Source organism: Rhinolophus sinicus, linkage group LG13 (genome assembly GCF_036562045.2).
Source record: "Rhinolophus sinicus isolate RSC01 linkage group LG13, ASM3656204v1, whole genome shotgun sequence".
In the NCBI taxonomy this organism is placed as follows: Eukaryota; Metazoa; Chordata; class Mammalia; order Chiroptera; family Rhinolophidae; genus Rhinolophus; species Rhinolophus sinicus.
The window spans coordinates 61,895,614-62,183,971 of record NC_133762.1 but is presented as its reverse complement, the minus strand read 5'-3'; the positions used below and the strand labels follow the sequence as shown (position 1 = coordinate 62,183,971).

General features: G+C 41.0%; 1 protein-coding gene and 1 non-coding gene across 7 annotated transcripts; both read left to right on the top strand.

Moving 5' to 3' along the window:
- Positions 1 to 60,170: 60,170 nt before the first annotated feature.
- Positions 60,171 to 61,141, top strand: LOC141568395 (18S ribosomal RNA). The gene has a single exon (XR_012491538.1). It is a non-coding gene; the product is annotated as an 18S ribosomal RNA (ribosomal RNA).
- A 68,809-nt stretch (positions 61,142 to 129,950) lies between these two features.
- Positions 129,951 to 284,352, top strand: SYNDIG1 (synapse differentiation inducing 1). Of its 6 annotated transcripts, none has more exons than XM_074317310.1 (6): positions 129,951 to 130,473; positions 131,082 to 131,202; positions 202,569 to 203,124; positions 236,720 to 236,857; positions 269,537 to 269,608; positions 275,085 to 284,352. In XM_074317310.1, the coding sequence occupies exons 3-6, from the start codon at positions 202,648 to 202,650 to the stop codon at positions 275,241 to 275,243; spliced, it is 846 nt and encodes a 281-aa protein (XP_074173411.1). In that variant the 5' UTR covers positions 129,951 to 130,473; positions 131,082 to 131,202; positions 202,569 to 202,647; the 3' UTR covers positions 275,244 to 284,352. The 6 variants fall into 6 exon arrangements, with proteins under 6 accessions (XP_074173411.1, XP_074173412.1, XP_074173416.1 ...); XM_074317312.1 differs by lacking the exon at positions 129,951 to 130,473 and adding an exon at positions 130,511 to 130,946; XM_074317311.1 differs by lacking the exon at positions 131,082 to 131,202.
- The last annotated feature ends 4,006 nt before the right edge of the window (positions 284,353 to 288,358 follow it).

The window sequence follows — 288,358 nt, the reverse complement described above, 5'->3', positions numbered from 1 at the left end:
AAAAATGGATAGGGACCTGAACAGATACTTCTCCCAACAAGACAAACATATGACCACCAGATGTATTAAAAAATGCTGAACTTCACTAATCATCAGAGAAATGCAAATCAAAACCACAATGAGATATCACCTCACACCTGTTAGAATGGCTATGATCAACAAGTCAAATAATAACAAGTGTTGGAGAGGCTGTGGAGAAAAAGGAACCCTCATACACTGTTGGTGGGAATGTAAATTGGTACAGCTGCTATGGAAAACAGTATGGAGTTTCCTCAAAAATTTAAGAATAGAATTACCATATGACCCAGCATCCCTTCCTGGGTATCTACCCGAAAAATCTGAAAACACTTATCTGTAAAGATATATGTACTCCAGTGTTCTTTGCAGTATTATTTATAGTGGCCAAGACATGAAAACAACCAAAGTGTCCTTCGATAGATGATTGGATAAAGAAGATGGGGTATATATGCACAATGGAATTCTACTCTGCCATAAGAAAAGATGAAATAGTGTCACTTATGACAACGTGGATGGATCTTGAGATTATTGTGCTAAGTGAATAAGTCAGAGCGAAGTCAAGAACCATATGACTTCACTCATTTGTAGTATATAAAACTGAAGGGAACAAAGGAATAAGACAAACAAATAAAGAAACAAAAACTCACAAACACAGACAACAGTTCAGTGGTTGCCAAAGTGTAAGGGGAGAGGTGGAGGTGATAGAAAAGGGTAAGAGAGGTCAAATATATGGTGATAGAAGGAGAACTGACTCTGGGTGGTAAGCACACAATGTGATATATTGATGATGTATTATAGAATTGTACACTTGAAATCTATGTAATTTTACTAACCATTGTCATCCCAATTAAAAAAAAAAAGAATAGGAGATGTGACAACTGATACCATAGAAATGCAAAGGGTTGCAATGAAATACTACAAAAATTATATGCCAACAAATGGATGACATGGAATAAGTGAATAAATTCATTGAAGCATAAAATCTTCCAAAATTGAATCAAGAAGAAACAGAAATCTAAACAGACTGATTACTTCAGACAAAGCAGTAATCAACAAGCTCTCAACAAAAATACATCTTTGACTGGGTGGCTTTACAGATAAATTTTACCAAACATTCAAAGAAGTAATATCTATCCTTCTTAAACTATTCAAAAATAATTCAAGAGGATGGAAGGCTCCCAAGCTCATTTTACAAGACCACCATTACCCTGATTCCAAAACCAAACAAAGACATTACAAAAACAGAAAATTATAGGTCAGTATCTTTGATGAACATAGATGCAAAAAGTCCTCAACAATATAATAACAAACCAAATTCAGCAATACATTAAAAATATCATACACCATGATCGAGTGGGATTTATTCCTGGGATGCAAGTTTGGTTCAATATCCTCAAATCAATTAATGTGATTTACCACATAAACAAAATGAAGGATAAAAATCATTTAATCATATCAATAGATACAGAAATAGCCTTTGACTAAATCCAGCATGCATTAATGATATAAACTTTCAGTAAAGTGGGGATAGAGGGAACATAATCTCAACATAATAGAGGCCATATATGACTATCCCATAGCTAACATCATACTCAATGGGAAAGAGCTGAAAGTATTTTCCTTAAGATTAGGAACAAGACAATGATGTTCACTTCCTTCACTTTTTTCAACATAGTACTGGAAGCTGTAGCCATAGCAATCAGACCAAAACAAAACAAACAAACAAACAAACAACAAAAAAATAAAAGGCATCATAATGGGAAAGAAAAACATAAAGCTGTCGTTATTTGCAGATGACATAATACTATATGTAGAGAAGCCTAAAGATTCCACCAAAAAACTACTAGAACTGATAAATGAATTCAGTAAAGTAACAGGATATAAGATTAATATTCAGAAATTGGTTGCATTTTATACATCAATAATGAACTATCATAGAGTAATTAAAATAACAATTTCATTTACAATTACATCAAAAATACATAAATAAAATGCCTAGAAATAAATTTAACCAAGGAGGTAAAAGACCTATGCTCAGATAATGATAAGACATAGAAGAAACAAATTGAAAAAGATACAAATAAATGAAAACATATATCATGCTCATGGATAGGAAGAACTAACATTGTTTAAATGTCCATGCTACCCAAATAAATCTATAGATTCAGTACAATCCCTGTCATAATACAAATGGCATTTTTCACAGAACTAGAACAAACAATCTTAAAATTTATATGGAATCACAAAAGACTCCAAATTGCCACAGCATTCTTGAGAAAGAAGAACCAAGTTGGAGGTATTATACTACCTGATATCAAACAAGGCTATAGTAGTCAAAATGGCATGGTGCTGGCATAAAACCAGGCATACACATACAGATTAATGGAACAAAATAGAGAGCCCAGAAATAAATCCACACCTATACGGTCAATTAATCCATGACAAATAAGGCAAGAATATACAGCAGAATAAACATAGTCTATTCAATAAATAATGTTGGAAAAACTGGACAGATACGTGCCAAAAAATGAAAGTAGACCACTTTCTTTCCCCATATAAAATAATCAATTCAAAATGGCTTAAAGACTTAAATGTAAGACCCAAAATCATAAAACTCCTAGAGGAAGCATAGACAATAAACTCTCTGACATTGCACTCAGTAATAATTTTTCTGGTATTAAAAGGGAAAATTCAGGCAAGGGAAACAAACAAAATAAACAAATGGGACTACATCAAACTAAAAAGTTTTTGTACAGCAAAGGAAACCATTGACAAAATGAAAAGGCACTCTACCAATTGGGAAAAGATGCTCACCAATGAAACATCTGATAAAGTGTTATTATCTAAAATTTGTAAAGAACTCATAAACCTTAACACCAAAATAACCAAACAATCCAATTAAAAAATTAGATGAGGACCTGAATAGGCATTTCTCCAAAGAGGACATATAGGTGGCCAGTAGACGTATGGAAAGATACTCAACATCACTAATCATCAAAGAAAGGCAAACTGAAACCACAATGAGATATCGCCTCACACCTATCATAATGGATACCATCAATAAATCAATAAATAACTAACATGTGTTGGCAAAGATGTGGAGAAAAGGGAACCCTTGTGCCCTTTTGGGATTGTAAATTGGTGCAACCACTATGGAAAACAGTGTGAAAATTCCTCAAAACATTAAAAATAAAACTACCTTATGACCCAGCAATTCCATTTCTGGATATTTATCCAAAGTAATCCAAAACACTAATTCAAAAAAATATATGCACCTCTATGTTCTTCTGCAGCATTCTGCAGTAATTCTGCAGTATTACTTACATTAGCCAAGATATGGAAGCAACCAAAGTGTCCATCAATAGATGACTGGATAAAAAATATATGATACATACATGCAATAGGATATTACTCAGCCCTAGAATGAAATCTTACCATTTACTACAACATGGTTGGACCTAGAGGGTATTATGCAAAGTGAAATAAGTCAGAGCGAGATACACAAATACTATATGATTTTACTTATTTGTGGAATCTAAAAGATAAAATAAATGTACAAGCTAAACAAAAATAAACTCATAGATACAGAGAATAAACAGATGGCTGTCAGATGGGAGAGGCATTTGGGGGGCTGCATAAAAAAGCAGAATGGATTAAGAAGTACAAATTGGTAGTTGCAAAATAGTCTTGGGGAGGTAAAGTACAGCGTAGAGAATGTACCATGTTTCCCCAAAAATAAGACCTAGCCAGATAATCAGCTCTAATGCGTCTTTTGGAGCAAATATTAATATAAGACCCGGTCTTATTTTACTATAATATAAGACCGGGTCTTATATAATATAATATAGTAATAATATAATATAATATAATACTGGGTCTTATATTAAGTTTTCCTCCAAAAGACGCATTAGAGCTGATTGTCCAGTTAGGTCTTACTTTTGGGGAAACAGGGTAGTCAGTGATACTGTAATAGCTATGTATGGTGCCAGGTGGGAACTAGACTTATCAAGGGATCACTCATGTGTTGTAACCACTGTGCTGTACACCTGAAGTTAATATAATATTGAATGTCAGCTGTAATTGACAAAAATTAAAATTTAAAAAAATATAAGGGCTTGCTCAAATGGCAGAAACCCAGTGCAGATAAGCAATTAAGTACAGGAGGCAGGCAATTGAGTGCAGCCTTCTTCATGAAGTGTGGTTTGCATGAGAAGCCTCTGTGTGGAAATGGCTATGAGGCTTTGTTTTTTAATAATTAAACCCAGTTAACCACCAGATGCCCTTCTTAGTAGTTATCTTCTTTATCATGTTCACAAAAAGTATATATGAATAATTTTGGTTTGGTTGGTTCTGTTTTAGAAAGAAACACTGGAAGGATAAATCAAGTACCTATTCATATTTGATAAATATTTGTTGATGTTTTTGATAAAATAATCACCTAAAAGCAAAGTGGCGTAGAGATAAGGAATGGAAGTAAGATCTATGAGTACTCATGTTTATATAGTTTTAACTTTGAAACCACATCAATATCTTGTATAATCAAAAAGCAAAAATATAGTTAAAATATTAAATAGAAAATGCTAAAATTGAAAACAAATGAGGCTAAGTGTACACCAAATTGGAAACATCACCATATAGAGAAAATAATTACTTCACATGAACTTGAATAGAGCCTTCAAACTATGTATCTTTGGAGAATAAATTCAAATGACAAGAACCACATACACACAAAAAAATCTTCACTCACTACTCTTCATTAGTAGTAATACTGATATTGAAATGTTAAAGCTATTTTATATATATTGTATAGAAAAATAAAGAAATTGATGTTATTAATCATGCTCTTAGATGGAAGAGAGATCATATACAACTATAAACATTCAGAAAAAGTCTTATAATAAAAATTTTTGATTGGGAATATTAAAAGACTTAAAGCGATGTCATAGATAGCATCTCAATGCCCTGATTTTTTCATTACTACCCCAGACATGACTGCTTCTAAGTTGAGAAAGAGAAGATTCATGGGGGAATTGGGGATGTCCTGTTTTGTCACAATGTAGAGAATGACGAAAAGACAAATGAGGCATGACAAAAGACACAGACAGTAGCTAAAAGGGCTCCTCCCAGGCATATGAGACAATTTAAACATAAAGAAGAGTAAATGTAATTGATTTCAAAACACTGAATGAATAAAAATGCATGTGCTCTTAGTGATAATAGGGGGAAGGCAGAGAGGGAGTGGAAGAGAGGCACTACTCCTTTGTCCTCACTAGAGGTGACTGACCAATTCCTTGTTCTAAAAAATGTTGATTAAAGGAAAGAATTAAGTATTTATCCTGCCTATCGAGAAAGAATTTAGTTAGCCCTAGTTGAGAAAGGCAAATTATTTTTCTGAGAAAAATACCAGCTAAAAGCAAAGAAAGAATTAGAAAATCACCTTTATTTGGCCCTCAAGGATGTAATTAATTCAGGCAAGGACCACCAATGTGCAGTAAATCTATTAAGTTATGGGTCATTGGGAAACCCCACAGACTACTTACTTGTCAATTTCAAGGTAAAAAATCTAGTTTTACAATGGAGAGATCTGGCTGTCAACCAGTGAACCAACTGATAAAATTTGACATGAGCAATAATGAGACGCAGAATAAATAGATGGTGTCACACATAAAATATTCTTGCCAGAAACATTCAGACTGAATGTAATAAAACCTTTGGAACAATTTCTAGTTTATAGGAAATATAAGGAAGAGCGGAACAAATTAAATGACACCATGAGAAAATAATCAGATCAAGCTAATGTAAGATAGTCTACCATAAAACCATCTCTGTCTATTCAAAAATCCTGTCAGTATCATGATACAGAAAAAAACATAGTAAGTCTGTTCTAGATTAAAGGAATTAATTGACAACCGCCAAGGGCACTGATATAAGTGGCCACCATTGATGGGAACAGAGATGTGTGACTGGGCTAAAGAATGGCCATTAGGGATGCCTTGTAATATAGATAATGATCAGCTACCCCACCCACCTTGTCAGTCAGGAGAAAGGTACAGAAAGAAGGAATGGAAGAGAAAACAAGATTGTCAAACAGAACAGGAAATTTTCCAGATTTCTAAAGATTCTGTTGAATCTTTATAAAAGCCCCATTGCAAAAGGCAGCTTAATTGTGTCTCTTCTTTGAATAACAAGACCTAGAAAAGAGGTCATGCCATTATATTCTAAGTTTCTTTTTGATATTGACACCTGTGGCTAGATGCAAGGTTAAAAGGACTCTCAGTTTAAGAGAAGTCATGTGTCAGTCTGAATAAAAGCTTGGGTTTGGGTTCCTCTAATTTTGGGGGTTCATAGTGTGTCTGTGGGCAACAACATTGGCATTGCCTGGGGGCTTGTTAGAAATGCAGAATATCAGTCCCCACCCAAGACCTACTGTAGCAGAGTTTGTATGTTAACAGTCTCCAGGTGCACATTAAATATTGAGAAGGTCTAGACTGCATTAAAATTCAGCTGCTCCTGACCAAACATTAGCTCTGAAAATCAGAGACAAGACTCACTAGTTGTACCTGTGACACTTAAGATGAGCATTATAATGAGTACATTTTCCTTCCATTGGTCTTAGTTTGGGTTCCCCCTTAAATACAAGTTTGGGTGTGAGTAGTTTATTTTGGGGGTGATTCTAGAAAACATCATGAGAGGAATGAAGAAATGAGCCTGAGAAGGGATGGTGGCTAGTGAACAGTGAAATCATGGATGGGTTATCATTGTGGGCAGCTGGGGCTAAGCTTCACTACAGACCCCTAAGAGACTGTATAGAGCATCCTCAAATTTTCCCTTCTGAGGAGTGAGGGAAAATTGAATAGTGAACTGGAGTGTTCACTATTTCCTGTCCATCATTGATTGAAGACTGCTTCCAGGGAGTTCAGTCACAGAATCTCTGGCTGCCCCATTTGTGTATCAAACCCTTTTCTGAAGCCAGGGCACACCCTCAGGTAGAAAGATGCATGAGATCCTCAGCCTATAGGGAACCGTCTGCAGATGAGCACTGTTTGGTGCACTTGAGCCATATGGTATAGCGTTGGCATCCCCTGCCCTGCTACACATTGCTTGTGGAGCATATCAAGTCAGGGAATTGTAACTAAGATCTAAGCAGTGTGGGTGGGTCCTTGGATGACTATTGAGATGTGTGATGCCAGCTGAGGGCTCTTCTGGAGTCTGTCTGGCACACAACTGTACAGCTGGCCCAGTGGGAGCTTATTTGACTGAGAGAATTCACTCATTTTGATGAAAACATTATGGCAATGACCGAGATAATACTTCTATCCTCAAAATAATTAGCTGATGGGGAAATATGCTCTGAAATTATCTAAAAGAATTAATTTGGCACATTTTAGTTAGAACCAGAAATTGTCCCTGAAGAAGCTACATAACTGTAAAACTGTGCATTGCTTTAATCTTTTCCTTCACCTGGAATGATGTGGTGGTCCCAGTCATGGATCAAAAAAAGACACTGATATATGTCATGACAGAAGGAAAAAAGGAAATCAGAAAGAACAGAAGGAAATACTTTATCCCACTTATTCAAGAAAAGGTTCACTCAAAAGTATATAACAAACATGAATAAAATGACAGCATTTTTTTCCCCCTAAAGGTGATGTTTCTGACCCAGTTGCAAGCACACCTGCCTCTTTCATTCATCAACCCACATGTTCAGTGGGATGAAGGCAACATTCTACTCTGATGTAATTCTCCTGTCAGAGAAGACAGGACTACTGAGGGGAAGTCATCAGATATGTAATGAAAACGGCCCCTTGTAGTTTACAGTTTATGGCAGATTTTCTGAAAACAGTGGTGATGAAATAAGCACAAGAGAGAAGAATGTTCTAGGCTTAAAGACTGAATGCTAGTCAGTCTATTATGTGGCAGATAGCAATGGAGTAGCCTAAGTTGACAGCTGTTTGTTCTTATAGTGCCTACGCCTGAATATTAAGAAAACAGGTGTGAGCACGTGTCGTGGAGAAATTATATCTGCTGTAGTGTCACGTAGTAATCATCAACTGTGGCTTTGCTCTTAGGTAGAATTTAACCTGTTTGAGTCTTATCTCTTGTTTGGAACACTAACAGAGTTGGAATCTATGATGTTGAGGGTGTCTCCTTATGCTAATTATCTCATTGACTTTATGCCTCTGTTATTATATATATATATATATATATATATATATATATATATATATATATATATCTCATAATATATATATGGTAATTATCTCATTGATTTTGTGCTTCTGTTATTATACATATATTATATATTTATAATATATTAATAAATGTATTATATATTTATTCACACACACACATCACACACATATGGCAGAATGGATGATTATTATAAAAGAATAGAACTCAGATTCATTAGATTTCATTCAGTTGATTAAAGAGAATGAGGAAAGCATGCAAACAGAAGAAGAGAAATAAGCTGGGGCAAAGTGGCCTCAACCAATGTAAAGTGACCAAGAGGGTTCAACAACAAAACCAGGACTCCTTCAGGTCAAAGAGAGAAGTTCAAAGTTACACACAGTCTGCATAAAACACACTTGATAAATAATGTGGAGGGTGACATGAGAAATGGAAGGAGGCAGAAATAAAGTCCACATGAATCCAAATACAAGAATATTAATTATTGTTTTTTTACTGATCTTGGCTTATTGAAAGCTGGATTCCGTTCACAAATTTCTGCTAGTCATTGTGATTACTCAGGAGCCTTAGAGACAAAACTACAAGGAAGGGTAGAAGACAACAGAACCGGGCAGGAAGGGGGCAGAGCCCATGGGTCGAGGGATAGGCAAGCAAGGCCTAGTCAGTGCTGGGTGCCCTGTGCACACCAGCGAGGTCTGGCAGTTTATGAGGTTGATCAAAGAGGCAGACATCAGTGGGCAGTACCTGAGGGAGGTGACTGCTGGACTCCTCCTGGCTTTCCTTACTGTTGTGGACCAAGGAGCCTGTGAACTAGCCAAGGCAAAAACAGGGATTTATTAACTCTCTAAGTCAAAGAGAGCAAAGTGGAGTCCCAGGTCTCTGGCGGCAGAAGCAAGGACCTGAATGCAACAGGGCCCTCACCCTCCACACTGGTTTGCACCTCCCACTGGGTCTCAGCTCGTTTCCTCACTGACGGATCCCTTGTGGGTTGACACATAGCTCTGGAAACTCCTAGGACAGACCTCATCCAGCCTTGCCACCCAAGTGAACTGGATTTGCTGCCTGATTCTAGGTCAGAAGGACCATGTAGAAGACCTGTAGTGACCCATTGACTTAGTTTGCTCCTACCCCCAAAAGCGGAGCCTGAGATGTGTGTGAACTGGGCCAGGGATTCATGGGAGAGGCTCCAGGAAGCAGAAGTGAGGGAGCAGGACAGTGTGATTCAGGAGGAAAAGACACCCGAGTGTGGGAAATTGCTGACCCTAACCATGCACTGTGTCTCAGTTTCTAGACTTTCTTATAGATGTGCTCATGAAGAGATGGTAAGCTAGAAAACATATCTGCTACCTAGCACCTTTTGTTGACTGATAGCCAACCTCCCTGCATTGAACAGTTTCTGTGGCTTCAGATAAAAGCACCCAGGCAGAAAACCAAGAGGCTGGCAGATGGCAGAAAGAGGAGAATGCTGGAATTGCCCACTACAACAGGGCTTGGAGCATGATGAGCCACAGAGTTGTGACTCAGCACCAGAAGTGTCTGTTACAGCCAGTTTGGACCCAATACCACTGCAGGACAAACTTTTGGTTCCAAGGAGCTCCTGCAGAAACCCCATGGTTAGAGACAGGAAGATCACTAGACAGGTAAACAACCCATGTGGAAGGAGGCAAATAATCAGCTCATAAAGGACCACAGGCAGCAGATATGGAACCCAGCTCCTGATAGCTTTGACAAGCAAGACCCAGTCACTGGGGTCCCTGGAGGTAGTACAGGGCTTAAAAGAGTGCTATAGGTCACAGCACTATGTAAATACTGGCTGAGACCACAGGAGGTGTGACATGTTCATATTTGGTTACAGCTCCATGACCAAGAGGAGACACTTGCCACCTCAGGTGTGGCCTATAGTGTGTGAATGCAGCAGGGGTGGAAGTTGGTGGTGGAACGGCCTATGACCATGACCAGTGTGGTGACCCTGGCCTGTGTGTGGTTTTCAGCTTTATGCAGTCATAGCAGGAGGAAAAAGGATTAGTGCACCAGTCAGAGGAGGTAGTCAGAAGCTGCCATGCAGTTTTTTACCTGGAATGGAGTTGACCTGGGGGGTGCAGAGTCATGAGGCCTGCAGGTGATACACAGAGGGGCTGCAGTGGAGCCAGCCTGGGCAAAAGATTCTTATTTGAGCTCCTATTACTGTAGTTGTTATTCCATCCTCACATACAAGCAAGAGCTTTTAAATTGGAACAATTTCATAAGCATCAATGATGTAAAGAAGTACATTTGGCCCTTTGGGGAAATTAAGCTCCTTAACAATACACACTGACATGCTAATTCTTCAAATACAAATGCAGTCTCTCCTTAAAGTATACCTTCTCAGCACCCATTTCTCTTGCATCCAGGGAAATAGGATTGTCCAGAAGGTTCTACAGATGCACCATTTCTAAATTCATTTTTGGCTTATGTCACCAGAACTCTTTATTCAATATGTTAACCTCTGCATTATTTAAAATATGTGCACTTTCAAATGCAACCATTCAAATCAAATCATGGTAGCTAAAATTCTCTGGGGTTCTTATTTCTAACTTCATAGATCACAGTTAAAAATCATGCAAAAGGGTGTGTGGAGAGTCATCATGGTGTGAATCAGGTACACAACACCTAACCCTGAGCTTACACAAAGTCAACAAACTATAGGTCTTTCCTCCCAAAGTTAAATCCAATTGACACAATTCCTTTATCTAATATCTCAGATTCTTGGCAGTGTCCTAGAGATATGAAATTGGAGTGAAATAAATTGAAGTTTTTGTGAGCTGTTTGAGGTCCCTGATAAGCTTGGTTGGTTTCACAGATACCCAAGAAGGGTCAGATAACCAAGAGAGGTTTAGCAGAATCTACAGGTCTGATCCTGTAATTGACCAGATGTGGAGAACGGGTTAAGGATGGGAATAATTCTGTACCAGCAATATCCCAATAGGCAAGGCTAAAAATTAGCAGGAAGTTTGATGTTGTGAGAGGCCTCTGTCACGACAGTCTAGGAACAGAGCTTCTTCCCAAAAGTGGAAAAGATTTGATCTATAATCAGGTGGGATCAACCATCCCAGTTTGTTTGAGACTTACCAAGTGGCTTCCCAGGATGCAGAGCTTGCAGTGCAAAAACTGGGACAATCCTGGGCAAATCAGAACTTCTAAATTTGGCCTTTTAAGGCCAGTAATACAGGTAGAAACATTAAAGCAGAATGAAGGGCTTTCCTTTTTGCCTAGAGCTGTGGAAATCCAGAGGAGCTCCAATGAAGCATGACACCAAGACTCCTGTAGGCAAAAGTCTATCTCCATGTTGTCTAGTTTGCTTACCCCTGAAGAACTAAGATCATAGGATTATTTTAGAAAAGTTTACTTTTGGAAGGCAGCTATTCTAATCCCCACACTTTAAGCCATTTATTCTTATTTTAAAGCCAGAGGTTAAGTGTTTACTTCAGGTCAGCTGAGCTAGGTAGTGGGAAAGGCAGATCTGGAGAACTACATGGTTCTGATTCCACTCCTGTACTCTTGGCCTGGAAACTCATCATCTTATAATTTAAGCTCAGTGTAGGGCTCATCTTATGTTGGGTCCAAGCCTGCTCACCACTTCTGGGTTTCTAGCCAACACTTAGCACTGCCAGGAAGTTCTTAAAGATGTGTAGATTGTTTGATTTCCATGAAGACTAAGTAATATGTGATTTACCTAATAATGTTTCTAATTGAAACAATATACAAGAAAAAAAAATAGTGGGGATAATGTACTTAGATTTAGTGCCTCTTAAAATTGAGCATAGTATTATAATTCATATAGTGGGCAATACTGGGATATGGGTTCTACTTGAGGAATTCAGATGGGAAATACAGAAATGTGTAGAAAGAGGATTTAGGGTTCAGCAGTTCATGTGGTCCTGGAAGAGAGCTAGGGGTATTGAAATTGACATGCAATGCAGTGACTGGTCCCAGCATTCCATACTGTATTTCCTTGCTGCATATACACTGAAAACTGTGCTCAGAGCCATATTTAGGGGCTGACTTTTACCTCTGTTGCTATCATTTAATTGAGTAAGTTTGTATAAATATTCTACTATGTACCAGTCATTGTACTGGTGCTGGAGGTATGGAGATAAACAAGTAATAGTCAATGTCCATAAGAGCTCTCGTTGTAGATGGAGGGAAAGGACTTAACTCAGGGATCATTAAATCTTTGCAGGTGACCTCAAAGTGCACACAAGTTACATGGGCACAAACTTTCTGTAGGGGAGGGGGAATCTTCACAGAGATGGGGGTCTTTGACCTGAGTCCTGAGTGAATATGTGTCCCCAGGGGGAAGAGACAAAGTGAAGATTGATCCGTGTGTAAAGCAAAGCTGTGTCTCCATTTCTGGAGGCTGAGGAAACATCTTTCTCCTTCCCCCATATACTGATCAGGAACTCTTAGGACAGCTGTTATCATAGCCAGCAGTGATAGGGCCTTGTTCACATACAAGAGTTCAGAGGCACTACCAAATCCTTCTCCACTCCTCACTCTGTCTACAGCTTCTGTTCCGTCACCCAGGGTCCCAAGATGAGGTCTGAAAAGGAGAGCTTTAACCCTCCCCACTAAGTCTCCATTAATTCTCCTCCACATGAACACATATCAATATTCAAACAATATATCTGCTATGAAAGCCGCAGCTTCAGGATAACCCCCAAACTCCTTTCCTTTCGTTATCCATGTAGCCACACTCAGAACTCTCAGTGCAAATCCTGGGGTTGCCACCATTTCCACTTATAAAATGCTTCTGTAGAATATGCTTTTCAGGAAAACATATGACATTTTTATGCAACAGCCATTCCTTGAACAAAGGGTGAACAAACACCTGCAAGAGTTCTCTGGAATCCACAGGTATGTTTTGATTCTCTTAGCCCACCTGATCCTCTTCTGGACTTTTTCTTATTGATCTAAAGAACTGTTAAATTTGAAATAAAATTTCCCAGACTTGCCTGAGAAGCTTTCAGTGTTATGCAGTATTTAATTGTGTTTATGATGTGAAAATACTGCTCAGAGATTGGATGAGTTAACTGCTCACCAGGGAGCTGGAAATGTTCATGTGACTAACTTACCTCTGCTTTCTATCAAGGCTTTGCCTCCATGTAGCTACATATGTAATTTCTGACAGCTTAACAAGGATCCTTCTGGTGGGTTAGCCAACATGCCCTGGGGAAGTTGATTTACTCAGAGCTTGCTCACTGTCTCCACGAAACCTAACATGCCCTTTATTTCAAAGGGCGCACCTTTACATTGCCAGAAGCTTCCTTGGGGAAGTAGGCATCTCCAAAGTGTCTCTTCCTCGGCAACTAGAAATTAGGAAACACCCTGTGCTGGCACTGCTGTGTCACCTGTTTGGTAATTGTTTAGCTGATGGTTTCCATAATTACTTTTTTTTAAAAAATTAAAGTTTATTGGGGTGACAATTGTCAGTAAAGTTACATAGGTTTTAGGTATACAATTCTGTAATACATAATCTATATATCATTTTGTGTGTTCACCACCCAGAGTCAGTTCTCCTAATTACTTTCTTTTATCAGCATTGGAAAGCATTTCTTTATATTGCGAGCTCTACTGAACACAATTCTTTCTAGAGAGAGACAAGCTAAAGCAGCCAAATTTCTTTGCACTTAATTTTAAGCATGTCCTATCAAGTTATGCAATGTTGTGCTGCCTGAGATAGCGTCTGTGCCTGTTGATCCCTGCCTTTTCTTGGCAAAGTCAGCTCCCTTCAGCTGCAGGAAGTCCTGTCCCTTTTTCTTCTTTTGCAGAGATGGTGGTAGGATTTAGGATATCATACTGAGTTACAAAATAATTTGGTTTGAGGAACATTGCTATGTATCTAAGAAGGTCTCCCATCTAAGTAGTGGTTTGGCATCACTTGGAGACATATTACATATGCTTACAGTTTCAGCACTTTTAATCTGCATATCACTGTACCACTTTCACAAAACCTTGCCAGTAGACTTCTGAATAAAACCACCAAATTTTCCATTGTACAGCCCATCTTTTAGAAATGACTTGAATTAATTTTTTCTATGATTTTATTTATTTACAAATCTAAGAAGCTTCACAAAAAAAAGTTAGCTCTTCCCACTATTTTATCATAGAATTTTACCTGGACTCACTTCTTTTTAAATAGCATGAGTAAGAGTATTCAGGAGATTGGCAGACACAAAACATAAGATTGTGAGGTTGTATTGCCTACTGCATAAGTTCCCCTCTTCTGAATTTACCTGAACTTCTGAGTTTGTTTTCCCGGGAGCAGCCTCCAAATATTGTGCTAACTAAACTGGTGTATAAATACTCCAGTGCCGCCATCCTTCAGGGACAACAGTGCTGAGACGGTGTCCTGCTCTCGCTTCCTGAGAGATGAAGCCAGAGAGTTGAAGCCCTAGGAGCCCACCATAGTGGCTGGCTCAGTAATTAATCTGTTATTGACGTTTTTTCTGTTCCTTCTCTCCACCCCACTCTCCAACCAGTGCTCCAGCATCTCCCAAATGAATGATTTGAACTCACTTTGTTGTCTCGCAGTCTGCTTTAAAAAGAAGCTACATGAAAAGAGATGGGACAACTAGAACCAATGCTGCTTTGAGAACTGTGATTTTAAAAGATGAATTTTATTCCATGAGCTGGGATTTCTTCAAATGAATTTGAATACATATACAGATTAAAGCAAAGCTGCTTTAGTGCAAGCATAAAAAAATGAGATTCATTTATTGTTTATTTTTTCAATGTTATATCTCATTTTATTCTTTTTCTTAATTAAAATTTATTGGGGTGACAAAAGTTAGTAAAATTACATAGGATTTAAGTGTACAGTTCTGTAATACATCATCAATTGTTTCTTTTTAATGATATCTTTATATAGGGAAACAACACAAGAGAGTCTGGTTCAAAAAATAAAAGAACTTGGTAAAGTTGGTGGACACAAGAATACATACAGATATTTATAGTTATTTTTTTTCTATTCCAACATAAGTAATTGGAAATAAAATAAGGAAAGTATTCTACCTATAATGGAGACAAATGCAGTTGGAAATACATTTAACAAGAAAGAACTAATACCTTTATAACTGACATAAGCTGAAAAACATATGTCCCAGTTTTTATTATAGGATGTGAAATAAGAATGAAACTAATGGAGAGATACAACATGAGAAGATTTAATATCACAGGAATATCACATGCTGTCCAAAATAATGTGCAAATAATATCATTCTAAGTGGTATTCTAATAAGGTACGTTATTAAATTGGATTAAATGATTATAAAACTTACATGGAAAAACAATTATATGAGGATAGTCAAGAACAGTATGTATTTTTGTTTTCATTTTTATTTATTTATTTATTTATTTTTAATTAAAGTTTATTGGGATGACAATTGTTAGTAAAGTTACATAGATTTCAGGTGTACAATTCTGTAATACATTATCTATATCTCACACTATGTGTTCACCACCCAGAGTCAGTTCTCTTTCCATCACCATATATTAGACCCCGTGTACCCTCTTCGAGAGCCCTACTCCCCCCTCTCCCCTTACCCTCTGGTAACTCCTAAACTATTCTATGTCTATGAGTTTTCGTTTTTTCAGTTGTTTGTCTTGCTCTTTTGTTGTTTTTGGTTTATATACCACATATCAGTGAAATCATATGGTACTTGACTTTTTCTGTCTCACTTATTTCACTTAGCATTATAATCTCAATATCCTTCCATGTTGTCACAAATGGTACTATTTCACCTTTTCTTACCACCAACTAGTATTCCATTGTGTACATATACCACAACTTCTTTATCCATTCATCTATCGAAGGATATTTTGGTTGTTTCCATGTCTTGGCCACCGTACATAAAGCTGCAATGAACATTAGAGTACACTTGTCTTTATGGGTAAATGTTTTCAGATTTTTGGGGTAGATACCCAGGAGAGGGATTTCTGGGTCATATGGTAATTCTATTCATAATTTTTTGAGGAACCTCCACACTGCCTTCCATAGCGGCTGCACCAATCTGCATTCCCACCAACAGTGTATGAGGGTTCCTTTTTCTCCACAGCCTCTCCAACACTTATTACTATTTGTCTTGTTTATGATAGCCATTCTGACTGGGGTGAGGTGATATCTCATTGTGGTTTTTATTTCAATTTCTCTGACGGTTAGTGATGTTGAGCATTTTTTTCATATGTCTATTTGCCATTGGTATGTCCTCTTTGGAGTAATGTCTCTTTAGGTCCTCTGCCCATTTTTCAATGGGGTTGTTTTTTTTGTTGTTGTTGTTGAGTTGTATGACTTCTTTGCATATTTTGGATATTAGCCCCTTATCAGAGGCACTGTTTGCAAAATCTTCTCCCATTTATTTGTTGCCTCTTTATTTTGTCGATGGTTTCTTTTGCTATGCAGAAGCTTTTAAGTTTGATACAGTCCCATCCATTTATTTTAGCTTTTACTTCCCTTGCCTTTGGAGTCAAATTCATAAAATGCTCTTTGAACCCAAGGTCCATAAGTTTAGTACCTATGTTTTCTTCTGGGCAGTTTATTGTTTCAGGTCTTATGCTTAGGTCTTTGATCCATTTAGAATTAATTTTGGTACATGGTGATAGATAGCAGTCCAGTCTCATTCTTTTGAGCGTGGCTTTCCAATTCTGCAAGCACCATTTATTGAAGAGGCTATCTTTTCTCCATTGTATGTTTTGTGCTTCTTTGTCAAAAAAGTATGTGTCCATATTTATGTGAGTTTATTTCTGGGTTCTCAATTCTATTCCATAGTTTATGTGTCTGTTTTTCTGCCAATACCATGCTGTTTTGATTATTGTTGCCCTGTAGCACAAGCTAAAGTCAGGGAGTGTGATACCTACTGCATTGTTCTTTTTTCTTAGGATTGCTTTGGCTATTTGGGGTCTTTTGTGGTTCCAAACAAATCTGAAGATTTTTTGCTCTCTTTCTTTAAAAAATGCCATTGGGATTTTGAGGGGGATTGCATTAAATCTGCATATTGTTTTGGGTAATATGGCCATTTTGACTGTGTTGATTCTTCCAATCCATGAGCACGGAATGTCTTTCTATTTCTTTGTGTCTTCTTCAATTTATTTTAAAAATGTCTTATAGTTTTCAGCATATAGGTCTTTAATATCTGTGGTAAGTTAACTTCTTCATTCCCAATTTGGATGCCTTTAATTTCTTTCTCTTGCCTGATTGCTCTGGCAAGGACTTCCAACACTATGTTGAAAAGCAGAGGTGATAGGGGACAGCCCTGTCATGCTCCTGAACATAGAGCAAAGAGCTTCAGTTTTTCATCTCTAATAATGATATTAGCTGAGGGCTTGTCATATATGGCGTCTATTATGTTAAGGTATTTTCCTTCCATACCTATTTTATTAAGTGTTTTAATCATAAATGGATGTTGTATCTTGTCAAATGCTTTTTCTGCATCAATTGATATAATTGTATGATTTTTGTCCTTTATTTTGTTTATGTGATGTATCACATTGATGGATTTGCGTATATTGAACGATCCTTGTGCCCCTGGGATAAACCCCACTTGGTCGTGATGAATAATATTTTTAATGCATTGCTGCATTCAATTTGCTAGAATTTAGTTTAAGTTTTTTGCATCTGTAATCATCAGAGATATTGGTCTGTAGTTTTCTTTTTTTGTGTCATCCTTACCAGGTTTTGGTATCAGAGTAATGTTGGTCTCATAAAATGTGTCAGAGTACTGTCTCTTCCTCAATTTTTTGGAAGGGTTTGAGCAGTATTGGTATTAGATCCTTTTTGAAGGTTTCGTAGAATTCACTTGTGAAGTCTTCTGTTCCTGGACTTTTGCTGTTTGGCATGTTTCGATGACTGAGTCAATGTCCTTATCGGTGATTGGTCTATTTAGATTTTCGAGTTCTTCATGATTCAGCCTAGGAAGGCTATATGTTTCTCACAACCTGCTCATTTCTTCTAGGTTATTGAATTTGGTGGCATATAGTCCTTCATAGTATTCTTGGATGATCCTTTGTATTTCTGTGGCATCCGTGATAACCTCCCGCTTTCATTTCTGATTTTGTTCATTAGTCTCTCTTCTCTTTTTATCTTAGTGAGTCTAGCCACGTGTTTGTCAATTATATTAATCTTTTCAAAGAACCAGCTCTTTGTCACATTAATTTTTTCTACTGCCTTTTTGTTCTCTATTTCATTTAGTTTTTCTCTGATTTTTATTATTTCCTTTCTTCTGCTGACCTTGGGTTTCATTTCTTCTTTTTCTAGTTCTTTCAGGTGTAACATGAGGTTATTTATTTGGGTTTTTCATGTTTCTTGAGATAGGTCTGTAATGATATAAATTTCCTTCTTAAAACTGCTTTCACTGCATCCCAAAAATTTTGGTAGGATGTATTTTCATTGTTATTTGTTTCTATGTATCTTTAGATCTCTCCTCTTATTTCTTCTTTGACCTGGTCATTCTTTAAAATTGTGTTGTTTAATCTCCACATATTTGTGGTTTTCCCTCTTTTCTTTTTGTAGTTGATATCTAATTTCAAAGCCTTATGATCAGAGAATATGCTTGGTATAATTTCAATCTTCTTAAATTTGCTGAGGGTAGCTTTATGTCCCAATATATAGTCTATCCTTGAGAATGTTCCATATATACTAGAAAAAAAATGTATAGTCTGATGTTTTAGGATGAAGTGCTCTATAAATGTCAATTATGTCCATTTCATCTAGTGTGTCATTTAGGGCTGATATTTCTTTATTTCTTTTCTGTTTGGATGATCTATCCATAGCTGTCAATGATGTATTTAGGTCCCCTACTAAAATTGTGTTTTGGTCAATTTCTCCTTTTAGTTCTGTTAGTAGTTGCTTGGTATATTTCGGTGCTCCTTGATTGGGGGCATAAATATTGATGACTGTTATGTCTTCTTGTTGTATAGTCCCCTTTACCATTATGAAATGTCTATCTTTGTTTCTTGTTACCTTTTATATCTTGAAGTCTGTTTCATCTGATATCATTATGGCTACACCTGATTTTCTCTGGATACCATTTGCTTGGAGTGTCAGTTTCCACACTTTCACTTTGAGTTTATGTTTGTCCTTGTAGCTGAGCTGTGTCTCTTGGAGGCAGAATCTGGTTGTGTTTAGTTTTTTGATCCAGTCTGCTACTCTGTGCCTTTTTATTGGTGAGTTCAGTCCATTTACATTTAGGGTGATTATTGATATGTGAGGATTTCCTGTCATTCTATCTTTAGTTTTCTGGTAAGGCTGTGTCTCTATTGTTTCTTTGCCTTTTTGTTGTTGTCTATTATTTCTGTGTGGTGGTATTCTATGATGTTTCCCTCTGTTTCTTCTTTTGTTACACTATATATTTCAGTTCTGGGTTTTTTTTGAGTGGTTACCCTTAAGTTTATGTAAAAGAAAGTTTGATATTTAGAGCATTCCATTTTCTTTAGCAAGCTTACTTTGTCCATTCCCATATTCAGGTTCAGACCTTTACTCTCCCCCCTTTTATGTTTTGGTTGCCACAAATTATTCCTATTGATTGTGGTCGATAGCCTCCTTTAGTATTTCTTGTAGTGAAGCTCGTGTCTTAGAAAATTCTCTCAGCTTCTGTATGTGGAAAGGTCTTTATCCTTCCTTTGCATCTAAAGGATATCTTTGCTGGGTGTATTATTCTTGACTCATGATCTCTCTCTTTCAATAATTTGAATATTTGGTTCCACTCCCTCCTGGCTTGTAGAGTTTCTGCTGAAAAATCTGATGATATTTTAATGGGCTTTTGTTGTAGATTACTGTCTTCTTTTCCCTTACTGCCTTGAGGATTCTTTCTTTGTTGTTGATTTTTGATAGCCTCAATACAATGTACCTTGGAGAAGACCTGTTGGGGTTGAGGTAATCAGGTGTTCCATTTGCTTCTTGGATTCAAGTTCTTCCACAAGTTTGGGAAGTTCTCGTCAACTATTTGTTTGAATATACTCTCTGTTCCCTTCTCCCTTTCTTCTCCTTCTGGTATGCTCATTATTGTTATATTGCTCTTTCTGATGGAGTCAGAAAGTTCTTGTAGAGTTCTTTCATTTCTTTTAAGTCTCAAAATCTTTCTTCTTCCATCCATGTCATTTCCAGGTTTCTATCTTCAATGTCACTGATTCTTTCCTCAATCTGGTCATATCTATTACCTAAGCTGGCTATTTCATTCTTCATTTCTTTTACTGTGTTCTTAATCTCCAGAAATTCTATTTGTTGTTTGTTTTTCTAAATCTCAGTCTCTTTGGTAAAATGTTCATTTTGTTCTTTGATTGTGTTTTTGAGTTTATTAAACTTCCTGTCTGTGTTTTCTTGCATCTCCTTGAGTTTTTTAAGAACTGCAATCTTGAATTCTCTGTCATTTAAGTCATATATTTACATTTCTTTAAGTTCATTTTCTGGAGACTTTATTTTCTTTCTCATCTTTCTTGTTGCCTTGGTTATTCATGGCTCTTAATGATTTATTATTTCTCTTCCTGGACATGTACAGGAGTGGGTTCTGCCACAGGTTGATAGAAAGTGGTCTTTCTTTTGTTTTCCAGTAGATGTTGGTAGAATGTTTTATTTTCTCTCTGACTGCAGCATTTTATTCTCTCTGACACTGTAGTGTTATGTTTTTTTCTGTACTATTCCAGCTTCTCACACAATGGGGGGATTCCCTGTAAGGCTGGCTTCTCCTCTGTCAACAGTTCGCCTGGGTCATATGTCACCATCTCCGTGGGGGGACGTGGAGAGCTTCTAAAGTTCCAAAGCTCTTGCTGCACCAGATTCATAGCCGGTGTGCTTCAGCAGCTCTGTTTATTTCTGCAGGAATCCTCCCAGATAGGTGGGGACAGGGGCAGGGTGCGTTGTGAGAGGTGTTGAAAGCAATGGTGGCGACTATCACCATAGCCAGTCCTACTTCCACAGCTCCCTCCCCTTTGCTGGAACTAGTTGGGCTGCAAGTCCGTGTCTGTGGTCCACAGTTCTCAGAGCTTCAAATATTCTGTTATTTTGCTCTGACACTGCTAGTGTTCCACTGCTAGCACTGGTGAGGTGGCAGAGGCGAAGCTCTGGGAGAATAAGGAGGGGGCGGCTAGTCTTAGTGCCTAAGGCTTCCATTTTCTGCTTGGCAGTGAGGGCTTAAACCACTGTTTTCAGCCTTCTTCCCTCAGTCTTTGTTCCAAGGTCTCTGCTGTGAGCATTGGGTTCAGTCATGCTATATGCTTTCCCCTCAGCCCTGTTCCCATAAACGGAGCCCTAGTCATCTGAGTTCTTCCCTTTCCCGCAGCTGTAGTAGTTCCAGGATGCAATGAGCTCAGAGCATTGAGCTAAGTCTGTGCCCACGTGGCTCCATCTCCGCACTTCTCCCTTTTCTCCTCCCTGGCTCACACAATTGCTCACCTTTAGGTGATTTCAGCAGTGAGCCTCTTAGTCTTGCCTGTCTGCTGTTCAGGGAATTCTTTGTGGAGGTATAATTGTTCAATCTGTTGTAAATTCCAGGGGAGATTTCCAGAGGCTCATCTCACGCAGCCATTTTTATGACATCACTATTTTAATTTTTTTAAATTAAAGTTTATTGGGGTGACAATGGTTAGTAAAGTTACATAGGTTTCAAGTGTACAAGTCTGTAATATGCCATCTGTGTATCACATTGTGTGTTCACCACCCAGTCAGTTCTTCCATAACCATATATTTGATCCCATTTACCCTTATCTACCACCCCTTTTACCCTCTGGTAACCAGTATGTATTTTTAAAAAGTGATGGTGGTTAAGTTTTGCCAGTTATTAGACACTAAGAGCTGTTATAATCAATCTTATACAAAACTAATATTCAGCCCGATAAAAGGCTTGAATGTAAACAATAAGGTAAATTCTTATGATAAAATCTGGGCAAATACATGCATATTCCATGTTTGAGAGAGGTAATTTTAACCTCAATGGAACACAGAAGATATAAAAGAAATCATAGTTGTATGTTATTGTCACGCAAGGTGTCATGCGGGGTCTCAGTTCCTGCTCCCGACATAAGAACGCAGGATATTGTGAGGCCAAAAAGGAACACCCATGGAGCCACAGGTAGGGGAGTCATGCCACTATATTCTCACTGGCGGCTGGATTGGAGACACAGGAAACAGAAGCCACACGATCCACAACCTGCTGTCCACTTCTTTGCCAACCAACCTCACTTGCTAACTGCAATCTGCCTCTCTGCAATCCGCAATCCACACTCCATGCTTGCTAGCTTAGTCACGGCAGTTATATCAGTGGCTAATGGCTAATCGGTAACAGCTAATGGCCAACTAGTCACAGCTGATGACCATCTACTACCCAAGCCAGCACCTTTCCACGTGAGGCCGAGAGCCTAGAAACTGTTCTCTGGGACTCTGTCCCCACACTCCACCCCTCCAGGGTCTCGCTTCACAATCTACATGAAAAACATCTTCCACAGGGGACCTGTGTCAGGAAGTCAACTCACAAAAAATAAAGGCACCAGTCCAGTTCAAGTAATGTCCAGGGGGTGTCCCTTGATGTCCACCTACTTTCTGGGCACAGCCAGGGTTTCTCAGGGTACCGCCAGACTTCCTGGGCACAGTCAGAGCTCCCAGGGCACCGCCAGTCCTTCTGGGCACAGCCAGACTTCCTGGGCACAGCCAGGGTTTCTCATAAACAAGACTGCAGTCTGCGCCAGTGTCAACTAGGGCCAAAGCCTCTGCACATTACAAGGTGACCAATGCACGGACGGTTCCACGTGGGGCCTCCAGTCCCTGCTTGTTCCCTCTGACGTGGTAACTTGGCCCCACCCATAATCAAGCTGAAAGAAGTTGGCCTCAAGCAGCAGCATGAAGTCCTGTGACACGGGTCACACTTTCCCAGACTTCTCCTTTAGGCTTTGCCTGAGTTGCTGTTCTGGACGCAACTGTTTCCAAAATTCCAACAAGAGTGCATTGGGTTGTCGGTCTATTTTTTCCCGATCGACCCCTGCTGCCACAAGATCATGCCACATCTGTGCACGTGTTACTCTCTGAGGCCCGCGACCTTGCCCCCTTACTTTTGATTTGGGCCTCCATGTCTTGACTTCTCAGACCTCCTTTCTTAACTTCCCTTGCCGCTGACTTTCATCCCCTAGGGTGGCCATGGCAATGGTAACTTCATGGATCCGCCGCCCCACATAGAGTGTAAGAATGGCAACCAAGGATCCAAAAGCACTTGCAGGGGCAGTATCCAAAACCAGATCTCTCATGCTGGTTGTGAAATGCTCGTCATCTAGCCCCCGCACATTAGGGTTGAAGATAGCATGTCTCATATCCATTACACGGATGATTTGAGTAAGTTCAGTATATGATTGCCATTTACTCACAGTGTCTGGCAGCTCGCCAGCCTGTCCCCATACTGTGCGTGCGGCAGCAGTGAGCCACTCCATTAGAGAGTGGTTGCCCTATCTTGGGACAACCTATGGCAATTCTGTAACCTTTGTCTCAGGGACGGATGCACTTTCACAAAGGCTAGCTTTTCCATTTCACCTGGGGAGCAGAGAATGCTGTCTGCCCCCTCATCCCATGTATGTAGTGGCTAAGCCGAGACTGGCTCTCCAGGGTGCTGTTGGCACCGCCTCCCCAGCTCCTGCAACTCAGTGGGAGTGTAAGTGGTGTAGGTTGTGAACTCAGTCACAGCTGGGTTGCCAGCAGCAATGCCCCCGGGGCCCAAATGTTGCTCATGTTTTACCTTTTTCTTCAAGATAGGCCAGGCTTGGGGGTTGGGAGCTACATTGTCTCCACTCGTGTCCTCCGCCTCTGCCTCAGAGTCTCCACTGTGGGGCTCATCTTCTAACAGGCAGAGCTGAGCTTCTAATGCCTCCCACTGGGACACCTGGTCCCACACCTGGGCTATTCCAGCAAGCGCTTCCTCCGAGTTATGATGCACTGCGGTGAGAAGCTCCAACATCCAGTGGTCCTGAGCTTCCAGCGCCTCCCCCAGGGGCTGCTGATCTGGCACCTGAGCTATTTCATTAAGCGCGTCCTCCATGTTATGGCCCAAGGCGATAAGGAACATCCAGCCCGCACGGCCGGCTGTACCCTTTGCCTCCTCATGCAAACGCTCAACCAGAAGCTATAGGGCCCTCTCCACACTGGCCAGAGAGCCATCCATGTCCTCCCACCGCTCCTCGGGGGTCCAATTTCTGAGAACAGTGGCTTCTGGGTACCACACACTGTGTGGGGGCCACATGTCCTCCTGCCCAGAGTCAGACGACATTTCTACCTGGCTGGAATCCTGCTCGCCATGACAGGCATCTAATTGTGTGGAGACCTCGGTGCAAGATGTCCACAACCCTCGGAGCCTACAGCAGCAGCAGATCACCAAAAGGAAGGCTACACCTTCTATGGCCAAGAGGGTGGTGTGCCATCTGGAAGCTTGAGTCTCCCAAGCAGACTGTGCCTCCCATTCCTGGCACAGCTCTTCACGGGCCTCCCAAAGCTGAGCTTTCACATGCACAAACTGCTCCACCATTCTTCGGAGAGCTTTGACCGGCACCATATCCTGCTCACAGCACCATGTGTCATGCAGGGTGTCATGCGGGGTCTCAGCTCCCACTCCCCACATAAGAACACAGGATATGGTGAGGCCAAAAAGGAACACCCATGGAGCCATAGATAGGGGAGTCATACCACTGTAGTCTCACTGGCAGCTGGGTTGGAGAAACAGGGAGCAGGAGCCACATGATCCACAACCCGCCATCCGCTTTTCTGCCCGCCAACCAATCAACCAACCAACCAAGCAGTCATGGCAGTTACATCAGCAGCCAATTGGCCAACCGGCTACAGCCAACGTCCAACCACCACCTGATCCAGCACCCCCCATGCGAGGCTCAGAGCCTGGAAACTGCTCTCTGGGGCTCTGTCCCCACAGTTATATAAAACTTTAAAAAATTATCGGAAAGATTCCATTAAGATACCAAATGACAAGCTACAGATGAGAGATAAAGGGCTAATGTTCATTTTATAAAATGAGAGTTTTCAAATGCAACAGAAAAAGAAAACACAGGGAAAAAATAAGGAAAGGAGAAAAATGGATAATTCAAAGAGAAACAAATCCAAATGGACAATGAATATATGAAAACATGCTCAAATTTACTAATTATCACAGAAAGGCAAATTTGCTAACAGTAAAAAAATCACTTGCCTAGAAAATTCATATGACAAAGAGCTGGTTCTTTGGGAATATTAACAAAAATTGACAAACCCTTGGCTAGACTCACTAAGGTAAAAAAAAGAAAAGAGGCTAATAAACAAAATCAGAAATGAAAGTAGGGACATTATCACGGATGCCACAGAAATACAAAGGATCATCCAAGAATACTACGAAGGACTACATGCCACCAAATTCAATAACCTAGAAGAAATGCACAAGTTATTAGAAACATACAGCCTTCCTATGCTGAACAATGAAGAACTGGAAAATCTAAACAGACCGATCACCAGTAACGAAATTGGATCAGTCATCCAAAACCTTCCCAAAAACAAAAGTCCAGGACCAGATGGCTTCCCTAGTGAATTCTACCAAACCTTCAAAGAGGACCTAGTACCAGTCCTGCTCAAACTCTTCCAAAAAATTGAAGAACACACAGTACATCCTAACTCGTTTTATGAGGACAACATTACCAAAACCAAAACCTGGTAAAGATAACACACAAAAAAGAAAACTACAGACCAATATCTCTGATAAATATACATGTGAAAATCCTAAACAAAATTCTAGCAAATCGAATGCAGCAATACGTTGAAAAGATTATTCATCACGACCAAGTGGAGTTTTTCCCAGGGGCACAAGGATGGTTCAATATACGCAAATCCATCAATGTGATACATCACATAAACAAAATAAAGGACAAAAATCATATGACTATATCAATTGAGGCAGAAAAAGCATTTGACAAGATACAACATCCATTTATGATTAAAACACTTAATAAAATAGGTATAGAAGGAAAATACCTTAACATAATAAAGGCCATATATGACAAACCCTCAGCTAATATCATTATTCGAGATGAAAAACTGAAGTGTTTTGCTCTATATTCAGGAACATGACAGGGCTGTCCCCTATCACCTCTGCTTTTCAACATAGTGTTGGAAGTCCTCACCACAGCAATCAGGCATGAGAAAGAAATAAAAGGCATCCAAATTTGGAATGAAGAAGTTAAACTGTCACTCTTTGCAGATGACATGATGCTATACATAGAAAACCCTAAAGACTCCACCAAAAAGCTATCAGAAACAATCAACAAACACAGTAAAGTTGCCAGCTACAAAATCAACGTACAAAAGTCCATTGCATTCCTATATACTAACAATGAAATCTCAGAAAAAGAAATTAAGAAAAAACAATTCCTTTTGCAATTGCAGCAAAAAGGATAAAATACCTAGGAATAAACTTAACCAGGGATGTGAAAGACCTATATGCTGAAAACTAGACGACATTTTTAAAAGAAATTGAAGAAGGCACAAGAAATTGAAAGACGTTCCGTGCTCATGGATTGGAAGAATCAACATAGTTAAATTGGGCATGTTACCCAAAGCAGTACACAGACTTAATGCAATCCCCATCAAAATCTCAATGACATTTTAAAAGAAATAGAACAAAAAATCATCATATTTGTTTGGAACCACAAAAGACCCTGAATAGCCAAAGCAATCTTAAGAAAAAAGAACAGTGCTGGAGGTGTCACACTCCCTGACTTTAGCTTGTACTACAGGGCAACAATAATCAAAACAGCACGGTACTGGCAGAAAATCAGACACATAGACCAATGGAATAGAATTGAGAACCCAGAAATAAAACCACATAAATATAGACAGATAATTTTTGACAAAGAAGCAAAAAACATACAATGGAGAAAAGACAGCCTCTTCAAAAAATGGTGCTGGCAGAATTGGAAAGCCACATGCAAAAGAATGAAACTGGACTGCTATCTGTCACCATGTATGGAAATCAATTCAAAATGGATCAAAGACTTAAGCATGAGACCAGAAACATTAAATTGCATAGAAGAAAACATATGTACTAAACTTATGGACCTTAGGTTCAAAGAGCGTTTTATGTATTTGACTCCAAAGGCAAGGGAGGTAAAAGCTAAAATAAATGAATGGGATTATATCAAACTTAAAGGCTCCTGCACAGCAAAAGAAACTATCGACAAAATAAAGAGGCAACCAACTGAAAGGGAGAAGACTTTTACAAACAGTGCCTCCGATAAGGGGCTAATATCCAAAATATATAAGGAACTCATACAACTCAACAACAACAACAAAAAAACAACCCCACTGAAAAATGGGCAGAGGACCTAAAGAGACATTTCTCCAAAGAGGACATACAAATGGTAAATAGACATATGAAAAAATGCTCAACATCAGTAATCATCAGAGAAATGCAAATAAAAACCACAATGTGATGTCACCTCACCCCAGTTAGAATGGCTATCATCAACAAGACAAATAGTAACAAGTATTGGAGAGGCTGTGGAGAAAAAGGAACCCTCATACACTGTTAGTGGGAATGCAGATTGGTGCAGTCGCTATGGAAGGCAGTGTGGAGGTTCCTCAAAAAATTATGAACAGAATTACCATATGACCCAGCAATCCCTCTCCTGGGTATCTACCCAAAAAATATGAAAACATTTCTCCATAATGAGTAGCGTGCTCCAATGTTCATTGCAGCTTTATTTATGGTGGCCAATGCTTGGAAATAACCAAAATGTCATCTGATAGATGAATGGATAAAGAAGTTGTGGTATATATACACAATGGAATACTATTCGGCGGTAAGAAAAGATGAAATAGGAACATTTGTGACAACATGGATGGAGCTTGAGATTATAATGCTAAGTGTGTAGGTTTTTGATAAATTCAGTGTAGGATGCTCGTGAAACATTTATTTGCCAGTGTCCATCAGGTGACTAAATAGTAAAACCTGAAGTTCAGGAAGTCCCAGGTGTAGGCCATGGATTTGTAATTTATCATCAAGTGGAATAGGACATCACTCAAACACATGAGGTAGTTTAATGGGAGACCACAAACTGACCACCTCCCCACCACCACCAAAATAAAAATCAAAAAACAAAACAACCAAACAAAAAAACAAAAACCCACAAAAAACCTCAGGAGGACAATATATAGGATATTTTTAGGGAATGATTAGAAAGAAGTACATGGATAAAGAAATGAGAAGAGCACAGACACAAAGAGGTATTTGGGACACCTTTGACATCAGCAAGCTGCTACAACAGGGGCAAGATTTGCTCCTTGGGTTTAGCCATAGTGATCTCATTGGGAACCAACATCTCAGTGAAATAAATGGATGGGGAAAAACAAAATTGGGGAGGTTTAAAAATAAAGGGGACAACGAAAGTGGACCTCATTATCTGCTACATGGGATATCTGAAGTTAATATTCATATGAAGAAATTATTGAATAAATTCAGCAGCAGGCTGAAACAAAACAAAGAATAAAGTGCCTTTGTGTATGAATAGTGGAAATAGAGATTTGGGGTTTTTTTTGTTGTTTTTGTTAGTTTCTAAATTGATGAGAAAGTACTAGTAGAGAAGATATGGTTAAACACACAGGATATAAGACATGAAGGGTACCAACATAAAAATCTGACATGCTTTGGTTCACAAAATTTCAGCTGTTTACATGCCTCCCCCTCAGAAATTCCCATCACTTTTTTACTATAAGTTGGGGGACAACTAACTTCCAATGGTTACATTTAGAGGTTTGGGCAATTTATTGGATCTCTGCCAGGATATCTCTATAACTGGAGGTGTAGCAGTAAAATAAGAAAACAAGGCAGTAATATCAAGGAAGGCACAAGTCTCTGAGTGGATGGCCAGAGGACGGAGGATCCACATGCAGCATCTTACTGAGAGAAGTCTCTGTGGAGCATGAGTAGAGTGGGTATGAAAACTGACCAGAGGAAGAGGCTATCATGACCAATTTCTCAGACTGTGTGGGCTCTCAAAGGTGTAGTTTCAGGGTCTGCAAAGGTAGGTAGCTATAGCAGCCAGGACACAGGGTCACATGGCTTATGAATGTCCAGAAGAGAAGAAGAAGTTTCTAGAGCAAAAAGCAATGGGAGGGCTTTCCCAGAGCTTAGGCAGCAGAGAAAGCAAACAGCATGGGTCTTCCCTTGAGGTGGGAGATAATATAATGATGGGTGCAGGTCAAGTGTGATTATAGGTGGGAGGGAAGGTTATTTAGATAGTAGTTTGAACAAGGGTCGCAACAGTGAAGGGTAGAGAAATGGTTAGATTCTGGATGTATTTTGAAGCTAGAGGCTATGTAATTTGCTGATAGATTGAATGTGGGTATAATTTTAAACAGAATCAAGCGTGAGTCCTTGGTTTCTTACTTTACCAACTAGAAGAAAATTGACTCCATTAAAATAAACGTCAACTACAATTTTATATATATATATATACAAATATATGATATATATATATATATATATATATATATATATATATATATTTACAAGAAGTGGAGTTCAGCATTAGGAATAGAGACAGTGGAAATGTAATATCTGTATGCAATGTCAGAGGGGTAGTAGATGTGAGGAGGGGGGTTATCACTGTGTGAAGGATATAAATGATAAATGTCTATTATATTGTTTTGTACACCTGAAACTAAAGAAACAAACAAACAAAAATCTGACTTTCAAACTATAAATAAATAAATAAATAAATAAATAAATAAATAAATAAATAAAGGAAAAGAAATGCAGGGCTACAGGTTTGCACGGAGAAGAAGCAGGAGTTCTGTTTTGGGTATATTCAGTGTTATAATGATTTGATTTATTTCTACAGAGGAATAAGAACTTTTGAATAACGCTGAATTATCTTCAAATCATTCTAATAACACTCCCAATTTCTTGCCTCAGTTTCGCTTTTTTGTTTTTTTGTTTTGTTTTGTTTTTCACAGCTCAACGTTATACAGGTTTCTAACAATAACTCTAAGAGGTGTCTTTCATTTCCTGAAGCAATTTAGGATTCTATTTTTCTACTCTAAAATGATGGCAATAAAATTTAGGTTACTTCATATTCCTACTGAGAGAAATAGATTGAGGTGTCTGAGATCAAACATTGTGCAGATGGAGTAGAGGAGCTCTGTCAGAGGGAATGCGTGTCCTGGGTTGAGGATTCTGGCTTCTAATTTTACTCCAAAATAAACATGCCATTGACTGAATAAAGTTTAGCTTGGAAGCTTTGCAATAATTCTCAAAATGATATGAACAACTGGGATTTTGGATGATTTACATTTGCCCCACTTCCCCTACCCAAACATCCCTCACTTAGGATTCCTTTCTAAGATGGTAGTTTCAGCCATCTCTTTGTCAGAGCTGGCTACAGTTTACATTAAAAAAAAATCATATTGGGGCTCCTAGATGAACGCTAAAGAAACAGTCTGGCTTCACTTTAAAAGGTTCTTGGTATTCTCTGCCCTCCCGCTGCTGGTTTCATGAAGGCACTGTTAGCCACACCTGGAATTCAGGGACCCCTCACAGGTCCCTAGTGGAGTCCATGAATAGAATTCAGAGATTCTGTGACCTTGCATGGGAAAATGAGTGACTTTATTTTGACTTACATCTATCTAATGGAAATAAGAATTTCCTTCTATTATAAATATTTATGAAAAGGAAAAAAATACTGAAATATTAGCAGCACGTGTGTCTTTGTTACCTATAGAAATTGCAGATATTTTCATCTCTCATCACACTTATTGCTTAATACTGTTCAGACTGAGTCCAAGTTGTTCCAAGATTTGTGCCTGAGAAGCCACAAGCCCAAAGAACACATGGTGGCTGAGTGCAGGACATAGGTTTATTGAGATTTGCTTATTGGGGCGGGTCTCTGGTGGTGTCAGGCTGGAGAAGTAGTGATCCATATGCAGGCAGAGAAGCAGCAAGGCTATACAGGTACAGCAAAACAAAGCGTTTCTTGGGAGAAATCATCTGGAAGGCCCAACAGGCCTGCTCTCATACATACAGCATCCCTGGAATCTGGGAGTCTTTGACTGCCTACCAGTTCATCTGCCTGTGGGCCAGATTCCTATATCCCACACCCTGGCAGTCATAGCTTCCAGACTCTTGTATGTTAAAGATGTATATTATAACCAGATACTGCAACAACAATATAGGCAAAGGAAAAACAGTAAAAGGCCCAGGAGGAAGACAATAATACTAAAAAATGTGAGATGCCAAGAGGGAGTGAGGGGTCACATGCTAACTTCTGCTACTTTAATGTGCTGCTTCATTTGTGTCAAAGTGTAATTTATGTTGGCATGATAATCTGGCACATAGACATAACATTTGGTTCCCACCAGGGCACAGGTGTCCCCTTGGGCTGTAGTGTGGATATCTAAGGTCATCCTATTCTGCAGTACTACCTTACACAGTTGAGTGGTTTCTTCATTTAACAGAGCTATAGCTTGCTGGGTAGTGTTAAGAGCTTGAACAGTGTGATTAGAGAGGGTAGTGATTTGTAGCTCTAAGTTGATAGATGCTGCCAGAGGATAAAAGATTGCCAGAGGGAAAACCACAATACTGTGCATGCTATGCGGTGTCTGGCCTTCACTGCATTCCAATTGCCTGATGATGTAAGGAGGGTCTTTTTAATGGGTGCTCGTAGGTAAAGCCTGCCCCATGTACACCTAGAAGTCCAATTATATGGCAGAGATGGCCATCTGTACATGTCACACGTGTCCATAACCAACCCCAAGGGGAGCTGTAGCATGCTTTGATGTATTCTGCCAGCCTAATCAACTGTTAGTAGTGATGTTTAATGTGAGGTTGGTGTCCACCTCATGACCCTGGAGGGCGCTGCACTATGTCTTTCTATGCATACAGATATGGGGACAGTATATTCTACCTTTCTGGCACTCAGCCATGGAAGGCGTAGCCCAGCATTGGCTGTGCCTTATTGACCTGATCCTTAATGAGGGCAAAAATTGGGGAGCAGGTGACATTCTGGGAAACAAAGGATGTGGCATTTTCCATAAGAATTTGGTTGAATGATACAGTGTGGTTATAACTGGATGCCCAATATTGGAGAGCACCACATTCACTCCAATTCCCTGCTGGAAGGTGCCATTGCAGACCTGAAGCCAATGACAGGAGAAGTTCTGAGCAAATACAGCAGTTCCAATCCAACAAAAGATTACCTGTTACACTAAGGATGAAAAATAAGGTGTTTTCTGGGGACTAACAGTGGGAGCTCATGCCCATCCAATTACATACATACAATTTGATAAGTGGTAGATAACATCATGCCTGGAGAGGGCTGTCTACCAGGCTTTGTGTACCAAATTTTATCTCCCACAGGAGAAGTGGGCTGTGGGATTTGATCTATGGTCAGGACAGGCATAATAATCATCCATAGGGTCATGCACAGAGAGCCTTGCTTTATCATGGGCCCAGAGTTATAAATAGTGACATGGGGAGGGGTTTTAAAGACAAAGGTTAGGTATATTATTAGTCCCTGTTCTATACCAATACCCCATGGGGCTAAGATTCCCAAATAATGAGGCCCTGTTTGCCAGCACCATGGCCAAGAGATTCTATGTGTACTCATGGGTAGGTTTTGTGGCAATGGCAAAAGGAGATTATTTTCAGTTCCTTGCTGGGATATGAGACTGTGTGGCCAGTTACCTGAATTTGGAGGGCCAGGTAGGACACATTGGGTTTTTCACTTTGAGGAGAGTTTTTGATAGTACGGAGGGCCTGATGCAGCCCAGTGGTCCACACCTGGAGTGGTCTCCATTTTCAATTGATCTCTTAACAGTTCATTGCTTTATACGCCAATAAGGAACTGAAATTCAGAAAACAATCCCACTTACACTTGCATCATAATTAATTAATTAAGGAATAAATTTAACCAAGGAAATAAAAGATCTGTACTCAGAAGATTATAAGACATTGAAGACAGAAGATAAAGAAGATGCAAATAAATGGAAACATACACCATGCTCATGGACAGGAAGAATTAATATAGTTAAAATGTCCATACTATCCAAAGCAATATATAGATTCAATGCAATCCCTATCAAAATACCAATGGCATTATTCACAGAACTAGAACAAATAATCCTAAAATTTATATGGAACCCTGAATAGCCACAGTGATCTTGAGAAATAAGAACAAAGCTGGAGGTATCATGCTACTTGATACAAAACTATACTACAAGGCTATAGTAATCAAAACAGCATGGTATTGGCATAAAAATAGACACAGATCAAGGGAAGAGAATGGAGAATCAAGAAACAGGAAACATGACAAAGAAAGTAAGAATTTACATTGAGGTAAAGACAGTATATTTAATAAATGATGTTGGAAAAATTGGACAGAAACATGCAAAAACAATGAAACTGGACCACCTTCTCATGCCATATACAAGGATAAACTCAAAATGGATTAAAAATTCAAATGTAAAACTCAAAACCATAAAACTTCTAGCAGAAAATATAGGAAATAAACTCTCAGACATTACCCTTAGTAATATTTTTACTGATGCATCGTCTTGGGCAAGGGAAACAAACAAACAAAAAAATGTGATTATGTCAAACTAAAAAGTTTTTTTCGCAGCAAAGGAAATCATTAATAAAACAAAAAGACATGCTACTAAATAGGAGAAGATATTTGTCAATGACACATCTGATAAGGGGTTAATATCCAAAATTTATTTAAGAAAAAAAAACTCTTAGAACTCAATACCAATAAAACAAATAACCAAATTTTTAAAAATGGCCAGAGGACATACAAATCGCCAACAGACTTATGAAAAAATGCTCAACATCAGTAATCATCAGAGAAATGCAAATAAAAAACACAATGAGATATCACCTCAGCCCAGTTAGAATGGCTATCATCAACAAGACAAATAGTAACAAGTGTTGGAGAGGCTGTAGAGAAAAAGGAACCCTCATACACTGTTGGTGGGAATGCAGATTGGTGCAGCCGCTATGGAAGGCAGAGTGGAGGTTCCTCAAAAAAATTACGAACAGAATTACCATACGACCCAGCAATCCCTCTCCTGGGTATCTACCCAAAACATCTGAGAACATTTCATAAAGACACGTGTGCTCCAATGTTCACTGCAGCTTTATTTACAGTGGCCAAGACATGGAAACAACGAAAATGTCCTTCGATAGATGAATGGATAAAAAAGTTGTGGTATATGTACACAATGGAATACTATTCTGCTGTAAGAAAAGATGAAATAGTGCCATTTGGACAACATGGATGGATCGTGAGATTATTCTGCTAAGCGAAATAAGTCAGACAGAAATGTAGAGAACCATATGATTTCATTGATATGTGGTATATAAAACTGAAAAAAAAGACAAACAAATGAAGAAACAAAAAGTCATAGACATAGACGATAGTTTAGTGGTTACCACATGGTAAGGGGGGAGAGGGGTTCTAGAAGAGGATAAACAGGGTTTAATATGTGGTGATGGAAGGAGAAGTGACTCTGGGTGGTGAACACACAATTTAGATATAGATGATGTAATACAGAATTGTACACCTGAAATCTATGTAACTTTACTAACAATTGTCATCCCAATAAGCTTTAATTAAAAAAAAAAGAAAGAAATAGAGAATTAAAAAAAAAAAAGGGCAGACGACATGAATAGCAATTTCTCCAAAGAGGACATACAGATGGCCAAATAGACATATGAAAAGATGCTCAACATCACTAATTAAAAGAGAAATGCAAATAAAAACCATAATGGTATACTACCTCACTCCTGTCAGAATGAGTATTATCCATAAATCACCAGCTCTGGCAAGGATGTGGAGAATAGGAACCCTCATGCACTGTTGGTGGCATGTTAAATTGGTAGAGCCACTATGGAAAATAGTATGGAGGTTCCTCAAAAAGGGGGATCGAATATATGGTGATGGAAGGAGAACTGACTCTGGGTGATGAACACACAATGGGATTTATAGATGATGTAATACAGAATTGTACACCTGAAATCTGTGTAATTTTACTAACAATTGTCACCCCAATAAATTTAATAAAATAAAATTTAAAAAAAATTTTAAATGGCATTAGCTTATGACTCGGCAATTCCACTCCTGGACATTTATCCAAAGAAATTAAAAACACTAATTTGAAAAAAATATACACACTCCTTCGCTTACTGCAGCACTATTCACAACAGCAAAGATATGGAAACAACCAAAATGCCCATCAATAGATGATTGGATAAAGAAATTGTGTTATATTTATACTATGGAGTATTACTCTGCCATAACAAGAATAAAATCTTACCATTTGAAACAATATGGATGGACCTAGAAGATATTATGCTAAGTGAAATAACTCAGACTGAGAAAGACAAATACTATATGATCTCACTTATGAACTGGAATCTAAAGAACCTAATAGAACCTAATAAACAAGAAAACAAAACAGAAATAAACTCATAGCTACAGAGAGCATACATGGTTGCTAGATAGGAAGGGGTTGCAGGATGGGTGAGATGGTGAAGGGATTAGAAAGTACAAATTGGTAGTCACAAAATAGTCATGGGGATGTGAAATACAGTGTGGGGAATACAATCAATAATGTTCCATAGACTATGTAGGGTGTCAGATGGGTACTAGACTTACGGGGGGATCACTTCATAGATTATATAAATGCCTAACCACTGTGCTGTACACCTGAAACTAATATAAAATAATATTGACTGTCAAACACACACACATGCGCGCAAGCACACACACACACACACACACACACACACATATGAGGTCGGACAGTTATGTTCATGAACTCATCTTAGAAAAAGTCTACATACCTCATTGTTGAATATCACTATGGTCACCTCTGAAGTACTCCCCTTGGGAAACTGTGCATGGATGCCAGTGCCTAGTCCACCCTTGAAAGCAATTTTGGAACTCTTTTTCTGGAATGGCCATCAGAGCTGTCATCATATTACCCTTGATGCCCTGAATGTCATCAAAATTTCTTCCTCTCAATACTTCTTTATCTTTGGGTAAAGAAAGAAGTCATTGGGGGCCAGATCAGGTGAGTAGGGAGGGTGTTCCAATACAGTTTTTTGTTTACTGGCTAAAAACTCCCACACAGACAGTGCTGTGTGAGTGGCTGCATGAATTTTTGGCAAAAGTTCAGGTCATCTAACATTTTCATGCAGCCTTTTCAGCACTTCCAAATAGTAAATTTGATTAACTGTTTGTCCAATTGGTACAAATTAATAATGAATAATCCCTCTGATCTCAAAAACAGGCTAGCAATATTGTTGCAACAAATTTGTGAACTTAGTTATCAGACCTCATATACAGAGGGTACCACAAAATGTATACACATTTCCATCACCATATATTCGCTATAACCCCAGAAGCAAATGCTTTGGTTTTTGAACACAACTCAGAAGTTGAACACGTCACACGGCTTCCGCTGAGTGCAAGATCCTGAGGCCTAGCTGTCGGCTGTTTTCAAACATTTCAGAACTCGTGGATTACATTCAAAAACTGAGGTATCATATATATATATATATATGGTATATACACATATATACACATATACATACACGTATATACACATTTACAGGATATAAAGTACAGCATAGGGAATATAGTCAATGGTATTGTAATAGCTATGTGCAATGGCAGAGGGATAGTAGACTTGGTGGGGTTATCACTTTGTTAGTGCTGGTAATGTCTAATCATTAGGTTGCTTTGTACACCTGAAACTAATAATTAACTTAAATTAATTAAAAAATAATTTTTTAAAAATTCCTTTGTATCATTTGATTAGACGAGCAGTTGGATTGTAGGATAAACGAAATGACTATACCATGTCACGCTGTTCAACCCAGATCTGGACGCCAGAAAGGATGTCCCATGGTCACTGTTAATGTATGATGGGAGCCTGTAAGCCATACTTAGGCACCCAAGTACCCAGATGGTGGGAAAGCCTGCAGGGGGCCAGTGGCTACATCCATACAAGTCAGAGTATTTGCAGCCCTCCAACAGGGGAAGTTGTCCTATATAATCATTCTGCCAACGATGAATATATTCATGTTCTCTACCAATATGCCCTATGTGTTGCCTCAGTTGTTTAGGGTGTCATTGACCATACACAGGACATTGTTGACAGATAGCTTTGAGGCCTCCTGCTGACACATCAAGGTTATACTGTGTAGCCAGTTGGAGGAGAGTACATTGTCCTTGGTAGCTGCTCTTCTTGTGTAGCCATTGCCCTATTTCTTCTTTTGGCCTTAGTCAGTCCCAGCACTGGCAGGCCAGGCAGTCTGTCTCATGATTTCCAGGTGGGGTATTTAACCCTGCATGAGCTGGGACATGGTACACTGTCACAGTTTTCCATTGTACCACTGCCCATAAGTCCTGCCATAAATCTTTGCCCCACAGAGGTCATTTTGAAACCATTCAGTCATTTGTCACCCAGGCGTGGAGCCATAGAGTGAGGCCTCTAAAGATCGCCCACCTTCAATACACAGGGTGACATTGGCTGCCTCTAAGACAATCACCACCCACACTACTCGTAGTTTCGCCAATTTCAGCATCCCACTACATGGTATCAGTGAGGGGTTGGTTGCACAGCAACAGCAGTCCATTTGTGCAGCTGTCCTGTTGCAGAGCTGTCTGTGTACCAGTCATCTATTTGGATTGTTCCTGGTCCTTCCTTCATGGGGGATATGGTTGCGTGTTCACATTGGGAGAATCAGCAGAGAGGCCCATAGTGAAGTAAATCACGGGTCCCAGGACAGCATGCATATCCTCACTGAGGGGGCTGTTTGCAAAGGTGCTGCACTGCTGTAAATAAGCACACCACTAAAGTCAGAGCCAGTGTCTGTGTAGTACCTGAATGTGGCTTCTGCAGCATGTCCTGAATCCATCCAGCAATCAGGAAGAAAGTCTTTATAGTGACAGGCACCACACTAGTGAGCAGTTAGCACTGGTGAAGAGCATGGAACACCTCACAGAGCTGTTTTTTGATTGGGCTGTACTTTGTTCGGCTTTCTTCCAAAACTGCAACTAGTAGCCAAGAGGCACATGCTGTCCATTTTGCCTTTGCCACAGGCCCAGGCAAAACCCTCCATGGCACTAGCCACATCTAATTCACAGAGCATGTCTGGTTGAACCATGCTCAATGCTTGTACCTGTTTCACTGTCCATTTTGCTGCAATGAATGCCTCAGTGTGTTGGGTTTCCCAACCCCAGGGCACCCCTTTCTTAACCAGTCTATATAATGGCCTAATGATTTGGGCCAAGTGCAGGAAGAAGTCACTAATAGCCCAGGAGGCCCCAAAAATATTGTAACTGGGAAACAGATATAGGGAGGGGAAAAGCCTGTATTCTGTCAATAACTGCTTCTGGCATGACTTTTGTCTTACCCTCCCACATAACACTCCCACATAAGACAGAGAACCCAGGCCCTTGCTCTTTGGTATGGTTCACTGCCCATCCTCATTGCTCCAGGTGGGGAATCAGCATTTCATCTTGCTCTAGATCTGCAAGAGATTCACAGGTTAGCATTATATCATCTGTGCAGTGAAACAGGTGAACTGAGACAGGCTTTTGCCACAGCTGTAGATCTCTTGCCACAAAGCCATGGCAGATAGTGGGACTGTGTAGGTAACTTTGGGGGAGGACAGTAACCTCCATTGTTGTCCCTCCCATGTGAAGGCAAATTGGTCTTGACTGGCTGGACCAATAACTAGTTGAAAAAGCATTAGCCAGGTCTATGATAAAATGGTATGTTTGCAGGGCTCATCAAATGTCATCTGTGAGGGAAACAATATTAGGTACAGATGCATACAAGGCAAGGTGGGGGGTGATTGCCTTATTCAATTCTTGATAATCTACAGTCATCCTCCAAGTGCCATTGTATTAAGGGTAAGGCCTGCCAGAATGTCCAAGATGTATTCAGGTATGGGTGAGATAATGAGATACATATCATTTAGGGGGGAGTCAGTCAATTTGTAGGACTAAAGGTATTTGTTTAACTGTAATAGTGCTTCCTCCATAGCTATCTATGGCCAGAATGGGGCCCAGGAAATGGTTGGGGTTGCCATATATCAAAGGGCATTCAGCTCTAGTATCAACAAGAGCTAAAACATTCTATTTATTCTTGGAAGATCAGTGGATGTTCAGTTCTACATGAGACCTCTGGTCCCTCGTGTATGCCCTGACCTGGAGGCTGGGACCTTGGCCTCCATCCTATGGCAGAGGGTATGGCTCCTGCCACCCGTCCTCCATAGGTTGTGCTGTGGGCTGAGTTTCCCCCTTCTCCCACAGGAGACCATCTCTGGTTGGCATTTTGCAGAAATATTTCTCTTTGGGTAGCTTCTACCACGATTTTACTAAAACTACATTTGGTTGTCTGTCAATTTGTTCCAGAGTGGTCCCTGCTTGGAGTAGTTCATGCCATATTTGCTTACAGGTGACATAAATACGCCCCCATTTATACTTTTGTTCTGCCTTTCTGACCCCCCAGCAGTGGACTTTTCAGTTCCTCCTAGGTCAGCTGCTGCTTGTGTAGCAAGGGAGATCGCTTGCCCTACCAGGGGACCCAAGATGGAAACCAAGGTACCATACTGTTAATTAGGGGCAGACTGTAGGATGACAACCTCAATGCCTGCTGTGAAAATTTCATCACACCTGAAGCTGATGTAGAATAATATTAAATGTCAACTATAATTAAATATATAATGGGGGTGCCAAAAATGTACATACATGACTTGTATTCATCTTTTGTTATTGGTATATATTGAGTATTACAATTTTAATACAGTTTTTTCCTTTCTTAAAATATGTATACATTTCTCTCTCTCTCGGATGTAAAGTATAGTATAGGGAATATAATCAGTGGTATAGTAAGAGCTATATACAATGTTAGAGGGGTAGTAGGCTGGGGGGGTTATCACTTTGTGATGGGTGTAAATGTCTCATCATTATGTTGTTTTATACACTTGAAACTAATAACAAAGATAATAATAATAAAATATGTCATTATCAGGCCCCATGACGTTCTGAGAATAGACCTCATGTCTCATTCCCAGAATTTGAAGAACATCCTGCAATTCTTCCATAGTCTGTTACCTAACAGGCTGCATAGGTATGTCTTCCTTGTTGGGCCAAGCTGCCTTGCATGTAGTAATTAACCATGCGAGGAGTGAAATTGTCTCCTCCTCATTGATGGACACATAAAGCCACTGCTTTAGCAAGGAGTGGATGGTTACCTATGCAAGCTTACTCATTTCAGTCCCATTCAGAATGACTCCTTCCACCCCATTATCCCATAACTGGAGCAGCCATTCTGGCAGACTTTCTCTAACTTTCTGTCTAAAGTGATTGCCCAGCTTGATAAAATCAGCAGCAGTATATTCTCTCATAGAGGTACATAGCTTACTCTTGGGTGCCGGCACAGTAGCGAGGTCAGTTCTGAGGCTAGTTCTGTTCTGTTTTCCATTTTTGCTGCAGAATTCTATGAGCTTCCGGCATGGGGCAACACACTGCATGTCCAGCTATCCTTTTCTGTTACATTCTCCCATATTTCTTCTTCATCATCTGAAGAGGTAATCTAATGGATCCCAGGCCTTGGGATCCCAGTCATGGTAGGTGGGCAGCTGGCGGGTAAGCCCTGGATAATTTACAACCTCTTGTGAGGGTGAGGAGGCAGGCCAGAGTTTCCAGCTGTCCATCCACCTTCCTCAATCTTTCTGACATAGCTTCTTTGGCATCGGCTTCTGTCAATCAATCCTCCCTTTCTAAACGCAATTCCTCTTGTAGCTTAGCTACTGCATTCTGGCCTGCAGCTCTGTTTTGGTGGCCCATTTAACTGCAGTTAACAGCTACCATGCCATAGCAACCACCACTACATACTCAGCTTTCCTGTTCTCTAAGCCTGGGTCCTTGCCTCTCGTCCTCAGTAACTGCTCCAGCCTGGCGAGTGGTTTTTGGGTATCTCCCTACTCACAGGGCTGCCCCCACCCATCGACTATGGATGATACAGCCCCCAAACAGAAGCGCTGGGCCATCCTGGGATTTCCCCTAGGGAACCCCCTTTTTCTTTCCCCATGTCCACAAGGTCAAGGATGTTTTTGGGCTCCTGGCAGGCTTGTCAATTGTTCAGACTGAGTTCGAATTGTTCCAAGATTTGTGCCTGAGAAGCTGTAAGCCCAAAGATCACACCAGGTGGCTGAGTGCAGGATGTAGACTTATTGAGACTTACTGACTGGGAAGAGTCTCCAATGGTGGCAGGCTAGAGGACTAGTGATCCACACGGAGGCAGAGAAGAAGCAAGGTTACCTATATAGGTACAGCAAAACAAAGAGCATGTCATGGGAGAGATCATCTGGCAGGCCTGCTCTAAGTACATAGCATCGCAAGAAGCCGGGAGACCTTGACTGTGGGCCAGCATACAAAACTGTCAGATAAGCAGCATTCCCATGGAGTCAGGAGAACTTGATTGCCTTTCAGCTCAGCTGCCTGTGGGCCAGGTCTCTACAAATACATTAATTAAAAATTGCATCTATTATTACATCACAATTTTAAAAATAGTTTAATAACAATATCTCTACTGTTGTAATTAATTTTTTCATCTTGTATTTTATTTTATATATCTAAACATATTTTTCTGAGAAAGATTACATAGGCTTCTAAGCTCCTAGAAAACAGGGATGAGATTTTATTTCTATCATCATCCTAGCCCCAAGGACAGGCACCAACATGTAGATGCTAAGCTAATATTTGTTGAATGAATAAATGACTGAATGGATCCATTATCTTAATTTCACAAGGCTGCAAATTAATCTAAAAGTTGAAAATTTTTGTAAACATGGAGTACTTAAAGTAGGTTTTAAAAGACTAAGATATGATGATATTTTCCTATTTCATTTCTTATGACTGTCAGCATCCTTGTTGCAGATTTAACTGTAATTTCTATTTGAAAGAATTTGCCTTCCCTGTCCACTTCTCAGCTGAGAATTGTCATCTAAAAATGACTTTTTGGAGTTGTTTCATCACCATTTTCTGGTTGAGAAGGGGTGAAAGAAAGGAAGGATTAGATACCTTTACAACAAGAAAATTATCTCATTTCTCTCAGCCATATGAGTTCCAGTGGTGAATATCAGGTCCTCTCTACTGCACCCTTGACTGTATTTACTTCCTTATATGTTGGTCACTACAGATAAAATTTGCATTAGTTGATTGAAGCTCAAAGAATTTATTCATTTATAAAAGTAAACTTACATGTCAATTCTGTTAGAAGGATATATACATTTTTAATTAAAGTTTTTTTGGGTGACAATTGAGGGTAAAGGGGATCAAATATATGGTGATGGAAGGAGAACTGACTCTGGGTGGTGAATACACAATGGCATTTCTAGATGATGTAATACAGAATTGTACACCTGAAATCTATGTAACTTTACTAACAATTGTCACCCCAATAAACTTTAACTTAAAAAAAAAGAAAAAAAAAGAAAGAGAATTACCAAGAACCTGTGGTTGAAGATAATGATGCTTTAGTGTCTATTATTTGTGAGACATTCCTGTGAATAAGGCTGAGTTGCTAACACAGTGCAGCCCTCTAAAACCATGGCATTACCACTGTTATCAAATGGTCAATTCAGTAACTGAAACATCAGCATAGATCATGCCAAGATCCCATTTCACAAAACTGGTTAATAGTGCTACAGTCACCAAGGCTTAGAATTCCCCATGATTGCCATTAATTCAATAAAATATGCTTGCTTTAGCAACTTAATCTCACCCTCTTTGTCACGGTAGTAATGACAACCCTGGGGCCAACATTTGAGCATAACTTTGTGCATGTCATGGCATCTCATGGAGAAGAGCTTGTCAGAAAGAAAGAAGAATTCTTGTCATGATAGAGAGGGGGCCCAGTGTCCTCCTCCATGCCTAAGTCTGAAAGACCATCCTCGACATATGTGGCGGGCACATTTGCTGATTATTTATGCTGCCCCCATTCCTGCCCTTCAAATGTCCAGGGGGCCAATGTGAACAGTCTTCAGAGAGCCTTTCCTACATGCTCCAGTGGAGTAGAAGTCTCTTTCCTCTCAGATATTTGAGACCTGCAAGAGGTTGCTGTGACTTCTGTCATGGAGACGAGGCAGCTACTGCACCAAAAAGCTCTCAGGCCCTTAAATCTGAAGAAACAAGCTCCTCATCTAGCTGTAAGTTTCCATTTCCTTAAATGGTACAGAGGTTTACTTGATCACATGAACTCTGTGCTTCAAATCCTCTTCACTCTGCCTCCAGTCACCCAGTATTTCTAGAGGACTTGGTCCACAACACTGTTTAGGCTCTTTGTTCCTTTCAAACAGATGCTGGTTTCCATGGAAACATGGCTGGCATCCAGTTTGGACACAATTTATTGGAGCTTTTTGCAAAATGGAATTACTCTCAGTCATTTCTCTTGGCTTTCTGCAGCAGTGGCAGACCTATGTCACACAGCTAAGTAAATGGGCTTGGGCAATTAACCTAGCAGTCTCTCTGCTGATGTGGCATAGGCATTAGTAGTTAAAACTCTGCTTTTAGACAGCATTACCTAGTGCCTGTAAAAAGCTAGTGCCTGTAAAAAGCAACCCCAGGAAGACACTGGGAGATTTGCAATCTCAGGAGAATATTGCATTCCCAATCTCAGGGAATATTGCATTCAAGGGGGGGATTTCAGTAGGGTGGAAATGCAACGGATCTACAATTACTTCATACCCAAACTAACAAAGTACAGCCTAACACAGAATGAGGCCAGGGTTGACAGTCAGGGAGGAAACCGTGGTGTCTTTTACATCCCAGGGAAAGTGGTTCCACTTTATATTGTGAAAGTTATTGGTCTATGAGCAGCCTGGGGAAATCTGGTGTCTTTGGAAATGTCCTTACATATATTTGGAAACATAATACGCAGAAATGCTAATTATCATAATGTTTTAAATTTTATTTTTTTTAAAACTGTTATTTTTGTCCTCAAGAACTGCAGATGAGTTTAGTTCTAGAAATGAGTCTATAGCAAGTCAGTATTATGTTTCAAGATTGCGCAAAGAGTGGGCTTTGCTGGAGTATTTTACTTAGCTCCCAATACTTCTGGGTACAGTCAGGGTCCCTGAGGCATGAGATCTGTCCTGAAGGAGCCAGACCAGAGACTTCCTATGGCCCATGCTAGCCCAAGACTGAAGCAGCATTGTAGGGGGTTAGAACGAGCACTTGAGAGCCAAGATGGATGTTTTGGCCCTAATTCTGCTCCTGGCCAGCTTTGTAGCATTATTTGTAAAGTCTTCTCATGCCCATTGGTTTTAGTTCTGCATCCACAAAATGAAAGATTTGTATTAAATAAGTGCCAAGCCTGTCTTCAGACCTGAAATTCCAATTTTGAGCCTACATTGACACTATTAATTAGGCGGGTTGGTTCAAGTTGTGTTATGTATGTGTGCTAATCTCATCAGGGCTGATGTTGGTTGACAGGAAAAGATATCTGGGGAGTCCAGTTGAGTTTACTAACCTGCCAAGTGCCACTGCCAACTTGCAGCATCCATCAGTCAGTCTTATTTGGGGGAATAAACAGCAGTGCAAGAAACAATCAAGTGATGATTAATTGCTAACCTCCATGATGCTGACTACAAATACCATGGCCTGACTAGATAACTTGTGATGAAAAATGGATGTGATTGGATTTTTCCTTATTTCAGATTCAGATGTTCTCACTGAGAAATGAAAGAAGATGTTCTAGCACAGCTCAGAAGCTTACTTTTTGACCTGTGTCTGGTAAATGGTGATTATGGTGACTGACACTTCTCACCATGACATTTGTTATAATTACAGTGGGGGCCTCTTAATAAAACAGGTGTATAGTGAATCTAGGACATTGAAGCTAGATTTTTATTTTATTATTATATCATTTCTATTTTCCACAGCTTTATTGAAATATAATTCACATCCCATACAATTCACCACTTAAAGAATATGATTTAATGTCTTTTATTATATTTGTATAATTGTGCTAGAATTGTGTTTTGAACATTTTCATTGCCTCAGAAAGAAACCCCATACAACATTACTACAATATTACTGACAATATTCCCTATGCTGCACATTACATCCCCATGATTTATTTATTTTATAACTAGAAATTTGAACCTCTTATTCCACTTCACCTTCCTCCCCTTTTTAAGATTTTTCAGTTACAGTTGACATTCAATATTATTTCATATTAGTTTCGAGTGTATAGCATAGTGGTTAGACATTATATAATAACACTGTATAGTGTTAGATGGTTACTAGCCTTACCATGATTACTTTTTTAGGTATATAAATGTTAAATACCTATGGTGTACACCTGGCATTAATATAATATTGTATGTTAGCTATATTTTAATGTAAAAATTTAAAGAAAAAGGGAACCCCATATCCATTAGTAGTCACTCTCAATTACCCTCAAGTCCCCCTGCCCCAGTGTCTAGGCAATATTACTATTCTATTTCTACAGATTAGCTTATTGTGCACATTGTATATACATGGAATCACAAAATATGTTATCTTTTGTGACTGGCTTATTTCACTTAGCGTAATATTTCCAAAGTTTACCTATGTTGTAGCATATATCAGTATTTCATTTTATTGTTGAATAGTATTCCATTATGTGGACATACAACATTTCATTTACCCATTCATTAGTTAATGGGCATTTGGATATTTTTCACTTTTTGATTATGAATAAGGTTGCTATGAACATTTACGTACAAAATTTTGTATGAATATTCATTTTCTTTTCTCTTGGGTATATAACTAAAAGTGGAGTTGATGGATCATGAGGAAATTCTATGCTTAACCTTTTGAAAAATGGACAGTTTCCCAAAGCAGCAGCACCATTTTATACTCCCCTTAACAGTGTATGCACATTCCAGTGTGTCCATACCCTAACCAATACTTGCTATTATCTCTCTTGTTTTATGACAGCAACCATGGTAGGTATAAAGTGGCATCTAATTTGGTTTTGATTTGCATTTCCTTGATGGATATTGATGGAGCCTCTTTCCATGTCTTTATTGGTTATTTGTATATTTTCTTTGCAGAACTGTCTGGTCAAAATCTTTGACCATTTTTAATTGGACTGTCTTTTTATTGTTGTATTATAAGAATTCTTTATACATTCTAGATACAAGTCTCTTATTATACATATAATTTGAAAATTATTTTGGTGGGTTGTCTTTTTACTTTGTTGATGGTATCCTTTGAAGCACAAACATTTTAATTTTGATGATGTCTAATTTATCTTTTTTTTTTTCATTTTCTTCCTTGTAGTTTTGGTGTCATTTGCAAGAAAGATTTGTTTAACTCAAAATAACAAATATGTTCTCCTATATATTCTTCTAAGAATGTTAGAATTTTAGCTCTTACATTTAGATCTACAATGTCTTTTGAGTTAATTTTTGTGTATAATGTGAGAAAGGCTTACCACTTCATTTTTTTTGCCTGTGGATATCCTGTTGTCCCAGCACCGTGTCTTTTTTTTTTTTTAATTAAAGTTTATTGGGGTGACAATTGTCAGTAAAGTTATATAGATTTCAGGTGTACAATTCTGTATTACATCATCTATAAATCCCATTGTGTATTCACCACCCAGAGTCAGTTCTCTTTCCATCACCATATATTTGATCCTCTTTACCCTCATCTACCATCCCCTCCCCCCTTCCCCTCTGGTAAACACTAAACTATTGTCTCTCATTTATTTGTCTTGTTCTTTTGTTGTTTTTGGTTTATATACCACATATCAGTGAAATCATATGGTTCTCTGCTTTTTCTGTCTGACTTATTTCACTTAGCATTATAATCTCGAGATCATCCATGTTGTCACAAATGGCCCTATTTTATCTTTTCTTACCGCCGAATAGTATTCCATTGTGTATATATACCACAACTTCTTATCCATTCACCTATCGAACAACATTTTGGTTGTTTCCATGTCTTGGCCACCGTAAATAAAGCTCCAATGAACATTGGAGCACACGTGTCGGAACCACAAAAGACCCTATATAGCCAAAGCAATCTTAAGAAAAAAGAACAATGCTGGAGGTATCACACTCCCTGACTTTAGCTTGTACTATAGGGCAACAATAATCAAAACAGCATGGTATTGGCAGAAAAACAGACACATAGACCAATGGAATAGAACTGAGAACTCAGAAATGAAACCACATAAATATGGACAGATAATTTTTGACAAAGAAGCAAAAATCATGCAATGGAGAAAAGACAGCCTCTTCAATAAATGGTGCTAGGAGAATTGGAAAGCCACGTGCAAAAAAAATGAAACTAGACTGCTATCTGTCGCCATATACCAAAATTAATTCAAAGTGGATGAAAGACTTAAGCATAAGACCTGAAACAATAAACTGCATAGAAAAAATTATGAATAGAATTACTGTATGACCCAGCAATCCCTCTCCTGGGTATCTATCCCAAAAATCTGAAAACATTTATCCATGTCCCAGCACCGTTTCTTACAAGGACTATTCTTTCTACCATTGAATTGTCTTGACATTTAAGACGTATGACCATAACTTCATTTACTTCATTAAGCATGGCTTCATTTAGTTCTTTGAACATATTTGTAATCACTTCTTTGAAATCTTTGTTCGCTAAGTATGATATATGAGCCTTTTCAAAGGCAGTTTCTATTGTCTGCCTTTTTTTTTTTTTCAGTGTATGGGTCATACTTGCTGTTTTTCTTGTGTGTCTTACGTTGTATTCTGTTCAAAACTATTCATTTAAAATAACAAATTGTAACAACTTTGAATACTGATTCCTCCCCTACTGTGCAGTGCCTGTTGCTGTTGTTGTTGTTGTTTGCTTACTATTCTGTTTGGTAACACAGTTGGACTATTGTAGTGAACTCTATTACATCCATAATGCCACTTCTCAGAGGATATAGCCCTGGGCATGCAGAGTCACCCTGGGATGATTGTGGGTTTTTTCAGGGTCATCTTTGTGTCTTTTCCTTATCTCTTTGCTAAATTGACTGCTTCTTTCAATAGCACACACAACTGTTAAGCTCCATTAATTTCCAGTTTATCACTCTACTGTTTTCAACAATGACTTGGCACACAAACTGCTCTACAGATTAATTCATTCAATTTAGGCACCTTTAAAGAAGTAGTTTTTGAGGCTGGTCTTTGAGGTTCATTCAACACCAAAAGGCTCTTTCTTGGTTGTCTCTTTCCCTGGTTCTCTCTGGGAAATTTCTAGCTTGTGTATGCTTTATCTTATTTCTTTGTGGAGCTATCAGACTCTCTTAATAGCTTGCCACAAAAATCTCCATGGTGGTCTAGCGTGCCCTTAGCCTTGAACTTCCTCACACTCTCTTCCAAATAAAATCAGTGCCTTTTGGGACATTTTTATGGCTAGATTTTCCCTCCTAGAGAAAAACCTCTGGGTCACTGATCCAAAGCTGAAGACAGGGATAGTGGCCTCCTTTACTCAGAGTGACACCCTTGCTTTATGAAGAGGATATTAGGTTTAGTAGCCACTGGTTCTTGGCTTGCCTCTCCTGGTGTGGAACCTCTTTCCTGCAAGTGGGCTGAGGAAATAGCAATTGGACTCCACTATTCTTGGCCTGCCACATGTGGGATAGAGCTTTCACCCTATGAGTGGAGGCTGAGTGGAAGAGAGAGAGCGAGCCCCCAACTTCTTGCTTACAATAGAGCTTCTATAATACAGAGCTAATATGATGAGAAATGTTGGTGAAATGTTGGTGATCTGGTCCTCTCAGGAATCCAGGAAGATACCATAGCCCTAGACTCAGAGCTGGGGAGTGTACATTGTTCTTGGCTGCACCCATCTGGAATGGAGGAGAGAGTGAGGGAGATGCTTGGAAATGGCTTATGGCTCCAATGTCACAGATGCTTACTAATCTTACTGTGATTTAATAGGTTTTCTTGAATAAGCATATCTTCATTTGTTATATGCCCATAGAACAATTTCCAGAGACTTTAAATGTTTGTGTTTTTTTGTAAATATAATTTTCAGCAGTTATGGTTATTTCACTGGGGAGAGAGTCCTTGAAGCTCCTCACAACACTATTCTGGAAGTCTTATCTCTCACTTCTTTTTATAAAAAGGTAATTATAGTTTTAGGCAGTGGAATCTTTTTAATGTATTGGTTTAGAGCTAATTCACAATTAATACATTGGTCACTTTTTCTCCAATAGAAATAATACCAGACAAGACAATGAGAATCTATCCACTGGGGTTCAAATTCTAGACATCCTTAAGATTTCTAAAAATCTATGAGAAGCTATTCCATTATGTTTCAATGTTTTTGTGATTTAAAGAGGAGTCTCATATTTTTTGTCATCCATTTGTCATACACAGCAAGGTTCTGTGGCCTGAAACCATATCTACAAATTCTCTGATATTTTGTCCTTATTCACTGATGGAGTACTACCTGCCTAATTTCACACCAAGTAGCCTAATTTTCACTCACTTCAAAGTCATGGTCAACAGGTGATAGATATGTTGCACATTAAATTCAGGCTCACCCTTTCCAAAAGATGCACCATTTGATATCAGTGTCTAATGTTAGTGTACCTGTACATGAGCATGCACCAAGGTTGCCAGATCAGACAATCTGCTTTAATCCACATGTGTTCAAGAGAGCACAGAGAGCACTGAGCTTGAAAGAGGAAGCTACTAACTTTGCCATTTAATTTCATCATTTTCTTTAAGTTGTTTAGAAGTTCTGGGACTTGGTCTCTCAACTGTAAAAAGTACAATATTTGCATATAACATCTTCTGTATTTATATGTGGAGTTACTTCCATTCACTCACTTTTTTTTGGTAACTACTGAGAGTTCTTAGTGGTGAGATCACTGAGGTACTTGTTTATTGTAAGAATGCTTGATTTTGAACTGCAAACCAATCTGAAATTGATTACTTTTCCGACATAAACTCTTTGTTCTCTCTTATCCTCAATGGGACATTGTTAGAGTGTTTTATGTGCATGCTTGAATTCTGTCTTCGTTTGTTTTTGCCTTGTTCTATTTGTTTTGTATGTAAAAGCTGGAAGGCGATAAGAGTCAAGCCTGGATGGATGGTGGAGAATAGGAGAGCATGTTGAGAACAGGAGCCTCAAGACAGAATAAATGGCTATGAACCCCCCCATCCAGAAATCCCACAGAACTTGAAGGGGGCTTTCCAGTTCTTCAGGTCATTGAATAGGAGCCCAAATTTTTCAACAAGAACCAAAGGGCATAGAGGCCACAAGTCCATTTTTGTTTTCATGCAGAGGACATCAATGATCATCTTATTCATATCACCAGAGTCTAAGACAGTTTCTGGATAATTATAGAAACTCCAGAAATAAAATATTTTTGAATGATTAACCTATGTCCTTCATAATGACAGTTACATTTTTCTGCATGTAGAAAAGCAATACAATTGCTGATATGATAAGTGTAACCTCAGCCCTTGGTCTCCAGAGTGGTTTTTCCCATCATTTCCCATGCTGGGAGTGAAACCAACTGACCTGAGTGGGAAAGATCACTAATAGAAAACTAATAGCATTCATGGCCAAAATCAGGGTCCTTGAGCAAGAGGAGAAGGGATTGACAAATCCAGAAAAAAGCATAGGTAAAGCCAGTCAGTTTCAGCAGGACTGGAGAAACAGGAGTGCTCACAGTATCCTAGTATTGAATAAGAAGGCAGAGAGAGCAGGGAATGGCTTTGCATAACTTGGCAGAGCTCCACCTCCCAAGAATAACCCCTTGACAACAACAGGCTTTCCCATATACATTACAGAACCTTGCTCCTGCCAGAGGGGTGTGTGTGTGTGTGTGTGTGTGTGTGTGTGTGTGTGTGTATTAGGTTGGTGCAAAAGTAATTATGGTTTAAAAGGTTAAAAATAATTGCAAAAACCACAATTACTTTTGCACCAACCTAATACATATATATATATATATATATATATATATATATATATATATCCTAATATATACATATTAATCCATATATATATATATTAATCTTGATCAGTTAATGCAGATAGAGACCAGGGTAGTGACAAGATGAACTGGAACTGATAGAGCCCAGTAAAAAAAAGACACATAGTCAGTGAAATGATACATTACATATGGGCCAGTTAGTCTGTACCAAACACCAGAATGCAATCCAGTGATATGTCATAAATGAGATAGACAGTGTCCTTGCTTTGTAGAGCTTAGGGTCAAGTTAGAATCTATCACTATCAAAAAAGTAAGTGATTATGAGGGTCTGGAAAAAGGGACATGGTCCAAAAGTGATTAGGAGGTAGGATGAATAACAGCACATGGGACAAAACAGAGACCAAGGATGACTGAAGTTTCTAGAGTGGGCCATATGGTTGTCAAGAGGATAAATGTTGGAAAGAAAAGTTAAAGAGGAAAAAGCAGTTGGTGGATCTGTGGTAACTAGATAAGAAGTTAGCTGAAGAGTGATGAGTCAGCCAAAGCAGAATTGATGATATTTAAAACCATAGAGAAGGAGACCAAAATTTATTTATATCTATAGTACAGCCAAGGAGGAACAAAAACAAATTTAAAGGTATATAATGGAGCAGAAGACAATGAGTGATTGTCACAATGCTCAGACTTGTACAAGTGTTCCCAGAAGCTATAGTTAGCCTGCCAAGGGGTTAAATGTTTCCTTTGCTTATTTTCACCAGCTCATCTCCCAACCAACTGAAACATGATGTTTGGTTTTTCACTTTCATGTGTAAATTCATAGCAGGCAAAGAATGAGTACCAAACCCATTTTCCACATAAGCTAAATAAAAGGAGCATAAGTGACTTAAGGATGAATGAGCACTGAGCCCATTATTTCTTCCAGCAGCAAAGACCCAGGTCAGTTCAGCCTGAACTCCTCTTTCCTGAAGCCCTTGAAGCTCCTCTTCTGGTTTGGGCTTCTGTTTCCTTGTCTCACCTCACTCATCTCATTTTGTGGGTGGTCAGATCCACTAAGGAAGCTGGCTAAAGCTAGATAAGGAGGAAATGGAGCAGAAGTAAAGAGGGTGCCATAATGAGAGTGGGGAAGCATTATAGATTTGGCTATCTTCTCTCCCCCTTTTCTGAATTGGCCCTAGGGTAGTGTGCTCCATATTACAAGGAACAAGAAGATCAAGTTTCTGCAATTACACAAAGTCAGAATGAATGTAAAGCAAAATGGAATAGGTAGGATCCATGTTCTACAAGTCTCTATACCTTAATATCTAGCCAGATAGGGTTAATTCATTCATTCATCAAACATTTATACCATAACTATATGTCTAAAGCATAATAAGAATATCAAGGATGTTAAAATTTATTAATTCATTAAACAATTACTTATTGACCTCCCAATTTTTCTTAGATGTTCTGCTGACATTGGGGATAAACGAGTGAGGAAAACCTTCATATCAACCAACAAACAACACTAAGACAGGACTGTTGCCCTCATAGAACCTACAAAGAACACACAAAAAATAAATATAAATTTGCAGCTGTAATTTAAGTGCCACAAAGCAGAGGCAGGTGATGCTCTGACACAGTCAAGGAATTCAGCAAGTTTCCTTGAGGAAGTGACAACTGAGCTTTCAAAAGAAAGAATGAGCCTAGGCTAAGCTTACTCTTCTGGAGTACAGGGAAGAAAGAGACATGATATGTGGTGACACTGTGTAGAGAAGCAGGGCTTGAGCTATCCAGAGGCTAATAGACCATGTTAAAGCTTGGGCACATACTATTCTAAGAGAGATGGAATGCTAACCAAGACTGTAAGCAACTGGCATGAGAAAGCATAGAGTCTGGGGAAATTGTAAGAACTCTTTATGGCTGAAGTTCAGAGAGTGCTGAGGGGACGATAGATGCTAATCATGGAAGCCCTTTGAATCTAGGATAATGTATTTTTGCTTTATACTGGGGGAATTGAGAGGCATTTATTTTAAACAAGGGGTAAATATAATATTGTATAACATAAATTTAATCCTGGTGACTGAATTGAAGAAGGATTATGGTCATAAAAGAAAAGAAGTAGGAATCTCAGTTGGGAGAAAATGCAATAATGGAGCTCAGAGACAAGGACCTTGCTAAAGCCATCAGTGAAGACAGAGGGAAAGAGATGCACAAGAAAGATAGGAAGGGGGCCATGGACATGGAGAGGAGGTGGGCAGTGGAAAACCAAGAGGAAGTGATGATGACTTTCCTGTTTCAGGCATGAGTGACTTACAAGATTTTGGTCCTCTCTTATATGAAGAAAGTTTAAGATGATTTTAATTATGAAACTCAGGAAAAAGAGAGACAATGAGAGGAAGGGAGGGAGGGAGAAAAAGGGAAAGGCTGGGAGGGAGATTGAGGGAAGGAGGGACAGAGAGAGAGAAGCTGGGATTGATAGGGCTAAGTTCTCAGGCATGTAGGACAAAAATTGTGTATAGTTAAAAATACCCTAAATCCTATAAACCTCCATTAACTCACTAGAAAACTGAAAAGTCAACATTAATGTCTGTTTCTCTCTGTGTTTTGACTGTTAGCTCCCTTTTCTGGGTCATGTAATGAAATCCATGGGAATTTTAAACATGAAAAGGACACAAGAATAAGTATTTTCTTTTTTTTCCCAAGATTACTATAGTTTACGTTAAACGTGATGTGTTATTTCTCTGCATGTATTATGCACTAGGCGATGGCTAGAGGGCACAAATGAAAGTTCCTTGGTAATCACAGAGCCAAAATAATGCAGTGACAGGGATGAGGACAAGGGCCAAGAGCAGCATCAGCTTCTTGGAAACTTGTTTCTTGCCCCCTCTCCCTCTGCTGACTAGGCATCTCTGGTGTCCTCTGGAGTTGTTGGTATTTAAAGTGGCAGAAAAATGTGAAATCTCCCTTTTTAAAATTTTATTTATTTATTTATTTATTTATTATTTTTTATTTATTTATTTAAGATTTTATTGGGGAAGAGGAACAGGACTTTATTGGGGAACAGTGTGTACTTCCAGGACTTTTTTTTTTCCAAGTTAAGTTGTCCTTTCAGTCTTAGTTGTGGAGGGCGCAGCTAAGCTCCAGGTCCATTTGCCATTGCTAGTTGCAGGGGGCACAGCCCAGCATCCTTTGCGGGAGTTGAACCGGCAACCTTGTGTTTGAGAGGATGCACTCCAACCAACTTAGCCATCCAGGAGCTCAGCGGCAGCTCAGCTCAAGGTGCCGTGTTCAATCTTAGTTGCAGGGGGCAGAGCCCACCATCCCTTGCGGGACTCGAGGAGTTGAACTGGCAACCTTGTGGTTGAGAGCCCACTGGCCCATGTGGGAATTGAACCGGCAGCCTTTGGAGTTAGGAGCATGGAGCTCTAACCGCCTGAGCCACGGGGCCGGCCCTGAAATCTCCCTTTGATATACTTTCAGAAAAACAAAAGCAAAACAAGTTCCAACACCACCTCCAGCCATCGATTCCTGAAATCAGGCTGGCCCTGAGGTCAGCTATTATCTAGCATATTGGCCTCTCTGAAATGAAGTCAGCTTGGAAAACTTTGCTTTGCTGAAGACTAATAGAGGAGTTTCCCTCCCCAGACACTGTGTGGTCTCAGTATTCTTCCTACCGAGAGCATAAGAATCCCAATTCCTTCTGAAGATTAATTCATCTTGATCAGTAAAAAGAAAGATCTTTAGGACTCATACATATAAAATTGAAGCTACTTAATCAGCACCCTGATACAGTGTGCACACTTCATTACAGTGATTACCAAGACTGAGATTCATCATCATGCATTTTAATGACTCACCTTGATAGCTAATTGGTATCTCTGCATGGTTTCAGTGTAATATGGAGTTCCAGCCACATGAACTCCCCAGTAGGAAGGCTCCAGGTGCTAATGGGACCCCTTCTTCAGCAGGATGGTCAGGCATTTCACAAAGATACTCACTCATGCAACCCTGCTGAGGAAGAACAAGGATGATATCTCTGTTTTCAGTGGGAGAAATGAACACTACAAGTCATAATGGAAGATAGATTTTCCATTTTAGGTTCTGCTTCCCTTCTCTGCAGGACAGCTTAGCAAGACTTTACTTGCATTTCTTTTTTAAACCAAGATTGATCTAAGGCCATCAAAAGGCAGGCATGTGAATTCTAAGTAAAGACAGTAAGCCTCTCCTGACAACTTTATTTACAGTAAAGGGCAAGATAGGCCAAGGCTTCAGACAAAACACAGATTTCCAGAGTCAGGACAGGAGTCTCCATTTGGCTTTCATTAAGACTCATATTCTGAATCTTGATTAGTGGAAAATTACAGAGTCTTGCTCAAGCCTTGTCTTCATCAAATCTTCCCTTAGTACAACAACTCCTCTTATGTTATTTTCTACTGGCTTATTGTGTCAAACCTGCAAGATTTCAAAGAGGGAAGGATCTGTCACAGATATTAGAGAATCTGTCAAAGTCAGGGACAAACATAGTTATCAATTTATTTTATATTTCAGTACATTCCCAGGTGATTTCTAGGTGTTGGAGGTCTGCACTTCAATGAATGGGATTGTAATGCACCAGATTTCTATATTGGGAAAGAATGTTCTGAACCCAGAAGCAGACCAGACCATGTAGAACACCTGACTGCTTCTCCCTGAGGACAGAGCCCACTATAAGTTCAGCTCCTGGATCAGGCCTCACTAAAAACCCAGTAGTTGTCTTTTGAGCTCTTTCCATCTAAGTCAAGTGCTCGAAATGGACTTGCTTATTTGATCCCTGCTGGCAGACAGGCTCCTCTGGATTTCACATTGGCAGTTGCTTCCATCTCTCCATGATGTGGCTTGGTAAGTTCCACCCTTCTCTTCTCCCTACTTCTCCCCACAATCTACAGGTCCCAGAAATCATTGTGAGCTGTGTTCAGAGAGATGCCACAACAAACATGTTCAGGACTCTTCAGATGAGATTCATGTTTTGATTTTCTTTCTAGAATTTTGCTGTGTCAATATAGCAGGACCTTTTGTCTTTGCTCTCCAGATACTGGAATTAATGTCAATCACCACTGTGTAGGTCCAGAAAAATAAACGTCAGATCAACTCAGATTGTAAAATGACTAGATTAAATTGAATTTTGGATCCAAATCAGGGGGAGACGAACAAGCTGTTTTTGCTGAACATACCAGGCTCTTATTAGTTTCTCATTTGCGAATTAGACATGTAATCCCTAAGTGAGTGCCACCTCTGGCATATAAGCCTGATGGTGGTAAAATCACCTCAATTTGGGTTGAGATGTTGTAGGTACTTGCTGTCATTAAGAGGAATCTGATCTAGCACCAAGTTCCCAGCAGTTTTGCCTGGACAATTGCTTCAACAACACAAAGGAGATTTATTAGAACAGGCAATACCAGCATGCCATACGGGTGCCTGGAGGGGAGAGTATTCAGGGATTTCATGAAGTTCCAATAAGGCCACAACTTGTCCTTCCCTGGAGACACCTTGATGGCATGGAGAGGGGTTACCAGAAGATTTCCTAAGCAGGAACAAAACAATTGAATAGTTCCAGTTCATAGACTTTCACGTCCCAGATGGCGGAATAACCAGTCTATTGACAACCAAAGATGGAAATTGGCTGAAATATCTCTTCTTGACTTATGATGGTTAATTTTATGTGTCAACTTGAGTGGCCACAGGGTGCATAGATTAAACATTATTTCTGGGTGTGTCTGTGAGGGTATTCTGAATGAGGTAAGCATTTTGATCAGTGGGCACAGGAAAGTAACTTGCTCTCCCCTATGTGGATGGGCATTATTTAATCTATTGGGGCTTGAACAGAACAAAAGGCAGAGGAAGAAGAAATGGGTTGCTTTTTTTCTGCCTCACTATTGTCCTGGGACATCTTACCTCATCTCTGTCTCCTAGACTGGGACTTACACCATCAGCTCCAGAATCACATGAGCAAATTACTCATAATAAATATCTTTTTATGTGCGTCTTACAGGAGATATCAATATCTATCTACAGTTATATCCTTTTGGTTGTATTTCTCTGGAGAACCCTGATAATTTAGGATTCTCTGACCATAAATGGGAAGATATAAAATGCACTGATTCCCACATCATACTACTGAGGAGGGAGCTTAGGGAGCCCACAAATGCTTCAAAGAACACCTGCTGCACATTCAGAAGACCTAGGCTCACATCCTGTTTCTCCCACTATTGACTCTTGTCCTGAGATAAGCCCCTTATTTGTTTTCTCACTGTTGTTTTCCTCATCAGTACCACAAAAATAATCTCTGCCTGGTGGCTCACATATTCGATTTAAATGATTCTTGTGTAGGGCTTACCCTGTTCTAAGCACAGTTCTGAGAACTTTACAAATGTTAATTCATTTGAACTTCCTCACAGCCCTGTAAATTCCTGTTATCCTCAATGTGCAGATGAGGAAACAGGTACAGAGAGCTTAAGTAACTTGCCCAAGATTACCGATATGATTACTATATCGATGAAAATGTAATAATGATCGCCAGAATACTTGGCAAACCCGAAACAATTTAAGGGTAATTACAGCGATAACTTACATGTATTGAATACTTAGGCAGTACCAGAAATTTTCAAACATTTTTTAAAGTGCCAGACATAGTAAAGAGTACTTTTAACTTTGTAACCCAGTGTGCCTATTGACATAACAAGCTACCCCATAATAGAGACTTAAACTAGGTCTGAGGAGGATTCTCAGTAGACAAAGCCACACTCACCCGATTCTTCGCCCTACATTTCCTATTACCCTTCATTATCTCAGCCATAGTCGCAGTCCACCTACTCTTCCTCCACGAAACAGGCTCAAACAACCCAACCGGAATCCCATCAGACGCAGATATAATCCCATTCCACCCCTACTACACCATTAAAGACATCCTAGGCCTTGTACTAATACTAATAGCACTGCTATCCCTAGTACTATTCGCCCCCGACCTACTAGGCGACCCGGACAACTACACCCCAGCCAACCCACTAAACACCCCACCCCACATTAAACCAGAGTGATACTTCCTATTTGCCTACGCAATCCTACGCTCAATCCCAAACAAACTCGGCGGGGTAGTAGCCCTAGTACTATCCATCCTCATCCTAGCCGTCATCCCCCTACTCCACACATCAAAACAACGTAGCATGACATTCCGACCCCTAAGCCAATGCCTATTCTGACTCCTGGTAGCAGACCTCCTAACACTAACCTGAATCGGAGGCCAACCTGTTGAACACCCATTCATCATCATCGGACAACTAGCCTCCATCCTATACTTCCTAATCATCCTAGTCCTAATACCACTCGCAAGCATCGCAGAAAATCGTCTATTAAAATGAAGAGTCTATGTAGTATATCACATTACCCTGGTCTTGTAAACCAGAAAAGGGGAACAACACTCCCCCACAGACTCAAGGAAGAAACTCCAAGTTCCACCATCAGCACCCAAAGCTGAAATTCTACTTAAACTATTCCTTGAACCATTTATGAATGGAGTTAAACCAACCCCCTGTGCCTCCCCAGTATCGACACATACACATCTACCCCCTATGTTATTCGTGCATACAATTAATTAGTACATAAATCATACAGTACATACTATGTATAATCGTACATTAATTATTTACCCCATGAATATGAAGAAGTACAGTAAGATCATGATATTACATAATACATTAACTGGAACTCCCACACGACTATTATTAATAACAGGAATATCCTCGACCAAAGTGAATGCTTGATCTTACATAGTACATATAATGGTTCATCGTACATACCCCATTAAGTCAAATCATTTCCAGACAGCATGCGTATCACCTCCAATGGGTTATTTCTCGACTACCAACTCACGTGAAACCAGCAACCCTTGCGAGAAGGATCCCTCTTCTCGCCCCGGGCCCATAAACCGTGGGGGTTTCTAGAACTGGGGAGTAAACGACATCTGGTTCTTTCTTCAGGACCATCTCACCTAAAATCGCCCACTCTTTCCCCTTAAATAAGACATCTCGATGGGTTAGTGACTAATCAGCCCATGCCGACACATAACTGTGGTGTCATGCCTTTGGTATCTTTTATTTTTTGGGGTATGCTTGGACTCAGCTATGGCCGTCAGAGGCCTTAACACAGTCAAGCAACTTGTAGCTGAGCTTAAATTGAACCATGCGTGGGAGCACATCAAAATCAAAGGGTAAATAAGATGAATGGTACAATGACATAAAACTCTAGGAGCAACAATCAATCAGCTGACAACGGGAAGTAAACCTCAAGTTCCCCAAAGGACCTACCCCACAGGTGGGATGCTGTTCAGTCAATGGTTACAGGACATGGGAACGTATACGCAACGTATACGCAACGTATACGCAACGTATACGCAACGTATACGCAACGTATACGCAACGTATACGCAACGTATACGCAACGTATACGCAACGTATACGCAACGCGCACCCATCCCCACTAAGTTGGCAGGCTCACCAAACCCCCCCCTCCCCCCGTTAAATCCTAGCACCACATGCAACTATTAAAATCTTGCCAAACCCCAAAAACAAGAACAAGTACACGACTGGCACAACTGAGATAGAGCCCCTGTCGATGGTTCAAAACCCCAACAAACTCCCAGACCCCAGTGATTTAACCTGATGCCTCCCCGCCATTTGATACAAACCTACTACTTTAATGATTCAATTTTCCTTAGACATCCATCCCTCTAGATCTGAAACCCACCCCTATCAATTCCAAATATAATTACAAAATCTTATGCCCACCTCAAACCAAACCCACCCCCATTGGCCCAAAATATAATTATAAAATTTCATGCCCACTACAAACCGAACCCACCCTGTTAATGTAGCTTAACCAATCAAAGCAAGGCACTGAAAATGCCTAGATGAGTATTAGTACTCCATAAACACATAGGCTTGGTCCTGGCCTTTCTGTTGGTTCTAGGTAAAACTACACATGCAAGTATCCGCGCCCCAGTGAGAATGCCCTCTAAATCATACCTGATTAAAAGGAGCGGGCATCAAGCACACTACAAAGTAGCTCATGACGCCTTGCTTAACCACACCCCCACGGGAAACAGCAGTGATAAAAATTAAGCCATGAACGAAAGTTCGACTAAGTTATACCTACTCCTCAGGGTTGGTAAATTTCGTGCCAGCCACCGCGGTCACACGATTAACCCAAATCAACAGAAATACGGCGTAAAGCGTGTTTAAGAGTGCAAAAAAATAAAGTTAAATTCTAGCTAAGCCGTAAAAAGCCCTAGCTAAAATAAAAATAAACTACGAAAGTGACTTTACGAATTCTGAACACACGATAGCTAAGACCCAAACTGGGATTAGATACCCCACTATGCTTAGCCCTAAACCTAAACAATCAACACAACAACATTATTCGCCAGAGTACTACTAGCAACAGCTTAAAACTCAAAGGACTTGGCGGTGCTTTATACCCCTCTAGAGGAGCCTGTCCTATAATCGATAAACCCCGATAGACCTCACCAGCTCTTGCCAATTCAGCTTATATACCGCCATCCTCAGCAAACCCTAAAAAGGAACTACAGTAAGCACAAACATAAGACATAAAAACGTTAGGTCAAGGTGTAGCCTATGAGCTGGGAAGAGATGGGCTACATTTTCTTCTTAAAGAACACTTAAAACTTCATACGGAAGCTCCAATGAAATAAAGAGCGGAAGGTGGATTTAGTAGTAAATCAAGAACAAAGAGCTTGATTGAATTAGGCCATGAAGCACGCACACACCGCCCGTCACCCTCCTCAAATATAGAGGTAACACCCAAACCTATTAACACGTACCCGTAATATGAGAGGAGATAAGTCGTAACAAGGTAAGCGTACTGGAAAGTGCGCTTGGATACATCAAAGTGTAGCTTAAGCCAAAGCACCTGGCTTACACCCAGGAGACTTCACATACAATGAACACTTTGAACAAGTACTAGCCCAACCATAACTCAGCTTAATTAATACAACCAATTAAATCAAAACATTTACCTTCGTGAAAGTATAGGAGATAGAAAACTCACTTGGCGCTATAGAGAAAGTACCGTAAGGGAATGATGAAAGATAACTAAAAGTATAAAATAGCAAAGATTACCCCTTTTACCTTTTGCATAATGATTTAACTAGAACAAATTAGCAAAGAGACCTTAAGTTAATTACCCCGAAACCAGACGAGCTACCTACAAACAGCTTCACAGAGCAAACCCGTCTATGTGGCAAAATAGTGGGAAGATTTGTAGTTAGAGGTGAAAAGCCTACCGAGCCTGGTGATAGCTGGTTGTCCAGAGCAGAATATTAGTTCAAACTTAAACTCTACCTGAATAAACCCAATAATTCCTATGTAAGTTTAAGAACTAGTCTAGAGGGGTACAGCCCACTAGACAAAGGGTACAACCTTTATTAGAGAGTAAGCTACAATCAACACCATAGTTGGCCTAAAAGCAGCCATCAATTAAGAAAGCGTTAAAGCTCAACAAACCAACAACCTTAATTCCTAAAATAACAAGCCAACTCCTAATGTACACAACTGGACTATTCTATTACTAAATAGAAGTAATACTGTTAATATGAGTAACGAGAACTAATTCTCCTAGCACAAGTTTATATCAGAACGGATACCCCACTGATAGTTAACAACAAACACACGCATAGCCCAAAGCCAAGGCCGGACCCCAAAGCAAGTTGTTAGCCCAACACAGGAGTGCAATAAGGAAAGATTAAAAGAAGTAAAAGGAACTCGGCAAACACAAACCCCGCCTGAGGTCTCTATTATGTTAAATTTTAGAGGTCTCTATTGTGTTAAACTCATGGACTCAGTGGGTAATGAATCAGGCAGGAGTATAGCTGGAAAATTATTCTGTTCCTTGTTGTTGTGTCATTTGAATTAACTCCTGGTCATTCACAAAACATGAAGGAATTCAGACTCAGCCTGAAATGAGGAGAACAAGGGAACTTTTGTTGAAGGTCAGTCAGAGAGAGACTGTCCATGTTTAAAGAAGATTACTGCCCTGGATAGTAAAGACAGAACACCACTGGGGGGTGGGTTGCTGGGCAGAGTCTTAGAATAGATAACTGCTCCTAAATTTAGGTTAGCTTTTTCTTATATAGGAGAGAGTTGGTAAATTTCCTACAGTAGGAAATGGGACGTATAGGCTGAGGTCATTTGATTGACATATGTTGGTTATATAACTAGTTTCTTTTTGAGCATGCTCTTACCCATAATGCATACAGAAAAACCCACAGGGGGAAGGGCTAAGCCTTATTGTTCATTTTATTTTAATTGTATTATAATGAGGCTAGAGTTCGAATAACATACAGTTTCCAGTAGTTTGCGCAGGCATCAAGAACAAGTTTACTATGGTTAGAGTCTTACCTCCTTTTTCTAAGGGCGTTTGGACACCTTGATTTATTTCTAGGGGATGAGTCTGGGCAGTTCCTGGAGAGGGGATGCAGGCCTGGGCAGTCCCTCTTCAGGCTCACTTTTATTAACTCTTTTTCTGTGTCATCACTTGTGGTACCATCTGATGTCACTAAATGATAATCAGCAAGCAGATAAATTAATCTGGAGGATTCTAAAGGGGCTTCACTCATATCTGGGTCCTAGGCTGGGCTGGCTTGGTACCTAGAAGTGGAACATCTACATGTGGCCTCTCCACATGTCGCTAGAGTCCTCAGAGCACGGCAGTCTCAGGGTAGTCTGACTTGTAACATGGCTGCTCTGGGCCCCATGATTGAAGGTTCTTGTTGACAGGGCATTATTTTTATAACCCAGTCACAGCATGACTTCCATTACATTCTGTTGCTCAAAATAATCACAGGTTTTCCCTGATTCAAAAGGAGGAAAAATCAATTTCATCCCCTGATGCTGGAGCAGGAAGTTCCTGCTCTAGAGGAGCACATGGGATGAAAGATACTGAGGCTATTAAAAAAAAAAAAAATAGGCCATGCTACAAATACTTAGCCTCAGTATATTCAAGGTGCCCTGATATGTTCTATTTTATTCTGTCACTTTTTAGAAATATTGGCTAAAGTAATTTCATGACCCATTCATGGATTATGTCCATCAATTAAAAAAAAAAGAATGAGGCAATGTACTAAGCTCTTTTCACATAATATCTCTTTAATTCTTATAAAAAGTTTAGGAAGTTAGTACTTAGATGTCTCCTGTTATACGGCAATACCACTATGACTTAAAGAGGTCACATAATGTGACAGATCCAGTATTGACTCCAGCTCTCCAAGGCAGATGCTCTTAACAACCATCACTCATACTCCTGGGCGCAATACATGATCCATGCTAATTTCAACCTGTCATCATGGACTGTACCATGTAGCACTCATCATGGATTGCAGGAGGGGTATGGTGTGTGTGTGTGTATGCTGTGTGTGTCTCAGCTCCAAGAACACATGGATGCAATTCTCCCCTTGTGAGCCCTAAGCTTTGACTGACAATGTGAGGCAGGGTGAATGTGTGGTTAATTAGATGTCAGGGCTTTCTTGGGGCAAGGAGATGCCAGCAACCCTACTCTCCACTAGTATTCATGAAAATGCCAGTGACAAGCTGAAAGGCCATCACAGCCCACTCAGTGGATCCCTGGAATAGGACCACCATGACAGGTAAAGCTTCAAGTGGAAAACACCATGACTGATTGTTTATCCATCTAAGATGTCCATGAACATATTAAATAAATGGTGTGGGAACTCTCTACCCAGATAAATCATGTCAGATGCAAACTGACATTTCCTAATTGCTGGCTCTTAGGACAAAGATGTCAGCTCTTAGGACATAGACATATTATTAGATTGGAAAAGCAATGGTGATAACAGCAGATGACTTGGAGGGAAGTGTCCACTGGTCAGTGAACATCAGACCCCAGTTGACCATTCTTCATGTCCAGTCCTCACTCTTCTTGGCACGGTTACTATGTGTCACCTAGAAAGATTTTAAAATCATGATAATTATTATGCAAAAAATATTATCATCAGCCTGGGAGCTTTTTTTTTTTTACTTTTTCTTGTTCTTTTATATAGAATAAGGGTTTAGAATAAACCCTGGTTTCCTTGATAGTCTTTCAATTGCGTGTGCAGTGAGATCATATCAAGGACCACTCTCTGGGCTGGGATATGCCAGCTGTTCTCGACCAATTTTATCAATCTTCAATTTTGCTTTTTGGGGGGTTTGATGTCACTCTGTGTGTGCACCGGTATCCGATAGTCTTCTCTTTCTTCTTCCTGTGACTTGCTCCTTTCTTCTCTTCTTCCTGTTGGACTGTGTTTATGGGAGAAAAGGAGCTCTTTCCTTGGCATGGGATCCTTGCACTTGAAGGTAATGTGTTGCTGTGGGGAAATGACTTCCTTTAACTCTGTCCAAGCTCTGTACCCATGGCCCAGGCAGGCACTGGGATCCCTGCTCAGTGTTTGCTCCATGCCTCAAAGCGACCCTTCAGATGCCCAGCCTACAACCAGAGCCATGCTGGCAGCCTTTGCTACCTGTAATCCTGGCTGCTGCCCTCCCACAGCACTAGGAAAATAAATCCTGGGCTGCTGCTCTGAGGTGCTGCTCTCCGCAGCCACATGCAAATGTGCCTGTAATTTAAGTTTCTGCCCTGATACAATTAAGCAACACCCAAGCAGGGGTGGTTGGAATGCACCCTGCTGCCAAGCACCTGACCCTTTGCATTCCTGGACATTCAGTCATTCCCCAAGCTGCTCTTTTCTGTAAAAGCACACCTGTGGTCCCAGCTCTGGGTGTAGCTGTAGACTGAGTCCTAATCCCACTCTTCATTTCCTGCCAGGCAGTGGAACCCTGCACTGAACTCCAGCTTGCTGGGCAAGGCTACAATTGGCCTGGCCTCTGCCAAGAGCTTAACCCTGCTGCCAACTCCAGCTCTGTCTGGAGAACCACTCCCATAACACAGCCCACCTGCAAACCCATGTGACCTCCCATCCTGGCCTAGTCAGCTATCCTACCTGATATATTGGAAGGCAAGTCCTAGAAAAGCATTGCTTTCCTTAGGATTCCCCGGAAACAGACCTTGAGACAAGAGCTGGGTCAGGTGGCTTATTTCAGTGGTGCTGTCAGATGAGACAGGGAGCTAGGGAAGTGAGACAGGGTGGGGGGTTCAAAGAAGGGTGTGTTATCAGGGACCATCCCATTGCAGGATCCTTCAGGGGAACCTGTGCCTCCAGGTTTCCCATTTATTCACTTGTTTCCATCAGTCCTGGTTAAGGGCCACTCCTGGGGATGCTGGCTCCCTGAATCTTCTGGAGAAACACTCAGGCAAAGAGATGCAGAGACTGACATTTAGGTGTCAGACTCCAGTGGATGAAAGGAGGGCACTGCCAGTGTCCGATGGAGCAGGTCCTAAGAGCCGCCAGCGCTGGATCAGCCTAGGTTCCCCACAGGCACTCCAGTTAAGCTGGTGCTTTCTCTTTCCACCCCTATTCAACTGGGAGCACTCCTATCAGCTCCATCCCTCCTCACCCTGTTTCCCTGACAAGCTGCAAAATTTTCCACTTACCTCACAGCTGAGTCCTATGGAAAACTAATGAAAATGATACATTTGTGGAAAACAGTTCCAAAGACCAGGATTTCTCTTATTTAACTATGTTCGATTCCCCAAGCAGATATTAATAACCTCCACAAATAAAGGATTTATGGAGTCTATGGATAGACTTCAAGGAGGTTCAAAAACACTTAAATTATACTGGCTATATTTTTTTAAGTATGTGCATTTTGTGGGGAAGAACTTTTCTAAAATCCTAAAAGGAGAGCCTGAGTCAGAAAAAAAAAATTAAGAACAACTGTTTTTGACTACATTATATATCAAAACACACTGTGCAGCTGTTCTAACTTCACATTGAAAATAACAAGTGAAAACCAAACTGTGAACTCATGAGGGCAAAAGGTGCTTCTGCTACCAGGAGCACAGTGACCACACCAAGCAGGCTCCCTACATGTTGATCAACTGGATGCTCCAAGCCTGATCTCATATCATGAAGACTTTCGTCTTTTCCGTTACCTACCTGCAAACTTCTCATGTTAGAGGCAATAAAAAGTAGTGTGTGTTATGTCAGAGACATTGACAGTACTTTAAGAGTTTCTGTAATCTAGGCCCCAATCTCCAGGGAATTAAGAGCTTAAAGTAGCTGCCTGGATTGGTCAGTTTTTGTTGCATAACAAACCACCCAAAATTTAGTGGTTCAAAACAACAGCCATCTATTTAACTCATTATTATGCAAGTCGGCAATTTAGGCAGCAAAGTGATTCTTCTAGGCTGGTTTGGGCTCACTAAATCTCTGCTAGGCTTATATCTGCATCTGTGGTCAGCTGGTCAGATGGCTGGGGTCATGATTTAGGACGACTCAAGCTGGGACAGCAGAAACCTTTCTGTATGAGATCTCTCATTCTCCAAGCAGGCTAACTTGGTATGCTCATGTGCTAATGAGGTTCTAAGAGCACAAGGCAGAAACTGTAAATCCCTGTAGCCCCCTAGGGTTCAATCTGGTAATGTCCTTTTTAACATCCTACTGTCCAAGGCAAGCCACAAGATAAGCCCAGATTAAAGGGATAGAAAAATAGGTTCCATTTGTTAATCAGTAGAGATGCAGTGTCCTGGGCATTTTTGCAATTTACCACAGTCTACCAGATCAGAAAAACCTTCTAGCTGAGCCCTGAGTAAATCACCAAGATTCAGAATCATGAGCTCAATAAATGGTAATTGTTCTGAGTTTCTAAGTTTGGGGGGTAGTTTGTTGTGCAGCAAAAATTAACTGATAGTTTGTTTTGTGTTGGATTCCCCTAATGTGGATGATGAGATGAGGAGTCATGTGAAAGTGATTGATTAGGTAGTGTTCCCAAGAAAAACTAGTGATGGGTGAGGAATGGGGACTACGAAGGAAAGAAGTTTTAGCATGAGTGAGATATCAGTCAAAGCCATAAAAGATAGCAAGTGAGGCTGAGGAAACTTGCAAGGAACCTCTGGGTACAGTGTAGGAACCCCCCGCCCCCAAGCTGTGTCAATCAGAGGCAAAGGAGCTGCAGTGTTTATGTCTCTGCACCAGGCAGTCATTGCTTAAGATCAGCAGTGTATAGTCTCAGGCACTCTGCTTTCTGTGGACACCGCACAGTGGGTCTCACTCACCCATAGGGTAGTGCTACCATCTGGTCAAGAGGCAGGTGCTGGCTGTCTGGAGTGATGGTACACCAAATTCTGGCTGTACCAGGTGGCAAATAGCTTCGAGGGAATGTAGTTAGTGCATTAATGTTCTGCCCCCGTGTCCAAGATATGTGAAACCTGTTATTTGGAGCTTATTGAATGATTAAATGCTTTTACTATCTAGAAGTTCTGTCTTATCTTTCTAAATAAACATTTTTGTTACTGTTGTTACACTGCCAGTCCATTTTTCCCTGGTTGTACCTCTGGGGAGGAAGCAAATCATTGTGAATATCCTCATCATAATCTTGCATAAGCTTAAAGATCGTCACTAATATGTCTCCTGGACATTTTCTTTTTTCTTTTTTCTTTTTTTTTTTAATTTTTTTATTAAATTTATTGGAGTGACAATTGTTAATAAAATTACATAGATTTCAGGTGTACAATTCTGTATTACATCATCTATAAATTCCATTGTGTGTTCATCACCCAGAGTCAGTTCTTTCATTTCTGCTGGAGAAGTGGCCTCAACTCCATTAACCTTTTCCCGTAATTGCCAGCCTCTTTCCTTTTAATCTCTTTGTCTGTTCCTCTCTTAATCCTCTCTTCTATCACCCCTTTTCCCTGTACCATTTTTTTTTAAGGTGAAGATCCAAATTAGACATTGACCTCTCATATTGTTTAGTCAACAATAAGAAATTAGAACAAGTCTGTGCATCCTGGCCTGATCAGCCCTTACTGTAAACACAACACTGGGTATTTGACAGTTTCCTTTGATTTTTGACAACTGAATATTACTTTAACATGCAATAGTAATTCATACTATTGTGTTATATAAGAAACAAGTATTGCAGGGGAAAAATCAAAATTCAAAAGAAATATTGGGCTCAGTGGACCCTTATGTTTGGTGGAGGCTTCATGTGCCTAAGTTTGGAAACCTGCATGACCCTCCTTCCTAACCATGTCCAGGAGGAGGTTAGGGATTTGCTGGGTATTGTGGTATCATGAACACTCTTTAGTGCCATTTCTAAACTTTGACTCCAAATACCCAAAGTGTGGGAGTATATTATGGACCTTTTCGAAACCAGAGGGCAACCGAGTCCGGGGCTTGTGCTCCCTGCACTGCTCAGCCAATAGACTGACACAGGAGTTGGGCTATTTAGAATAAGCATTTATTATCAGAGAACTGGTGGTCTGAGAAGGCAGCAGGTTACCACTTTCAAAAACTGCCTTAACATTCTCAGACCCACTTGGGGTATTTAAGGGAAAATCTGAGCATTCCTCTAAAGACTAAATAGTGGTTCCAGGGGTCTACATGGAGCCTTCCCTTTGACAACATGATTTTTCAGTAGCAACAGCAACCTAGGAACAATGATGGGCATAGCCTGGAAAGACTGCTGGACCACAGAGATTGTGATCAATAAGCCTAAGTGTATTAATCATAAGTTTCAGGGTAATTTTCTAAAACAAGGAACTGTGTGGGACAGGGAACAGTCTGAACTCAAGCCACAGGGGGATGATCTATCCTTAAGCTATAGGGCAAGGAAAGGTGAGGTCAGGGATGTTGCAAGGCCTCTACTACAGAGGTCCCAATCAGGGCCCTGCTTCACTACCTAGAAAGGAAGTATCTCTAGCTCCTTCTAAAATGAGATTGTGATTTATAATAAATATATATTTGGTCTTTATCCATTTGTGGCACAGAGCTCCTAAAACACTGGGATTTTCCTAAGTGATGAGAGTAACAAAAGTGTCTTGTGTTATGTTAATGAGGTGAATTTTGGACCCTTCATGCAACATGGGGGCTGACTTCAAGGAGAACAAACCTTGAGTAGAAGGTTGGAACTTTCATTGCCTCCCCTTGATTTCCTGGGAGTGGAGGGCCTGGAGACTGAGTCAATCATCAATGGTCAATGATTTGATCAATAATGCCTACGTAATAAATCCTCCATAAAAACTCTAAAGGACAGGGTTCAGAAAGCTTCCACGTTGGGGAGCCAGAACATATTCCCATGCCCGTGTGTCAGGTACCAAACTCCTTGGGGACAAAAGCTCCTTTGTTTGGGGCCTCACCCTATGTATCTTTTTATTTCACTGTTTATTCATATCCTTTAATATTCTTTGTACTAAATGAATAAACTGGTAATCTAATAAGTAAATCCGTTTCTGAGTTCTGTGAGCCTCTCTAGCAAAATAATTGAACCTGAAGAGGTGGTCCAGTAGGGAGAACCCAGGAACTGCCCTCAAATGTGTGAACATTTTCCATATATGCCATCTGAAAGAGGGATTAGACACATTACCTTTGGTCTATGATTTGACCAGGATCAGTTGATGAGTATTTTCTAGAGAGACAGAAGGCATGTGAAAATGTGTTCTTGCATCTAGAGGTATTTAATGATACAGGTGAATGCATCATCAAAGGGCCAGTGAATTCATTTAGAAGGTCCTTGATCTCCTGAGGTATTTATTGCAAGTATAGGTTCCTGGAAAAATCTCTGACATTCTGTGTATATTTCATCTTTTAGATTAATGGCTCTCAAACCAGCTTGTGTCAGAGTCTGAGAAGACTTATTAAAGCACATGTGGCTAGCCCCATGCCCAGAGTATATGAATCTATAGATCTGGGATGGAGCTTAAAATTTTGCATGTCTAATGTTTTCCCAGGTGATGGTGATGATGCTGCTGGTCCAGGAACCACAGACTGAGAACCACTGTTGATCATGTAGTGAATTTCCTGATGGCAAGAATGATGTCTCTTATACATTTTATTATTCCCCATATTTCTCATGACAAGATTGTTATATTGGTTAAGACACTAAGTCATGGTGCAGGAACAAGCAAATCTTGAACCTCGGTTGCTTAGCTCACTTGCAAATCTTGAACCTCACTATTGTTTTGTTTTTTCCTTGTTCACTCAAAGTCTGAGGCAGATAAGTGAGACAGTCTTCGATCCTATGACTCAGGGATCCAAGCTCCCCCCAACTTACAGCAGGACCATGTAGACAGATGGCTTCCAGGGTCACTGGGCAGGAAAAAACTGAAAAGTGCACAGCAGCTGTTAAATGTTTTGGTGTAGAGGTCTCAGTTATCATTTCTGTTCACAGCCCATTGGTCTTAACTAATCACATGACCCTAACCTAATTGCAAGGGATTGCTCTGGGAAATGCAGGAACATATGAAGTATGTTTTAAAGCACTCTGTGCCAAAGTCTACACTCAATTAATGACAGTGGTGTGGAAGGGCATTTCAGCATCCTTCCCCACAACCCCTCAGTGGGTGTGGCTCCTTCCCCTCCAGACAGCAATGAGTACCGCAGTGTGGATGAGGAGTTCTGGGTCCTGGACTTGGATCCCTTCATAATTAATTTAACCACTTCAAAGTACTCACCACTTGTCCAGTCTCCAGCCTTCCCATTTGTAAAGTGATGGGAGTAAACTCACATAGACAATCAGTATAGGACATACACCTAATTCATACTCTTCCTCCTCTATATTCTGCAACTCAAAACAGATATTCAGCTGTTTCTCATTTTCCAAATACAGGAGGTCTGAATAAAAACAGGCACTTCTCTCATTGTTATTTGAGAAGTGAAAGGCAGTCATAGGTTTCTTCCAAAGGCTTCACTCCTCTGGACATTTTCACTCACAATTTGCACAGCTGCTCCATCAAATGTATCAGTTATTTGATTTCCAAAGGAAATTTGTGAAATATAGTTGATATTTTGACTCATTTAATAATAATATTGACAGTCTCGTTGTGGGGACAGAGCCCCAAAGAGCAGTTTCCAGGCTCTCGGCCTCACATAGAAAGGTGCTGGCTCAGGTAGTAAATGGCCATCAACTGTGATTGCATGGCCATCAGCTGTGGCTAGTTGGCTGTCAGCTGTAACCAGTGAGCCATTGGCCACTAATATAACTGCTGTGGCTACGCTAGCAGAAAATGACGGCTAGCAAAAAAATGGTGGCTGAGCTAGCAAGAGCGGATTGCAGAGAGGCGGATGCTGCCAGTGAGAATATAGTGATGTGACTCACTTACTTATGGCTCCATGGGTGTTCCTTTTTGGCCTAGCCATATCCTTCATTCTTGTGCAGGGAGCGGGAGCAGAGACCCCACATGATGCCCTGCCCGACACTTGTTTAATAAATAAGGAAGTGTTAAGCTACAACAGCATCTGGTCAGGCTGTGTGGCTTACAGAACTGCATAATTCCTTTTTTTCTAATATATATATATTTCTAATATATATATATATATATATATATATATATATATATATATTCATAGATAGATAGATAGATAGATAGATAGATAGATAGATAGATAGATAGATATAGATATTAGGGAACAGTATGTTTTTCAAGGATGTCAAGTCATTGTTTTTCAATCTAGTTGTGGAGGATGCAGCTCAGCTCCAAGTCATTGTTTTCCATCTAGTTGTGGAGGGCACAGCTCACTGGTTCATGTGAGACTCAAACCAGTGACCTTGGTGTTTTGAGCACTGCACTCCAACTACTGAGGACACCCACTGGTGCTCAGCTCCAAGCTCAAGCTGTTGTCTCTCACATGTGGGAATCAAGCCAGCAACCTTGTTGTTAAGAGCTCCCGCTCTAACCAGCTGAGCCATCCGGCCACCCTCCCCAACTTTTTTTAAATTAAAGTTTATTGGGGTAATAATTGTTAGTAAAGTTACATAGGTTTCAATTGTACAAGTCTGTAATACATCATCTATATATCACACTGTGTGTTCAGCACCCAGATTCAGTTCTCCTTCCATCACTATATATTTGATTCCGTTTACCCTCATCTATCACACTGACTCCCTTACCTCTGGTAACAACTAAACTGTCTGTGTCTATTATTTTATGTTTCTTTATTTTTTTGTCTTGTTCCATTGTTGCTTTCAGTATTTATATAGACACTTCTCCAAAGAGGACATACAAATGGCCAATAAACGTATGAAAAGGTGCTCAATGTCACTAATCATCAGAGAAATGCAAATAAAAACCACAATGAGATATCACCTCACACCAGTTAGAATGGCTGTCATCAACAAGACAAATAATAACAAGTGTTGGAGAGGCTGTGGAGAAAAAGGAACCCTCATACACTGTTGGTGGGAATGCAGACTGGTGCAGCTGCTATGGAAGGCAGTGTGGAGGTTCCTCAAAAAATTATGAGTAGAATTACCGTATGACCCAGCAATCCCTCTCCTGGGTATCTACCCAAAAAATCTGAAAACATTTATCTGTAAAGATATATGTGCTCCGATGTTCATTGCAGCTTAACTTATGTTGGCCAAGACATGAAAACAACCAAAGTGTCCTTCGATAGATGATTGGATAAAGATGTGGCATATATACACAATGGAATACTATTCTGCCATAATAAAAGATGAAATAGTGCCATTATGTGACAACATGGATGATTGTTATAGAGATTATTATGCTAAGCAAAATAAGTCAGATAGAAAAAGTTGAGAACCATAGGATTTCACTGATATGTGGGATATAAAACTGAAAACAACAAAGAAAGAAGACAAATAAATGAATAAACAAAAACTCATAGACCTGTGTCTATGAGTTTAGTGGTTACCATAGAGTTAGGGTGTAGTGGGGTCGTAGATGAGGGTAAAAGAGATTAAATATATAGTGGTGGAAGGAGAACAGACTCTGGGTGGTGAACACACAATGTAATATGTAGATGATGTATTACAGAATTGTACACCTGAAATCTATGTAATTTTACTAACAATTGTCACCCCAATAAATTTAATTTCAAAAAAAAAAAAAGAAGTCCAGAACCCTATTATTTCACTGACATGTGCATAATTTCTTTTGTTAAGGCTGAGAGTCTGTTCTGAGGGAAATCCTTGTTCAGCCTCATCAGAATCACCATCATCTCTCTTTCGTGGACCTTGAACCAGCTTGTTGTTATTGCAAAAGCTCTACCAAAACACACAATGGGATTTATAGATGATGTAATACAGAATTGTACACCTGAAATCTATGTAATTTTACTAACAATTGTTACCTCAATAAATTTAATAAAAAAAAAAAAAGTAAAAAAAAAAAAAAGTAAAAAAAAAAAAAAAAGCTCTACCAAAACAAAAACTTGTGAAGCGAGTCTGGACATGAGGACCCTAGTGTGGAGTGAAGGAAAGAACAGTGGGCCAGGGTCAGGGAACTCAAACCAGTGACCTTGGTCAGGGAACCAAGGCCTTTATTAACAACCTGTGTAGCTTCAGGAGAATCATTTCACACCTTGTGCTTCACTTTTATCCCAATATGGCAATAGCAATAACCCATCATACAATCTGGGGAGAGGGATGAATGCAATTTATTTTTTTCCCCATCATTGGGGTCCCATTGTCCTCAGGAAATCAAGTTCTTTATTCTTTGTGTTCCAACACTCCATCTTTTACCAGTCTTCAGCATAAGTGGAGAAAGTGTAATCATTTTCCTTTGAAATAGTTATGGAGAATCTCGAATTGTGAGTCTCTGAATAAGCAGACAACTACATTCTTTGCAGTCAAAGTCAACTTGAATTGAAAGTTGTGGAAAAGGGTCTGATGAGAGTATTCATCTGGCTGAGGTCAGCCCAAGTTGTTTTTCTCTTTTTTTCCCACATCAACATTGAATTATGTTTTTGAGAGACAACCCTGTATTGACCCATAGTTTTCAGGGAGAGGAGGATGTAAACTGGGTACAATAAAAGTCTTCACTGTAGTTTTATAGATACAGATATGGGTCACTCCATGCTTCTGTTCCTACCTTAATAACATTCCAAAAAGATATAATTCATACTGTGGACTCAGTTATACAGGCATGGCCTTCATGGTCTAAGTCTATGAGTGGGAAAGAGGTAGATTAAGTAGCAGATGATGATGAAGACATGGAAAGGGAAGTCCCTTTATTCCTCTAAACCCTCCTCCTACTGGGCATTTACACCCCAAAGCCAGGTGCAGGGAGAATTATAGCTAATCCTGCAAGAAACAGGGACCAGCTCCCAGAACACGCATGAGATGAACCTTCTTCAGTACTGTTTTCATTATTTTGCCCATCACTGAACTTATTGAAACTCAGTTGCATTTTACTGAATTCTTTCTCTTTATAAGCCATATGAATAGACTTAATGGCATATATCCCTATACTGTGGGAGTAGCATGAATCTAAGCAGAGGTCACATGGGAAACACCAGGATCCTTTTCTACTGCTGAGGTCATACACAGTAAGAAATATCCCAAGGAACCCTCTGGGAGAGAAGCAGCTACCTTCTCCAACATGGGGCAGGGCAGTCTTGGCATCATACCTCAGGCAAGTACTTACTAGTACTCAAGGATTAAGCTATGTTTCCTCTCCCATAAGAGCAGAATACTTTTCTGTCTTCTGGACACTTAAGTGATAAAGACCATCTGTGCAGAACATCAAACATGAGGCATCATGAATGCTATTTTACTTTTTGTTCAGTGCCCTTAACTGTGTGGCCTCACATATTCCTCCCCTCAATAATTTTGTTTCCATAAACCATTGAGTTTTGGCTGGGGAAATGAGAGTATTTTGAAAAGTATATTCATTGTAGAAAATGCAGAAAAGACCAAATAGGAAGATAAAAGTTTCCAAAAATCCCACGACCCAGGGTTTCCTAACAATTTTGAGTGTGCGTCCCTGCACTCTCTTCAATTTATACTTGTAACACATCATTATGAGAGCTTTTTGTAAGCTGTTTTTCCCCTTAGCACTGATGTTTATTTTCCCTTGCCATTTAATATGCTTACATGATATTATTATAATACTTGCTTAGTATTGCCTTGCTGAATTTAGCATAATTTATTTATCCAATCACCAAATACACAGTATTTGGATTGTGTCCAATTTTTCTTACAATAAATTATGTTGTAATTAGTAGATTTTATTTTATTATTTTTTTATTTTTATTCTATTTTAAAGTAGTGAAAAAGCAGTTTATTAGTAGAAAAAGTACACTTCAAAGAAATAGAAGTAGGCCCAGGCAGAAAGAAGTGGCTCAAGGGCCATTATTAAAAGGGACAGTACACGCCAAAGAGTTTGGAGCAGGCCCCAAGGAAAGACAAGGCAAAAAGGGCCCAAAGGTGGCATTATTAAGAGAAAAAATATACTCCAAAGGTTTTGGAGTGGGCCCCTGAGCAAAAGCAAGGCTCAAAAAGGCAATGGCCCAAAGGAGCTTGGAGGTATTATCTGGGATGGGCGGTTCCTCTCCAGGTGTGGGACCACTTGATTGACATCTATGATTGACAAGAGGCTGTTACCTCATCTTTTCATGCTGGGCATGTTCTCTGCAGTTTGAAATTGTTAACTCCAAGCTGATTGGCACCTTCCTGCACCTGGGCAGTTAATTTTGGCAGGCTCTGAAGCTTGAATGGCTTTGTTACAAGCGAAATGGCCCTCCCCAACCCCACACCAGAGCCAATTACTCTGGCTGGCCCTGCAGCTTGAATAAAGTTATTTCCTCTGTCTTTGTTACGGTCTTGGCATGAATTCCTTCCACCATGGCCATGTCCCTGACTGCCTATGATTTTTCTGTCTCAATCCCCCCTCTGATGATGTGACCCTAACTGCCGTTAGGAAAAGGGAGGAAGACCGCTCTGGCTGCTTCCTGCTGAAGAGGGGTGAAGTATTGATAGGCAGTGAGCTAGTCGGTCAGAGGGTTGTCTAATGGCCCACGGTAGATGGGTAGGTCTTATATGTCCATATGTGGCTCCATGTTGAGCAACTGTCATGCAGAGTCTCTGGTCCCGCTCCCCACACCAGAACACAGGAAATGGTGAAGCCAAAAAGGTACACCCATGGAGCCATAGATAGAGGAGTCATACCACTATATTCTTGCTGGCAGCTAGGTTGGAGATACAGAAAGCAGGATCCACACGATCCGCCATCTGCCATCTTTTTCTCTGGCAACCATCCCCCCTTGCTAGCTGCAATCCATGCTTCTCTGCCAACCAACACACCAACCAACCCCTCAGCATAGCCACGGCAGTTATATTAGTGGCTAATAGCTGACTAGTAACAGCTGATGGCCACCCAGCCACAGTGGATGGATGGCCATCTGATTACAGCTGATGGCCATCTAATAACCAAACCAGCACCTTCCCACATGAGACTGAGAGCCTGTAAACTGCTCTATAGGACTCTGTACCCACACTCCATGCCTACAGAGTCTTGCCTCACAATCTGCATGAAAAGCATCTTCCGCAAGGGGCTCTGTGTCAGGAATCCAGCTCACAAGAAAAAGTTCCAGTCCAGTTCAAGTAATGCCCTAAGGGTTGTCCCTCGATGTCCACCTACTTTCTGGGCATAGCCAGGGTTTCTCAGGGCACCGCCAGTCTTTCTGGGCACAGCCAAACTTCCTGGGCACAGCCAGAGTTTTTCAGGGTGCCAGCAGTCTCCCCAAGTACAGCCAAGGCTCTCAGGGCACCGCCAGTCTTTCTGGGCACAGCCAGTGCTCTCAAGGTACCATGCAGGAACAATAGTGGCTCACAGCCAAGGTGCTTACATATTCTCGATGGTGGCCGGTGGAGACACAGAAAGTAACCATCTGCCTGTACCCCAACAAGGGATCTTCCTGCACCACAGTCTCGCTGGCAGCTGGACGAGACACAGAAAGCAAACATCCGCCAGTTCTATCACACGGTGGCACGCTCCCAAGCAAAGAGTCAAGCGGTCCACCAATCAGGGATGGAAGGCAATTCCCCATAGTCCACAGTCATTTGCCGGGACTGTGCATTGGCCCTCTCCACAGGGCAAGGTTTCCAAGTCTTCCCTAACCTGGAGGTGAGGGATGACCTTGACCTCACCTGCATCTTCCACCAAGGACTCAGCAAATGTTTCTTCTTGGGATTACAAGTCCCACATCTAGGCTGCCCCAGTAAGCACTTCCCAGCCCAAACGTCACAATGAGCTTTGCTTTCTCCATCCTATGCTGGTTGGAGAACCATCCATGTCTTCCCACCACTCCACGGGGATCTAGCTCATGAGAATAGCAGCCACTGAGCATCACACGCTGTGTGGGGGCCACATGTCCTCCTGTCCAGGGGCAGACGACTCCGTTACCTGACCAGGAGAACTCTGCTCACGAAACTGAGCTTTCATACGTATAAACTGTTCCATTACCCCTTTGGGGATGCTGGCTGGCATCATACTCTGCTTGCTGTGCCATGTATAATGCAGGGTCTCAGCTCATGCTCCCCGGACAAGAACGCAGGATATGGTGAGGCCAAAAGGAACACCAATGGAGCCATAAGTAGTGGAGTCACACTACTACATTCTCGCTGGCGGCTGGGTTGGAGATACAAGAAGCAGGATCCACACGATCTGTCATCCGCCGTCTGCTTCTCTGCCAACCAACCCCCCTTGCTAGCTACAATCCGCACTTCTCTGCCAACCAACCCACCAACCAACCCCTCAGTGTAGCCATGGCAGTTATATTAGTGGCTAATGCTAACTGGTAACAGCTGATGGCCACCCAGCCACAGCAGATGGCCATCTGATTATAACGGATGGCCATCTAATAATCGAGCCAGCACTTTTCCATGTGAGGCCGAGAGCCTGGAAACTGCTCTCTGGGAGTCTGTCCCCACAGCACAATTTGTAGTTTTATGGCTTCTAGGCGAGATGAGATAAACCGAGTGAGTCGGTTGAGGATGTAGGGCCTGAATAAGAATAGGAGGAAGGGCCGGCCCGGTGGCTCAGGAGGTTAGAGCTCCATGCTCCTAACTCCAGGGGCTGCCGGTTCGATTCCCACATGGGCCAGTGGGCTCTCAACCACAAGGTTGCCAGTTCAACTCCTCGACTCCCGCAAGGGATGCCCTGCAATTAGCAACGGCAACGGCAACGGCAACGGCAACGGCAACGGCAACGGCAACAGCAACTGGACCTGGAGCTGAGCTTTTTTAAAAAAAAAAAAAAAAAAAAAGAATAGGAGGAGGAGGTTTAGTAGAGGGGCTAGGAGGGGCCATAGCCATTGTAGGAGTTGGGCTTTAAGAGACACCCACCAGTGTGAGAGACCTTCGATGGAAGTTATTAGTTCATTGCCGATGAGGGTGACAGTGAGAAAGAGGAAAAAGGCAAGGATTAAGAGAATGTAACCCCCCACTATTGTCCTTTGGGGTTAAGTCCCACCATCAACGCACTTACCTGAATGACTCAGGATTAATTTTAGATCTCCCTGGGGATGGCTGGAGTATTCAGAGCTGGGATCTTTGGGTGTCCAAGGCTTGACTTGGGAGTGGCATCCAGGGGTCAAATTCTGGTATTTTAATTGCCAATAGCCTTCCTTCTGGGGGAGTCCTGTGGATGCTTAAATGAAACAGGTTTGATTCGAGGGAAGGGGACCAGCTGCTGATATTCTGAATCCCTGACAACTGGGCTGTCAGGGAGCCTTCCCCCCACCCCCCTCCAGGCTTCCAATAATATTTGGTCCCTACTTTAGGGTCTGCAATGTATAAAGAGGTTGGCCTGAGGGAGGTGTTTGTCCCTATATTTCTTGCGTGTCTGTTGAACCTCTTAAGTTAATATAGGAAACAACAGAATTGAGGTTAGAATCTACAAGCAATGGGCAGTAATTAGAGCTAGGACTTACAGGTCTCCTGACTAAGCTTTCCCAGAGGCCTTTTCTAGGGACTCTATTTTATGTTTACAACCAAGCAAGTTTCAGGGGAGTGGTTAAGAAGGAATAAATGGCTAATTAATAGGTTTACTTGTCACATCAAGGGTCATCTGCAGTTTTGCCCCTGTAATGAGAATAGCTTGGGAGCCACTGGGAGCTTCAGGCCCATTAGTAAATCTCAGCCATTTGTAGGGATGGAGTTGGTCTCCACTCCCTTCATAGCAGGGCTTCATCCCTCTTCAAGTGCCCTTTTATGTTGCACTGGGTGCAGGGCTATTTTGGAGGATTAGGACACTCCTTATTTCAGGACTCTGGGCTTCCACATCCAAAGCAGGCTCCTTTATCTGGCGTTTCCTCTTCTGGGGCTTTTGGGGTGCCTTGAGGTGGCTTCAGCCCTGGGTTGTCTATAACTGTGGTCAAAAGTCTGGCCTGTGTCTGGCCTCATCTCTAGTCTTACTGTTCCTTTCTTTCCTCATCTTCCCTGTCTCGGTGGTAAAAGATGTTGTAACAAATTCCCTGGCCTTCTCTAGGATCTGTGCCTTTTTATTAAGATGTAACAACGGGTCAGAATTACTCGTATAATATAAGGACACATGAACTCTAGCAGTCCTAAAATATAGAATGTCATGTGGAGTGTCATGCGGGGTCCCGCTCCCCACATAAGAATGCAGGATATGGTGAGACCAAAAAGGAACACCCATGGAGCCTTAGATAGGGGAGTCACACCACCATACTCTCACCGGCGGCTGACTTGGAGACACAGGAAGCAGGAGCCACACCATCCACAATCACACTCTGCCACACTCCGTGCTTGCTAGCTCAGCCACCATCTTCTTGCTAACCCCCATTTGCTGCTAGCGTAACCACAGCAGTTATATTAGTGGCCAATGGCTCACTGGTTACAGCTGATGGCCAACTAGCCACAGCTGATGGCCATCCAATCACAGTTGATGGCCATTTACTACCTGAGCCAGCACCTTTCCACGTGAGGCCGAGAACCTGGAAACTGCACTCCTGGCTCTGTCCCCACACTCTACCCCTACAGGGTCTTACCTCACAATCTACGTGACAAGCATCTTCCATGAGGTGCCCTGTGCGAGGAGCCTGGAGGTGAATGCAATATCCTGGACACAGCCAGGCTCTCTGGGCATAGCCAGGGTTTCTCATGGCACCACCAGTTCTTCTGGGCACAGCCAGACTTTCTGAGCTTCTTAGGGTACCACCAGTCTCCCCGGGCACAGCCAGGGCCTCTCAGGGCACCGCCAGTCCCTCTGGGCACAGCCAGTCCTCCTGGGCACAGCCAGACTTTCTGGGCACAGCCAAGGCTTCTTGCATATTCTCAACTGCTGCCGGTTGAGACACAAAAGCAAACATCCGCCAGTTCCACTATATGGTGGTATGTTCCCAAGCAAACAGTCAAGCGGTCCATTAAATTAGGGATGGAAGGCAATTCCCCATAGTCCATAGTCATTCGCCGGGGATGTCCTGGGGGTGAGGGACGACCTTGACCTCTCTCTCATCTCCCACAGAGGATTCAGCAAGCGTTTCCTCCTGGGACTACAAGTCCAGCATCTGGGCTGACTCAGCAAGCACTTCCAAGCCCACAGGGCCGCAAAGACCTTCACTTTCTCAGGCCTATGCTGGTTGGGGAACCGTCCACATCTTTCCACCCCTCCACGGGGATCCAGCTCTTCAGCAGCTGTTCCTCCTGGTCTTCCTGAGACTGAGTGTTCATATGCACAAACTGTTCCACCGCCCTTCAGAGAGCTTTGGCTGGCACCATACCCTGCTCACTGCGCCATTTGTCATGCAGAGTGAGATGAAGGGTGTCTGGCCCCCTCCCCACATAAGAATTCAGGATATGGTGAGGCCAAAAAGGAACACCCACTGAGCCATAGATAGGGGAGTCACACCACCATACTCTCGCTGACGGCTGAGCTGGAGACACAGGAAGCAGGAGCCATACCATCCGCAATCCACACTCCGCCATACTCCGCTCTTGCAGGCTCAGCCACCATCTTCTTGCTAGCCTCCATTTTCTGCTAGCGAAGTCACAGCAGTTATATTAGTGGCCAATGGCTCACTGGTTACAGCTGATGGCCAACTAGCCACAGCTGATGGCCATGCAATCACAGTTGATGGCCATTTACTACCTGAGCCAGCACCTTTCCACGTGAGGCCGAGTGTTGGAAACTGCACTCCTGGCTCTGTCCCCACACAGAAGTTTACATAATTATTATTTTTTTTAAATTGGGGAATATTGGGAAACAGTGTGTTTTTCCAGGATGTCAAGTCATTGTTTTTCAATCTAGTTGTGAGGGTCACAGGTCAGCTCCAAGTCAAGTCGTGGTTTTCAACCTAGTTGTGAAGGGTGCAGCTTATTGGCCCATGTGGAACTCAAACCAGCGACCTTGGTGTTATGAACGCTGTACTCCAACAACTGAGCAAATCGGTCATCCACCGGTGGCTTAGCTCCAAGCTCAAGCAGTTGCCTCTCACTGGTTCATGTGGGAATCGAACTGGCAACCTTGGTGTTATGACCACTGAGCTCTAACCACTGAGCTAACCAGCCACCCTATATAGTTATTAGTAAAACTTAGTTCTTACTATTGTGAAGATTTAATTTTCTTCAGTAACCAAGGATCTCCTGGCTGGCTCACCATGTTACCACCATGGGTCCTTCTCGCTGAGAAGTCTAGTCTAGGCTCCCACACCCGGGGGTTGAACCCTGGCCTTGGGGAGGAACACTGGGAAGTTTAGCCTGTACATTACCAGGAGGATGGGCCCACCTTGACGTGGTGTCCAGGTTCTTGGCATCTAAAGCAAAGAATTGAACGAGATACTGAGGTAAAATAGAGAAAAAGTAGTTTACTAGAAGAAAAAGTACACTTCAGAAAAATAGAATTGGGCCCTGGCAGAAAGCAGTGTCTCAAAGGCCATTATTAAAAAGACAGTACACTCCAAAGTTTGGAGTGGGTCCCAAGGAAAGGCAAGGCAAAAAGAGGGCAAAGGCCCAAAAGTGGCATTATTAGGAAAAAAGTACTCCAAAGGGTTTGAAGTGGGACCCTGAACAAAAGCAAGGCTCAAAAAGGCCCATAATTAGTAGATTTTAGATAGAGGTTTCTGCACATCAATAATGGCTTTAATGTCAGGAGTAAACTGCAGATCTATGCACCTGCGTTATTTGCCTGGCCATGAAATGGGCTTTATTTTGTCCCCACTGTGCCTTCCTCTGTCTGGCACTAATTCTGAGTTCTTTGTGTTATCTCAGACTGGCAGGTAGTGAGACTTTGAGAAGGAGGAAGGAACTTTAGACAATCTATAAGTCACTTACATCTGAATTCCAATCCATCTATATATCTTGATGGCTGAGGATTTTAGTTACTCAAATTCTCTGAGGTGTGGTTTCCTCAATGACAAAGACAGTGTAAAAACACCTCACTGTAGCATCATGTGGCTTAAGTGTAGCAAGACCTGACAGGTAGTAATTTTACGTAGGTGCCATTGTGATTATTGTTGAGTGTTACTATAAACAATTAGAAGAATGCAGGGCCTGGGTGCCCTGCATCCCTGCTCTGTGGCCTTGGCCCCCTCTTCCCATGTCTGATGGACAAAAGAATGCCTCACCCATTACCCCTCTCGTACCTGTCTGTCTTCATGCAAGTTCCCCTGGAAGCAGACCTGAGACAAGAACTTAAGTGCTAACAGTCATTCAGGAAGCAAAGGAAACATCAATAACAGAAACATAAGGTCAGAAATGGATGCAGGAAGAGATGAGTGAAAAGAAAGTGCATGTTGTTAAGGCAGTTATTAGTGTTATTAGTGTGAGTGACAGAAGCTCAGTTTTATTGGGTTCCCTGACAGTCAGTGTAGGACATGTACCTGAGTCATCCTACCAAGGGCTGAGGGCTGAGGTATCCATTGCCAGCTGCTATTGCATTGTTGTGGGTTGTTGTAAGAGTTGATTACCAGCACTCCAGAGAATGCCCTCAGGCCCATGGTACAGGCACGAGCAATCAGAGGTTGGGCCAGTGCTCCAGGTTGGCTCCAACAAGGTGGGCTGCACTGCCAATGCACCTCCCCTCCACAACTCTTAGTGTTCCCTGGTCAGTGTATTTATGCTATTAGACCAGAAAGAACATCCAGTGATTATGTGTGTGTGGTGGGGGTGAGAACTAGGTGTGGAAGGAGCACTCAGTAACCACTCAAAGCTTGTGGATTGTCAGCCACCTTGCAGCTTAGACCATCAGTGGGGCTCAGCAGGTAAAGGTCACAGTAGTCAAGCTTCAAGGTCAGTGATGGTGTGGGGACAGAGCCAGGAGAGCAGTTTCCAGGCTCTCAGCCTCAGTGGAAAGGTGCTGGCTCAGTTATTAGATGACCATCAGCTGTAATCAGATGGCCATCCGCTGTGGCTAGCTAGCCATCAGCTATAATCGTTTAGCCATTAGCCACTGATATAACTGCCTTGGCTATGCTGGCAGATTGGTTAGTTGGCGGAGAAGTGGATGGCAGATTGTGGATCATGTGGCTCCTGCTTCCTGTACCTCCAACCCAGCCTCCAGCGAGAATATAGTAGTATGAACTCCTTAACCCTTGTTCCTTTGGTGTTCCTTTTTGGCATCACCATATCCTGCGTTCTTGTGCAGGGAGCGGGATCAGAGACCCCACGTGACACTGGCTTCTGTCGGTTCAATGTCCAAGTGGATGGTATCCGGGGATTAAGGTGTCTGAGTCTCGGGGAGCCAGAAGAAGATGCATGGAGCCGAAGGCAAAGTAGACATACTTTATTTACAGGCCTCCTGGGATACAGCCAGGAGATTTTACTGCTGTATACAGCTGGATGTTCTCAGGTTATAACCTGTAGCCAGCAGCAGCCTCATAACTCACAGCAGCCTGCTTCTCAGCAACCCATAGCAGCTGTCTTTAGGCATGGGCCCCATAAGTCTATTGTTGGTCACAGTCACCAACACAGTACAGTATAGCACAACCCATGGTGTTTGCCGTGTCTCTGCTTTATCCCTCTTTGTCTCTGCATCAGCCTGGTCTCCGTCCCCTGGTCCCCTAAAATGGCCGGGCCCTTTAAACCCCACAGAGACAAAGGTGGTTTACAGCCAAAGGTGCTTACCTAAGGGTATATATAAACAACATCTGCAGGATGGACGGCACTTGCGCGACCTATCTTCTCAGGCTGGCGGGTACTGCCAGTCAAGGTCACCAGCTGTCTCTGGGGAAGCCTAATTAACTCTATTCTCCCAACAGCTTGACAGAATATGCTCCTGATATGGGAGAACCCCCTCGCTATAGAAATTTTAAGCCCCCTCACTATAGAAGTTTTAAGCCTCCCTCACTATGGAAATTTTAAATCTCCTTTTCCCTAATTTCTTAGCTCCTTAGCCCTGGTCTTAATCACTCTTCTATTAGGTGGTGCAAAACTAATTGCAGTTTTTGCAATTATTTTTAACCTTTTAAACCACAATTACTTTTTTTTTATTTAAACTTTCTCAGACATAGAGAAAGTTGTTCATTTTATTTTTTAACATCAGCATGATTTTTATAACAAAACACAAAATGAGACACTAAAAATGTGATTATAGATCAATCTAATGAATATGTATGCAAAATTCTGAAATGTTAACACAATTTAAAGTTGTAAAGCCACAAATGTATTCTCTAATCCACTCTGAGATGAGTCCTGAAACAAAGACTGTCCATCAATGATTAGTAATTTGTATCTTTTTTCCTCTTTGCATTTTCCTCTTTATTTTTTTATTTTATTTTTTATTAATTTCAGGTGCACAAGACAAAGCAATACTTAGACGTTTATCATTTACATCCCTCACACTGTGTGAACCCCCCTCCCCCTCCCCCATCCCTCTGACATCGCACAGAGCCATTACATTTCCACTGTCTCTATTCCTAATGCTGTACTCCACTTCTTGTAACTTATATATATATATATATATATATATATATATATACACATATATATATATATATAAAATTATAGTTGGCATTCATTATTGTTCAGCTTCAGGTGTACAATGCAGTGATCAGACATCCACATCATCCCTGAGGTGTTCTCCCAAATGGGACAAGTTTCCATCGGATACCCTACAAAATCTTTACATTATTGATTACGTTCCCCGAATTAATTTTCAAAACCCCGTGGCCATCGTGTGGTTACCGACTATTTTCTAAACCCCTCACCTTCCCCCTTATCCCCACCCCCCTGCCCATCTAGCAAACCTTCAGTTTTTCCTCTATGCCTCCAAAACTGTTTCTGATTAGTTCATTCACTTATTCTTTTCTTTAGATTCCACATATAAGTGAGATCATATGGTATTTGTCCTTCTCTGTCTAACTTATTTCACTTAACATAATGTTCTCTAGGTCCATCCATGTTGTTGCAAATGGTAAGATTTCTTTCTTCTTTATGGCTGCATAATATTCCATTGTATAAATGGACCACAGTTTCTTAATCCAGTCATCTACCGATGGATATTTCGGTTGTTTCCATGTCTTGGCTATTGTGTATAGTGCTGCAATAAACATAGGTGTGGGGGCAGAGCCCCAGAAAGAAGTTTCCAGGCTCTCGGCCTCACATAGACAGGTGCAGCTCAGGTAGTAAATGGCCATCAACTGTGATTGCATGGCCATCAGCTGTGGCTAGTTGACCGTCAGCTGTAACCAGTGAGCCATTGGCCACTAATATAACTGCTGTGGCTAGGCTAGCAGAAAAGAATGGGGGCTAGCAAGAAGATGGCGGCTGGGCTGGCAAGCGTGGATGGCGGTTTGCAGACAGTGTGGATCCAGCCTCCAGTGAGAGTATAGTGCCACCAGCGAGAATATAGTGGTATGACTCCCCCATCTATGGCTCCATGGGTGTTCCTTTTTGGCCTGGCCATATCCTGCGTTATGTGGGGAGCGGGAGCAGAGACCCCGCAGGATTCCCTGCATGACAAATGGTGCAGTGCGCAGGGTCTCCCCCACGACAAATGGCGCAGCGAGCAGGGTATGGTGTCGGCTGAAACTCTCCGGAATATACTGGAGCAGTTTACACGTATGAAAGCTCAGCTTCGTAAGCAGGGTACAATGCGGGCCAAAGCTCTCCGAAGGACGGTGGAGCAGTTTGTGCATATGAACACCCAGTCTGAGGAAGACCAGGAGGAGCAGCTGCCGGAGAGCTGGACCCCCGTGGAAGGGTTGGAGGATGTGGACGGTTCTCCCACCAGCACAGGAAAAGGCATGCAGCTGCTGCAGAGATGGAGCCCCGTGGAGAGGTGGAAAGATGTGGATGGTTCCCCAACCAGCACAGGCCGGAGAAAGCAAAGGTCGTTGCAGCCCTGTGGGCCGGGAAGTTCCTGCTCAGGCAGCCTGGATGCGGGACTTGTCCCAGGAGGAAAGGCTTGCTGAGTCCTCCGTGGGAGCTGAGGGTGAGGTCAAAGTCGTCCTTCACCCCAGGACAACCCTGGCGAATGACTATGGACTATGGGGAATTGCCTTCTATCCCTAATTTAATGGACAGCTTAACTGTTTGTTGGGGAACTTACCACCATGTAGTGGAACTGGGGGATATTTGCTTTAGAGTCTTGACTGGCCACCATTGAGAATATGTAAGCACCTTGACTGTAAGTCGCTGTTGTTCTAGCACGGTACCCTAAGAGGCCCAGAGAGAGTGGCAGTGCCGAGAGCCCTGGCTGTGTCCAGGAAGTCTGGCTGTGCCCAGAGAGAGTGGCAGTGCCCTGAGAGCCCTGGCTGAGCCCAGGAAGTCTGGCTGTGCCCAGAGAGAGTGGCAGTGCCCTGAGAGCCCTGGCTGAGCCCAGGAAGTCTGGCTGTGCCCAGAGAGAGTGGCGGTGCCCTGAGAGGCCCTGGCTGAGTCCAGGCAGTCTAGCTGAGCCCTGAAGATGCCCTGGCTGTGCCCAGGAAGTCGGGTTGTTCCCAGAGAGAGTGGCAGTGCCCTGAGAGCCCTGGCTGTGCCCAGAGAGCCTGGCTGTGTCCAGGATATTGCATTCACCCCCAGGCTCCTCGCACGGGGCCCCTCGCGGAAGACGCTTGTTGCGTAGATTGTGAGGTGAGAGCCTGTAGGAGTGGAGTGTGGGGGCAGAGCCCCAGAAAGCAGTTTCCAGGCTCTCGGCCTCACATAGACAGGTGCGGCTCAGGTAGTAAATGGCCATCAACTGTGATTGCATGGCCATCAGCTGTGGCTAGTTGGCCGTCAGCTGTAACCAGTGAGCCATTGGCCACTAATATAACTGCTGTGGCTAGGCTAGCAGAAAAGAATGGGGGCTAGCAAGAAGATGGCGGCTGGGCTGGCAAGCGTGGATGGCGGTTTGCAGACAGTGTGAATCCAGCCTCCAGTGAGAGTATAGTGTCACCAGCGAGAATATAGTGGTATGACTCCCCCATCTATGGCTCCATGGGTGTTCCTTTTTGGCCTGGCCATATCCTGCGTTATGTGGCGAGAAGTACCAGAGACCCCGCAGGATTCCCTGCATGACAAATGGTGCAGCAAGCAGGCCTCCCCGCACGACAATAGGAGTGCACAAAGATTTTTGAATTGGAGTTTTGGATTTCTCCGGATAGATACCTAGGAGTGGAATTGCTGGGTCATAAGGTAGTTCATTTTCAGATTTTTGAGATACCTCCAAACTGTTTTCCATAGTGGCTGCACCAATCTGCAATCCCACCAGCAGTGCACAAGCGTACCCTTTTCTCCACATCCGCGCCAGCACTTGTTGTTTGTTGATTTATTGATGATAGCCATTTTGACTGGGGTGAGGTGGTATTTCATTGTGGTTTTTATTTGCATTTCTCTGATGTAAACCACAATTACTTTTGCAGCAACCTAATAATCAGCTTCTTAATACTAAACTAAAGCTTGTTCCTAGCCTAAATCACAGAATGTTTCTTACCACCTGCTTCAAATAAATACTTAAAAGCCTGTGACTGAAGCTTCTTAAATGTAATCATCGTAGCCCAACAATCATCTAGGCCAGTCTATACCTAACCCCTGGAAGAAATTAAGATAATTGGGCTTTGAGTCCTATTCCTGGAGCCAGTGCCTTTAATTTATTAACTAACATCTCTCTCTCTTCATCTAGGGTCCGTCAGGATACAAATATGTCCCAACGAGGCTTCCAGTGCACCCCACCCAAGGCAGATATGAGACCCCCTCTTTTTATTTAAGAACAGATAGTGTGAGAGTTTCATGAATCCCTATTAGGTAGGGACAGCTCTACCCCCCTTCTCAGCTTGAAGTAGTTACAGAAGGGACCTCCCATCCCTCAACTCCCCACAGAGATTTATGGGGATCACGTGTGTCAGGAGAAATAAGGCAGCCAGTTAGAGACAGGTAATTGGGTCTCTGCATTCCTGCACATCCAACACAGTCTACGAGGAGCTCTGCCTGGAGACATCCCTAATTCTTCCCTTAGCTACCCTAAGCATTAACCACTGTGAAGACCTAACTAAATTGGACTGGTCACTCACACCTGTATGATAGAAGGACACCATTACCTCCATTTCAGCCTAGCCTCAATATACCATCATTATAATATTACACATATACCCAGTAGTTCATTAATATCATTATAACAGACTGAACTCTGGGAAGGGACATGCGCAGTCTAAGAGGGCGAGGTAATAACCCCTTATCAATCACAAGTGTCAATCAAGTTGTCCCGTGCGCAGAGAAGAACAGCCCATCCTAGAGAAAAAAGATAAAACCCCTAGGCTCCCGTGAGCTGCTGCCTTTTAAGCCTTTTGTGCATTGCTTTTGCTCGGGGCCTGCTCCTAACACTTTGGAGTGTACTTTGCCTTCCAGTAATGGCCTTGAACCACGTTACTTTGTGCTTGGCCCACTCCTAGTTCTTTATAGAGTGTACTATCTCTTCTAATAAAATTTTCTGTCACCATTTTACCTGTGTCTCATTCAATTGTTTGCCCAAACACCAAGAATCCGGACAGCACGCCAAGGAGGGCCCATCCTTCGGTAATATGGTGGCTAGGATTCCCAGTATTCCTCCCTGTCACGCAGGGTCTCTAGTCCCGCTTCCCACACAAGAACGCAGGCTATGGTGAGGCCAAAAAGAAAGACCAACGGAGCCATAGATAGGGGAGTCATACCACTATATTCTCCCTGGTGGCTGGGTTGGAGACACAGGAAGCAGGCTTCACAAGATGCGCAATCTGCCGTCTGCTTCTTTGCCAACCAACCCACCCCCTAACATAGCCACGGCAGTTATATTAGTGGCTAAAGGCCAACTGGTAACAGTTGATGGCCACCTAGCCACAGCGGACAGCCAGCACCATTCCAGATGAGGCCGAGAGCCTGCAAACTGCTCTCTGGGATTCTGTCCCTACACTCCCTGAGGCCTGGGAAGGATCCCCCCTCTCCAGTAACACTCTGTCATGCAGGGTGTCATGCAGGGTCTCTGGTCCCACTCTCCATATAAGAACATAGGACATAGTGAGGACAAAAATGAACACCCACGGAACTATAGATAGGGGAGTCATACCACTGTAGTCTCACTGACAGCTGGGTTGGAGACACAGGAAACAGGAGCCACACGATCCACAACCTGCCATCTGCTTCTCTGCCTACTAACCTCACTTGCTAACCACAATCCGCCTCTTTGCAATCCACAATCAACATTCTGTGCTTGATACCTTAGCCACGGCACTTATATCAGTTGCTAATGGCTAACCGGTAACAGCTCATGGCCAACTAGTCACAGCTGATGGCCATCTACTGCCCGAGCCAGCACCTTTCCACATGAGGCCGAGAGCCTGCAAACTGCTCTCTGGGACTCTGTCCCCACACTCCACCCCTCCAGGATTTTGCCTCACAATCTATGTGACAAGTATCTTCTGCAAGGGTCCCTGTGCCATATTAGCCTGTAGGCTAATTTTATGAGCGAAAAGAAACAGTAGTCTTGGGAACCAACAATGGCAAATTCCTTCCATCTGGGAGGATACATGCCAGCTTTTTGTCCTGGGAAAGGAGGGTTACTGCCACTGGCACTTTTCCCAGTTTGTGGTACCAGACGTTTATGGCAGTGCTTGGGGTCCCTTGCATAGTTTTAACATGTAACAGAACAGGGGACCCCATAATAGGCAATAGAGACAGCACATAGGTTCCCCGCAAAATTGTCCTGGCATCAGGATCTCCATATACCACAGTCACTTATGGTGGCCCCTCGGCCACCACCCCCGGCATCACTTGCAAATCATGAATCAAACCAGACCCTATTGGCCTATCAGGCCCAACTACCGACAATTGGGGGCTTTTGACCCGACAGAGCTAAGTCCATTGCTGCTGTTCCCCTGCTTTCAACCACGTAGGTGCTGACAGCAAAATGTTCCCATTTCTGCCGTAGCCTGGCCTTAACAGAGTCTCACCTGTGGTAACCTGTAACTGAATGGGAACAGCCATTCGATGTAGCAGAGCTTCTACTGCTGTGGGCCCTCCCTTCCGTGGTCTCTCATTCGGGACTCTCAAGACGTCCCATAGACTCAAGGCCCAGGCGCACATCGTCGGAGGGTATTTTGACACCCGGAGGCCTTGCTTCAGAAGGCTATTGTAGCGTTCAATCATGCCAGCTGCTTGTGGGTTATACGGGGTATGAAACAACCATTGCACGTCCATCCTGGCAGCCCAGAGCTGCACTTCTTGCCCCATAAAATGGGTACCCCTGTCACTTTCAATGACTTGGGGGTGCCCATAGAGGGTGCACAGCCGTGTAAGAGCAACCACTGTATGCCGCTGATCTGCAGCCGGACACGGCCAAGCAAACATCAACCCCGTAGCAGTGTCCACTGCTGTGAACGCATATATAGCATTGTGGGCTTTAGGCAGGGGTCCAGTGTAATCCACTTGCCAGCAAGTGAGGGGCACCCTCCCTCGTGTAATCTGCTGTGTTTCCCAGGGGAGCGTCCACCGTTGGGGGCTGTCCTGGACATAGGGGGCACAGTCATAAGAGGCATCTGCTATCTCCTGCCATTTCAAAGGCAAACCTCAGCATCTGCTCACCTGCCACATGGTTCAGCTTCCAGCGTGCTGCAATTTCCTATGCAGCCAATCGGCCACATCAGTGGCAGGGGCCCGTTCTAACCAGCGGACCCGTGCCAAGGCATCTGCTTCATCATTACCTGGGGACACTAAGGGGGAGTGACCTGTGACATGCATTAGGGTCACCTCCTTTCTCTGCCCTAGGTCCCAGAGGTCCTGTTACATGGCTTGACCCCACAGTGGACGATGTCCTTCCAATCAGTTTTGGTGTTTCCACGTAGGGAGCCACAACGTTAGGCCCCGGAACACCGCCCAGCTGTCAGTACAAATAACTAGGGGCCCGGGCTAATGGCCGATTATCATCCACACAGTCTGTAGCTCACCCCACTGGCTACTCTGGCCTGTCCCAGTATCAAACCAAATGGTGTCTGTTTTGGGCTGCACACCAATAGTCGTCCAAACGGCTGCAGCTCCTTGGCTAGAACCATCGGTAAACCAGGCATCCTCAGGTACCGGGGACTGTCCTTCTGTGTAGGGCGAGGTCTCCAAGTCCTCCCCTCTAGGCAGAGCACTTGGCTCAGCCTGGGCTACAAGCTCTACAGGCCCCAGGACCTGTTATAGCTTTGTGCTCAAAGGGTTTGAAATAAGGTTGCTCCAAGTAGGCACCCCACTTGGCGAGGATGGTGGTCAGTGCTGCCCCCGTTTTGGGTCCCTGGGTCCACGTACGGACCCACCCCTGAAAACACCCGTGCTGTTTCTTTGATGGCTTCTGTGGCCACTAGGGCTGCATACACAGCAGCCAGTTGTTTCTCTCTTAGAGAGTAGCGGACCTCCGCTCCTTTCCACAGTTGGGGCCAAAATCCCACTGGCAACTGGAGACGCTCCTGCCGTTGCCAGAGGCCCAAACCGTACCCCTCTTGGGTTACGTGAACATAAACTCCAAATGGGCAGCCGCGGTCCACTACTTTCAGAGCCTGTGCCTGCTGCACTGCCCGTTTCATGGCAATGAAGACTAGCTCTATAGCTTCTCTCCAATCCCATAAGTCCCCCTTTTTTATCATGTTATACAAGGGCCTTGCCATTTGTGCTAAATGGGGTACAAACACCCACCGATATCCTAGCAGACCCAAATACGTCTGCAGTTGGGAGACCTTGGTCGGCCAGGGAAAAGCTTGTATTTTGTCAAGAATTGCCTCAGGTATGACCTTTGTCTTACCCGACCACACAACACCCAAAAACTTGACGGATAAGCCAGGGCCTTAGACCTTTTCCTCATTCACCACCCAGCCATGTGACTTCAGGTGGCGGAGAAGAGAGGGAGCTGCTTGCTCTAAATCAGAAAGAGAATCTGATGTTAACAGAATATCATAGACATAATGAAATAAGGCCACAGAGGCTGGGTGATCCCACTGTGCCAAATCCTGGGCCACGAGCACGTGGCAGATAGTGGGGCTGTGCAAGTATCCTTGCAGATGGACTTGAAAAGTAAAAGCAAACTGCTCTTGACACTCGGGTGCAATGTCAATGGAGAAAAAAGCCTTATCCATGTCCACTACATAATGATACGTTCCCAGGCGGACAGACGATCCATCAAATCGTGTATTGAAGGCATTGCCACGTGCAAGGGTGGAGTCACCTTATTTAACTCCCTATAGTCCACAGTCATTTGCCAGGTCACATCTGGCTTCTTGACAGGCCATACTGGGGAGTTAAAGGGACTGTGCAGGCCTCACAATATGTGCCTTCTCCAATTCCAATATTGTATGACCAATCTCCTCTGGCCCTCCTGGCAGGCGGTACTGTCTCACTGTAACCACGCGCCAGGGCTGTGGCAACACTTGAGGAGGGTGTTAAGCATGCCTGCGTGTCACCGCTTTCACCACCTGGATCCGCCATGTAGCACGTCCATCCCTAGAATATACTCCGGAACGGGGGAGACATAAACCTTGTAGGTACGAGGGGGAAGCCTTCCTATACCCAGTGGTAAGGAAACAGCTTTTACAGTCACAGTCTTTTCCCCGTCCCCCATCAATGCAGATTGCTGGTCCAGGGAATAGTTCTGGGTTCCCGTAGACAAGACTGCAGTCTGTACCAGTGTCAACTAGGGCTAAAACCCTCTGCACATTAGAAGGGGACCAATGTATGGACAGTTCCACGTGGGGCCTCCGGTCCCTGCTCATCCTCTCTGACCGGGTACCTTGGCCCCACCCCTAATCAAGCTGAAAGGAGTTGGCCTCAAGTGGCTGCATGAAGTCCTGGAGGGACACGGGTTGCGCTTTCCCAAGCTTCCCCCTTAGGCTTCTCCAGAATTGCTGTTCCAGACGCAACTGTTTCCAAAGTTCCAACAAGAGTGCACTGGGTTGTCATTCTATTTTATCTCGATCGACCCCTGCTGCCACGAGATCACGCCACACCTGTACACGTGTTACTCTCTGAGGCCCGCGACCTTGCCCCCTTTCTTTTGATTTGGGCTTCTGGGTCTAAACTGCTCGGATGTCCTGTCTTAGCTTCCTTTGCCTCCGGCTTTCAACATCCCCTAGGGTGGCCATGGCAATTGTAACTTCATGGATCCGCCGCCCTACATAGGGCATAAGAATGGCAACCAATGGTTGCCCTGATTTTGGGCCAACCTATGGCAGTTCTGTAACCTTTGTCGCAGGGACAGATGCGCTGTCACAAAGGCTAGCTTTTCCATTTCACCTGGGGAGCAGAGAATCCTGTCTGCTCCCTCATCCCATAAATGTAGTAGCCAAGCCGAGACTGGCTCTCCAGGGCGCTGTCTGTACCGCCTCCCCAGCACAATGCTATATATGTGTTCACAGCAGTGGACACTGCTACGGGGTTGATGTTTGCTTGGCCGTGTCCGGCTGCAGATCAGCGGCATACAGTGGTTGCTCTTACACGGCTGTGCACCCTCTATGGATGCCCCCAAGTCATTGAAAGTGACAGGGGTACCCATTTTATGGGGCAAGAAGTGCAGCACTGGGCTGCCAGGATGGACGTGCAATGGTTGTTTCATACCCCGTATAACCCACAAGCAGCTGGCATGATTGAACGCTACAATAGCCTTCTGAAGCAAGGCCTCCGGGTGTCAAAATACCCTCCGACGATGTGCGCCTGGGCCTTGAGTCTATGGGACGTCTTGAGAGTCCCGAATGAGAGACCACGGAAGGGAGGCCCCACAGCAGTAGAAGCTCTGCTACATCGAATGGCTGTTCCCATTCAGTTACAGGTTACCACAGGTGAGACTCTGTTAAGGCCAGGCTACGGCAGAAATGGGAACATTTTGCTGTCAGCACCTACGTGGTTGAAAGCAGGGGAACAGCAGCAATAGACTTAGCTCTCCAGGGCGCTGTCTGTACTGCCTCCCCAGCTCCGGCAACTCAGTGGGAGTGTAAGGGGTGTAGATTGTGAACTCAGTCACAGCTGGGTTGCCAGCAGCAACGCCCCCAGGGCCCAAAGTTTGCTCATGTTTTACCCTTTGCTTCAAGATTGGCCGGGCTTGAGAGTTGGGAGCTATATTGTCTCCACTCGCTTCCTCCTTCTCTGCCTCAGAGTCTCCACTATGGGGCCCCTTTTCTAACAGGCAGACCTGAGCTTCCAGCGCCTCCAACTGGGACATCCAGTCCGGCACCTGGGCCATTTCATGAAGCACGTTTTCTGTGTTGAGACTCAACGCCGTGAGGAACATCCAGCCCACGCGGCCGGCCGCAGCCTTCTCCTCCTCCGGCAACCGCGCAGCCAGAGCCTGCAGGGCCCTCTCCACGCTGGCCGGAGAACCATCCATGTGCTCCCACCCCTCCTTGGGGGTCCAATGCCTGAGAACAGTGGCCACCGGGCACCACACACTGTGTGGGGACCTCCTGTCCTCCTGTCCAGAGGCAGATGCCATTCCTACCTGGCCGGAATCTTGCTCACTGTGCCAGGTGTCTGAATGGGTGGAGGCCTCGGTGTAAGATGCCCACAACCCTCGGAACCTACAGCAGCAGCCCACCAAAAAGCGGGTAATGCCTGCTATGGCCAACAGGGCGGCATGCCATCGGAGGCTTGAGATGACCACCAATTCACCAAGGGGTCACGTCGCTCCCAGGCAGACTGTGCTCTCCATCTCTGGCGCTGCTCCTCATGGGCTTCCCGAGACTGAGTTTTCACATGTACAAACTGTTCCATCACCCTTTGGAGAGTTTAGGCCAGTGCCGTACCCTGCTTGCTCCACCATTTGTTGTGTGGGGCAGCCTGAGGGGCCTCTAGTCCCGCTCCCCACATAAGAACGCAGGATATGGTGAGGCCAAAAAGGAACACCCACGGAGCCATAGGTAGGGGAGTCATACCATTATAGTCTCACTGGAGGCTGGAGTCCCACGACCTGCAACCTGCTGTCCACTTCTCTACCTGCCAACCAACTGACTCAACTGACTCACTCGACTCGACTCTCTGAGCAACCAGTGCAGCAGCGGCAGTTATATCAGGGGCTAATTGGCTAATTGGTAACAGCTGAGGGTCAATTAGCCACAGCTGATGGCCATCTACTACCCAAGCCAGCACCTTTCCACGTGAGGCCGAGAACCTGGAAACTGCTCTTTGGGGCTCTGTCCCCACAGACCCCCGTAATAGAGGCCTTACAACATTTCCTTGACCTATACCTTAAAGATAGATCATGCCTCTGTGGCTTGAGGTCAGACTGTCCCCTGTCCCACCTAGTTTCTTGTTTTAGAAAATTGCCCTGAAACTTGTGATTAATACCTTAGGCTTATTGATCACAATCTCTATGGTCCAGCAGTCTTCCCAGGCTACTCCCATCATTGTTCCTGGGTTGATGATGATACTGGAGAATCAAGTTGTCAGAAGGAACGCTCCCTGTAGATCCCTGGAATGCCATGTAGCTTTTATAGGGATGCCCAGATTTTTCTCTTGAATAACCCAAGTGGGTCTGAGAATGTTAAGGCAGTTTTTGAAGGTGTTAATCTGCTGCCTTCTCAGACTACTGGTGCTCTGATAATAAATGCTTGTTCCATGGCCCAGCTCCTGTGTTGGCTGAACCACACAGGTAGCACAAGCCCCAGATTTGGTTGCCGTCCAGTTTCAGTGTCACTCAGCATTCTCTATAGAAACTATGTATATTAGGGACAGAGTCCCAGGGAGCAGTTTCCAGGCTCTCAACCTCCTGTGGAAAGGTGCTGGCTCAGGTAGTAGATGGCCATCACCTGTAACTAGTTGGCCGTCAGCTGTAACCAGTTAGCCATTCGCCATTAATATAACTGGCGTGGCTACACTAGCAAGCACAGATTGCAGTTAGCAAGAGAAGATTGCAGATGGTGTGGATCATGTGGATCCTACTCCCTGTGTCATGCCCGGCCACCAGTGAGACTGTGGTGCAGGAAGACCTCTTATTGGGATATTGGCGGATGTTTGCTTCTTGTGTCTCAACTGGCTGCCATTGAGAATATAGTGGTATGAATGCCCTACCTGTGGCTCCGTTGGTGTTCCTTTTTGGACTCATCATATCCTGTGTTCTTGTGCAGGAAGAAGAAGCTGAGTCCTTACATTACATATACATATATATAATAATACATATATGTGTATATATAATTAATAAATTATATAAATTTATTAATGTAAATAGTATTTGTAATATACATTATAAAGATATATTATATATGTATTAATTTATATATATATATATATATATATATATATATATATATATAACATATATAGATATAAATAAGTTAATTTACAAAGTAAGTGAACAACCAGGTACTCTGCTCCAAGTACTGCCCACTAGGAGGATGTCCCTTCACCACTGCCCTCAGGGATGTCCTGTCTGTAGTGCTGCACCTGACCACTTTCAGGTGCTACCTGTATATCTATCATACAGGACCATCTATAAACTAGGCCTGACACTTTTCTTTCTCTGTCAACCAATTGTAGGGAACTCCCCATAAGGCCATAGGTGCAGGCCAAGTGTGGCGACCATGTTCATTTGAGCCACTTCTTCATATAACTTGTGCCATCGAGACCTGCTTGGGCCCAACAACGTACATACCACTTCCATGAAGAGCTGCTCTGCACACCGAACTTTATGACTTGGTGAGTCAGATTATACCCAGTTCATCATGGGCTGCCGTGGTCACGTGGTAACTTGGTGACCACTATTAAGTGTTCAGTCTGTGCTGTGATAGAGGAGCAGCAAGCCATAAGCTGTTTCTCAAAAGGAGAGAGTAGTTATTCATAAAGGATGGCAGAGCTTTGCTCTAAAACCCTAAGGGTCTGCTCTGTGATTCACCTATAAGGGTCCTGCCAAAAACACCAAATAGCATCTCTATCTGCTTCTCACACTTCAAGCACCACTGGATCATATGGTCTAAGGGAAAAGCAGCTTGCAGGGCAGCTTGGACCTGTCACAGAACCTTCCCTTGTTCTTGGCCACATCCAAAACTAGCAGCTTTTGCAGCTTTGTTTACAGTGGCCAAGACATGGAAACAACCAAAATGTCCTTCGATAGATGAATGGATAAAGAAGTTGTGGTATATATACACAATGGAATACTATTCGGCGGTAAGAAAAGATGATATAGGAACATTTGTGACAACATTGATGGATCTTGAGAGAGTAATGCTGAGCGAAATAAGTCAGACAGAAAAAGCAGAGAACCATGTGATTTCACTGATATGTGGTATATAAACCAAAAACAAGAAAAGAACAAGACAAACAAATGAGAAACAGAAACTTATAGACACAGATAATAGTTTAGTGGTTGCCAGAGGGTAAGGGGGGTGGGGGGTGGGGGGTGGGAGATGAGGGTAAGGGAGATCGAATATATGGTGATGGAAGGAGAACTGACTCTGGGTGGTGAACACACAATGGGATTTATAGATGATGTAATACAGAATTGTACACCTGAAATCTATGTAATTTTACTAACAATTGTCACCCTAATAAATTTAATTTAAAGATAAAGTAGACATGCTGCATACATCCATTTTACCTGTAATTCATACGCTTTTGGGAATGATTGATTTTACTTCCACAAACTGGTACACCACCGCACTTCCACTAAGAAATGAGAGCTTATCTTGAAGAGAATTTGCCAGGACAATGGATAGGACAAACAGGTGTGGTTGAGTTTCCCCCATGTTCTCCTTACATAACATCCCTTGACTTCTACCTATGGGGGACCTTAAAGAATGTGGTGTACCATGGTAAACTGGCTACACTGGTGGTCCTTTGGGAAGAAATTGAAATGGCATGCGAAGAGATACAAGTAGGCATTGTGTCAACATTGCTCAAACAGTAGTTTGCTGTAATCAGAAGTGTCAGGACACTGATGGTAACCACTTTCATCACCTCTTGTAATTGCAGAAGTGAAACATGACAGGTATTCATCTTTTGTTATCGGTGTATATTGTGTTTTGCAATTTAAATACAGTTTTTTTCTCTCTTGAATGTGTATACTTTTTTTGGCCATATATATGTGTGTGTGTATAATATATATATACACATATATATGTGTGTGTGTGTAATACACACATACACACACACACATATATACATATATATATATATATATATATATATATATATATACACATATATGTAAAATAGGACATTCGATATTATTTTATATTAGTTTCAGGTGGTGTCTGGCACAGTGGTTGGGCATTTATATCATCTATGAGGTGACTCCCCTGATAAGTCCAGTACCCATCTTGCACCCTACGTAGTCTTTACAATATTATTGATTATATCCCCTATACTGTATTTCACATCCCCATGACTATTTTGTGACTACCAACTTATACTTCCCAATCCCTTTACTTCTCACCCATCTTTCAATCCCCCTCCCATCCAGCAACCATCATTTTTTTCTCTGTATTTATGAGTGTATTTTGTTTTGTATGCTCGTTTATTCTTTCCTTCAGATTCCACATGTAAGTGAGATAATATGGTATTTGTCTTTTTCAGTCTGACTTATTTCACTTAGCATAATATCCATTAGGTCCATTCATGTTGTTCCAAATGGTAAGATTTCATTCTTTAAAAAAATACATACATATATATATATATATATATATATATATATATATATATATATATAAATTAAAGTTTATTGTGGTGACAATTATTAGTAAAGTTACATAGGTTACAGATGTACAATACTGTAATACATCATCTATATATCACATTGTGTGTTGACCAGCCAAAGTCAGTTTTCTTTCCACCACCATGAATTTGATACCCTTTACCCTCATCTACCACCCTCCTCTGCACTTACCCTCTGGTAATCACTAAACTATTATCTGTGTCTATGAATTTTTGTTTCCTCATTTGTTTATCTTGTTCCTTTGTTGTTTTCACTTTTATATACCACGTATCAGTGAAATCATATGGCTCTCAATTTTTCCAGTTTGACTTATTTCACGTAGTGTTATAATCTCAAGATCCATCCACGATGTCACAAATAGCATTATTTCACCTTTTCTTATGGCAAAATAGTATTCCATTGTGTATATATACCACATCTCTTTTATCCAATCACCCATCGAAGGACAGTGTGGTTGTTTCCATGTCTTGGCCACCGTAAATAAAGCTTCCAATGAACATTGGAGCACATGTGTCTTGATGGAGAAATGTTTTCAGATTTTTTGGGTAGATACCCAGGAAAGGGATTGCTGAGTCATATAGTAATTCTATTTGTAATTTTTTGAGGAACCTCTACACTGCCTTCCATAGCAGCTGCACTAGTATGCATTCCCACCAACAGTGTATGAGGGTTCCTTTTTCTCCACAGCCTCTCCAACACTTGTTACTATTTGTCTTGTTGATGATCGCCATTCTGACTGGGGTGAGGTGATATCTCATTGTGGTTTTTATTTGCATTTCTCTGATGATTAGTGATGTTGAATATTTTTTCATATGTCTATTTGCCATTTGTATGTCCTCTTTGGAGAAATGTCTCTTCAGGTCCTCTGCCCATTTTTCAATTGGGTTGTTTGTTTTTCTGTTGTTGAGTTTCATGGGTTCCTTGTATATTTTAGATATAAGCCCCTTATCGGAGGAACTGTTTGCAAACATCTTCTCCCATTCGGTTGCTTGCCACTTTATTTTGTCGATGGTTTCTTTTGCTGTGCAGAAGCTGTTTAGTTTGATACAGTCCCATTGATTTATTTTAGCTTTTACTTCCCTTGCCTTTGAAGTCAAATTAATAAAATGCTCTTTGAACCCAAGGTCCAGAAGTTTAATACCTATGTTTTCCTCTATGCACTTTATTGTTTCAGGTATTATGTTTATGCCTTTGATCCATTTTGAGTTAATTTTGGTACATTGTGACAGACAGCAGTCCAGTTTCATTTTTTTTTTTTTTAATTAAAGTTAATTGGGGTGACAACTGTTAGTAACGTAACATAGATTTCAGGTGTACAATTCTGTATTACATCATCTATAAATCCCATTGTGTGTTCACCACCCAGAGTCAGTTCTCCTTCCATCACCATATATTTGATCCCTTTTACCCTCATCTACCACCCCCTCCCCCCTTACCCTCTGGTAACCACTAAACCATTGTCTGTGTCTATGAGTTTTTGTTTCTCATTTGTTTGTCTTGTTCTTTTGTTGTTTTTCGTTTATATACCACATATCAGTGCAATCACATGGTTCTCTGCTTTTTCTGTCTGACTTATTTCGCTTAGCATTATAATCTCAAGATGCATTCATGTTGTCACAAATGGTCCTATTTCACCTTTTCTAACTGCCAAATAGTATTCCATTGTGTATATATACCACAACTTCTTTATCCATTCATCTATTGAAGGCCATTTTGGTTGTTTCCATATATTAATTTCATATATTAGTCTTATTCACTGTAAATAAAGCTGCAATGAACATTGGAGCACACGTGTCTTTATGGATAAATGTTTTCAGATTTTTTGGGTAGATACCTAGCAGAGGGATTGCTGGGTAATACGGTACTTCTATTCGTAATTTTTTGAGGAACCTCCACACTGCCTTCCATAATGGCTGCACCAGTCTGCATTCCCACCAACAGTGTATGAGGGTTCCTTTTTCTCCACAGCCTCTCGAACACTTGTTACTATTTGTTTTGTTGATGATAGCCATTCTGACTGGGGTGAGGAGATATCTCATTGTGGTTTTGATTTGCATTTCTCTGATGATTAGTGATGTTGAATATTTTTTCATATGTCTATTTGCCATTTGTATGTCCTCTTTGGAGAAATGTCTCTCAGGTCGTCTGCCCATTTTTCAATTGGGTTGTTTGTTTTTTTGTTGTTGAGTTTCAGGAGTTCCTTGTATATTTTGGATATTAGCCCTTATCAGAGGCACTGTTTACAAAAATCTTCTCCCATTCGGTTGGTTGCCTCTTTATTTTGTTGATGGTTTCTTTTGCTGTGCAGAAGATTTTAAGTTTCATATAATCCCATTCGTTTATTTTAGCTTTGACTTCCATTGCCTTTGGAGTCAAGTTCATAAAATGCTCTTTGAACCCAAGGTCCATAAGTTTACTACCTATGCTTTGCTCTATGCAGTTTGTTGTTTCAGGTCTTATGCTTAAGTCTTTGATCCATTTTGAATTAATTTTGGTACATGGTGACAGATAGCACTCCAATTTCATTCTTTTGCACGTGGCTTTCCAATTCTCCCAGCACCATTTATTGAAGAGGCTGTCTTTTCTCCATTATATGTTTTTTGCTTTGTCAAATATTATCTGTCCATATTTATGTGGTTTTATTTCTGAGTTCTAAATTCTATTCCACTGGTCTACGTGTCTGTTTTTCTGCCAATACCCTGCTGTTTGGTTACTGTTGTCCTGTAATACAAGTTAAAGTCAGGAAGTGTGATACCTCCACATTGTTTGTTTTCCTTAAGATTGCTTTGGCTATTCAGGGTCTTTTGTGGTTCCAAACAAATCTGATGATTTTTTGTTCTATTTCTTTTAAAAAGGCCATTGGGATTTTGATGGGTATTGTATTAAATCTGTATATTGCTTTGGGTTATATGGCCATTTTAACTATGTTGATTCTTCCAATCCATGAGCATGGAATGCCTTTCCATTTCTTTTTCTCTTCTTCAATTTCTTTTAAAAATGTCTTATAGTTTTCAGCATATAGGTCTTTCACATCCTTGGTTAAGTTTATTCCTAGGTATTTTATTCTTTTTGCTGCAATTGCAAAAGGAATTGTTTTTTGTGTTTCTTTTTCTGAGATTTCATTGTTAGTATATAGGAATACAATGGACTTTTGTACATTGATTTTGTAGCCGGCAACTGTACTGTATGTGTTGATTATTTCTAATAGCTTTTTGGTGGAGTTTAGGGTTTTCTATATATCACATCATGTCATCTGCAAAGAGTGACAATTTAACTTCTTCATTCCCAATTTGGATGCCTTTTATTTCTTTCTCTTGCCTGATTGCTCTGGCAAGGACTTCCAGCACTATGTTGAAAAGCAGAGGTGATAGGGGACAGCCCTGTCGTGTTCCTGAAGCAAAGGGCTTCAGTTTTTCACCATTAATTATGAGATTAGCTGAGGATTTGTCACATATGGCCTTTATTATGTTAAGGTATTTTCCTTCTCTACTATTTTATTATGTGTTTTAATCATAAATGGATGTTGTATCTTGTCGCATGTTTTTCTGCATCAATTGATATAATCATATGATTTTTGTCTTTTATTTTGTTTATGTGATGTATCACATTGATGGATTTGCGTATCTTGAACCATCCTTGTGCCCCGGGGATGAACCCATTTGATCGTGATGAATAATCTTTTTAATACATTGTTGTATTCGATTTGCTGGAATTTTGTTTAGGATTTTTGCATCTGTATTCATCAGAGATATTGGTCTGTAGTTCTCTTTTTTTGTGTTGTCCTTACCAGGTTTTGGTATCAGGGTAATTTTGGCCTCATAAAATGAGTTAGGGAGTACTATTTCTTCTTCAATTTTTTGGAAGATTTTGAGCAGAATTGGTATTAGAACCACTTTGAAGGTGTGGTAGAATTCACTAGTGAAGCCACCTGGTCCTGGACTTTTGCTTTTAGGAAGGTTTTGGATGACTGATTCAATTTCGTTACTGGTGATCGGTCTGTTTAGATTTTCCAGTTCTTCATGGTTCAGCCTAGGAAGGCTATATGTTTCTAAGAACTTGTCCATTTCTTCTCGGTCATTGAATTTAGTGGCATATAGTCCTTCATAGTATTCTAGAATGATCCTTCGTATTTCTGTGGCATCTCTGATAACTTCCCATTTTTCATTTCTGATTTTGTGTATTAGTGTCTTCTCTCTTTTTATCTTAGTGAGTCTAGCCAAGGGTTTGTCAATTTTGTTAATCTTTTCAAAGAACCAGCTCTTTGTCACATTAATTTTTTTCTATTGCCTTTTTGTTCTCTTTTTCATTTAGTTCTTCTCTGATTTTTGTTATTTCCTTTCTTCTGCTGACCTTGGGTTTCACTTGTTCTTCTTTTTCTACTGCTTTAAGGTGTAACATGAGGTTATTTATTTGGGAGTTTTCTTGTTTCTTGAGATAGGCCTGTAATGAGATAAATTTCCCTCTTAAAACTGCTGTCGCTGCAACCCCAAAATTTTGGTAGGATGTATTTTCATTGTCATTTGTTTCTACATATCTTTTGATCTCTCCTCTAATAACATCGTTGACCTGGTCGTTTTCAAAAGTATGTTGTTTAATCTCGATGTATTTGTGGTTTTTCCTGCTTTCTTTTTGCAATTGATATCCTATTTCAAAGCCTTGTGATCAGACAATATGCTTGGCATGATTTCAATCTTCCCAAATTTGCTGAGGCTAGTTTTATGTCCTAATATATGGTCTATCCTTGAGAATGTTCCATGTACACTAGAAAAAAATTTATAGTCTGATGTTTTAAGATGACGTGCTATATAAATGTCAATTATGTCCATTTCATCTAATATGTCATTTAGGGCTGTTATTTCACTATTTATTTTCTATTTGGATGGTCTATTCATAGCTGTCAATGATGTATTTAGGTCCCCTAGTATAATTGTGTTTTGGTCAATTTCTCCCTTTAGTTCTGTTAGTAGTTGCTTGGTATGTTTTGGTGCTCCCTGATTGGGGGCATAAATATTGACGACTATTATGTCTTCTTGTTGTATAGTCCCTTTTGCCATTATGAAATGTCCATCTTTGTCTCTTGTTACCTTTTTCACCCTGAAGTCTGTTTCATCTGATATCAGTATAGTTCCACCTGATTTTCTCTGGATACCATTTGCTTGGAGTGTCAATTTCCACCCTTTCACTTTGAGTCTATGCTTGTCTTTGTAGCTGAGATGCGTCTCTTGGAGACAGCATACAGTTGGGTTTATTTTTTTGATCCAATCTGCTACTCTGTGCCAAAATTTTTAATTTAATTGTTCTGGAGAACGGCCCAGGCACCAGTATTTGTTAAAACTACTCATGAATCAAGTGAATCAAATTTGCGTCCATGTTTCTGAGTCACCTTGAATGCAGGTTTCAGCACTGAGTCTTCATACTGTCAACCCCCATCTCCTCCCAAGGACACCAGGAAAGGACCTACCACAGGAAGGGATACCCACCTGTACAGTATGTTCAGTGCTCAGAAGGGAATTGAACTAAGTGATTGTTGGGAAGGTCTTGAAAAGTGAGGAAATGATTGATATTGGGCAGAGTTTATAACAAAAATAGCCTTAAATTGGTGGGCACAGCAAAGGGAGAGTCTTAAAGTGAATCCTGATTAGTAGAATCTTTGCTGGGTCTTACCTTCCAGGAGTAGGGGATTCTTGGAGCATGCAGTCTAGTTGTTGTGTTGGCTTGTTTTTCTGCTTGTTTTTCCCTTGGTGCCTATACTCTATAACACAGGGACAGAAAATCATGTTGGTTTCGGTTCTCAGTATTAACCAGAAGAAAAGCTTAAAAGCAAGTTTGAATACATGTAAAAAGAAGTCTATTAAGGAAAGGGTAAATGAAAATCTGTATGTTCACGAGGAAAGAAAGAATCTGGAGAAAACAAACGCAGCAGCCTCTAGAGTCACCATAGGAAGCTGAGACTGAAAGCTTTCTTGCTCCGCTGAGTTGACTACTAATTTTTATTTTAATATTTAGCCACTGCATGATTAGTAATATAACTCAATTTATTAAGCACAGTTTAATGAATCAATCTAATATTTTTACAATGAGTGAGACTTATTAAGAATATAAATGTATTAGTGAATCAAATGTTTTATTCTAAATAATGCAGCACAATGATGCTGCATCCAATTAGAAATTAAAATCAGGAATCTGATTAAAGACAATCACAAAAATCTATTGATTTTGTTGAATATATTGAAGTTGGTGGAGCTAGGAGAATACACAGTAACTTGTTCAGTGCGTGGCAAGGGAGAATATGAGAAGAGGTAAGCCTGAGGATGTGGACATCACCAGCCACCTGTACTCCATCCAGAAAGATCAGCATGTGATGTCATAACTCAGAGGCTTTTGGGAAAAATTTCGTAAATGCTTTCTGCAAATCCAGCTGCAACAACAGCTAATTAACCACCTCACTGAGTCTAGACACTAAATCAAGCCGTCTTGATTCAGATCCTTACTTTTTATATTCATGATGTATTAAAATAGGATCTTTCTGGGAAGAACATTTATATAATAAAAATATTTACAATGATCACAAAGCTAAATAAAAATAAAATTAAACACAATATCCACAAGTATGCATGGTTTTACAGTATTTTAGATCAAATGTTTAATTAAAAAGTTCTTGTGGAGAGACAAGCAGTGTGACCCCAGGGGCTCCTTTTAGTTACATTGGCAAACAGCTGTCTGGGTCAGAGGTTATCCCCCACCATGGAGTAGGGGTCTGTGCCTGCTCCTAACCCTTAGCTTAAGATATAATTTCCCTTTCTTTGACCACCAGTACACTCACTTTGCAATTCCTTCACCGCACTTTATCTCTTTGCTTTGGATGTTCTTAGTTTTGTCTCTTCCCCACTACTAGATTATAAGGCCTTGCTAGGGAGAAGCTATGTTGCGATCATTTTTACATCCTCTGTAGATCTAAGAAGACATCGTGTGCTCATTAAGTGCTTGAGTCAACTGAGTCTCTTGCCTGCCTATTGATATGAGGACAGGATGCCTTCTGTGGATTCAGAATCTGCCTTCTCTAAGCAAAGTTTCATGACTACTCAGGAGTTCCTCCTGATCAATAACCATGTTACCGAAAAACTCAGGTTTGGCGACTTGCCAAACAGAAGCCCAAGTCTGAGAGAGAAGGGTTGTGAAAAGAAAAGGAGGTTTTTCAAAATGCTGGCATTCTGAGAAGATGGAGGACTTCTATCTCAGAGGCCATCTTTCCCATTCCTGGAATGGCCAGAAGGTTTTATAGGCATATAAAAAGAGGCAGAACAAAGGAAAGGGGATGTTAGGCAGGTGATTCCTGGATGCTGACATCTGGAAAAACGCATTCTAGGGTATGGTTTTCTCAGAGATAGTGTTATCTCGGAGGTGGTCATAGGAGCAATTCATGTGTCATCTGATGGAAAATTGCAAGGAAGTTGCAGCCTCTAGAGGTCTAAGTGATGAAACAGTTTCTTTTAAGTCCATATTCTGGTGATTGACCTGGTTAACGAGGTATATATGTAACCTTGGGAAAACAGAGCAATTGAACCAGGGAGGAGCAGAAGGAAACAAAGAAAAGAAGAAAAAAATGAAACAGATTACTAAATCTTGCAAAATATACCACCTTATAGACAAAAACAAACAAAAAACAAACAAAAACTCAGTCAAGGCTTCAGAAACATGGCCCGGCTGGGGGTGAAGATAGGAGATAGGAAAATATAGTAGAAAAACAGCAGTTGTCCTTGGATGATTGAAATTCAACAGATTTTTTTAAATTAAAGTTTATTGGGAAAAAATGGCGGAGTGAGGTGAGCCTCTGTAAAGCTCCCCTGGAATTTACAAAGAATCGAACAACAAAAACTCCACAAAGGACTCCCTGCACAGCAGACAAGCAACACGAAGAGGCCCACTACCGACTGAAATCACCTACAGGTGGGAGATTCGCGCGAGTGGAGGGAGGAGGAAAGGGAGAAGCGCGCGGAGACGGAGCCGCGTGGGCACAGGACGCAGACCTAGCTCAGTGCGCCGAGCTCGCTGCTTCCCGGAACTACCGCAGCTGCGGGAGATCGGACTGCTAGGGCTCCGCCAGGGCTCCACAGGGCTGAGGGGACAGCATATAACACGGCTGAACCCAACGCTCACGGCAGAGACCTCGGAGAAAATACTGAGGGAAAAAGGCTGAAAACGGTGGTTTAAGCCCGCACTGCCGGGCAGAGAACGGAGCCTTAGGCACTGAGACTAGCCGCCCCCTCCCTCCCCTCCCAAAGCTCGCCCCGCCCCCACCTGCCCGGTGCTAGAAGCGAAACAGTAGCAGTGTCAGATCAAAACAACAGAAAATTTGCTGTTTTGAGATCTGTGGACCGCAAACACAAATTCACAGCCCAACTAGTTCCAGCAAAGGGGAGAGAGCAGTGGAAGCAGGACCGGCTGTGGTGGTGGTCGCCGCCATTGCTCTGGGCCACCTCTCACAACTCACCCCGCCCCTGACCCCACCTATCTGGGCGGATCCCTGCAGGAGTAAACAGAACTGCTGAAATATACGGGCTCTGAATCAGCAGCTGGAAGAGCTTTCGAACATCAAAAGTCTCCGCATACCCACCGGGACACTGCGCCCTGTGACCTAGACGAACTATTACCAGAGGAGAAGCCCGTCTCCCAGGGAATCCCCCCATTGCGTGAGAAGTTGGAATAGTGCAGAGAACACATAGCACTACTGTGTGGGAGAAGAAAAATAAGTTGCAGTTGGAGAAATAATAAAACATTCTACCAACAAGTACTGGCAAACAAAAGAAAGACCGCTTTCTATCAACCTGTTGCAGAAGTCACTCCTGTAGATGTCTAGGAAGAGAAATAGTAAACCAGTAATCGCCATGAATAACCAAGGCAACAAGATAGCTCAGAAAGAAAGTGAAAAATCTCCAGAGAAGGCACTTAAAGATACAGAAATATGTGACTTAAATGACAGAGAATTCAAGATTGCAGTTCTGAAAAAACTCAACGAGATACAAGAAAACACAGATAGGCAGTTAAAGGAACTCAGAAACTCAATCAAAGAACAGCATGAGCATTTTACGAAAGAGATTGAAATCTTAAAAAAGAACCAAATAGAATTTCTGGAGATTAAGAACTCAATAGAAGAAATTAAGAATGAAATAACCAGCTTAGGTAGTAGAGTTGACCAGATGGAGCAAAGAATCAGTGACATCGAAGATAGAAACCTGGAAATGATGCAAATTGAAGAAGAAAGAGACTTGAGACTTAAAAGAAATGAAAGAACTCTACAAGAACTTTCTGACTCCATCAGAAAGAGCAATATAAGAATAATGGGCATACCAGAAGGAGAAGAAAGAGAGAAGGGAACAGAGAATATATTCAAACAAATTGTCGATGAGAACTTCCCAAATTTGTGGACAGAACTGGACCCTCGAATCCAAGAAGCAAATAGAACACCTAGTTACCTCAATCCCAACAGACCTTCTCCAAGGCACATTGTATTGAAGCTGTCTAAAATCAACGACAAAGAAAGAATCCTCAAGGCAGCCAGGGAAAAGAAGACGGTAACTTACAAAGGAAAGCCCATTAGATTATCATCAGATTTTTCAGCAGAAACTCTACAAGCCAGGAGGGAGTGGAACCAAATATTCAAACTATTGAAAGAGAGAAACCATGAGCCAAGAATAATATATCCAGCAAAGATATCCTTTAGATATGAAGGAGGAATAAAGACCTTTCCAGACATACAGAAGCTGAGGGAATTTTCTAATACACGACCTGCACTACAAGAAATACTAAAGGAGGCTATTCGACCACCATCAACAGGGACAATTTGTGGCAAACAAAACTCAAAAAGGGGGAGAGTAAAGGCCTGAACCGGAATATGGGAATGGAGAAAGTAAGCGTGCTGAAGAAAATGGAATACTCTAAATATCAAACTTTCTTTTACATAAACTTAAGGGTAACCACTCAAAATAAATCCAGAATTGAAATATATACTGAAATAAAAGAAGAAACAGAGGGAAACATCATAGAATACCACCACACAGAAATAATAGACAACAACAAAAGGCAAAGAAACAATGGAGACACAACCTTACCAGAAAACTAAGGATAGAATGACAGGAAATCCTCACATATCAATAATCACCCTAAATGTAAATGGACTGAACTCACCAATAAAAAGGCACAGAGTAGCAGATTGGATCAAAAAACTAAACCCAACCATATGCTGTCTCCAAGAGACACATCTCAGCTACAAGGACAAGCATAGACTCAAAGTGAAAGGGTGGAAATTGACACTCCAAGCAAATGGTACCCAGAGAAAATCAGGTGTAGCCATAATGATATCAGATGAAACAGACTTCAAGGTGAAAAAGATAACAAGAGACAAAGATGGACATTTCATAATGGTGAAGGGGACTGTACAACAAGAAGACATAACAGTCATCAATATTTATGCCCCCAATCAGGGAGCACCGAAATACACCAAGCAACTACTAACAGAACTAAAGGGAGAAATTGACCAAAACACAATTATACTAGGGGACTTAAATACATCATTGACAGCTATGGATAGATCATCCAAACAGAAAATAAATAACAAAATAGTAGCCCTAAATGACACATTAGATGAAATGGACATAATTGACATTTATAGAGCACTTCATCCTAAAACATCAGACTATACATTCTTTTCTAGTGTACATGGAACATTCTCAAGGATAGACCATATATTGGGACATAAAATCAGTCTCAACAAATTTAAGAAGATTGAAATCATACCATGCATATTCTCTGATCACAAGGCTTTGAAATTGGATATCAACTGTAAAAAGAAAGCGGAAAAACACAAATACATGGAGATTAAACAACATACTTTTAAAGAAGGACTGGGTCAAAGAAGAAATTAGAGGAGAGATCAAAAGATACATAGAAACAAATGACAATGAAAATACATCCTACCAAAATTTTTGGGATGCAGCGAAAGCAGTTTTAAGAGGAAAATTTATCTCATTACAGGCCTATCTCAAGAAACAAGAAAACTCCCAAATAAATAACCTCATGTTACACCTTAAAGAACTAGAAAAAGAAGAACAAGTAAAACCCAAGGTCAGCAGAAGAAAGGAAATAATAAAAATTAGAGCAGAACTAAATGAAATAGAGAACAAAAAGACAATAGAAAAAATTAATATGACAAAGAGCTGGTTCTTTGAAAAGATTAACAAAATTGACAAACCCTTGGCTAGACTTACTAAGATAAAAGAGAAGACACTGATTAACAAAATCAGAAACGTAAAAGGGAAGTTATCACGGACACCACAGAAATACAAAGGATCATCCAAGAATACTATGAAGGACTATATGCCACCAAATTCAACAACCTAGAAGAAATGGACAAGTTCTTAGAAACATATAGCCTTCCAGGCTGAACCATGAAGAACTGGAAAATCTAAACAGACCGATCACCAGTAACGAAATTGAATCAGTCATCCAAAACCTTCCCAAAAGCAAAAGTCCGGGACCAGATGGCTTCACTAGTGAATTCTACCAAACCTTCAAAGAGGATCTAATACCAATTCTGCACAAACTCTTCCAAAAATTGAAGAAGAGACAGTACTCCCTAACTCATTTTATGAGGCCAACATTACCCTGATACCAAAACCTGGTAAGGACAGCACAAAAAAAGAAAACTACAGACCAATATCTCTAATGAATACCGATGCAAAAATCCTAAATAAAATTCTAGCAAATCGAATACAACAATGCATTAAAAAGATTATTCATCACGACCAAGTGGGGTTCATCCCCGGGGCACAAGGATGGTTCAACATACGAAAATCCATCAATGTGATACATCACATAAACAAAATAAAGGACAAAAATCATATGATTATATCAATTGATGCAGAAAAAGCATTTGACAAGATACAACATCCATTTATGATTAAAACACTTAATAAAATGGGTATAGAAGGAAAATACCTTAACATAATAAAGGCCATATATGACAAGCCCTCTGCTAATCTCATAATTAATGGAGAAAACTGAAGCCCTTTGCTCTACGTTCAGGAACACGACAGGGATGTCCCCTATCACCTCTGCTTTTCAACATAGTGTTGGAAGTCCTTGCCAGAGCAATCAGGCAAGAGAAAGAAATAAAAGGCATCCAAATTGGGAATGAAGAAGTTAAATTATCACTCTTTGCAGATGACATGATGCTATATATAGAAAACCCTAAAGACTCCACCAAAAAGCTATTAGAAACAATCAACGAATACAGTAAAGTTGCCGGCTACAAAATCAACGCACAAAAGTCCATTGCCTTCCTATATACTAACAATGAAATCTCAGAAAAGAAATACAAAAAACAATTCCTTTTGCAATTGCAGCAAAAAGAATAAAATCCCTAGGAATAAACTTAACCAAGGATGTGAAAGACCTATATGCTGAAAACTATAAGACATTTTTGAAAGAAATTGAAGAAGACACAAAGAAATGGAAAGACATTCCGTGCTCATGGATTGGAAGAATCAACATAGTTAAAATGGCCATATTACCCAAAGCAATATACAGATTCAATGCAATCCCCATCAAAATCCCAATGGCATATTTTAAAGAAATAGAACAAAAAATCATCAGATTTGTTTGGAACCACAAAAGACCCCGAATAGCCAAAGCAATCTTAAGGAAAAAGAACAATAATGGAGGTATCACACTTCCTGACTTTGGCTTGTACTACAGGGCTACAATAATCAAAACAGCATGGTATTGGCAGAAAAACAGACACATAGACCAATGGAATAGAATTGAGAACCCAGAAATAAAACCACATAAATATGGACAGATAATTTTTGACAAAGAAGCTAAAAAATACAATGGAGCAAAGACAGCCTCTTCAATAAATGGTGCTGGGAGAATTGGATAGCCACGTGCAAAAGAATGAAACTGGACTGCTATTTGTCACCATGTACCAAAGTTAATTCAAAATGGATCAAAGACTTAAGCATAAGACCTGACACAATAAACTGCATAGAAGAAAACATAGGTACTAAACTTATGGACCTTGGGTTCAAAGAGCATTTTATGAACTTGACTCCAAAGGCAATGGAAGTAAAAGCTAAAATAAACAAATGGGACTATATGAAACTTAAAAGCTTCTGCACAGCAAAAGAAACCATTGACAAAATAAAGAGGCCACCAACTGAATGGGAGAAGATTTTTGCAAACAGTGCCTCCGATAAGGGCTAGTATCCAGAATATACAAGGAACTCATGCAACTCAACAACAAAAAAACAAACAACCCAATTGAAAAATGGGCAGAGGACTTGAAGAGACATTTCTCCAAAGAGGACATACAAATGGCAAATAGACATATGAAAAAATGCTCAACATCACTAATCATCAGAGAAATGCAAATCAAAACCACAATGAGATATCACCTCACCCCAGTCAGAATGGCTATCATCAACAAGACAAATAATAACAAATGTTGGAGGCTGTGGAGAAAAGGAACCCTCATACACTGTTGGTGGGAATGCAGACTGGTGCAGCCGTTATGGAAGGCAGTGTGGAGGTTTCTCAAAGAATTACGAATAGAATTGCCATATGACCCAGCAATCCCTCTTCTGGGTATCTACCCAAAAAATCTGAAAACATTTAGAGATAAAGACACGTGTGCTCCAATGTTCATTGCAGCTTTGTTTACAGTGGCCAAGACATGGAAACAACCAAAATGTCCTTCGATAGATGAATGGATAAAAAAGTTGTGGTATATATACACAATGGAATACTATTCGGCAGTAAGAAAAGATGATATAGGAACATTTGTGACAACATGGATGGATCTTGAGAGAGTAATGCTGAGCGAAACAAGTCAGACAGAAAAAGCAGAGAACCATGTGATTTCACTGATATGTGGTATATAAACCAAAAACAACAAAAGAACAAGACAAACAAATGAGAAACAGAAACTCATAGACACAGACAATAGTTTAGTGGTTGCCAGAGGGTAACGGGGGAGGTGGGTGGGGGGTGGGAGATGAGGGAAAGGGGGATCGAATATATGGTGATGGAAGGAGAACTGACTCTGGGTGGTGAACACACAATGGGATTTATAGATGATGTAATACAGAATTGTACACCTGAAATCTATGTAATTTTACTAACAATTGTCACCCCAATAAATTTAATTAAAAAAAAAAAGTTTATTGGGGTGACAATTAAAATAAAAAGAAATTCAAAAGATTCTCAGTGGATTTATTTTCTAAATGGCTTCTAATTTTCCTAAATGTTTTGTCCTTTTTATCTTATATGTGAGCATCCAATGAGCAGGCAGTGGTACCATAAATTTCTGACACTGCCTCCTTGGCAAAATACTCTAATTATAAAGTACTTCTTGTTATGCCACCTAAAGGGAAGAGTGAAGAGTTTACTTCTGCTTTCACCATTGGCTTTGGAGATGAATATCTTCTCGTCCTCTTCAGAGCCCAAGGAATCCCTGACCCTTTGCAAAGGTGGGTGCCAGATGCTTGTGCTAACCCCTCAGCCCATGACTTGAGGTGTTTGCCTCCTTTGCCTCAGGAACGGGCCATGCATCTCCTGGCTCATGGTGTCCCTTTGCAGAATGTCAAGCACAGTAACCTCTTGATGTGTGACTCTCTCCACCTGCTCCCAATCCCAGGCAACAGGAGAGAGCCTCCTAGATCAGGGAGAGAATTCTCCTAGAAACACTCTCAGATGCCCTGAGGGCTGTGACTTCAAGAGAAAAAGTGTAAAGGACTAATATTTAATGCACATTGAATGATAGCAGGGGGCTGCAGACCAGGTATATTGCATGGTGATGCCACTGAACCCTCTCTACATGGAGAAAAGATGCTATCACTGCCTGCCCCTAATTCAGTTTAGACCTGAGGCCTAGAGAGATTAAATAGCTCACCCAGGGTGAGACTCTCTTTCTGACAGACACACGTGCACACACATCTGCACACACACTCACACACAGTGTTAATAAGTGGCACTGCAGCATTTTGACCCAGAGATCTACCTCATACACAGGACTTTAGGATGCCTCTTGAAATCCGCATTCTTTTATGGATCTTAGCTAAAAAGTCTATGAAGTTAGAACTGACAGAAACTCTAGCTCGAGTGAGAAATCCAAACTCAGGCACGGGTGAACAATGTGCTCAAGGTCACATGGATAGGTTATCTAGAGAGCCTTTTGGACCTTGAAGATGTCTTAAAACCCAAGTGTCTTGGGCAGATTCTCCCAGAATCAGACCCCAAGATGAGTATCCATGGGCAAGTGACTGGTTATGGAAGAAGTCCCAGAGAAGGCAGTCAGGGAGCAGGAGAGGAGCGTGGGAAAGATAGGAAGTCACATGGGGTAGGATGTCAGAGAATTTCTATAGTGATGAGCTGAAGCTTGGCCCCACAGAGGGCTCTGGAGGGTAAGCAATACCTCTGAATTTATCCTGCCTGGAAGCAAGTCCATCTGTCACTGGTTACTGGACACCAGGAAGGACAAACCCACAGGCATTCCCAGTTCTCTGTGCTTGAAGGGTAAGCCCAAGTCCTCTGAAGAAAGTATGAGTGCTGGAGTTAGAAGAACAGTATACAGAAATTGTAGAGTGAGGGCACAGGTCAGATATAAGAATCAGGGGGTGTCTTGGTGGAGATCACCAAGGATAGTCTCCCAATGTTAGTATGATGCTCCACATGGAGCCAGGACCACACCCCATTATTGCACAGCCCCACAACCTCATCAGGAAGTGTAGGGAACTGGGAAGCTGTCCAAATGTATGCAGTGAAATAGATCAAGGAGATTGAAAAATAGAGTTGAAAAGAAATATTGACAGAATTAGAATATTTAGCTTCAAGAGAAGATGAAATAGTCATCCAGTAACTTTTAAGTAAATAGAGACTCAGTGATGTCGACTGGTCAAAACAACTCCAGACAATCCACCAAAAGAGCAGTTTATTCGGGAAAAGAAACTAACTACCACAGCAGTGTGAGAATGCACACCTTTGGCCAGAGCTTCAACCAGTCACACACATGCAAAAAGTGAGAGAGCCCTCCAAGATGGTCTCTCTCCCCTCCCCCCTCCCCCTCCCCCCTCCCTCTCCCCCTCCCCCTCCCCTCCCCTCCCCTCCTCTTCCTCTTCTTCTCTCTCTCTCTCTCTCTCTCTCTCTCTCTCTCTCTCTCTCTCTCTCTGAAGTTACCACAAAGTTTTAACAGGAAATCAGGACTAGAGAGTTAACAAGCCAGCTCCGTCCATAGTCCTCCCAGCTCAATGGTTAGTCATCTTAAGATGCCAGTTCATTTTTATCAGTGGAAAGAGAATGATGGCTGATTCAGTGACTATAGAGCTAGGATATATGACTTAATGGACAAGAAGAGGGGCTGGTATCAGACCTAACAAGAAATGGCAGCCCTAGAAGGCACTGACGGGAGTGAGCTTTGCATGTCTGGGATTTGATGTACAGTGTTACGCAGGTCCTCCTTTAGAGTACTCAGGTACTCCTAAAGTGACTTGTCATGAACATAGAAGCATGACACAGATATTTCTGAGGATTTGATTTTGGAGGCAGAAGTACATAAATATGAGAACATAAATAGGAGAACATAAAAAGTACAAACCCAGGATGAATAGCTCTTCCACACTCCCCTTAGCCCTGTGTGAGGGGAGTTGAAGTAGTTTAATCCTTCCAAGCATGGGCCTGGAGTCAGGATGCTCAAAGTTATGGCCCTTTCCAGCTGAGTGATTTATTAATATCACTTGACCTCTTTGAACCTCAGGTCCCTCCCTTGTATGGAGGGACCAGTCCTGCCTCATGGGGCTGTTGTAAGTATAGACATACTCAGAGCTAGGAACAAGTAATGAAATATCAACTAGAATGGCTCTTTAAAGGTGAAATACAGGCCCATGTCTGGGGGAAAGGTGGTGTTCACTGCTGCTTACAAGAATTTAAAACGTTCATCTGCTCAAGCAGAATTTATTTGAGTCAATAAAGTATCATCAAGGGACACCCAAAGCATCTTGAATATCTGGCTCAGATTATTTATATTTCTTCCAGCTATTGACATAGCACCTTTCATCATATCAGTACTGTGAGGAAATGTAAGCTCATTCATCCTCCCATTGCCCTTGGGTGTGAGGTAAAATAAAAAATTAGCATCTCCAGTTTGCAGCTCCAAAAACTGAGAAATGGATCAAGTTGCTGCTTCCTCAGTCTGGAACAAAAGCAAGGTTTGCTGTATGTTTCCTCCTTTACAGTCTTAAGTTTCCACTCCATGAACCAAGTCTTCAAGGCTCTTCATTGCTCTCCTTGCTCTGATATTTATTTCTTCTTCCTCTTCTTCTCCTTCTTCTCCTCCTCCCCCTTTTCCTCCCCTGCCCCTCCCCCCTCCTCCTCTTCCTTCCTCCTTCCTCTTCTTCTTTTGTAAAAATGAATGGATCTTTCTTTGAAAGGAGTGAGAAAAGAGCACACAAAAGAGGTATGAAAATCTCAGCTGGGACTGGATTCTGGCACATAGAATTTGCCCTGATTTACACCTGGTTACTGCCCCAGGAATAGTAAACCAACAGCCAGTAAGGTCCAGTACCAGAACTGCAGCTGGGAAAAGCTGAGGTTTGAAGTCAAATACAAAGACTGAGGGAAATAGAAGTAAGTAGCTACATCACTAGCCAGGAAAGTAAAGAGACAAATGGAATCAGTGGCAAAAAATGGGTTTCCAAAGTGTGGTTTAGAAAGACGTCCCTTTATGTGAATGTGATGGATTGGGTCCGTCATACCTCACGACCAGCCCAAAGACAACATATATGGAAGGGCCTATGCTAAGTGCTACACAGACAGGGAGGCTTCATGAGTGTAGGTGTTGGACTTCAGAGATGTCCCCCCATTGCACAGTCACCCCCATGCCCCTCAGTCACCATAAACAGCACAGTTTCTCAGATGCTCTGCAGCAAGCACAGCAAAAAGGAGCCTTCGGACTGGTTTAGCACAGCTCCTGGTCACTCGGTCACCTGCCCTCTTCAGTGGTCTGTCCTGCTCCCTGCAAGGAGGAGAGCAAAACTCCCAAGGCATCTCCATCAGAGTCTGCCATTCAAACCACAATAGAAATTATTGTGGCATTTGTGTCTGAAGAACTTTGATAATTCTTGTGTTACTATTTTGATTTTGGCTAGCAGGCTATTTATATGACAGTCAGAGCTCATGGGTGTAAAGACTGTGATATATTAGAATAAAGGAAATCCATGAATATCCTCATCTTCACAGAAAAACAACAACACAACAACATTGTTTGCATTGCCTTTATAAACTCCCCATTCATTCAGCTTGAAGGTTCAGCTGATTTTGTCGCCTTGGAACATTTGAGGCCACTTGACATATCCTGATGTTTTCCTTTTACTTTCCCCTTGAACTCTTCAGAAGGGAAGTGAGCTGAGGTTAGGTGATCTGGAAATACTGGAGTGACAGGATAGCAAAGCAGAAATAATCAGAGAGAAGATTCCAGAGGGAGACAGAGATTAGAACACACTGTCTAAGCACAACTGCTAATTTTAGAAAGAGCAGGGAGGCCTGCCACACTGAGAATTGGCACAGCTGCTTTCTTTATCCATGATGCCACCCTGGCCTCTGGCCACCCCATATTATGCTGTGGTTTCTATGCCACGAAACTGTAGTGGTACCAACCTGTAGCCTCCGCCCTGCATGTCCCCTCTGCCCACACACTGTTCTAAGAGAACAGGCCCAAAGGAGAGGGCAGCCAAGGGAACGCATGCTTACAAGTGCCATTGCCACGCAGCTGTGACATCCTGATTGCTTCTCCAAAATGTGCCTTTACTTGACAGTTAGGGAACAGTTATGTTGTTTGCAGGAAAAGTACATGCTTCTGTTGAAAACTGTGTTTTTAGTGAATAAAGTATATTTTTCTACCTGTTGACTATTTTGGTGCCTAAATAGAGTTCTTCACAAGACCAAATACATTATTATGGGTGCAGCTATTCTGTGTGTGGGTGGGAAGTAGCAGCCCTCAGACTCCAGCTGTCCCCACTGCTGTCCCAGAACTATGTCTCTAGCCATGAACAGTTTGTTACCTGGTTAGTGGGAGACCCAGCTGCTACTGCTAAAAGCCTACAGCAATAAAAACTTTGAAAAAAAATATACATAGTATGTATTAAAGGTAATCCCAAATTTTAATTATCTACTAAAATTTTTAAGAAGGCCAAAAGCCACATAATACCAGTATATATAAATTCTAAGGAATAATTTTGTTTGCAGCAAGAATATTCCACAGTATTCCAATGGTGTGCACTCAGTTCTATGATGCTTTTCAGCTCTCACCGTGAACAGCATTCATGGTGGCTGCTGCAGGTAATGACTACTCGTCACTCACCTTCCTATGTTCAATGCACACATGCACATGCTTCCCCACACACATGTGCACACACATGTACAGTCTACTGGCAAACACCTTCTGGTCCATTAAGTGCAAAAAGTAAGGTGAATAAAGAACAGTGATCCAGGCAGGAAGTGGTCTGGCAAACAGAGACATAAGGAGGGCAAGTCCCTTCTTAAAAGCAGGACAAGATCCTAATCTTGTGTTCCGGAAGAAGGAATGTTGGAGACAAGCCTGCCTATGGGGGGGATGGCCATGCAAGCCAGCATTGAAGCACTTAAGGGGGCAGGTGCAGAAGCATGCCTGGCCAAGAAAAATGGGAATTCCAAGTGTTGTCCTGAACAAGGGAGTCATGGCACTAGCCTGCAGATGTTTTCATAAGAGAAACACATTGCAAAAAGTATGAGAAAATCAGTGTGGCTAAAGACATGATGATTTCAAACTTTTCTAATGAAACTCCAAAGCCGATCATCTTTCTTTGCTGTCTATGGAAGATTTATTCATGGCTTAGCTTACATATATAAATCTGATTCTGTCATTCTTCTAGTCAAATGTTGCTCGTGGCCCAAGGGTGAGGCCCAACATTCTTTTTTTTTTTTTTTTTTTAATTTATTGGGGTGACAATTATTAGTAAAATTACATAGATTTCAGGTGTACAATTCTGTATTACATCATCTATAAATCCCATTGTGTGTTCATCACCCAGAGTCAGTTCTCCTTCCATCACCATATATTCGATCCCCCTTACCCTCATCTCCCATCCCCCACCCCCCCACCCCCCCTTACCCTCTGGCAACCACCAAACCATTGTCTGTGTCTATGAGTTTCTGTTTCTCATTTGTTTGTCTTGTTCTTTTGTTGCTTTTGGTTTATATACCACAAATCAGTGAAATCACATGGTTCTCTGCTTTTTCTGTCTGACTTATTTCGCTCAGCATTACACTCTCAAGATCCATCCACGTTGTCACAAATGTTCCTATATCATCTTTTCTTACCGCCGAATAGTATTCCATTGTGTATATATACCACAACTTCTTTATCCATTCATCTATCGAAGGACATTTTGGTTGTTTCCATGTCTTGGCCACCGTAAACAAAGCTGCAATGAACATTGGAGCACACGTGTCTTTATCTCTAAATGTTTTCAGATTTTTTGGGTAGATACCCAGGAGAGGGATTGCTGGGTCATATGGCAATCCTATCCGTAATTTTTTGAGGAACCTCCACACTGCCTTCCATAACGGCTGCACCAGTCTGCATTCCCACCAACAGTGTATGAGGGTTCCTTTTTCTCCACAGCCTCTCCAACACTTGTTACTATTTGTCTTGTTGATGATAGCCATTCTGACTGGGGTGAGGTGATATCTCATTGTGGTTTTGATTTGCATTTCTCTGGTGATTAGTGATGTTGAGCATTTTTTCATATGTCTATTTGCCATTTGTATGTCCTCTTTGGAAAAATGTCTCTTCAAGTCCTCTGCCCATTTTTCAATTGGGTTGTTTGTCTTTTTGTTGTTGAGTTGCATGAGTTCCTTGTATATTCTGGATACTAGCCCCTTATCGGAGGCACTGTTTGCAAAAATCTTCTCCCATTCAGTTGGTGGCCTCTTTATTTTGTCAATGGTTTCTTTTGCTGTGCAGAAGCTTTTAAGTTTCATATAGTCCCATTTGTTTATTTTAGCTTTTACTTCCATTGCCTTTAGAGTCAAATTCATAAAATGCTCTTTGAACCCAAGATCCATAAGTTTAGTACCTATGTTTTCTTCTATGCAGTTTATTGTGTCAGGTCTTATGCTTAAGTCTTTGATCCATTTTGTATTAATTTTGGTACATGGTGACAAATAGCAGTCCAGTTTCATTCTTTTGCATGTGGCTATCCAATTCTCCCAGCACCATTTATTGAAGAGGCTGTCTTTGCTCCATTGTATGTTTTTAGCTTCTTTGTCAAAAATTATCTGTCCATATTTATGTGGTTTTATTTCTGGGTTCTCAATTCTATTCCATTGGTCTATGTGTCTGTTTTTCTGCCAATACCATGCTGTTTTGATTATTGTGGCCCTGTAGTACAAGCCAAAGTCAGGAAGTGTGATACCTCCATTATAGTTCTTTTTTCTTAAGATTGCTTTGGCTATTCGGGGTCTTTTGTGGTTCCAAACAAATCTGATGATTTTTTGTTCTATTTCTTTAAAATATGCCATTGGGATTTTGATGGGGATTGCATTGAATCTGTATATTGCTTTGGGTAATATGGCCATTTTAACTATGTTGATTCTTCCAATCCATGAGCACGGAATGTCTTTCCATTTCTTTGTGTCTTCTTCAATTTCTTTCAAAAAAGTCTTATAGTTTTCAGCATATAGGTCTTTCACATCCTTGGTTAAGTTTATTCCTAGGTATTTTATTCTTTTTGTTGCAATTGCAAAAGGAATTGTTTTTTGTATTTCTTTTTCTGAGATTGCATTGTTAGTATATAGGAAGGCAATGGACTTTTGTGCGTTGATTTTGTAGCCGGCAACTTTACTGTATTCGTTGATTGTTTCTAATAGCTTTTTGGTGGAGTCTTTAGGGTTTTCTATGTATAACATCATATCATCTGCAAAGAGTGATAATTTAACTTCTTCATTCCCAATTTGGATGAGGCCCAACATTCTTAACAACTGGTCTGAGGCCTTTAGTGATCAGGCAACTGCCTACCTCCCCAGCCTGACCTCCTGACCTCACAGGAATTACACACTGGTGCTCCACACTTCTTCTGATCTAAAAACCTGTAAGAGCCGCTTGGCCCATACGAGAACCACTGCCCCTGCCCCCAGTGTGCCCAAGTGCCCACACACAGGCCTGTAACTCCTGCTGAGCTCTTGGGGCTCAGCTGTCCTGATCACTCCCAGCTTCCATGGACTACACTTCTACTTGCTCTGTTCCACTGGGACCCCTGCATTCCCAGTCAGAGGAATTGTCGAACTGCAGAGCCACTGCCTGTTTCCCTGTTCAAATAGGCAGGGCCAAATCTGCCTTGCCCGTCATGGCCCCCAGCATTGTTGCTCATCCCTGGTTTGTTGTAGATACCAGCAAATGTTCCTAAACCAGTGACAAATGTGCAGGCCAGGAAAGGCGCATCTAGTCACTTGGTCTTCCAAAGCAGTCTGCCACTGCAGATACCATCACTTTCCATTATTTGTGAGGTCGTCTTATTCTGTTATTCCTTCCATGACTGTGGGAATGAGATGTAAGTATTTGACAAGCTACACCACAGCTGTGAAACCCCTTCTGTATGTTCTGGATTGTCAGGTGGTTCTTGGACCAGAGGAAATTCTTTCATTTGTAAAGCCAGCCAAGGCATATTTGTCCTGCATCCCAAACTGGATAGCTTCTGTGTGGCATGCTCAGTGCTTGCTGTTTGAAGGGCTCCTCATGGCACCACGGTTTCTTGATATCAAGCAAACCATGTTTAAGGGATTCCAGGAAGGATAGGCTGCCAGGACAGCTGGGGCAATGCCAAAGCCCTGGTTTTCTGTGAGCCCTGCTCATGAACATGATGATTGCCCAGCAAACAAAGCTAGAGTGCAGGGGAGTGCTGCATGGTTTGGCTCTGGCACTGGCCTGATTAAATATGAGTGAAAACCTGAGAATCACAAAAATGAAATTGCTTACCTTTGTGCTCCCCTCCCCGCCCAGTTCCACATCCTGTAATATTATAGAAGTGGTTAATTTTGCAATAGAACTCTTTATTTTTGGAAGAAAAACAAGCACATGTAGCAAAAATATTTATCTTCTTGAGCTAAAAATGAGTCCTTAGGCCTTTTAGAAAAATGTTGGAGTTCGCGCTAATAATTATGACATATTTAAATACTTAGCTCTGAACCAGCAATGTTTTTAATTATCCCAACCTCTTAGCTTTTCATTACATTAGAGCTACGCTAGGACATGTAGTTCTTTTATACAGCAAGGAAAACATGGTCTTCTTTCACTTTAGTGAAGAAGGTACATTGCTCTGTCCACTTCAGGGCATGGATCGAAGTAGACATCAGATCCATTTTTGGGGGCTAGTGTTTTTGAGTACGTGCTGCAAATTTTGACCTCATTGTCCATCCTGAAGGCAAGGTTTTGTAAAGCCAAGCTTTCTCTCATTTTTTTTTCCTCTCCAACAGTCCTGGAAACAATCATATTTTCCAACTTTTGGCAAACATAATACATTTTCTGAAAGATACTGATTAGTCTGATACTACACTCTGTCATAATAATAGATAAATGTTATGAATCATTAACTGAATAGCAGGAGTTAGTTATAAGATAAAAGTCAAATAGAAGCCATCTGCTGAGGCAGGACAGGGTGAGGCAGTGTTGGGATATGGAGGAGCGTACATGTTGGTGACACAGGGAGCTGGTGCTGGAGGCTCTGGTGTACAGGCTGGGTTGCTACCTGACATAGTTGGAAATGTCCAAAAGAATGTGAGACCAAACCTGTGTTTAGGTCAAGTGGCAGTCTAAGAAGAAGAAATGAATTATCAAAGTCAAGAGAGGGAGTAGATGCAGTGTGGGGGCAAGCAGCACAGCAGCAGCAAAGAATCCACAATATTTGCATTGAGCACAGCAGGGGTACTTGAACTTGATCTCTCCTTCCTGACTGATCTCTGGCTGCACGGTATGTATGGGCTGCTCATGAGGAAAGGCACAAGATCTATCCCAACTGGGCAGCTTAACCAAACCTACCTTTGTGTGTATCTGACGTAATCCACAAAAACAAGCAGCCTTGTGGTCCAGTCTTCACAGAGGCTTACATTCAAAGAAAGGCAATTTGATATCTAACATCTTAAAGTAAAATGTAGACCTGGGTGATACAGGAATTTCACACAGTGAATCTCACAACAAAATGTCCCAAGATCCTACTTAGATGCCTCTCTGGTGCCAGAGGGAAGCTGTTTGACACATGTTCAGGCACCACCCAGAATACGGGGTGCTGATGCCTCCTGGGCCCAGGGAGAACAGAGGCTCTGCACATGCGCTTCCTCTTTTTTTCTCACCTGGATGATTCTGAGAAACACTTCCTTCATTCATCAAACAGTTCCAGGGGGTTAAGAACTGGTTGTTGCCCACAGTGGTGACCACTTCAGGGATTCCTCCTTGGACTGGCTCCCTCTCCCTCCCCGTTGACCATCCTGGTAGCACTTCACTGTTCCAGGGACTTTTTCCCAAATAAACTGCCTCAACACACCCTCAGGCTCTGATTTCAGGAAAGAAAGCTAAGGCCAAGATACCTGCTTTCTGGATATTGCAGAACCTGTATTTTACTGAGGTGGAGAGACCTTGTCCAGGTGTGTGAAAATGTTAGCTCTGCTGAGAAAAACTACACCAGCAGAGGATGGGCACACAGACACCAAGAGAATAGGTAGCAAAACCTTCTAGTTCAGCTTTAGTCGGGTCCTGAGGGAAGAAGAAACAACTCTGAAGTGTTCCTCACCAGCATGTCTGACCATAGCCACAGAAACCACAGCTCCTTTTTGGTGTATTCACTTGTATAGGTGCCCTGGACTAACCCTCCATGGTAAATGCCTTTATGCCCATTTTGTAGATGGAGAAACTGATATTTAAAGAGGTTGAAGAGTTGATTGAATGTCAACGAGCTAAAAACGATGAGCTGGATTTAATCTCACCCACCAGACTCTGACCTGCCCCCTTCTACTACACCATAGAGTGTCCCATGGTCCTAGACATGCTCAGGTGTCTCTCTAGGCTCTGGTTGTAAAGGCCTGGAGCTGAGTGGAGCAGGCAGCCTACATTTGCACTATCTTAAAAGAGAAATTAAGGCTCTCCCAGAATGAGAGTGAGACTAAAGAAATGTGCAGGTGAGAGTCATTAACAGCATGGTCCACAGAAGCCGAAGAACAGGTAGATGCAATCGACCGAAGAGATCTAGGGGGACCTCAGGGGACACAGCACTGTCAGCCACACTCAGCCTCTGCCCTTTGAAACAAGAAGTACTTGGATGAAAGAGAGAACATCAATCACCCCTCTTACATAGCATTCTGTAGGCCTTCCAGCACCACCATCAGTTTTGTGCCAAGAATCTAGAATTTGCCGTTCCCCTCATCTTTCTTGGGAAGAGTACCCAGCAAGCCCTGACAGTCTTGCCAACTGTCTTTAAGAACAATAACCAGCTGTCTCTGCTTAGGAAGACATGCTGGATGGGTTGAACATATTCTTGCCTCATAAAATGCCAGGTCATAGATATTCTAATTATGCTCAGTTTAGATATGAGGAAACCCGGGCTCTATAAGTGAGGACAGAGAGTGAGGGAAGTGGCAGATGCTCACTTTGAGGTCTGCCTGGCTCCTAGGTCTGAGCTCCTCAACCGATGGTAAGCATTCGGCAGACTCCCAACAGACACCCTCTGTTAATGTTGCTATTGGCAAAGTTGAAGACAAGGCTAGATCTGAACCCCACTCTTTCACTCACTAGCTGTGTGATGACAGGCAAGATACTCAGTCCCCAACACTCAGCTTCTTCATCTCCCAGGATCACTCCTACCAACCCCCACAACTCAGATCAACATTCAATGAAGTTATGTGTATAAAGAACCTATCTTATTCTCAGGTGCAATTGATTGCAAAAATTGCCCCAAATTCTTCCCAAACCTCATCACATCCAGTCTCCAATGTAACTTTATGGCTCCATCCATTAAAAGGTGGAGGCTATTTCCCCATCTCCTGAATCTAGGCTGTGCCAAGTGACCTGCTTCGGTCAATAAGACCAATTAGCTAATGCTAACATGATATCAGTTTGGAAAACAGTATGTGTTGAGGCCTGCTGCTGCTGTTGGGCACACTGCAGACTCCAGTTTGGGAAGAATCCTGGGCCAGCCTACTGCAGAAGGAGAGGTTTATAGTCCAGTTGGCCCATCAAGCCCGTCCATAGCCCACCAATCCACAGACATATGAGTAAGGCTTTTGACTGGCATCTGACCACAGCTGCCTGAGTGAGCCCAGGCAACACCACGTGAAGTACAAGCAATCTATCCCAGCAGGCTCAGCCTGCATTGACAACTCTCAGAATTGTAAGCAAATAAATGATTGTCATTTTAAGCCACTGGGTTTTGGGGTAGTTTGTTATGCAGTAGATAATTGATACACTTGTACTATAGAGGTTGCCTAAAATATATTCACTTTCTCTCTTCCTTGATTCTCTTCAAAGTGATGTAATAGATGGAGAGGCAAGATTGCTGATTTGGAAATCAGTAACCCAGATCTGAGCTTGACTGCCCTCCACTCGGCGCCTCTGGAACTATTTCCTCACCTGTAGAATCAGAGGGTGGTACTAGGTGATCGAGAAGGGCTCCTCCAACTCTAACGTTCTTACATCCTATTGCATCTTTCTTCCTATTCTAAATTCTCACTTCAACATTACCTCAGAAATTTTTCTAGGTTTTTAATATTTCTCCTTTTATTCCTGATAGCAATTCATGTTTTTCTTAGAGCCTCACCTGCCATGTCTACATTGAACATCTGAATGGTAATCTTTCTGTCCTTCTGAGTCAGTAAGTTCCTACTTTAATAAGATATTGCAGCCTTTCAATCCCTGGATGTCACCAATTTAAGTCAAACAATTTAATAACACACATTGGGCGAGGGAGGCAAGGAAAAACAGGATTAATTGCATTGTTTTAAAATCAGGTATACCATTCTTCATCTTTAGTATTACAATCAATGTCTGAGCCCAAGTATTTTACATATTCGATCTAAAGATGATTTCTGAATGAGCACCGTTGACCCCTAGACACCACACACAGCACCACATGGGCATTTTGTAATCCTTGCCCATGGTCTAAATCCTTTAAGTTCAAGACATATTAAGGGGGTGGGAGATGAGGGTAAGGGGGATCGAATATATGGTGATGGAAGGAGAACTGACTCTGGGTGATGAACACAATGGTATTTATAGATGATGTAATACAGAATCGTACACCTGAAATCTATGTAATTTTACTAACAATTGTCACTCCAATAAATTTAATATAAAAAAAAATACCAAAAAAAAAAAAAGACATATTAAGGGATATCTATTTGAAAAAACTCAAATCTGTGTTTCCTCTCACCAAGCCACCTCTCTGGGGATATAACAGCTTCTGAAAGTAGTCCAGAGGCCTGACATTTGGATGGGTGCTTGAGTGACACTTCTTTACAACACATGAATTGGCCCCACTGAACTCTCTTATCTCTGAAAGTTTTGTAATCTGTTCTAGGAGATAAGCATTGTTTAGAAGGTACCCAATATCCCAGAGATTTGACAATTTCTACTGTGTCCCACTGCAGTCCCTCATTTACTTTCTTATTTCAATATTGCATCATAGCATAATAGTTATGATAACATTCCAAGCAACAACTAGGGACCTACATTTAAAAGAAGCCACCCGATGTTTGCAGCTACCATTCTGGATCAACTGAAGTGTCCACCAGCAGCCCCGGACCCCTTCCCTTAGCTGGCATATCTGCTAGGAGCAGGTGATATCTCTCTCTTCATTTGAGATTCCTGGCCCTGACAAGTTTCTTTTTTTTCTTTCTTTTTTATCTTTCAATAGTTCTCTACAATACGATTTTTTTTTAAATTTTATTTTATTAAATTTATTGGGGTGACAATTGTTAGTAAAATTACATAGATTTCAGGTGTACAATTCTGTATTACATCATCTATAAATCCCATTGTGTGTTCATCACCCAGAGTCAGTTCTCCTTCCATCACCATATTCACCCCCACTCCCCTTACCCTCTGGCAACCATCAAACCATTGTCTGAAATAAGTCAGACAGAAAAAGCAGAGAACCATGTGATTTCACTGATATGTGGTATATAAACCAAAAACAACAAAAGAACAAGACAAACAAATGAGAAACAGAAACTCATAGACACAGACAATAGTTTAGTGGTTGCCAGAGGGTAACGGGGGCGGGGGGTGGGGGGTGGGAGATGAGGGTAAGGGGGATCGAATATACGGTGATGGAAGGACAAGTTTCTTTTGCAATGAAGTGTAAGGCGCATTAGGATTGTAGAAACACTAAAAGATATGCGTGTGTATGTAGGGGGGAGGACAAAAAAAGACAACATTCATCTGGGGATCTTCAATCTGTGTGAGTAGCATGGGAGAAAAATAATGAATAATAATAACAATAATACCCACCACATCATGAAATTTTCCCTTTTCTTTAAAATTATCCTCTTCTTCAGAGACATATATTTTTTGACCCCACAATCCAATGTGGTTTTTCCCGACAACTGTCAATCACTGAGTATTTGTTCAGTACCTGGGATGTGCCCCAGCAAAGAGCTGTACAAGTATAAATACAGTGTTCTAAGAGAGCCCACCCATATAACTGGGAGAGAGAAGTTACACATTCATCCCACAAGAGAAGAAAATGTGTATGTTTGAATGTTAAATTGAATAAGGCATGTTATAAAAATTAAGCCTTTGAAAATTTTAGGAAATGCAAGACTCCCACTCCATACTCAAAAATCACTTATAAGAGCCAGGGTACAGAGTTCCAAAGCATTGGCCTGAAACTTTCAAAGTACCTAGGACATGGAGATAGTCAACAGAACTCAATACAGGGGGCAACTGCAAAGACATTTTCTTCCTTTAACTTCTGTAACGCTCAGTTTTGGAGGGAGTACTCTACAGGCAACCAGAGGTGACCAGTGATCACGTGTTATACTGTACTCAGGAAGGTGCCTGTATGCTATATTAGGATAAGTCCAATTTAAAATTCAAACCGTACCCTAGAGGCAAAGGCGAGTCAAAACTGTAACCGAAGCTGGTGTTCTCTTGACAAAACAGCGTCAACTCAAAGTCTAGACAAGCAAAAGTGCACTAATGGAGAGGCAGGGAACCTGGGTCAGGCTTCTCCTGCATATTGGGTGCCTGCAGAAATCTGTTAACCTTTTCGTAAAAAACCTCAGCTTCTTCATCTGATAAACAGGAACAATGATTCTCCACCTCTAGTGAGTCTAACAATATCTATCTGCTCAGCTCAGTGGTTCAGATGAGAGAATGTTCTATTTAGAGAAGAATTCAGGAACAGTAAGCAACTTTACTAAGGTAAGGTGGCATTTTCCTCTCATTTGAGTTCTTCCAGACGGAGAAATGTATAATATCCATTTCTGAACATTCCTGACCACGGCCTTGCAGCTCTGGGATCTAGAGGAGGAATCCCCCGTTGTGCTTTCCCATGTTTTGAAGAGAGATGGATGTGATTCAGGTGGGTAAAAACAAACCACAGGTGGTGCTGGTTCAGCTAACCTGTTCCTCCAACTCAAATGTGTCCTCTCGTTGCACTCTGACTTTGGTATTCTCTTTGGGCTGTTGAAGTTCATCAAAGGAACAACAGGACCTGCTGTTCTGGCACTACCTCCAACTCCTACCTATGTAAACTCCACAAGAGGAGGCATGGCAAAGGAAGCAAGGAACACCTTCTGAGGCAAAGGGTTGTTTACCAGGCTGGAGGAGGGCTCGGCCCCTAGGTGGGTTTCATAAGGCATAACCAGCCTTGAGCACGAGGGGCAAGCCTGCACTGGCAAGACGGGGGCTAGTGGCAAGTCTGTGTCTGGGGTAAAAATTGGCTCACAGATGTTTTTTCTAAATCACTTTTGACCCTCTTTGTGGTATATCTTTCACAGCTCATGAAATCCAAACTGAAAACATGACTCCCTGCTAACAAAATGCAGACTTGGGAGTTGGCCCTCCCTTGGCTCTGGCTCCCATCTACCTACTCTCCTCAGGATTGTGCCAACACCCCATTTCCCACCACAGCCACCCTAGTTTCCTTTCAATTCCAACTGCAAAGAGCCAGCCACGACTGGACAACAGACCTGCTTCAGGTTGGGTGGGGGTCTTGGAATCTGGGCCCTGCGCCTGGTAACCCCTGTATGGTTAGCTGGTTAAGACTTGAACAGATGCCAGACCTATAAAGTGGGTCCTTATCAACCTCAAAGAGGAACCAGAGCTTGGAGAAGCCTTTAGGACCAAGGGGAGCCATCTCCTCCCTTGGTGGAGCCAGGTATCAAATCCCTGTCCTCTGAGTCCCAAGTGGCTGCCCCTCTCCCTCAGCCTCTGTCATCCTCAGATTCCCAGACACCTGCCCCTGGCCACTTGCCAGACGGGAACACCGGCGGGGGCCAGGTCTGCCTGGGGTAAAGTTGGCGGCCACCTTCTTGCAGGGAACTTTCCTCCTCCTCCTCCTCCTCCTCCTCCTCCTCCTCCTCCTCCTCCTCCTCCTCTTCCTCCTCCTCCTCCTCCTCCCTCTGCCCCCTCCCCCTCCCCCTCCTCCTCCTCCCCTTCCCTCCCTCCCCCTCTTCCCCTTCCTCCCCTCCCCCTCCTTCTCCTCCTTCTCCCTCCTCCTCTTCCTCCCCTTCTACCCCCTCCTTTTTTTCCTCCCTGCCATCCTCCCCTGGAGCCCGTGGCTGCTGTCTCCTGCACGCGTGTCGCCAGGCTCCGCAAGCCGAGCGGCGTGCCCCGGAGCTCCCCTTCCTCAACCCGCAGGCCAGGCGCGCGCCGCAGGAGTCTCCCCTCACCCCTTCCTTTCCTAGGATCCACAAGGCCAGGAGCTCCCAGCCGCCCGCGCTGCCGCCGCTGTCTGTAGTCCTGCGCTCCAGTACGCGCCGGACTGCTGGGGCGCGGGCGGCTAGCGCGGGCGGCAAGCGCAGAGCGGGCATAAGTGGGGGTAGAGCAGCGGTGCAGAAGGGATCGAAGAGAAGGGGAGGGCAGATAAGGAGCGAGCCGAGGAGCTGAGGAGCAAAGGCGGGAGCCGCCCCGCCCCGCGCCCCTCACGCTTGCTCGCTCCGGAGACTTGCTGGAGGCCGCCTGGGCGCACTAACCCGGGCACCTTGTGCCGGAGGTAAGTCCCACCGCCCAGGCACTGCGGGCGGCGGAGGGGCTGGCTCGAGCGGGGCGGGGGCTTGCGGGCGGGCGGCGAGCACCAGAGGCGGCCCCGCGAGGGAGGGCGTCCTGGCTCCGCCTGGAGCGCGCAGACCCGGTGGCGGCGCGCGCCCGGCGTGAGTCCGGGTGGTCGCTGCGGCGGCACCCGTGAGGCGCGAGGTCGCCAGCCGCGAGGGGAGGACAGAGCGGGCGAGGAAGATGCCGAGGAAGGGGCGGGGTGCTCTCAGCTCAGGCTGCAGCTTGGCTCCTCGCCATCCCTGGCGCCCAGGCGACACGGAGGGGCTGCTGCGTATAGTCCGTGGAGCTAGTGAGCCCGAGATCTGGGGGCGCAGCAGAGCTGGGCTGCCCAGGCCGTGACGGCGCACTGTGGGCATGGGCTCTGCGGGTTCGGTCGACATTCTGGAGCGACCCGAAGGAGACTGGCTGCGGCTGGTGAGTGGGCAGCCGCGGAGCTGGGGACCAAGGTCCACCTGTGGCCAGGAAGGAAAGCGGGCTTCGATTTTCACATAGCTGATGGGAAAAGGAAGGCGAGGGTTCAAATGCGCTGGGGTTGGAATCTCCTAACAGGCGACCTGGACGAAGGCAGGAACTCCCCGAATCCCTCATGCCGACGAGGACAGGACAGGCATCGGTGAACTGCCTGGTCCCTGGGAGCCACCAGACCAGGCGCGGAGAGGGAAGCAATTGGGTGCGTATGGAGGGTTCAAGTTCTAGTCTCGATTTCCCTAGGTATGATTCCGGACTCTTTGTGTGCGCTTTCCCAGCAGTAGGGAGAGGAACCTGGACGACAGAGTTGAGCATTTTCCTTAGGGAAGGGGTTTGGATAGCTGTGCATTTTCTCTATGATCCAAGAAGAATGGGTGCTCGCAACCCTGCTTTGGGAAGGCTGCTAGGTGGTCGCTTGACTTTTCTGAAGAACTAGAGGAAGGGGTCCGCTGGTCGCATTTAATTTCCTCTGGGGTCTGCTCTCACGCAGAGGTTTGGACTCCTAGCACCCAGACTTCAGGTGCTGGAAGCCCTTTTGCGTCAGATGCGCTAGCGCTGCCATGCTACTGGCGGGCACTGGATGTCTGCACCTTCCTTGGCCAGGTCCTGGTGTTTAGGGCAGCACTATCCGAGGCTGATTTGGGGACTAGGGCGTGCGCTACTCTGTTTTCAGGCGGTGGGGCGTGCGCGCGAGTCTGTCCGTCCCACTCCTGCTGGCCAGTGTGTTTGGTCAGAGCCCAAAAGAAGAGGCGTGTTGCGCAGACCTGCAGTCTGTAGGGTGAGCAGCCTGGTAACAAACCCAGGAGGAGCGAGCCAACTTTTCTTTGCTGAGGTGCGGTTACCTGGGCAGTGCCGTTGGTTCAGGAATGTAGTCCTCCAAGAGGGGTCTGAAATTCTCCCAGCAGTTAAAGTGAAAATTAGCCGCCAAGGGGCCGGGGTAGTCTGAGGTCCGTTCTAGCGAGGACAAGTCCGTTCTAGTAGCTGGAGCTGAATTTTCTGATGAATTGTTGCATGCTTTGTGCCTTGCAGTTGTGTGGAATGTCTTTCTGGAGATCACACCACAAGTGCTGGGCCTGTGGGATGTGTGAGGAAGAGCCCTTCCTCCCTCTGGCTAACACCCTCTGGCACTTTTTCAAGGAGCAAATGTTGATTTATGGCTAATCTGGTGCCCTCTCCCACCCTGCCCCCACCTACTTCCGGAAAATGTAATAGTCCTTATCAAGAGGGACCTTGTTAAATAAAGGAAATAATTGGGAAATCTATGTTTCAAGTTTTTTTTTATTATGGAAAATTTCAATGGTACGTAAGGATAGAGGGAATAGTACACTAAATCTCCAGTGTACACCTCATCCCGCCACCACACTCATTAACTTTTTGCCCTTCCTCCGTGTTTACTGCCCCTTCTTGGAGTTCTGGAGGCCATGTTTGATGAAGGATTTAAAAACCCATTGCAAGCTATTTCACCTCTAGATGCATTCCCCTGTATCTCCAGCTGATGAAGTTTCATATCATTTTCACCTACTCAGAAATGACTGCTTTAAATGATTCCACCAGAACATATGTGATGTTAAAATAAAAACAAAAACACCCCCCATTTTCATTTTGGGATAGAAAAAGAAAATCTGCTAACATTCCTTGAGACATGAAGTGGGGAACTAAAGGGAGAAGGAGAAACCCAGATCCTGGGAAAAAGAGACACTTGAAACAACATAGATTTGACTTATACCATTTGATGTGCAGGGGATAGGCAAAAATCCAGTTGAACCATGATAGACAAAAAAACCTTTTTTCTTTTTTTGGTAAAAGTTTTAAAAATAATTTCATAAATAATAAGCAGTTAATTTCTTCCATATTTAGCATGACATAATAGTACTACACTGGACTCAACTCATCTTTCTCATTAACTCTAACTCAAGTTTTCTGGGAGTTATTACTATTATAAGAGAATACAAACATATTTTCTTATTCAAGTTTTCTATCAAAGATAGTGCTATTCTGAGGTTCTGAAGAGTACTAAATATTTCATCTCTTAATTAGAAAACATTTGATCATAACACCAATCACATCACCCACTAGAGAGACACTACTTGCTCAAATTTAGTTCCAAGTGTGGTTATTGTTGGCTAGCGAATAGCGTGGAGAAAGCCTCCAGAGACAGTGGGGGGTGACCCCCACACACACATGCTTACATGGTCCTCTCCCAACCTGCACATCTCTGCACCATCCTTTATATAAAAACCATTCCTAAAAACTGTCAATGATGTTCTTGGAGGATTCAGTCAGACTTCTGAATATCTTTATAAGTTACACTATTTAAAGGTATCCTTAGCTAACCTTTTGTAATATGAATAACCATCCTGTAAGTGAGCAGTTTTATGTCTTTTTTCCCTCAAAGAAAACCTTGTCTTTCCATGACAGTATGACTCTGAGCCTCTCCCGCCTTTGCAGGGCCCCCGTGCACATTGGAGATTCTCATGGCCAACACAGACTGATTGTGACCTATAGTTTGAGCAGACTTCAAGTTACCAGCAAAATTCTTTTAATGAGTGGATGATGGTGGCAAGGATTGAAGGATGGAGTGTTCATTTGTCAGTAGCCGTGAAGCAATGGGGCTAAATGAGTAGCAAAACATTCTGTTCTTTCAATGGAAAGTCAAAAGGTTGTTTTGTGGAAACACGCTGGCGTGAGATGACACTGGAGCCATAGCTTTTGACCCAATATCTTTATATTGCAGACATTGGACCAACAAAACATTGGACTCAAAAAAGCAAAACATTAAAGATATTCAAACATTAAATATTCAAAACATTAAAGATAGGCTGACCAGCATCCTGCCCATGACACCAGAATTGGAATGAAGTAGGTAGGTTTTTTTTTTTTTTTAAGTAGGTAGTTTTAACAATGATTGTTCAATATTCTCTGTGCAAGATATTTAGATATTTCAAATTATTCCTGAGGGTTCATAAACATGTGTTTTAAAGAGAAGCTGCAGTAACTCTTTCAGGTACCAGGCTACAATTCAGTGTCCTCATTGTCACTTTATTTACTTCAAGCAGGCAGTATACTACATTGCAACTGGGAGTGGGGGAGAGAGGAGTCAGTGAGACACACATTTGTGATTTTCCCATATCTGTGGCTGCCCTGCCTCCCCATTATAATTTTTAGAGTGCCTGTGGAAGACTTAGGTTTTAAACTCTGGGCTCTGTTGCTTGTGTGCTCAATGATCTTAGACCACTTAAATTTGTCACCCCAATAAATTTAATAAAATAAAATTAAAAAAAAAATTTTGTGAGATTCTTTTTCTTTTCAACCATGTTCTTTCCAGGAGTTTGAAAACAAAATGTCTATGGTTGTCACAATTTTTTTAAATGGGGAAGACTATTGAGAACACGTCAGTGTCTTAACTGAATGTTTCCTTTGCATCCCATGGCTCTCTCAAACAGGAAAGGACTCCAGACCTTTATTTTCACGTGTGTCCTTGTTGAGGAGAGTCAGAATAAGGACAGTGTGTACATGTCCATGCAGGTAACATTCTCATATAGGGATGTGCTTGAGTGGTTTAGACATTCAGGTGGGCAGGGATTTAGAGGAAAGATGTATAGGAAGGCTTATGAGCAATAGCTCATGAAATGTGTCATTAACACAACTAAACTGAAATTCATGTCACATTACAAAAGTTATATGATGCATGTTCTCTAGGATAAAACATTATAAAAGATAACCAATAAACCACAAAGCACCATTTTTTATTATTATTAAATTTATTGGGGTACAATTGTTAGTAAAATTACATAGATTTCAGGTGTACAATTCTGTATTTCATCATCTATAAATCCCATTGTGTGTTCAGCACCCAGAGTCAGTTCTCCTTCCATCACCATATATTTGATCCCCTTTACCCTCATCTCCCACCCCCCAACCCCCTTACCCTCTGGTAACCATAAACTACTGTGTCTATGAGTTTTTGTTTCTCATCTGTTTGTCTTGTTCTTTTGCTGTTTTTGGTTTATATACCACATATCAATGAAATCAAATGGTTCTGTGCTTTTTCTGTTTGACTTATTTCGCTTAGCATTATAATCTCAAGATCCATCCATGTTGTCACAAATGGTCCTATTTCATCTTTTCTTAATGCCGAATAGTATTCCATGGTGTATATATACCACAACTTCTTTATCCATTCATCTATCGAAGGACATTTTGGTTGTTTCCATGCCTTGGCCACCATAAACAAAGCTGCAATGAACATTGGAGCACACGTATCTTTATGGATAAATATTTTCATATTTTTTGGGTAGATACCCAGGAGAGGGATTGCTGGGTCATGTGGTAATTCTTTTCATAATTTTTTGAGGAACCTCCACACTGCCCTCCATAATAGCTGCACCAATCTGTATTCCCACCAACAGTGTAAGAGGGCTCCCTTTTCTCCACAGCCTCTCCAACACTAGTTACTCTTTGTCTTGTTGATGATAGCAATTCTAACTGGGGTGAGGTTATATCTCATTGTGGTTTCTATTTGCAGTTCTCTGATGATTAGTGATGTTGAGCATTTTTTCATATGTCTATTTGCCATTTGTATGTCCTCTTTGGAGAAATGTCTCTTCAAGTCGTCTGCCCATTTTTCAATTGGGTTGTTTGGTTTTTTGTTGTTGAGTTGTACGACTTCCTTGCATATTTTGGATATTAGGACCTTATTGGAGGCACTGTTTGCAAAAATCTTCTTCCATTCTGTTGGTTGCCTCTTTATTTTGTCGATGGTTTCTTTTGCTGTGCAGAAGCTTTTAAGTTTCAGATAGTCCCATTCGTTTATTTTAGCTTTTACTTCCATTGCCTTTGGAGTCAAGTTCATAAAATGCTCTTTGAACCCAAGGTCCATAAGTTTAGTACCTATGTTTTCTTCTATGCAGTTTATTGTGTCAGGTCTTATGCTTAAGTCTTTGATCCATTTTGAATTAATTTTGGTACATGGTGACAGGTAGCAGTCCAGTTTCATTCTCTTGCACGTGGCTTCCCAATTCCGCCAGCACAATTTACTGAAGAGGCTGTCTTTTCTCCATTGTATATTTTTTGCTTCTTTGTCAAAAATTTTCTGTCCATATTCATGTGGTTTTATTTCTGGGTTCTCAATTCTATTCCATTGGTCTATGTGTCTGTTTTTCTGCCAATACCATGCTGTTTTGATTATTGTTGCCCTGTAGTACAAGCTAAAGTCAGGGAGAGGGAAAACTCCAACATTGTTGTTGTTCCTTAAGATTGCTTTGGCTATTCGGGATCTTTTGTGGTTTCAAAAGAAATCTGATGATTTTTGTTCTATTTATTTTTAAAATGCCATAGGGATTTTGATGGGGATTGCATTGAATCTGTATATTGCTTTGGGTAATATGGCCATTTTAACTATGTTGATTCTTCCAATCCATGAGCATGGAATGTCTTTCCATTTCTTTGGGTCTTCTTCAATTTCTTTTAAAAATGTCTTATAGTTTTCAGCATATAGGTCTTTCACATCCTTGGTTATGTTTATTCCTAGGTATTTTATTCTGTTTGCTACAATTGCAAAAGGAATTTTTTTTTTAATTTCTTTTTCTGAGATTTCATTTCTGGTATATAGGAATGCAATGGACTTTTGTACGTTCACTTTGTAGCCAGCAACTTTTCTGTATTCGCTGACTGTTTCTAATAGCTTCTTGGTAGAGTCTTTAGGGTTTTCTGTATATAGTATCATGTCATCTGCAAAGAGTGACAGTTTAACTTCTTCATTCCCAATTTCTGTGCCTTTTCTTTCTTTGTCTTGCTTTATTGCTGTGGCAAGGACTTCCAACACTATGTTGAAAAGCAGAGGTGATAGGGGACAGCCCTGTTGTGTTCCTGAACGTAGAGCAAAGGGCTTCAGTTTTTCACTATTAATTATGAGATTAGCTGAGGGTTTCTCATATATGGCCTTTATTATGTTATGGTGTTTTCCGTCTATATCTATTTTATTAAGTGTTTTAATCATAAATGATGTTGTGTCTTGTCAAATGCTTTCTGCATCAATTGATATAATCACGTGATTTTTGTCCTTTATTTTGTTTATGTGATGTATCACATTGATGGATTTGTGGATGTTGAACCATCCTTGTGCCCCGGGGATGAACCCCACTTGGTCGTGATGAATAATCTTTTTAATGCATTGTTGCATTCGATTTGCTAGAATTTTGTTTAGGGCTTTTGCATCTGTATTCATCAGAGATATTGATCTGTAGTTTTCTTTTTTGTGTGTTGACTTTACCAGGTTTTGGTATCAGGGTAATGTTGGCCTCATAAAATGAGTTAGGGAGTACTGTCTCTTCTTCAATTTTTTGGAAGAGTTTGAGCAGGATTGATATTAAATCCCCTTTGAAGGTTTGGTAGAATTCACTAGTGAAGCCATCTGGTCCCGGACTTTTGCTTTTGGGAAGGTTTTGGATGACTGATTCAATTTTGTTACTGGTAATGGGTCTGTTCTGATTTTCCAGTTCTTCATGGTTCAGCCTTGGAAGGGTATGTGTTTCTAAGAACCTGTCCATTTCTTCTAGGTTATTGAATTTGGTGGCATGTAGGCCTTCATAGTATTCTTGGATGATCCTTTATAGTTCTGTGGCATCCATGATAACTTCCCCTCTTTCATTTCTGATTTTGTTTGTTAGTGTCTTTTCTCTTTTTATCTTAGTGAGTCTAGCCAAGGGTTTGTCAATTTTGTTAATCTTTTCAAAGACCCAGCTCTCTGTCACATTAATTTTTTCTATTGTCTTTTTGTTCTCTATTTCATTTAATTCTGCTCTGATTTTTATTATTTCCTTTCTTTTGCTGAGCTTGGGTTTCATTTGTTCTTTTTCTAGTTCTTTAAGGTGTAACGTGAGGTTATTTATTTGGGATTTTCTTGTTTCTTGAAGTAGTCCTGTAATGATATAAATTATCCTTTTAAAACTGCTTTCACTGCATCCAAAAAATTTTGGTAGGATGTCTTTTTATTCTCATTTGTTTCTATGTGTCTTTTGATCTCTCCTCTTATTTCTTCTTTGACACATTCATTCTTTAAAAGTATGTTGTTCAACCTCCACGTATTTGTGGTTTTTCCTGCTTTCTCTTTGCAGTTGATATCCAATTTCAAAGCCTTGTGATCAGAGAATATGCTTGGTATGATTTCAAAATCTTAAATTTGCTGAGACTGGTTTTTGTTCCAGTATATTGGCTATCCTTGAGAATGTTCCATGTACACTAGAAAAGAATGTATAGTCTGATATTGTAGGCTGATGCTCTCTGTAAATGTTCATTATGTCCATTATGTCCTAATGTGTCATTTAGGGCTGATTTTTCTTCATTTTTTTCCCTTAGGATTATCTATTCCTAGCTGTCAATGATGTATTTAGGTCCCCTACTATAATTGTGCTTTAGTCAATTTCTCTGTTTAGTTTTGTTAGTATTTGCTTGGTATATTTTGGTGCTCCCTGATTGGGGGAATACATATCAATGACTGTTACATCTTCCTGTTGTATAGTTCCCTTTATCATTACGAAATGTCCATCTTTGTGTCTTTTTACCTTTTTAACCTGAAGTCTGTTACATCTGATATCAGTATAGCTACACCTCTTTTTCTCTGAATACCATTTGCTTGAAGGGTCAATTTCCACCTTTTCACTTTGAGTCTATATTTGTCCTTGTAGCTGAGATGTGTCTCTAGGAGGCAGTATATGGTTGGGTTTAGTTTTTAGATCCAATCTGCTACTCTGTGCCTTGTTATTGGTGAGTTCATCCCATTTACATTTAGGGTGATTATTGACATATGAGGATTTCCTATCATACTGTCTGTGGTTTTCTGGTAGGACTGTGTCTGCATTGTTTCTTTGCCTTTTTGTTTCTATTATTTCAGTGTGGAGATAGTCTATGATTTTTTCTTTGTTTCGTCTTTTATTATGTTATATAATTTTGTTCCATTTTTTTTTTTTGCGTGTTTACCATTATGTTTATGTAAAAGAAAGTTTCATAGTTAGTGTATTCCATTTTCTTCAGCATGCTTCCTTTATCCATTCCCTTGTGCCTGTTCAGAACTTTACTCTCTCCCCTTTTATGTTTTTGTTTTCACAAGTTATCTATTTTTGCTGTGAGTTGAATTCTGCACTGCAGAAGCAAGTTGTCTTTTTCCTCTCTCTCTTTTATTTCAGTGGTTGTTGTTTTTTTCACCTTGCATGTTATGTTGAAGTATATAGTGTCCTATTTGGTGTAGGGATTCCCATTTCCTGCTTCTATCTTCTGTTCGTAATGCTACTCATGGTTTTGTATTATTTTGCTTTTTTGTTTCAGGTCAAATAGCCTTTTCAATATTTCTTGTAGTGCAGGTTGTGTGTTAGAAAATTCCCTCAGCTTTTGTATGTCTGGAAATGTCTTTATTCCTTTTTCATATCTGAAGGATATCTTCGTTGGATATATTATACTTGGCTCATAAGTTCCTTCTTTCAATAGTTTGAACATTTAATTCCATTCCCTTCTGGTTTGTAGAATTTCTGCTGAAAAATCTGATGGTAATCTAATGGGCTTTTCTTTGTGAGTTACCACCTTCTTTCCCCTGGCTGCCTTTGGGATTCTTTCTTTGTTGTTAATTTTGACAGCTTCAATACAATGTGCCATGGAGAAGGCCTGTTGGGTTGAGGTAATTAGGTGTTCTATTTGCTTCTTGGATTTGAGGATCCAGTTCTTTCCACAAGTGTGTAAAGTTCTCATCAACTATTTGTTTCAATATATTCTCTGTTGCCTTCTCTCTTCTCCTTCTGCTTTGCTCATTATTCTCATATTGCTCTTTCTGATGGAGTCAGAAAGTTCTTGTAGAGTTCTTTCAGTTCTTTAACTCTCAAGTCTCTCTTCTTCAATCTCTTTTGTTTTCAGATTTCTATCTTTGATGTTACTGATTCTTTCGTCCATTTGGTTAGCTTTATTATCTAAGCTGGCTATTTCATTCTTTATTTCTTTCATTGAGTTCTTAATCTCCAGTAATTCTATTTGTTTCTTTTTAAAATGTCAATCTCTCGGTAAGATGTTTGTTTTGTTCTTTGATTGTGTTTTTGAGTTCATTAAATTGCCTGTGTGCTTTCTTGCATCTCGTTGAGCTCTTTCAGAACTGCAATCTTGAATTATCTGTCATTTAAGTCTCATATTTCCATATTGTTATGTTCATTTTCTGAAGACTTTCCATTTTCTTTCTGAGCTGCCTTGTTACTTTGGTTATTCATGGCAATGAATGAATTATTGTTTCTCTTCCTAGCATCCACAGGAGTGGATTCTGCAACACATTGATAGGAAGAGGTCTTTTTCTTTTTTCTTCGACTGCAGCCTTTTATTCTCTTATGCTATAGTGTTATATTTTCTCTGCACTGTTCCAGCTTCTCTCATAATGTGGGGGTCCCTGGAAGGTGGGTTTCTTCTCTGTGAGCAGGTTTCCTGAGTTTCAGGGCACCACCTTCATGGGTGGATGTGGATAGCTTTTGAAGTTCCAAGCCTCTTCCTGCACCAGTTGCAGAGCCTGTGTTTTCAGTGGCTCTTTTTACCCCTGCAGGTATCCACGCAGATAAGTGGGGGCAGGGGTGGAGTGGGTTTTGAGAGGTGGCTCTGAGCAATGGTGGTGACCACCAGCACACCAGTCCTTCACCCAAGGCTCTCTCCCCTTCGCCGGAAATAATTGGACTGTGAGTTTGTGGCTGCAGGCTGAAGGTCTCAGAACTGCAAATATTCTGTTCTTTTGACCTAACTCTGCTGCTATTCTGCTTCTATCACTGGGGAGGTGGGGATGGAGTGAGCTCTGTGAGGGTAGGGAGGGTTCGGCTAGGCTCCATGCCTATGCCTTCTGTCCTCTGCTTGGCAGTGAGGGCTTAGACCGCTGTTTTCACCTTTCTTCCCTCAGTCTTTGCTCAGAGGTCTCTGCTCAGAGTGTTGAGTTCTGCGCTGTTATATCCTGATCCTTCACGTAGGACTGTGGGCCATGAGGGGAGCACCAACAGTCCTAATTTTTCTCTCTCTGGCGACTTGGGTAGCTCTGGAATGCAAGGAGCTCGGAACTCCAATTTACGGTCTGAGTCACTCCTGTGGCCTGTGCAGCCCACAGCTCTGTACTTCCGCCTTTCCTTCTCTCCCACTCGCCCAATTTACCCACCTTTAGATGATTTCAAATGTGTTTCTCTTAGTCTTACCTGTCTGCTGTGCAGGGAGTCCTTTGTGGAATTATAGCTGTTCAATTTGTGGTAAATTCCAGGGGAGATTTCAAGATACCTCATGCCTCCATTTCTATGATATAATCGCAATAATGACATTTTAAAATCTTCTTTTCCAATTTGGATGCCTTTTATTTCTTTTCCTTTCTCATTGCTGTGGCTATGACTATGTTAAATAAAAGTGGTGAAAGTGGACATCCTTGTCTTATTCCTGATTTTAACAAAAACACTTTTAGCTTTATACCTTTGAGTATGATGTTATCTGTGGGTTTGGTCATATACGGCCTTTCTTTTGTTGTGCTATGTTCCCTCTATTTCCATTTTGCTGAGATTTTTCTTTCCAAATGGTTGCTGTTTTTGTTAAATGCTTTTTCTATATCTATTGATATAATCATATGAATTTTATCCTTCATACTATATCTGGTGCATCACATTAATTGATTTGCATATATTGAACCAAACTCACATCCCAGGAATAAATCCCACTTGATCATGTTGTATGATCTTTTTAATGTATTGCTAAATTTCTTGTGCTTATAAATATATTTTTAATTTATTGGGGTGACAATTGTTAGTAAAATTACATAGATTTCAGGTGTACAATTCTGTAGTACATCATCTATAAATCCCATTGTGTGTTCACCACCCAGAGTCAGTTCTCCTTCCATCACCATATATTTGATCCCACTTACCCTCATCTCCCACCCCCCACCCCCTCTGGTAACCTCTAAACTATTGTCTGTGTCTATGAGTTTTTGTTTCTCATTTGTTTGTCTTGTTCTTTTGTTGTTTTTGGTTTATATACCACATATCGGTGATATCATATGGTTCTCTGCTTTTTCTGTTTGACTTATTTCGCTTAGCATCATACTCTCAAGATCCATCCATGTTGTCACAAATGTTCCTATATCATCTTTCCTTACCGCCGAATAGTATTCCATTGTGTATACATACTACTACTTCTTTATCAATTCATCTATTGAAGGACATTTTGGTTGTTTCCATGTCTTGGCCACCGTAAACAAAGCTGCAATGAACATTGGAGCGCACGTGTCTTTATGGATAAATGTTTTCAGATTTTTTGGGTAGATACCCAGGAGAGGGATAACTGGGTCATATGGTAATTCTATTCGTAATTCTTTGAGGAACCTCCACACTGCCTTCCATAGCAGCTGCACCAGTCTGCATTCCCACCAACAGTGTATGAGGGTTCCTTTTCTCCACAGCCTCTCCAACACTTGTTACTATTTGTCTTGTTGATGATAGCCATTCTGACTGGGGTGAGGTGATATCTCATTGTGGTTTTGATTTGCATTTCTCTGATAATTAGTGATGTTGAGCATTTTTTCATCTGTCTATTTGCCATTTGTATGTCCTCTTTGGAGAAATGTCTCTTCAGGTCCTCTGCCCATTTTTCAATTGAGTTGTTTGTTTTTTTGTTGTTGAGTTGCATGAGTTCCTTGTATATTTTGGATATTAGCCCCTTATCAGAGGCGCTGTTTGCAAACATCTTCTCCCATTCAGTTGGTTGCCTCTTTATTTTGTCAATGGTTTCTTTTGCTGTGCAGAAGCTTTTAAGTTTCATATAGTCCCATTCGTTTATTTTAGCTTTTATTTCCCTTGCCTTTGGAGTCAAATTCATAAAATGCTCTTTGAACCCAAGGTCCATAAGGTTAGTACCTATGTTTTCTTCTATGCAGTTTATTGTTTCAGGTCTTATGCTTAAGTCTTTGATCCATTTTGAATTAATTTTGGTACATGGTGACAGATAGCATTCCAGTTTCATTCTTTTGGTGTGCTAATATTTTGTTGTGGATTTTTTTACTTTAAGTTCATCAGGGATATTGACCTGTAATTTTCTTTTTTTGCAATGTCTCTGTCTGACTTTGGAATCAGGGTAATGGTGGTATCATAAAATGAGGTAGGGAGCCTTCTATCCTCTTGAATTTTTTGGAATAGCTTGAGAAAGATAGGTGTTTATTCTTCTTTGAATATTTGGTACAATTCAACTGTGAGGCACTCTGGTCTGGGAATTTTGTTCGTGGACAATTTTTTGATTACTGATTCAATTTCATTAGTAGTTATTTGCCTATTCACTTTTCTGTTTCTTCTCCAGTCTTGTCAGATTGTAAGCTTCTAGGAATTTATCCATTTCTTCCAGATTTTCCAATTTGTTGGCAAATGATTGTTCCTAGTATTATAATGCTTTGAATTTCTGTGGTGTTCATTGTCACTTTTCCCCATTCATTTCTGATTTTATTTATTTGGAGCCTTTCTCTTTTTTTCTTGATCAGTCTGTTTGAAAATTGTCCATTTTGCTTATCTTTTTTTTTTAAAAAAAGAAACCTCTTAGTATCATTCAACTTTTGTATTTCATTTATTCTGCTCTTATCCTCACTGATTTTCACTGCCAGATGTTGTGGGGACTCTTCTTCCCAGCACAGAAACCCCGGGCTGAGGAGCACAGTGTGTGGCTGTGACTCCTCCCAGTGTTCAACCACTATCTATGTGTTTGGGGTCAGCCTATGTCATGTTTCTGCCCCTCCTACCAGTCACAACGTGACCTCTTCTTCATATCCTTACTTATAGGGGTTCTGTTCAGCTAGTCTTTAGATGATTCTTCAGAAAGGAAACATTCTTGATAAAATAAGGAGTGGCCACTCTCCTGTCACTTAAAAATTCTATAGAACAAAATGAAACTCTTTATGAATGGTTGATAAAAATATGGGTAAAGCTGATTCCTGATTATCAGCCAAGGGGGTGGAGATAATAGATGCCTCATAAATTGTGCCTTTAATTTTAGTGATTCTGAGCAAAGCATGTTTCTAATACAAATAGCTGCATTTAGAAGTGCCATAATCACTCTCACTTTATGCCTACACCTCTCCTGAGTTAGGTGGGAAGTAAAATGGCCGGAAGGTATCAGTAAAGGAAAACCAAAAAAAAAAAAAAAAAAAAAGGCCTGAAGTCATCCGTTCACCAGCTAGGGGCTTGCCACCAGACTCAGGAGTCAGTGTCTGGACCACCATGCCACCAAAGTACTGGAGCAGTGCTGGCATCCCTGTTCCTCTAGGTAGTGTTTTGGTTTGATTGTTTATAGCTCAGTAATAACATCTTAAAAGATGCCAAATGGCAACTGTAACATTTGTTTAAAAACTAATAAATATAATTGGAGGATGTTAATACAATTGGAGTAAATATAATGGAAAGAGAAAAAAAAAAGAAACTCCTTGCATGCTAAAAAGAAAGGATTGAGCTTCTTTCTTTCTATCAAGTTCTGTTTTTAATCCCCTTCCATGAGTTTCTACAGAATGTTGGGCTACTTGGGCATTTCCATATCAGCTTGGAGAATCTGGTGTTTCCAGTACTCAAACAAAAGCAGATACATTTCTTTCTTTTGCCTCAGCCTTGATTTGAGTGCTGTACACCATCCTAATATATATGAAACATGAAATCCAAAGTACTGACTGAGGTGCTCACAGCATTGTGCTTTAGACAGGACTTCCATGTCTGGCTCCACAATGCACTTAGTTAAAGCACAGCTTTTAAATGCTGATCGTATCAGGCATATCTCTCAGAACATCAGTGCTGGCCTGGGAGGAGCACAGACACAGAACGTGGGATTTATGCTCGGAAGCCTGTGCTGTGAGAGATGTATTTCATAAAAAAATAGACTGTGCTCATGGGCTGACGCTGACAGTGCTCAGGATCCCAGGGGGACCTGAGGGAGAGTTTTCTAATTAGCAAAGACAAATTGAAAGCAGAAGCGGGTAGCTCACCAACTCTATCCTATAAACATTAAAAAAAACCCCAAAACAAACAAAAAACCCCACCAGATTCCTCAAGCTAGCAGGTGTCTGGAATAATTTGAAGCTTTTAGGCAAAGAAATATATCTATCTACCTATCTAGACAGATAGAATATTTGCATATTTTATATACATAGGTATATTATGAATTGTATTTTATACTTTATATAATAGCACATATATGCTTTGCTTTGAATACTGTACTTCTATATATAATAAATCTTTTGAAAATTATTTCATTGTGCTGTGGGCTGAATGTCTGTGTCCCCCACCCCCTTCCAAAATTCATGTTCAAGCCCTAACCTCCACTGTGATGTATTTGGAAATGGAGCTTTTGGGAGGTAATTAGAGTTAGATGAGGTCATGAGGGTGGGGATCTCCTGATGAAATTTGTGGCTTTATAAAAAGAGGAAGAGGGAGAGGTCTTGCTCTCTATCCGTGTGCATGTACCCAGAAAAGTTCATGTGAGGACACAGGGAGAAGGAGGCCACCTGCAAGGTAGGAAGAATGCCCTCACCAGACACCATTATCAGCCAGCACCTTGATTTTAGATTCCCTGGCTTCCAGAACTGTGAAAAAAATATCTGTTGTTTAAGCTGTGGTATTTTGATGCCAGCCTGAACTGACATTCATCACTCACAGCACACTGGCCCTACATAATGAATAAGATGTTATATATGAGGTGTGACAATTAAGTTCACGAACTTGTTACTGTGCACTTATATTAGCAGCGCTGTACAGACACCTCAGTAAAGTTTCATAACATTGGTATATGAGTATCACACAGCTGTGTTGATGTCAACGTGTGGCGGTATCTTGTTGAATGTTGTTCATTATTGTTGTTGGGTGTTTTTGTGTACTGTCAAGAGAATGTATGAACTTGAATTAGAGCAATGAACCAACATTTAATTTCTTGTTAAACTTGGCAAGAGTAGAAGTGAAATCAGAGCCATGTTAGTCCAAGTTTATGGGGACAATGCCATGAAGAAAACGGCACTGTACAAGTAGATTAAACATTTTTCTGAGGGGAGAGAATGCGTCACTGATGAAGAGAGGTTAGGGTGGTGAGTAATGAGCAGAACAGATGAAAACATTATAAAAACTCATCGAATTGTGCATCAAAATTGTCAGCTGACTGTGAGAAGCATAACCGACCAAGTAAACATCAATAGAAACAGTTAGGAAAATCCTAACTGAAAATCTTGGCACGAGAAACGTGTGTACAAAAATGATCTTGAGGGAGCTCACCGATAAACAAAAGCAAAGGAGAGTGAAAGTTTGCCAAGGCCTTTTGGAGGGGGAAGATGATATTTTGGGCTGTGTTATCACTGGTGATGAAACATGGGTGTACCAATATGACTCTGAAACAAAGCGTCAAAGTGCACAATGGAAGTCAGCCATTTCTTCCAGGTTGTCAAATTTGTTGGCATACAGTTGCTCATAGTAATTTCTTAAAATTTTTTGTATCTCTGCGGTGTCTGTTGTCACTTCTCCTCTTTCATTACTGATTTTATTAATTTGGGTCCTCTCTCTCTTTTTTTTAATGAGTCTGGCTAAAGGTTTGTCAATTTTGTTTATCTTCTCTAAGAACCAACTCTTGGATTCATTGATCTTTTGTATTGTTTTTTCTGGTTTCTATTTCATTTATTTCCGCTCTGATCTTTATTATCTCCTTCCTTGTACTCCCTTTGGGCTTATTTTGTTGTTCTTTTTCCAGATCCCTTAAGTGTGAAGATAAACTGTTGATTAGTGATGTTTCTTGTTTCTTTAGGTAGGCCTGCAGTGCTATGAACTTCCCTCTTAGGACTGCTTTCGCGGCATCCCATAGATTTTGGGTCGTTGTATTTTCATTTTCGTTTGTCTCGAGATATCTTTTGATTTCTTCCTTGATCTCCTGCTTGACCCATTCATTATTTAGTAACATGTTATTCAGCCTCCATGAATTTGTGTGTCTTCCAATTTTTTTCCTGTAGTTCATTTCTAATTTCATAGCACTGTGTTCAGAGAAGACAATTGGTATGATTTCAATTTTCTTAAATTTATCCAGACTTGCTTTGTGGCCTAACATATGGTCTATCTTGGAGAAGGTTCCATGTGCGCTTGAGAAGAACGTGTATTCTGCAGCATTGAGGTGGAGTGCTCTGAAAATATCAATTAAATCCAAGTGGTCCAATGTGTCATTTAAGGCTGTTGTTTCCATATTAATTTTCTGTCTGGAAGACCTGTCCCTTGTTGTCAGAGGTGTGTTGAAGTCCCCTACTATGATAATGTTACTGTTGATCTCTGTCTTTATGTCAGTCAATATCTGTTTTATATATTTAGGTGCTCCTATGTTGGGTGCATAGATGTTTACTAGGGTTATGTCCTCTTGTCGAATTGATCCCTTTATTATTATATAGTGCCCATCTTTGTCTTTTAATATTTTCTTCATTTTAAAGTCTATTTTGTCAGATATAAGTATTGCAACTCCAGCTTTTTTCTCATTTCCATTTGCATGGAATATCTTACTCCAACCCTTCACTTTCAGCCTGTGTGTGTCTTTTGATCTGAGGTGAGTCTCTTGTATACAGCATATACAAGGGTCTTGCTTTCTTATCCACTCAGCCACACTATGTCTCTTGATTGGAGCATTTAAACCATTTACATTTAAAGTGATTATTGATAAGTACATAGTTATTGCCATTTTTAAATTTGTAGTTAGATTGTTTTCATCTTTCTTCTATTTACAGAAGTCCTTTTAGTATTTCTTGCAATGCTGGCCTGGTGGTAATGAATTCCTTTAGCTTATTCTTTTCTGGGAAGCTCTTTATCTCTGTCAATTTTAAATGATAGCCTTGCTGGATAAAGCAACCTAGGTTGTAGGCCTTTGTTTTCCATCACTTTGAGTATCTCCTGCCACTCCCTCCTGGCCTTCAATGTTTCTGCAGAAAAGTCATTTGATAGTCTTATGGGAGTTCCCTTGTATATAACCCTCTGTCTTTCTCTTGCTGCTTTTAGGATTCTCTCTTTGTCTTTAATCTTTGCCATTTTAACTATAATGTGTCTTGGAGTGGACCTGTTTGGGTTTATCCTGGTTGGAACTCTCTGCACTTCCTGGGCTTGTATGTTGGTTTCCTTCATCAGGTTAGGGAAATTTTCAGACATTATTACTGCAAATATGTTCTCAATCCCTTCTTTCTTCTCTTCACCTTCTGGTATTCCTATGATGCGCATGTTGTTGCGCTTGATGTTATCCCATAGGTCTCTTAAACCATCTTCATTGTTTTTTATTCTTTTTTCTTTCTGTTGTTCTGTTTGGGTGATCTCTGCTAACTTGTCTTCTAAGTCGCTGATTCGATCCTCTGCTTCATCTAACCTGCTGTTAATTCCTTCAAGTGAGTTCTTTATTTCGGTAACTGTGTTCTTTAGTTCTAACTGGTTGTTCGTTATGATTTCTACATCCTTCTTGATGTCCTCTCTAAGCTCCTTAAACATTCTTATCATCAGTATTCTGAACTCTGTCTCTGATAGTTTGGTTACCTCTGCTTCATTTAGTTCCATTTCTGGAGGTTTCTTCTGTTCTTTTATTTGGGATATGTTTCTTTGTTTCCTCATTCTGGCTGACTCTCTGTGTTTGCTTCGATGTATTAGGTAGATGCCCTGGAGTTCTTAGTTCTTGCTGGATTAGTATGTAATAAATGTCCTTTATATTTCACTTGCACTACTTCGTTCTTCTCCCCTGCGTGTGCTCCAAAAGTGACTCTTGTGTTGTGTATATTGTCCTATTAAAGAAGATCCTTAATTGCTTTTCGCTTGTGAGTAGATGGGGTTAACTCCTAGGCTGACTAGTTGTGAGACTTGTCTCTGTCCACCGCAGGGTGTTCTGCTGCATGAGGGTTGACCGCTTAGATGTGGTTTGGACTCTATGTGCCTGTAAAGAATCCCCCCTGGGTGTGTCACTTGTAGGTCAAACCCTGTAGTACTCTGGCTTGGTCTGGAGTTGGCCGCTGGGTATATTGAATCTTGTGCCTCTTAAGCTGGACACTGGTAGGGCAATTACAGAACAAAGCAAATCACCAAGCACAACAACAACAACAAGGAAAAAATCAAATACATTCACATGTAAAAAACAGTCGACAACCCCCACTCGACACAGGCAAAGATGTCAAAGATATAAAGACAAATCAAAACAGCGCCAGTTGTGGCTTAAGCCCACCAAGTAATCTCCAGGTTGTTCTCTGCTGTAGCACAGAGTCCCCTGCGTATTGTGCAGGTAGAGCCGGTCACCTGGTGCCCAGAGTGACGTTGGGACTGCAGATTTAGATGCGTGGGGCTGAGGGGTCTGGACGGTAGTTTTTACAAAGCCAGTGCAGTTTCTGCCCTTGCCTGCACATATGCACACTGAGAGTAGCACCACCAGCCCTATGTCCAGTTCTCCTGAGTCTTAGGGCACCTCTTCCCTGTGTGTGTGTGTGGCGGGCGGGAGATTCCTCAGCTGTTGAAAGCTGAGAGCTGCGTCTGCCACTTACTGCTGATCCCTGGGAGTGCCTCCGCCGATGTAATTGCCCTGCCCCAGGCAGGCCAGAAAGGGTGGGGGCTGGGGATGGAAAGAGGGGTCGTCTCTTTCCCAGTCCAGCTGTGTCACACCCCACCCGCAGGCCAGAAACGGTGGTGGCTGGGGATGGAGGAGTCTCCTGTCTCTTAGGCCAGCGCAAACCACACTCTTCTCAGCCTCTTCCCTGGGCCCGAGCTGCCGGCCAGTCTTCCCAGGGCCCAAACACCAAGGCTCCTCTGTAATCTGACACTGCTCTTCAGATCAGGAGCCAGTTCAAGTCTCTGGAAGGGTGGGGGTAGAACTTGAAGAGTGGGGGGAGGGGCCCAGGTGTGGAGTTTGTGTCCTTTGTCCGGACTGAGGCCCAACTGGGGGTATCAGCTAAGGCTAATTGCCTCAAATGCCAGACATGCTGCCTCCACGGGGGGGGGGGGGGAGGTTCGCTGTGGGACGCAGAGCAAAGAGTCCGCCACCTGGCTTTTGCATTCTCTCTCTTGTCCTGGGAACCCCCATGTCTCTGCAGCTGGGGATGTGGTTGCCCCACCCTAGGCTGCCCAGAAAGGGTGGGGGCTGGGGATGGAAGGAGGGGTCTTCTCTTTCCCAGCCCCGCTGTCTTACACTCTTCCCACAGGCCAGAAAAGGCGGTGGCTGGGGACGGAAGACTGCCCCCTCTCCCAGTCCAGCTCCCAGCCTCCTCCCTGGGCCAGAGCCGCCCACCCGCCCTCCCAGAGCCGGGGCACCAAGGCTCGTCTGTAATCCGCTGCTGCTCCTTAGTGCAGGGGCTAGATCAAGTCTCTAGAAAGGCAGGGGTAGGGTCGGAAGAGCGCGGGGAGGCGCCCAGGCATGGAGTCTGTGTCCCTTGTCCGGCACAAGGCCCAACTGAGGTTATTACCTGAAGTTATTGCCTCAAATGCTGGATATGCTGCCCCTGCGGCGAGAGAGGTCCACCGCCGGATGCAGGGCAAAGCGCCCACCTCCTGGCTTCCGCGCTCTCCGCCGTCCTGGGATATCCTGCGTATCTGTAGCCGTGGGTGTGGGCTGGATTTTCACAGGCACAGGTGCGGAGCAGATTTCCACAACCCAAGGGTGGGGGCCGAATTTCTACAGCCACAGGTGTGGACCGCGATTCCAACCCGCGTCCCCACCGCCGCCGCAGGTGCGGCGTGTCTCCACTCTGCTCCCTTCCTTCTTCCCCTGCTCGCCCAAGTTTTCCCCACCTGCAAGTAATCCCTGCGCAAGTCTCTTCGCTGTTCTGCGTGATGAGCAGAGAGTCCTTTGATGGGTTAAAAGCTTCCCGTTTCTGATAAGATCGGACGGAGAACTCAAAAAGTGCACCCCGCTGCCGCCATTTCTGTGACGTCACCCTTTAGTGACTTTTTTTTTTTTTTTTTAGCAAGCCCAAATCTTGTACTTTTTATTTCCTGGTGATAAGAACTCTTTTTTTTTTTAATTAAATTTATTGAGGTGACAAGAGGGTAAGGGGGATCGAATATATGGTGATGGAAGGAGAACTGACTCTGGGTGATGAACACCTTTAGTGACTTTTAAGAGTAAGTGTCATTCTATGGATGGCTCATCCAAACTCTCTTAAGAACATGTTCATTTGCATTTTTAGATCAAATATAAATTCACCAAAGAGCATTGACATTTGGCTTCTGGTCAGGAAGGTATGAAGGGCCCTGGGGCTTTCCTCTGCCATTAAAGGTAATGAAATACAAAAGTCATTGAAGTAATATGAATCCCAGCAACTTTATAATAATTAAGTGCCATCAGATACATGCTTCTGTTATGTATGGGAAGCACCTTCAAGAGAGTTTTATCTGAATTTGTATTCTGTAAATTCTGACTAGCTAAGAGTTTCAGTGGATATTTACTTTGACAAAATTATGCTCACTGCTCATTCAGAAGTCATATCATTAAGCATATTACATTTGTTTTCCAAGTTTCAGTGGTCCATCATCCCAGATATGTGAATGGTCCTTTGCCCCAGATTCATGGTCAGTGTCTCAGAAGCTCTGTGGTCTTCAAGTGAGACTGGCAAGTAAACTGGGCCCTCTTCCATTCCTCTCAGCTACGCCTTCAAGAAGACATGGAGGAAGGCTGGTTTCACTTTACGGTAGATGGGCAGCTAATGAATGGAAATCTACCTAGGGAATGGATTGCTTAAACATAGTATTTGTCACCAAGGGTATGACAAAGACACGTGGCAATATAACAAAATTTGGTTAATCAACTAACTGAATACATAGGTGATGCTAACAAGGTGAAGGTGAAGGATTATGGGGGAAAATGAGACAAAACCAGGAGAGAGGTCTGTACCTAAAATATATATGTTGATGTCCAGAACTGGTTATAAGCTCATCAGTAGCAATGCAAAAAGGGAGACACAATCAGCAACATGACTCACAGCATCCAAGCGGTAAAAATAGACCATGGACTCATGAAAAGCTCATCTATTTCTGTTCCTGAGATGAGATGCAAAATTCTCACTGAAACAACACTGCACTGCAATGAGCAGCATACCCCCGTACAATACAATGCCTCTTTTCCCCTGCCCAGCTCTCCAATCTCTCTTACCCTACTCTAGCTTTTTGATTACTCTTATTAGCACAACTCACTTATTAAATCCATGATATGCCTTTTATCTTTAAATAGAGCATAAGCTTCACAAGGACAGAGGCTTGTTTTTTGGCTGGTTCCCTAGTGCACCCCCAGCATTGAGAATGGTGCCTGATATAGGGAGTGTGCTCAGTGCATATTTGTTGAATGATTGGATTGAATAAATTTTATTTATTCAGGTCTGTTTTTTAGAAAGGAGATCCATGGGATCCAGTGAGAGCAAACATTCAATGTGTGTTGGTCTCTGATGGCTGGTTTCAGTGCAATGCTAGATTATATAAAGGACCAAATGAAGATGCACATAAAGAAGGTACATAAGATACCACAGAAATAACAAAAATGTTTAAAGAAGCCCATCAAAAGAAAAATAGGAAATGGTGGGGATTTAGACAAAGTGAAGAAACTCATGCAAGATGGACTTGGTCACCTTCAGGCCACCTGTGGGCTGACCACTCCTAACCTTTGCTCTAGGACTTCATCTATGGTTATGAGGCTATTTGAGGGGTTGGGTGATCAGGTTTTATTTTCCCTATTGTGAAACATGAAAGTTATTAGTTTTCAGTTTTATTCAGAGTGGATCAAGATCCCAACTTGAAATCTATAGTTCGTGAAGAATAGCTTTTACTTCAAAAAAGTGAAAGAAGGCCAGTGGGCCTAGAGCACAGAAAGTTGGGCAGGAGGCAAGAGTTGAGAAGTTGGCTCATGCTGGGCCTCTTAAGCTACATAAAGGTCTTTGGTCTGTACACCAGGGGCAATGTCACTGAAGTAATTTACACAGGTGTGTCACAAGATCAGTTGTATTCATCAGAGAACCCTATGGCTACTGCATTGACCACGAATGGTTGTATGAAGAGCTAGAAGATGTTTGAAGTGGCATGGGTGAGAGATGATAACAACTTGGTCTGTGATGATAGGGGAGATGGGTGAAATACTCAGCAAAACTTGTCAATGACTCAGTTTTGATGGAAAGGAGGAGGAGGTGGCAAAATAGATGTCCAGGTTTGGGATTTGGACATGTGGACAGATGGTGGGACTTTTCACAGACACTGGGTGGGGTGAGAAATGAGCAGAGGGTTTGGTGCACATTGAGCGTGATATTTTTGAGAGGCTCTAATGGAGATTCAAGTGGATCTGGTGGCCATTGCATGTGGGTGATAGTTGGCACCATGAGCTACAAGTAGGCTATGAATGAGAAAAGGATTTAAATAAATCCAACACTTAAAGGCTGGACAGAGAAGGATGACCTGGAAGAAAGTAGCAGGGAAGACCTGGGGAAGGAGCAGGAAAAGCAGGAGAAGATGCATTTGGGGAAGCCATGGGGGGAATTATCCCAGGGAGAGGGAAATTGCAAAGGGGGCAGATGTTTCTGAGAGATCAAGCATGGTGAGCCTTAAAAATTACCCTCTTGTTTCATTGACATTTAAGCAATGGGTTCTTTCAGTGGAATAGGGGGAGGGGACCAGATTGATTGCTACATATGCATGTCCTAAATCTGTCCTCCTCACTCAACCTCACAGGCAAATTTGGGTAGATTTTAGACATCCACATTAATTCCTTATTCTTTGGGCTTTATTTTTCAGTGGCACTGCAACATTTATAATAAAATTTGAATTTAATAGGATCCCTGGTGACCTCCACCTATATTTGTTTTTCATAGTTTGCTAGTTTGCTTTTTTGGGAAAAAAAATAATGATGGGGAAAATAGAAGGCAGCAGGAAAAGAGGAAGACAAAATATGAGATCGATTGATTCCATAAAAGAAGCCATAGGCATTAAGTCTATAGGTTCTGAACAGGGCTGTTGAGGACAGGACATTGTGGACATCACTCATTCATTGGATCGCCAGCAGTTGGAGCCCTCTCAACAGTGCATAACATACACAGTTTGCTTCACTGACCAGGTCAGGGTATGTCAGCTGACTGGCTGACTTCAGCATTCTCCTTAGGAAGCCAGGTCTTAGATATCAGAGCATAGTGGAGGTAGGGCTTAATCAGAAATCCAAATACAAGAGATAAAAGGCTTACCCTGGAGCACTTGAAGCAAATTTTTTAAAGTCTGTAGATAATGACATGTCATTGAAAGTTTCAATATTTCTCAGTTATCTCACTTTCCCTATTCTTCCAAATGTTATGACCCAGTGGTAACCAACCAAAGGGCAACAACAGAACAACATTGGTAAGGGGAGATCACTACTTTTAAGGTGTTCATAATATATATCACAGGATGGCAGAAATGAAAGAGGGCCTGATATTATCTCAATGTTGACCCTGAGACTTGTGGTATGGTTTAGCTCCTCCATACCATCAAGCCCCAGCCCCATTTTACCCCTAGTGTTTCGATTTGGCACACCAGTTTCCATTTATAAATAACCTCAGGGAGGAATTTTCCATCTAGGTTAATGCAGCTGTGGCTGGGAGCATGCCCACTGCCTAGTGCTTCCAGCCAGAGTCTGTCAATTCAGGCATACCTGTCTTTTACAAGTTTTAAGACTAAGGGCACATGGAATAAGGTAAGCTAAACCCTTATCTAAAACATGCCATGAGTCCAAGTGGCAGCACACACAACATACCCAGAAAAGGAAAATACAATTAAGATGACACATCCAAGTTGTTAGGAAACCAAGCCAGGCTTAGGAGAAATAAATTCTCCCTAAAGAGATGGAGAGCATGACAACAGTCCTCCCTGATGCTACCAGAGTTAAGAGTGGCCAGTGTTCTGATATATTGTCACTTTTCCCCTCTCAAAAGCTGGGTAAATAAGATCCCAAACTATAAACTTTTGAAAATTCAAGTCTCTCAAAGTCATAACATTAATGCCCCTCAGAAAAGTCCTTATCTGGAGGCTGCAGACTGCCCTCATTACTGAAGAAGAACCATGATCTCTGTGGGCACAACCCAGGGATTGTTTTCACCTGAAGTAAAAGTCTGTTGTTTTCACTCTGGCTTGTTTAAAGTCTTTTGTGCTGTGACTTCCAGGGCAGTGGCTCTTCCTCTATCTGCCAAGACAAGTCAGCATGGTCCACAGCAAACAACACTGATTCCCAGTATTGACAGAGATGTGTGCCCTGTGGGCCCAGGTCTCATGTGAGGGGCAGGTTTGAGACAGCCATACAAGGAGAGAAGTTGGGCAGTGGGTGAGGCAGCATGCGACTCATTCATTCAGGAAGGGATATTAGAATGGAGAGATTGGACCCTAAGACAAGGATTTGAGTGCATCTGACTTCCTTGGGATGTGATTCAAGGGTAAAAGTGGGGAAATAATCAGGGAAGTGAGGGAAGCCAATAAATGGCTCATTATCAAGAGTTGTAATCATGGGTGACTGGTGTCAGTTGTTGTGCGGCAGACCCTGCTCGCTGCGCCATTTGTCATGCGGGGCGGCCTGCGGGGTCTCTGGTCCCGCTCCCCACATAAGAAAGCAGGATATTGTGAGGCCAAAAAGGAACACCCACGGAGCCATAGGTAGGGGAGTCATACCACTGTATTCTCTCTGGAGGCTGGGTTCACCGGACGTGCGACCTGCTGTCCATTTTTCTGCCAACCGACCAACGACTCTCCTCCACTCTCCTCGACTCCCCTCAGGTCTCCTCGACTCTCCTCAGCTCTCCGTAGCCGCAGCAGTTATATTAGCGGCCAATTGGCTAACTGGCCACAGCTGACGGCCAACCAGCCTCAGCTGACGGCCATCTACTACCTGAGCCAGCACCCCTCCACGTGAGGCTGAGAGCCTGTAAACTGCTTTCTGGGGCTCTGTCCCCACACGGTCCATCTGGAGGAGTTATGGAAGACGAAGTAGGACCTCTTCAGAGTTATGGCACCCGCAGGACAGGGGCTGGTGGCTTCATTCTTTTGTCTTTTGTGGCTGAGGATACACCTGGAGAACTGACTCCTTCCCCAGTCCATCAAGCACATGGACTAAGATAACACGTTTGATTGGTTATGGTTGGAGCCATTGATGCATGCTACTGTGATGAGTGTCAAGTGTGGACCATCAACATCTGCAACACCAGGAATGCCCAAACTTTTTTTCATTCATCATCTTTATTCCCATGTATGTGGTTCCTGAAAGAGAGTAAATAACACTTTACCTATGGCTTGTGAAAGCCTGGGCTTTCCTAGAAGATGCTTCTTGGAGGTCTCACTACTTAATCCCCTTCTTTGTATGAAACCCTGTTCCAAGCCCATCCCTCTGCACTAAAGGGAGCCTGAACCTTGCCGCCATCAGAGTGCTGTGAGCACAGGAGCACAGAGGGAAGGGAGATGTAGAGCCCAAAAGGAAGTACCTCACTGCACCTACTCAGCACACACGGCAGGTTTCACCAAGACAGTAGGTTCCTCCTGTGGTTTCTGAGGGCTTCCCTGTTGGGAAAAGAAAGTAAGCAGCCAGCAGATGTGAACAGGATGTCTGCAGCCAGGCATGCCTTTTCCACCATCTGACTAGGAGGAAAGCAGCCTGCACAAGCCTTCTGCCAGCCCTCTGTCTCCTCCTTGTCCAGCACACACAGAATTCATGGATTCTATGCAAGGAGCTCATTACCAAGAAGGGCGGAGGGTTTAGCCAGGAGGCACAGTGTTCCTGCGAATCCAGGAACCCCTAAGCAGAGGAGTTAGGTCAGCAAGCAGTAGTGGTCCCTCTTAGAAGCCCCAACCTAAAGGGGTCACTCAGGCATAACTACACAAAATGGTCTGAATCTCCCGAAGGTACAAATGTGGGCAGAAAAATAAAGCCATTGGGGGGGAAATTGTCTGAGAAGAGGAGGAGATAAAACATAAAGTTGGGAAGAAGGTAAAGAGATCAAGCAGACAATGGTTTGGTGGTTGCCAGAGGGTAAGGGGGGGTGGGGGGTGGGGGGTGGGAGATGAGGGTAAGGGGGATCGAATATATGGTGATAGAAGGAGAACTGACTCTGGGTGATGAACACACAATGGGATTTATAGATGATGTAATGCAGAATTGTACACCTGAAATCTATGTAGTTTTGCTGACAATTGTCACCCCAATAAATTTAATTAAAAAAAAATGTTAACAATGGTAAATGGAAATTAAAATTAAGAGGAATAATATTTAAATATCAGATAATTTAAGAGGCCCAATGAAGGAAAAGGTGGATGAAATGAAAGGTTTAAAATAAATATTAAACAAACAGAAATAATAGAACTAACAAAATTAAAAGTCTAGAAGTTAAAGATTTTAAAGTAAAAACAAAAAAACAAAGTGTTAATACAAGTATCATGCAGGGTCTCTGGTCCCGCTCCCCGCACCAGAACGCAGGATATGGTGAGGCCATAAAGGAACACCAACGGAGCCATAAATAGGGGAGTCATACCACTATATTTTCGCTGGCGGCTAGGTTGGAGACACAGGAAGCAGGAGCCACAATCTGCTGTCAGCTTCTCTGCCAACCAACCAACCCCCTAATATAGCCAAGGCAGTTATATTAGTGGCTAATAACCGGTAACAGCTGATGGCCACCCAGCCACAGCGGATAGCCATCTGATTACAGCTGATGGCCATCTAATAACCGAGCCAGCACCTTTCCACATGAGTCCGACAGCCTGGAAACTGCTCTCTGGGACTGTCCACACAACAAGACTAAGAATTTTAAACTAAATTAATACAGTTCTTCAAAATTATTTTTAAAGATGTGATTACTCAAACTCTCAGTCCCACATGCCCTACAGGCATACACTGGAATAATCATGAAATTTGAAAAAACAAAAATAAATAAAAAGGAAAGAGGTAGAAGTAAGGAGCTTAAAAACTACATAAAAGGTATATCAATCAAATCAATATGAGAAGCACAATTTCTTAGATGATGAGTTCTGCCACAGGATGAGTTCTGCCACAGAATGAGTTTATAGTGATGTAAGAAAGTAACACGGCATAAAAAGACCATAAATAACATATATAAAGAATTCCACAAACTTGAGGTGTAAATCTCTTCTGAGTGAGTATCAGTTTACTGTTTGATGTCCCAGGATCCCTGAAATTTTTATGGCAAGCTGTGGCACAGACACCTATCTCTCAGAGTTTTCAAACTGATGGGTTATAGACATGTTTTATTTAGCCCCTATGTGTGTGTGTATATGTGTGTGTATACAGTTACTTGTCATTGTAAAATAAATCTGGATGTCTAGTTCTTCTTGAACTATTTATTTTTTCTCCCTAAATTTATTTAGAAAGTATACTTTTTATTTATTTCATTAGATGTCACTCAAAATTTTAATATGCATTTCTTTTTTTTTTTTTTTAATTATTAGTTTCAGGTATACAAAGCAATGTAACAGTTAGACATTTATACCCCTCACAAAGTGATAACCCCCCACCCCCAATCTACTACCCCTCTGACATTGCATACAGTTGTTTCATTTCCACTGTCTCTATTCCTTATGCAGTACTCCACTTCTTGTAAAAAAAAAAAAAAAATATATATATATATATATATATATATATATATATATATATATATATATATTTGTAGTTGACATTCATTAATATTCAGGTTCAGCTTCAGGTGTACAGTACAATGATCAGGCATCTATACCATACCTGAGGTGGACTCCCTAATAAGAAAAGTGTCCTCCACTAGATACCCTACAAAATCTTTACAACATTATTGATTACATCCCCCAAACTGACTTTGGTATCCCCGTGGCAATTTGTGGTTACCAATTGAGCTTTCTAATCCCCTCACCCACTACATCATCCCCACCCCCTCTTCCCATCTAGCAACCCTCAGTTTTTCCTCTGAGACTGTTTCTGATTAATTGTTCATTTATTCTAGTCTTTAGATTCCACATATAAGGAAGATCATATGGTATTTGTCTTTCTCCATCTGACTTATTTCCCTTAGCATAATGTTCTCTAGGTCCATTCATATCATTGCAAATGGTAAGATTTCATTCTTTTTATGGCTGAGTAATACTCCATTGTACAAATGTACCACAGTTTCTTGATCCAGTCATCTACCGATGGGCATTTCGGTTGCTTCCATGTCTTGGCTATTGTGAATAGTGCTGCAATAAACATAGGTGTGCATAATTTTTTTTCAAATTAGTATTTTGGATTTCTCTGGATAGATACCTAAAAGTGGAATTGCTGGGTCATAAGGTAATTTCATTTCCAGGTTGTTTTGAGATACCTCCATACTGATTTCCATATGGTTGCACCAATCTGCAAACCCACTAGCAGTGCACGAGGGATCCCTTTTCTCCACGTCCTCACCAGCACTTGTTGTTTCTTGATCTATTGATGATAGTCATTTTGACTGGGGTGAGGTGGTATCTCATTGTGGTTTTTATTTGCATTTGTCTAATGATTAGTGAGGTTGAGCATTATTTTATGTGTCTATTTGCCATCTGTATGTCCTCTTTAGAAAAACGTCTCTTCCTGTCTTTTGCCCATTTTTTAATTGGGTTGTTTGTTTTTTTGGTGTTGAATTGAATGAGTTTATTTTTATAAATTTTGGATATTAATCCCTTATCAGATGTATCATTGACAAATATCTTCTCCCATTCAATAGGATGCCTTTTTGTTTTATTGATGGTTTCCTTTGCTGTGAAAAACTTTTTAGTTTGATGTAATCCCACATGTTTATTTTTTCTCTTACTTCCCTCACGCAAGGGGATATACCAGTAAAAATCTTACTCCAAGTAATGTCTGTGAACTTTCTTCCTACATTTTCTTGTAGGAGTTTTATGGTTTCAGATCTTACATTTAAGTCTTTAATCCATTTTGAATTTTTTCTTGTATATGGTGCAAGGAGGTGATCCAGCTTCATTTTTTTGCATGTGTCTGTCCAGGGTTCCCAGCACAATTTATTGAATGGACTTTACCCCACTGTAAATTTTTGCTTCCACTGTCGTAGATTAAATGACCATATAGGCAGGGATTTATTTCTGGACTCTCTATTCCGTTCCATTGATCTATGTGTCTGTTTTTATGCCAGTACCATGCTGTTTTGATTACTATAACCTTGTAGTATAATTTGATGTCAGGTATGGTGATACCTCCCACTTTGTGCTTATTTCTCAAGATTGCCGTGGCTATCTGGGGTCTTTTATGGTTCCATATAAATTTTATGATTGTACGTTCTATTTCTGTGAAAAATGTCCTTTGTTGTTTGATACGAATTGCGTTGAATCTGTATATTGCCTTAGGCAGTATGGACATTTTAACTATATTAATTCTTCCAATCCATGAGAATGGTATGTGTTTCCATCTATTTGTGTTTTGTTTGATTTCTCTTTCAGTGTCTTATAATTTTATGACTCCAGGTCTTTTACTTCTTTGGTTAAATTTATTCCTAAGTATTTTATAGTCTTTGAAGCAATTAACAATGGGAATATTCTCTTAATTTCTCCTCTGATAGTTTATTATTGGTATATACAAATGCAACTGATTTCTGAGTATTAATTTTGTGTCCTGCAACTTTATTAAATTAATTTATCAGTTCTAATAGTTTCTTGGTGGAGTCTTTAGGGTTCTCTATATATAGTATCATGTCATCTGCATATAATGACAATTTTACTTCCTCCTTACCGATTTGGATGCCTTTTATTTCTTTTTCTTGTCTGATTGCTGTGGCTAGAACTTCCAGCGCTATGTTGAATAGAAGTGGAGAAAGTGGGCAACCTTGCCTTGTTCCTGATCTTAAGGGGACTGATTTTAGCTTTTACCCATTGAGCACTATGTTAGCTGAGGGTTTATCATATATGGCCTTTATTATGTTGAGATATGGTCCCTCTATTCTCATTTTCTTACAAGTTTTTATCATAAATGGCTGCTGGATTTTGTCAAATGCTTTTTATGCATCTATTGATATGATCATATGATTTTTATTTTTCATTTTGTTAATGTGGTATATCACATTGAATAATTTGTATATGTTCAACCAACCTTGCATGCTAGAAATGAATCCCACTTGATCTTTTTAATATATTGCTGATATTTTGCTAATATTTTGTTGAGGTTTTGCATCTATGTGCATTAGGGATATCGGCCTGTAGTTTTCTTTTTTAGTAATGTCTTTGTCTGATTTTGCAAACAGAGTGATAGTGGCCTTGTAAAAAGTGTTTGGGAGCCTTCACTCCTTCTGGATTTTTTGGACTAGTTTGAGGAGAATAGGTGATAATTCTTTTTGAATGTTTTGTAAAATTCACCTGTAAAGCCATCTGTTCCAGGGCTTTTGTTTGTTGGGAGCTTGTTGATTACTGATTCAATATCCCTGGTGGTAATCAGTCTCTTCATGTTTTCAGTTTCTTCTTGAGTTAACCTTGGAAGGTTGTATGCTTCTAGAAAATTACCCATTTCTTCTAGATTGTCTGATTTGTTGTCATATAGTTGCTTATGGTAATTTCTTTTTTTTTTTTTTAATTAAATTTATTGGGGTGACAATTGTTAGTAAAATTACATAGATTTCAGGTGTACAATTCTGTATTACATCATCTATAAATCCCATTGTGTGTTCATCACCCAGTCAGTTCTCCTTCCATCACCATATATTCGATCCCCCTTACCCTCATCTCCCACCCCCACCCCCCGCCCCCCTTAACCTCTGGCAACCACTAAACTATTGTCTGTGTCTATGAGTTTCTGTTTCTCATTTGTTTGTCTTGTTCTTTTGTTGTTTTTGGTTTATATACCAGAGTTTTGCAAACAGTGCCTCCGATAAGGGGCTAGTATCCAGAATATACAAGGAACTCATGCAACTCAACAACAAAAAAACAAATAACCCAATTGAAAAATGGGCAGAGGACTTGAAGAGACATTTCTCCAAAGAGGACATACAAATGGCAAATAGTCATTTCTGATTTTAGTAATTTGGATCCTCTCTTTTGATGAGTCTGGCTAAAGGTTTGTCGATTTTGTTTATCTTCTCTGAAAACCAGCTCTTGATTTCATTCATCTCATGTATTATTTTTTTGGTCTCCGTTTCATTTATTTACACTCTGATCTTTACTATCTCCTTCCTTGTACTCCCTTTGGACTTATTTTGCTGTTCTTTTTTCCAGATATCTTAAGTGTAAGGATAAACTGTTGATTTGTGATTCTTCTTGTTTCTTTAGATAGGCCTGCATTGCTGTGAATTCTCCTCTTAGGACTGCTTTCGCTGCATCCCATAGATTTTGGGATGCTGTGCTTTCCTTTTCATTTGTCTCGAGATATCTTTTGATTTCTTCCTTGATCTCATTGTTGACCCATTCATTATTTAGTAACATGTTATTCAGCCTCCATGTATTTGTGTGCCTTCCAGGTTTTTTTTTCTTGTAAATGATTTCTAATTTCATAGTGCTATGGTCAGAGAAGATACTTGATATGATTTCAATTTTCTTGAATTTATTAAGACTTGTTTTGTGGTCTAACATGTGGTCAATCTTGGAAAATGTTCTATGTTTGCTCGAAAAGAATGTATATTCTGCAGCTTTGGGGTGAAATGATCTGAAAATGTCAATTAAATCCAACTGATCCAATGTGTCATTTAAGGCCACTGTTTCCATATTGATTTGCCATCTGGAGGACCTGTCTCTTGTTGTCAGTGGTGTACAGAAGTCCCCTTCTATGATAGTGTTACTGTTGATCTCTGTCTTTATGTCAGTCAATATCTGTTTTATATATTTAGGTGCTCCTATGTTGGGTGCAAAGATGTTTACTAGGGTTATGTTCTCTTGTTGGATCGATCCCTTTATTGTTATGTAGTGCCCTTCTTTGTCTTTTAATATATTCTTCATTTTAAAGCCTGTTTTGTCAGATATAAGTATTGCTACTCCAGTTTTTTTTCTCATTTCCATTTTCATGAAATATCTTATTCTAACACTTCACTTTCAGCCTGTGTGTGTCTTTTGATCTGAGGTGAGTCTCTTATATACAGCATATGCAAGGGTTTTCTTATCCACTCAGCCATCCTATGTCTTTTGATTGGATCATTTAATCCATTTCAATTTAAAGTGATTATTTATAGGTACATAGTTATTGCCATTTTGATTTTGTTTTTGTATTTCTGGTCTTCATTAGTTAGATTGTTTTCATCTTTCTTATATTCACAGAAGCCCTTTTAACATTTCCTGCACTGCTGGCTTGGTGCTAATGAATTCCTTTAGCTTATTCTTTTCTGGGAAGCTCTTTATCTCTTCTTCAATTTTAAATGAGAGCCTTGCTAGACAAATCAATCTAGCTTGTAGACCTTTGTTTTTCATCACTTTGAATACTTCCTGCCATTCCCTTCTGGCTTGCAGAGTTTCTGTAGAAAAGTCAGCTTATAGTCTTATAGGAGTCCTCTTGTATGTAACCCGCTGTCTTTCTTTTGCTGCTTTTAGGATACTCTCTTTGTCTTTAACCTTTGCCATTTTAACTATAATGTGTCTTGGAGTGGGCCTGTATAGGTTCATGTTGGTTGGAGCTCTCTGCACTTCCTGGGCTTGTATGTCGATTTCTTTCACCAGGTTAGGGAAGTTTTCGGTAATTATTACTTCAAACATATTCTCGATCCCTTGCTCCCTCTCTTCACGTTCTGGTTTTCCTATGATGCCCATGTTGTGCTTGATGTTATCCACAGGTCTCTTAAACCATTTTCATTTTTTTTATTCTTTTTTCTTTTTGTTGTTCCTCTTGGGTGACCTCTGCTAACTTGTCTTCTAAATCGCTGATTTGATTAATTGCCTCTTCTAACCTGCTGGTAATTCCTTCAAGTGTGTTCTTTATTTCAGTTATTGCATTCCTTAGTTCTAACTGGTTATTTTTTATGATTTCTCTATCTTTCTTTATGTTGTCACTAAGCTCCTTAAACATTCTTATTATCAGTGTTCTGAACTCTGTCTCTGATAGGTTGGTTACCTCTATTTCATTTGGTTCCAATTCTGGAGGTTTCTTCTGTTCTTTTATTTGGGACATGTTTCTTTGTTTCCCCATTCTGGCTGACTCTCTGTGTTTGCTTCGATGTATTAGGTAGATTCCCTAGGGTTCTCAGTTTTTGCTGGGTGGTCCTATGTAGTATAAATATATGGGATTATGTCAAACAACAAAGGAAAAAACCAAATACACTCACATGGAAAAACAACGAACAACCAACAATCAACATGGGTAAAAATATAAAGAATACAGAAAAACAAGAAAAAAACTAAAGAAAGAAAACAAAACCAAAAAAAAAAAATCAATACAGAAAAATGGAAAGAGGGAGGAAAAGTAGGACAAGAAAAAAAAAAAAAGAAGAGTGAAAGGGGAACAATGTGTCTGTGTATCTATTATATATATATATATATATATATATATATATATATATATATATATACATACACATATACATATACATATGTGTATATATATATATACACATATACATATACGTATACATATATATGCTAAAAATGATAGTAATAATAATAAAAAAAGTAGCACCAGTCTTGGCTTAAGCCCACAAAGCTATCTCCAGCTTGTCCTCTGCTGTACAAAGACTCCTCTGCATCTTGCGGAGGTGGAGCCAGCCACCTGGCGCCCAGAGTGACTCTGGCACTGCAGTTCTAGATGAGTGGGGCTATGGGGTGTGGTTGGTAGTTTTTACAAAGTCAGTGCAGTTTCTGCTCTTGCCTGCACATGTGTGCACTGAGAGCACCACAGCCAGCCACTGGCAGGTGGGCTTATGCCTTGTTCCCAGGTCTCCTGAGTCTTAGGGCACTTCTTCCCTCAGGGGTGTGTGGAGGGTGAGAGATTTCTGAGCTGCTGAAAGCCCAGAGTTGCCATTGCCACATGCTGCTGACCCCTGTATGTGTCCCTGCTGCAAGCACCCCAGAAAAGGTGGGGGCTGGGAAGAGAGGTGCTTTCTGTCTCTGTGCCAGGCTTCTCCCCTAGGTCACAGCTGCAAACTGGCTTTTTTCAGATCCTGAGCACTGCAGCTCCTCAGTAATGACACTACTCCTTAGTTCAGGGAGCAGCTTGAGACTCTAGAAGGGAGGGGTAAGATTGCTGTGGGAGAGTGTGGGGAGGGGCCAAGGTATGGCTTTTGCTTTTTGTCTGACCTAGGGCCCAGCTGGAGACCTCAGCTGAGGTGACTGCCTCAAAGGCTGGAAAAGCTGCTCTCTCAGCAGGAGAGATCAGCTGTGGGTCACAGGAAGAGAGCCCATAGCCAGTCTGCTGCAATCTCCAGTCTGCATCTTGAGAAGCACAGGTCCCTGCAGCTGCACATGCGGTTGAATCTCCACGGTTCCCCCCCTCCCTCTTCCCCTGCTCACCGGGTGTGCCCACCTTCAAGTAATCCTTGTGTGAGTCTCTTAGCTGTTCTGTGTGATGAGCAGAGAGTCCTTTGGTGGGTTATAGATGTTCAATTTGTGGTGGGTTCTGGAGAAGAACTCAAGAAGCCCCCCTCAAATGCAGACTGGTGCAGCCGCTATAGAAGGCAGTGTGGAGGTTCCTCAAAAAATTACGAATAGAATTACCATATGACCCAGCAATCCCTCTCCTGGGTATCTACCCAAAATTCTGAAAACATTTATCCATAAAGACACATGTGCTCCAATGTTCATTGCAGCTTTATTTACAGTAGCCAAGACATGGAAACAACCAAAATGCCCTTCGATAGATGAATGGATAAAGAAGTTGTGGTATATATACACAATGGCATACTATTTGGCGGTAAGAAAAGATGAAATAGGACCATTTGTGACAACATGAATGGATCTTGAGATTATAATGCTAAGCGAAATAAGTCAGACAGAAAAAGCAGAGAACCATATGATTTCACTGATATGTGGTATATAAACCAAAAATAACAAAAGAACAAGACAAGCAAATGAGAAACAAAAACTCATAGACACAAACAATAGTTTAGTGGTTACCAGAGGGGAAGGTGGAAGGGGGGCGATAGGTGAGGGTAAAGGGGATAAAATATATGGTGATGGAAGGAGAACTGACTCTGGGTGGTGAACACACAATGGGATTTATAGATGATGTAATACAAATGTTAAATTATTAAAATTATTATAGGGACTATATAAGCATAACTGACTATAAACTCAAGTTATAGTAATAAAATAATATTTCCTCTCTACTAGTTTCCAGTATCATAACCTCCTGCACCAGAAGGAAAATATTCTTGTGTTTAGGTCAAGTTGATTCTATTTTACATTCTATAACTGCTCAAAATAATGGGGACTTTTATTTTACGTTGAGTTTTCATACAGTTTTTCTGATTTTGTGTTTTTTCTGGAGTTTCTAGATGACTTTCTTTTTTTTTTAATTTTATTTTATTAAATTTATTGGGGTGACAATTGTTAGTAAAATTACATAGATTTCAGGTGCACAATTCTGTATTACATCATCTATAAATCCCATTGTGTGTTCATCACCCAGAGTCAGTTCTCCTTCCATCACCATATATTCGATCCCCCTTACCCTCATCTCCCACCCCCCACCACCCACCCCCCTTAACCTCTGGCTTTCTTTTAATATTGCAGAAAGAAACATGTGCCTTCCTCCCATCATCACTGATATCTTGCAGCTTTGTGTCTGTTCTCTCTTTCCTGTTCATGAAGATGGCTTTTGTGAAGCTTACAGATGTTTGTTACAAATTGTACATATTGTTGCTGGACAGCTGCTATACCAGGATGTTTTTTTATTCATTTCTGGAGTTATTCACTGTTTCTTTTATCTCTGATTGCCCATTCCCTTGGTTTCAACTATCATTTTTTTCTAGTGTAGATTTGTAAGTTAGTTATTTAGAGAGGCTGTGTGTGAGATAAACAAATGAAATTTATTTCGTGTATTGTTGTTGGTGTTTCCTTTTTTGTTTTTGTTCACATTGCAATGATTGCTTTGTTGGATGCATAACTTAAAAGTTTTTTCTCCTAACTTTGAAGGCTTTACGCCATTGTCTTTCCAGTGTGTTCTAACGAAGCCTGATGTCAGTCTATATGCCTTTGTCCTCTCAGCTGCCATTCATCGCCTCTCACAAATTCCAGGCTGCAGCTGCCTTGTTCAGCTTACAGTGACTTTCCTTCTTCCAAAGATTTGTTGAACTCATCTACTATGGCTTCTAAATTTTTTTTTTAAGTATTTGTTACAATTTTCTCTTCTATTAAAATCTTCCTTTATGACTTTACTAACACTTTTAATGAGGTCTTTAAAAAAGGGATGAAAAATAATGTGTGCTCATCTTCATCTTGTTTCAGAAGCATGGTTCCATTATGGTTACTTCCTTTGTCTCTCTAATCCATTTCATCAAAGGATTGTTTTTCAAAGAACAAACTTTCGGCTCTTTTGATTCTCTGTGTCGTATCTTTGCTTTCTATTTCACTAGTTTCTGCTCTTTATTACCACTTGTCATGTATATTCCTTCCCTTTATTGTTATTATTTTAGCTGATTTATTAATTCAGATGTTGACTTATTACATTTTACTCTTTATTCCCCTAATATAGCATTTAAAACTATATATTTTCCTCTAAGTATTGGCTAACCTGCACTCCTAGGTTTGATATGTAATTTGTTTTGATATGTATTTTTTCAATATGACTTAGTTCCAAGTAATTTTACATTTTGTTATGATTCTTCTTTAGTCCAATAGATATTAAGGAAGCATTTATTTTTTCTTAATTTCCAAATGAGTGAAAGTTAATAAATGTATTGACTTTTAATAAATTGACTTTTATTAAATATATTGATTTTTTTATTATTAAATTTATTGGGGTGACAATTGTTAGAAAAATTACATAGATTTCAGGTGTACAATTCTGTATTACATCATCTATAAATCCCATTGTGTGTTCATCACCCAGAGTCAGTTCTCCTTCCATCACCATATATTCGATCCCCCTTACCCTCATCTCCCACCCCCCACCCCCCGCCCCCCTTACCCTCTGGCAACCACTAAACTATTGTCTGTGTCTATGAGTTTCTGTTTCTCATTTGTTTGTCTTGTTCTTTTGTTGTTTTTGGTTTATATACCACATATCAGTGAAATCACATGGTTCTCTGCTTTTTCTGTCTGACTTGTTTCGCTCAGCATTACTCTCTCAAGATCCATCCATGTTGTCACAAATGTTCCTATATCATATTTATTTTTAATATCAACTGTGTTGAGGTTACAGGAAGTGGTCGATAAGATATTAATTATTTGAAAGTTGTTGATACTTCACAGCCTAGTATTTGATCAATATTTGGAAGGAACAGAGAGTGGATGGAGGAAGGGAAGGAAAGGTAAAAGAGAAACAGATAAAGGAAGACTACATGTCCCTAGAAGAATATCTGTTCTCTAATTGTTGGACTCAGAATTTTATATATGCTCTTTTGCTTATTTATTTATTTATTTTTGGTAATAATCGATGTCTTTCTTATTCTTGGTCTACTTATGTCTTAACATTATTGAGAGAGTGTTTTGAAGTCTCTTTTTCTGGCATAGAAGTTATCACATTATCCCTATAATTTTAGCAGTTTTTCTTTGTATATTATGACACAAATTGATATGTAGTATATAGAAGTTGACACTTGAACCTGATGAATTGAACCTTTTACTTTGTAATAACTATGTTACTGTGTGGTAACATTTTCCACTCCTTAATATCTGCTGTGTTTTACATTCATTAAAACGAGTCTCAGTTGTTATTATTTTTTTGCTTATAAGTTTCCTTCTGTATATATTTTCTGTCCTTTTGCTTTCAGTGCTTCCATGTCCTTATGTTTTATGTGCATCTCTTATAAATAACATACATCTGGATATTGTTTTGAATTCAGACTAAAATTTATTTTAATTGGCAATTTTAATTTATGCCTCCTTTGAATAAAGATGTATTTTCCCTTGTTTTTATCTAAATTATTTATTTGTATTTTTCTCCTGTTTTTAAAAGATTTTTAGTAAAATAGAGCTAACATACAACATTATATTAGTTTCAGGTGTACAACATAGTTATTTAACATTTATATACCTAAAGAAGTGATGACCATGATAAGTCCATCAACCACCTGACACCATATCATACTATCACAACATTATTGACTAAATTGCCTATGCTATATGTTATGTCCCCATGACTTATTTGTTTTTCACCTGGAAGTTTGAACCTCTTGTTTCCCTTCACTTCCCCCACCCTTTTTAAAATTTTTCAATTACAGTTGACATTCAATACTGTTTTATATTAATTTCAGGTATATGGCATAGTGGTTAGACATTTATACAATTTAAGAAGCGATGCCCTGACTAGTCTAATACTCACCTGGAACTATACATAGTTATCACCATATCACTGACTATATTTCCTATGTTTTATTTTACATTCGCCATGACTATTTTGTAATTACTAGTTTCTACTCTTAATCCCTTCCCCTTTTTCACCCATCCTACCCAAACTCCCTCCCACCTGGCAACCATCAAAATGTTCTCTATATCTATAAGTTTGATTCTGTTTTGTCTCCTTGTTTATTTTGTTCTTTAGATTCCACACATAAGCAAAATCAAATTGCATCTGTCTTTCTCTGTTGGACATATTCCACTCAGCACAATACCTTCCAGGTCCGTGCATGTTGCCGCAGAAGGCAAAAACTTATTTCCTTCCATGGCTGAGCAATATTCCATTGTATATTTGTAGCACTTCCTCTTTATCCATTCATCCATTAATGGATACACAGACTGCCTCCACATCTTGGCCATTGTAAACAATGCTGCAATAAACATATGGATGCACATGTCCCCTCAAAGTGGTGTTTTGTTTTTTTTCTGTTTTTGTTTGTTTGTTGTTTGTTTTTCAGATAAATACTCAGAAGTGTGATTACTGGGCCTTTCTTTATCTCTCATTATAACCTTTGATTTAAAGTGTACTTTATCTGGTATAAGTATTACTACCTCCACTTTTTTTGACTTTTCATTTCCATTTTCATGAAATATCTTTTACCATCTTTTTTACTTTCACTCTGTGTATCTCTTGATCTAAAGTGAGTCTCTTGTAAGCATCATATGTAAGAGTTTTGTTTTCTTATCCGTTCAGCCACCCTGTTTTTTGATTGGAGCATTTGATCTATTTACAGTTAAATTAATTATTGGTAGATATGTAGTTATTGCCATTTTATTATTCATATTTTGACTTTTTTTTACCTTAAATGGGTCCATCTAACATTTCTTGTAATACTGATTTTGTGGTGATAAACTCCTTTTAGTTTTTTCCTCTCTGGGAATCTCTTTATCTGTCCTTTGATTCTAAGTAGTTTTGCTGGGTAGAGAAATCTTGGTTGTAGGTCCTTGATTTTCATCACTTTGAATATTTTGTGCCAATTCCTTCTGGCCTGCCAAGTTTATATTGAGAAAGCAGTTGACAGCCTTATGGGAGCTTTATCTGTAGGTAACTAACTACTTCTCTCTTGCTGATTGTCAGATTCTTTCTTTAACTTTTGGCATTTTAATTATGATTTGACTTGGTGCAGGCCTCTTTGTGTTCATCTAGTTTGAGACTCAGTGCATTTCCTGGACTTGTGTCTATTTCCTTCATCAGGTTAGGGAAGATTTCTGTCATTATTTTTTCAAGTAAATTTTCAATTCCTTGCTCTCTCTCTTCTCCTTCTGGCAACCCTATAATATGAATGTTGGTATGCTTGATGTTGGCCCAGATGCCTCTTAAACTATACTCATTTTTCTAGGTCTATTTTTTTTTTTTAGTTTTTGATGTTCTGTTTGGGTGCTTTCTGCTTCCTTATCTTCTAAATTGCTGATTCACTTCTCTGCATGATCTCACCTACTATTGATCCCTTCTAATGTACTCTTCATTTCAATTATTTTATTTTTCATTTCTGACTAGTTTTTTTCATGTTTTCTACCTCCATTTTATGTTTTTATCTCTTTGTGGAAGTTCTTAAGATCACAGAACATCCTTATGACTAGTGTTTTGAACTCTGCATCTAGTAGATTGCTTCTCTTCATTTTGTTTAGTTCTTTTACTTGAGCTTTGTTCTGTTCTTTTATTTTAGACATGTTTCTGTGTCCCTCTATTTTGTCTTCCTCCTAGTGTATGTTTCTGTGTATTAGGTAGGGCTTCTGTCTCTCCTGGTCTTAGTCGAGTGGCCTTATGTAATAGGTGTTCTGTGGGGCCCAGTAGTGCAGTCTTCAGAGCTGGTCACCAGCGCTGTGTTGTGCCGGTGTGTCCCTTGTGTGGGTAGTGTGTGTCCTCCTGTTGTAGTTGAGACTTGGTTGCTCTTTGCCCATCAGTTGGAGGGATTTATCCTCGGGCTAATTGGTTGTGAAGACTGGGTGTGACTGCATTGGAGGAGCTGTTATGCAGGGTCTGACCTTTGGGGGCAGGATTTAGTTTAGCAGGACTCTGGTGCCTTAACTGTCTGCCCTTTTGGTGTGTCATTTTTGGAGGTGATGCTCCACATAGCTTGGTCCCAATCTGGCCACCAGGCATGACATCTCCTGCCAGGGACCCTACCACAGACCAAATTTAGCCACAGCCTGTGCCCTGCCCTGGGTCATGTGGCATGAGCCACAAAGCAATCTGCAGCAGGACTTGCTTTAGTAGGGTCCAGTCTGCCTTTTTTTGTGTGCCATAAGAATGACACACAAGGAGGTGGCCAGGTAATACTCCAGCTCAGCGCTGTCTCAAGCTGGCCACTGGATGTGCCAGCCCCAAGATATCCTGTTAGGGACCCTGTTGCAGGTCAAGTTCAGCCGCATCTTGTGCTTTGTTCTGGGTCACCTGGCATGAGCCACAAAGCAATCTGCAGGTGGCTGCCATCTGGGTTGGATTTGGAGTTGCCTCAAGAGGCCAAACCACACATTGAGGCTGGCTGTGACTGGTGCCAAGTTTAGGGCTGCTCACCCAGAGGAATGATACACAGCAAAGCCAGATGCTGCTTGTTTGAGTTTTATGAACCTTTGAAGGATGTTAGGGAAGTCCACAGCATGAGTCAAGATGGGTCTGTTTGTAGGGAAAAGCCACTGGAAGCAGCTTGGGTAGGTCCAGAAGTTGGATAGGGCATGGTCTCAAGGAATCACCAGCTCTCCTGATTTTTTATTTTTCATTTTTTTGGTCTATTTTTTTTTTTTTTTTATCTTCTGGATTGGAATGTCTATAACTATTTTTATCCATTTGGTACTTATCCTTTAAATTTACTCATGCATATTTAATGAAAATCTAAAATTGAATATTTTAACATACTTCTGGAACATTTAAAAGATCTTCAAATCACCCATCTCTTGATTTCCATACTATTGTTTACATTATTTTAAAAACTAAATCTCACAATTTAGGGGGTAGGGTTGTATATAGACAATATTTGTTTGGATTTACAAACATGTTTTTGGTTAAATGTTCATCAGTCCTTGCATCTCAAGCCATCAGCTGACATTATTTTTCTTCTTCCTGAAGTGCATCCTTTAGAATTTCTTTTGGTTTAAGTCTCTTAATTTTTACAGCGTACATGTGTAATATTTCATTTTATTCTTAAAAATAATTTTATTATGTATAGTTCAAAGTTGACGTCTAATTTTTCTAAATATATTGAAGATATTAGTCCATTGTCTTCTGGCTTCCTTTATTGTCATTCTAATGTTGTTTATATGTAACTTGTCTGCCTTTTCCCTCCAATTGATTTTAAGATCTCCTTTGAATTTCATGTTCATCAGTTTAATTATAGCATGTAAATGTGGTGTTTCCTGGTGTTTACCAGTGACTTAGTGTTTCTCACCAGTTATGAAAATTTCACAGGTGACATCCCTTCAAATATTACTTCTCTTCTCCCTAACATTATTTCTTCTTTCTATGTGTGACTCCTACTAGAAGTAGGTTGATGTTTCTTATTCTATATTCCATATTCATAACTTCCTATTTCTATTTTCTCTCTTTTTCTATTAATGATGCATTCTGGCTACTTTCTCAGCTCTATATTCTAGTTTACATTGTTTTCTTGAGCTGTGACTATTTTGATGTTTAAATTAAATTTATCTGTTGTATTTTTATTTCAACTGAAATTTTATTTTTTAAAAATTCAAACTATTTGTTTTAATTAAAGTTTATTGGGGTGACAATTGTTAGTAAAGTTACATAGATTTCAGGTGTACAATTCTGTAATACATCCTCTGTAAATCCCATTGTGTGTTCACCACCCAGACTCAGTTCTCTTTCCATCACCATATATTTGATCCCCTTTACCCTCATCTACTACCCCCTCCCCTTTACCCTCTGGTAACCACTAAACTAAACACAAACTATTTTTGTTTATTTCTGATAGTCTCCTGTTACTTGTTCATCTTTATTTTATAAATTATTTCTATAATTCTCAAACTATTTCTATGTGTCTGCAAATATCTCCATACATATTTTATAAATAATTGTTCTATATTCTTACAATTCCAATATCTGAAGTCCTTGATTTTTTAAAGGTATTTTTTTCTATTGATTTTCACTCACAGTGACATGCTCATTGCTTGAACTTATTATGTGGTTAAATTTGGGGCGCTTTTCACCACAGACGTTTGATTCTATTTCTACCTGTAACCAGGGGTCATCACTTACCTGACATTATGTCACAACCTATACAGCAGTGGTTTTCAAAGTGTGGTCCTTGGATCAACAACATCAGCATCACCTGTAAACATCTTTGACATGAAAATTTCAAGATCCTACTCCACACTGAATAAAAAAGAGTTGGTGGAGGGCTGGAGAGTCCAAGATGACAGCGATGTAAGAGGACACTAAACTCATCCCCTCCCACAAGAACATTGAAATATATATATATATATTAGTTACTTTTGAGAGACAACTGAGTAGCTCTGAACAACAAATTAGAGAAAGAGATAGAACAGAGAAGGCTGGGAAACCAAGTGCACTCTCTGGGATTTGTGGGAACTCTGGGATTGCAGGTGTCAGTGAGTGCTATTGTTTATATACCTCTACACCTCCACAGGGCTGGTGGGACCTTTATCTGGGTGCTTTGGCCTACCTGCAAGATAGCTGCAGCAAATCCCCAGCCACACTGTTTGGAGCCCATTTTGGCTCCATACAAAGGGATAAAACAGGATTAACAGTGTGTAACTACAGCCAACTGGCCTTTCTTCCTGGAGCCACTCTAGCCAGACAGGCCAATACGACAGATGCCATCAGTGCCCTCCTAGCTCTAACTAGCAGGCCAAAACTACCTAGCACACAAGCCTACATAGATGTCACTTCTACACAAGACAATTTTCTGTACAACAAATGAGAGAGATACTGTACACACAATTCTGGGGAGCTGTGGGAGCTCTGTGAGAACTGCAGGAATTCTCCAGGGTTGGATGTCCCAGTGACCACCACTGAATGCATCCACCTCCACCTTCATAGCACTGACAGGAGTTTTATCCATGTGCTGTGGCCTCCCTGCAAGATCACCACACTGTGTTCCCAGACACATCACCCAAGCATATTTCAACTCCAAACAATGGGAGCAAGCAGGATCTACAGGGCATTACTACATGCACCTGGCCTCCCTGCCTGAGGCTACTTCAACTCAATAGGACAATGGCTCAAATGCCATAGGCATCTGCTCAATTCTAATCAGCCTTCCAAAAACCACCTGGCACACACAGCTTACACAGAGGTCACTCCTACAGAAGGCCACTTTTTCAAGACAGGGAGAGAAAGCTATTTTGTATAATTCATATAAGCAAACAGAAAGTCAAACAAAATGAAATGACAGAAGAATATTTCTCAAAGAACATGAAAAATTCTTGTTCTTTGAGAACGAAAGGGAATCTAAGGAAAAAGAGATATATAATTTGCCTGATAAAGAATTCAAATAAATGATCATAAGAATGCTCAACAAACTTGAGAATGGAATAGAGGAATCTAGGGAGAACTTGCAGAGTTAGAATGCATAATAAATAACCAAGTAAAGTTACATAGGTTTCAAGTGTACCCCAATAATCTTTAAAAACAAAAACACTAAGTAGAGCTGAAGTATTCAATAACTGAAATGAAAAATACACTAGAAATAAATCAACAGCAGATTAACTAATACAGAAGAATGGATTGATGATCTGGAAGACAGAATAGTGGAAATCAAACAGCAAGAACAGCAAAAAGAAGAAAAAAAATTTTCAAAAACGAAAAATTTTTCAAAAAGAGGACAGTTTAAGGGCCCTCTGGGTCAACATAAAACACACAAAAATTCACATTATAGAGATCCCAAAATGATAAGAAAGAGAGGAACAGGAACTTTATTGGAAGAAATAATAGTTAAAAGTATTCCTAACCTGGGAAAGGAAACAGACATCGGGTCCAGGAAGCATAGAGAGTTTCAAACAAGATGAACCCAAAGAGACCTACAACAAAACATACGAAATTAAAGTGGTAAAAGTTAAAGATAAAGAGAGAATTTTGAAGGCAGCAAGAGGAAAACAATGAGTTAAAAAGGACACTCCGCGAGGCTATTAGCTGATTTCCTAGAAACGGCTTTACAGTTCAAAAGGGAATGACAGGACATCTTTAAAGTGCCCAAAGAAGGGAGCCTACCTAACTTACCCAGAAAGGTTATTATTTAGGATTGAAGGAAAGACAAAGAGATCCCCAGACAAGCAAAAACTAAAGGAGTTCATCATTAAACCAGCTTTATAAGAAATGTTAAAAGGTTCTTTAAGCAGAAAAGGAAAGTCTATAACCAGAAATAAAATATGAGTAAGGGAAAAAAAAATCTCACAGGTAAAGCCAAATATTTAAAAAATACAGCAAATCACACATTTTAAAAGCTACTATGAAGGTTGAAATACAAAAGTACCAAATTCAATTCAAACTACAATAAATAGTTAGGAGATACACAAAACAAAAATATCTAATATATGTCATCAAAACAAAGTGTGGAGGGGGTAGTTAAAATATAGTCCTTTTAGAATATATTTGAACTTAAATGCCTATGAATTTAAAATAGACTGCTATAGATCTAGAATGATATACACAAGCCACGTGTTAAAAACAAACAAAAACCTACAAAGATACACCAAAACTAAAGAGAAAGGAACCCAAACAAAACACTAAAGAAAAACAGCAAGTCACGAGGGAAGAGACTGTGAGAAGGAAAGAAGAGAGGAGAACTACCAAAACAACCAAAAGCAATAAAGAAAATGGAAATAAGTAAATACTTATGAATAATTACTTTAAATGTAAATGGGTTAAGTTCTCAAATAAAAAGATATTCTGGTTGAACGGTTTAAAAAAAATGACCCATCTATATGCTATTTACAAGAGATTCACTTCAAATTGAGAGACACATGTGAACTGAAAGTGAAGGGATGGGAAAGGACATTCCAAGGAAATAGACATGAAAGAAAGCAGGGTAGCAATACTTATACCAAGCAAAAATAGACTGTAAAACAAAGAATGCAAAAAGAAAAAAGAAGAAGAAGAAGAAGAAGGACATTGCACCCAACATAAGAGCACCTAAATATATACGGTCGACAATTAAGGTTGCAAACTCATCCTAGAAAAAGTGCTACATACCTCATTGCTGGTTACCTTCGAAGTACTCCCCCTGGGAAGCTATGCACAAATGCCAGCACCTAGCCCACCCTTCAAAGCAATTTTGAAACTCTTTTTCTGGAATGGCCAGCAGTGTTGTTGTTGTATTACCTTTGATGTCCTGAATGTCATCAAAATATCTTCCTTTCAATATTTCCTTTATCTTCAGGTAAAGAAAGAAGCCATTGGGGGCCAGATCAGGTGAGTGGGGAGTGTGTTCCAATACAGTTATTTGTTTACTGGCTAAAAATTCCCTCAGAGAGAGTGCCATGTGAGCTGGTGCATTGTCATGATGCAAGAGTCATGAATTGTTGGCAAAAAGTTCAGGTCATCTAACTTTTTCACGCAGTCTTTTCAGCACTTCCAAAGAGTAAACTTTGTTAACTGTTTGTCCAGTTGGTACAAATTCATAATGAAGAATCACTCTGATATCAAAAAAGATTAGCAACATTGTTTTGACTCTTGATTTGGACTGAAAACATTTTTGGTTGTGGAGAATTGGCTGACTTCCATTGTGCACTTTGACGCTTTGTTTTAGGGTTGTATTGGTACACTCATATTTCATCACTAGTGATAACACAGCCAAAAACATTGTCTTGCCTCTCCAAAAGGTCTTGGCAAACTTCAACTCTCCTTTGCTTTTGTTCATTGATGAGCTCCTCAATACCATTTTTGTACACACCTTTCTCATGTCACGATTTTCAGTTAAGATTTTCCTGTTTCTCTATCAATACTTACTTGATCTGCTATGATTCTCACAATCAGTCAATGATTTTGACGCACACTTCAAAGAATTTTTGCAATGTTTTCATCAGTTCTACTCCTTACTGGTCGTCCTGGCCTCTCTTCATCAGTGGCGTATTTTCTCCCCTCAGGAAAATGTATAATCCATTTGTACATTGACGTTTTCTTCATGGCATTATCCCTATATACTTGGACTAACATGTCCCTGATTTCACTTCCACCTTTGCCAAGTTTAACAAGAAATTTAATGCTTGTTCATTGCTCTAATTCAAGCTCAGACATTCTCATGACAGTGCACAAAAACACACAACAATAATGAACGCCACTCAGCAAGACATTGCCACATGTCAACAAAACACAGCTGTGAAACATTGATATACCAAGGTTATGAAACTTTACTGAGCTGTTTGTACAGTGCTGCCAATGTAAGCACATGGTGGCAAGTTTGCAAACTTAATTGTCAGACCTTGTATAAAGTGGATATCCATGGACATTAAAGCAGAAATTAACAGTAATAAAATAATACTAGGGGATTTTAATACCCCACTTACAACAATGGACAGATCATTCAGACAGAATATTAATAAGGAAAATAATTAATACCCATTTTTCTTAAATTATTTCAAAAAATTGAAGAGGAAGGAATACTGCCAACCTCATTCTATGAAGCCAATATTACCCAAATACCAAAACCAGACAAAGGTATTACAAGAAAAGAATATCACAGGCCAATATCCTCTATGAATGTAGATGCAGAAGTTCTCAACAAAATATTAGCAAACTGTATTCAACAATATCTTAAATGGATTATATACCATGACCAAGTGGAATTTATCCCAGGAATGCAAGAATAATTCATCATCTGTAAATCAATCAATATGATATAGGGCAGAGGACCTGAATAGACAATTCTCCAAAAAGGACATAGAGATAGCCAACAGACTTTTGAAAAGATGCTCAACATCATTAATCATCACAGAAATACAAATGGAAACCACAATGAGCTATCATCTCACACCTGTTCAGAATGGTTATCACCAATAAATCACTGCTGGCAATGATCTGGAGAAAAGGGAACCCTTTTATGCTGTTGATGGGATTGTAATTTGGTGCATCCACTGTGAAAAACAGTATGGAGATGCTTCAAAATTAAAAAAATAGAAGTACCTTATGACTCAGCAATTCCACTCCTGAGTATTTATCTCAAGAAAACAAAAACACTAATTCAGAAAGATATATACACCTCTGTGCTCATTGCAGCATTATTTACAATAGCGAAGATAGGGAAGCAGACCTAGATGTCCAACAATGTATGAATCAATAAAGAAGATGTGCATATATATGCAATGCAATATTACTTAGCAATACAAAAGAAAGAAATCTTGCCATTTGTGACAACATGGATGAACCTAGAGGGCATTACGTTAAGTGAAACGAGTCATACAGTGAAAGACAAATAACATATGACTTCACTTATATGTAGAATCTTTAAAAAAAAAAGTGAATAAAAAAAGAAAATGCTGTTAAAGCCATGCAATCTGTTTTAACAAGTCCTTTATTGATTCTAATGCATGCCTAAATTTTTATTTTTATTTTTTTTTATCAAATTTATTGGGGTGAAAATTGTTAGTAAAATTACATAGATTTCAGGTGTACAATTCTATATTACATCATCTATAAATCCCATTGTGTGTTCATCACCCAGAGTCAGTTCTCCTTCCATCACCATATATTCGATCCCCCTTACCCTCATCTCCCACCCCCCACCCGCCCACCCCCCTTACCCTCTGGCAACCACCAAACTATTGTCTGTGTCTATGAGTTTCTGTTTCTCATTTGTTTGTCTTGTTCTTTTGTTGTTTTTGGTTTATATACCACATATCAGTGAAATCACATGGTTCTCTGCTTTTTCTGTCTGACTTATTTCGCTCAGCATTACTCTCTCAAGATCCATCCATGTTGTCACAAATGTTCCTATATCATCTTTTCTTACCGGCGAATAGTATTCCATTGTGTATATATACCACAACTTCTTTATCCATTCATCTATCGAAGGACATTTTGGTTGTTTCCATGTCTTGGCCACCATAAACAAAGCTGCAATGAACATTGGAGCACACGTGTCTTTATCTCTAAATGTTTTCAGATTTTTGGGTAGATACCCAGGAGAGGGATTGCTGGGTCATATGGCAATTCTATTCGTAATTTTTTGAGGAACCTCCACACTGCCTTCCATAACGGCTGCACCAGTCTGCATTCCCACCAACAGTGTATGAGGGTTCCTTTTTCTCCACAGCCTCTCCAACATTTGTTACTATTTGTCTTGTTGATGATAGCCATTCTGACTGGGGTGAGGTGATATCTCATTGTGGTTTTGATTTGCATTTCTCTGATGATTAGTGATGTTGAGCATTTTTTCATATGTCTATTTGCCATTTGTATGTCCTCTTTGGAGAAATGTCTCTTCAAGTCCTCTGCCCATTTTTCAATTGGGTTGTTTGGTTTTTTGTTGTTGAGTTGCATGAGTTCCTTGTATATTCTGGATACTAGCCCCTTATCGGAGGCACTGTTTGCAAAAATCTTCTCCCATTCAGTTGGTGGCCTCTTTATTTTGTCAATGGTTTCTTTTGCTGTGCAGAAGCTTTTAAGTTTCATATAGTCCCATTCGTTTATTTTAGCTTTTACTTCCATTGCCTTTGGAGTCAAGTTCATAAAATGCTCTTTGAACCCAAGGTCCATAAGTTTAGTACCTATGTTTTCTTCTATGCAGTTTATTGTGTCAGGTCTTATGCTTAAGTCTTTGATCCATTTTGAATTAACTTTGGTACATGGTGACAAATAGCAGTCCAGTTTCATTCTTTTGCACGTGGCTAACCAAGTCTCCCAGCACCATTTATTGAAGAGGCTGTCTTTGCTCCATTGTATGTTTTAGCATCTTTGTCAAAAATTATCTGTCCATATTTATTTGGTTTTATTTCTGGGTTCTCAATTCGATCCCATTGGTCTATGTGTCTGTTTTTCTGCCAATACCATGCTGTTTTTATTTGTAGTCCTGTGGTACATGCCAAAGTCAGGAAGTGTGATACCTCCATTATTGTTCTTTTTTCTTAAGATTGCTTTGGCTATTCGGGGTCTTTTGTGGTTCCAAACAAATCTGATGATTTTTTGTTCTAGTTCTTTAAAATATGCCATTGGGATTTTGATGGGGATTGCATTGAATCTATATATTGCTTTGGGTAATATGGCCATTTTAACTATGTTGATTCTTCCAATCCATGAGCACAGAATGTCTTTCCATTTCTTTGTGTCTTCTGCAATTTCTTTCAAAAATGTCTTATAGTTTTCAGCATATAGGTCTTTCACATCCTTGGTTAAGTTTATTCCTAGGTATTTTATTCTTTTCGCTGCAATTGCAAAAGGAATTGTTTTTTGTATTTCTTTTTCTGATATTACATTGTTAGTACATAGAAATGCAATGGACCTTTCTACATTGATTTTCTGGCCAGCAATTTGACTGTATTCGTTGATTGTTTCTAATAGCTTTTTGGTGGAGTCTTTAGGGTTTTCTATATATAGCATCATGTGATCTGCAAAGAGTGATAATTTAACTTCTTCATTCCCAATTTGGATGCCTTTTATTTCTTTCTCTTGCCTGATTGCTCTGGCAAGGACTTCCAACACTATGTTGAAAAGCAGAGGTGATAGGGGACATCCCACTCGTGTTCCTGAACGTAGAGCAAAGGGCTTCAGTTTTTCTCCATTAATTATGAGATTAGCAGAGGGTTTGTCATATATGGCCTTTATTATGTTAAGGTATTTTCCTTCTATACCCATTTTATTAAGTGTTTTAATCATAAATGGATGTTGTATCTTGTCAAATGCTTTTTCTGCATCAATTGATATAATCATATGATTTTTGTCCTTTATTTTGTTTATGTGATGTATCACATTGATGGATTTGCATATGTTGAACCATCCTTGTGCCCCGGGGATGAACCCCACTTGGTCGTGATGAATAATCTTTTTAATGCATTGTTGTATTCGATTTGCTAGAATTTTATTTAGGATTTTTGCATCGGTATTCATTAGAGATATTGGTCTGTAGTTTTCTTTTTTTGTGCTGTCCTTACCAGGTTTTGGTATCAGGGTAATGTTGGCCTCATAAAATGAGTTAGGGAGTACTGTCTCTTCTTCAATTTTTTGGAAGAGTTAGTGCAGAATTGGTATTAGATCCTCTTTGAAGGTTTGGTAGAATTCACTAGTGAAGCCATCTGGTCCCGGACTTTTGCTTTTGGGAAGGTTTTGGATGACTGATTCAATTTACACTGGTGATCGGTCTGTTTAGATTTTCCAGTTCTTCATGGTTCAGCGTTGGAAGGCTATATGTTTCTAAGAACTTGTCCATTTCTTCTAGGTTGTTGAATTTGGTGGCATATAGTCCTTCATAGTATTCTTGGATGATCCTTTGTATTTCTGTGGTGTCCGTGATAACTTCCCTTTTACGTTTCTGATTTTGTTAATCAGTGTCTTCTCTCTTTTATCTTAGTAAGTCTAGCCAAGGGTTTGTCAATTTTGTTAATCTTTTCAAAGAACCAGCTCTTTGTCACATTAATTTTTTCTATTGTCTTTTTGTTCTCTATTTCATTTAGTTCTGCTCTAATTTTTGTTATTTCCTTTCTTCTGCTGACCTTGGGTTTTACTTGTTCTTCTTTTTCTAGTTCTTTAAGGTGTAACATGAGGTTATTTATTTGGGAGTTTTCTTGTTTCTTGAGATAGGCCTGCAATGATATAAATTTCCCTCTTAAAACTGCTTTCGCTGCATCCCAAAAATTTTGGTAGGATGTATTTTCATTGTCATTTGTTTCTATGTATCTTTTGATCTCTCCTCTAATTTCTTCTTTGACCCAGTCTTTCTTTAAAAGTATGTTGTTTAATCTCCATGTATTTGTGTTTCCCCCCGCTTTCTTTATACAGTTGATATCCAACTTCAAAGCCTTGTGATCAGAGACTATGAATGGTATGATTTCAGTCTTCTTAAATTTGTTGAGACTGATTTTATGTCCCAATATATGGTCTATCCTTGAGAATGTTCCATGTACACTAGAGAAGAATGTATAGTCTGATGTTTTAGGATGAAGTGCTCTATAAATGTCAATTATGTCCATTTCATCTAATGTGTCATTTAGGGCTACTATTTCGTTATTTATTTTCTGTTTGGATGATCTATCCATAGCTGTCAATGATGTATTTAAGTCCCCTAGTATAATTGTGTTTTGGTCAATTTCTCCCTTTAGTTCTGTTAGTAGTTGCTTGGTGTATTTCGGTGCTCCCTGATTGGGGGCATAAATATTGATGACTGTTATGTCTTCTTGTTGTACAGTCCCCTTCACCATTATGAAATGTCCATCTTTGTCTCTTGTTATCTTTTTCACCTTGAAGTCTGTTTCATCTGATATCATTATGGCTACACCTGATTTTCTCTGGGTACCAATTGTTTGGAGTGTCAGTTTCCACCCTTTCACTTTGAGTCTATGCTTGTCCTTGTAGCTGAGATGTGTATGGTTGGGTTTAGTTTTTTGATCCAATCTGCTACTCTGTGCTTTTTCATTGGTCCATTTACATTTAGGGAGATTATTGATATGTGAGGATTTCCTTTCATTCTATCTTTAGTTTTCTGGTAAGGCTGTGTCTTATTGTTTCTTTGCCTTTTTGTTGTTGTCTATTATTTCTGTGTGGTGGTATTCTATGATGTTTCCCTCTGTTTCTTCTTTTATTTTAGTATATATTTCAGTTCTGGATTTTTTTTGAGTGGTTACCCTTAAGTTTATGTAAAAGAAAGTTTGATATTTAGAGTATTCCATTTTCTTCAGCACGCTTACTTTCTCCATTCCCATATTCTTGTTCAAGCCTTTACGCTCCCCCTTTTTGAGTTTTGGTTGCCACAAATTGTCCCTGTTGATGGTGGTCGAATAGCCTCCTTTAGTATTTCTTGTAGTGCAGGTCGTGTATTAGAAAATTCCCTCAGCTTCTGTGTGTCTGGAAATGTCCTTATTCCTCCTTCATATCTAAAGGATATCTTTGCTGGATATATTATTCTTGGCTCATGAGTTCTCTCTTTCAATAGTTTGAATATTTGGTTCCACTCCCTCCTGGCTTGTAGAGTTTCTGCTGAAAAATCTGATGATAATCTAATGGGCTTTCCTTTGTAAGTTACTGTCTTCTTTTCTCTGGCTGCCTTGAGGATTCTTTCTTTGTCGTTGATTTTAGACAGCTTCAATACAATGTGCCTTGGAGAAGGCCTGTTGGGATTGAGGTAACTAGGTGTTCTATTTGCTTCTTGGATTCGAGGGTCCAGTTCTGTCCACAAATTTGGGAAGTTCTCATCGACAATTTGTTTGAATATATTCTCTGTTCCTTCTCTCTTTCTTCTCCTTCTGGTATGCCCATTATTCTTATATTGCTCTTTCTGATGGAGTCAGAAAGTTCTTGTAGAGTTCTTTCATTTCTTTTAAGTCTCAAGTCTCTTTCTTCTTCTATCTGTGTCATTTCCAGGTTTCTATCTTCGATGTCACTGATTCTTTCCTCCATCTGGTCAACTCTACTACCTAAGCTGGTTATTTCATTCTTAATTTCTTCTATTGAGTTCTTAATCTCCAGAAATTCTATTTGGTTCTTTTTTAAAAGTTCAATCTCTTTCGTAAAATGCTCATGCTGTTCTTTGATTGAGTTTCTGGGTTCATTTAACTGCCTATCTGTGTTTTCTTGTATCTCGTTGAGTTTTTTCAGAACTGCAATCTTGAATTCTCTGTCATTTAAGTCACATATTTCTGTATCTTTAAGTGCCTTCTCTGGAGATTTTTCACTTTCTTTCTCAGCTATCTTGTTGCCTTGGTTATTCATGGCGATTACTGGTTTACTATTTCTCTTCCTAGACATCTACAGGAGTGACTTCTGCAACAGGTTGATAGGAAGTGGTCTTTCTTTTGTTTTCCAGTACTTGTTGGTAGAATGTTTTATTATTTCTCCAACTGCAATTTATTTTTCTTCTCCCACACAGTAGTGCTATGTTTTCTCTGCACTATTCCAGCTTCTCACACAATGGGGGGATTCTCTGGGAGACGGGCTTCTCCTCTGTTAATAGTTCATCTAGGTCACAGGGCACAGTGTTCTGGTGGGTATGCGGAGAGCTTTTGATGTTCCAAAGCTCTTCCAGCTCCTGATTCAGAGCCCGTATGTTTCAGCAGTTCTGTTTACTCCTGCAGGGATCCGCCCAGATAGGTGGAGTCAGGGGCGGGGTGAGTTGTGAGAGGTGGCCCAGAGCAATGGCGGCGACCACCACCACAGCCGGTCCTGCTTCCACAGCTCCTTCCCCTTTGCTGGAACTAGTTGGGCTGTGAATTTGTGTCTGCGGTCCACAGTTCTCAAAATAGCAAATTTCTGTTGTTTTGATCTGACACTGCTACGGTTTCGCTTCTAGCACCGGGCAGGTGGGGGCGGGGCGAGCTCTGGGAGGGGAGAGAGGGGGCAGCTAGTCTCAGTGCCTAAGACCGTTCTCTGCTCGGCAGAGCGGGCTTAAACCACCGTTTTGAGCCTTTTTCCTCAGTATTTTCTCTGAGCTCTCTGCTGTGAGCGTTGGGTTCAGCCGTGTTATATGCTGCCCCCCCCAGCCCTATGGGCCATAAGCGGAGCCCTAGCAGTCCGAGTTCTTCCCTCTCCTGCAGCTGCGGTAGTTCCGGGATGCAGCGAGCTCGGAGCACTGAGCTAGGTGTGCGTCCTGCGCCCGTGGGGCTCCGTCTCTGCGCTTCTCCCTTCCTTCCTCCCCTGCTGGTGCGATTCGCCCACCTTTAGGTGAATTCTGTAGTGGCCCTCTTCGTCTTGCCTGTCTGCTGTGTAGGGAGTCCTTTGTGGAGTTATTGTTGTTCGATGAGTTGTAAATTCCAAGGGGGCTTTACAGAGGCTCACCTGAAGCCACCATTTGATCCGTATCCACTGTTTGCATTTTAAATCAATGCAACTCAGCCTCTTCCAGTATTTTTTTGCAGGACAGTGGTAATCTTTGGCAATTTTCCTTCATCACCAGCAATGTTTCAAAATGTGTTCTAATCCAGTATCTTATTTTGTAGTAAGAGAATCCCTCAGAGCATCTAGTCAACTTTAATGCCAGAAATGACAGTCTATGAATTGAGGTTTTAATTTCACAAATGTATTTTTTTTATTTCTAAGGTTCTAAGTTATTTCTATTTTAAACATATTTAGGGTTTTTATTTAATAACCTTTACCTGATAATGTCAATACCTGCAGTCAGTTTGATCTAATTGGTTGTGGTTTTGCTCACCTTTGTGGCTTATTTGCTAATTGTGGCTTATTTCCTTGTGTTATTAATTCGAAACTCAAGGTCCTTATACCCTCATATATGGATATTTTCTGAGTCCTGTCTTTAACACATTCTTGCAAAAGGGTTTTGTATTTGCTTTGCTACGATTCAGGGCAGTGGGATTTCCAGCCCCAAACACTCCACACTAAGTGTACCAAGTTTTTCAAGGTACACTGTGTTTGAAATCTCAGCGTGTGTGTGTGCGGGCTTGTAGTTTAGAAATTCTGAGATGAAGGCACTCCAGCACACTCCAAAAATAACAGGTTACCCACAAAATTTTAGAGACAAGGATCCTTTCAAGTCTTTCTGTCTCTCTCACTCTGGTGGGAGGAAGACTTCTTGCTTGAGTCTGTGTCCACATTTATAGTCTTATCACTAAATTCATTGACCACGTGGGGAGGCTCCACATCTTCAAACCATAGAGTGGTGAGTGTGGTGTGAATGTGGGTGCCATTGCTGTCGATAGTGATGGCAGTGGTGGTGTTAATTGTGTTGATGGCCGTGGTGTTGTTGGTAGTGGTGGTGGTATAACGGTAGTACTGGTGATGGTGGTAATTGTGGGTGGTGGTGATGGTACGGTAGGGTTTATGGTCAGGAATCAGTCGATTTTTTTTCTGTGAAGAGCCAGATAATAAATAGTTTAGGCTTTGTGGACCATATGGCCTCTGCCACAACTACTCACTTTGCCTTTGTAGTGCAGAACAGCCATAGGAATATGTGAATGTATGGATGTGGATGTGGTTCAATAAAACTTTATTTATGGATACTGACACTTGCATTTTTTATAGTTTTCATGTATCTAGAATGCATTTCTTTTCTTCAACCACTTAAAAATGTAAATACCATTCTTAACTTGTGGGCTATACAAATGCATGTTTTGAGCTGGGTTTGTCCTGTGGGCTATTATTTGCCAATTCCTGGTGGTGGTGTTAGTGGTGGGGATTATGGTGGTGGTAATTGTGGTAGTGGTGGTGATCTGGTGATGGTGGTAGTAGTGATTGTGGTAAAGGTGATGAAATTGATGGAGTTGGTAAAAGTGAACATGGACATGCTTTTGGTGTAGGAGCCTTCTCATACAACATCTTCCTTAAAACTGAGATGGAGAGTCAAAGCTAAAGGAAGTTGGTACAACTTGCACAGGCAGCAATGGTCCTAATAATGCAGATTTTCTCATTTCCAACATCACAGCATTTCTTCTGCACTTCTCTGACCTTCAATGAATCAGATTTAGAATTTCTGTGGCCTCTTTCTTGGAGGTGCTATGACAAAGCCTTGCTCACTAGCAAAAGTTTGGATTTGCTTTGTGAGCAGGAAGTCCCAAGCCACCAAAATTGGCAAGTTCCACAATGCAGCATTTTGAAATTGTAATGTGCCATTTAAATGTTAAATAATAACAACTGATCTTGTTCTCAATGCTTCATTACCTGTCTCCACTGCCAAATCACAGGCTTTTCTGCTTGTTTGTGCTAAAAACAAATTTTAATTTTTTAAATGAGATTTGCAAGCAGCTGTTTTCTCTGAACATTTGGGCATTGGCAGAAATACATATGTCATTTCATTTGCTTAGCAGGAGGGAAGTATTGCTGTTTACACAAAAGACTTTTAACAGTGTTGGAGTTTAGGGAAGACCCATCACCTTGTGTTCTCCTAATACTTTTCTTAATTGAGTTGTATGAGAAGGGATTAAAAGTGTTAGGAGCAATCCATGCCTATCACACATCCCAAGTGTCCTGGATAAACTAATCTGCTAATTAGTTTAATTTTCATCATCAGTTGGCATAGACAGTATTCTTTTTCTACTTGGAGATACTGCTCTGAAGGTTATTTTATATGTTAAATGTGATATTACTGCACAAAATCTAAGGAAAATGAGGTTCTTAATTAGCCACAGAGGTGTGAACATTAGATACTACTATGTAAAATTCCTTCCACCACACACATAAACAAATCCTAAACCCAACTGCTGATCTTGAAGTCTTCCTATGGAAGAGGTGTGTAGGCAGAATGGGTGGGTGAGGGGTGAGGCAGGAGAGACATTGATTTTTTTTTTTATTCTAAAAATGTTTACAGGCTCAGGGAAAAAAGGAAAATTAATATAAGAAAGTTTTAGCACTTCCATTTGTCTTTGTTCATGCCTTTGTCTGGAAATTATTACACTTACAACACTGGTTCTCAAAATTTTCATTTGACTTTTTTCTAGTTATTTTCTCAGAGCAAGGCATCTATTAAACATTAGAGACAAGTTTGAGAAAAATGCAACCTATAATGAATAATCCCAATTTCTACATGGATAGGTCCATGTATTATTCTGTCATATTTTTACTATATGTTTACTGGTAGAGCACGCTAGGATTCTTTTAAAAAGGTGTATGTTGTAGAGTATAGAAGCAGCTGGAAAATAAAATTGCTCAGATCTTGTTTTCAGCAGGGAAGTTTGAGAGGCATTTGCTGAAGCATGGGATATCTTAATCTGATGTGAAACTCAGAGATTCCAAAACATGTGCTACATTTGAGTGTCTGAGTTTCTATTTCCGTGAGGAGGCAGGCTCAGCCTGCAGTGTTTTCTTCCATCAGCAGATCACATGATCTGTCTGCACATGGGGTTTTTTCTGGTCCAACTAATGTTTGAGAGATTCCTGCCTTGGCTTACTCAACATTTATGGTGTCTGTCACTCTATGTTCATACGTGAAATGCATTTCCCTCACCACAGATGTTCAGACTTAGGGTTTGTTTGCTTTGTTTTTTATTTTTTATTTTTTATACTTTGTTCTGTTTTCAAGACAATTTGACTCTCACCATATATTTGCCAGAGAAAGAATACATTATTTTATCAACCATTCAACAAGAGATATGCAAACATCATTAGTCCACTATTATATAGGAACTCAATTATAACAACCACCACCCCCCAATGAAAGCAATAAATAAAATGCAGTATATGCAGCCACTGGATTATTATTCAGCCATCAAAATGAATGAAGTACTGATATATACCACAACATGGATGAACCTTGAAAACATTATGCTCAGAGAAAGAAACCAGCCACAAAGCTCACATATTATATGATTACATTTATGTGAAATGTCCAGAACAATCAAATCTATAGAACAGGAAGGTAGATTAGTGGTGCCAGGGCTGGGGAAGAGGGGAATGGGGAGTGACCCCTTAATGAGTATGAGGTGAAGAAGATATCCTATAATTAGATACTGGTGAGAATTACACAACTCTGAATATACTGCAACCCACAGAATTGTAAGCTTTAAAATTTACATGAATTTTATGGTACCATGTTTCCCCAAAAATAAGACCTAGCTAGACAATTAGCTCTACTGCGTCTTTTGGAGAAAAAATTAATATAAGACCCGGTCTTATATTACATTATATTATATAAGATCTTACATAATATTACATTACATAAGACCTGGTCTTATAGTAAAATAAGACCGGGTCTTATATTAATTTTGCTCCAAAAGACACATAAGAACTGATTATCCGGTTAGGTCTTATTTTGAGGGAAACACGGTATGTGACTCATATCTATCAACTGATAGTTGTTGGTGCCAGTTCATCACCAATAGGAACCCCCAGTTTGGGGTGCGGTGAAAAAGGAAACTTTATTCAGTGCAAACAGCTCAACTTTGATACAGCAAGGCTGTGGAACAGCTCTATAATGTTACAGCTCAATTAGAAGCAGCACAACTGTGAAACAGCATGGCTGTGAGGTGGCCCTGGGGTGAGGTGCATCTCTGGTTTGAGAGCCCTGCTCTGCTCCTGCACAGGTCTGCTCTGCTCCAGGGAGAAGTCTTCAGTGGTTCAGCTCCAGTTGGGGAAACACAGTCTGTGATGTAAAGGGAAAGTGTGTTTTCTGAGCCAGAGGGGAGCTGACTTACATAGAGAGAAGTCGCTGCTTATGGTCTCTACTTGCTTCATCCTCAAGCAAATGAGGACTCCAAATACTCCTAGTTTGATTGGTCCAAAAGTCACTGTCCTGATTGGTCAGAATGAAGCTGCTCTGATTGGTCAGTGAAGATACTGATGGGGCTATTTGTGCACAGCTCTGATTGGATGGGGAAAGTTTCAGTCCTATTGGTTGAAATAGGATTCCAGGAACTCCTTTATCAGGGCTAACTCAGATGGCAGGAACCCAGTGCAGGCTAGCAGTTCAGTGCAGGAGTCAGGCAGCTTAGTGCAGGCTTCTCCCTGAAGGGAGGCTTGCCTGAGAGGCCCCTGTTTAGAAACAGCTGCTAGGCTATGTTTTTTAAGTTTGAGCCCAGTTAGCCACCAGGAGCCCTTAGTACATATCTTTCTCAGGGCCCACATATGTCAACACTGTTGTTATTTTTTAAAATGAATAAAATTATAGTTAAAACAACAGAGAGCAATAGAATTAGGATCGTCCTGAAATACCAGATGCCTTTCAGGTGTGAGAACTGATGATGCAGACCCAGAGTCTGACTGTTACCCGACCTTCAGGTGCTGTACTGATGTCAGTACAGCTGAATGAGGAGACTGTACACCTTGGAGTTAGACATATGTGGGTGAAGTCCCACCTATCTTCCTGGCTGGAGTATCTTTTTTGTTTGTAATTTGATCATCTACTGTTATGATTTAGAACCTTGTAGAATGTGAAGGACACCACCAGAAATATGACCCCAGGCTGAATCTCTAAGGCCACTGGGGTTCATTTTCTTGGTGAAGAGTTGGTGAGTTGGGGTCTTATGGAGGCCAGGAAACCTAATTGTTTCCCAAGTTGCTTGTGAGAGAATCCATCTTTCAGAGGGTAGTTTTAAATTAACCCACCTTTTGAGACTGTTTTGTGAAACCAGATTGCCAATTTATCAGTTAGCAGTGAGGAATCCTTCTTTTGGGGACTGAGGACATAGCCTGTGTGACCTAGCCCATCCTGTGCCTGTAATAAGGCAGCTTATGAATTTGCAGAGATAACTGTCTCATAGGCTTATTTGGAATTTTTGTTTTAAAATGTGTTCATCTAAGCCAGCATGTTACCCTTTGATCTTGCTGGCCTAGGAAGCCTCTATCTGTTTAAAGTGGCTTCCATTTAGGTATGTAAAGGCAAATATCTACACTCTTCTCCAAGTTCTGACAAGAGAAATCAGTTGCAGTCTTTCGATAATATACAGTTCTGAGCTTATAGACAGATAAGGTGGCTCCCTTGGTTTTTTTTGTCTACAGAAAGCACCTCACAGGCTTGTTGGACAACAGTCTTATGCTTTGGGTTCCTTCTCCAAGAAGCAGGCCCCAAGACAAGATTTGGGAGCACCAGCAGAGGAGCAGGGAAGTGAGACAGAAAGGGAAGGTTTTGATGAAGGGTGTACTATGCATCATACTGGGGCATGTGGGAGGGTGTGCAGAACACCGTCCTCAGACTGTCCCACCCCAGGGACAAATATGCTGGGCATTTATTCACCATCTCCTCATCTATCATTGGCTGAAGTTTACCCCTCTGATCTTGCCTTTGTGAGCCAAGATGGTGCTATCAGTCCCTGGGACAGTAAAAGCCAAGGCATGGGGTATAGCATCCATGGATTCAGCTTACCCGGTATATGTGAATTCATCATCATGACCCCAACATTCCCCTATCCACCCCTCACCCATTGTTTCCTACCTTAGTAAATAGCATCTCAGTCTGACAGGGGCCTGGACCAAAAGCAGGGATATTTCATCCTCACATTCTCTACCCCCTCCATTATGCATATTCAAGGAGACATCCAGGCCTGTAGATTCTGCCTCCTACATGTTTCTTGGACTGCATTCATCTCTCCATCCATGATCCTTCCTAAGATCCATCCATCAGCACCTTGGCTGGGACCCCTGTTTCCTGCCTTCTCAGTTGCACATCTGTGGGCCTCTCTTCTCCATTCCGCTCCTCCTCGGACTCCTTATGTTCTCGGACAGGTTCAAGTGTTCTCACCACTGTTCCCATCCTCTCATCTCTCCCAACCCTCTACTCCATCCAGCTCTACTGGCATGTTTCCTGCCGCAGAGCCCTAAAGCATTTGACATTCTGGTTTCTCCAGCTAGAACAATTTCCCCTTTTGTCTTGACCCTAAACTCCCCACACTTCAGGTCTTCCCTTAAATGACATCTTCACAGGAGGCTCTTTTTGAATCCCCAGACCAAGTTATTGTGCCCAGTTATCTCGCTTATTCCTTCAAGACAAGCTTCTCCTTGTCTAGAGCACTGAGCATACTTTAGTGCTTGTTCAGAGATAACCTTATTCCTGTGCTGTGCTCAGCATCCTGGCCATCTGGTCACCCCCACTCTCAGCACTATGCCCATTCACAGTTGGTGCCCATTAAATGCCTGTCATGTGGATGCATGGAAGTCCCCAGTATATGCTTGCCATATGCTTGGTGCTGGATACATATCAACTTCCTTCCCTGGTTTGGGGAGAAGGAATTCAAATTCCTTGTTTTGAAATTTTTATAGGTGATGTTGCATTGGCGGTTGAGGCCACCTCTGCTCAGGCCACAGTCCACTCTGGATAGCTGGCTTTTGGCCCCCTGGAGCCTGACTCTCTGACCCTGGGGTGGTTTTCACTTGTACTGAGAGGTGATTGTTACTTGAGGGGTGTGTGGGGGGGTGTATTTGCTGGTCCAGAGTTAGAAAGACTCCAGAATCCAGATTCATAGGTAAATTATATTTCTATTATCTTTAGATATTATCTTTAATTAAAATGAGCTATTGTCTTTAATCAATATAGGAATGACATAGGAATCATTACTTGTTTTTAAGCAGGATCATAATTTGCTGATGTTTACTGCTTGTCTATGTGCAAATACCTCTTAGATGAGAACAGAATAGCAGTTTTTTGTGTGTGTGCCAAAGGAAGTTCTAGGAAATTGCTCGATAAAAGTCCATACCTCATGACCAAAAGTATAGAATTATGCTTTTCCTCTATACAACGTAAAATTTCTTGCTGGAATAACTTCTTTCTAAGTCAAAAATTTATTTATAAATCAGGAAAATCCACTAGCCTTCAATAAATTCATTAAGATAGGTGGGCTTTTAAATTACCCATCTCTCTAAATTAGTGACTAAACAAGTAATTTATCTTGGGTGATGAAGAAAAAAGTTTTGTTTTCATCAGTGCAGTTCTTGTCACATGTGTTTGAGGGTCCATTTGTAGCCTATATTGGCAAAATATTATTAGTTATGCATCAAGTACACTGAATGATTTAAGACTCATCATCAGAATTGCAATGATAGTTGAGCTGCTCTCTTACCTGAAGGAGCTTGCACACCATTTGAGGCAAAACCCAGTCAACGTGAGTATCAGGGGACCGTGGTGGGTGGGTCACAGAGGCCTGACCTGGACACTGCTCCGTGGGGGAGATGATGTCTGAGCAGAACCACTTATGGAGTTAGTGGGCAGCTATGGGATTAAAAGCAGAGGCAGGAGAGTGAGACAGACCCAGGTAGGCTCAGCACATGCAGAGGCCAAACCACTTTGGATATTTGTCTCCAGGAAAGTAAGAAGTTGGGCATCCTGAGTTGGTGCATGGGGTTGAGTGGGGTGGACAGTGAGGTTGGAAAGGGGTATCAGGAGCAGCCTCAGCCTTGTAGCCTAACCTGAGGCCTTGACTGTGGACAGTGGGCCCACATGAGCCTCTCAGGAGAGACATGATGAGAAGTCCCTTCATGATCCCTCATACCAATGGCCCTGGGGAGGGATTTGGCAACTGTTTGTGGACTCAAATATCGTTCATAATTTTTGTACAAAAAAATGAGCCAACAAGAATAAATTTGAGAGATTCTTTATAAATATCTCTACTTTCAGTGTCTTTTGAAAAGTTGAAGTGGCAACATTGAAATGCATTCCAGAATGCATAGAGGCAGCAGGAGTCAGGAGTCAGCAGCTGGCCCTTCAGGCTGCTGGTGGCGCACCTTGGGCCCCTGCATGTGGGTGCCCTGCCTGGTCCTGGGGGCCCTCAGGGCACTACCTTGGAGACTCTTGGTCTGATTATCCCTGAGGAAGGCTTTCTGGGTGGCCTGAATCTGAGGGGAATCTCTGAGGGAAAACAACAGAATTGGTGATTGGATGGTATACAGGGGGAGGAATAAAGAGTTGAGAATGGCTTTTGAACTTGGGAGATTGAAGGGATGCAGTGTGGAGAGTGATTTTGAAACTAGATTTAATGGCAACAGAAGCACCAAGAATCAAATTGCAAACTAAAATAAGCAAGAAAATGGAGGTGGGGTGAAATAACTCTATTCCTACCCCGTCTTCCAACTCTTCTGTTCCCCCCATTCTTCATTATTACTTATTTTGGTGGTTTTTCTGTTCCTGGATGGCTCTTTTGTCTTGGATGGTGTTAGCTGTTCATAACTATTTTTGCATGAATTATTCAGAAACAGTTTCAAGTAAATCCTCATCTCTTTGACCTGAGTAGCAACAGTAGTCAGGGCCAGCTATTGTTGCCGTCACCTCTTTCTGGATGAGCCCTGCTCTGCCTCCAAATCAGCAAACATCAGGCAATCTCTGAATAAGCTGCAGTTAGCACTCAATTTGTTATACTTCCAGATTCCCAATCAAGCAAGGCTGCCAGCTGCCCTTAACTCTCAGAGGACCCAGCTAATGTGCCCAGGTCATGAGTACTATGCTATGAGTACTATGCACCTGGCCAAGAGTTCTTCCTGGGCTTTTTGGAGATGGCCTCAGGCCCCAAAGCCACCTCAGTGTTATAAATCCAGTCTATAATTCACAAATATCCTCACCTAGTGATCCTAGCAAAGTGGATAATCATACACAGCCTGGAAGAATGGTTGTACTTGAGTAGGTGAGAGGGACAAGCAGGACACCTGTGTTCCTCACCTCCTGCCTCCCCGACACCCCCATGAAAGACCCCATCAGTTAAAGCGGAAAAACTAACTGTGTGAAGCAGTACTTTCCAGCAGGATCTCCAGGCATCTGTGTCCCTCAGGAAGACCTCTGTTGTCTGGCGTGACTGTAGCATTGGAGCTGCTGGTTGTGAAGTCTTCCAGCCACTGACTTGGCTACTCACATGGTCTCTTTGTGAGTCATTTGTGAGAGAGGAAATACACAGAACACAGGAATACTAATTAGTGCTCTCTTCGTTCATGTCACACTAAAGGTTCCTGTAGCTGAGCATTAGAGGAGTACATTGTGCCTCAAAACTGGGTCACCAGTGTTTACTGTGCTTTCTCTTGTACCCATTTCCCACACTGTCCATAAAGACATCTATGATTATCACATTCCACTCAAGAGACTTTTTTCAATAATGCCCATTGTTTATTAAAGTAAATGTTTTACTTTGGTATTCAATACTCTCCAAATAAGGCCTCTCCCCACCTTCAACCTTATCTCTTGGCTCCCCACTGCTAGAATTTCCCTAAACATTACCTATACACACCTCTGCCTCTTTGCCTTTGTTTCATGCTGCTCCCTCTGCCTGGAATATCTTTCTTACACATGTTCACCTGTTTGATTTTGTTTGTTTGTTTTGTTTTTTGTTTCTTTCTTTTTTTAATTAAAGTTTATTGGGGTGACAATTGTTAGTAAAGTTACATAGATTTCAGGTGTACAATTCTGTATTACATCATCTATAAATCCCATTGTGTGTTCATCACCCAGAGTCAGTTCTCCTTCCATCACCACATATTTGATCCCCCTTACATTCCTCTCCCACCCACACCCCCCACACCCCTTACCCTCTGGTAACCACTAAACTATTGTCTGTGTCTATGAGTTTCTGTTTCTCATTTGTTTGTCTTGTTCTTTTGTTGTGTTTGGTTTATATACCACATATCAGTGAAATCACATGGTTCTCTGCTTTTTCTGTCTGACTTATTTTGCTCAGCATTACACTCTCAAGATCCATCCATGTTGTTACAAATGGTCCTATATCATCTATTCTTACCGACGAATAGTATTCCATTGTGTATATATACCACAACTTCTTTATCCATTCATCTATCGAAGGACATTTTGGTTGTTTCCATGTCTTGGCCACCATAAACAAAGCTGCAATGAACATTGGAGCACACGTGTCTTTATCTCTAAATGTTTTCAGATTTTTTGGGTAGATACCCAGGAGAGGGATTGCTGGGTCATGTGGTAATTCTATTCGTAATTTTTTGAGGAACCTCCACACTGCCTTCCATAACGGCTGCACCAGTCTGCATTCCCACCAACAGTGTATGAGGGTTCCTTTTTCTCCACAGCCTCTCCAACATTTGTTACTATTTGTCTTGTTGATGATAGCCATTCTGACTGGGGTGAGGTGATATCTCATTGTGGTTTTGATTTGCATTTCTCTGATGATTAGTGATGTTGAGCATTTTTTCATATGTCTATTTGCCATTTGTATGTCCTCTTTGGAGAAATGTCTCTTCAAGTCCTCTGCCCATTTTTCAATTGGGTTGTTTGTTTTTTTGTTGTTGAGTTGCATGAGTTCCTTGTATATTCTGGATACTAGCCCCTTATCGGAGGCACTGTTTGCAAAAATCTTCTCCCATTCAGTTGGTGGCCTCTTTATTTTGTCAATGGTTTCTTTTGCTGTGCAGAAGCTTTTAAGTTTCATATAGTCCCATTCGTTTATTTTAGCTTTTACTTCCATTGCCTTTGGAGTCAAGTTCATAAAATGCTCTTTGAACCCAAGGTCCATAAGTTTAGTACCTATGTTTTCTTCTATGCAGTTTATTGTGTCAGGTCTTATGCTTAAGTCTTTGATCCATTTTGAATTAACTTTGGTACATGGTGACAAATAGCAGTCCAGTTTCATTCTTTTGCACGTGGCTATCCAATTCTCCCAGCACCATTTATTGAAGAGGCTGTCTTTGCTCCATTGTATGTTTTAGCTTCTTTGTCAAAAATTATCTGTCCATATTTATGTGGTTTTATTTCTGGGTTCTCAATTCTATTCCATTGGTCTATGTGTCTGTTTTTCTGCCAATACCATGCTGTTTTGATTATTGTAGCCCTGTAGTACAAGCCAAAGTCAGGAAGTGTGATACCTCCATTATTGTTCTTTTTCTTAAGATTGCTTTGGCTATTCGGGGTCTTTTGTGGTTCCAAACAAATCTGATGATTTTTTTTCTATTTCTTTAAAATATGCCATTGGGATTTTGATGGGGATTGCATTGAATCTGTATATTGCTTTGGGTAATATGGCCATTTTAACTATGTTGATTCTTCCAATCCATGAGCACGGAATGTCTTTCCATTTCTTTGTGTCTTCTTCAATTTCTTTCAAAAATGTCTTATAGTTTTCAGCATATAGGTCTTTCACATCCTTGGTTAAGTTTATTCCTAGGTATTTTATTCTTTTTGCTGCAATTGCAAAAGGAATTGTTTTTTGTATTTCTTTTTCTGAGATTTCATTGTTAGTATATAGGAAGGCAATGGACTTTTGTGCGTTGATTTTGTAGCCGGCAACTTTACTGTATTCGTTGATTGTTTCTAATAGCTTTTTGGTGGAGTCTTTAGGGTTTTCTATATATAGCATCATGTCATCTGCAAAGAGTGATAATTTAACTTCTTCATTCCCAATTTGATGCCTTTTATTTCTTTCTCTTGCCTGATTGCTCTGGCAAGGACTTCCAACACTATGTTGAAAAGCAGAGGTGATAGGGGACATCCCTGTCGTGTTCCTGAACGTAGAGCAAAGGGCTTCAGTTTTTCTCCATTAATTATGAGATTAGCAGAGGGCTTGTCATATATGGCCTTTATTATGTTAAGGTATTTTCCTTCTATACCCATTTTATTAAGTGTTTTAATCATAAATGGATGTTGTATCTTGTCAAATGCTTTTTCTGCATCAATTGATATAATCATATGATTTTTGTCCTTTATTTTGTTTATGTGATGTATCACATTGATGGATTTCTATGTTGAACCATCCTTGTGCCCCGGGATGAACCCCACTTGGTCGTGATGAATAATCTTTTTAATGCATTGTTGTATTCGATTTGCTAGAATTTTATTTAGGATTTTTGCATCGGTATTCATTAGAGATATTGGTCTGTAGTTTTCTTTTTTCGTGCTGTCCTTACCAGGTTTTGGTATCAGGGTAATGTTGGCCTCATAAAATGAGTTAGGGAGTACTGTCTCTTCAATTTTTGGAAGAGTTTGTGCAGAATTGGTATTAGATCCTCTTTGAAGGTTTGGTAGAATTCACTAGTGAAGCCATCTGGTCCCGGACTTTTGCTTTTGGGAAGGTTTTGGATGACTGATTCAATTTCATTACTGGTGATCGGTCTGTTTAGATTTTCCAGTTCTTCATGGTTCAGCCTTGGAAGGCTATATGTTTCTAAGAACTTGTCCATTTCTTCTAGGTTGTTGAATTTGGTGGCATATAGTCCTTCATAGTATTCTTGGATGATCCTTTGTATTTCTGTGGTGTCCGTGATAACTTCCCCTTTTACGTTTCTGATTTTGTTAATCAGTGTCTTCTCTTTTTTTATCTTAGTAAGTCTAGCCAAGGGTTTGTCAATTTTGTTAATCTTTTCAAAGAACCAGCTCTTTGTCACATTAATTTTTTCTATTGTCTTTTTGTTCTCTATTTCATTTAGTTCTGCTCTAATTTTTGTTATTTCCTTTCTTCTGCTGACCTTGGGTTTTACTTGTTCTTCTTTTTCTAGTTCTTTAAGGTGTAACATGAGGTTATTTATTTGGGAGTTTTCTTGTTTCTTGAGATAGGCCTGTAATGAGATAAATTTCCCTCTTAAAACTGCTATCGCTGCATCCCAAAAATTTTGGTAGGATGTATTTTCATTGTCATTTGTTTCTATGTATCTTTTGATCTCTCCTCTAATTTCTTCTTTGACCCAGTCCTTCTTTAAAAGTATGTTGTTTAATCTCCATGTATTTGTGTATTTTCCTGCTTTCTTTTTACAGTTGATAACCAATTTCAAAGCCTTGTGATCAGAGAATATGCATGGTATGATTTCAATCTTCTTAAATTTGTTGAGACTGATTTTATGTCCCAATATATGGTCTATCCTTGAGAATGTTCCATGTACACTAGAAAAGAATGTATAGTCTGATGTTTTAGGATGAAGTGCTCTATAAATGTCAATTATGTCCATTTCATCTAATGTGTCATTTAGGGCTACTATTTCGTTATTTATTTTCTGTTTGGATGATCTATCCATAGCTGTCAATGATGTATTTAAGTCCCCTAGTATAATTGTGTTTTGGTCAATTTCTCCCTTTAGTTCTGTTAGTAGTTGCTTGGTGTATTTCGGTGCTCCCTGATTGGGGGCATAAATATTGATGACTGTTATGTCTTCTTGTTGTGCAGTCCCCTTCACCATTATGAAATGTCCATCTTTGTCTCTTGTTATCTTTTTCACCTTGAAGTCTGTTTCATCTGATATCATTATGGCTACACCTGATTTTCTCTGGGTACCATTTGCTTGGAGTGTCAATTTCCACCCTTTCACTTTGAGTCTATGCTTGTCCTTGTAGCTGAGATGTGTCTCTTGGAGACAGCATATGGTTGGGTTTAGTTTTTTGATGCAATCTGCTACTCTGTGCCTTTTTATTGGTGAGTTCAGTCCATTTACATTTAGGGTGATTATTGATATGTGAGGATTTCCTGTCATTCTATCTTTAGTTTTCTGGTAAGGCTGTGTCTCCATTGTTTCTTTGCCTTTTGTTGTTGTCTATTATTTCTGTGTGGTGGTATTCTATGATGTTTCCCTCTGTTTCTTCTTTTATTTCAGTATATATTTCAGTTCTGGATTTTTTTGAGTGGTTACCCTTAAGTTTATGTAAAAGAAAGTTTGATATTTAGAGTATTCCATTTTCTTCAGCACGCTTACTTTCTCCATTCCCGTATTCCGGTTCAGGCCTTTACTCTCCCTCCTTTTGAGTTTTGGTTGCCACAAATTGTCCCTGTTGATGGTGGTCGAATAGCCTCCTTTAGTATTTCTTGTAGTGCAGGTCGTGTATTAGAAAATTCCCTCAGCTTCTGTATGTCTGGAAAGGTCTTTATTCCTCCTTCATATCTAAAGGATATCTTTGCTGGATATATTATTCTTGGCTCATGATTTCTCTCTTTCAATAGTTTGAATATTTGGTTCCACTCCCTCCTGGCTTGTAGAGTTTCTGCTGAAAAATCTGATGATAATCTAATGGGCTTTCCTTTGTAAGTTACCGTCTTCTTTTCCCTGGCTGCCTTGAGGATTCTTTCTTTGTCGTTGATTTTAGACAGCTTCAATACAATGTGCCTTGGAGAAGGCCTGTTGGGATTGAGGTAACTAGGTGTTCTATTTGCTTCTTGGATTCGAGGGTCCAGTTCTGTCCACAAATTTGGGAAGTTCTCATCGACAATTTGTTTGAATATATTCTCTGTTCCCTTCTCTCTTTCTTCTCCTTCTGGTATGCCCATTATTCTTATATTGCTCTTTCTGATGGAGTCAGAAAGTTCTTGTAGAGTTCTTTCATTTCTTTTAAGTCTCAAGTCTCTTTCTTCTTCCATCTGTGTCATTTCCAGGTTTCTATCTTCGATGTCACTGATTCTTTGCTCCATCTGGTCAACTCTACTACCTAAACTGGTTATTTCATTCTTAATTTCTTCTATTGAGTTCTTAATCTCCAGAAATTCTATTTGGTTCTTTTTTAAGATTTCAATCTCTTTCGTAAAATGTTCATGCTGTTCTTTGATTGAGTTTCTGAGTTCCTTTAACTGCCTATCTGTGTTTTCTTGTATCTCGTTGAGTTTTTTCAGAACTGCAATCTTGAATTCTGTGTCATTTAAGTCACATATTTCTGTGCCTTTTCTGGAGATTTTTCACTTTCTTTCTGAGCTATCTTGTTGCCTTGGTTATTCATGGCGATTACTGGTTTACTATTTCTCTTCCTAGACATCTACAGGAGTGACTTCTGCAACAGGTTGATAGGAAGTGGTCTTTCTTTTGTTTTCCAGTACTTGTTGGTAGAATGTTTTATTTTTTCTCCAACTGCAGCTTATTTTTCTTCTCCCACACTGTAGTGCTATGTTTTCTCTGCACTATTCCAGCTTCTCACACAATGTGGGGATTCCCTGGGAGACGGGCTTCTCCTCTGTTAATAGTTCATCTAGGTCACAGGGCGCAGTGTTCTGGTGGGTATGCGGAGAGCTTTTGATGTTCCAAAGCTCTTTCAGCTCCTGATTCAGAGCCCGTATGTTTCAGCAGTTCTGTTTACCCCTGCAGGGATCCACCCAGATAGGTGGGGCCAGGGGCGGTGTGAGTTGTGAGAGGTGGCCCAGAGCAATGGCGGCGACCACCACCACAGCCGGTCCTGCTTCCACTGCTCTCTCCCCTTTGCTGGAACTAGTTGGGCTGTGAATTTGTGTTTGCGGTCCACAGATCTCAAAACAGCAAATTTTCTGTTGTTTTGATCTGACACTGCTACTGTTTCGCTTCTAGCACCGGGCAGGTGGGGGCGGGGTGAGCTCTGGGAGGGGAGGGAGGGGGCGGCTAGTCTCAGTGCCTAAGGCTCCGTTCTCTGCTCGGCAGTGCGGGCTTAAACCACCGTTTTCAGCCTTTTTCCCTCAGCCTTTTCTCCGAGGTCTCTGCCGTGAGCGTTGGGTTCAGCCGTGTTATATGCTGTCCCCTCAGCCCTGTGGAGCCCTGGCGGAGCCCTAGCAGTCCGAGTTCTTCCCTCTCCCGCAGCTGCGGTAGTTCCGGGAAGCAGCGAGCTCGGCGCACTGAGAGAGGTCTGCGTCCTGCGCCCGCGCAGCTCCATCTCCATGCGCTTCTCCCTTTCCTCCTCCTTCCACTCGCGCGAATCTCCCACCTGTAGGTGATTTCAGTCAGTAGTGGGCCTCTTCGTGTTGCTTGTCTGCTGTGCAGGGAGTCCTTTGTGGAGTTTTTGTTGTTCGATTCTTTGTAAATTCCAGGGGAGCTTTACAGAGGCTCACCTCACGCCGCCATTTTTCCGGATGTTCGGCCAGAAAATTCTTAAATCTCATAGAAAACCAGAGCATCTGAAGTCCCTGAGACAGAATATTTTCCTACTTAACAGTTATTAATTTGCAAAGTGGGAAAGGCAGAGGAAATTTATTCTTTATCTCTAAAAATCTTAAGCTTGGGTATCATTTTTTTCTTTTTTATTTCTTTTAACATTCAAAACGCTAGAAAGGAACCCTAGGGAGAAACAATTTAGAGGACTTAACTGTATCCCATATATGTAGATGTTTCTCTAAGTTGGGCACTATTGAGGCAGGGAAATTTCTAGTCCAATTCCGGGGATTATGCTGGAAGGTCAGTAGGCATATGTGAGTGTTGAACTAATTCTAATACCTACAGGAGAATGTGCATATGAGTATTTCCTATGCAGTGCTGATGGTATGGGTCTTCTTGTCATTTACCTTCTAAATCTGTGTAAGATATTATTCTAAACCCTTTCTTACTTGGATGTGTGTTTTTGCTTGAATGAATAGCCATAGACCTAGGAAGAGTCCATCCCCATTACAGATTTACAGCCTTGTTTTTCCTGTGGACTGTTCTAATGCTAATGTGATTGGGTTTACCCATGAGTTTCAGGATTTCTAGTAGCAATCATAGGTTTCTCTGGAGCTGCAGTGGTTCCAATTCCTGCAGAATCTTCTTCATTTGGAAACAGAGACTTTGTAGACATGCAAATAATTAGTTTCTGGTTTACTCCATCTGGCTGCTCTAATAGAGACTTTTCAAAATTGGCAGAATAGGTAGGACTGGTGTATCATCCAACTTTCCTTGCTATTGTGCTCATTGGTGGACTAGTACACCTGAAACAATAAGGGTCCGGGTGATTAGCTCTTTTTCAGGTGTGATTTTCTTGTCTCATCTCTGTTCCTTCTCCAGGAGATATGGGTTTCCTGCGACAAGTGTGACCCTGGAGTCCAGCCTTCCAGCCTGATATCGGTTGGTGAGGGAAAGCACCATGGATGGCATAATTGAACAGAAGAGTGTGCTGGTGCACAGTAAAATCAACAATGCTGGCAAGAGGAATGGTTTAATTAACACCAGAAACTTCATGGCTGAGCGCAGAGATGGCCTTGTGTCTGTTTACCCCACACCCCAGTACCAGAGCTGCCGGGTGGTGGGCAGCGCAGCATCAGCCACCATGGACAGCAACAGGAATGAGCCAATCCAGCAACTGCTAGACCCCAGTACCCTTCAGCAGTCGGTAGAATCCCACTACCATCCCAACATCATCCTCTACTCGGAGGGCATGCTGCACTCCTGGGGGGATAGTGTGGCTGCCGACTGTTGTGAGACCACCTTCATTGAGGACATGTCACCCACCAAAGAGAGCCTAGGGTACCGCGATGGAAAGTTCATTGACCTCTCAGCTGATGACATCAAAATCCACACCCTCTCCTATGACGTGGAGGAAGAGGAATTCCAGGAGCTGGAGGTCAGAGGATATGTTTGTCATAGGCCTTCAGAAATGGGGTGTGGGGATTTGGTGAGAATACATGAGTGCCTAGTGTAAGTTAGGGAATTAAACTAGTGTGTAAAAATGCAGAGACTGAAGTATTCTTGGCGCCTCTTAACTCGAATATTTGTGGAAGGTGGAAGGAGTGGAGAGAGACTAGATGATCAAGACCCAATGAGGGCTTCAGCAAGGGTTCTGATCAAAGATGACCCAAGGTAACAGCTGTCAGGATGGGACTACAGATGTATTTAAAGTTTGCGAGTGCTGGCAGGTCACTTGCGGACTCCCAATAACACCCCACCCACAGCAGAGAGGAGTCACTGGCAAAAGTGAGCAAGGAGAGAGAGGGGCATGTGGTCCTATGGCCACACAAGGCTAGAAATGCATGTGTTGGGACAATTTGGGAAGTCTTTTTGATGCCACATATGTGTGTTTTCCTTAATTTGGCATTCCAAAGGGATCATTGGTATAACTAAAACCTGCTGAAAGATATAGTAGAAATAAATCACCTAAAGAGAAGATGAGTTGAATTATTACAGAAGTCACTCCTTCAGTAGACTAGGGGGCATGTAAGGACGTTGGATTACATGCTCAGAAAAGTGCACATTGGACATGGTGTAGCACGGCACAGCAGCCTCCGGTTGTACAACTCATCCCTTCCACTCCAATGCAGCCCCTCAAGTGGGAGGGAGAGAGTGAGCTGTACAGGTCTGAACAAAAGTCATACATTTGTCAATTAAGAGGTGGGCACCCAAGCTTGAGGAAGTAATTTCAATGCTGTGAGGGTGGAGGATATTCCTCCAGGATGTAAATGGCAGGGAGAGAAGGTCCAGATTTTCAGTCAGTTTGGAGGGAAAGGACCTTCAGAAGGAAATGTATGTCAAAGGGAATGGAAGTTTGTTTTTGGCTAAGGTAAGTGGGAATATTTTGTAGGTTAAGGGAAATGTTCAGGGCAGAGAATGCAGGATCAAGGCTGGGGAGCTGTCTGGGAAAGACAGAGACATATGTCCAAGCATGTATGCAGAAGTTCTGGCCTTTCACAAGAAGTCAGCCTACTGCTTGTCTGAGAAAGAAGGGAATGGTGGAAAGAGGTTAATGAATTGAAGTGCTCTGGGTTGAAGAGGAAGGAAATGAGGGGCCGCACATTGGGTAAGCATCCATGGAGCCTGGAGAGGTTTGAGGAGATTGGAGACACTCAAAGCAGTGATGTGGGTGACTATTCTAGAAAAGACTGTCGAAGAAACCTCCAAGCTGTAGTGGGGGGCAGGGGTTCTCTGTGACGATTTGGTCATGTCCAGGGCTCCATGTCTTTCTCCAACAACATGTAGCTATCGTTCATCAAGTGAATCTCTCAACAGAGCAAACTCTGGGCTTCCTGTCTGTGAGATTGGGGAGGCTGGGGAAAGAAAGAAGGAGGAGGTTTGGAGTAGAATCAGACCCACACCCATTGGGCCCCAGACTGCGTTGTAGAAGGCCATTGAAATAATAAGAAATTTATGGGCCAAAGACATGAAGCATCAGGATTGGAGGTTCAATGAGAACCAGAAGCAGCTGGAGAGAGATGTCCAGTCAAGGGGGGAAAAGGTGATGTTGTAGCAATCCCCATGAATGGAGCTGAAAACCAGCCAACAAACCATGGAAAGAAGTTGTTGGAGTGGTAGAGGCTGTCTGAGGAGACCTTCACATCCTCTGATGACACCTGTTAAGGGAAAGAGAAGGATGTGAGCTCTGGCATGCTAGAGTTTTGAGAAAGCTGGAAGAGTGCTCTGGCTTCCATTCAAAAGCCTCTGTTAAGTGTCCACTGTTTTCTAAGGTCTGAGATTTTTGTTGAAAGCAAAAGTATTGATGCTGCTTACCTGCATGAAGTTTAGGAAGCAAATACACAAAAATGCAATTTCAGTATAACACAGGAGTTATGATGATAGACTACTCAGTCTGCTCTGAAAGCATCTAAAGGAGAGGCTAGAGCTCATGCACTGCATCTTGAAGAGGAGAATCAGGCTGTCAGGCAAGAAGGGTTGTGGGAAGGTGGTGAGAAAATTCCAATCCAAGGGGACATCATAAGGAGACAAAACACAGAGGCATCTAACCTATATCTGTAGGGAACAGTAACTGGTTAGAATTGCTAAGACCTATGGATCATGGTGAGGTCTTTGAGACAGGACCAAGGGGGCATGGGGTCCCATCACTGTGGACCTTACCAGCCCTCTGCGGGAAATTGGATTTTAAGTAGGTGCCTACAAGACAGGAAGGATGGACAGGTAATAGAACCAAGAAGGAGACCTATGGAAGAGAGGAGCCTGAGACTGGAAAGCTCAGACCTGTCTATAACTTTATCTCTACTTAGACCTGGGGTGCTGCTGTGCTGCACCACACAGTCCATGCTGATAGACACCTTGATAGCTAATCAGGTGTGAAGAACCACTGAGGAGCTTCAGGCAGGAGGGCCATGGTCAGATCTGTATTTTTGGAAGTTATTCTAGCTGCAGGGTGTAGGGGAGATAGAGATGAGAAGGGAGGGGGCATGGGGCTAGGACCAAACCAGATGCAGAGCCTATTGTAAGGGATGGTGAAAGAGAATCAGGATAGCATTAAAGGTAAATAAATAATTAAAAGTGAAATTTGCCATTGATTAGAGATCATGGGAAGGAAGGAGTCAGGTCTCTCCAATGCAAAGATGTTTTCAACCCCTCAAGTCGCCAAGTTGGCCAGCAGAGGATTTTCAGCTTCATTATGAGTGTTTGGAAAATCAACTCCAATGTATAATATCCACCAGCAATAAAATATTTGGAATAATTACTAGATTGAAACTGTAAAAAATAATTCTGAATGAGTCCATCATTCCTTTGTCACTTGTGCGGGCTTCATTTCTCCCCTCCCTCCCATTATATCCATATATTTTATATCCAAATCTTTGAATAAGTACGTTATGCCAAGCTCAGTGGAGATGAACAGGTGATTAGCATATATTTTTAGTTCTTAGTCAACGTCCATCCTATGGCTTCAAAATGAACTAACTCAAAATAATTTTATTTCTTTTCCTTTAAGATTTGCATGCTGATTGAGCTTGCAAATAAACACAACCAACATTTAAATTCAATTCTTTTTTCATATTATGTCTTAATCCACATTTTTGGCAATCAGTTACTGAATTCGTTTTGTTTCAACAACTTTTACGGAATGACCTCAGCCAGTAGATGTGGTTTTTGGAACTCTACAAAGATTCAAAACCAACTCAGAGAACAAGCTTTAAATTAACACTAGGAGGTAGTTGGCTGAGGTGACAGATATTTTCACCTGGTTGATTCAAAGCTTTAACAGGTAGTACAGGCTTCTGGGGATGTGAGCTCTGCTAACCCATCTACCTTTAATAATACAACAACTGGAATCTTTATCATAATAATGGCACCTACTATATATTTTATAGTCACCTCTGACTAGTATTGAGATGGATCATGTTGGCATTTTTACCTTAGTCAGAAAAGTACACCCAATAACATTAATGAAGCAAATTGTTTAAAAGCTGGTACATGTATACAATGGAAAGTTACTTAGCCATAAAAAAGTAGGAAATATTGCCATCCATGACAACATGGATGGACCTAGAGGGTACTGTGCTGAGTGTAATAACTCAGACAGTGAAAGATAAATGTCATATGATTTCATTTATAAGTGGAACATAAAGAACATAATAAACAAACAAATGAAACAGAAATAAACTCATAGATACAGAGAACATTTTGATGTTTGTCAGATGGGAGGGGTATTGGGGGTGAGTGCAAAGGGGAAGGGATTAAGAAGTACAAATTGGTTGTTACACAGTAGTCATGAGGATGTAGGGTATATCATAAGGAATATGATCAATAATATTGTAATAACTATGTATGGTGTCAGATGGGTAGTAGATCTATGAGGTGGTAGATGGGAGGGGTCAGAGTGCAGGGTGAAAAAAGTGAAGGGATTAAGAAATACATTGGTAGTTACAAAATAGTCATGGGTATGTAAAGTATAGGGAATATAATCAATAATATGGCAATAACTATGGATAGTGTCAGGTCATACAAGTCAGGGGGATCACTTCCTAACCACTATGTCTAATCACTGTGCTGTACACTTGAAACTATTATAAAATAATGTGGAATGTCAACTCTAATTGAAAAATGTAAAAAGGGGGGCAAAAATCAATAATATTGTGATAGCGTGGTACAGTATCAGATGGTTGCTGGACTTATCATGGTGATCACTTCTCTCATACAGGGAATATAATCAATAATGTGGTAATAACTCTGTACAGTGCTAGGTGTGTACTATAGAATAACTATGATGTACATCTAAAACTAATATAATATTGTATGTTAGCTATATTTTAATAAAAATCTTTTTTAAAAACTTAAAAAAAAGTTGAACTGCTTCTTAGGCATCTAGTGAGACTTTCTGGTTGATATCCACGTAGCAAACCCAGACCAAGAAATGGTTCCCTCCCCTCAGGCTCTGAGAAGAAATCAAGACAAAGTTGTGGTGTTTATACACTCATGGGGGATATCAAGGGGTCACCCAAAGTGGTTGATTTGGTCCTTTAGGAATTCCTTAAAAAAAAATAAAAAAATTTCTCAGCAGCATTCATATGGTATAGCTATGATACTCTTTATTCTATTTTTCTGCAAATCAAAAACAAAAAATTAATGACTGGTTGGAAGTGTAATCATACATGCAGTAACTGTTCTAAAGTTTACTCTTTATTCCATTCCAGAAAATAATGAAGTATGTATCAGTTAGCATTTGTTTCATAACAAAACTTAATGGCTTAAAACAACTCTTTGTTTACTTCAAGATTCTCAGGGTCAAAAATTTGAGTGGGTCTCAGCTGAATAGTGTTTGCTCTGCTGGTCTTATCTGGGTTCCCTCACTGGTTTGTGTTAGCTGCTGCTCTACTGTTGGCTGGCCATTAGCTGTGGTGACAGAGGTGACTGGACCACATGTTTCTCATTATCTAGCAGTCCACTTCATCACATGGAAGCCATGGTAGGGATTCCAAGAGTAGCAAGAGGAGGTGAGTCTCAGTGTGCAAGGACCTTCCACGTCTTTGCTTGTGTTACACATGTCATTGCCTTATTGGCCAAAGCAAGTCACATGGTCAAGCCCAAAGTCAGTGTGGAAGTGCCTAATTAGGATGATAATACAGGAAAGTGCCAACAAATTGGGTGCCAATATTGTAACATTCTACCAAAAAGAAAAAATTTTGGACTACTTGGCATATATTTTTTAAGACCATCTCATTGAACAGAATGACAACAGCCATGGTTATATTATGACTGAAACAAAAAACAGCAGATATTTACTTCAGATAAAAGAAAACAAAAGTGATTTTAACTTCTTTGGAAATTCTATAGTTTCACTTGGTCTATAGCAAATTGATACTGTTTCCTGAAAACTGCAGCAGTTTTCAGAAAGCCATTGCCCTGGTTAATAGCAGGGGCCCTTATCACTGGAGTACCGATTTACTGGGTAACCTGCCTCTTATCTGTCCCCTTATCACTCTACCTGGAGAGGTTCATCTCTGGCATTTGTAATGGAGACTTCTCTGATCCACAGAAGTTTGCTCATCTGACACATATTTGCAAGAGCATATGGAGCTTTCAGTTTGCCTTTGAAGTTGTGGCATTAGTGTGATTGGGTTCTGTACCGTGTTTCCCCAAAAATAAGACCTAGCCAGACCATCAGCTCTAATGCGTCTTTTGGAGCAAAAATTAATATAAAACCCTGTTTATATTTATATTATATTACATAAGATCCGGTCTTATAGAAAAATAAGACCGGGTCTTATATTAATTTTTGCTCCAAAAGACGCATTAGAGCTGATTGTCTGGCTAGGTCTTATTTTGGGAGAAACACAGTAGCTAATTTCAAGAATCTTTATGGAAAGGTCTCAGAAATTATGGTTTTCCCTGCTCTGCCCTAAGAGAGTGAGCTATTAGTCACAGTGAAGGGTCAGTTGTGGCTCATATCACATGGGTTGGGGCATAAGAGGGAGATCGCAGGGGTCATCTGAAGGATTTGCAGGAGTGCAGAGGTGACTGCTCATCACACAGTACCCATGTACTCAGTATGACCATATATGGGCCTTCCTCAGAGGGTACCCTCAGGACACCCTGGCTCCATGATAAATTGGGCCTGGTACCCCAAACCCCTAGGGCCTCCTCCCTGGTTTTTGACCATTATGTCATCCAGTTCTCAGCCAGTGGCTAAAACTGCAGCTTATAGGAACACCAACACCAGGAAAACACTTCTCCTTTTCACATAAATAAACTCAAACAGAGAGATTATAGGCACAGATAATAAAGCAGTTTTACAAAATATAAAAATTGTGTTTAAAGTTCTAAAAAGAAGTGAGTGAAGTTTAGGGCTAAAGAGGCCTACCAGCCCTCCTGCTGTTAAAGATGCTCATGAAATGTTGCAAGGCCAATTATTACTCATTTCTTTTGGCAGTAGCAAACCTTTTGGATCCTAGAGCACATGGATGTCATCAGTTAGAAACAGTGCCCAAAAGGGTTGAGGCTTTTCTTCACCAAAGGAAGAAAGGGAAAGGAAAACACTTATTTGTGGAGCATATACTCTGTGAAAGGCCCTTCATGCATATTGTGCCATCTGATCCTCACATCAATACTGGCAGCAGGTACTATTACTGTCCCACCTTGCACATGAGGAGACCGAAGCTTGAGAGATGGCCAAGGTCACACAGTTGGCTTTGCTGGCAGCTTTCTATCTGCGACATGCTGATTTTAGACTCATCTTCTAATGGCAAAGATGTTCTTTCTACATTAGAAAAAAATGTGTGCTAGAGTGAAGTGCTATTTCAGAACCCACAAATAAAGAATGAGGAGACTGAGCTGGGACAGTCACAGGACACGTCTTTACTTCTGTGAACCCTCTGATAGCTCTATCAAGACCTTCAAGTCTGCCTTCCCATTTAAAAACTTAAAACCTGTTGGGAAAGATACGGTTTCACAACTGTAATAGCACTTACATATATATGCCTCATTCGTAAATATCAACAAAGTAGGGAGGACTTCATAGACATTTGAAGAAAACCCCATGAATGAGACAGAGCAATGCCACCAAAAATAGAACAGCTGACCCAGAGGAAAATAATTCAGACAATAATAGACAACTTCCTGGAAATTATTTTTACTACCCCTTCAGAGATTTGAAGGAAATGCTTTTAGAGGGTTGGAGATTTTTGTTTTGTTTTGTTTTGTTTGTTTGCCTCATTGCACTAGCGAGAATCTCAAATACAATGTTCAAGACATGTGGTGAGAGTGAACATTCTTGCCTTGCTCCTAATCTCAGCAGTGAAAGCATTCGGACTTTCATGATGAAGGAAAATGCTGATGTTCTTTTTTTTCAATTAAAGTTTATTGGGGTGACAATTGTTAGTAAAATTACATAGATTTCAGGTGTACAATTCCGTATTACATCATCTATAAATCCCATTGTGTGTTCACCACCCAGAGTCAGTTCCCCTTCCCTCACCATATGTTTGATCCCGCTGACCCTCATCTCCCACCCCCCACCCCCCTTACCCTCTGGTAACCACCAAACTCCTGTCTGTGTCTATGAGTTTTTTGTTTCTCATTTCTTTGTCTTATTCTTTTGTTGTTTTTGGTTTATATACCATATATCAGTGAAATCATATGGTTCTCTGCTTTTTCTGTCTGACTTATTTCGCTTAGCATTATAATCTCAAGATCCATCCATGTTGTCACAAATGGTCCTATTTCATCTTTTCTTACCACCGAATAGTATTTCACTGTGTATATATACCACAACTTCTTTATCCATTCATCTATCGAAGGACATTTTGGTTGTTTCCATGTCTTGGCCAACGTAAACAAAACTGCAATGAACATTGGAGCACATGTGTCTTTATGTATAAATGTTTTCAGATTTTTTGGGTAGATACCCAGGAGAGGGATTGTTGGGTCATATGGTAATTCTATTCGTAATTTTTTCAGGAAACTCCACACTGCCTTCCATAGCAGCTGAACCAGTATGCATTCCCACCAACAGTGTATGAGGGTTCCTTTTTCTCCACAGCCTCTCCAACACTTGTTACTATTTGTCTTGTTGAAGATAGCCATTCTAACTGGGATGAGGTGATATCTCATTGTGGTTTTTATTTGCATTTCTCTGATGATTAGTGATGTTGACCATTTTTTCATATGTCTATTTGCCATTTGTATGTCCTCTTTGGAGAAATGTCTTTTCAAGTACTCTGCCCATTTTTCAATTGGGTTGTTTGTTTTTTTGTAGTTGATGTGCTGAGTTCCTTGTATACTTTAAATATTAGCCCCTTATCGGAGGCAGTTTACAAAAATGTTCTCCTGTTCAGTTAGTTGCCTCTTTATTTTGTTGATGGTTTCTTTTGCTGTGTAGAAGCTTTTAAGTTTGATACAGTCCCATTCACTTATGTTAGCTTTTACTTCCCTTGCCTTTGGAGTCAAATTCATAAAACACTCTTCGAACCCAAGGTCCATAAGTTTAGTACCTATGTTTTCTTCTATGCAGTTTATTGTTTCAAGTCTTATGCTTAAGTCTTTGATCCAATTTGAATTAACTTGGTGACATGGTGACAGATAGCAGTCCAATTTCATTCTTTTGCACATGGCTTTCCAATTCCACCAGCACCATTTATTGAAGAGGCTGTCTTTTCTCCATTGTATGTTTTTGGCTTCTTTGTTCAAAATTGTCTGTCCATATTTATGTGCTTTTATTTCTGGGTTCTCAATTCTATTCCATTGGTCTATGTGTCTATTTTTCTTCCAGTACCATGCTGTTTTGATTATTGTTGCCCTGTAGTACAAGCTAAAGCCAGGGACTGTGATAACTACAGCAATGTTCTTTTTTCTTAAGATTGCTTTGGCTATTCGGGGTCTTTTGTGGTTCCAAACAAATCTGATGATTTTTTGTCCTATTTCTTTAAAAATGCCATTGGGATTTTGATGGGGATTGCATTGAATCTGTATATTGCTTTGGGTAATATGGCCATTTTAACTATGTTGATTCTTCCAATCCATGAGCACGGAATGTCTTTCCATCTCTTGGTGTCTTCCTCAATTTCTTTTAAAAATGTATTACAGTTTTCAGCATATAGGTCTTTCACATCCTTGGTTAAGTTTATTCCTAGGTATTTTATTCTTTTTGCTGCCATTATAATAGAAATTGTTTGTTTTTTATTTCTTTTTCTGAGATTTCAGTCTTAGCATATAGGAATGCAATGGACTTTTGAAAATTGATTTTGTAGCCGGCAACTTAACTCTATTCATTGATTGTTTCTAAGAGCTTTTTGGTGGAGTCTTTAGGGTTTTGTATATATAGCATCATGTCATTTGCAAAGAGTGACAATTTAACTTCTTCATTCCCAATTTGGATGCCTTTTATTTATTTCTTTTGCCTGATTGCTCTGGCAAGGACTTCCAACACTATGTTGAAAAGCAGAGGTGATAGGGGACATCCCACTCGTGTTCCTGAACGTAGAGCAAAGGGCTTCAGTTTTTCACTATTAATTATGAGATTAGCTGAGGGTTTCTCATATATGGCGTTTATTATGTTATGGTATTTTCCTTCTATATCTATTTTTTTTATTAAGTGTTTTAATCACAAATGTTGTATCTTGTCAAATGCTTTTTCTGCATCAATTGATATAATCATGTGATTTTTGTCCTTTATTTTGTTTATGTGATGTATTACATTGACGGAATTGCGGATATTGAACCATCCATGTGCCACAGGAATGAACCCCTCTTAGTCATGATGAATAATCTTTTTAATGCATTATTGCATTCGATTTGCTAGAATTTTGTTTAGGATTTTTGCATCTGTATTCATCAGAGATATTGGTTTGTTGTTTCCTTTTTTTGTGTTGTGCTTTCCAGGTTTTGGTATCAGGGTAATGTTGGCCTCATAAAATGAGTTAGGGAGTACTGTCTCTTCTTCAATTTTTTGGAAGAGTTTGTGCAGAATTGGTATTAGATCCTCTTTGAAGGTTTGGTAGAATTCACTGGTGAAGCCATCTGGTCCCGGACTTTTGCTTTTGGGTTGTTGATCGGTCTGTTTAGATTTTCCAGTTCTTCATGGTTCAGCCTAGGAAAGCTATATATTTCTCAGAAGTTGTCCATTTCTTCTAGGTTATTGAATTTGGTAGCATATAGTCCTTCATAGTATTCTTGGATGATCCTTCATATTTCTGTGGCGTCCGTGATAACTTCCCCTTTTTCGTTTCTGATTTTGTTAATCAGTATCTTCTCTCTTTTTTTCTTAGTGACTCTAGCCAAGGGTTTGTCAATTTTGTTAATCTTTTCAAAGAACCAGCTCTTTGTCACATTAATTTTTTCTATTGTCGTTTTGTTCTCTATTTCATTTAGTTCTGCTCTGGTTTTTATTATTTCCTTTCTTCTACTGCCCTGGTTTCATTTGTTCTTCTTTTTCTAGTTCTATAGGGTGTAACATGAGGTTATTTATTTGGGATTCTTCTTGTTTCTTGAGATAGGCTTTAATGATATGAATTTCCCTCTTAAAACTGCTTTTGCTGTATCCCAAAGTTTTGGTAAGATGTATTTTTTTCTGATGTGTTTCTGTGTATCTTTTGATCTCTCCTCGAATTTCTTCTTTGACCCAGTCCTTCTTTAAAAGTATGTTGTTTAATCTCCATGTATTTGTGTTTTTTCCTGCTTTCTTTTTGCAGTTGATACTTAATTTCAAAGTACTGTAATCAGAGAATATGCTTGGTATGATTTCAATATTCTTAAATTTGCTGAGGCTGATTTTATGTCCCAATATATGGTCTATCCTTGAGAATGTTCCGTGTACACTAGAAAAAATTGTATAGTCTGATGTTTTAGGATGAAGTGCTCTATAAATGTCAATTATGTCCATTTCATCTAATGTGTCATTTAGGGCTGCTATTTCATTATTTATTTTCTGTTTGGATGATCTATCCATAGCTGTCAATGATGTATTTAAGTCCCCTAGTATAATTGTGTTTTGGTCAATTTCTCCCTTTAGTTCTGTTAGTAGTTGCTTGGTGTATTTCGGTGCTCCCTGATTGGGGGCATAAATATTGATGACTGTTATGTCTTCTTGTTGTACAGTCCCCTTCACCATTATGAAATGTCCATCTTTGTCTCTTGTTATCTTTTTCACCTTGAAGTCTGTTTCATCTGATATCATTATGGCTACACCTGATTTTCTCTGGGTACCATTTGCTTGGAGTGTCAATTTCCACCCTTTCACTTTGAGTCTATGCTTGTCCTTGTAGCTGAGATGTGTCTCTTGGAGACAGCATATGATTGGGTTTAGTTTATTGATCCAATCTGCTACTCTGTGCCTTTTTATTTATGAGTTTAGTCCCTTTACATTCAGGGTGATTATTGATATGTGAGGATTTCCTATCATTCTATCTTTAGTTGTCTGTTAAGACTGTGTCTCCATTGTTTCTTCCATTGTTTCTTTCCCTTTTTGTTGTCTATTATTTCTGTGTGGTGGTATTCTATGATATTTCCCTCTGTTTCTTCTTTTATTACAGTATATATATTTCAGTTCTGGATTTTTTTTGAGTGGTTACCCTTAAGTTTATGTAAAAGAAAGTTTGATATTTAGAGTATTCCATTTTCTTCAGCATGCTTACTTTCTCCATTCCCATATTCTCTTTCAGGCCTTTACTCTCTACATTTTTATGTTTTGGTTGCCACAAATTGTCCTTGTTGATGGTTGTCGAACTGTCTCCTTGAGTATTGCTTGTAATGCAGGTCATGTATTAGAAAATTCCCTCAGCTTCTGTATGTCTGGAAAGGTCTTTATTCCTCCTTCATATCTAAAGGATATCTTTGCTGGGTATATTATTCTTTGCTCATAATTTCTCTCTTTCAATAGTTTGAATATTTGGTTCCACTCCCTTCTGGCTTGTAGAGTTTCTGCAAAAATCTGATGATAATCTAATGGGCTTTCCTTTGTAGGTTACCATCTTCTTTTCCCTGGCTGCTTTGAGGATTCTTTCTTTGTCGTTGATTTTTGACAGCTGCAATACAGTATGCCTTACAGAAGGCCTGTTGGGGTTGAGGTATTTAGGTGTTCTGCTTGCTTCTTGGATTCGAGGATCCAGTTCTTTCCACAAGTTTGGGAAATTCTCATCAACTATTTGTTTGAATATCCTCTCTGTTTCCTCCTCTCTTTCCTCTCCTGGTATACCCATTATTCTTATATTGCTGCTTCTGGTGGATTCAGAAATTTCTTGTAGAATTGTTTCATTTCATTTCAGTCTCAAGTCTCTTTCTTTTTCCATCCGTGTCATTTCCAGGTTTCTATCTTCGATGTCACTGATTCTTTCCTCCATCTAGTCAACTCTACTAACTAAGGTGGCTATTTCATTCTTCAGTTTTTCTATTGAGAATTTCTAATCTCCAGAAATTCTATTTGGTTGTTTTTTAAGATTTCAATCTCTTTGGTAAAATGTTCCTGTTTTTCTTTTATTGTGTTTCTGAGTTCATTATACTGCCCTCTGTGTTTTCTTGCATTACCTTCAGTTTTTTTCAGAACTGCAATCTTGAATTCTCTGTTATTTAAATAACATATTTCCACATCTTTAAGTTCATTTTCTGGAGACTTTTTATTTCCTTTCTGAACTGTCTTGTTGCCTTGGTTATTCATGGCAATTACTGATTTATTATTTCTCTTCCTAGAGAGCTACAGGAGTGGGTTCTGCAACAGGTTGATAGGAAATGGTCTTTCTTTTGTTTTCCAGTACTTGTTGGTAGAATGTTTTATTTTCTCTCTGACTGCAGTCTTTTTCTCTCTCACACTGTAGTGTTATGTTTTCTCTGCACTATTCCAGCTTCTCACACAATGGGGGGATTTCCTGGGAGGCGAGCTTCTCATCTGTTAACAGTTCACCTCAGTCATAGGGTACAGCATCTGTGAGGGGATGTGGAGAGCTTTTGAAGTTCCAAAGCTCTTCCTGCACCATATTCAGAGCTTGTGTGTTTCAGCAGTTCTGTTTACCCCTGCAAGGATCCACCCAGATAGGTGGGGACAGGGTCGGGTTGAGGTTTGAGAGGTGGCGTAGAGCTTGGCAGTGACCACCACCACAGCCAGTCCTACTTCCACAGACGCACCCCCCCCCCCTTTGCTGGAACTAGTTGGGCTGCAAATCTGTGTCTGCAGACCACAGTTCTCAGAACTGCAAATATTCTCTTCTTTTGATCTGACACTGCTACTGTTCCGCTTCTAGCACTGGGCAGGTGCGAGTGGGGTGAACTCTGGGAAGGTAAGGAGGGGATGGCTAGTCTCAGTGCCTAAGGCTTCCATTCTCTGCAGCAGTGAGGTCTTAAACCTCCGTTTTCAGCCTTCTTCCCACAGTCATTGCTCCGAGGTCTCTGCTGTGAGCGTTGGGTTCAGCTGTGTTATATGCTGTCCCCTCAGCCCTGTGGGCCATAAGCAGAGCTCTGGCAATTTGAGTTCTTCCCTTTTCCACAGCTGTAGTAGTTCCAGGGTGCAGCGTCTCAGAGCAGTCAGCTAGGTCTGAGTTCTGCACCTGCGAGGCTCCGTCTCCACACTTCTCCCTTTCCTCCTCCCACTCGCTCAATTTGCCCACCGTTAGGTGAATTAAGTAGAGAGCCTCTTCCTCTTACCTGTCTGCTCTGCAGGGAGTCCTTTGTGGAGTTGTAGCTGTTCAATTTGTTGTAAATTCCAGGGGAGATTTACAGAGGCTCACCTCACTCCTCCATTTGATGACATCTATTCTTAATTTTTTAAGTAACCTCCACACTGCTCTCCACAGCAGCTACACCAATCTGCATTCCCACGAACCATGTATGAGGGTTCCTAAAAAAAAGATAACTTAAGCAATAGTAAGCATGTCTGAGAGATCCGCATATCAAATCACCAAAAGGTGGGCAAATTGGGTGCGCAGGGGAGGAGGGAAGGGGAAGGGCAGAGACCTGGGCTGCAGGTCACAGGATGCAGTCTGAAGCTCACTGCATTTTTGGGAGAGGGAGGAATTCAGTCTGTAGGTGCACTTCCAGTGGCCCACAGTCTTTCCTAAGGGATCAGCATATAATACAGCTGAACCCAGTGTTCAGGCAGAGACCTTGGAGGAAAGGCTGAATATACAGAAAGATGAGCACTGTAGTTTAAGCCCTCACCACCGGGCAGAAAACAAAGACATGGAGCCTGCCTGATTCCCCCCTTCACCAGAGGTCACCCTATCCCCACCCTCCCAATGTTAGAAGCAGGCACCAGAAAAAAATGGTAGTAATGTCACTGTAAAGAACGGAAGACATACACCCCTGAGAACTGGAGCAACATTCCCACAGCCAGAGATGCACAGAGCATGACGAATTCTGGCAATGGGGAAAGAGCAGTAGGGGCGAGACAGCTATGAGTGTGTAGTTGGCATTGCTCAGAGCCACAAACACACCGTCTGCATTTCAGAGCTCACACCACCCCTACTTTTCTGGGCAGATTGCTGCAGGGGCAACCATAGCCACTGAGACACACAGGCTCTGGCATCAGATTGCAGGGGAAGCATTGGGATTTCAGAAGCTCAGAATTGTATCACCCTCCACATCCTCCAATGGATGTAGTGCCCTGAGACCCAGGTGAACTGCTCACAGAGGAGAAGCTCACCTTCCATCACATGAGAAGCCAGAACAGCACAAGATAAAATAAAATACAGCATGAGAGAAAATAAAAAGCTGCAGCGGGAAAGAAAATAAAACATTTGAACAACATACTGGAAAGCAAAAGAAAAACCTCTTCACATCAACCTGCTGCACAACCCACTCCTGTAGATGCCCAGGAAGAGAAATAATAAATCATTAATTGCCATGAATAACCAAGATAACAAGATAGCTCAGAAAGAAAATGAAAAATCTCCAGAAAATGAGCTTAATGACATGGAAATATGTGACTTAAATGACAGAGAATTCAAGATTGCTGTTCTGAAAAAGCTCATTGAGATGCAAAAAACCACAGACAGGAAGGTTAATGAACTCAGAAACACAACCGAAGAACAAAATGAATATTTTGCCAAGTGATAGAAACTTTAAAAAAATAATCAAATAAAAGTTCTGGAGATTAAAAATTCAATGAAAGAAATAAAGAATGAAATGGCCAGCTCAGGTAACACAGCTGATCAGATGGAGGAAAGAATCAGTGATATTGAGTATAGAAATTTGGAAATGACACAGATGGAAGAAGAGAGAGACTTGAGACTTAAAAGACAGGAAAGAAGTATACAAGAACTTTCTGACTCCATTAGAAAGAGCAACATAAGAATAATGGACATACCAGAAGGAGAAGAGAAGGAGAAGTAAACATAGAGTATATTCAAACAAATAGTCAAGAAGAACTTCCCAAACTTGTGGAAGGAACTGGATCGTGGAATCAAAGAAGCAAATAGAACACCTAATGACCTTAATCCCAACAGGCCTTCGCCAAGGCACATTGTATTAAAGCTGTCAAAAATTGATGACAAAGAAAATATTCTCAATGTTGTCAGCTTGGGGGAGCAGCAGGAAGCAGTGACCTATAAGGGAAAGCCTATTAGATTATCATCAGACTTTTCAGAATAAATTCTACAAGCCAGGAGAGAGTAGAATCAAATGTTCAAACTATTGAAAGAAAGAAATTATGAGCCAAGAATGATATATCCAGCAAAGACAGCCTTAGATATGAAGGAGGAATAAAGACCTTTCCACACATACAGAAGCTGAGGGAATTTTCTAATATACAACCTGTAATACAGGAAATATTGAAGGAGGCTATCCAACCTGACACACACAAAACAAAAGCATACAAAACCACAAGCAACATTATACAAAACCAAATGGCAACCCCTACACAAAATAGGGCACTATACACTTAAACATAATATGAAGGGTAAAGAACTTAAAGATATTTTTGAAGGAAAAAGAGAAGAAAAAGACAAATCACTACTGAAACTCAGAAATCAACTCACAGATTAAGTAGGGATAACTTGTGACAACAAAAACATAAAAGAGGAGAGAGTAAAGGTTTGAATCTGCAAAGGGGAATGGAGATAAGAAGTATGCTGAAGAAAAAGGAATACTGTATATATGAAACTTTCTTTTACATAAACTTAATGGTAACCACACACACACAAAAGAAAAATTCCAGAACTGAAATATATAGCATAAAATAAGAAGAAACAGTGAGGAAAAACATAGAATACCACCACACTGAAACAAAAGACCACCAACAAAAAGGCAACAATGGAGACACCATCCTTCCAGAAAACAAAAGACAAAGTAGATATAGAAAATCCTCATATATTTATAATCACCTTAGGTATAAATGGACTGCACTCAGCAATAAAAAGTCACAGAGTAGCACATTGGATTAAAACACTAAACCCAACTATATGGTCCTTCCAAGAGACACATCTCAGCCACAAGGACAAATATAGCTCAAAGTGAAAGGGTGGAAATTGAAACTCCAAGCAAATGGTATCCAGAGAAAGGGAGTGTATCCATTCTTATATCAGATGAAACAGACGTCAGGATTAAAGAGGCAACCAGAGACAATAATGGACATTTCATAATGATAAAGAGGACAATACAACAAGTAAACTAAACACTTATCAATCTATATGCCCCCAATCAGGGAACACCAAAATATACAAAACAACTCCTAAAATACACAAAGGGAGATATTGACCAAAATGCAATTAAAGTAGGGGACCTAAATATGTCATTGACAGCTATGGATAGATCATCCAAAAAGAAAATACGTGAGGAAATATCAGCCTTAAATGACACTTTAGATAGAATGGACATAATTGACATTTACAGAGTACTTCATTCAAGAACACCAAACTATACATTCAGTACTAGTGTACATGGAACATTCAAAAGGATACACCATATGTTGGGACATAAAACTAGCCTCAGCAAATTTAAGAAGATTAAAATCATACCAAGCATATACTCTGATCACAAGGCTTTGAAATTGGATATCAACTATAAAAAGAAAGCAGGAAAAACCATAAATATATGGAAGTTACAGAAAATACTTTTAAAGAACGACTGGGTCAAAGAAGAAATAAGAGAAGTAATCAAAAGATACATAGAATAAAATGAGAATGAGAATGAAAATACATCCTATCAAAATTATTGGGATGCAGTGAAAGCAGTAATAAGATGTAAATTTATATCATTGGAGGCCTATCTCAAGAAACAAGAAAAATCCCAGATAATCAACCTCACATTACACCTTAAAGAATTAGAAAAAGGAAAAAAAAAAAAAAAGAATTAGAAAAAGAACAAATGATACACAAAATCAGCAGAAGGAAGGAAATAATAAAAATCAGAGCAGAACTAAATGAAACAGAGAACAAAAATACAATAGAAAAAGTCAATGCAACAAGAGCTTATTCTTTGAAAAGATTAATAAAAATGATAAACCTTTATCCAGACTCACTAAGATAAAAAGAGAAAAGACATAATTAGACAAAATAAGAAACGAAAGGGGAGAAGTTACCATGGTTACCACAGAAATACAAAGGATCATCCAAGAATACTATGAAGGACTATATGCCACCAAATTCAATAACCTAGAAGAAATGGACAAGTTCTTAGAAACATATAGCCTTCCTAGGCTGAACCATGAAGAATTGGAAAATCTAAACAGACCGATCACCAGTAACAAGATTGAATCAGTCATCCAAAACCTTCCCAAAAGCAAAATTTTAGGGCCACATGGCTTCACTAGTGAATTCTACCAAACATTCAAAGAGTATCTAATACTCTAATAGGAAGAGACAATACTCCCTAACTCACGTTATGAGGTCAACATTATCCTGATACCAAAACCTGGTAAGGATAACACAACAAAAGCAAATTACACACTAATATCTCTGATGAATACACATGCAAAGATCCTAGACAAAATTCTATCAAATTAAATACAACAATGCATTAAAAAGATTATACATCACAACCAAGTGGGTTTAATCCAACAAGGATGGTTTAATATACACAAATTGATCAATGTGATACATCACATAAACAAAATAAAGGACAAAAATCATATGGTTACATCAACAGATACAGAAAAAGCATTTGACAAGATACAACATCCATTTATGATTAAAACACTTAATAAAACGGGTATAGAAGGAAAAATACCTTAACAATAATAAAGGCCATATATGGCAAACCCTTACTTAATATCATAATTAATGGTAAAAATCTCAAGCCATTTGTTCTATGTTTAGGAACAAGATAGGGTTGTCGCTATCACCACTGTTATTCAACATAGTATTGGAAGTCTTAGCAAGAGCAAACAGAAAAGAGAAAGAAATAAAAGGCCGAAATGGGAATGAAGAAGTTAGATTGGCACTTTTTGCCAATTACTTGATTTTATCAAAAACCCTAAAGACTCCACCAAAAATCTATTAGAAACAAGAAATGAATACAGTAAAGTTGTCACCTGCAAAATCAACACACAAAAATGCTTCACATTCCTATAGACTAACAATTAAATTACAGAAAAAGAAATTTTAAAAAATCCTTTTACAATTCCAACAAAAATAATCAAATAACTAGAAATAAACTTAACCAAGGATGTGAAAGACCTATACAATGTAAACTATTAAGACATTTTAAAAAGAAATTGAGAAGACACAAACAAATGGAAAGACATTCCATGTCTATGAATTGAAAGAATCAACATAGTTAAAATGATCATATTACCCAAAGCAATATACAGATTCATGCAATCCCCATCAAAAACCCAATGGCATATTTCAAAGAAATAGGGTAAACGTGATCAAATATACAGTGATGGAAGGAGAACTGACTCTGGGTGGTGAACACCCAATGTGACAGATGCTGTATTATAGAATTGGACACCTGAAACCTATGTAACTGTACTAACCATTGTCATCCCAATAAATTTTAATTTAAAAAAAAGAGAAAAAGAAATAGAACAAAATATCATCAGTTTTGTATTGATACACAAAGACCCTGAATAGCCAAAGGAATACTAAGAAAATAGAATAATACTGGAGTTATCACATTCCCTGACTTCAGTTTGTACTACTGAGCAACAGTAATCAAAACAGCATGGTAATGGTAGAAAAATGGACACACAGACCAATGAAATAGATTTGAAAACCTAGAAAAAAACTCACATAAATATCGTGTTTCCTCCAAAATAAGACCGGGTCATGTATTAATTCTTGCTCCAAAAGACTCATTAGGGCTTATGTTCAAGGGATGTCATCCTGAAAAATCATGCTAGGGCTTATTTTCCAGTTAGGTCTTCTTTTCGAGGAGACATGGTATGAACAGATAATTTTCGACAGAGAAGCCAAAAACGTACAATGAAGAAAAGACAGCCTCTTCTATAAGTGGTGCTGGGAGAATTGGAAAGCCACGTGCAAAAGAATGAAACTAGACTGCAATCTGTCACCGTGTACCATAATTAACTCAAAATGGATCAAAGACCTAAATATAAGACCTAAAACAATAAACTGCATAGAAGAAAAGAAACATACTAAACTTATGGACCTTGAGTTCAAAGATTTTATGAATTTGACCTCAAAGGCAAAGGAAGTAAAAGTTAAAATCAATGGGACTATAACAAACTAAAAAGCTTCTGCATAAAAAAACATACCATTGATAAAACAAAGAGACAACCCACCAAAAGGGAGAAGATTTTTGCAAACAATGCCTCTGATAAGGAGCTAATATCCAAAATATATAAGGAACGTGTACAACTCAACAACAAAAACATGAACAGTCCAATTAAAAAATGGGCATGGGACATGAAGAGAAACTTCTCCCGACAAGACGTACAAAAGGCCAACAGATATATGAAAACATGCTCAACTTCACTAGCTATTAGGGAAATGCAAATCAAAACCATAATGAGATATCACCTCACACCTATTAGAATGACTATCACCAAGAGAAATAGTAACAAATGTTGGAGAGGCTGTGGAGAAAAAGGAACCCTCATACACTGTTGGTGGGAATGCAGACTGGTGCAGCCGTTATGGAAGGCAGTGTGGAGGTTCCTCAAAAAATTAAGGATAGAATTACCATATGACCCAGCCATCCCTCTCCTGAGTATCTACCCAAAAAATCTGAAAACATTTATGTACTCTGATGTTCATTCCAGCTTTACCTGTGGTTGCAAAGACATGGACACAACCAAAGTGTCCTTTGATAGACGATTGGATAAAGAAGATGCAGTATATATACACAATGGAATACTACTCTGCCATAATAAAAGATGAAATACTGCCATTTGTAACAACATGGATGGATCTTGAGATTATTATGCTAAGCGAAATAAGTCAGACAGAAGAAGTAGAGAACCATATGACTTCACTCATCTGTGGGATACAAGATGAGTGATGGTAGAAAAAAGGACACACAGACCAATGAAATAGATGTGAAAACCTAGAAAAAAAGAATAAGACAAATAACCAAAGAATAAGACAAATAACCAAGACTCATAGACATAGACAATAGTTTAGTAGTGACCAGAGGGAAAAGGCGGGAGGGAGGATGGTAGAAGAGGATAAAAGGGGTAAAATATGGTGATGGAAGGAGAACTGACTGTGGGTGAGAAGCACACAATGTGATATATAGATGATCTATTATAGAATTGTACACTTGAAACCTATGTAATTTTACTTACCATTGTCACCCCCATAAGTTAAATTTAAAAAAGAAAACACATTATGTGTATTTATTCTTTGCACCTATTTATTTGGAGTGAATGGGGTTTATTATCCTGGATGTCCATGTTTCTTAAGTGTCTCACATTTTGTCACCCTCTCCCAGATGTTCATTGAGTGTGGTGGTCTTGCTCCACATAGTGTTGCCCTGATTGAAGCTTTTAGGGTGTTGAACACATCCTTCACAGGCTCTGCACCAGGTGCTCTCTGCCCCCTTTCAGGTATTACCCTTTCAGAAGAAGCACCCTAACCTGGCCTCTGCCTATGTAAAGGCTTTCTCTGAGGGCCAAAAGGCTGATCTGCAGAGTATGGGAGAATTTCTGCCCCTAGGTGAGGCCTTCACCCAATAACTGACAGGAGATAGTTTATTCTGGTAGGCTCAGTCTGTGAATGGTCTCACTCTGGCTCCCTGAGTTCCAACAGGACCAGACTCCAGAAGCCCACAGAGATACCTGCCTTGGTAACGTTATTGGCCATGTTTTCTTCCACGTTCTACTTCTCTTCCTTGCCAATATTTCCTGTGGTCACCTCCCAAAGAAAAAATTATAGGCCAATCCTTTACTCAAGATCTGCTTCTAGGGGGAACCAAAACTAAAATGGGTTGCAAGAAAGCATTTTGCTATGTTTTCACAGGGCTCTTGAGCACTTCCACACCACAGGAAGACCTACCCTAATAGGGGAAGTCATCCACGGAGCTTGTTATCCTAATCTAACCATTGGATTAAATGCCCATAGTGAGTTAGAAGGCAAGTTTTAAATTATTGAATATCAGCCCTCTAGTGTAATTATTATCACACTCCACCTGCACAACCAAAGATAAACCAGGAGCTATACACAAAGTTGAATCTTAATGAATTTTGCTTCATTTGGCTCCTGCTTCCAGAATGTTACAGGCCCCAAGGCCACAGTCACTTTTAGATGATAATGAGTCACTCCTCAGACAGTAGAGGAGTTTGCACTTTGTCTGGAACAAGTGACCATCAGCAGAAGTTTCTCTCTTGACAGCAGCTCTGGATGAAGGAATGCCTATCTCCCCAGAGTGTGCAGACCTGGCCATAGAAACCATGGTTGTATGTCCCCAACCTCCTCCAGTTGCCTTTGCTGAGTTTGCTATCTAACCATAGTGGATGACAGTGTAGCCTTGCAGGGATAATTCCTAGAGGTGTCTTCTGGGAACCTGATGCCTGCCCCAAAAGGCTAAACCATTTTCAACAGGGAATTAAAATCTGAGATTAATCAAGTCTATTGATCATGGGCATACAGTAGGAGTTACGACCTGAAGCTCCCACCACAAAGGAGGAAAATGAACTTTCAAGAAATAGAACAAAGAGCACTGTTCTTTTAGGTGAGCCACAAAGGTGTGCCCGTTTAGTTTCCACCCTCTCACTTCACACTAAACATTGGTTTGTTCCACACAGAGTCTGTTTGCAAAGAATCTTAAATATTTACAATCATCCACCCTCACTGCAGAATCAAATTGGGAGCTTCCAGAAGATAAGGGCAAGGTTGAAGATGACCTTTGAAGGGTGGCCAATGCAGAGCTATATGCACCTTGCTTACCCAGACATACCCAAAATTATGGGCCATGGGAGGAAAATGCAAGACACTGGTGTTGGATTTGACTTCTCTTCTTTCTTTCTTATTAGTTTCAGGCATACAAAAAAATATAATAGTTAGACATTTACACCCCTCACAAAGTGATAACCCCCTCCCTGAATCTACTACCCCATGACATCATATATAGCTGTTATAATTCCATTGACTTTATTCCCTATTCTGTACTCACATCCCATGACTATACTCATATATATATTAAATTATAGTTGACACACAATATTATTCAGCTTCAGTTTCAGGTGTGCAGCATAGTGGTTTAGCACCTACACTGTCCATGAAGTGGTCTCCCTAATAAAACAAGGGCCCATCTGACACCCTACAAAATCCTTACATTATTGATTATATTCCCTAAGGCATGGAAACAACCAAAATGCCCATTGATACATGACTGGATTAAGAAAATGTGATACATTTCTCTAATGATTAGTGATGTTGAACATTTTTTCATGTGTCTATTGGCCATCTGTATGTCCTCTTTGGAGAAATGTCTATTCAGGTCCTCTGCCCATTTTATTAATTGGATTGTATGTCTTTTTGTTGTTAAATTGTATGAGTTCCTTATATATTTTGGATACTAGCCCCTTATCAGAGGCATTTTTAGCAAAAATCTTCCATTCAGTTAGTTGCCTCTTTATTTTGTTGATGGTTTCTTCTGCTGTGCAGAAGATTTTTAGTTTGATATAGTCCCGTTCATTTATTTTAGCCTTTCTTTCCCTTGCCTTTGAAATCAAATGCATAAAATGCTCTTTGAACCCAATGTCCATAAATTTAGTACCTATCTTTTCTTCTATGCAGTTGATTGTTTCAGGTCTTATGTTCAGGTCTTTGATCCATTTTGAGTGAATTTTGGTACTTGGTGACAGATAGCAATCTAGTTTTATTCTTTTGCATGTGGCTATCCAATTCTCCCAGTACCATGTATTGAAGAGCCTGCCTTTTCTCCATTGTATATTTTTGGCTTCTTTATAAAAAATTATCTGTGCATACTTATATGAGTTTATTTCTGGATTCTCAATTCTATTCCATTGGTCTTTGTGTTTGTTTTTCTGCCAATACCATAGTGTTTTGATTTTGTTGCTGTGTAGTACAAGATGAAGTCAGAAAAGGTGATAACTTCAGCATTATTTTTTTTCCTTAGAATTGCTTTTGCTATCCAGGGTCATTTGTGGTTCCATACAAATCTGATGAGTTTTTGTTCTATTTCTTTTAAAAATGCCATTGGGATTTTGATGGGGATTGCATTAAATCTGTGTATTACTTTGGGTAAATTGGCCATTTCAACCTTGTTGATTCTTCCAATCCATGAACATGGAACATCTTTCCATTTTTTTGTGTCTTCAATTTCTTTTCAAAACATCTTTTAGTTTTCAGTGTAAAGGTTTTACACATCTTTGGTTAAGTTCATTCCTAGGTATTTTGTTCTATTTGTTGCAATTCCAAAAGGAATTTTTTTTCTTTTTCTGATATTTCATTGTTAGTCTATAGCAGGGGTGTCCAAACTGCAGTGGGTGGGCCAACTGTGGCCTGCAATCCATTTTTAATTGGTCCGCAGCAAATTCCAAAAATATATTTAGTTTACTTAAATAAACCAGGTGAGGCAATACGTACTTCACCTCGAGTGAGTGGACCGGCTGTTTGTGTATTTTACCGCATATGGCCCTTGGTGAAAAAACGTTGAGAAAAGTTTGGACACCCTTGGTCTATAGGAATACAATGAATATTTGTACATTGATTTTGTAGCCGGCAACTCTACTGTATTTGTTTATAGTTTCTAATAGCTTTTTGGTAGAGTCTTTAAGGTTTTCTATATATAGCATCATGTCATCTGGCTAATATCCAAAACATATAAGGAACTCATACAACTCAACAACAAAAAAATAAACAATCCAATTAATAAATGGGCAAAGGACCTGAAGAGGCATTTCTCCAAAGAGGACATACAGATGTCCAATAGACACAGGAAAACATTCTCAACATCACTAGTCATCAGAGAAATGCAAATAAAAACCAAAATGAGATACCACCTCACACCAGTTAGCATGGCTATCATCAATAAGAAAAAACAAGTGTTGGAGAGGCTGTGGAGGAAAAGGAACCCTCATACACTGTTGGTGGGAATGCAGACTGGTGCAGCCACTATGGAAGGCAGTGTGGAGGTTCTTCAAAAAATTAAGAATAGAATTAATTACCATATGATCCAGGAATCCCTCTCCTGGGTATCTACCCCAAAAATCTGAAACCATTTATCTGTAAAGATATATGTGCTCCACTGTTCATTGCAGCTTTATTTATGGTGGCCAAGACATGGAAACAACCAAAGTGCCCTTTAATAGGTGATTGGATAAAGAAGATGTGGTATATATGCACAATGGAATACTACTCTGCCATAAGAAAAGATGAAACAGTGCCATTTGTAACAACGTGGATGGATCTTGAGATTATTATGTGAAGGGAAGTAAGTCAGACAGAAAGAGTTGAGAACCACAAGATTTCACTGATATGTGGACTGTAAAACTGAAAGCAACAAAGAAACCAGACAAACAAATAAAGAAACAAAACTCATAGACACAGGCAATAGTTTAGTTGTTACCAGAGGTTAAAGGGTAAGGGTGGTGGTAGATGAAGGTAAAAGGGATCAAATAAATGGTGAGGGAAGGAGAACTGACTCTGGGTGGTGAACACACAATGGGATTTATAGATGATGTAATACAGAATTGTACACCTGAAATTCATGTAATTTTACTAACAATTGTCACCCCAATAAACTTTAATTTAAAAAAAAGAAAAATAGGATAATGGGGTACATTATACAATGGAGTATCACTCGGCCATAAAGAAGAATGAAATCTTAATATGAATACATCACAATGTATCTTACCCCATTGTTAATTATTTAGATTGCTGTTACATTATTATCACTATAACTAGTTGCAAAATAGTAACAATTTAAAACCAAAATGTGAACAGTTGAGTTATGATGGCATTTTACAAATATAAGATCTTTAATAGGATGAGAAGAATTGTATCATTCTGTTAAATGTAATAAAGAATGCCAATCATAAAAAAAAAAAAAGAACGAAATCTTAACATTTGCAATGATACGGATGCACCTAGAGAGTATTATACTAAGTGAAATAAGTCAGATGGAGAAAGACAAATACCATATGATCTCACTTATATGTGGAATCTAAAGAACAGAATAAAGGATTTATCTTCTGAGTTAACTTTATTTTTCCCCCAATTCAGAAAATTTTATTTTTAAACCTTTACTTGGATTAGTGTCTTCTAAAAATACTTCCCTCCTCAGGGAATATAAAATTATTTATATTATTTTTGGCCTTTTAGCAGGGGGCCAAAAAAATTTTTTACTTCTCAGTGATGCGCTAACTCTCATGTTGTCAATTTTTTTTTTTTTTTTTTTTTTTTTTTTTTTTAGCTGACAGCCATTTGTTTTATAAAATTTTGCCTGGGAACCCAACATGCAAAACAGGAAGAGGCAAAACTGGGTACAAGAAGGTTTTGGAACTGACGGCTGTCTATCCCATCCCCTGTCCTTCACAGAGGCCCCAGACCCACTGCATGAACTATAGGATGGGAGTGCCCCTCTTTAAATGACAAATGATGCTCCCACCTGCATCATGGGCTCCATGATGTCCCCCCAAAAGCAAATGGAAACCAACAGGTTAGACTAGACCCACCACAATTGCTAAGTGGGTGTTTTTCCATTTTTAGCAATACAGAAGGAACACAGATCTAGATTGTTGTTACTGGAACAACTCAAACAATTTGCAGTTAGAAATATATATTTACGTTCCCGTACAGAGGGATAGTGGATGGGGGGAGGGGGGTTCACACAGTGTGAGGGATATAAATGATAAACGTCTAAGTTTTGCTTTGTCTTGTGCACCTGAAACTAATTAAAAAAATAAATAAAAATTAAAAAAAAAAAAAAAAAGAAAAAAAAAAAGAAATATATATTTATTAGGAAATCTCATGTTCCTGTTCTTTACTTCTGAATTAATCGAGATTAATGGAGAGTTGGTTAACAAAGAATAACTGAATTTCCAGGTTTTAGGAATTAGAATAGAGAGTTAAATGATAACCCTAGCCCTTCTCTCCTCTTCCCCTCTCCCTTCCACCTCTCCTGCACAGGTTTCCCTAGGGATCTTCAAATCCACACCAATTTGGGAAAACATTGGGGCTCTTTCCAGCCCCTTGCCCTGTTCTCTAAGTGTTCCATGCAACAATGTGGTCAACAGACAAGTTCTTTAGGGCTCCAAAAATGCAGTTTCATATTAGAATAGAGAGGTTTTGTTAGCTTACTTTTGCCTCCATCACACCAGTGTAGGAAATTGTCTCTGTCTACAAGAAAATTGCTACTAGTAGGAGAAACTAAATTATATACCCAAATTAATTAGTTAATAATTTATGGCAATGTTTGCTTAGAAACTAAAATATCGTTTCCTTGCATTCCATGTTATCAAACCCCCAGATCGCTATACATCTTTGCATCTTTGCACACTGCAGGCCATGTGTGTATTACACAGAGTAGGTCCTCAGCAGAAATCTGTGTTTTCCATGTGGTCTGATTTTGGGTGAAGCAGAGGCCAGTGGGCTGCAAGATTTTGGGGAGAGCCTGGTTGATTTCACCTAGTCTTTCATAGCCAGGTTGATCACAGATAACCCCTAAGTGGACACAAGTGGACACTTAGGACCCACTCCAATACAGCAGGTAAAGGAAGATGGTCCCAGTGCTGACCTTCTGAGAACCCCAGGCCTCAAAACTCAGACATTGGCCTTGCCAACATGGCTCGCTAAGAGTTATTTCCTTTGTGGCAATAGAAGCTCTGTTAAGTATTTACCTGTCTGGGGTATCAACAATGATTACCTGCACTTCTCTACTTTTCTGATGTAGATGGGGATACTGTGCTCTGTGCTGGATGCCAAGACCATAGAATATCGAATATGCCTCTGACAGACACACATAGTTGGGGAGCTTAATCCACTATCCTGTATCCTTGCCATGGTTTATTCTTGGTGCTGTGCATCAGCTTCCCTAAGTAAGACAGCCTTGAGCGTGACAAAATCATCATTCCCCCTCATCTTCCCTGTGGCCTCACCTAAACGTATGGTGAGGATGTGCGTCCTGGAGTGCGTAGGGAAGGCATTTTAGGTGGGGAAGGGGAGGAGCCGAGTTGCGGCAGAAGGACTGAAGGCAGCGAGTGCATTCATGGACACTGATGAGCCCAAAGGAAGCCCAGGGCACTCTGGGCAAACTCTGGGAGCGTTGCTGCTTCGGTTGGTGCCGCCCGTGTTGTACATTAGGTGTCTACTGTGTGCCAGGCACTACTGTAAGCAAAACATGCAAAAATATCTGCCCTAATGGTGCTAAGAGGAAAGGAGTCAGGCTATATATAAGCCAGTACCAGTTGGGAGCAAAGGATACCCACCAGGCAGGTAAGGAGATAGTGGTGGGAAACAGCAGTGACAGTCTGGCAGGGTATCTGAGAAAGCTCTGATGAAAAGTGGCATTTGAGAAAAGCCCTGCATTACAGAAAGCTAGTCATGTATGTATCTGGGGAAGAGAGTTCCAGGCTGAGGGAAGAGTAAGCAAGTGCAATGGCCCCAAGGCAAGAGCATGCTGGGCCTATTGGAGGAACAGCAGAGAGCTGTCTGTGGCTCGGAGAATGAGGTCAGAGTTAATAGGGGTCAGAGCCCATAAGACAGCACTGTCCAATAGAACTTCCTGAGATGATGGAAATGCTCTAGGTCTGTGCTATCCATTGTGATAAGCGCTAGCAGCGTCTGGCTATTGAGCACTTGGCATATGGTAGTGTGGCTGAGGAACTAATTGTTAAGTATATTTGACATTAGATAATTTAAGTAGTTCTACGTGGCTATGGCTGTGCACTAGTTAGCACAGGTGTGGACAACATATGGGCCTCTGGTCTTGACCCTCAGTGAGACAGGTCCAAGGGACAAATAGTCATGTCTGACCTGCATCTCAGTGTGCTCCCTTGGGTAATGTTGGGTTCCTTCTGATCCTGCTCCTCCAGCTGCTCATTGAGCAGTGGACCCACATTATGTGATTTCCCTATGCTGAGTCTTAGGGAAATAGTATTCCACAGTGTTCTTTGTGAGGACAGAGAGATGGTAGAAGGCCCCGCACCTGTTAGCACATCTGCACCTTTATCATATCCGTTGAAAATAAACCTTGCTCATTGTAGAAAAACTAAAACCCAGAAATGTAAAAAGAAAGAAAAAATCAATGATGTGCCCACCATCCAGAAGCATCTAATTTCTGACACTGTGGAGGAAATATGATATATTCTACTTTCTACCCTGGTTTTTCCCTTCAATTATGATAAAAATCTTTCCAGGGCAGTAAATAAACATCTGTACCAGCATTTTTCATGACTGTACAGAATTCTAAGAAGAATTCTTTTGTAATTTTGCTGTTTTTTAAAAGAATTTATTCATTTATTTAAAGTTTCTTAGGGTGACAATTGTTAGTAAAATTTCATAGATTTCAGGTGTACAATTCTGTATTACATCATCTATAAATCCCATTGTGTGTTCACCACCCAGAGTCAGTTCTCCTTCCATCACCATATATTTGATCTCTTTTACCCTCATCTTCCTTCCTCTTCCCCTCTAACACTCTGGTAACCACTAAACTATGAGTCTATGAGCTTTTGTTTCTTCATCTTTTGTCTTGTTCTTCTGTTGTTTTCAGTTTTGTGTACTACATATCAGTGAAATCACATGGTTCTCAACTTTTTCTGTTAGATGTATTTCACTTAGCATAATAATCACAAGATCCATCCATGTTGTCCCAAATAGCACTATTTCATCTTTTCCTATGGCAGAAGAGTATTCCATTGTGTATATATACCACATCTTCTTTATCCAATCACCTGTTTACTACAGAGCAACAATAATCAAAACAGTATGGTATTGACAGAAAAACAGACACACAGACCAATGGAATAGAACTTGAAACCCAGAAATAAACCCACATAAATATGGACAGATAACTTTCAACAAAGAAGCCAAAAACATACAATGGAGAAAAGACAGCCTCTTCAATAAATGGTGCTGGGAGAATTGGAAAACCACGTGCAAAAGAAACTAGACTGCTGTCTGTCATTGTGTAACTTTGCTGTTTTAAAACAGTGCTCTCTGGAACACTTTCGAATGAACATCCCTACATGCATGTCCATGTGTTTTTTAGACTGAGCTTTTCGAAAGTGAGCCTCTGTAGGAAGTCCTGGATTCCAGGCTGCTTGAGGACCAATCCTGTACCATCCTGCTCTCTGGGCCTCCACTTCTTCCTTCAGGCAGAGCAGTAGGTGCTCTCTAGAATTAGCAAGCAGAGAAGGCCAGGGGGAGTTAGGAGGGCAGCATGAGGCCCAAAGGGAGGCAATAGGGTGATGAGTAAAGCCCAAATGAGACTAAGTGACATGGCTGAGCACAGTTTCCCACCCCTAAAATGGCACCCTCACAGCCCCTGTTCATGGAGCTGAATGAATGTGAAATTGTGACTTGTGAAACATGGCATTGTGCCTGGCATTGTGATTATTTTATTAAAGTACCCCAAGGAAGAAACCCCTGAGGTGACTAAGAGTCTTCCCACTGAGTGGAGGCAATGAAAACAGGACAGAGCAGGGATAGACTGTGGTCACAGGGAGGAAGACCAGCAGGGTGCCAGCTGAGGGACCCAGGAGTTCTTCACTTTCTCTGCTTTTTGTAACATTTGCCTCCTCCAAATGTTTCGCTCAAAAGGGAGGACGCACACATAGACTGTAACCTCTGTTAGAATGCTGTCAGTCTGCTTTGCAGCTATTCCAATCCAAAGATCCATGAAGAGGAATTTTAGAAACAGCTGCTGTGGGTGATGAATTTCACCTGGTGTTAGTGGTTGTGTGCATTTTCTCTACCTGGTTTATTGGTATGTACATAGCCTCATCCAGGCAGCCTCATCTCCTTGCTATTTGGTGGTACAATGCCCATGGCCACTTATAGCCCACTAATGGAAAAAAGAACATGGAAAGTAGCTAGGGTGCTTCATCTGCCCTGTGATTTATCTGAATCTATTTTAAAATAGATTCTTAAATATTTTCAGACTTAAAATGTTTTAAATATTTTAACCAAAGTTGACTAATTGTTTTGGTGCCATGTAGCCACAACTCTGCAATTTACCGAGTGTGCTTCCCTTATGCTTCTAAATAAAAATCTGTTTTTGGTTTATATACCACGTATCAGTGAAATCATATGGTTCTCTACTTTTTCTGTCTGCTTATTTCGCTTAGCATTATAATCTCAAGATCCATCCATGTTGTCACAAATGGTCCTATTTAATCTTTTCTTACCGAAAATAACAAAAGAACAAGACAAACAAATGAGAAACAAAAACTCATAGGCACAGACAATAGTTTAGTGGTTACCAGCGGGTAAGGGGGGAGGGAGGTGGTAGATGAAGGTAAAAGGGATCAAATATATGGTGATGGATGGAGAACTGACTCTGGCTGGTGAACACACAATGGGATTTATAGATGATATAATATAGAATTAAATTACACCTGAAATCTATGTAACTTTACTACAATTGTCACCCCAATAAACGTTAATTTTAAAAAATATGTGAAGATATTTCTTTGGGGGGTGCCCTGAAATCTAATTGTTTGCTTCATGGGGATAGTGATGTAATTCTAAGCAGCTTCCAAAGATGGAAGTAGATGCTACCAGCATTCCTATGTGATCTGAGCAGCAGTTCACACAGCAGTGGCTATTTGATTGGGAAAACTTTCAACTGACCACTACCACCGCTGGCCTCCCTGTCACCACCAAGGAACAGACCACTCAAGAAGCAAAGTATTCAGGATCCCTGAGGCGGAGAAGGCACATTATCTTTGGATAAGAAGCAATTGAGGCAAAATGGAGTTTGTTTATAGCCATGTTTTTGGTGTCCAAACACAACATACAGTGCAGAGCTCTGGAATGAGCAGCCATTGACTGGGTGGTTGTGTGATTTGGCAATGTTTCCACTTCTCAGAGCCCAGCTTTGTCCTTTGTAAAATAGAAATAACAATAAAAATAGAAACAACGCCTATTTACAGAGTTGCTGTGAAAATCTATCCAGCTCAGGTGTATACATGTAAAACACTTTGTGAACAAAACAAAACAAAAAACTAAACACATATCCATAGACAGAGTTGTTGCACATGTGCAAGGACACCCACAAGCAGAATCTTGATCCATCAGCATGAAGATCACTAGCTCAGGGTCTGAATTGAGGGCTAGAAGAAGTGGCTGTCCTTTCAGTCCTGGTCATCCACCCCTCCAAGTGGGCTCTTTGGACATGGTCTGCCCTGAGATTGTCACTGTAGGCTCCTCCCTTCCCAGACTTTCCCAGAACCTCATGCAGAGAGCCCTTCAAAGTGCAGCTCATTCTTTCCAACACAGTCTTGACACTCATGTCACTTATTTTCCAGAGTATGGGTCTGAAGACCCATGGAGTTGACACTACTGTTTGTCTGTGGAGAGGAACAGCTATTACAACATTAAGACTGCCTGGCAATACTGCACAGCCTTCATTCAAATAAAATGTTGCAAATTCCCAGCAGGTGGTACATATGCACCTCCATCCAAGCAGCTCTCAGTCCACCCATGAATCTCACTCATGAATTATGCATTCTTGAGAGCTGTTTAGTTCCCCTCTCTGACAGACATAAAAATGGTAATTTTCATTTTCCCTTATTGTTAAGGAGACCATATGGGAGGTGATGATGCAGAGCAAAGATAATATAAATTTCACAAACACAGCTCCATGGAGGGGATGCTGTGTGGTCCTAAACTCACCAGTGGTCTGGTCCATACTAACCTGGGTGGAGACAGTGCCCACCCAGCAGGAAGGAGCTAGCCCTCTCTGAGAAGTGATGACTCAGAGCTCATGACCTGCAGTTCTGAGGTGGATGGGTGTTATGCAGACAGTGTGTCACCCACTTCCATCAGACCTCCAGAGAAAGTCCTTGTTTGTGATTTGAGTGAGCCCTTCAGAATTTGCCTGTTTTCTTTCAGTCAACTAGACAAAAGCAGTCCTAACAAAAAGCTTCTATCATTTCACTGCAGGACCTCTGCTGTCTGTGCACTGAGTAGAGGCTCTTATTAGCATTTTATGTGCATTTTAATTAATCAAAATTGGAAAGGGTACAATCATCACCTGTGGGCTTCATCTGTGTCTGAGTAGGAATGTCAGGGGAAACACGAGGACGCACTGCAGGGGTGGTCCTGGTGGCAAAGTTGTCCACGTAGGTGGTAGGCTCACATAGAGTACGCACCTGAGTGTTTGGTGCTTCCGGTGACCACATTCACCTGAAGCCACCTGAGGAAGTTGCCAACATGCATTGCAGTTTGGTGCAGAATGTCTCCAGCCTGCAATAGAAGGCTGTATGTTTAACAAACTCCTGCAGCTCACAAAGAGAGCTAGGAAGCTAATGACCCTCTTTTTCAGGAGGAAATGCTCCATTTCCTTTTTAGAAAACAAAAGCTGGAGTAAAATAAGCACATAGAGTGACCCTGGTTTAGGGTGAGTCAGTGAGTGTAGCATGTGCTGATGAGGAAATAAAATTCACAGTGGGGGACCCAGCAAGTGGGATAACCAATGAGGACAAAAGCATCCTCTACCTAGGTATGTAGAAATAGAAGCACATTGGCAGGGCCCAGCCCTTTAGCACCTTGGAGCACTGGTGTGCCCTCTGCAGGGAGGTTTGGTCAGTGTTAGAATCATCCCAGCTGCTTTTTAAAAACCACTCTGGCTCAGAATAAAAAGTAGAATTTACATATATATGTGTGTGCCTTCTGAGAGTGCTCAATTCTATCCTCTGATAAATTAGATCTTTACCCCCACTGTCCAGCACTCCATCCCAAAGATCTATGAAGTAATTGACTTCTGTAGGATTTTATCTTCTGTGAGATGACTCAAGAGCCTTGTACCCAGGATTTTTCTCTTCCTGTTCTTGGTAAGAATTCCCTTCACTGGGGACTTCCTTTTGGGGGGAAGTACTTGCAGACAATCACACGAGTGACCTTCCCGAAGGCTTCTCCTTGTGCCAGCCTCCACCTCTATGTCAAAAGGGCATTGTAGAGCAGTTCCTTTATTAATTCTCTTCCCCACCCATTTATCTCCTACAGAGCAACTACTCAAGTGACACAGAGAGTGAGGACAACTTCCTCATGATGCCCCCACGGGACCACCTGGGCCTCAGCGTCTTCTCCATGCTCTGCTGCTTCTGGCCTTTTGGTGTCGCGGCCTTCTACCTGTCCCACGAGGTAAGGCCTTGCTCTGTCGGTCACACACGCGCAACACATCCAGCCCATGAAGAGAGCTCAAGAAGCCATTCAGCTCATGCCACCAGAGGGGTTCATAATTTATGGTTGGAGAATAGTCCCTGGGTGGTCAGGGCCACCTAACCTCATTTTCATCATAGGATTACCGTGGCCCCTGGGGCAAGGTGGGCAGTCTTCAGGAAGAGGACTGAGTGAGGGAAACAAGTGTACACTTGGAAAAAACAGATAGATTGGGGAGCTTGGCCTTCAAGCAGGCACTTGAGCCCTGCCAGCAGGATTGAGCCAGTGCTGGGAAGCATTGTGCCCAGGGCAACAGTGTCTAACTTACTGAGAAAGGAGATGAAGGTGGTTTTGCTTTCTTTATAAAAGGCTCATTCATATAAGATACATTCTAGTTTCATACCGTGTTTCCCCAAAAATAAGACCTAGCCGGACAATCAGTTTTTTTGTGTCTTTTGGAGAAAAAATTAATATAAGACCTTGCCTTATTTTACTAGACTACAAGACCCAGTTTTATGTAATATAATATAATATAATACCGGGTCTTACATTAATTTTTACTCCAAAAGACACATTAGAGCTGATTGTCCCGCTAGGTCTTATTATCGGGGAAACACGGTAGCAGCCTCGGCATACTCACCCCAAATTAATGTTCTGCTAGAGGAAAGGGTGTGGAGTGGCCATGCTTTCCTTCACCCAGGACTTCTAAAGGTATCAGTTCCCAGCCCTTTTTCACTGCAAAGCATCCTTCTTGTTATACCTTCATGGAACCCAGGTTTTGAAAGTTTTCCTCCAGCAAATGAAGAGTATTCTTTCAGAAATAACCTGTGTCCCCATTTTCATTAATCAAAGGAAGATGTTTATACTTGCTAATTAAAGCATGAGGTTTCAGCATCACCATGACCCACACTATCATCCCAACCAAACAGAAAGGCAGCCCCATAGGCTGGCCAGGAAGAGCATGACACCACGCTCCTTGATGTGCTCAAGGCGTCTTGAATTTCCATCAGTGCTGGGGTTCCCTTCCTGCTTCTAGGGTTCAGGGCTGAAGCTTCAAGCAGCTGACTATGGCAGGTTTTTTGCTTGAAACATTTATTTATTTCTCTTGGCTTGAAAACAGATTCCCTGGCAGAGCCCAGCAGTGGCCTCTCACTGCTTCTTGCTGGCTTCATTACTGATTCTGTTTTGTTTGACTGGTGAGAGCCTTTCCCTTGCCCCCTCCCCGCTTCTTGACACCATGGAGGAGTAGGGGAGAACAGTGAACTTACTGGCAGTGGTGCTCCTGAGGGCAGGAGCGTCTTAGCAGGGATACTGGAAAGGCCCTCCAAGGCAGGGGTAGGAAAGCTGAGGGATGAGGTGGGGCCCTGTACAGCACTGCTCTGTGATCTTTGTTCTGGAGTATAATGGATGGGGCAGTGGGTGATGGGAAAGTCCAGCACTGCTGAGGTTGGGCTGAGTGGTTACTACATGTCCATGGATGGCCTGGAGGGTTACTCTGAACACCTCTTGTGTGAGTTTGTCCTATAAATGCCAAAGACCCCCATTCTTTGGGGCACAAGCATAGGCTGGAAATCAATTCTGCCATGTCTGGTAGGGGCCTGAGTGGCTGTGGGGTAGGGCAAAGCCTGGGTGTTGCTGCACCCCAAGGAGAGGATGTGGGTACTGTGTACACTGAGGACTGGGACACAGGGCGGGACGTGGAGAAAGCATATGGATAGATGCCCTCTGTATGGGGAACATGCTTGAAGAAGACCCCGGAGGCAGAATGTTTACCCCCCACTCCTGTTTACACTGTACCCGGAACCTGGGTTAGAAGCATACTGCACATTGACAGAGTCATTTCACTACAAAAGGGAAGGTCATGATGGAGCCAAGAGAACTGGCTTCTCACACATTGTGGGCAGGTCTGGCTTTTCCCATGAGCTGAATATGTGGTGTCAACCCTCTCTCCTGCATTCCAGTTCCACCACATGGCAAGGTGAAGGAGGGTCAGTCACTCCCAGCCTCCTGGGACCAATCCCACTAAAGAAAGCCTTTACCCTCACCTCCTGAGCAGGAGGGCACCATCGACATCAGAAATCTATTTTGGTTGCCAAATTTTAGAGTGGGATTGATTTTTTTTACCTTGGATTCCACTAGGACAGGTGTTACCTGTTCAAAGAGATGAGAGTAAACATCACATAAACAAATCTGCAGGGTGTCTAGAGGAGGTAAGCCCTGGATTAAAGGAGAGCGCACAGGGAAATGTTGCCTACACGGCCAGATGCAGAGGCAGCCCCTTGTCTTGGCTGCTCCACACATCCTAGGGTAAAGCCTCTGTCTCTGGAACAGGGCAAACTATGCACAGCATCTTTGTCTGAAAGATTGTAATTATAATAAAAATCAAAGCCATAATTGCGGAGACTGGCATTTAGAGTCTCTTTCTCAGAAAGCAATTTTATTCTTCACTTGGTAAGAACCTCTTAGACTTGGGCCTGAGAAGTCATGAAGTTTAATACCTTCAATGATAAAGATAATTCTGATTATTTATTCAACAGTGAATGTGAAATGCAATTTTTGTGGAAGCCTCTGGACATAGCTCTTAGAGATGAAGGCAAAAGTGTAGGGGTTGCATTCAGTGTTGGAATAAAAATAGGGGCCTCAGGGGTCCCTAGCTCTGTCCTTCTTTCCACTGTGCTTTGAGGGTGAGCACAGAAGAAAAGAAATCTCTGGAGGTGAGTGCACTTCACAGAGCTTGTATCCAAATCTTTCCACATGGGAACTCCCAGGCTGAGAGCAGCTTTCTCCTTTACAGTCCACAGCTGTGCAGTTCTGTGCTCCTACCACTTGTGGCACACAGGCTTCAGCACAGCCATGAGGCTGCCATGCATGCTGTTTGTGCCTCTATAGCCTAGCTGCAGACAGGTACTCGGATAGCAGGCAACTGTAAAAGGGCAAGTGTGTACATGCAACAGAACAGACACTCTGAGAGTCATTACACTCAATGAAATCAGTGCTTTCCTGAGCAAATCAGCTGGGAGTTTTACCCCAGGCACTAGAGTGTCCAAAGCCATCTCTGCACTGCCCTTTGTGGCTGCCTCCAATGGGGGCTGGGGTGGTGATGTCAGAGTAGAGCAAATAGCATATTGATGAAGCCAAGACGACTCAAGTTCCAAGTGCTGTTCACAAGGGAATCTTTGACATCGGTGTGACTTTAGTTTGTTTGTTTTCTGTTCTTTTACCACAGATCATAGTTCAGTGTAGTCACTGACAATTAGGCAGTGTCTGCACTTTGTCAGACAACCAGTCAGTGAGGTCAAGGGAACATGAAAGGCCATGCCAGGAAAATAAAACAAAAATCTCAGTGGTTGGATAACATGGAGGAGTGGTGAGACAAGTTAACCAGACCTCTAGACTTGATAAAACCCGGGATAATTTTTGTTCTGTCCTATTCCAGCTGGGCCCAAGCCAGTAGGCAACTTCGCCATGCCTCAGTTTCCTGATCCCTAAAGTGGTACTAAATAACCTATGGCAGGGAACTGACAGGGTGAGGGAAGTGACGTTAGAGAGGAAGATGCCAGAATGTTCCTGGGAAGCAGCAGGTACTGAACACGCTCTACTGGAAACTCACATTTTCTGGAAACATGTGGGTTCCTAGGTGAAGGGACACCTGGAAGGAGACATAGGCTCTTTTCTCCACCATATTTTATAATTTGCAAGAGGTGTTAAGTAGTAGTAATGGTAGTAATAAAAGTGTTTGTAAACTGGGTAACATATGCTGATCTACTAGGTGCTGGCCCCATGTTAAATATTGTACATCTGGCTTCTCAGGGAGTGGTCCTGACCAATAGCATTGGCATCCCTAGCACTGTTAGAAATGCACGTTGTGTGGGCCGACCACAGAGCTGCTCAATCAGAGCCTCTGGGATGAGAGCAGGAGCCTGGGAACCTGATGCTGCCTTCAGTTTGAGTAGTGCTATTGGACACGCATGACCTAGCAAGTCTGTGTTGTGGCACTGCCATCACATCACTTTGTGACCATGAAATCAGGGTTCAGTGAGGTTGGATAGTGCCCTAAGGCCATGGCTGGCTGGCACTGGGCTGGGACTGCCCGGACAGCCTGGCTCAGAGCCATCTCTGGAAAAGGCAGTTGGTTGAGCCTAACTGTCATTAAGGACTTAATATGGAGGACCGTGGAGGAGAATGAGTGTAGCATTTTCCACAACTTCATTTTAGTCCAACAGTCTTAATTGTTTGATCCAGCTCCAATACAAGCAAGCTTCATAAACCATTTTGTAGAGAGGAAAGGGTTGTGTGCAATTTTGGTAAATACATCTAGGAACTGATGCTTCTGATCGATGTTGAGAATAGAAAGGAATCCATAATTTGTTGAGCAACTGCTGTGAGTTAGTTAATATACACATTTTATCTCATTTAATATTTGCAATGAATCTGAAAGGTGGAAAATTATTATACCCATTTTACAGATAAAGAATGAATTTTAAAGGGATTTATTTATAGAAATTAGAGCGGTAGAAAGTATGGGTACAAGATGCAAATATAGATATTTCTAATCCTTAAAATCAAATTTTCTGCAGTATAATTTTGACTTTTATCTATTTGAAAACAAAAATAGAAGCACAGTACTTGCTTCTGAATCTGATCCTCCACCTTGCTAGGAGGGTGGTGTAGTGAGGAAGAGAAGCCCATTCTAGAAAGCACTGTGATGCTTATCTTCAGCACCTTCACTCAATACCATGTGGCAGGTGCCAGCTTGAGACTCAAGCTGGAGACCTTCCCCCAAGGAGGCCTTGGGTCTGTAACTAGGCATTGGGTAGACCTGAGGGTACCATGCCCTGTATCTACTGCAGCTATCTTCTGTATTTATGCATATATTATGTTATCATTCTATTTCATTTCATTTCATAAAATGTTTCCTTCCTTTGCTAACTGCAACATTGTAACAATAATTAAATGAGAAAGGGTATTAAGAATCAGATTATGAATATTATGAATAGAACCAGCAAAGGGAATTGGACAAATTAAGGGAAAAAAGGAAATCTCTTTATGGTACTAAAACCTAGAAGAATGGGACTCCAACCTGGTCAGTAACTGTGTCCTTGAAATCCATTCATTCATCCGACATTTACGGAGCACCTACTATCATCTGGGTGCAGGTATATAGCAGTGATCAAAACAGAACCCCACCTTTACAAAATTGACATTCTAGTGATGAGAAGCAGGAAACAAATAAAAGTAAATTATAGAGTGCTCAATTGCAATAAGTTATAAAGGAGAAAAATTAAGTTGGAAATGGATATGAGGCATACATTTTTCAATGGGGCATTCATGGAACGGCTGTTTTAGAGGATAGCATTTCATGATAAAAACTACAGAGTGAGCTATGAGGATCTCTTGAGAAAGAGCATTTCCAGCAGAGGGACAGCCAGTGCAAGGCTCTAAGGTGGGAACATGACTGGGGAATTTGAGAACGGTGTGGAGGCTACCATGGCTGAAGCAGGTGCCCTTTGGGTTTGGAAGTAGGAAGTGAAGCCAGAGAGGTAACAAGACTTGGGTAGGTGGGGGTAGACACCACTGGGCGTTTTAGGTGAGAAGCCACTGGGATGTTTGAGCAGGAGAGAGACAACATCTGTGTCCACACTATCGGGGAAGCATGTGGAGAGCAAGGGTAGAAGCAGGGACACCATGCTGGAGGCTGGTGTAATCATCCAGAAGAGGCAGTTGTGCTCTGGACTGCAGTTATGGCTGAGAATTTAGAGAAAAGTGAGGAGACAAGAATGAATTGTGGAAGGGTTGTGGTCAACAGATTTCTGTTGTGGGTGTGAGAGGAGGAAAGAATGGAAGGACCCCTTGAAAGGTGGAATCTCCACTGGCCAGGGGAAAGTGAAGGGTACTTTTTGCCAAAGGTACAGTCTGGGCTTTGACCCTTTGACCCTTTGACCCTGGCAGGGTTACAATGACTGGTGGCATCCAAGTGAAGGCACCAAATAGGAAGCTGGATGTGCACATTTGGGAGGAGGTTCAAGGCAGAAATGTGGGCTAAGGACAGGAATTAAGACCAGGTTTGAGTGTTAAGCTCTCAGCAATTAGGAGGCCAGTGGCAGCATTGATGAGCAGTCTTGGGGGTGCTGGAAGTGAAAGCCCATGAGTGTGGGTTCAAGAGAGAACAGGAGAAAAATATCCAGGTGACACTGAGCTGTGCTGCTGGGAGCTAGAACAGTGAGCACTGTACAGAGTGTACAACAGGGACTTCTGGGTGCTGGCTACGCACTTGCTACCGTACCCGTAAGTGTAAAGCTCAGTAAGTGAAAACTGGCTTACTTACTGCGCTTCACATTTGTGATTTGTGTACTTTTCTGTAGATATGTTATACTTTAATTAAAAGGTATTTTTTAAATTATGGGAAAAGAGCAATTGGGTATGGTACATTGAATTACCCCTTTTGAAAAGTTTTGCTATAAATAGAAAGAGAGAAATGAGTGGTAGCTGATAGGAGAGTGATATCAAGAGCATTTCTTTTTTTAAGTAGGAGAAATTGTAGCATATTTGTATGCTGATGAATATGATCCAACAAACAGGGAAAATCAATGTTTCATTTGATAGGGGGAGATGGTAAAAGAGAATTTCTGGTGAGATGTTCTTGTGCAGGTAGTTGGAGTGAGAAGTGGAGGGAGCTCATGAATTCATGCAGAGTGGCAGGAGATGGGTGGGAGCTGCACAGAAAGCTGGGCTAAGGCACAAGGTGAAGTTTGAGGAGCAATGAGGCTGCACCCAGGGAGGGCATGGCAGGATTGTGGCACCTGATGGAGTTGAGCATGCCTTGGCAACCAGGACCTCTGCAGAGCTACCTTAGCAACATTCTTTCAGTGCTAATGAGCTCTGGTGTGGGCAGAGGGGTGATTCACCAGGGCTGCCAACATGCCTGAAGAAGACCACAGAGAAAGAGAAGCAGGAACTCAGTGATGTAGGCAAAGGAGCAGTTGGGACATCAGGCTGTGGAATCTGAGTAAAATGCGAAGGGAGGATTTGAGGACAGTGTTTGGGGGGTGGGGTGGGGGGGTTGGGGGGAACAGTAATAAACATGCCCCCTCCCTGTGCACTAAGCATTTGCTGTGCTGGGCGCCATGCTGGTCATTTGCACACATTGTCCCTCACTCGCATCCTGCAGCAGGCTTCTGAGGGTGGTGCGCCTTTCCACATTTTCAGATGAAGAAATAGGCCCTAAGAGGTCATGTAGGCAGTCCCATCTCCCATTTCCAGGACAGAGCCTAGATCCCCACCCTGCTCCAACATCATTGCCCACTTATGGGTTGGTGCTCAGTAATTAAGTACTTGGGGACTGACCCCACCCAAATAGTGTTTAAAGAAACCATGGGCATTGTTTAGACATTATAAATCCCTATATAGAGAAGAAGCATATTAAATACAGAATCCTTTCTTCTTGTTTTCTCAGTGAAATAAGAAGCCTGATTATAGCTTTCAGGGATATGTCTGTCCTTTCCCCATCTGACTCCATCAAGACTGAATAATATTAAATTACAGGAGAGAACCAGCAATCCTGAGTAATGATACATACTAAAGGTATTTGTTTCTCCTGAATGTGACTTTCTTCAGCAGAGTAGATATGTAAGTCAAGTACATTGCAGGCAGTACCCTTTCCCCTCTAAATAAGGGGCTCTGCAAATTCTGCAAAGGTGGAGGGAAACAATTATGGGATTTTTTTTTTTTAATTTTATTAGTTTCACACAGTGTGAGGGATATAAATGATAAACATCTAAGTAGTGCTTTGTCTTGTGCACCTGAAACTAATTATGGGATTTTGAGTGTGAAAACCTGTCACTCAGATAAGCTCTGATAGAACACATGAGGGACATCATTGCTGTTCCAAAGGGAGTTAAACACTTCTTTTCTGAATCTTTACCCTGGATAGTAATACTAATTGTTTGTGGCTCGTTCCTAGTATTCTTCTCAGTGTTTTCAGCCTGTTTCCCAGAAAGAACCCAAACTGTTCTATAATTGCCATCAGGACATTGTGCCTCTCAAGGAGAATGAGGGCATGGTTTCCTGGCAGGCTACCAAATAATGCCATTTGTTGTATTTCATTTTCATAGTTGGTACTTGAGCCACCGTGCTTTTGAAAAAAAACCAACCAGTGGGGCTATCAGGACTTGGTTGACTGGCTCCATCTTCCAGTTTCTTTTTTCTTTTTAATTAGTTTATTGGGGTGACAATGGTTAGTAAAGGTTTCAAGTGTACAATTCTGTATTACATCATCTATAAATCATATTGTATGTTCACCACCCAGAGTCAGTTCTCCTTCCATTACCATATGTATATTTAATCCCATTTACCCTCACCTACCATACCCCTCCCCCGTTACCCTCTGCTAACCACTAAACTATTGTCTGCAAAAAAGTCGAGAACCACATGGTTTCACCGATATGTGGGATATAAGCTGAAAGCAACAAAGGGACAAAACAAACAAATAAAAAAACAAAAACCCAGTTTCTTTTTTTTATTAAAGTTTATTGGGGTGACAACTGTTAGCAAAGTTACATAGACTTCAGGTGTAAAATTATCTATTACATCATCTATATATCACATTGTGTGTTCACCACCCAGAGTCAGTTCTTCCATCACCATATATTTGATCCCTTCTACCCTCATCTATCACCCGCTCTCCTATTACCTTCTGGTAACCACTAAATTGTTGTCTGTGTCTATGAGTTTTTGTTTCTTCATTTGTTTGTCTTGTTCCTTTGTTGTTTTCACATCAAAAGAATGAAACTGGACTGCTCTCTGTCACCATGTACCAAAATTAACTCAAAATGGATCAAAGACCTAAACATAAGATCTGCATAGAAGAAAACATAGGTACTAAACTTATACACCTTGGGTTCAAAGAGGATTTTATGAATTTGACTTCAAAGTCAAGGGAAGGAAAAGCTAAAATAAATGAATGAGACTATATCAAACTAAAATGCTTCTGCAAGAAGCATTGATTTGGGCCTTTCTTATTTCCTTTTTGGATACAAATACAAGGATAGATAGATACATAGATAGATGATAGATGATAGATAGACAGACAGACAGACAGACAGATAGATGATATATAGACCTCCAAAAAGATAATGTTGTTATTGTTTTATATTGTCAGTATTTATTTTTATATACACACGTATTCCACTCCTTTTTTCCTTATTCCTTCCGGAATCATTGACCTCCTAACTTGAATAACTTCCGTTTTGTCTAGAGAACGTCCTTTAGAATTTCCTTTAGTATGGATCTGCAGGTATCAAATTCTCTCTCTTTTTTGTCATTGGAAATACCTTTTTGTTACTTTCATACTTTTTATTACTTGTATTACTTTTATACTTGTTTTCACTAGGTATAGAATTTTGATTCACAATTCCCTCTTCAGTTGTGTTGAAACTTCTGATAAACCCATTCATTGAATTATAATATCCTTTTTTAAAATTTATCAGTTGAGAACTGACTCTGGGTGATGAACACACAATGGAATTTATAGATGATGTAATACAGAATTGTGCACCTGAAATCTATGTAATTTTACTAACAATTGTCACCCCAATAAATTTAATAAAAAAATAAAAAAATAAAAATTTATCAGTTCTAGATTTTCTTTCTTTTTTCTATTTCAGATCTCCTGTAATTCTTTTTATACTTTCCAATTAACCTGCCAAGATTTTCAAACTTTTTTTATTTCCTTGAATATAGTAAGTAGAGATGTTTTATAGTCTGTGCCTGATGATTACAACATCTAGAATCCTTGTAAGTCTGTTAGTTTTTTTCCTCCGTTTTCTCATTCATGTTATATTTTCTTAAACTTTTTAAAACTTATATGCTGGTGATTATTTTTGAAAAATAAAGTATTCATTGAAGTATTTTGAGGTTTATGATGATGCCACCTTCCTTCAGATAGACTATTTCTTTGCTTTTCTCAGGATACAGGGCAAAAAGAATTCAGGGTCACCATAGTCCAACCTCAAGTGTTTTTTTTCAAGTTCAAGTTGTTGGGGTTTATTTTTTTTTAAAACAAAGCATATTACAACATTATTAAAAATCCATTAATACGTTAATATCAAGAAACTGAGTATTTTTTAATTAAAGTTTACTGGGGTGATAATTGTTAATAAAGTTACATAGATTTCAGGTGTACAATTCTGTAATACATTGTATATATATATAATCACATTGTGTGTTCACCACCCAGAGTCAGTTCTCTTTCTATCACCATATGTTTGATTCCCTTTACCCTCATCTACAACCCCCCTCCCCGCTTACCCTCTGGTAACCACTAAGCTATTGTTTGTGTCTATGAGCTTTTGTTTCTTCAATAGTACCATTTGCAAAAACATGGATGGAGGGTAAGGGGGATCGAATATATGGTGATGGAAGGAGAACTGACTCTGGGTGATGAACACACAATGGGATTTATAGATGATGTAATACAGAATTGTACACCTGAAATCTATGTAATTTTACTAACAATTGTCACCTCAATAAATTTAATAAAAAAAAAAAAACATGGATGGATCTTGAGATTGTTATGCTTAGAAAAATAAGTCAGACAGAAAAAGTCGAGTATTTTTTTAAATTTTATTTTATTAAATTTATTGGGGTGACAATTGTTAGCAAAATTACATAGATTTCAGGTGTACAATTCTGTATTACATCATCTATAAATCCCATTGTGTGTTCATCACCCAGAGTCAGTTCTCCTTCCATCACCATATATTCGATCCCCCTTACCCTCATCTCCCACCCCCCACCCCCCACCCCCCTTACCCTCTGGTTTGGTGGTTGCCAGAGTATTTTTTAATATTATTGATTTTTTATTTTTTTTCAGAACAGTTGGCATTCAATTTATTTTGTATTAGTTTCAGGTGTACAGCATAGTGTTTAGACATTTATAAAATTTATGCAGTGATCCCCCTGATTAATCTAGTACCCACCTGCCACTATACATAGTTGTTGCAACATTATTGACCATATTCCTTATGCTGTATATTACATCCTCATGATTATCTTGTAACTACCAATTTGTATTTCTTTTTTTTTTTTAAGATTTTTATTGAGGAAGGGGAACAGGACTTTATTGGGGAACAGTGTGTACTTCTAGGCCTTTTTTCCAAGTCAAGTTATTGTCCTTTCAATCTTAGTTGTGGAGGGTGCCATTCAGCTTCAAGTTGTTGTCCTTTCAGTCTTAGTTGTGGAGGGCGAAGCTCAGCTCCAGGTCCTATTGCCGTTTTCTAGTTGCAGGGGGCACAGCCCACCATCCCTTGCGGGACTCGAGGAGTTGAACTGGCAACCTTGTGGTTGAGAGCCCACTGGCCCATGTGGGAATCGAACCGGCAGCCTTTGAGTTAGGAGCATGGAGCTCTAACCACCTGAGCCACCAGGCCGGTCCCCCAATTTGTATTTCTTAATCCCTTCACCTTTTTCACCCAGCTTGCCAACTCCCCACCCCTCTGGCAATCAGCAGTTTGTTTTCTGCATCTGTGAGTCTGTTTCTGTTGTGTTTGTTTGTTTATTTTGTTCTTTAGATCCAATGTATAAGTAAGATCACATGGTATTTGTCTTTCTGTCTGATTTATTTCACTTGCCATAATACGTTCCAAGTTCATTCATGTTGTCACGAATGGTGATATTTTATTCTTTTTTATGGCCAAGTAATATTCCATTGTATACACATACCACATCTTCTTCCTCTATTAATGCACTCATGGACACTTATTAGGTTGCTTCCAGATTTGGCTATTGTAAATAGTGCTGCAATAAATATAATGGTACATATATCTATTTGAATTTGTGTTTAGGATTTCTTCTGATAATCACCCAGAATTGGACTTGCTGGGTCATAAGGTAGTTCTCTTTTTAATTTTTTGAGGTACCTTCATACTGTTTTTTATAGCAGTAGCACCAATTTGCAATCCCACCAATAGTGCATGAAGATTCCTTTTTCTCTGCATCCTCGCAACACTTGTTTGTTGATTTATTGATCATGGCCATTCTGACAGGTGTGAGGTGATATCTCATTTCTCGGATGATTGGTGACATTGAACATTTTTTCATTTCTATTGGCCATATGTATATCCTCTTTGGAGAATGGTCTCTTCAGGTTCTCTGCCCATTTTTTTAATTGGATTTTTTTTTTTTTTTGGTGTTGAGTTGTGAGTTCCTTACGAATTTTGAATATTAAAACTTTATTAGAAATATCATGGGCAAATATTCTCTCTCATTCAGTAGGCTGTCTATTCATTTTGTTGATGGTTTCCTCTTCTGTGAAAAACATTTCTAGTTTGATTTAGTCCCATTTCTTTCTTTATTTTTTGTATCCCTTGATGTAGCCCCATTTCTTTATTTTTTTTATCCCTTGCCCGAGGATATAGGTCAGAAAAAAGTATCACTAAGAGCAATGTCAGAGAGTTTACTATCTATGTTTACTTCTACGAGTTTTTTGGTTTCGAGTCCTAAATTTAAATCTGTATCTCATTTTGAGGTTATTCTTGTATATGGTATAAAAAGGTGGTCCACTTTCACTTTTTTTGTGTATATCTGTCTGGTTTTCCCAGCGCCATTTATTGAATAGACTGTCTTTACCCCACTGTATGTTCTTGCCTCGTTTGTTATAGATTAAATGACCATAGATGGGTTTATTTATGAGCTTTCTATACTGTTCCGTGGATTTATATGTCTGTTTTCATGCTAGTACCATGCTGTTTTGATTACTATAGACTTGTAGGGTAGTTTGATATCAGGTAGCATGATACCTCCAATTTTGTTCTTCCTTCTTAAGATTGCTGAGGCTATTCCAGGTCTTTTGTGGTGCCATATAAATTTTAGGATTATTTTTTCTAGTTCTGTGAAAAACGCCATTTTTATTTGGATAGGGATTACATTGAATCTATAGATTGCTTTGGGTAGTATGGACATTTTAACTATATTAATTCTTCCTATCTGTGAGCATGACATATATTTCCATTTATTTCAATCTTCTTTGATTTCTCTCTTTTACAAAATCTCTCTATTACAATTTCTCAGTACATTCTTTTACTTCCTTGGATAAATTTATTGCTAGATATTTTTTTTTGACACAATTGTGAATGGGATTGTTTTCTTAATTTTTCTTTCTGATCATTCATTATTTGGGTATAAAAATACAAGTGATTTCTGAATATTAATTTTGTATCCTGCTAGTTTACTGAATTCATTTATTAGTTCTAATAGTTTTCTGGTGGACCCTTTCAAGTTCCATATATATTGTATCATGTTCTGCAAACAATGACAGTTTTACTAATCCATTCCAATTTGGATGGCTTTTATCTCTTTCTCTTTTCTCGGTGCTGTGGCTAGTACTTCCAATGCTATGTTGAATGAAAGTGGACAACCTTGTCTTGTTCTGATCTTAAGGAGAAGGATTTCAGTTTTTCCCCTTGGACTATGATGTTGGCTGTGAGTTTGTCATATATGGCCTTTATTATGTTGAAATATGTTGCCTCTATTCCCACTTTGCTGAGTGTTTTCATTATAAGTAGGTGGTGGAATTTGTCAAATGCTTTTTTGTTTACCTATTGATATGACCATATGATTTTTATCTTTCATTTTGTTTATGTGGTATGTCAAATTAATTGACTTGTGGGTATTGAACCAAACTGCAACCAAGTAATAAACTCCACTTGACATGATGTATGATCTTTCTAATGTATTGCTGTATTCAGTTTGCTAATATTTTGTTGAGGATTTTTTCATTTGTGTTTATAAAGGATATTGGCTGGTAATTTTATTTTTTGTAATATCTTTGTCTGGTTTTGGAATCATGGTAATGGTGGCCTACAAAAAAAGATTTGGGGAGTTTTCCCTCCCCTTAGATTTTTTGGAATAATTTGAGAAGAATAGGTGTTAACTCTTCTTTGAATGTTTGGTATAATTCACATGTGAAGCCATCTGGTCCAAGACTTGTTTGTTGGGAATATTTTTATTACTGATTTGATTCCATTAGTAGTAATCATTCAGTTGAGATTTTCTGCCTACTTGACTCAGTCTTGCAAAGTTGTATGTTTCTAGGAATTTATCCATTTCTTCCAGATTGTCCAATTTGTTGCCATATAATTGTTGGTAATATTTTCTCAAAATTCTTTGATTTTATTTACTTGGTCCTCTCTTTTTTTTTTTTTTTTTTTAATTAAATTTATTGGGGTGACAATTGTTAGTAAAATTACATAGATTTCAGGTGTACAATTCTGTATTACATCATCTATAAATCCCATTGTGTGTCCTCTCTTTTTTCTTGATGAGTTTGGTAAATGGTTTATCATTTTTTTAAATATTTTCAAAAACCAGCTCTTGGTTTCAATGATATTTTGTTTTATTATTTTTAGACACTATTACATTTATTTTCACTCTGACATTTATTATTTCTTTTCTTCTACTCATTTTGAGCTGTATTTGGTGTTCTTATTCTAATTCCTTTAAGTGTAAGGTTAGACTGCTTATTTGAGATTTTTTTTTGCTTCTTGAGGCAGGGCTGAATTTTTCTCTCAGGACTGTTTTCTCTACCTCTCATAGATTTTTGGGTGGTTGTGTTTTCATTTTTATTTTTCTCAAGGTGTCCTTTGATTTCTTCTTTGATTTCACTGTTGACACATTCATTATTTAGTAGCATAATATTTAGCCTCTAGGAGCTTGTGTGTTCTTCATTATTTTTTCTTATAATTGATTTCTAGTTTCATTTATTATGGTCAGAGAAGATGCTTGATACAATTTCAATCTTCTTATATTTATTGGCATGACAAGGCTGTCCCCTATCACCTCTGCTTTTCAACGTAGTATTGGAAGTCCTAGCCAGAGCCATCAGGCAAGAGAAAGAAACAAAAGGCATCTGAATGGGGATAAGGAAGTTAAACTGGCACGTTTTGCAGATGACATGATGCTATATATAGAAAACCCTAAAGAATCCAGCATAAAGCTCTCAGAAACAATAAACAAATACAGTAAAGTTGTCAACTACAAAATCAATGTACAAAAGTCTCCTGCATTCCTGTGTACTAACAATGACATGTGAGAAAAAGAAATTAAAAAAAATTCCTTTTGCAGTTGCAACAAAAAGAATAAAATACCTAGGAATAAACTTAATCAAGAATGTAAAAGACCTATACACTGAAAACTATAAGACATTTTTTAAATAAATTGAAGAAGACACACACAAAAAATGGAAAAACATTCCATGTTCATGGATTGGAAGAATCAACAAGTTAAAATAGCCATGATACCCAAAGCAATATACAAATCGAATGCAATCCCCATCAAAACCCCAATGGCATTTTATAAAGAAATAGAACAAAAAAATCATCACATTTGTATGAAACCACAAAACACCCATAATAGTAAAAAAGAACAATGCTGAAGGCACCACACTTCCTAACTTCAGCTTGTACTATACAACAATAATAAAAACAGCATGGTATTGGCAGAAAAACAAACCCACAGACCAATTGAATAGAATTCAAAACCCAGAAATAAACCCACATAAATATGGACATATAGTTTTTGACAAAGAAGTGAAAAACATACAATGGAGAAAAGATAGACTTAAATAAATGGTGCTGGGAGAATTGGAAAGCCACGTGCAAAAGAATGAAACTATACTGCTATGTGTCACCATGTACCAAAATTAACTGAAAATTTATCAAAGACCTAAACCTAAAGCCTGAAGCAATAAACTGTGCAGAAGAAAACATGTACTAAACTTTTGGACCTTTGGTTCAAAAAAATTTTTATGATTTTGACTTCAAAGGCAAGGGAAGTAAATGCTAAAATAAATGAGTGGGACTATATCAAGCTAAAAAGCTTCTCACAGCAAAAGAAACCATTGACCAAATAAAGAGACAACCAACCGAATGAGAGATATTTGCAAACAACACCTGTGCTAAAAGGCTGATATCCAAAATATATAAGGAATTCATACAACTCAACAACAAAGAAACAAACAAATCAATTAAGAAATGGGCAGGGGACCTGAACAGATTTTTCTCCAAAGAGGACATACAGATGACCAATAGACATATGAAAAAAATGCTCAACATCACTAATTATCAGAAAAATGAAAATAAAAACCACAATGAGGTATCACCTCATCCCAGTCAGAATGGCTATCATCAACAAGATAGATAATAACAAGTGCTGGAGAGACTGTGGAGAAAAAGTTACCCTCAATACACTGTTGGTGGGAATGCAGACTGGTGCAGCCGTTATGGAAGGCAGTGTGGAGTTTCCTCAAAAAATTAAGAATAGAATTGCCATATGACCCAGAAATCCCTCTCCTGGGTAACTACCCAAAAAATCTGAAAACATTTATAGATAAAGACACATATGCTCCAATGTTCATTGCAACTTTATTTACGGTGCCCAAGGCATGGAAACAACCAAAATGTCCTTCGATAGATGAATGGATAAAGAAGTTGTGGTATATATACACAATGGAATACTATTTGACAGTAAGACAAGATGAAATAGGACCATTTGTGACAACATGGATGGATTTTGAGATTATAATGCTAAGCGAAATAAGTCAGACAGAAAAAGCAGGGAACCATATGATTTCACTGATATGTGGTATATAAACCAAAAACAACAAAAGAACAAGGCAAACAAATGAGAAACAAAAACTCATAGACACAGACAATAGTTTAATGGTTACCAGAGGGTCAGGAGGGAGGGGGGTGGGAGATGAGGGTAAAGGGGATCAAATACATGGTGATGGAAGGAGAACTGACTCTGGGTGGTGAACACACAATGGGATTTATAGATGATGTAATACAGAATTGTACACCTGAAATCTATGTAATGTTACTAACAATTGTCACCCCAATAAATTTAAAAAAGAAATCTGAAAACATTTGTCTGTAAAGATATATGTGCTCCAATGTTTATTGCAGCTTTATTTACGGTAGTCAAGACATGGAAACAACCAAAGTGTCCTGCGATAGATGATTCGATAAAGAGGATGTGCTATATATACACTGTGGAATACTATTCTGCCATAAGAAAAAGTGAAATAGTGCCATTTGCGACAACATGGATGGATGTTGAGATTATTATGCTAAGCAAAAAAAGTCAGAGACAAAAAGTCGAGAGCCATATGATTTTACTGATATGTGGTACATAAAACTGAAAACAACAAAGGAACAAGACAAAAATATGAAGAAACAAAAACTCGTAAAACAGTTTCCAGAGGGTAAGGAGGGAGGGGGGTGGGAGATGAGGGTAAAGGGGATCAAATATATGGTGATGGAAGGAGAACTGACTCTGGGTGGTGAATACACAATGTGATATATAGATGATGTATTACAGAGTTGTACACTTGAAGCCTATATAACTTTATTAACCACTGTCACCCCAATAAACATTAATTGAAAAGAAAAAAGAGAAGAGAAGAGAAGAGAAGAGAAAAGAAAACACTCTCAGGCAGCCTCCTTTCAGAATAGCCTGAGCATCTCTGGGTTCACACATGGGAGAAGATTGTAGACAATCCTCTCTAGGTATCATGCCCAGCAGGCCAGCCAAATCAAAAAAATGCCCCTCTAACTACAGTATTGAGATGCCATTTCCTCTCACTTGCTGTAACTGCAGCAAGGCAGAAGGGCCCACAGGGAAGAGACAAACCTTCCGTAGCAGGCAAAGCTGCCCAGAGCAGTTTTCTTCTATCCATGGGCACATTACCACCTTCCTGGGAAGTGACAAGCACAAATTTGGCAAAGAACACCCATGTGCACCTGAGCAGATATGCAGCACCCACCCAGTAGGGAGAGGCCCAGTGGCTGCATTCAGCACTCTGGCTTCCTTCAGACTTGAGCGTGTCAGCTGAACTTTGGGCAACTCCCTTTCTCATGACTCAACATTCATGCATAATAAATAGTTCCAAGTTCTAAATGTTCCCTGCGAGATACTTTGCCAATTACCTAAAAACCAGTGTAAGGACCAGAGCACTCAGGTTGTGCATTAATCTGAGCTGCTTTAGTGGGCAGTGTACATGACTCAGGCACCCTGCTACAGAAGGTCTGGCTGATTAGTACTTGGCTCCTTCGTGTGCAATGTTACATAAATAAACATGTAAGTTGTGGTATATATACAAAATGGAATACTATTCAAAAATATTTGAAAATATCTCAGGAATGCAGAGAATTATTTGAAGATTGAGCTCTAGAAGACTGGGTCACAAGATGGCTATCTCTCTCTCTCTCTCTCTACCTACTTACCACATCTCCACTGTATATAGAAGGAGTCCTGAGAGGATCACAAAATACTGCCCATCTATTCTTGTGCTTTCTATGCCTATAAACTATCCCAGGATATCCTGGATGCTCCTTTGGCTCTCTTGGTGACTAAGAAGACCACCAGAGACCATATCTGGTGATGGTGGGCAGTGCAGGCCTGGGATGGGGGCAGATGGCATTAGAAGGTAGCAATGTAGCAAGAGGCTGGAGTAATGGCAGAATGGGGGAAGTGGGGAAGCCTTGGGGTTCAAGCTTTGAAAATGTCCATTTTGGATGGAGTGGGCAGTACTAGGGGTCTCCTGAGGGGTGATACTGTCCATGTGGAGGAGGCACCTTGCAGGGGGAGCTGAAATGAGAATGCTAAAATGATTCCAAACCATGGAGCTTTGTAGAGAACCACAGCTGTGCCAGAATGGGGCATGGGAATGCTCCAGGACATGGCCAAAGTAGGTGACTGGCCCCAGAAGCAGCTGACTTACACTCATAAATTCACCACTTGCATTCTACAATAGCCCAGTGCAATGCCTGTTCTAAAAGACACCTCTCTCTGCCTGCATATCTCGATATTTCCAAGTCTCCTAAGCAATCTGCAGTCATGTCATTCAAGGACTCATTGCTTCATTATTTATCTTTGAATTATTTTTGAGGCAACCAACCCCACAGCTCTACCTACATGCTGAGTATGTGGGGCTCACTATGCTTTCTCTTTTTATGTGTGCCTGAGCATCGCTGCAATGCAAAGCCCAGCTGTATTTAGATACCAATGAACGGAAATACATTCTGCATTTGTACTTCAGTGTCTCCTTACTATTTTGTACATAATTTGGGCAAATTAAAAATAAATAGTGCGAGTTCCGGGAAAATGGCGGCGTGAGGTGAGCCCCTGTAAAGCTCCCCTGGAATTTAAAAAGAATCAAACAACAAAAACTCCACAAAGGACTCCCTGCACAGCAGACAGGCAAGATGAAGAGGCCCACTACCGACTGAAATCACCTACAGGTGGGAGATTCGCGCGAGTGGAAGGAGGAGGAAAGGGAGACGCGCGCGGAGATGGAGCCGCGCGGGCGCAGGACGCAGACCTAGCTCAGTGCTCTGAGCTCGCTGCTTCCCGGAACTACTGCAGCTGCGGGAGAGGGAAGAACTCGGACTGCTAGGGCTCCGCCAGGGCTCCACAGGGCTGAGGGGACAGCATATAACACGGCTGAACACAACACTCACGGCAGAGACCTCGGAGAAAAGACTGAGGGAAAAAGGCTGAAAACGGTGGTTTAAGCCCGCACTGCTGAGCAGAGAACGGAGCCTTAGGCACTGAGACTAGCCGCCCCCTCCCTCCCCTCCCAGAGCTTGCCCCGCCCCCACCTGCCCGGTGCTAGAAGCGAAACAGTAGCAGTGTCAGATCAAAACAACAGAAAATTTGCTGTTTTGAAAACTGTGGACCGCAAACACAAATTCACAGCCCAACTAGTTCCAGCAAAGGGGAGAGAGCTGGGGAAGCAGGACCGGCTGTGGTGGTGGTCGCCGCCATTGCTCTGGGCCACCTCTCACAACTCACCCCGCCCCTGACCCCACCTATCTGGGTGGATCCCTGCAGGAGTAAACAGAACTGCTCAAACATACGGGCTCTGAATCAGGAGCTGGAAAAGCTTTGGAACATCAAAAGCTCTCCACATACCCACCGGGACACTGCGCCCTGTGACCTAGACGAACTATTAACAGAGGAGAAGCCCGTCTCCCAGGGAATCCCCCCATTGTGTGAGAAGTTGGAATAGTGCAGAGAAAATATAGCACTACCGTGTGGGAGAAGAAAAATAAGATGAAGTTGGAGAAATAATAAAACATTCTACCAACAAGTACTGGCAAACAAAAGAAAGACCGCTTTCTATCAACCTGTTGCAGAAGTCACTCCTGTAGATGTCTAGGAGAGAAATAGTAAACCAGTAATCGCCATGAATAACCAAGGCAACAAGATAGCTCAGAAAGAAAGCGAAAAATCTCCAGAGAAGGCACTTAAAGATACAGAAATATATGACTTAAATGACAGAGAATTCAAGATTGCAGTTCTGAAAAGACTCAACGAGATACAAGAAAACACATATAGGCAGTTAAATGAACTCAGAAACGCAATCAAAGAACAGCATGAGCATTTTACGAAAGAGATTGAAATATTAAAAAAGAACCAAATACCATTTCTGGAGATTAAGAACTCAATAGAAAAATTTAAGAATGACATAACCAGCTTAGGTAGTACAGTAGACCAGAGGGAGGAAAGAATCAGTGACATCGAAGATAGAAACCTGGAAACGACAAAAATGGAAGAAGAAAGAGACTTGAGACTTAAAAGAAATGAAAGAACTCTACAAGAACTTTCTGACTCCATCAGAAAGAGCAATATAAGAATAATGGGCATACCAGAAGGAGAAGAAAGAGAGAAGGGAACAGAGAATATATTCAAACAAATTGTCGATGAGAACTTCCCAAATTTGTGGACAGAACTGGACCCCCGAATCCAAGAAGCAAATACAACACCTAGTTACCTCAATCCCAACAGGCCTTCTCCAAGGCACATTGTATGGAAGCTGTCTAAAATCAACGACAAAGAAAGAATCCTCAAGGCAGCCAGGGAAAAGAAGACGGTAACTTACAAAGGAAAGCCCATTAGATTATCATCAGATTTTTCAGCAGAAACTCTACAAGCCAGGAGGGAGTGGAACCAAATATTCAAACTATTGAAAGAGAGAAATCATGAGCCAAGAATAATATATCCAGCAAAGATATCCTTTAGATATGAAGGAGGAATAAAGACCTTTCCAGACATACAGAAGCTGAGGAATTTTCTAATACACGACCTGCACTACAAGAAATACTAAAGGAGGCTATTCGACCACCATCAACAGGGACAATTTGTGGCAACCACAACTCAAAAAGGGGAAGGTAAAGGCCTGAACGGAATATGGGAATGGAGAAAGTAAGCGTGCTGAAGAAAATGGAATACTCTAAATATCAAACTTTCTTTTACATAAACTTAAGGGTAACCACTCAAAAAAATCCAGAACTGAAATATATACTGAAATAAAAGAAGAAACAGAGGGAAACATCATAGAATACCACCACACAGAAATAATAGACAACAACAAAAGGCAAAGAAACAATGGAGACACAGCCTTACCAGAAAACTAAAGATAGAATGACAGGAAATCCTCACATATCAATAATCACCCTAAATGTAAATGGACTGAACTCACCAATAAAAAGGCACAGAGTAGCAGATTGGATCAAAAACTAAACCCAACCATATGCTGTCTCCAAGAGACACATCTCAGCTACAAGGACAAGCATAGACTCAAAGTGAAAGGGTGGAAATTGACACTCCAAGCAAATGGTACCCAGAGAAAATCAGGTGTAGCCATAATGATATCAGATGAAACAGACTTCAAGGTGAAAAAGATAACAAGAGACAAAGATGGACATTTCATGATGGTGAAGGGGACTGTACAACAAGAAGACATAACAGTCATCAATATTTATGCCCACAATCAGGGAGCACGGAAATACACCAAGCAACTACTAACAGAACTAAAGGGAGAAATTGACCAAAACACAATTATACTAGGGGACTTAAATACATCATTGACAGCTATGGAGAGATCATCCAAACAGAAAATAAATAACGAAATAGTAGCCCTAAATGACACATTAGATGAAATGGACATAATTGACATTTATAGAGCACTTCATCCTAAAACATCAGACTATACATTCTTTTCTAGTGTACATGGAACATTCTCAAGGATAGACCATATATTGGGACATAAAATCAGTCCCAACAAATTTAAGAAGATTGAAATCATACCATGCATATTCTCTGATCACAAGGCTTTGAAATTGGATATCAACTGTAAAAAGAAAGCGGGAAAAAACACAAATACATGGAGATAAAACAACATACTTTCAAAGAAGGACTGGGTCAAAGGAGAAATTAGAGGAGAGATCAAAAGATACATAGAAACAAATGACAATGAAAATACATCCTACCAAAATTTTTGGGATGCAGCGAAAGCAGTTTTAAGAAGGAAATTTATCTCATTACAGGCCTATCTCAAGAAACAAGAAAACTCCCAAATAAATAACCTCATGTTACACCTTAAAGAACTAGAAAAAGAAGAACAAATAAAACCCAAGGTCAGCAGAAGAAAGGAAATAACAAAAATTAGAGCAGAACTAAATGAAATAGAGAACAAAAAGACAATAGAAAAAATTAATGTGACAAAGAGCTGGTTCTTTGAAAAGATTAACAAAATTGACAAACCCTTGGCTAGACTTACTAAGATAAAAGAGAGAAGACACTGATTAACAAAATCAGAAACGTAAAAGGGAAGTTATCACGGACACCACAGAAATACAAAGGATCATCCAAGAATACTATGAAGGACTATATGCCACCAAATTCAACAACCTAGAAGAAATGGACAAGTTCTTAGAAACATATAGCCTTCCAAGGCTGAACCATGAAGGTCATCCAAAACATTCCCAAAAGCAAAAGTCCGGGACCAGATGGCTTCACTAGTGAATTCTACCAAACCTTAAAAGAGGATCTAATACCAATCCTGCACAAACTCTTCCAAAAAAATGAAGAAGAGACAGTACTCCCTAACTCATTTTATGAGGCCAGCATTACCCTGACAGCAAAACCTGGTAAGGATAGCACAAATAAAGAAACCTACAGACCAATATATCTGATGAATACCGATGCAAAAATCATAAATAAAATTCTAGCAAATCGAATACAACAATGCATTAAAAAGATTATTCATCACGACTAAGTGGGGTTCATCCCAGGGGCACAAGGATGGTTCAACATACGCAAATCCATCAATGTGATACATCACATAAACAAAATAAAGGACAAAAATCATATGATTATATCAATTGATGCAGAAAAAGCATTTGACAAGATACAACATCCATTTATGATTAAAACACTTAATAAAATGGGTATAGAAGGAAAATACCTTAACATAATAAAGGCCATATATGACAAGCCCTCTGCTAATCTCATAATTAATGGAGAAAACTGAAGCCCTTTGCTCTACGTTCAGGAACACGACAGGGATGTCCCCTATCACCTCTGCTTTTCAACATAGTGTTAAAGTCCTTGCCAGAGCAATCAGGCAAGAGAAAGAAATAAAAGGCATCCAAATTGGGAATGAAGAAGTTAAATTATCACTCTTTGCAGATGACATGATGCTATATATAGAAAACCCTAAAGACTCCACCAAAAAGCTATTAGAAACAATCAACGAATACAGTAAAGTTGCGGCTACAAAATCAACGCACAAAAGTCCATTGCCTTCCTATATACTAACAATGAAATCTCAGAAAAGAAATACAAAAACAATTCCTTTTGCAATTGCAGCAAAAAGAATAAAATACCTAGGAATAAACTTAACCAAGGATGTGAAAGACCTATATGCTGAAAACTATAAGACATTTTTGAAAGAAATTGAAGAAGACACAAAGAAATGGAAAGACATTCCGTGCTCATGGATTGGAAGAATCAACATAGTTAAAATGGCCATATTACCCAAAGCAATATACAGATTCAATGCAATCCCCATCAAAATCCCAATGGCATATTTTAAAGAAATAGAACAAAAAATCATCAGATTTGTTTGGAACCACAAAAGACCCTGAATAGCCAAAGAAATCTTAGAAAAAGAACAATAATGGAGGTATCACACTTCCTGACTTTGTCTTGTACTACAGGGCTACAATAATCAAAACAGCATGGTATTGTCAGAAAAGCAGACACATAGACCAATGGAATAGAATTGAGAACCCAGAAATAAAACCACATAAATATGGACAGATAATTTTTGACAAAGAAGCGAAAAACATACAATGGAGCAAAGACAGCCTCTTCAATAAATGGTGCTGGGAGAATTGGATAGCCACGTGCAAAAGAATGAAACTGGACTGCTATTTGTCACCATGTACCAAAGTTAATTCAAAATGGATCAAAGACTTAAGCATAAGACCTGACACAATAAACTGCATAGAAGAAAACATAGGTACTAAACTTATGGACCTTGGGTTCAAAGAGCATTTTATGAACTTGACTCCAAAGGCAATGGAAGTAAAAGCTAAAATAAACGAATGGGACTATATGAAACTTAAAAGCTTCTGCACAGCAAAAGAAACCATTGACAAAATAAAGAGGCCACCAACTGAATGGGAGAAGATTTTTGCAAACAGTGCCTCCGATAAGGGGCTAGTATCCAGAATATACAAGGAACTCATGCAACTCAACAACAAAAAAACAAACAACCCAATTGAAAAATGGGCAGAGGACTTGAAGAGACATTTCTCCAAAGAGGACATACAAATGGCAAATAGACATATGAAAAAATGCTCAACATCACTAATCATCAGAGAAATGCAAATCAAAACCACAATGAGATATCACCTCACCCCAGTCAGAATGGCTATCATCAACAAGACAAATAGTAACAAATGTTGGAGAGGCTGTGGAGAAAAAGGAACCCTCATACACTGTTGGTGGGAATGCAGACTGGTGCAGCCACTATGGAAGGCAGTGTGGAGGTTCCTCAATGAATTACGAATAGAATTGCCATATGACCCAGCAATCCCTCTCCTGGGTATCTACCCAAAAAATCTGAAAACATTTAGAGATAAAGACACGTGTGCTCCAATGTTCTTTGCAGCTTTGTTTACGGTGGCCAAGACATGGAAACAACCAAAATGTCCTTCGATAGACGAATGGATAAAGAAGTTGTGGTATATATACACAATGGAATACTATTCGGCAGTATGAAAAGATGATATAGGAACATTTGTGACAACATGGATGGATCTTGAGAGAGTAATGCTGAGCGAAACAAGTCAGACAGAAAAAGCAGAGAACCATGTGATTTCACTGATGTGTGGTATATAAACCAAAAACAACAAAAGAACCAGACAAACAAATGAGAAACAGAAACTCATAGACACAGAGAATAGTTTAGTGGTTGCCAGAGGGTAAGAGGGGCGGGGGGTGGGGGATGAGAGATGAGGGTAAGGGGGATCGAATATATGGTGATGGAAGGAGAACTGACTCTGGGTGATGAACACACAATGGGATTTATAGATGATGTAATACAGAATTGTACACCTGAAATCTATGTAATTTTACTAACAATTGTCACCCCAATAAATTTAATAAAATTAAAAAAAAAAAAAAAAGTTATTCATCACGACCAACTGGAGTTCATCCCAGGGGCACAAGGATGGTTCAACATACGCAAATCCATCAATGTGATACATCACATAAACAAAATAAAGGACAAAAATCATATGATTATATCAATTGATGCGGAAAAAGCATTTGACAAGATACAACATCCGTTTATGATTAAAACACTTAATAAAATAGGTATAGAAGGAAAATACCTTAACATAATAAAGGCCATATATGACAAACCCTCTGCTAATCTCATAATTAACGGTGAAAAATTGAAGCCCTTTGCTCTATATTCAGAAACACGACAGGGCTGTCCCCTATCACCTCTGCTTTTCAACATAGTGTTGGAAGTCCTCGCCAGAGCAATCAGGCAAGAGAAAGAAATAAAAGGCATCCAAATTGGGATTGAAGAAGTTAAATTGTCACTTTTAGCAGATGATATGATGCTATATGTAGAAAACCCTAAAGTCTCCACCAAAAAGCTATTAGAAACAATCAACGAATAAAGTAAAGTTGCTGGCTATAAAATCAACCTACTAAAGTCCATTGCATTCCTATATACTAACAATGAAATCTCAGAAAAGGAAATAAAAAAATAATTCCTTTTGCAGTTGCAACAGAAAGAGTAAAATACCTAGGAATAAACTTAACCACGGATGTGAAAGACCTATATGCTGAAAACTATAAGACATTTTTAAAAGAAACTGAAGAATACACAAAGAAATGGAAAGACATTCTGTGCTCATGGATTGGAAGAATCGAAAAAGTCAAAATGGCCGTATCACCCAAAGCAATATACAGATTTAATGTAATCCCCATCAAATTGCCAATGGCATTTTTAAAGTAATAGAACAAAAACTCATCAGGTTTGTATGGAACCACAAAAGACCCCAAAAAGCCAAAGCAATCTTAAGAAAAAAGAACAATGCCGGATGTATCACACTTCCTGGCGTTAGCTTGTAGTGAAGGGCAACAATAATCAAAACAGCATAGTCTTGACAGAAAATCGGACACGGAAACCAATGGAATAGAATTGAGAACCCAGAAATAAAACCACATAAATATGGACAGACAATCTTTGACAAAGAAGCAAAAAACATGCAATGGAGAAAAGATAGCCTCTTCAATAAACGGTGGTGGGACAATTGGAAAACCACGTGCAAAAGAATGAAACTGGACTGCTATCTGTCACCTCGTAAAAAAATTAATTCATTTTCTGAGATTTCATTGTTAGCCCTCTCCTGGGTATCTACCCAAAGAATCTAAAAACATTTATACATAAAGACACGTGCGCTCCAATGTTCATTGCAGCTTTGTTTACGATGGCCAAGACATAGAAACAACGTAAATGTCCTTTGATAGATGAATGGATAAAGAAGTTGTGGTATATATACACAATGGAATACTATTCGGCGATAAGAAAAGATGACATAGAAACATTTGTGACAACATGGATGGATCTTGAGAGTGTAATGCTGAGCGAAATATGTCAGACAGAAAAAGCAGAGAACCAGGTGATTTCACTGATATGTGGTATATAAACCAAAAACAACAAAACAACAAGACACACAAATGAGAAACAAAAACTCATAGACACAGACAATAATTTATTGGTTACCAGCCGATAAGGGGGATGGGGGGTAGGAGATGAGGGTAAGGGGGATCAAATATATGGTGATGGAAGGAGAATTGACTCTGGGTGTTGAACACACAATGGGATTTATAGATGATGTAATACAGAATTGTACACTTGAAATCTATGTAATTTTACTAACAATTGTCACCCCAATAAATTTAAAAAAATAAGTTTAAAAAAATTAATTCAAAATGGATCGAAGATTTAAGCATCAGACCTGACACAATAAACTGCATAGAAGAAAACATAGGTACTAAACTTATGGACCTTGGGTTCAAAGAGCATTTTCTTGATTTGACTCCAAAGGCAAGGGAAGTAAAAGCTAAAATATATGAATGGGACTATATCAAACTTAGAAACTTCTGCACAGCAAAAGAAACCATCAACAAAATATAAAGGCCACCAACTGAAGGGGAGAAGATTTTTGCAAACAGTGCCTCCGATAAGGGGCTAATATTCAAAATATAAAAGGAACTCATGCAACTCAAGAACAAAAAACAAACAACCCATTTGAAAAATGGGCAGACAACCTGAAGAGACATTTCTCCAAAGAGGACATACAAACGGCAAATAGACATATGAAAAAATGCACAACATCACTAATCATCAGAGAAATGCAAATAAAACCACAATGAGGTCTCACCTCACCCCAGTTAGAATGGCTGTCATCAACAAGACAAATAGTAACAAGTATTGGAGAGCCTGTTAAGAAAAAGGAACCCTCATACATTGTTGGTGGGAATGCAGACTGGTGCAGCCGTTATGGAAGGCAGTGTGGAGGTTCCTCAAAGAATTACGAATAGAATTGCCATATGACCCAGCAATCCCTCTCCTGTGTATCTACCCAAAAAATCTGAAAACATTTAGAGATAAAGACACGTGTGCTCCAATGTTCATTGCAGCTTTGTTTACGGTGGCCAAGACATGGAAACAACCAAAATGTCCTTCGATAGATGAATGGATAAAGAAGTTGTGGTATATATACACAATGGAATACTATTCGGCGGTAAGAAAAGATGATATAGGAACATTTGTGACAACATGGATGGATCTGAGAGAGTAATGCTGAGCGAAATAAGTCAGACAGAAAAAGCAGAGAACCATGTGATTTCACTGATATGTGGTATATAAACCAAAAACAACAAAAGAACAAGACAAAGAAATGAGAAACAGAAACTCATAGACACAGATAATAGTTTAGTTGTTGCCAGAGAGTAAGGGGGGTGGAGGGCGGGGGTGGGAGATGAGGGTAAGGGAGATCGAATATATGGTGATGGAAGGAGAACTGACTCTGGGTGATGAACACACAATGGGATTTATAGATGATCCAATACAGAATTGTACACCTGAAATCTATGTAATTTTACTAACAATTGTCACCCCAATAAATTTAATAAAATTAATTAAAAAAAAAAAAGAGCAATCACAAACACACACACACACACACACAAAAAATAAATAAATAAATAATAAAATAGATTTCAAAAGTTCCACCTTAGGAATGTAAATTTGACTTAATTACTCTCCAAATTAGTCATTTCTGATCATTAAAACCTGAGAAAAATGATCTTTACATATGTGTAAGGAATAATCTGTCTTCTGATAGCATGTTCATCTGACATGGTGGTTTGTTGTGGTGGCTGCCCCAGCGTCAAGAGGCATGACCAGTGGTACACATGGTAACTGACCTCACAGTTTTGTCCAGTGGATCATGGTTCTGGTGGTGGTGATTTTAGACAAAGCATGTTTGTACTGATTGTATTTGCTCTGTTTATATGATTTTCATTTCTTCAGTTTAAATAGCACTTCTCTCAGGGGAAAGGAAGTCACTTGTTTTCATGAGCTTTAGCACTAATGTTTTTTTTGGGTTTTCTTTACAACATTGTTAATTATATTCCCGATACTGTATTTCATATCCCCATGACCTTTTTTTAATTAAAGTTTATTGGGGTGACAATTGTTAGTGAAGTTACATAGATTTCAGGTGTACAATTCTGCATTACATCATCTATAAATCCCATTGTGTGTTCACCACCCAGAGTCAATTCTCCTTCCATCACCACATATTTCATCCCCTTTACCCTCAACTACCACCCTCCTCCCCCCTTATCCTCTGGTAACCACTAAACTATTGTCTGTGTCTATGAGTTTTTGTTTCTCATTTGTTTGGAAACAACCAAAATGTCCTCTGATAGATGAATGGATAAAGAAGTTGTGGTATATATACACAATGGAATACTATTCGGCGGTAAGAAAAGATGATATAGGAACATTTGTGACAACATGGATGGATCTTGAGAGTATGATGCTAAGCGAAATAAGTCAGACAGAAAAAGCAGAGAACCATATGATTTCACTGATATGTGGTATATAAACCAAAAACAACAAAAGATCAAGACAAACCCATGACTATTTTGTGTCTACTGATATGCTCTTTCTAATCCCTTCACCTTCTCCCCATCCCCTCCCTGCTTTCAACTAGCAACCAACAGTTTGTTTGTTTTTCTATATCTCTGAGTCTATGTCTGTTTTGTTTGCTCACTTATTCTGTTATGTAGATATAAGTGAGATCATATGGTATTTGTCTTTCTCAGTCTGGCCTGTTTCACTTAGCATAATATTCTCAAGGGCCATCCATGTTGTTGCCAATGGTAAGATTTCACTTTTTGTTTTATAGCCAAGTAATACTCCATTGTATAAATGTACCACAGTTTCTTTATTCAATCGTCTATTGATGGGAATTTGGGTTGTTTCCGTATCTTGGCTATTGTGAACAGCGCTGCAATAGCATAAGGGTGCATCTTTTTTTTAATTAGTGCTTTGGATTTCTTTGGATAGATAGCCAAGAGTGGGATTACTGGGTCATAAGGTAGTTCCATTTTCAATTTTTTGAGGTATTTTCATACTGTTTTCCATAGTGCCAGTTGGGCACTGGATTTATCAAGGGGATCACTTCATAGATTGTGTAGATGCCTGACCAATGTGCTGTACAGCTGAAGCTGAAGTAGAATAACATTGTAGGTCAACTATATGTAAATACACACACACACACACACACACACAGACACACACACACACCTACATGGTCTGATAATTAAGTTGTTGAACTTTTTGCAGCGATATTGTTAAACTAAACTTTTTTTATATCAGAGGGATTATTCATTATGAATTTGTACCAATTGGACAAACAGTTAACCAAGTTTACTATTTGGAAATGCTGATTAGACTGCATGAAAAAGTTAGACGACCTGAACTTTTCACCAACAATTCATGGCTCCTGCATCACGACAATGCGCCAGCTCACATGGCACTGTCTGTGAGGGAGTTTTTAGTGAGTAAACAAATAACTGTATTGGAACATTCTCCCTACTCATCTGATCCAGCCCGCAACGACTTCTTTACCCGAAGATAAAGGAAATATTGAAAGGAAGACATTTCGATGGCATTCAGGGCATCAAGGGTAATTTGCGGACTGTTCTGATGGCCATTCCAGAAAGAATTCCAAAATTGCTTTGAAGGGTGGACTAAGTGCTAGTGTCACATCATAGCTTCCCAAGGGGAGTAATTCAAAGGTGACTGTAGTGATATTCAGCAATGAGGTATGTAGCACTTTGCCTAGGATGAGTTCGTGAACTTAATTGTCTGATACACACACACACACACACATATACACACATATATATATTACTCATTCATGGGAGGTAGAGTATAGCATAAGGAAGACAGTCAATGGTATTGTAACCGTTATATAAGATGTCATGGGGTAGTAGCTTGGAGGCGGGGGGTTATCACTTTGTGATGGATGTAAATATCTAGCTGTTATGTTGCCTTGTACACCTGAAACTAATAAAAATTAAATTAAATTAAAAAATGAAAATTGGTTTCATTTTTCAAAACTGGTTGGTTACCCTCAACCAGTTAAGTGAGGGTAGTTATATAAATAAAGAACCAGAGTGCACATTCAGTGTTTCATTGTGAAATGTTCCAGTGGGTTTAAAGGATATTTCCCTTGTCCAGGCTGTGTCTGAGCCCTGCACTCAGTAAGCCTCCTGGAGCCTGAGCGTTTCTTGTGTTGTGACCGCTGATTCCTATTTTCTCATTCTGAGCCATGTATCTCCCTTCCCTGTGATTCACTCCAAGCAGATTTCACGAGGATGGAAGTCATGGTTTTCTGGTTTCACTGGGCTCCCACGGGCACACAGAAGTTGTAGCTGGGTGCTGCTTAGGACCTAGCCAATCACCTGCACTTTTTTTTTTCCTGAGCAAAAAGCTCCCAAAAGAACGTAACACACTTCCTGGTGACCTATGGGCAAAAGGGCAGGGAAGAAATATCCAACCACAAGGGAGAAGGTCCCTGCCCAAAGGGGGAACAGGTGCTCTCCTGCCATGTTCAGAACATGAATGGGACTGCATACTAGGTGAGAGGCTGGCTGGTGTCACACGCAGTCACCTCCCTTCTATCCAAAGCACTGACCCTCGTGTTTCTGCCTTCGTGGCAACAGAGGCAGTACTGAGAGAAAGCTGTTGATGGGCAACCTGCCTTTTGAACCCAAGTTCCAGAAGGAGGTACAGCACTTATCCTAGTCTTAGGAGCCTGAATTTGTCACTCCCCTGATGGTTGGCACCAATTTGATTCTGCTCTGGCTGGAGGATATGTCTACTACGACACTAGTCGTGTGTCCCGTGGTTTCATAGGAGTTTACAGTCACTCTGGAAAGCAAGAGAAGTCTCTGTGAGCACCAACCTAGTCACAGCCCATAAAGGGGCCCCCAGAAGCAGAACCCTAATGGTGTGGAAACAGGTCATCTGTCTATGAGGGCACTGTAGGCAGACTGCAGACAAGAGGGCCATGAGGAAGGAGAGGAATGTTTGGGCAAGGGTGTGCTGTGAACAGGTATGACCTGCTCCACCCCTATTCAGGCAGCTGTGCTGAGCAAGCATATGTGCATAGGGCCCCTGATGCTCCTGCCTCAGCTGGTAATGCCATGGCGATGTCAAAGTGATTGCAGCCCAGGCCCCTCTGAGCCCAAGTAGAGAATCTCCCAAATTCCTGACCCTTACAAACTGGTAGAGATGTAAGTACTTATTCTTGTTTTAAGCCACAAAATTGGAGATGCTGTGTTTCTCAGCAGTGGATAATGAACACATCCTTCAGGAGAGAGCAGGCTGCCTAGGTTAGGTGAAGGACACCAGTCCTCAGGGCAGTCCTCAGGGAGCCCTCTCCAGATGGAGAGCCTTTTCACAACTGATTCAAGCATTTATAACAACCCATAACTGCAGTCAGGAAACAGACGGTCTGCCCCAATTAGATCATTTGAGGAGGGTTTATTTACAAAGACAGTGGGAAGGGTAGTTAGCCCAATAGACAGTGCAGTGGCTGGAGCAAGGAGCACTGAGAGCACAGGAGGGAGGCTTAGGAGAAGCTGGAGGAGGGGTCATTCCTGGGGCCTCACAGGTTGATGAGACCAGCCCTCTCCTCCTGTGTCTGACAGGGGCCATCCAGTGGTACTCAGGAAGTAGCCAGAGACCTGGCAGTGGAGACTGGGTCAGCCTCTCAGCCACAGGTAGGTGACCATGGGAAGGAGTCTGGAGGGCAGTGTACAGGCGACAATGGGAGAGACTCCCCTGACTGGGCCTGCCAGATGCCCAGGTCATGGTAAGAGCTTCACATGGACCTCATTTCATCCTCACAGCGACCTGTGGGGTCCACTGTGTAGATGGGGATACTAAGTCTCAGACTCCCTAGTCCCCTTTTCAAATCAGTGGAGTATTTGAAGTAAAGTCTCACACAGTCCTAAATGAAGCCTTGGCTGGGAACACCTGTGACCTCACAATGGGAGGGGATTTAAGGGTGAGATATGGATGAGAAGATGGGTCCTTGTGGGTCCAGGTTCAGGGTCAGAAGGCGATAGGCTGCTCTGCAGGGCATGGGAATCATAGCAGGCACACAGGGGCAATGTGAACATGTCTGCCTTTGGAAATATCTGTTGCTGGCAGCATTTAGAGGGAGCGAGAGGAATGTGGACAATGCCGGAGGAAGGGGACGCTTTAATAAGCCCAAGACCACATAAAATACATTATTTAATTGTGTCAGAACAAAGTGTGAAAGTGAGATTAAGTCTTCCATTTTCTTTGCTTCGTATCACCTCCCAGAGCTGAAGGCATCTTCTTCCCAGGAGGACCAACTAGGATAAAGGACCAGGCTTCCACCTGCAGGGAGAATTGACCCTGCATAAATAGGTGTTAGCCTGCTACTGCCATTAGAAAAGAGGTGATCAGGAGGTTATAAAATCCTTGGGGCCATATACCAGTCAAGAGAGAATGGGGTTTGGAGATAACACTCCATAAGTTGAAAATAAAACTGGGAGAGTCACGGGTCTGGGCCACTTCCCTTCCTGCAAACTATAACTCCATGTGTGACATGCAGCTTATGTGCAGGAGGAGTCAAAGTGGTGCCTCCAAGGAAGCTGAGCTTATAGACATCCAACTCGCCCAGCTTCCTTCCCACCCATCGTGAGCCTCCTGAAGTGAAAGGTGATTCTGTCAGAAATGCAGGAGTCACCAGAATCCTCTCCATGTGGGTGGATCCATGGCTTCCTCCCTGCAAAGTCATGGTTCTCATCCTACTTTGCCTGGATTGTCCCAACCTAGCACAGCAAGTCCCACGTCCTGGAAAACCAGGACTCTTGGCCACCTTGGTTTTACCCTTGCCTGTATGTTAGAATCACCAAAGAGGTTGAAAGGCAGAGAAGACCCAGTATGAGCCCAGAGCTTCTGACTTACCTGGCCTGGGGTGTGGCCTGGGCATTGGGAGTTTTCAAAGCTCCCCAGGGATTTGAATGTCCACCAGATTTGAGAACTCCTGTTACAAAGCTATCTGACAGCACAGTTGGTGTTGAGCAGGCCCATGGATGCCCTGGGGTCCAGTTTCTCAGTGTGCTTGCTGAACATTCACTACATGAGGAGACAAGTCTAGATTTCCAATTAGGACAAGCAAATGACATCTGTTCATTCCAGCCAAGAATAACCTGTGATGTCCTCCAGCCCCTGCCAGCAGATGCTGGCTTGGCTCTGTTCCTTAGTACCTCCTGTTCTTGTCTCCCTATACAGCAGGCAGAGTAGCTTGGAACATAGCCATATGGTGAAACCAGAGAGCCTGGCTGACCCTCTTCTTATAAAAATGCATGTGCATGCAGTCTTGCCTTCAGAATCAGGGGTTCAAAGACCCATGGACCTAGGGGAAAAGCTCCTGCCCTCATGAACAACAAGAAAACTGGTCCCAAAAGCCTGGAGTTTTAGTCCTGAAATTGTCAGGGTGGAAACATTTCTCCAAGTCTGCACCCTCTCAATGAAAGGAGCAAGCTGTTTTGTCACACTGTGATACATTTTCTAAAACAAAGGAAGCATGTCAGGGATCACATATTAGACCTTGGTGTCCAGTCAGTATGTAGCATGGAAACAGCAGTGCTGCCTCATAGAGCTTCTGTGACATGCAGATGTTGAGTAACATGACTGAAAGAAGACTGCTTACCAATGAGACTTTATCTCTTTATGGTTTCTGATGCATCTCAGCTGATAGTGTCTCTAACACAACAAAATTCCTGGGTCTCTGTTGAACAATCACCCTAGAACCAAATGAAAATACAGATCAAAGTCCCTCAGCTATGAGAGCAAAAAAACAAGAGTAATTCCCAAGCAGACACTTGGGGCTCCTGGGGATGAGAGCGCCAGCACTGTATGTGCTCAGAAACCACAGATGGGTGTGGGGCAGGGGTCTGTGGAGTTGAGCCAAAGCTCAGGTTAAGATTTCCCAGTGGCCTGCGTTCCTCACAAAGGCCATCAGAGAAACCAGGAGCATGCACTTAGGGGCCAATACCACTTGGGGGATTTGAAGGGAGCTGATCTTCAATCATTAAAAAAAAAAAAAAAAAACTGGTGTAGCAATACTTCTACCATACAAAATAGACTTTAAAACAAAGGCTGTACCAAGAGACAAAGAAGGACCCAGAAATCCAACTTCTGGGATTTACCTGAAGAAACTGAAAATGCTACTTTGAGGAGACATGTGCATTTATACGTCCATTGCAACATTGTTTACAATGGCCAAGATGTGGAGGTAGCGTGGGTGTCTGTTGATGGATGAATGGACAAAGAGGAGGTGGTACATGTATACATTGGAATATTGGAATATTGCCATTTGCTGTGTGGATGTGTTAGACAGAGAAAGACAGATGCAATGTGATTTTGCTTGTATGTGGAATCTAAAGAACAAAATAAACAAACAAACAAAACAGAATGAAACTTGTAGATATAGAGAACATTTTGATGGTTGCCAGATGGGAGGGGGTTTGGGAGGAGTGGGTGAAGATGGGGAAGGGATTAAGAAGTACAAAGTGGTAGTTACAAAATAGTCATGGGAGTGTAAAATAAAATATAGGAAATATAGTCAATAATATGGTAATAACCATGTATGGTGCTAGGTGAGTACCAGATTAGTCAAGGGGATCGCTTCTTAAATTATATAAATATCCTTTTTTTTTAATTTATTGGGGTGACAATTGTTCATAAAATTACATAGACTTCAGGTGTACAATTAAAAAAATTATATAAATATCTAATCACTATGCTGTACACCTGAAATTAATATAAAGTAATGTCTAATGTCAAATGTAATTGAAAATTTTAAAAAGGTGAAGGGGAATAAAAGGTTCAAATTTCCAGGTATAAAACAAATAAGTCATGAGGATATAATGTACAGCATAGAGAATATAGTTAGTAATATTGTGATAGCATGGATGGTGTCAGATGGTTGCTAGACTTATCATGGTGATCATTTCTTTAGGTATATAAATGTTGAATAACTATGTTGTACACAGGAAGCTAATGTAATATTGTATATTAGCTATATTTTAATAAAAACCTTAATAAAAATGTTTAGTGAGTTCCTGCCATCCTCCCAGAGCATGAGTTCAGGCTTCAGGCAGAACATATGGACAAGTGAGATGTGGACCTGTCTCTGGAGGTGACTCACCATTGAGCAGGGAAGGCAACCACTAAAGGGCATTACTAAAATGCATGAACTCTGATGAGATAGGTCAGGTCTCTGAGACACAGGAGGCCCCTGTAGGGGCCTGAGTCCAGGGGTAAGGAATGAGAAGTGGCCACACTGACTTCCTCTCTGTATCTCTGCATTGCTCCTGCAGCAGAATCCAGTGATGGTGACAAGGATAGTGCTAATGGCAGAGATAGCAGCAAATTCCGTTCTAGTGGAGGGTGGCTGCTTGGCTAAGGACAGGCATTTATAGTGAATTATGTCCTAGGACCTTAGAGTGTGGAAGTGCTGCTAGATAAAATTAAACTCAGCCAATTAAGACTTAATTAATTAATTAATTAATTAATTAATTAATTAATTGCTACTGTCTTAGGAGGCTTCCCATTCTGCAATCCCTTAGCCCTGCTTCATTGAAAATTGGTGGTGGTGGTGAACACACAATGTGATATATTGATGATGTATTACAGAATTGTACGCCTGAAACCTATATAACTTTATTAGCAATTGTCACCCCAATAAACTTCAATTAAAAAAAATTGTTGGTGGTTAGCTTCCAAACTCGTTTCCAAGCCAAAAAAACATGGGGAAGGAAGTCACAGAAACTGGCCTTTGAGATTCAGAAATTGGGGGAAAGAGAGGGAGGCCACAAAGCAGACCAGAGTCCCTTCTCAACCCGACACAGCTTCAAACCTCATAAGATCGGGTCAGGACCACAGACAATGGAAAATAATTTTATGAGTCCTCTTGGAGTCTCATACTTTGTGGTCCATTGCAAAGACCTTGGTGTTTTTAGTTTAAATAAAAAATGTACTGATTCCCACACCTGCCTACACAAAGCAGAAATACTACTAGTGACGTGGAAATGAGATCCGGCCAGAATCTGGTTCCTGGAGATGGGCCAGAGAGCAAGTTAGGACATTCTAGTAGGGCAGTAGGCTCTGCTTTTATCTGACCACCTGTGGGCATTATTGCCCTCAGTATCACATGGCATTTCTGGAAGTTATGCACCCTAGCAGCCTTTGCCCTCATCTGCCAGACGAGCCACCCTTTTATAGGATATTCCCTCCATGATGGTCACAGCTGAATCACACGACCATTTCCACACTCCCGGTTTTGTTTTTCTAATCTCATTTGTAGAGTGGGACAAGGAAGGAAGGGGTTGAGGATGGGTATATGGATCTGTCAGAAAATACCAAATTAGATATAGCATCCAAAACCTCCTCATTCTTGCAACCTCATGACCCCAAGAAACATGAATCTTATTAAACCAACACCTTGTTATGTAATTGAGCAACCAGAAATCTAGGTATTGGTCTTACAACAAATCAATTTATTGATGGATGAATTGTATCAATGCTAGCTATGTAAGGGAGGGAGATGGTCAGGAAAGCATTATTCCTAGGCTACCAGCTGAAGAGTATAGTCTCAAGTGTCCTGCAATCGATTTAATGATCTCATGCCACAGTTTCTTCCCTGGGAAATGAAAACCATAATATCTTTTCCCACGCTCTTTACTATACTGTAAAGATTAAATAAGATAAATGTGAACATACTTTAAAAATTTTAGTGTTATCCAAATGAAAGGAAGTGTCATTTTGGGTAGAAAGAAGGGCACTGGAGGTGTAATATCTATACCATCCTTGGCATACTGGTGCCCTAGCCTCCAAGCCCCACCCTAGTGGTGCTCAGCTGGGTTACTGCCAACCATGGGTGTTTCTTTGGGTCTCTTTTGTGTTTTTTTGTGCTTTGAGTGCCTTGCAGTGGGGAAGCAGTAATAAGCAACACCTGCCTATTCCTTCCCTGCCAGTTAGAGAGAACTGCTATCAACAGCTGGGGGCATGTACAGTTCCCCTTGGCAAGTCCTTTCTCCCTGGAATCAGTTAAGTTCAAGATTGGAAGGGAGCCAGAGGTGAGCCCTACACTCACTTTATTTGTTTTGACTTGCTCATCTTGACTTTCTTCTCCCCCTTTCCTTTCCAACTCTACAGACGAACAAAGCCGTGGCCAAGGGGGACTTCCACCAGGCTGGCAACAGTTCTCGGCGAGCACTGTTCCTGGCTGTGCTCTCCATTACAATTGGAACTGGCATCTATGTGGGCGTGGCTGTGGCCCTCATCGCCTACCTCTCCAAGAACAATCACCTATGATGAGCTTCCTCCGGGTACACAGGGGAAGAACCTGGGACCAGTTGCATGTGGATGCAGAGAAATGAGGGCTGGCAAGAGAGACACATATGTGTGACACTGTATAGCATAAATTATTGCCAAACAACTCCATAACACCCTGAAATTTCTACCTATGGATTTTTTTGGTTTTTACCCTTTCATTTTATTTTCACAGCACTGTGTAGACCATGAGACAAATGGGTACTGCTAAACTTTCCAAGTGGAAGCTCCAGAGATCCTAACCCACGAGTCTGTCTCTGGATGGTTTCTGGTAGTTTAATGACAAAGCAGCTCTTTCTGCAGTCTGCCAGTGCCTGGAATACCATAGTGTTAGCAATATACGAACAGTAACAATGTGTTTATTTTTTATGGAGTATGGTGCAATAAGCAGAAGGCAGGGGACATACCTTCTGTCTGTTTCTGTGGTTGACTCCTCTGGCAGTCCCTCAGTCCACTCTCCTTCCCTGACCAAGAAGAAAGACAAAACTGCTGGCAGGACCCATGTTGTCACTTGTCTTCAGATAGGTCCATCCCTGAAAGTACAAAGCCAGAATAGCATGGGACCTGTCCCCAGGCCCAGTCTTTTATTCCCTCCACACTGTCCCCAGCCTAGGAACACCTGCCCTCTCTTGGAACATGTCCAAATTCAACAGCCACCACACAGCAATCTGCAATCTTGGGCCTCATTGATCTGGGGGTGGGGAGCAGGCCACAGTCCTTCCTAAGACTCCTCCCAGAAGGCCCCAAGGTTTGCTCCAGGAACTCAAAGCAAAGGAGCTGTGGATGCCACCTCACCATAAAGAGTTAGCACTCACCTTGGTGATAAGTAGTGGCACTAGCGATCTTAGAAGGAGATGACCATTCTGTCGACTAAATGAATAGCTATTTTCTTGTCATTTTTTTAAAGTGCAACTATTGTTTTATGCTGCTTAAGTTACCAGATGAATGCTGAGAAATAACTAATCACAGACATTTTAATACCACTTCTCTGCTGTTTGACGAGTGTTCATTATCTAACAAAAAATATCTTTTAACTTTTTTGCTTAAGACTTTTCTTTCTGATTAATAACAATCCTTGGGTTTCACTTATAGTTTTTACTTGTTTAAATAACCACAAAGCCACCCAGGACTCAGCTGCTGAAACAGGTCTCCTAAGATGAGAATGAAATCATCTCTGGCTGCTTGAGTTCCACCTTGAATACTGTTACTAAGTATTGTTTTCCTGATACTTTTGGTGGACACTGAGACCATCTCTCTAGGAGAGATTTCACCCCAGCATTTACAGAATTCCTGCTGCTTGGGTCCCCGCTCCAAATTCCTGATTTGATTGATCAGAGGTACAGCCTGGTGGTTCCAGTGTGCGGTACAAGTATCCTAGAGTAAGCACTCAGGTTTGATCTCCCTCACCCTTGACCTTAAAAACTTAATATTTTGTAAATTACTAGCACTGCCTTCCTGGGTCAAGTCCAAGATCCTCTACTATTTGGCTCAAATGGATGCTTCAAAAATGTGCTCTCAAAAGAATAAATGGAAGAAGCCCAAATGTCCCTATAAGAGTCAGAATAACCTGGAGAAAGTATGGATTTGGGATCAGTACTTTCTAGCTCTGTGATCCTGGATAGATGGGTGCACTTCTCTGAACCTCATCTTTAGAAGAGGATGGTGAATGAGGCCCACTTCCTAGGATTCTGCTGAGTACATGGACACAGAGCCCAGCCACTCGCATGGGTCATGTGAGAAAGGTGGGGTGGTCACCATTATTCCCAGTGTCAAGGTAGTCATCCCACAGCTTGTTTGTGTCCTCCCATCTTTTCAGTGCTATCTCTCAGGATTTATTCATCAGGAGCCATTGTATGAAATGGACTTTTGTATTTGTCCTAAAACAGTTCATTTTATGTTCAAGAGGTATCCAAAATTCCATGTTTTTGGATTTGGTTAAGAAGTAGAATCAACCCTGTGTGTCCCATCTTACCATCTCTACCACCACATCATGTTTGCTCTATACCAATCCCTCCGTGCCCAGGCATCCTGTCTCCTGCTACACCAACCTCCTATCCTCTCTCAGTCCCTGACTTTGCAGATGGAAAAGCCTCCATTTAAAATATGAGGTGTGATAAAAAAAAATACAGTGAATGTTTAAATTAAAAAATTATTATAGTAAAATACATTGTCATTAATCCCCCTCAAAATACTCCCCCTCACTTTGAACACACTTATCCCATAATCCTTGCCACTTTATGAAGCAGTTCTGGAAGTCCTCTTTCATGAGTGTCTTTATTTGTGCTGTCGTGGCTGCCTCAATGTCCTGAATCGATTTAAAATGTTTACCTTTCCTGGTCATTTTGACTTTGGAGAAGAGCCAGAAGTCAAATGATGCCAGATATGGTGAATAAGGTGGATGAGAATACACTGTAGTGTTTTTATTTGACAGAAGCAATGTGTGACACAGAACATTGTCATGATGGAGGATGAATCCATTTGCCCATTTCTCAGGCCATTTTCTACATACATAATTTCTTAAACTCTCATAAAGACACTAACGAAAGAGGACTTCCAGAACTGCTTCAGAAAGTAGCAAGAATGATGGGATTAGTGTGTTCAAAGCAAGGGAGAGTATTTTGAGGGGGGTTCATGGCAATGTGTCTTTTATTATAATAAACTTTTTTTATTAAAACATTCACCATAGTTTTGTTTTGTTGTTGTTGTTGTTGTTGTTTTAATCACACTGCATAGCTTAGCCCTGTTTGTACTTTGTGAAGCTCTACCAAGTCCTTCCTGAGGACCATTACCAGGACCATATGTAGTACTATATGGTGTGAATGGTCATATGGGTGTGGTAGGGTCCGGTCTGAACATGTTAGGACAGCTGAATGGAGCACATGTGGCCCTACCCCTCACTTAATAGGTAGACACAGTACAGCGCAGTCCTATGACCCATGGGGAACATGATTCTATGTCATCTTCAGTGGTTTTGTTCATGACTGCTGCACAGCATAGCAATCTTCTAAATGTGCCAGGGCTGCCATGTGCCCATAAATTCACATTATCCCAGTTGTCATTGCAGCCACCACCAATGAGGCACCACCTTGCACAGGCCCTGCACATTATCTCATGTAGTCCCAAGAACTCCAGTGGGTAGGTGACAGAATTGAGATTCAGAGAAGGTAACTTGCCCAGCACCATGCAAGTGGCAGCTGCAGAGCAAGGAGGGAAGCACCAGCCTGGTCCCCTCCAGGTAACAAAGCACTACTCATGGAATTTGCTTCCTTGTCCCTCACCATGGCACAGCCTACTCCTCGAGAGCAGCTCATTCCATTCCTGTAAAAACTCTTTACTACAACTATTTTATTGACAGATACAGACCCAGAGCACATAAGTAATTTTCACCTAAGTCATGCACCTGGGAAACAGCAAAGTCAAGATGCATCCCACACCATTGAATCCTAAACCCCATCAGCTGCCTTTTACACCATGTTGCTCAGCTGTGGCTTTTACAAGCAAGAAAAAATTCATCTGAGCCCAGACCCCACTGTTGCCATATCAACACTCTTAGAGACCTGAAAATTACTTTGGTTTATGTTTCACAGCATGTCTTTGCCAGCTGGTGGTGGGAGCAATGTGGGGAGTAGGGTGGAAGACCTGAGGTGACTTCCATGGAAAATAAGGTCTCAGAAAAGCTGGTTAGGGCATATCTCGTTCCTGTACACAGTGTTTTCCCTCCCCCACCCTTAAAGGCATCCATGGGTAATCTATCTCTATCTGCCACAAGGTTCTTCCCTGCCCCTTCTTCAACAGTCATCCACACTTCACCAGTCATGCTTACTTCGCTACACCAGGCGTCCTCGCTTCACAAGGTGTTCCCCTCTTCGCCAGGTTACCCTCTGCATCAAGTGCCCCTCCACCCTTTTACCAGGTACTTGCAGTTTCATCAGATGTCCCACTTGCCCAGATATTTCAACTCTTCCCAATGAACTACAATGGGTCCAAGGAGAACATGGTGAGACAGGCCACATCTGTAGGTCACTGTGCTATCAGCAGCTGTCCAAGGTGCCTGTCATGCAGGGTGGCATGCGGGGTCTCTGGTCCCGCTCCCCACATAAGAACGCAGGATATGGCAAGGCCAAAAAGGAACACCCACGGAGCCATAGATAGGGGAGTCATACCACTATAGTTTCACTGGCTTCTGGGTTGGAGACACAGGAAGCAGGATGCACACGATCTGTAACCTGCCGTCTGCTTCTCTGCCAACCAACCAACCCCACCTGCTACCTGCAATCCGCACTGCTAACTGCAATCCGCTTTTGCTACCTCAGCCACCATCTTGCTAGCCCCCATTTGCTTCTAGCATAGCCACAGCAGTTATATTAGTGGCCAATGGCTCACTGGTATAGCTGATGGCCAACTAGCCACAGCTGATGGCCATCCAATCACAGTTGATAGCCATTTACTACACAAGTGAGCACCTTTCCAAGTGAGGGTGAGAGCCTGGAAACTGCACTCCTGGCTCTGTCCCCACAGTGCCACAGACAGTTGGACCATACAGCTAACTGGGAACAGGGCCTTGAAAATAGCTGAGCAGTGTATTTCTCACACTTAGCCAGTTACCCGGCACCTGCCAAGATGCTAGAGGCCTCCTTCATTAGGAGCAGCCTCTGGCTTTAAAATGCATTACAAGAACAGCCTTCTCATTAGTCAACAACTGTTACTACTCCCAGATATATAAATGTCAAATGGTTACTGAGCCATGGCCAAATCTGCCTTAAGCCTCTGGCCTGAGTTTCAGGGCCTGATGCCTGAGGTGGGTTTTTTTGTTTTGTTTAATTAAAGTTTATTGGGGTGACAACTGTACTAAAGTTACGTAGGTTTCAGTTGTACAATTATGTAATACATCATTGTCATGCAGGGTGTCAGGAGAGGTCTCTAGTCCCGCTCCCCACATAAGAATGCAGGACATGGTGAGGCCAAAAAGGAACATCCTTGGAGCCATAGATAGGGGAGTCATACCACCATATTCTTGCTGGTGGCTGGTCGAGACACAGGAAGCAGGAGCCACACTGTCCGCAACCTGCCATCCTAACTGCCAGCCACCATCTTGATAGCTTGCATTTTCTGCTAGTGTAGCCACGACAGTTATATTAGTGGCCAATGGCTCACTGGTTACAGCTAACGGCTAACTAGCCACAGCTGATGACCATCCAATCACAGTTGATAGCCATTTATTACTGAGCCAGCACCTTACCACGTGAGGCCGAGAGCCTAAAAACTGCATTCCTGGCTCTGTCCCCACAATCATAAATCTATCATATTGTGTGTTCACCACCCAGAGTCAGTTCTCCTTCCATTACCGTATATTTGATCCCTTTTAGCCTCATCTACCACAATCCTCACCCCTTACACTGTGGTAAGCACTAGACTGTTGTCTGTGTCTATGAGTTCAGATTGTTCATTTGTTTGTCTTCTTCCTTTGCTGTTTTCAGTTTTATATATGACATATCAATGAAATCCTATGGTTCTCAATTGCTTCTGTCTGACATATTTTGCTTAGCATAATGATCTCAAGATTTATCCATGTTGTCACAAATGATACTACTTCATCTTTTCTTACCGCTGAATAGTATTCCATGTATATATATATACCACATCTTCTTTATCCATTCATCTATCGTGGGACACTTTGGTTGTTTTCATGACTTGGCCACCGTAAATAAAGCCACCATGAACATTGGAGCACACATATGTTTATGGAAAAATGTTTTCAGATTTTTGGGGTAGATACCCAGGAGAGGGATTGCTGGGTCATATGGTAATTCTATTCATAATTTTTTGAGGAACCTCCACACTGCCTTCCATGGTGGCTGCACCAGTCTGCATTCCCACCAACAGTGTATGAGGGTTCCTTTTTCTCCACAACCTCTCCAACAGTTGTTATTATTTGTCTTGTTGATGATAGCCATTCTGACTGGTGGGAGGATAGAGACCAGGGATGCTGCTCAACATCTTACAATGCACAGGACAGCCCCAAAACAGAGAAACAGCCAACCTGTACTTTACCATCTGTCTCAATCATTCACAACACAAGCAGGTGAAAACTGACTGAATTTAGCACCACCTAGGTGGAGCACCAACCAGCTTGGAATCCACTCTCAGAACAACAATACTTCATTCATACCCCTTACCATAGTTTAACTAAGAAAGAAAAGGAAAGGGGGAAGAAGAGAGGAAGAGAGAGGTACCCTGTCTCCTGGAAGAAGCTTCAGCTTCCCCGGACACATACCCATCTGCCTTTAGCAGCACAAGTGTTGATTCTAAAACAGTGACAGAACAATAAATGCCTCTCACATTTGATATGACACAGGACTTTGTAAAGACGGCTCTCCTGTCTACTCAACCACTGAGCCTCACAGAAATCCTCTGGTTCAGAAGGCTCCATGGGCCTCTTCATAGGTGACAGAGCCAGGACTCCCAGAGGGGACTTGCTCAGGTCCACACAGACAGTTGGTGGAGAACGGGACTCAGGTTTCCTCACTAGTGGCCAACCTTCCTTTCCCAGCTGCTCTGTGAAGGTGCAGGCCAGGGAAATGTTCATGCCAGGTCAGCCACACATTGCCAGTAGCCTGGCTCTCATTTCCACAACAGTGGTTCAGATGCCTTCAGGGAGCCACTCCTCCAACTCCTAGTCAGAAATCAGATCCACAGGGTCAGAGCTGTACACAGGAAGGGTTCGGTTTCTCCTGTTCCTTTCCAGTGAAGAAGGGGAGAACTGACTGATTTTTGAAAACTGCGGCTGGCCAAGGTCCAGCAGGGGCCACAGGAGCTGCAGGCTTCTCCACAGGACTTATCCATGCTGAGTCCTTTGACATCACTTTGGAATAGAACCAGAGATGTGAGGCTGCAGGGCAGCCTGTTCTACATCAGTGTGGTATGACAAGCATTTGCTGAGCACCTTCTGTGATGGGCCCTACAGGGACAAAGAGAGGAAGAGATCAGATCTGGGGATACTTAGAGCCATATGGGGACAGTGCAGAAGTGGAATCCAAGGCTGTGGGTATCCGTACTTGTGGAGTTAGGTCTTTAACATATGGATTTGGGGGAGCACAATTCAGCTCATACCACTACCCAAGCTCATGCATCTTCCATCCCTGTGACTGCCTGCCTCTCCCCACATATACTTCCATAGTCACCTTGAGCCCTCATTACACCGCTCCCCTCCACCGTTGTCTTCAGCTCCAGCCACATCTGTTCATCTGTCTTACTGCCCATGCCTGTAGGCCCTAAACCAAAGCTGTGTTTGATGGACAAAGGGCTTAAGCTGCCCACATGTGGGCAGTGGGTAGTCCAGCACCTTAGAGGCCCTTACCCACTGCAGGGCAGGGAACCAAGCTTGCACCTGTGTGAGATCCTGACTAGGCTGTATCGCCTGAGCCAGGACACCAGAATCCTGCAGGCAAAGAGCATGTTAGCATCTGAGACAGAGAAGGAGCCAGGCTTGTGACACAGCTACAAAGCCTCCAAGGCTGGAGTTCTTTTCACTCAGCCTGCCTTCAGGCCAGCTACAGCTGAGCCCTGACAGATAGGGGTGCCCAGTACAACTCAAAGGGCTTGGCCTCAGGCTCTCATCACCACAGCAGGGAACCACTGGGGAACTGGCACTCTCAGGTCAGGTTGGGTGGGGGTGGTGGGTCCCGCAGAGACACAAGTGTGAGATGCTTGGACATGGGGCCACCCCCAGTGAGGACAGAGAGAAGAGTTGGAAAAGATGGCCAACAGGTGTTGGTGATGATGTGCTCATATACACCAGGTGCCCCTCAGGAATCCCCAGGAATACTCAGCAGTTTTCAGAGTAATGAGTTCCCACCTGAGCCTGCCTGAGGGTGGAAGCCAAGATCCCTTCAGCTGCTTTTACATGGAACCTGTGGTCTATGCACAGCTACTCTACTCAGACCCAGGTTGCCTGCTGTGAGGAATGTGACCTCAGAGCTACAGCCACACTCTTCCTAGCCAATGGCTGAGCCGAGCAGTTGCAGAGGGCCCAGCCATTTCCACCCAACCAGGTTTCCTCTACCAGCATTCTTTGCTGGGGAGTACCTGATGGCTGCCAATTTCCCTATATTCTGACAGCTTCTCCTGCAGTCTGGCTTCTTCCATTTCCAGTTCACACGTGTTAGTCCCTAATAAACTTTTTACCCTTCACCCTGAAATTGCTTCTTGGAGAACCTAGCCTGCAACAATCTCCATTGGTGAGGTCTGGGAAATGAGAACAGATTTTAGATAATTGAAGCTCAAAGAGGTGAAAAGATATGCCCAGAACTCACGAGCTGCTAGAGATTAACCACAAGTGCCTCCCCATTCCCACATCAAACCAACAATCCACACTGCAGTTTATGAAGCACCTTCACATAACTCACTTTGCCCCCACACACCCCAACCTCCTTCCCTTCTCACAGATGACACTCAGGCCTCTGCAGTGATCAGTTCCAGAACTCACCCCCGGATTTCCAGACCTACATCTTTTCCCTATATTATCCAAGTATTCCCTCTGCCACTGCCCAAAGCAAAGTGGCTCCTGCTGTGGCAGGAACCCTCTGGGGTTGCAAGGAAAGGGGGTGCACTTCTCACTGGTGCTGCAGTGGGTGTTCAGCCCACACTGGTTCACTCTGATAGCGACAAGCTCGATAGGGTTAGCAAATCCATTGGGAACCCACAGCTCCAGACAAATTTTGTTTCTCTGTCTACAAAAGAGAGTAGGCTTTCTGTTTTGTTTTGTTTTGTTTTGTTTTGTTTGTTTGTTTGTTTTGCAGAAGGTCTCATTAGCAGAACCACATGGAAAGGTTGTCCTTAATGTTTAGTGTCAATGTTTGCAGAGCCTTGATTTGCATAGTCATGGCATTTTATGCTGTTTTTCATTCTGTGTTCCCTGTGCAATTAAAATTTCTCAATTTTCACTTGCTTATCACATGTGAAAGATCTTCTGGATTAAATTCAGCTTGATTTTTCTGGGAGCAGAAGTGGCTCATGATGGTACAGTTGGGAAAACTCTCGTCACTTCTAAGTTGTGTGCCAAAGAGAAAAATAAATATGTTTTTCATTTTTATAGTTTGCAAAACAAATTTGATTCCTTTGAAAATGAACCAAGCCAGTTCCTCTACTCACACCCAAGCCACAGCTCCTGGAGGGTGGACCTTGAGCAAAGAAGCTGCAAGCAATTGAACTGCCCGGGGGTCTGCTTACTGTGCCTCCTCAACAACCTGAGAGCGTTTTTGAACCCTCATAAAGCAACCAGAGGTAGAGGAGCCCCATTTCATTCCCATTTTCCCTCCCAATCCCCTACCCACAAGTAGACACTCTCCCAGTAACCAAGTCCATAGCAGCCATTTGGGGCTTTCCACACCCAAATTTCCAGCAGAGATATCGCACTCTGGTTCATATTTGATAAGATAGAGGTTTTGCACCAGCTGGGCACAACTGTCCTGGAATGTCAAAGGTCAACTCAGAATTCTCTTAAAAATACCCCCCCACACACACACACAACATGGGCAGCAGCTGGAAGGTGTTTGATGGTGGTCCAGGAGCTCTGCCTTCCAGGTCTACCTGATGCCCACAGACCACATGCTGCCCATCTGTCAAGGCCAGCCAAGGCCCACCTTCTCTATAAAGCCTTCTTTGACCACTGTCTCAACCCACAAGTATCCTGTCTGATCTGAACATTAGCCTTCCCTAGATACATTCCCACCTAATTGGCATGAATGCTTAGCTGCGCACCCACTCACCCAACACATGTTTACTGCACAGCACCTCAGTGCTTGATGCCACTCTGAACTCAAAGGTAATGGGGATCAGTAAGAGAAAGATCCAACCCCCATGGGGCATGACAACAAGCCTACAAACCAATAGTTGATAAAGTAATCATAGAGCATGGGAAGGTCAGCAAGAAGCAAGGACAAGGAACAGAATGGGTGTGGCGGGGAGCAAGTGGAGATGGTCAGGGATGGCCAATCCAAGAGAGTGACATTGAGATGTCCTGAAGACCACTCAGTTGCTATTGACACAGAATCCTGGAACATAAGGGGCTTAGAACCTGTGACTCAAATGCTCAGATCTGTTCTTGAACCTCATTTGTCATTAGTGATGAAATACCACACAGAGGGGCCTGAGGCTCAATTTGCTGCTCTGCAATGCTCATGTCTTCTGCTCCAAGTTGGTGCCCTTCTTTTCCTTTCCGTTCCCTTCTCTTCCGTTCTTAACAAAGTCATGGGTAGAACTCACTGCCCATGACCCTCTTTCTGTATCCATCAACAAAGGATGTAGGAGGTTTGTGAGAAGAGATATGTAAGAATTTAGGATTGCCAGGATGAGGGGTGACAGACACAAGCTCTGATAATAATTGATTTGTGGATGATGAAGATGACTATATTTGGGTGTGACAAGAGCTCAGGTGATACTCTGGAGCTGTGTCTTGAAATAGTTTCTAAAAGAGCATAAAAGGAAAACTTCATGTGGTCAAAATTACCCTTGAAATTGTGTAATGTAAAATGTAAAAATGCTATAAAATAAGAGCATAATGTAAAAGAATTACATTATTTTAATCAATATCAAATACTCATATGCACGAGATGGGGTTTACAGCCCTATACAGTAACACACTCTGGCATCTTGTGCACAATACTGTCCAGCTTATGTCACAAAAGGACCCTGTCCATCAAAAGAGTCACTATAGCACATGCTGCTGGCAACAGAGCAGCAAGTGCAAGATTCCAGCTTGCCAGCTTTTTCTGTTGGTCATCATGAACCTCAATCCTCCCAAGCCCCCTATTACAAATAAAGTGAACTTACTCTAAGACTGCTAGGAAGGGATTTCCACTCCAGGCATCCTGAGGCAGTCTTCCAGGGATCTGAACAGCTCATTGGCAAAAGGTATCCCTTTGTGAAAGGGTCCTGCTAAGTTAACAAACTCAGAAAACAAAGGACATTTTGAAGTTGCCTGCAGAGCTGTCACACCCCTAGCACATTCTCTCTTTCTCATGTGCCCACATTGTGTGTGGGGGGGGAGATATTTAATATAATTATGGAGTAAGAAAAGGAGATGTGACCATAATGCAGGGAGGTTAATTTCCTACCTGGTGTGTAGAATCTGTCCATGAGCTCAGCTCTACCTCGTACATGTGCACGTGAAAATAGGTGATGATGAGGCCCCTCCTTCTTTAGTCAACACCTTTCCTGGTGCCTCTCATGTGCTCCAAGGGCTAATTTTCCATGGTTCTTTCCAAACTTTTGTTAAGATTTAATAATGAGGATGAAAGGGAAGTGGCTTAGACTGCCTGCTTTTCAGTTGATCCACTATAACTGAGCCACCAACTGTTCCCTAACTTTACTCTAGTTTGGGATTTTAACTCTTTTTTTCTCAATAAATGGCTCAAGTGAATGTTTTTGTAGGATTCAGAAGCAAATTGGTTCTCTCTCTCTCTCTCTCTCTCTCTCTCTCTCTCTCTCTCACACACACACACACACACACACACACACACACACACATACACACACACACACACGAGAATAAAATTGCACACATTGCCATCACAATTCTGCTTACAAACCTACAGGTCATGCAGAACGTATCCCCACCTCCTCAGCCTGAGGGGCAAGACCCACACCACCGACCCAAAGGAAGCCTTACAGCTGTCTCTCCCCAGGACATACTCTGATTTCAAAAACATCAAGCTGGCCCTTGAGTTTTCTAACTCTTCACAGGTCCTGAAGCAGAAGCTATCCCACTGGGGAAACAAAGAGATCTGCAGAGTGTGAGGACACATGGCTCAGAAGGCTATATTCCAAAGGATCTCACTTGCCAGGGTTGACAAGCTGTCCTGTCTTGACCAGGACCATCCTGATTTTTTTTCAGCCTTTATCTGGTGGACATGTGTCCCAGGGACAGTCATGGCAAAAGTCTGAGGAAAGCAGCATGCTACAAGAAGCAAACCATGAAGTGCCTCTCTGGACTTTGTGAATGATGACATTTAGAGGTTCCATCTAGAAATACTAGTGATTTGATGACTTAGAGCTCACCAATGGACCTTCGAATTGTGTGCATACGTCAGTCCTCTTGCTCTGAGGCAGGAGAGACTCTGGCATCAGGAGGTCCTCAGGACCTAGCCTCATTCCCTTCAGGACATGAGTCTAAGAGCCTCCTCTAAGGAGCAATGTCTGCACATGGAACTGAAATTTTAACTTTTGCCTTAGGTAGTGCCTTTCACTATACCTCTCCCCCATCCCTGCCCCTGGTCATGCTGATCCTTCAGTGTGACATTCCCTGTCCTGCCCAGGTCCCCGCAACCCCTCCCCCAACTTGCCCCCAGCCCACACAGGTACTTATTAAAGAAGGCCCAGGTAAACACAGACCCATCGCCAGACCTTGTCTTCAGGCTGTCTGCAAACTCAGTATTCTTCTTTGCATCCTCTGTACTGAGGCACCTGTGATTCTTTATCAATTTTGATTAACCAGAAACATTTATTACAGGCCCACTACCACTAATGCTGCCATGGGGGAAACTCTGGGCTGCTAAAAATTGTTGCACATCAACAGAATGAATCTTAAAACACAAGTGAGCAAAAACATCAACTCACAGAACATACATGATGTTATCCATTTAGATCTGGTTCCGTTAAAAAAAACTAAACTATAATGAAGCACACACAGGTGATTAAAAGACAATGAGAAGCTGGACCCTGAGAGCACACAATTCAAAGTGGTGGTTATTCCCCATGGATCAGGGCGGAGGGCACAGTCAGCAAAGGGCAACTTGGGCACCAGCAGTATCCCCTTTCGCAGGCTGGGTGGGTGTCCACAGGTGTTGCTGATTGCTCTTAAAGTGTACATAAACATTATTCATATTGCTTGTATGTGTGATATGTTTCATGGTTTAATAAAAAGTCAGAGATTTAGTTGTGCCAAGCATCACTGGGTTGGTGACATAAAAATGTTAAGAAGACATCACCTCTCTGCTCAGAGATTTGCTGTCTCCACGCCTGTGAACTTCTGTAACGAAGCTGTTATACTCACAGGCGTTACGATCAGCAGGATTATCTGCGGTCTTGCTGCCCCACTC

What these genes read in the sequence shown, in the direction of transcription:
- SYNDIG1 (XM_074317311.1), top strand. Translation starts at nt 202,648, where the DNA reads ATGGATGGCATAATTGAACAGAAGAGTGTGCTGGTGCACAGTAAAATC. An exon ending in CCTTCTACCTGTCCCACGAG is followed by an intron (nt 236,858 to 269,536) that starts GTAAGGCCTTGC and finishes TGTGTCTGACAG; the next exon opens with GGGCCATCCAGTGGTACTCA. An exon ending in GGTCAGCCTCTCAGCCACAG is followed by an intron (nt 269,609 to 275,084) that starts GTAGGTGACCAT and finishes CCAACTCTACAG; the next exon opens with ACGAACAAAGCCGTGGCCAA.